General features: G+C 32.6%; 3 protein-coding genes and 1 long non-coding RNA gene across 7 annotated transcripts; 2 read left to right on the top strand and 2 right to left on the bottom strand.

Moving 5' to 3' along the window:
* Positions 1-11,342: 11,342 nt before the first annotated feature.
* Positions 11,343-16,104, bottom strand: LOC145304666 (uncharacterized). Of its 2 annotated transcripts, XR_013874160.1 has the most exons (5): positions 15,600-16,104; positions 14,270-15,065; positions 13,297-13,388; positions 12,440-12,511; positions 11,343-11,718 (listed from the first exon to the last, which is right to left on the bottom strand). It is a non-coding gene; the product is annotated as an uncharacterized LOC145304666 (long non-coding RNA). The 2 variants fall into 2 exon arrangements; XR_013874159.1 differs by having other exon boundaries at positions 11,343-12,511.
* An 8,875-nt stretch (positions 16,105-24,979) lies between these two features.
* On the top strand, positions 24,980-41,047 carry LOC145335449 (putative cytochrome P450 49a1). The gene is made up of 19 exons (XM_080181196.1): positions 24,980-25,063; positions 26,375-26,493; positions 26,893-27,004; positions 27,614-27,662; positions 28,168-28,267; positions 28,719-28,771; positions 29,539-29,613; positions 30,398-30,445; positions 30,783-30,852; positions 31,427-31,538; positions 32,529-32,620; positions 33,454-33,543; positions 34,319-34,407; positions 35,005-35,064; positions 35,949-36,028; positions 36,454-36,566; positions 37,731-37,821; positions 39,296-39,381; positions 40,365-41,047. Exons 1-19 carry the CDS (start codon positions 24,996-24,998, stop codon positions 40,415-40,417), a joined length of 1,560 nt encoding a protein of 519 aa, XP_080037322.1. The 5' UTR covers positions 24,980-24,995; the 3' UTR covers positions 40,418-41,047.
* Positions 41,048-64,792: 23,745 nt separating this feature from the next.
* LOC145335249 (uncharacterized) lies at positions 64,793-96,228 on the top strand. The gene is made up of 14 exons (XM_080180987.1): positions 64,793-64,855; positions 69,965-70,087; positions 79,156-79,250; positions 83,121-83,213; positions 83,517-83,596; positions 85,452-85,541; positions 86,140-86,336; positions 88,492-88,585; positions 89,079-89,198; positions 92,161-92,198; positions 92,622-92,697; positions 95,187-95,242; positions 95,471-95,650; positions 96,223-96,228. The coding sequence occupies exons 3-14, from the start codon at positions 79,225-79,227 to the stop codon at positions 96,226-96,228; spliced, it is 1,056 nt and encodes a 351-aa protein (XP_080037113.1). The 5' UTR covers positions 64,793-64,855; positions 69,965-70,087; positions 79,156-79,224.
* A 22,152-nt stretch (positions 96,229-118,380) lies between these two features.
* Positions 118,381-248,155, bottom strand: LOC145335104 (P2X purinoceptor 4-like). Of its 3 annotated transcripts, XM_080180822.1 has the most exons (27): positions 247,963-248,155; positions 245,619-245,688; positions 238,593-238,681; positions 236,818-236,863; positions 227,532-227,593; positions 226,171-226,215; positions 221,929-222,046; positions 220,027-220,117; positions 188,883-189,000; positions 176,570-176,670; positions 171,488-171,547; positions 169,044-169,091; positions 164,570-164,645; positions 158,655-158,721; positions 158,075-158,135; positions 153,308-153,423; positions 152,702-152,791; positions 144,903-144,959; positions 141,794-141,869; positions 140,342-140,410; positions 135,531-135,612; positions 134,387-134,451; positions 132,871-132,946; positions 122,856-122,930; positions 120,158-120,192; positions 119,668-119,717; positions 118,381-118,469 (listed from the first exon to the last, which is right to left on the bottom strand). In XM_080180822.1, the coding sequence occupies exons 1-27, from the start codon at positions 247,980-247,982 to the stop codon at positions 118,425-118,427; spliced, it is 1,908 nt and encodes a 635-aa protein (XP_080036948.1). In that variant the 5' UTR covers positions 247,983-248,155; the 3' UTR covers positions 118,381-118,424. The 3 variants fall into 3 exon arrangements, with proteins under 3 accessions (XP_080036948.1, XP_080036950.1, XP_080036949.1); XM_080180824.1 differs by lacking the exon at positions 144,903-144,959; XM_080180823.1 differs by lacking the exon at positions 226,171-226,215 and having other exon boundaries at positions 247,963-248,149.
* Between the last annotated feature and the right edge of the window lie 14,124 nt (positions 248,156-262,279).

Below are 262,279 nucleotides of genomic sequence, written 5' to 3'. Positions count from 1 at the left end.
ATGACCTATGAGAAGCTACACTGTAAAAGAGAATCATATCGGTTCAGCGGTTAGCGAGATCCTTCGGTACAAACAGACAGATAGACATCCTGTTACTTTATTATAAGGATAAGGTTGTTTGTTTGTGCTTTAAGATCACAAATGCATTAATTAAGTTCTCGATTTCAGTGTTGCTTTTTGTAGGTCCTGACGAGGTTTTTTTTAACTATTTTTACCGAAATTTAAGATATCAGCAAAGGCTTGGGACTTAGCCACTATAAAGTCCCGTTGTGATTACATATAAAATATTTTTTTTGCATAATACAGATTTTCTTTATTGTGTGTCATAATTCTAGTTCTAAGAACCAGTTACACTTGTATCACAGAACAGTAGATGGCTGACAAAGGCCGAATTTAAATTGTGATTCTATGAAATTTATTATTTTTAGAACCACCCAAAAATTTTGGCAGGAAATTGTCCCGTAGTGCTAAAAGTCACAGTGAGCCAAATTTTAAAAAATGGCCAAAACATATCAATAATTTTTTTGTTTTGAGGCTTTTCTATTCCATAAAACACTTGCCCTACCTGTTAATTTGACCTTAATGAACAGACAACTACAAAAACTTTCAAATCCGAACACAAATAAGATTTGAAAAAATTGACTTTTAAGATGTAATACACGCATAAGATTTATGAATGATTTATTCCTAATACTTAAGTGAAACCGATACTAAATGCTTGTCTGTCAGTCCCGATAGATCTTGCTAACCACTAGACCGTTTTGGTGCTCCTCGACATGGAATCTTCAAATATGTGTTGTGATAATATTGGCTATTAGAGGCCAAAGGGAAATGTAGTGATTAAAGATTTGGAAAGGAAGGGGGGAGGGGTGCGAAGCCAGGAACCTAAGAAGTTAAGACAATATCACATAAATTGATGTACATTCCTAATAATGATATACAAAATTACCCCTTCTGTACAGTACAATTAGTTGTTGAAACGTTTGGACACTCAACAAAAAGAACCAACCAATCAAATTGCAATCAATGTCCCTAAATTTGTTAAGCCAACAAGTAAGAAAACGTTATTATTAGACTATGGGGACTAGTGTAATTTAAAGAAATAATTGTATGGAAGTCCCAATAATAATATGAATATCACATAATTTTACAGCTTCATCGTTTCTTAGAATCTATGATTCAGAATTTTGTAGTTTAGCAGCGCAGCTTCACTAGAACTAGGGTGCGTCACTACGTCCAATTAAGATAAATTGTCTAAAAATGAAAGCAGCAAATAGTGCCTATAAAATTGACGTAATACAATATAAATGACCAATGATAGGCCAGAATATATTATACCATTTTGGTCAAGTAAAGTGTATACTGGCCTATCATTGGTCATTTGTATTGTATGACGTCTATTTTATAGGCACTATAAGCTGCTTCCTAATATATTAGAATATTTATAAAAATGTTCATTCCTAGTACGATTTTGTACGAATTACAGTCAAGAAAGATCCAATTTATCATATATCTGAAAAGAAAAAAGAAACTTTTAATTTAAAATTACCATTGATTTTAACCCTTACAGATCGGGCCCTAATTCACACCTAAATAGATCGGAGGAGGGGGGGGGGGCTAAGAGCCCCCTCTCTATCTCGGCTACTATTACAGATAGAGACATAAAATATTTTTCTGGTGGTCAATGTACATTTGTAGAGAAAATTACTTTTTCTAGTCATAGCGGTCAGACCGCTCCTTAGCCGCTTTATATAGTGGCCAGCCGCTAAATATTAAAACAGCTGTAGAACGGCCAATTTTAAAGCTAGGATTACCAAATTTTAGATGGAACTTTTTTTTACAACAAAAAGATTTATTTTTCTGATCATCGCCGAAAAACGGCAAATAACAATGTTGTCATCCTTGTTAGGGTTTTATTTACTGAAAAGTATCTTGTTAACTAACGAGCATTGATGACAATTAAATACAACTTATCTTTAAAAGCGAATCTTTTCTGTAATTGGGTCGGTCCATCCGGTTAATGTGATATAATTATCTTTTTGATTTGATTTTTGCAATACTGATTTTTATAACAATAAGGTACAATGTTATAAGTGTAGCATCTCTACAAGTCCTAAAATTTAAGTATGTCATTAAACAGTATCCTGTATCAAAGCAGTTTTGCATTAAATATACTTAAAATTTTTTCTAAATCTGTTCTCTGTTAAACGGAAAAATCATATCACTTTTAAAGCCTTCACGACTAAGCTTGGCGATGGTTGAATCAAAACTAAAGTCTTCCAAACTAAAAAAACTTAGAAGCGAGCGAAGTAATTCTTCATTAGTCTTAACATTTCATCCTTAGAAAGAGTTGTAAGGAAGTGAGAGAGGAGGGAGGGAGGGAGGGAGGGAGAGAGTGTGTGTGTGTGTGTGTGTGTGAGAGAGAGAGAGAGAGAGAGAGAGAGAGAGAGAGAGAGAGAGTGAGTGAGTCACACATTCATGTATTCTTACTTTCTGTAGCATTTACGCACCGCACAAGTCATATTGATCCTAGGGATCTAAAGGGATAAGACAATATCCGATAAATTAAATTGTTGTACATCCCCAATGAAGAAACACAAAATATCATCAAATGTTTTGTTGAGTTCAAAAGTTCAAATAAAATAATATGCCAAAACATAATCAAATGCTATAAATTATGAAAGTACACTAATTATATATAAAACTTTTTTTAATTAGGTTGTTTTTTAGATATAGGATAAACTTATTGTTTAGAGTCAAATTTGCAAATTAAATAAACTATTTGTTTGTTTGTTGTAGTGTCATAACCTGCTCCAGACATTAAAATCTGATATATCTCCTTGAAATGTACCTTTAACACTACCATTGCTTCCCAAATTAATAGAACTAATTGTAATATTATTATTGGTCTTTTTCAACTCATAACTTGTAACAATCCCATAGAAATCAACATGAGCATTGAAATTCTTTCAAAATTTTCATTGTAAATAAATTGTCATTTTAAAATGTCAACAACTTTTCTGTTATTAAAGCTGAAGGCTTTAAATTTGGGGTATTGGATCTACTTGTGGCAGTCTTTCAGCAGTTAAAGCGTGGTATTTCTTGCATGGTTCCTTTAAGGGGCTTAAATAACTATCAAACATTCATGGCATTCAGACTGCTTTTTAGCAGGTATTTGGCTATTTTTATATATTTTACATTTTTCAATGATTTTAATCAGATTTTCAAAAACATTTTGTAGATAAATGTATCAAATATAATTTTTCCATTGCTATTTAAGATGAAAGGGCAGGTAGCTTTTTTATTTTTTTTTATAGTTCACTGATTTTAATCCGACTTTTTGATTAATATTTTTTTTGGGAAAAAATTTACAATTGTCATAAGGAAATATCAAAACTGAGAATATGTTACCTTTGCAGAAAAAATATGTTATCAGGCTTTCATGTTTTACATTGGAACATAAAGCAAAAAATTCATTTCAATTCTTGACCATCAGTTTTTAGTAAAAAATTTAAATGAGAAGCGGCCTTATTATCTATAATACAAAGTAGCTTGATGTCTGTCCGTCTGTCTGTCCGTCCGTCCCTTAAGATCTCGGTAACCACTGAACCGATCGGATTCTACTCTTCAGGGTATATACCTATTGGTCAATGGTCCTGTGGTGGTTTTAAGCTATTTTCTTGGGGGGTGGGACACCCCCAACCCCCCCAAAAACAAAAAAAAATCCCCCCCATTTTTTTTTTGTCAGAAATATCCTTGGTCCTTTGTAGAAGATTCCTTTGTGGAAGATTTCCTTTGTGGAATATTTTTTTTTACAAATTTCACCTTACACTTTTTTTACCATCTCTTAGGGCAAAGCCCCTAGAGGCTAGGGGCGAAGCCGCTAGTACAAATATAATGAGGTCCAAATTCTGCACTTACTATTCTCCTGTTCAAATATGCTTGAATAGAAAACCATTATAAAACATAATAATTCTTAAAATTATATATACGTCACATATGTACAATTTTTGCAAAAAAATTCTTTTGAATAACTCTTTAAATAAAAATGTTTTTAGTTTAAAATTAAAGTAACACATAAATTCAAATATTGCTAAATTATCAAGAATTGTAAAATAGACAAGAGTTACCTGTAATGTTTTAAGGATGGCTGGAAATGGTTCTCCTAGCACTCCTGATACTGGGATGAAGGTGTGTAGATACAGCTGACATTATTATTACCCATTACCTAATTGGCGCGGGATTCTCCTTTAAATGGGATGCAATACTAACACCCAATTGTGAGATTCGAAGTGAGGGTAGAAAGTCGCTCAAAAATCAGCACGTGACGTCATAAAAATGAGGGATTGTCCATCTTTTTTAGGGGTTTTCTTTCGCTCTCCTCATCTCTCATTTTTATGACGTCAGAATTTTTAGAGTGACTTTCTCCCCTTGCGATGCGAACCAATTACCTTCCCGACGACAGGGGGATGTGCTATGTGTAAAGCCATGGTCGCAGTTTAGCAGAAAATATAGTCTCCTTTGTTTCTAACAGAAATCCACACCAGAGAAGTTGCAAAAAAAACACAACCATAATCCTGTTCTAATTGAACCTGCACCAGTCATAATCCCAAACAAAAAATAACAGACAAGATCTTTACTTTCTCAACTCAGATCTGGTTCATACAGTATGACCCTCGAAAAAGTATCTTTAAGGGTATACAGTCCTTATTTCTTAATGTATCACAAAAAATAGCATATGTCCTTGTTCTCTGTACATTTCCACACAAACATATATAAAATTTTTTATTTTACCTCCATTAACACCGGAGATTTTTCCCTGGTGTCTCAAAAAAACAAATATAGCTTAAAAATGGAATAATAATGGAGAATTTTAAGAATAGTTCAAAAGTTTAAGACAGAATTCGTCTTATTTTTTCCCTATTTTCTCGAACTGTTTAAGACACTTTTTAAAAATAATATCCGTTGGAATTTTAACAGAAATTCTCACTAATAAGGACTAATCGCAATTTTAAGAAGAGTAATGGAATAGGAAAGTGGACCAAAACACCACCTGTTTTATTATTATCCTAATTTTTTAGGATAGTTCTAAAACACAAATTTGAAAAAGCAGGGGTGTTTAATAATTTTCATATTTTTTGGAAAGAAAAAACAAATTTAAATTTCAATTTTATGAATATTTATAATTTTTAATTTAAATGATAACAAATATTAAGCCCTGAATAAGTATTAACCCCCCCCCCCCCCACCTCCCAGTTTTATTGCATTTTTACCCCACTCCTCTTACACTACCTTTCCCTTTTTTTATCAATTTTTACTCCTCTTTTTCCCTTTTAACCCCATTTCCTCCTTTTCTCCCCCTCCCTCCTCTTAATCCCCTTTCTTCCTCTACCCCCCCTTCCTTATTCCATCCCCGCATCTCCTTCATGTACCCCCCTACCCCTCCCATTTTTATTCAAACCCTCACCCCTATTTCATCTACCCCTCCTTCTTTTACTCCCCTCCCGTTCCTTATTTCAACCCCGCCCCTTTTTGGTCCACCCCCCTCCTACACCCATCCTTCTTTAACCCCCCCCCTCCCACTCCTTATTCTACCCCCGCCCCTCCTTTATCTTTAACCTAATAATCCTTCCCCGATGACGGGTAATAAAAATCTGAAAATTGAAATGACGCAAATGACGCAAATTCTGAACGCAATTCTCACGTTTATCTAAAAATGCAACATATAATAATAGCTATTAAAACAATTTTCAAACATAACTTTTATCTTATTAGGATAACAATTAAATAAGAAAAATATTTTTAACATATGAAATTCGTGATCAATCACATACTTGAAAAAAATGCAAGACATAGCTTTTATTTTAAGAAAGACTAGGGGCAACGGACGCCCCCAAGAAGCCTCTAGGTGTTCTTAAGGTGGGAGGGGGATAAGTCAACCGCCCTTCTACTTTTTAACTGAGTTTTAATAAGAAATATTCAGAAAAAAATTTGGGGGTGTGATTTTAAATTGGGAGGGTAGAGATACGCTCTCCCAAAATAGTTAAAAACCTTCCCTGTACCTAAAAAAAAGCTTAATTGCAAAGGAAAACCAAACAGATGTAATTTTTTAACAATTTTATAAAAAAAACATTGGCGCACTTGTATAAACACCTCATCGCTATCAAGTTTTGTAATAGATAATCCAGAAAAATCCAGTTCAAAGGGGAATGCATAAAGAGATGGGGCGAATCGAACCGAAAATAGTTATGATGGACATCTTCCTTCATCTCCTTCCCCTCTGCAATTTATTCCTTCTCAAATCATTCAACTGACTCTTTTCATTCATAACAACAACAAAAAGACCATAAAAAAAAAAAAAATTATAATATATTTCTAGGTCAGATATTTATGGATTTCTATAACACATAAAAACTGTAATTATTGGTAGTGTGGTAATAAACACCCAAGTTTATGTATCCTTATCCCTGTTCACATTCCTATACTTCTCTGGCTGAGTCAGACCTCCACTTGTAACCGTCACCATACTCCATCCTGCTGTGTTGAGGGCTAGTTGATTGTTGCAGGCCAAAGAGTGAATACGCTTCCTCCCGTCTGCACTCGGTTAGATACAAGCCTATAAGTCTAGGCTGGCGGTATCTATATTTCCCACGTGTTCAAGTACGTCGTTTCTTACCTAACTAAGAAACAGGACGTCCGAGCCTTTAATATATATATCATAATAAATATATCCTATAATAATAATCCCATTAATCTGTCTATTTCTAACCAGTTTTATATGTTTAATAAATGTGTATTTTTTAGAAATACTTTGTTAGATTATTGATTATTAAATTGTATCGGAGCTACTCTATACTCGTATTCGCAGTCTGTCTGTACATCCCCTCATACGTCATTTTGGCGCAGTCTTGTCTACCACTCATTTTTTGAGGGGGGAAGGTTTGGATAATTAGCGTACAGACAAAATTAAATTGTAAAGTAGCTTCGATTGCAAAGTGAAATTAATATTTTCCTGATAACTAAGTTTATTCACGGAAACGGTTTACAGTAACAATTTGTTACAGAATATTTATAATAATTATTTCGTGGCAAACTGCCAAATAAAGATAAAAAGGAACCCGCCTTTTATTTTCACACTAGTATTTAATTTCACACATTTTCATATTTTCTCCTTAAAACAGGAAGAAAGGGATATTCCCAAGTTCTTAAAAAGTTTCGTGGTAGACAAATCAGTGTTAACGAACACTACACTCCAGCACCATGACCGATAAGAAAAATGATGATAAACAAAAACCGCCGCCTCCGCCGGCTCCGGCCGTCTCGGGCACCTCGCAGCAGCAACAGCAGCAGCAGGCGGACCCGCTTACCCCTGAAAAAATCAAAGATCTCATATCGGAAGCGTTAAATGATAAGTTAAACGAATATTCGTCACATTATAGAGATTTAATAAAACAAGAATCCGAGATTATGCAGCTCGAATTAGAAACAAAATGGGCAGGGTTTAAGGACACAGAATCACATCGCAGATTATTAGCCGATACCGACATTTTAGATCTAAAACGCAGAGTATCAAAACTCCCAGCGGACGGAAATCTTGGCCCATTGTTTGCGGAAAAAACGCTAAACGAAAGTCTTAACATGACTCATTTTAACACCATAGGTGATGATTCAATTAATGCCACTTTTTATGACCGTATATCGGTCCAGCAAAAGATAAACGTGGTTGAATGGGTCACCAAGGATAGGATGACAGCCCCAGGTTGTATGGCCTATTCAATTGTAGGCTTTATAGGTCCGGCGGATAATGACAATTGGATGAATGTAAGAGAAACTTCTCTAACTGAATATGAAAAAACCTTGCTAGAAAGGATTCCCTTTATCCCTGATAGGATTAAGTCGTTAGAACCCCTCCGTAAAACTACAAGGTCTGCACCCAATGTAGCAACAAGACCCTCTACAAGAAATACGCCAAACGCAGGCACAGCCGCAACGGCAACAACTAGCGCCGCCGACGATGACTTTATTAAAGAATGCTTTATTAAGGGACAAAAATGGGATTCCGATTTTGCGAGGGATGCCCCTAGGTGGGACGGTAGGGCCGACTTTGATAATTTCTTTTCTAATATGTGGAGGGTTGCAAAGACATATAGAATCTGTGACCCAATCCTTTTTAAGGATATTTTATACCAGCGAATTTATGACTCTAGAGGGGAACGATTAGGAGACTTAATTACGCCTGAAAGAAATCAGGCCTTATCTGCTTTAAGTTATTACCTGATGATTAGGAGGCTGGTCACTCCTTTCTCGGATCCAGAAGTAGCCTCTCAATACTTCTACAACCTAAAACAGGAGACTAATCAACCCCTTGACACCTATTTTGAAAACAAACTTAGGGTGTTCAAACTCATGAATCCTGGTCTCATACCTAAAAAGAAGTGGAAAGAATTCTATCTTAACGTTAGCAAAAATCTGCTGTATACCAACCTTGCCATAGACATGGCCAATTATGTTGAGAGTATGCAATTTTTGGACGATTACAATGCTTACTTAAATAAACTTATTAATCTGGGACAGAGATACGTTAACTGGGATGGGTCTGGCCATATTAGCAAGGAAAACCTTTCGGCTTGCTATTCTCAAGCCATGGAAATGTTCCTACCTAAAAATTCTGCGGAAACGAAAAAACAACCCATAATCAGTATTATCGAAGATAATATCCCCACTAACACGGCCATGTATAAGGAAAACTTAACCGAAGAACCTGACGAGGTTCCTTCTTGGGTAGACCATGAGGACGATCCTATTGCTTGGGATCAAATCGAGGGCGTTATAGGAGCCTTTAATGGGAGGAGTAAAAATATTAAATGCTGGCATTGTAATATCCCTGGCCATGTAGTGCAAAATTGCAACAAAAAGAAAGCTGGGGAGCCCCCAAATCCTGAGTCCCGCTTTGGTAAAACACGGAGTAAATTCACGCCCAGAAAAGCTCCAAGTAATAGTAATAAAATACCTGAGCAGTATGCGCGTAAAACTATCAACCAAATGGATCAGGAAGCCAGCGAAGAATCTGAAATAGATAAATATGTACAAGCGATTGTTAAAAATCACGTCCACTAAATATAAAAGTGGATTTATGCGATATTAATTGTCTCTATCCCAGAAAATAAAAATTTGCTGAATGAGTTTCATATTTTGATATGAAAGATAAACAAAATATCCCATGCCAAGCTAAGCTTGCAAATTCCTTAATATCAAATATCCCTTGCCAAGCAATGCTTTGGCGCGAAAAATAAAACAAATTATTGTTATTAAGTCTGACTAAGCAACACAAAATAAACTCCTCCCCCCTCCTTTCCCTATCCAAATGTAGCTGATACAGGAAATTGGGGGAAATAGGGAAGTAACCTGAGGAGCATTTCACATGCACTTAATATTTCCATTTTTAAAAATCTAATAGTCTTTATCAAGAAGCTAATAAGTGAATACCTATTTTCTATTTAGTAATATTTATTTTTAATATCGCACGACTTATCTAATATGTAAATATCGTATATTTTGAATGTATATATAGTAGAATCTAAAACATTCTAGTTCAATTTTTAACCACTAGGGGAACTTAAGCGAATTATCTGTATATAAACAATGATTTTTGAGTTGAACCCTCAGTATCAATTTTATCTGAGAGTTGCTCACTCTTAGCCTCTGATTTTTGTAGCTGAAATATCTCAGCAATTATGTATATTAACTTATCCATATGGATACATATTATTGCATTTTGTACAGTGACAATAATAGAACTATATTTAATTTATTATGTATCCAAAAGATGTCGCCTAGAATGCTACCGCGGTCCGTATAAGTAAATGATAAAGTTAAGTAGGGGGGGGTCTATGGAAAATCTGTATAAATACAAGCAAATTTTCAAATCTAATTCAGTTGTCCTTCAGTTCTTTGTTGTTATCATTTACTCATTTTTGAGCTGCAATCAAGCAGCATTTAAAAATTAAAATCTTTAATCACTTAAGATGTGATTAATAAAATCTTAAAACATTTTGATTAAATTATTTTCCGCTAGGATTACTAGCAGAATGAAATAAAGTTAGTTCTATTAGCTTCCGCTAGGATTACCAGTGGAATAAAAAGTCTATATAAAAGTGAATGCACATTATTAATCGAGGCCAGTTACTACCAAAGCAGTTACTACAAACCACATCCTATTTTTTTAAGCTGATTTCAGCATTAATTATACTCTAGTAATTATATAAGCTTGTTCTACCCCATAGGTGGAAAAAATTAAGTATAAATACTAACAATATCAGAATAATAAACCAGTCATCATTGACCCTCTTTATTATATTAACCATATCTAATAATTTTTGAGCTATAATTTAGCGCTAACCTTAAATTATTTGTATCGTGAATCAGATACTGACTAATGACACTATATTTTGTATAAATACAGATGTAAGTCAAAAAATAAGTCAGTCTGTTTTTAATGTCTTGTTAGTTGCAAGCTGAACACTTATTTTTAAGCTACTTTGTAGCCCTTCAATCTTTTAAAACTTTTTAGTTCAGTTTTATTCCGATAGGTTTCTATCATATATCCAAGTATATAAATAAGGACCCGTATAAAAATTAAGTAGTTTCTTTAGAACTATTAACATTCTCATGCTTATTGAGACATTTCTGGAGCTGAAAAGCGCTTGATAAAAAACTTAATGAAACCCAGAAAGCTATACAAAATTATTTTAACAATTAACCATATTGTTAAAACATTTCATTATTTAAAAAATTTCGACAGACAACTATACCTGGAACACAGGAAGTCTCTGTGTGAGGATTACCATCGTCTAACCGCTGAGGTGGGAATCTTGGAAAATATGCACCTTAGGCTTCGACTAAAAATATAATTTATTTTATAATGCCTATCTGTGCAAAACTAAAAGTTCTTAATCCCGTGGGGGGGGAATTCCTGCAACACGCTTTAGTGGATACAGGAAATAACTTTAGGTCCCTTATTTCTAGAGAAATCTTAGATGATAATAAAATCACATTCACCCCCGCCAATCTTAGCGCTCTGTCTGTAGATTTAAAACCAGTAAATATTATAGGACATGTAAGTTTAAAATTCAGCTTTGATGGGTCAGATAAAATATTCGAAGAAACGTTTTACATCCCTGAAACGACGTCTAAAATTATAAATCTAGGATATGAATTTCTCAAAGTTAATCGAATTAATTTATTATTAGATAAGTTTTCCTTTGAGCTCCCCAATGGCGAGCAAATCCCCATAGAAAATTCAACAATTAATATAGTTGAAGAAAGTAAAAACGTACCCTTAATTCCTACAAATAATGTTCATACGGAACAAAACTCCCTTATCCCGGGAATAAATTGGAGTAACAAGGGGGGTACTGGGACATTAAAACAAAATAAAACATGCGTAAAATTAGCAAAGAAAACAACATTCTTGCCGGGGGGGAATACAACGGTGATAATAATTCCTATTCATCAGAAAAATAGGAAGCTGTATATATCCCCAAATAATTCTAAAATGACAAGCCATAACGGCTTAATGCTTATGGAGGGTATTTATAATGTAAATGAGAAAGGAGAATGTTGGGTAAATTTTGTTAATTTAGCAGGAAAAAATATTACCTTATTGGATAACGTTAAAGTTGGATATTGCTTTGAATTCGAATCAGATCCCCCAAATTCCTGCAATAAAAGTATTAATCAAATAAATGAATTATCAGGAACTACACTTCTTAAAAGAATTAAATTCATTAAAGAAAAATTAGATTTAGAAAATAGTGATCTTATCAAAAATAACCCAGGGATGAAGGAAAAGGTAGTAAAATTATGCCTTGATCATTTTGATATATTTTCGGCTGACGATGCTGATATCGGTAACTGTGACCTCTTACAGTATAAAATAGACTTGATCCCCGGGGCTAAACCTATTAAGGCTAGAAACATTCAGTTAAACCCATTATACGAAGCCAAATTAAAAGAACAAATTGAAAATTGGCTAAGGGGGGGCGTCATTGAGGAGGGCTACAGCGAGTGGTCCTCCCCAATCTTTGCGGTAAAGAAAAAACCGACGGCTGGGGGGGAAGGCAAGCTTAGGTTCGTTATCGACTTTCGTGCGCTTAATAGTGTAACACGAAAAATTAATTGGCCCCTTCCCCTGATTTCTAGTAATTTAGAAAAATTAGGCACTGGTAATGTATTTACCACCCTCGATTTGACTAGCGCATTCCATGCGCTAGCCATTTCGAAGGAAAGTAAACACTTGACCGCGTTCACAGCCCTTAACAGGCAGTATCTTTTCAAGAAACTGCCGTTTGGACTGTGTAACGCGCCAAGTGTTTTCTGCCACTTGATGGACAAAGTCCTAACCCTTATCCCTGGCTTATATGAATTTATAATATCTTACCTTGATGATCTTATTATATTCTCAAAGAATGTTGAGGAACATCTGAAACATCTCAGAAAACTCTTCGGAGTCCTAAAAATAGCAAAACTTAAATTAAATCTAGCCAAATGTAAATTTTTCACATCCGAATGTACATATTTAGGTCATATAGTCAGTTCCCAAGGACTTAAAATGAACCCCGAATATTTAGAACAAATTAAAAATTGGAGCAGGCCCAGGACAGGCAAGGAACTCCAGCGTTTCCTGGGCTTCTCCAATTATTATAGGGCCTATTTCCCATCCTATGCAAAAAATTCTTGCACCCTAGATGAACACAGAAATGATAAAATTATCGAATGGACTAATTCCCTATCAAAAGATTGGGAAAATTTCATAAATATGTTCTCAAATTCTATAAGTAAAGGCTACCCCCAGTGGGATAATCCTAACCCCTTTATAGTAGACGTAGATTTTTCTACGAGTTATTTCGCTGGAATTCTCAGCCAAAATCAGGGGGGGGTAGAAAGAATTATTGGAATATGTTCCAAAAAATGTAACGGGGCAGAGAAAAATTATCCAAGTTATAAAGGCGAATTAGCATGTCTAGTATTTGTTCTTAAAACCTTTCTTCATTATTTAAGATTCAGAAACTTTATTGTGCGTACAGATTCGATTTCCTTAGTTCATTACAAAAAATGGCAAAAAGGAACAATAAATGGTGTAACTGTAAGATGGATTTACTTCATCCAAAGTTTTGACTTTACAGTAATTCATCGAAAGGGTAGGGACCATTGTAATGCCGACAATTTATCTAGAGGGCAATTTTTATGCAAAGAACATAAGGAAACCGATTGTGAAAAATGTACTAGCTCATTTACCTTGGATCCTTATGAACAGGATTGCCCATACCAAGACCAGATCTTTGAGTTACATTCGGCTTCGGAAGTCGGTGTGAACAATGTTTGGCAATCTGAAACACAAAAAGATCAAGTATTATCTGAAATTCGTAGGTGGATATTCGAAAAAAAGAAGTTGTCGAGCTTTGAAAAAGCTGAACTAACCGGCCGGAAAGAGGTCCTTTTTAAGCTAATAGAACATTTATACGTTATGGAAGGACTTCTAATATTTAGACAACCTCTTAGCAATGGAACATTCATTGAAAGACCCGTCGTACCCATTGGATTATATAATAAAGTTTTCGAATTGGCACATAATAATAGTATAGGTCACAAGGGGGTTAACGAAACAACACGCAAGATAAATGAAAGATTCTTCCTTATAGGAATTAATAAGTTTGTCGAATCACGCATTAAAAATTGTATTACCTGCCTAAGAAAAATAGGACAGGTACCTAAACACAAGCAACCTATCACCCATTCAGCCATTAGTCACGAGATTTTTGGCCAGGTGTCAGTAGACCTTATCGGTCCTTTAACCCCTAACTATTTTCAAGGACAACATGTCCGTTACATATTTATACTGGTTGACCTATTCTCTAGGTATATTATCGCTCACCCCATCAAGGACGCCACCGTGGAAAGCACGGTGAAGGTCATCCTTGAACAGGTGGTACCCATCTACGGCTTATTTCGGTCATTGAGAAGTGACAGGGGAACAAATTTTACTGGGGAAGTTTTCAAAAAGGTTATGGATGAACTAGGTATCGAAACTAAACTTATTCCCCCGAGAAACCCTAATAGTAACCCATGTGAAAGGCATAATCAAAGCATTTATGCAGGTCTTAGATCCGATGACCGATTTGAAAGTAAAGACTGGGCAAGAAAATTAGCCTTGACCACTTTTGTAATTAACTCTAGTACATCTAGAAGAACGGGGTATACGCCTTATTACCTCATGTTCGGCAGGCAACCAACTCTCAATCTCGATTTCTTTTCTCCAATCTTGCAGAAAAGACAGGACATTGACTGCAGGTCTTACCTGAACTACCTAAAAAATTTGGAAGAAATTATTGCACAGGTTTCCAAAAAATCTAAGATTTATTTAGAGTTTCAAAATAAATCTAGAAAGGCTTCATCTCCCCTTTTCGTTAACGACGTGGTCTTTGCATTTTTTAACCTAGTCAAAATAGGGGTCAGTAAAAAATTGCAATCTTTCTATGGGGGTCCTTTTATTGTAACAAAAAAATTCTCAGAGGCCCTTTTTGAGCTCAGTCCCTTTGGATCAAATCCAATAAAAACTAACCAAGTTGTTAGTAGAGATAAAATACGGAAAATAGATTCTAAAGTAGAATTATTGGGGGAAACACTTTCCTTTAACGTCTTTCCTATTGAGGAAATCGTCCCGTCTGAGGAAATAACCTTAGGAATAGATAATACCGGGCAAACCGAAATAAACGATAATAAAGGTATGGAAAATGACGATTTTACCTACCTAGATAACGATGGTGACGATTTTATAGAAGGAAACCCTGAAACTAGTCAGGATTTACCCCAGGGGGAGGTGGATTGTGATTGGGGAGGGGATATAATGGAAAAAAACTCACCATTTGAGTCACAGCCCAAAGACCAAGAACCCCCTGGCGCAGATCGGTCATCCGGTCCTCAAATTCACGTCGAAAATAGTTTCTTGGAAGAAACCGTCCCGTCCGAGGCTTCTTTCTTCGCACAAAGACCCAAACAATCCAGCCCTGAAAAGGTTATTAACGTTAACAAACAAAGCATAGTACCCAAGTATATATTAGAAGAAGAAAGAAAAACTAGGTCACAAGGGGGGGATAACCGCATACATGTCCAAATCGGACTGCATAACCCAATTAAAAGGAAAAAATAAAATGTATATAAATGTATTATATAAAACCAAGGTGGCAAATGTATATAGCTTAATCTACGTATGTATAATAACGAAAATAAACAAAAAAAATATATGTTAAAACTAACTAATTAACATATTTCAGAGAAAAACGAGAAGCATAAAAATAAAATGCAGCATCATTTGGCAAAGGCACCAGGAGCTCGAGGTAAATTTATTTTGGGATTCTTGGGGCTTTTTATTATTTTGGCAAAATCAAATGCGTCCGAAATAATACAAATAGATGCGACTCAATGTGTAGCAAACAAAAATCCGCGTTTGAAAATCTCTGAATGCGCTGCGTTTCTTAATATTACTAATATTGAACAAAAACAATTTCACCTGCTGCAAAAGGTTGAAAGAAAAATTATACCTGGAATTCGTTGCCACCTCCGAACCAGTACTCATTACTGGTATTGTGGCAGATATAGCCACATACACCTCGCTGCTCCAGCTCTTGTAGAGATACCGAACCTCGTAACTTATGAAGACTGTTACACCATGTCCAAAACTAAAATATTTAACTTTGAAGGAAAATCAGTCTCAGTGTATGAACACCAGATGTCATACACGCGTTTCCTGGTAAACGGGACACTTACTTACCCCAACAACATCCTTAACGGCATCGACCCCGCCTGCGAGGGGAACGGCGTAAACATAAACGGCATTTTTATCCCTGGGACATTTGAGGAAAAACAAATAGGGGTCCAGGCTGAGCCTGTTGAATTATTACAAACAAAAGCGGGCTGTTACCTGGGCAGTCACTGGGTGGGAAACAATTGTTTAGATCACAATCTGAGATTAGGCTACGATAGAATTATCTCAGATGATAAAACTGATAGCGCACAAAAATTCACTTCTCCTTGGCGAACGGTAGACATCTTTAATATTTCATTGTTTACATTTGAAGGAGAACAGGGTACCCAAAAATATCTAGTGATCGATCCCCAAATTACTCTAGCACTAGAACTTAAAGATAAAAAACATTTTGAAAGTCTAATTCCCGAATTATTTTATTACAAAACTAATATTGATAACTTAATGGTATGGTTCACAAATGCTATAAAACCATATTTTCCACTCTTAAACGCTAAAGAAAAAGATGATATGTTACCACTAGAGATTTTCTATTCCTACCAACAATATAACAAATTAATTGTCCCCGAAACTCGCTGTTTACAGAACCATTTTCTGTCTAAAAGCAGTATTCAGACTCATCGTAAAAAACTAGTTAGGGCGCTCGGTGAGCTGGATTTAGTAATACAGTGCGACAGTCTTAAAATCAATGTTTCTTTGGGAGAAAATTTACCCTGTTTTGTGGATCATTTTTCGGTTTCGATCAATAATAAGACTATGGGAATATCCCCATTTTCGCGCAGATTGGTTAATACCACCCATTTAACCCCGACTAAATGTGCCGAAAATCCAATTTTCTTACATTTGTACCAAGGAAAATTCCTTGGTAATCAAGGGCAGGGTATGCAAATACTAAATGTAGATCAATATCTTATGGATAAACCGATTAGCTTATTTCTATATTATTCTTGGCAAAGCCTAGAAAAAACTAATTTCTCAGAAAGTGCCGAGGAATTATACCTCAGCCAACTTGCCGCAGACTCCAATAATTTTGAAGTAAAAATAACTGACTCCTGGTTTATTCAAACGTATCATAAGGTGGTTGATTTTCTATCCAGTACTTGGTATCATATAGTGCTTGTAGTAGCAGCCATCCTTACAGGAATAGGGTCGTTATTATGCGTCGCTTTTATTATCTACATATTAGCCTGCACCAAAATTCACGCGTACAAAGAAGGAGGTACGAGTGAAACGCACGAATTGCGGGATTTTACAAATAATGGGGAAAACTAATCCCCTCAAAAACGGACGACCTGTATCAAGCATATATACCTATAAAATTGTCGTCTCTAAAGGTCGTCTTTGTAAAAATATTTCCTTATTCGGTATAAGGAATTAATGACCCTTACTTTTAAGTTTATTATTTTTGTTTTAGGATATCCCAGGCGGAATTTTTCAAGGGGTTTTCACCACTCCCATGGGGCCGGTCACTCTTCATACCGTCGAGAATATGAAGAGGCACCCTTTTACAATGAAGAGGACTATTACTATGACAGCAATCATGGCTATCCCCAGGGCGGCCCTGAGGAAGCCTACTATGAACCTGATGAAAACAGGTATCAGCCGCGTGTAAAACCGCCGCGCAACCCTGAAAACCTTAGTGACCTGCAATGTGTCTCAAAGTCAATCCACGTTTACCGCACCGCGAGAAAAGATGTTCCAAAGGAACTCCTAGACTTGCAAGAAAAATTGCGGCAGGCTAAAAACTTAGAAGCCAACGAATATTCCGATAAAGCCAGGCCTAGAACCAGGCCTCTAACGGAACAAAATAGGGGAGGGGAACCGCAAAAAAATCGGGTGGAATCACCGCCAAAACGTAGTGCCTCACCTGAATTGGAGGTAGTCGCCGTAAAATCTGCCCCAAAAGCGGTAGAAAAACGTCCGCCAACACCAACAGGCAGCGGCGGCCCAGTAGCCAAAAAGGCTAAGGTGGAAATTCAACCGCCTCCATTACCCCCTAAAAAGAAAGAGACATTAGCGGAAAATAAAAGTGAGCCTAAGGCTTTTTGGGTGACCGCTGAGGAATGGAAAAAAGTCCTATCCTCCACTGTAAAAGAAGCAATGGAGGAAGCTCTTCTCCCCTTCCAGAGAAGTCTGGAAACTAAAATTGCTAGCAATGCTTCATTTGTTGAGAAAGCATATATACAACATGGCAAGCGCCTTATTGAAATTTCCGCAGAATTACTGCGGAACCGCAGAACTTTGCGCGACAAAATTCGCACCGTCTCTGAGGACTCGACCGTTGAGTTAAAATCAAGAATGACCACGGTTATTGAGGCCACTAGTCGACTGTTGGACCAAAACTCTGACAGGGTAATTAAATATATTAATACTCGTTGTAATGTAATGAATGTACCTGGGCAGAATGTGGCACCCATAGAGGCATCCCTTCCCGCTGGGGACGTACCCCGGCCAGATGATGATGGAGTTGAGCTGATCTCCCATTATGGCGGTTCTGAGTGCTCTGATGAGTACAGGCCCACCGATAGAGAAGGCAATCCAGAGGTCCTGGATCCTGCAGAGGAAAACAGCGACACAGAGCTCGATGCTCAAATCAGTGAGCTCTTTCCATCTGGAATTGATCTGCCTGTTAATCCGCAGGCTGGCGCTGCCTCTGAAGATCCAGTAGCCACGGCTCCCTGTGAAGGCATGTTAGCCCTCCAGAATGCTGTTGCTCCAGAGCCTCCAGCAGCTCCAGAAAATCCTACTCCCGCTGAACCCAATCCTGTGGATATCGTAGAGAGGGCTATGGCCGCAATCGAAGAACCTGCGAGTACCACATCAACCCGCAGAAGCCGGCGTGCAGGTCAACTGTGAGGGAATATTTCATATTCCCTCAGAGGGGGCAAGTGTGGTAATAAACACCCAAGTTTATGTATCCTTATCCCTGTTCACATTCCTATACTTCTCTGGCTGAGTCAGACCTCCACTTGTAACCGTCACCATACTCCATCCTGCTGTGTTGAGGGCTAGTTGATTGTTGCAGGCCAAAGAGTGAATACGCTTCCTCCCGTCTGCACTCGGTTAGATACAAGCCTATAAGTCTAGGCTGGCGGTATCTATATTTCCCACGTGTTCAAGTACGTCGTTTCTTACCTAACTAAGAAACAGGACGTCCGAGCCTTTAATATATATATCATAATAAATATATCCTATAATAATAATCCCATTAATCTGTCTATTTCTAACCAGTTTTATATGTTTAATAAATGTGTATTTTTTAGAAATACTTTGTTAGATTATTGATTATTAAATTGTATCGGAGCTACTCTATACTCGTATTCGCAGTCTGTCTGTACATCCCCTCATACGTCAGTAGACACAAATCAAATTAGGAATTAAACTCTTAAAAGCAAAATAATAACACTTTCAGGATATCATAAACCATGGTGATTGTAAGTTATTACTTTTTTTGTAACCATTCAAAGTGTACAAAAAAAGGAAAAACTTTTAAATAGTTGGTTTATTTATATTATCAAACTGTATCAATAAGTTTCCATCAAATTGTTGAAAAGCAAAATTGTAAAAAAATAATGATATATCTAAGTTACTAATTCTAAAATTAGATAACAAATTATAATTTCTACACTCTTGCATTTTTTTAAAGCTTTCATGAAGTTAATCATTTAATTGTAGTTCTTTGTTTGAGATGTCTTTGAAAAGTTTCTGACTTCTGTCTTGCTCTTGCTTTGTGGGAGGTTAATAGAAAACTGAGTGAATTTTAGTCTTAGAGGGGATTTTTCATAATGTTTAAACAAAACAGCTAAAGCTAAATAAGTACAACTCATTTTAAATAAATTATAAAAAAAAATTTTTAATCTTGAAATTAAATTTTTCCATGTAATTCATATTATAAAAACATGATTTCAGAAGAAAAAAAACTAGGGAAGTTGAAAAATCTACTTAGTTTAACAGTTGTGTTTATGCTTATTTCAGGTAAGGTTAGGTTAAGGAAGGGTTAAAGAGTGCCCTCGAGGGTTATCAAAAGATTTTAAAAAGTAAAAAAAAATATTTTTAATGATAAGTGTAAACACTCTATCTCGTGTTACAAGCCATATATAACTAGTTGACCTAATATATACTCTGAGAAAAAATTTAGCAAATATTTTAAATCTTTAACGTCTTTTTCTATAATAATCCTAGGAAAAAAATGAAATAGCACTTATCTTAAAAAAAACGTTAATATAACAAGGGTTATCCTATTACTATTCTATTAATATTTTTCTGTTTTCCTAGTATAAGAATTTAACAGTAATTGAATATAAGATTAGTATACCAGGGTTAGAGCTAAAGTTTTGAAAAAGTGACTGAGAAAAATAAATTTTTTTTGTTTCCCACTATTTTTGGATGGTTACATTATGTCTTTCTGGTAACTGAAGAATGATAAACAAAGAAAAACATAGTAACTAATTATTTCTTTTTATTCCACCAAAAAATATAAATTTTTAGAGGCAAAAAATACTACTGAATGAATTGATTATTTGCAAATTTCAGGCTATTTACTTACCCTTATTTAAGAAAAGGATTAATTATGACAGTTGCTCCGCCCCTTTTTTGACATCTCAATCACTTAATAGGGGGTTAATTAAGCTTTTTAGACTAAAAAAATCATTATAATGTAATTTTATTTTCCTTATAACTTTTTTGTTATTAAAGTTATGATTATGAAACAAAAACAATATTCCTGCTATATTCATAAAGATTTATTTGGTTTTTTAATCTAAAACAATTTTGCCTCATAAGTAAGTTTTTCAAAATATCATTACACAAGAAAGACTCAAAAATATGTGTAAAAAAAAGACTTTTAACTTAAAACCTAAATTTTTTGTTTCATTTTTGTATAAAGTTTCTGCTAGTAACAAAAATAATAGGATTTTTATCTTAATTTTGCCAAAAAAGTCAATTTATGTTAAAAGTTACTTTTTGCTCAGTCACTTTTTTAAAACTTTAGCTCTAAAAATCTCCAGTGTTAATGGAGGTAAAATTAATTTTTTTATATATGCTTGTGTGGAAATGTACAGAGAACAAGGACATATGCTATTTTTTATGATACATTAAGAAATAAGGGCTGTATACCCTTAAAGATACTTTTTCGAGAGTCATACTGTATTACATCCTCAAAATATTAATTCTGTAAAAGAATGAAGTGATCAAAAGAAAAAAGACAATTCCCAATGATGATACACAAATTATCCCTTCAGTAGATTAAAATTAATGGTTGAAACGTTTGTACATTAAAAGTAATGATCCAATAAATCAAATTCACTTATGTTTCAAAGATGTTAAGCCAACTAATAAGAAAATATTATTATAAAAATTTGGGGACTAGTGCCCCATCTCGCTCTGAAAAGAATGACCTGGCATGGAAATGTCATTTCCACAAAAAAGACCCAGCATTTAATAAGCATTTCTAAAAGCTTAAAAATTGGTTTTTAATCTGACTAATCCTTGACGGGGAAGGTCGATGACATGATGATTTGAACAGTTATTTCTCGCATCGTATTATAAACGGCTTTCCGCGGATATAGAAAGTACAATTATGAGATTAAAACTATTTTTTTTAGCCCCGAGGTGCCGAAGGCAGCGGCTAAAAAAACTGGTTTTAATCTTATGATTGTACATTTCTATATTCGTAGAAAGCTGGATATAATACGATGCTAGACATAGTTTTTTCGTATGGATGAGAACCGATTCCTATCCACCGGATTCGAATGAATACGAGAAATGTTATTTATGTAGAAAAATTTGATGATTTCCAATTACATGTCTAACTGAGTATGCTAATATTCAGAGAGAGAGGTTACAATGGGCTGCTTACAGTCCACAAAGTTTTATAATAACGTTTTCTTATTGGCTGGCTTTATAACTTTGGGGACTTTTACTGAATGTTGATTGGTTGGTTTATTAAGGTGAGTGTTTAAACTTTTCAACCGATTATTCTAATCTTTAGAAGGGGTAATTTTGTGTGTCATCGTTGGGGATGTATGTACATCAATTTATCGGCCATTGGCTTATATCTTTTAGATGACTGGCTAATAATACAATAATAGTTATTTCTCGCATCGTATTATAAACGGATTCCGCGGATATAGAAAGTACAATTATGAGATTAAAACTAGTTTTTTTAGCCCCGAGGTGCCAAAGGCACCGGCTAAAAAAAACTGGTTTTAATCTTATGATTGTACATTTCTATATTCGTAGAAAGCTGGATATAAAACGATGCTAGACATAGTTTTTTCGTATGGATGAGAACCGGTTCCTATCCACCGGATTCGAATGAATACGAGAAAATGTTTTGTTTTCTGCAATATTAACACAGCTAGTGTTAGTTTTGATATTTTTATATGTTATACGAAAAAACATAGTAAACATGACAGTATAGTTTGGATGTCGTCATTTCCATGAAAAAAATTGAAGTTTAAGTGAGACTCTACAAAAAGTGTCTGAAATAATGAGCCGTGTGACGTCATAAAGGGGAAAAGAGAAGTAGGAAAGGAAATTCCTTAAAAAGAGATGGACCTATTGACTGACACTCACATGGCTCCTTTTTTTTGAAACTTTGTAGAGTCTCCGTTTTAGAGTTTATTTTCAACATTTATATTGGTAGCTAATACAATATGTTATAATAATTTTTAGAGTTACTTTACGAGAATATCTTAAGGGATAAGACAATTGACATGCAATAAATGTACATCCTCACCTCAATTATGATGAACAAAATTATCCTTCAGAAGATTTAAATTGTTGATTAAAAGTTTGGACACTACCAGCTTTAATAAAAGTACTCAAAGTTTTATGCGAACGAATGAGAAAACTTGTTTTTCTATAATCTTTGTGAACTAGTATAATTTACAGACTATTGATATATCCCTCTCCCTGATAATTGAGTACAACAAAGTACGGCAAAGCTAATGTTTTCTCTGAACTTTAGGAACATTCACTGTAACCTTTTTCAACATATTAGACATTGATTTGAGTAAAACACTAGAGGGAGAAAGGGTTAAATAACTGTATCTCCCCATCGCATCAACCTTTCTATTGAGTCATTGAAAATCACCCAAATCAATGGTGTCGCTTATTTTAACACAGCAAAGTAGCAGAAAATAATTTAGAAGCAGACGAAAAGGGGCATTGAAAAAGGAAGGGAGGTAGTTGTCAGTATAAACATCTATACTATAGATCTGTTTATTAGACTAAAACAATCGAATTTATACGTTCAGTTTTTCTTCTCCGTTGACTTAAAGTCATCAATAACACACACACAGTTTCATAAAAGTGTTTTAACACATTGGGTAATTTTCAGTCTAATGTTCGCTCCCTCCATTGTCATGTTTAGGTTTGTGTTTATTGACTTAGTCTAAGTCTTAGTTAGTACATAGCTTGTTCACAAGAAACATTCAATATCTTGTGTGTGTGTGTGTGTATGTATACAAAAGAATCTTCTTGAACAGCTAATATTTTCTATTTTATGACATAAATCATTTTTTTTTTATAAAAATGTGATGTATAATATAAGTGATATGTACAGTACAAAGCTTTCTAACAGACTTTCACTTTTCTCCCTCTCTCCCTGTCCTTCTCTCTCCTCATCTCTTTATTTTTTTCCACCCCTATCTCTCTCTCTCTCTCTCTCTCTCTCTCTCTCTCTCTCTCTCTCTCTCTCTCTCTCTCTCTCTCTCTCTCTCTCTCTCTCTCTCTCTCTCTCTCTTTCTTTCTTTCTATCTTCTTATTATTTGTTAATGTATTTAACTATTTCTCCATCATAAATCTATGTTTCGCTCTCTCTCTTTTTTCTCTCTATCTAAAGGGATAAGACAATGACGATAAATTGTTGTACATCCCACATAATGCTACACAAAATTTTATGTAGACTACATTTTGTGGTTGAAACGTTTGGATACTCAGCTTAAAGAACCAACAAATCAAAATTCAATAAAAGTCCCCAAAGTTGTAGAGCCAATGAATAAGAAAACGGTCTTCGATTTCTTTGGGGACTAGTGTAATAAACAGCCTATTGTCCACTTCCTTCCTGGTCTCTCTGGCTTTCCTTTTTTCTTAAAAAAAGAGCCACAGAACATATAATTATTTTTGTTCTTTTTAACACCCAAATTTTTTTGAGACATTAGAGTAAAACACTGGAGGGGGAAGGGGTAAAATATCTGTAATTCCCTATTATAATGGTCTTGAGCCGACTATCAATTGGATCTTTGAAAATCAACTAAATGGTGGCGGGAATATTAACACAGCCAAGTAGCAGAAATTAACCAGTTGCTAGCAGACGAAAAAGGTCATTGGAAAAGAGGGAATGCAGTTATATATATATATACATCTATAGATCTGTTGGAGAGCCTTATACGACAAAATGGCACCCAAATTTTTAAGAGTTTTAAAACTTTGGCTTCTTTTAATAAATCCTTATTGGTTTGTACAAACTTAAAGTGCCCATACTTTTCCGCCAATAAATTACAGAATCGAAAGGTTAAATTTAGTCATTATTTTTTTTTATCTGGATATATCGACCATTGTCTCTTATCGCTGAAGATACCCGTGGAAATTTATTTAAAGAGGAACTCTTTACAACTTAATTTTTGATCCTTCAAGTTGTCTTTTGCAATTTTCGAAAGCAAAGCTTTTCTATAATTAGGATTGGTCCGTCCGTACGTCTGACGGTGGCTAGGGCTTTTTGTTAATTAGGACAGTTTAGAATTGTTCTATCGTTTTCAACATTTGCATGAGATTCTTATAAAAGTTACGTACGAATTAGGAAGCGTAGCAACTCTATAATCGTGATCCGAATTTCCTTACGTCCATTTATAACATAATACATTTTTTTATGTGATGTAATTATCCTATTCATCTGAGTATAATGTTATCAAGTCCTAAAAATGTAAGTAAGTCCTTAAACAGTATCCTGTATTTAATCAATTTTGCAACAATTTTACTTACAATTTTGTTTATACTTTATACTTATACATTTATATTCTGCTTTTTCAGATCTGACACTCAGTGTTTATGTTTATTTGTCCTTTGTTTTGAATTAAGAGCCTCGCTTTTATGGATGTTGTCTGTTAATTGAATATTCTTATATACATATTGTTAACTATTTATTTCAGACTACAATTATATATTTAAAATGAATTCTAAACTGCATGGTTTGCTAAGTAAGACAAAATTTTCCTATTCAACATACCTGGCGATAAGGTAACATATTTTTATATACGGTACCCAAGGTTTTGAAAGCAATTTATTTTTTTTGTGACAAACTTTGGGTACTTTTATTAAATATTGAAGGTTTGTGTGATGTTTATTACACTGGTTCCCAAAGTTTTATAATAACATTTTCTTATTTATTGGCTTAACCAAGGACGTCCAAGCACTTACAGGTTTTATCAAGTATGGACATACGTTTTTACAAACAGCTAATCTTGTTCGTTTATTTTGTTCATAGCTTAAACTATTTAATCTTGCAGTCTTTAACTATAAAACAAGGATGACAACATCCATAAGTTATTTATGTTAAAAAATCCCAGAGAATTAGCTTTAATAGCAGCTGAGTAAATCTCTATTCCTTCATAGCATTACGGTTTGACGAGAGAACATACAGGCAAAGTGAATTATAGAGTAGCTTCTTTACCTAAAAATTCTTGGAAAAGATAACAAAATTCCAAGAAATATTAAGTAACATTATCTAGGGATTTAGAGCCGTAGCGATTATAAAAATTAACGAAAACCTTTTAACTACACAGAATCTTCCAATTTTTAACATCGGCAAAATGTTCTGCTTCATTGCTTCAAGATCTATGTCAAATTTAGTTTATACTAGAAATAACTTATGGTGATTGTGTAATTTACAATCAAATGTCCCCTCCCTTAATCCTACCTATGAATGTTGTCATCCTTGTTAACTAACCTAGAAATAACTTTAGATACTGGTATAATTTATATTCCAATTAACCTCCCTGCCTCCTACCCATGGATATTGTCATCCTTGTTTACTGTACTAGAAATGAGAGTAGCCATGGAGGGAGAGGACATTGGACTGTTAATTACACTAGTCCCCAAAGTTTTATAATAACTTTTTTTATCCATAAACTCAACATTTTTGGGGACATTAAATGAATTTTAATTGGGTTGTTCTTTGTTAATTAAATTGAGTGTCCAAATTGTAGTCTATAGAAGGGATAATTTTGTGTATAATCATTGGAGATGGACATAAATCAACCGGCCATTGTCTTATCCCTTTAGATCTCTGAAAAGTAGCGCAGCAACCACAACTGGGTCATACAGTCAACAACAACACCACCTTGTGTCATCTTTATTTAATACCTATATTTGCGACAACTTTTACTACACAAAATCTTCAAATTTTTAACATCGGCAAAATGCTCTGCTTCATTGCTTCAAGATCCATGTCAGATTTAGTTTATACTAGAAATAACTTTAGGTAATGGTGTAATTTACAACCGAATGCATCCTACCAATGGATGTTGTCATCCTTGTTTTCTATACTAGAAATGAGAGTAGCGCAGCAACAGCAACTTTGGGTCAGACAGTCAACAACAACAACACCACCACTGCGGATGAAGAATATGCCAGAGCCAAGCCATACTCACAAATTCCAGCACCCCATTGTAATTTGTATTAGCAGAGCTACTCTATAATATACTTTGTCTGTCCATCCGTCTGTCAGTACGTCAACAACAACAACACCACAGCTGTGGATGAAGAATATGTCAGAGCCAAGCCATACTCACAAATTCTCGGCACCTCATAGTAATTTGAATTAGCAGAGCTAATATATAGTTTACTTTGTCTGTCTGTCTATCAGTTATGAAATCAGAGAGAAAGAAAATTTTGATTAGTTGGTTAATTAAGTTGAGTGTTTAAACATTTCAACCACTAATTTTACGCTACAGAAGAAGTAATTTTGTGTATCATCAATGGTGATGTACATTAATTTATCGGTCACTCTCTTATCCCTTTAAATCCCTGGAGAAACTTATTATTTTGATTAGATTATTAATTTTCAGCATGGCCCATAATTGGAAACACACTGTTCTTTGCCAACAAAGAGAAGTTGAAAAATGCCGCTGATTTCCATAAGAAGATGTTTAATGAATATGGACCTATCTATAAAATGAAGTAAGCTATTAAATTGTCCAAGATTGATAATTTTATTTTCTCTGGGGGTAAAGATCTTGGAAATTACTGGAGTGTATGTAGCCATAGTTTCTTAGTGTTTGGATCTAATTAATCATGGAGTAGGACGAGACACTTTTGTATGCTATCACCAGGGCCAGCCCAAGGTCCACGCTTAAGTACTAGATCCGCTGTCTCAAGGGACCTACTCTTTATTACTTCACTCTCGCCGAGTATTGCAGGTGTCCCAATTTAAGTCATTGTAATGAATGACGCTCTCCATAGAGGAGCTTGGGTAAGGGTTGCACTGATATTATGTACGAGACTATTGGGTATCCAAACTACCTATTTGTCACCCTTCTTACACAACCAAGGGGAAGTTGCGTGAATGAATTGCGACTGAGAAACTTGAGTTACCACGGGGGGACTTGAACTCGAACTCAGTGCGTTACCACTAAGCTACGACGCCCCTTTACTGGTCGTGACTAGTTGCATTTGTGCCATTTGAAAAGTAACAATTTTTGTAACTTTATCTTTCAAACAATTAAAATGATAGATAAAAAAAATTAAGAGGGAGTTGGTAAGGTTAAAATATAAAATTATGTTTTATAGATTGCCACATCAAGATATTCTATTCATTACATCTGCTGAAGATTCACAGGAAAGTTAGAAAAAAATCCCCCAAACTTTTTAACATAATTCTCAAACTGATAAATTGGCCATATTTTTAAAAGCGAAGCTTTTCTCTAATTAGAGTCGGTCCATCTGTCCGGAACGGATATTTTTTTTATTAATTTAGGCACGTTAGAATTGTCTTATCGATTTCAAACTTTGCCTAATTATTCCTGATAATTTATATTTTTTGATTTTTAACTTTTTTAACAACTAATTTTAATGTGATTTTTGGAATACCGATTCCAAGGACAACAACGTACAATGGTATAAGAGAAGCATCTCTATAATGCTTTCTTATTCGTGGTTCTTTGGGGGCTTTTATTAAATTTTTATTGGTTGGTTTATTAAGTTGAGTATTCAAATGTTTCAACCAAAAATTTTAATCTACAGTTGGGATAATTGTGTGTATCATCATTGAGGGTTAAATCAATTTATCGATCATTGTCTTATCCCTTTAGATCCCTGCCTTTTTCCAACTCAACTGTTGATAGAAATTGTACAGTACAGAAGGAAAATATCCACAAATCTCAGCTTTTGAATTATTTGAGAGGGTGCGAAAAGATCAACTCAAGCATCTGTTTTCAAGTCCAGGTGAGATTGAATAGGCCAACAAAACTGAATATTTACAGTTTATTTCGTTTTCCGCGGATAAGTGTCTATTAAACTCCTAGGCTACCCAAAGAAATTGTGTAGGATTTGGCCCAATATCTTTCAGAAGATTGTTTAACCTTTATTTTTTTTATTCATTAAATACCTTTATTCTTATATTAACTTAAAAACAGAGAGAGATGGAACAGTGTGCTGTTTTATAATTACGTTTCTTAACAACTTTAGGGACTTTTAATTAATTTAATTGGTTGGTTTATTAAATTTAGTGTCCAACCACTAACTGTAATCTACAGAAGGGGTAATTTAGTGTATTAACATAGGGGATGTACATAAATTAGTCAGAAATTGTCTTATCCATTTAGATCCCTGACATAAAACACTGTAGCAATCAAAATTTCCTTACATTAACTAATCTAAATATAATTTGATTCAGGCTTGCTTAGTAGTGGTGAAGATTGGCATAATTTTAGATCTCTAGTTCAACAGGTATAATACATAAATCGCATAGCAACAAGGATGACAACATCCATAAGTAGTGAAGCACAAAAATAATGGATAGAAGTTTTAAGTGATTTCAATTGTCACACAAGAAAATAATCACGAAACCTTTTTTTACATATATCATTTAATGTTTAATACCGGATGATCATCTTCCCAAAAAATTACATCCATCTCTTTTGAATAGCATCCGAGAAAATAACATTTTCCCAATAGCGTTACGTACTGACAGACGGACTGACGGAGTATATTTGCTACTAAAAATGTTTACATAATATAAAATATTTATTGGCCTTTTAAGCGTTACTTTCGATTTTATATCACAGAAAAGCTTCGGATGTAAATCAATAGACGAGTTAGAATACTCCAACCAATTTAAAACATGCATAAGAATTGCTGTTATAATAATCTTGTAAGTTTAGCAACACTGCAATCATAACCTGAACGTCCTTGGTTCATTTTAAAAATGAAGCAGCTTTAATTGCGAATAAAAAAGGACGTCATACAATACAAACGACCAATAATAGGTTAGTACACATTGTAATTGGCCAATGGTAAAATGTATACTGGCCTATCATTGGTCATTTGTATTGTTTGACGTCATTTTTTATTAGGCGCTATAAGTTACTTCTTCAAAAATGCTAATTTTTTTTAGATGGTAGTATATTTTTAAGTAGATTGATTTAGTTGTGATTCCTAGGATGAATAGGAATAATTAGATTATAATTTTTATAATTATTCTTTTTCATTATTAGGACATGATGAGGCCGAAAAGTGCTCTTTTCTACATTGATGAAATGTCCGATATTATGGATGATTTTATTCAGAAAGTTAGTTTTCCTTTTTAGTAGCGAAGCCACTCTATTAGTTTTTGTTTCTATCTTTCTGTCTGTCTGTAATGTTTGAAGGTTTCCGATAAATCAGGTTATAGTTCCAAATAAGAAATGACGTCATACAATACAAATGACCAATCATAGGCCAATATACATTGTAATTGACCAATGTTAAAATTATACTGGCCTAACATTTGTATTGTCTGACGTCATTTTTATTAGGCACTATAAGCTGCCTCGTTGCCGATTTTTATGATTTAACCCCCTTCTCTTCCACACCCCCACTCCAGTCCCTTTCATTTTCGTCTTTCGACCCCCTTCACTAACCCATCACTTAATTTATTGTCTTGAATGTTTCGAAATGATCATTATTTCTCTTCTAAGGTTATTTTTCTTATCACCTTTCCCCTTCCCTAGAGGCGAAGCAACTAGTCTTTTTTATTAAGTAATATGTTTTTTTCCAAAAAAAAATTTCAGAAAATGCTTCTCAGCTTTTTAAATGTCTTGGGGTGGTTTTAACATTTTAATGATCTTTCTTGCCCTCTCTGAGAAGTTAGGGTCGAAGCATATGTCATATGTAATTTGTATAAATATGTTTAAATAAATTTTTTAAAAATATTATGCAAAGATTATGACGTCATACAATACAAATAACTAATGAAAGGCCAGTATACATTTTACCATGAGTCAATATAAATGTATACTGTGCATTTGTATTGTATGACGTCTTTCTATATTAAAGCACTTAAAGCTGCTTCTTATAAAATTATTTTTTTTTAAGGTTGAAAGTATTGTTGATGAAAAAAGAGAAGTTGATGATATCACTAGGAATAAATTCTTTTAACTTTTTTCTTTATTTCCAGTTTTAAATTGCACCTTTTTTTTCAAAAAGCTTTTCAAAACTTTCTTTTCCTACTTTACATTTTTATTTGAATCCTTATTTGTAAAAGTAAGAGGATGTCTCTGTGTTTGTATCAAAAGATATAGCTAACAATATTTTTTTGAGATATAGGGTACCTCCATCCTTCAAGCAACATTGGCGCATAGAAAATAAATCAGATCTCCTAAATTTAAGAAAAAAACCTTAAATTTAAGGTGGTGGGTCGTCCCTCTCCCCTACCAACTTCCTGTAAAGTTTTGAATTAAATTATGAAGTCTTTCATAGGTCATTGTATGAGTTTGCACTGGACGCCATTGGAGTGATGTTTATCGGGACTAAACTCAATGTTATCCAAGGTAATCAACCTGAGACTGTGACGTAACACGTAGCGCATCTGCTCGTTGTCGGGAAGGTGACAGGTTCGAACCTCGACCCGACATAAATGGTTAGAGCAGGGGAATGCCTTCGCTCATAACAGGCGCAAATAATTACCATGCACAGTTAGGACTTCTCAGACAAAGGTCGTGCAGTCAAAGGGTTGGTTCTACAGACAGGTTTGGCCGCGTAATCATTAACTTAATTAGTAGCAAGATTTGAGATACACCAAAATAACACCTAATGGTATATCCCGTCCTATAGAGGTTATCCAGGTTTTTCAAAGTAAGCAACAACCCAACCCCATTTCCAATTTTAACTTTGAAAAGAAAAACTGAATAAAATTGTTTTTATTGGGGGGGGGGGGATTTTTTCTAGGGGTTGTGGTGGTACCCTCCCACAAAATAGCAATAAACCTTGCCAGGATCTACATTGAAATGGAGAACCATATCTATCTACATGTTTGCGAGATCTTTCGGTACAGACAGACAGACACACAAACAGACACCCTGTTATTTTTTATAATATATAATTCTTAAATTAAATTTGTTTTAGGTTCCGAGATTGGAAAAACAATCGTGACCAAAGTGAACAAAAGTTTTGATCTGTTTGCATCTGCAGGAGCTGTCCCCGCCAGCATTGCAAAGTTCGTTCCTGTTTACAAGGAAACACATTTTACTTTTAGTTATTAGCAACTACGCCCCCTGGAAGCCTCTGGGGGCCTTTAAGATGGGGAGATACGGAAGTCGCCCTTCCCCCCTTATTTTCAATTTGAGTTAAAAAAATTTTTGTTGGGGGTGTTGGGAGGTTCATCTTTTATTGGAAGGGTGAAGATGCCCTTCCCTAAAATAGTAAATAACCCTCTCTGGACTTATGAAAAGCTTCTTTTTAAAGGAGAACCATATCGGTTCAGCGGTCAGCGAGATTCATCGCCACAAACAAAAAAGCTTACTACTTTATGTAATAGGACTAGAAAAATACAATAATTACCTAACTGAATAAAAAAAAAATTTTAAAAATTTTATTAGTAGAGCATTATAAATCTTACAACTAAAATAGTAAAATCTGTAGTTTGACTTTAATAAAGCATCAAATTTACAAATTAAAGATGTATTCATTGATACTTTGAAAAACATTGACATACGAGTAGAAGGTCATAATTTTTTGGATTTCAAGAAATAAAAGTTGCTGAAATCGGTGTTTCCAAACATTTACGTACACCCTACGGTCAAATTGAGATGTAGAGTTTACTATTAAGGACGGAAGGACAGAAAGACGGAAAAACAAACAGAAGAAAGGAGAGCCATATTTATGGATAGTTAGACATAAACACGAAACAGCGTATAGTGTTCAATAAAAAATGACATCATACAATACAAATGACCAATATTAGGCTAGTATACATTGTAATTGAAGTTAGTAAAAGTAGCTGACTCAGATTATGACGTCTGAGTCAGCCACTTTTACTAGCTTCATTGTAATTGATAAATGGTAAATAGTATACTGGCCTATCATTGGCCATTTCTATTGTATGATGACATTATTTATTGGACACTATACGTTGTTTCTAGAGAGACAAACGTATAAACAGACAGACAAAGGAAGCATAAAAAAGCTTTTGCCTCCAAAAAATTGAATGTGTGATACTTATGCAGGAGTATGTGCAAATAATGGATGATATAGGAACATTGATCATGGCTAAAGTTAAAGAATCCATTCAAAAGCATAAAGTAGATGGCTCTCTGGAAGGTATGATGAATAATTTTGATGTCTTAAATATTTTCGGCGTTATTCTCTTGGACATTTTTTTCACTTTTGAAAAATCCCTGATGAAACTTAAGAACTTAATATATCGAATACAACATTTTAAGGTTTTTAGTAGCGAAGCTACTCAATAATTTGAATGTCCATCTGTATGTATGTATGTCTGAAAACGTTTTTGGAGAAACATGATTCTCTCATCTCCTATAAAAGATAGAAGTCTGAAACTTTTTATCAACATTCCCATCAAAATGGACCATAATAAAGTGTTAAACATCCGTAGCGGTCGGACTGATTTTAAGCAGCTTTTTAGCCGCTTTTATTCTTAACAACTGTTGTTCTCGGATCCTGTAAAAGATAGAAGGCTGAAAATTTCACAATAGATTTTGTGCTTCGCTGCTTATGGATGTCGTCATCCTTTTTTTTCTTTTACTAGAGGTTATGCACCAGAAGGCCTCAGGGTGCACTGTAATGTATGGGAGGGAGGAAGTCGACCATCTTGACAAGGTTTTGGTACCATCCCCCCATATATATAAACCTTCCCTAGACCTATGAGAAGCTTCAATGCTGAGAAGGACCATAACAGTTTAGCGGCTAGCGAGATCCTTTGATACACACATACAGAAAGACATGTTGTTACTTTTATATAAGGATTTGATTGCAAAATATTTAAGAATATTTCCCGTATGTCGCCAGTTCGATTCAATACGAGAGTAAATGGGGAAGGGGGGGGGGTGGTTCTCTTGTAGTTGTTAAAAATTGGGAGTTGCAGTGTTATAAAAGTTGTCGCAAATGTAGGTATTAAATAATACTTTACTTAGGTTCCATATTGGGAAAGTTGATAGAGAAGTGTGGATATGATTCAGATGTTCCTCTTATTATGGCAGCTGACGCCCTGGCTGCTGGCATAGGTACACATTTTCCTTTCTAGTAAGAAAACGTTAAATATCCGCTGGATTAGAACCAGTTCTCAACCATATCGAAAAACCATGCTTTGTATCTTATTAAAGTCACTTTTGTTGGCCGGGGCAACAAAACTGGAATCAATTTTATTCTTCTTAATTTTACCATCAGAAATCTATGATACGATTTGATAAATAACAGTGAATATACTATTTATACAGCAAAATCAATTGTTAAATATACCACTTTTTGTTGAAATGACCACAACGTTATAATTTTTTATATCATAAAAAATATTCCTTCAACAAACAAACAAACACACAAATTAAAAAAATAGTATTGTATGTTAAATCCTTCTATTTTAGGAAATTTCAAAATTAAACAAATCCCTTTTAATAAAGTTTATATTTGATAGAGGGTAAAGAAAATGAAACTTATAAAATTCTAATATCTTAAAAATTCAAGGGAAAAACTGACATTACAGAAAGTGTGTTATTGAACAAGATATGCGTGTTAAAGAAATAAATTTATGGAATGTATAATCAGACAACTACCTGGATCCCCCCTGTTAAGGACCTTTTTCGTCTCCAAGCAAATTACTTTCTGCTGTTTTGTAGCGACTTGGCTGTGTTAATATTCCCTACGTCATTGATTGATTTTCAAAGACTTAATTGAAAGTGGGCACAAGGTCCTTGGAAAGGGGACATACAGTTATATAACCCCTTCCCCAATAGTGTTTTACTCTAATGTTAAAGATTATTGAAATTTTGCCCTTATAATTAGATACAACTGGAAACACTGCCGCATTCTTGTTGTACCATCTGGCAACTAATCCAGACAAACAAGAGATACTTTACCAAGAAATAATTCAGGTTAGATAGTTGTGACGAAGCCCAATCTGTCCCACTGTGAGGAAGACGATTCGCTTTTCTCCCATCTCTTTTGAAGAGATTTTCTTTCCCCCCTTCCCTTTTTCTTTTTCCTTTATATTACGTCATATAGGAATCGTCTTCCTCACAGTGGGACAGATTGGGCTTCGTCGATAGTTGTTCTTAACCCCTTCTCCCAAAATTTAAATAAAACTATCCTGGGGCTAAAGTTTACAAATAAGGGGTGGGGGAGGGGGGCTGATTACACTCCTGGAATCTTTTTGGGGTATATATTTGTTATTTGAAGGGTTTAAATACAATATATTTTAGCACCATCAAAACTTGAAACTGTCCTAATGTAAAAGAATAATATACAACTAATTAATTCTATTCAATTAAGGTTGTTTTGTGTCTATCTATATTCAGGGAGAAGCCAAGAGACAAATAATTGTCCCTATTAAACCAAATCAAAATAAAATTTTTTCTTTCCATGATCAATATCTTTTTCGTTAGCCCCGAAGGGGGAAAGAAAAGGCTACTTCCCTTGAAACCCTTAAATTGAATTAAGTTGAACAAAATGATATTTTGTTGTGTTTTTAGGCTATTGGTAAAGATGGAAAAATGACAGAAACAGCCCTAGCTGAGATGAGATTTCTTAAGGTTTTAATTTATTTCAAGAATATAATTGTGGTTTATAAACAAAGTAAAACAATATAAATATCCATAGAAGCGACTAAAATCAGAAGGAAGGACAAACGAACAATAACTCTTGTAGAGTGTTAGAAATCAGATGAATAGGATAATCATATCATACAAAGAAATGTTGTCAAAATTTCTCAAATGTAAATTCGGACTTTCTGGTAACGATTAAAGAGTTGCTACGTTTTCTAATTCTTATACCTAACCTTTATAGAAATCATCAATAAAGTTTGAAATCGATAGGTCAACTCTAATATGCCTAATATAACGAAAAGGGCTAACCGCTGCAGACGGACGTACCGATCGTAATTATAGAAAAACTTTGCTTTATAAAAGAAACTTTTATCATGTAGTTCTGAGGTTACTAAAAATATAAATATATCATATCAACTGCTTTGTTTTTTTCATAACTTCTAAGATGTAATTTGATAATTTTTATTAAGAATGATACTACAGATTTTTAATTATTTGCTTCAGACGGAGAGAAAGATTTATAGACAGACAGAGTAACATGCAAATATTTTATCCTATGATATAAAGTAGTAAGCTTTTTGTCTGTAGCTAAGGATCTTAGTAACCGCTGAACCGTTATGGTTCTCTTGTACAGTTGAACTTCTCATAGAACCAAGGAAGGTTTTTAACTATTTTGGGTGAGGGTATCTCTGCCCTCCTAAGTGAAATCATTTGGAAAAATTGATCCCTCTCCCACAAAAAACTTCTTTCTTTTTGTTTTTAAAACTAAAATTCAAATTAAGAATTGACTTCCCCTACCCATAATTCCCTAAAGTGTCACTAGAGGCCTCTGAGGCCTAGTCGCTAGTGGTATTTTAAAACATATATTATAGGCATGCCAGCAGGAAAGTATGAGGCTAGCCCCAGTAGCAATGGGAACTACTAGAACTACATGTCAAGATATAGTACTAAGGTAGGTTTAATGCGAAACTTTTCTATAACTAGGGTCGGTCTGTCCATTCTGCCAATTTTTGATCAAAGTCAAGCAGAGTGTGAAAACCCAACAATTAAAACTGAGTATGCCAATATTTTGTCAAGTAATGCAGAGTATGCCAATATTCCCCCTAGTAAAGCAGAGTATGCAAATATTCCCTTAAATCAAGCAGGGTGTTGGCACACTCTGCTTGACTTGATCTGAAGGTTGAAATTACAATTTTTGCCATGTTATCATTATAATATTTACAGAATAATTTGGAAACCTGTGTGTGCCATAATTATTTATCGCAGCATATTTAGACAGCTTTCTGCTGATAGTAAAATATAAATTTATAATATTAATTACAGTTTTGCCAGCCCAAAAGAAAACCATAAAAACATAAAACAAAATTCTTATTTTAGTGGGTATCAAGTTCCAAAAGGCATCTATGTAATGAGAGTTGGTTATCTGATGCAAAACAACGAGGAATATTTTCAACAACCTGATAAGTTTCTGCCTGAACGTTGGATAAGAGGTGATCAGCAGGGCTATAAAAAATAAGAATAAACAAAATTTTCCCTTCTGTAGATTAAAACCAGTAGCTAAAACGTTTAAACACTCAACTTAATGAATCAACCAATCAAAATTCACTAAAGTCCTATAAGTTGTAAGACAACGAATAGGAAAGTGCTATATAAAACTTTGGAGACCAGTGTAATAAAAAGCTCATTGTCCCCTCCATCTCTGGGTAATCAGAATCTTTTAATTTTATCCTATCCTATTATATAAAGTAATACAAGTTTTTGACTGAAGCTCTCTATGAATACTGAACCGATTTGGTTCTCTATTTTAGGTACCTTCACGTTTGGCCCAGGGTGGTCTTAGGCTATTATTTAGCTTTACAGCATGGTCCTAGTTGGGTTTTAAGCTATTTTTACCTCTTTCATCCCTACCCATTTGATTACAGAGCCACTATATGCTAGATTCGAAGAATATTGTATTGAATGTACAAACAAGTTCTGTCATTCGATGGCTTAAAATCTTTTGGTTTTTTGTGATTAGAATTTACATAGTACAAGGGTATAAACTTTTCAACTATAAATTCTGTGGAAGGAGTATTTTTGTTTATCATAATTGAGGGTTTATTCCAGGAACCAGAAGCCGCGCGTAAGCCGCGTGTAAGCCTCAGTGAAATCGTCATTTTATCACTATAAAATTTAGCTGGATGTATAAAACTGTCTCTTTAGTAGACAATCCTTCTTTCAAAAATTTCTTTTTCTGCTCACAAGCAGGTTTAAAACTGAGGCTTATGCGCGGCTTCCGAACCCTGGTTTATTCTTAAATAAAGAACATTATTTTCATTTACTATTTAGCAAAGCATTTAACTAAAGAAATCTAAAAGTTAGTTGTGCTAGCCAACTTATCTTATATTAGGGGATATTAAATTATAAGACAATTGACAATAAATTGATGTACATTCCAAATGATGATAAAAAAAAATAGTCCTTCTGTAGATAACGAAAAGTGGTTGAAACGTTTGGACGCTCAACTAAATGAACCAACCAATCAAATTCAATAAAAGTCCCCAAGGTTGTCAAGGCAACGAAAAAGAAAACACTATTATAAGACTTTGAGGACTAGGGTAATAAACAGCCCAATGCACCCTTCCTCCCAGTTTTATATTGTTTTTTTTTTTAAGGTTGCCCTCAGCACCAGAAATTGAAGAATGCCTATGCCAACATTCCCTTTGGACATGGTCCTAGAGCCTGCATAGGACAGAGATTTGCTAAGTAATTCAATAATAATCCTTATATAAAAGTAACAGGATATCTATCTGTCTATGTCATAGTCCTAGAGCCTGCATAGGACAGAGATTTGCTAAGTAATTCAATAATAATCCTTATATAAAAGTAACATAATATCTATCTGTCTATGTCATAGTCCTAGAGCCTCTATAGGACAGAGATTTGCTAATTAATTCAATAATAATCCTTATATAAAAGTAACAGGATGTCTACCTGTCTGTGTCATAGTCCTAGAGCCTGCATAGGACAGAGATTTGCTAAGTAATTCAATAATAATCCTTATTTAAAGTAAAAGGATGTATATCTGTCTATGTCATAGTCCTAGAGCCTGCATAGGACAGAGATTTGCTAAGTAATTCAATAATAATCCTTATATAAAAGTAACAGGATGTCTATCTGTCTATGTCATAGTCCTAGAGCATGCATAGGACAGAGATTTGCTAAGTAATTCAATAATAATCCTTATATAAAAGTAACAGGATGTCTATCTGTCTATGTCATAGTCCTAGAGCCTGCATAGGACAGAGATTTGCTAAGTAATTCAATAATAATCCTTATATAAAAGTAACAGGATGTCTATCTGTCTATGTCATAGTCCTAGAGCCTGCATAGGACAGAGATTTGCTAAGTAATTCAATAATAATCCTTATGTAAAAGTAACAGGATATATATCTGTCTATGTCATAGTCCTAGAGCATGCATAGGACAGATATTTGCTAAGTAATTCAATAATAATCTTTATATAAAAGTAACAGGATGTCTATCTGTCTATGTCATAGTCCTAGAGCCTGCATAGGACAGAGATTTGCTAAGTAATTCAATAATAATCCTTATATAAAAGTAACAGGATGTCTATCTATCTATGTCATAGTCCTAGAGCCTGCATGGACAGAGATTTGCTAAGTAATTCAACAATAATCCTTATATAAAAGTAACAGGATGTCTATCTGTCTGTGTCATAGTCCTAGATCATGCCCTGGACAATGATTAACCCTTAAATTAAACAGTTTAGGATGGGTTAAGCACACCATTCATTTTAAGCGGCATAAGAAGGCCTACAAATAATCTGGAATAGCCAAGATCCAATGATCGCATTTCTCTGCACTGTGAGATAATTATGCATTATTTATTTATGGCTATTCCAGATTATTTGTAGGCCTTCTTATGCCGCTTAAAACAGTGTGCAGGCATGATCTGTACGTTCAGCCGTTTGGCAGCTAGCAGCCTTTAAAATTCATAGATTTTTTGGAAATATTTGTTACCAGGAATATTTTACCGTGAACTGCAGTTGATCCTAATTAAATAACCAAAATTTGCAGATATTACACATTTTCAACAAGGAATAGAACTATAAGAGGTAGCGCGGCTAACCTATATTTCAGGCCAGGCCACTACACTAGCATTGGCACAGAATCATAGATGCAAGGACAGAAATCATTTTTAACTTTCCTGTATTTAGGCTTGAACTTTACATGGTTGCTTTCAAGTTGATCCAGAAGTATAAGATATCCTATGATGGCCCGGAAATCGGTATCGACTATATAGGTAACAATATAGAATCTTTCAGGGATCTAAAGGGATAAGACAATGGCCGACTAATTGATGTACATCCCAAATGTTAATAATACACACAATTATCTCTTCTGTAGATTACAATAAGTAGTTGAAACGTTTGAACGATTAAATTAATGATCTAACCAATCAAAATTACATAAAAGTCAACCACTAATTGTATTCTACAGAGGGGATAATTTTGTGGGTTATCATTTGAGATTCACATTAATTTGTCGGTCATTGTCTTATCCCTTTAGATCCCTGATTTATCATCCTGTAATGACAACCACTATATAACTATAACTATTTTTTTCCGTCTATTTATGTTTTTTTCTCCTTAACTACATATGGATATTGAAATTAGGGTTGGGCCGGATATCCGGCCATTTCCAATATACGACCGGATACCAGATATTGAAACTATCGGGATACAGGATATCCGGCTGATTTATAATACCGCATATCCGGTTATCCATCCAGATATTCGGTAATTTGCCGGATATCGGCATTGTCCAGATAGCCGGCCGGATATCGGATATCCGGCATTATAAATCAGCCGGATATCCGGTATCCGGCCCAACCCTAGTTGACATTTTTACTGGTTTAAATACTCCAAATAGATTACTGTAAAAAAGCATTTTAAAATGAATAGATCTTAGGACGACTTTTCAATGTTTCTCTTTGGAAGTCTATCATGAATAACCAGGAATCTAAGGGGATACGAAAATGGCCGATAAATTGATGTACATCCCCAATGATGAAACTTAAAATTATCCCTTCTGGATAACGCCAAAAACGCTATTAGAAAACTTTGGGGACTAGTATAATAAACAGCCCATTGTCCCCTCTCTCTCTCTCTCTCTCTCTGCTGTAAGATTGAAAAATAATATCTAAAGCCTCATCATGAGGATAGATAAGCATTATATTTCTTTTTATTGTTGATGTTATAATAATTCAATATTTATGTTTTTCAGGTCTGGGAAGTCCTAATCTTCCATTGAAGCTAAAATTCGAAAAAAGAAATTAAGAAGATTGAACTTATATTAACCAGTATGGCTAGGAATCCGTTAGATTTCCGCTGGATAAGCACCGGTTTTGTGCTAAAAACATATGTCGTATTATAGACAATTTTGTAAAAATAATTACTACAAACCAAGAATTAATCCTTTATTTTTTTTTTATTTTACTATCAATGGAAAACTTTCTATAATACAATATATATTTAAAATCATAATATGTACATTAAATATATATAAGCGTATTAAATTGAAACTTAAAGACTGTATTTATCATTTTTTTTAGATGATAGTCAATTTCACTTAAGGATTATATAACCTTAATGGATGTGTTTTATACGTGGATTATATAACATAAGAAAAATTATCGTCAATTTAGGTTGCAATTTTACCCTACATTATTGGTCGGGCCGATTATCCAGTAGGAGGAAAGAGGATGGGGGATATAGTTATTTTAGCCCACTACAAAGTTCACTTTATCACAGAACATACAAAACCTGGTGTAAGATCCAAGTAATAATACATCCATTAAAACCTTTGACTTAGGCTACTATTACTTTTAAACTTGTATATTTGTTAATTATATGTTATGTGTTCTGATATGACTTACTACAACTGCGCATAAAAAAAATAAATGTTTTTTTTTTTAATATATGTATATATTTCAACAAGGATGATAACATTTATAAGTAACGAAGCATAAAAAATCATGGATAATAATTCGGACAAGGAGATTTAAAGAGCATTTAGAGGTCAATAATAGAATTGAATTCAATTATGATATTATTTTCCACAAAAATTTTGAAAATTGGACCAAAAACTCTAAAGATATGAAGAAATATGTGTAAAATAAGAATTGCTTTATTTTTAAGCATTACCCCTTCTGTAAATTACCATCAGTGGTTAAAACGTTTGGACACTCAACTAAATTAATCAAAATCCTCTAAAGTACCCAAAGTTGTTATGCCAACGAATAGGAACGTTATTATAAAACTTTGGGGACTAGTGTTATAAACAGTCCAATGTCCCCTCTCTCCCAGTGAATTTTAAGTGTTTTGCATAAAAATTATCATGAAAATATTATAAAAACAAGGATGACAACATCCATAAAAGCGAAGCTCTGAAACGGTAGGACAAACGGACATTAACACTTGTATAATGTCAGAACTGAATAATCAGAATGCGAATGTATAAGAGTCAAAGCAAAATTGTAAGTAAATTTGCTAAAAAACTGCTTGATTCAGGATAATGATTATGGACATACTTACATTTTTACGACTTGTTTATAGAGTTGCTTCGCTTATAATATTGTACTTTGTTGTCCTAGGAATCAGTATACCAAAAATCAGACCAATCGGATAATTAGGTCAAATACAAATTTGTCGTTAAAAATGTTTAAAATGGACGTACGGACATTCTGGTAATGATTATAGAGTTGTTACGCTTTCTAACTCGTACCTAACTATTACAGGAATCACCGTGCAAAATTTGAAATCGATAGGACAATTCTAACATGCCTAAATTAACGAAAAAAGCTATTTAAAAAAGTAAAAAAAATCAACATGTTTAAAATGGACGTACGGACATTTTCGTAATGATTATAGAGTTGTTACGCTTTCTAAATCGTACCTAACTACTACAGGAATCACCATGCAAAATTTAAAATCGATAGGACAATTCTAACATGTCTAAATTAACGAAAAAAGCTATCCGTGACGGACGGACGGACCGACCTTAATTATAGAAAAGCTTCGCTTTTAAAAATTATAAAAACAAGGATGACAACATCCATAAAAGCAAAGCTCTAAAACGGTAGTTCAAACGAAAGAACATTAACACTTGTAGAATGTCAGAACTGAATAACCAGAATATAAATGTATAAATTCGAAACAAAATTGTAAGTAAATTTTAAGAACTGCTTAGATGCAGGATAATGTTTAAACATACTTACATTTTTATGCCTTGATTATAGAGATGATTGGCTTATAACATTGTACATTGTTGTCCTAGGAACCAGTATTCCAAAAATCAGATTAATCGGATAATTATAAAACATAAATTTTTTTTGAATATAGTCCTTTTCGTGGCAACGTCTCTTAAGGTGTGTTTCGCCTTATTTTCACAGTAGATTTCCTCCTATTTCTTGCTCCTGCGGGGGGCTCTATTACTGTGGGCCGGGTCAATTGCCCAACCCTGTGGGTCAATCACCTAACCTAATCTAACCTATAAAAAGCTGCTTTGAAATTTTTTTGTTAAAAATCAACATGTTTAAAATGAACGTACGGACATTCTGGTCACGATTATAGAGTTGCTACGCTTTCTAAATTAATTGTTTTCACATAATTGGCTAAGGTCCCTTTTTAAATTTTGCAAAAATGTGCCTAAATAATGATGTGAGTATCGAAATAATTACATCTTCTATTACCTTCCCAGCCGAAAAATTGTGAATGGGTCGTAAATTATCTCGAACAAATTGCGAATTCGCAAAATTCGAAAAAATTGGGGGGGGGGGATTTTTGTTTTTAGGGGGGTTGGGGGTGTCCCACCCCCCAAGAAAATAGCCTAAAACCACCAAAGGACTAGTAGGTATATTCCCTGAAGAGTAGAATCCAATCGGTTAAGTGGTTACCGAGATCTTAAGGGACGGACGGACAGACGGACAAACATCATTCTTCTTTGTATTATAGATTCATGAGAAAAATGAAAAAACAAAATTTAGTTTTGTCCCTAAAAATCTTATTCTCACATTACCGAAGAACAAAATGTAAGATAGACACAAACACTTATAGAGTAGCTGCTCATATCATGGCTACCTGCACGCCAAGTTTGGTGTTCTATAATATTAGCAAACATTTTTGCTAATTCTTTTCTGTGTACTAGTGGCTAGGCCACTAGCACTGAAATGTCTAAGAAGGGGGATAAAACTAGGCTAAAACGAATCTAAAAATGAAATACCTTATAACCTCCCTGAGACCTAGTTGAATCTTCCCCAAAATTGGAGAACTCAAGCAGTTCATTGTTTATTGAAAGCTTAAGATTCAGACAAAAGACCCCTCCTACTTTAAATTATAGGATTCGTAACTTTTACTAATGCGACAGTTTCATGGGTTTTAATGAACGTTGTGTCCTGCGATAAATAATGCAAGTTTAGATCCTCAATCATTATTGGGCTAATAGGAACACAGATAAGGAACAATCCGACAACATTAATGTTTTAAAATATACATGAATATGTACAAAATGTAAGTTTCTTTTTCGTTTCATTAATAAAATAATTAAACAAATAGTTAAGTTTCTTAAAATAAAGATTTGCTTTGGGAAATTTAAACCCACAAAAATTCTGTTGCTTGAATTTAAGATTTAACAAACATAAAATCTTCGTCTGCTAGAAAGAATAGTTATTTATTTTATTATATTATAAACAGCTTTTCGCGGATATACAAATGTACAATTAAAGATTTTAAAAGTTTTTAATATTATGATTGTACATTTTTATATTCGTAGAAAACTGGATATAATACGATACAATATATTATTTTTCAGTATGGCTTATAACCAAGATCTAATCCAGTGGATATTAATCGGTTTGAAGCCACAATTACTTTCTAAGTTGGACGAATTATTGTGTCTAATTGAGCATCTACATTGATAAATCTATTTTTTCCTAATTAAATTGACCGCCTGATTATTTCTAGATTATTCAAACTCACAACCATTCTCCAGTTTGAAATTTGTATATAAATAGGGAGGTTTTTGATTTTATAATTCAGAAGTGCACAAACAGTTAATGTTTGATTATTAAATAATTTTAACTTTTGTTTTTATGTTAGTATTATATTATCATTTATATTTAACTTTGCCTTGGCACTTTTTATAATGTATGTTTAAAATGATTTCACTTTTAAATCTTATATTTTTTACGTTCATTAATTTCTGTGTAGTATTTGGTAATTTTATTTACGTGTTTTCTATGTTATTTAAAATTTGCCTTCTAATTTGTTTTTCATTATGGTTAAAATTTTGTGCCTTACTTGTATGTTTTTAAAAATTTGCCTTCTATTGTTTTTTCATTATGGTTTATATTTTGTGGTTTTCTTTTATGCTTTTTTAAATTTGCCTTCTAATTTGTTTTTCATTATATTTAATCTTTTGTGCTGTACTTTTATGTTTTTTAAATTTTGCCTTCTAATTTTTTTTTCATTTTGGTTAATATTTTGTGCCATAGTTTGCATGATATATATCTTGTGTTTATTTAGCATGGTTTTTGATTTATTTTTTATTATGTCTAAATATGATTTTTAACTATATAGCCTTCTTAATCTTATTTTATATTTGATTTCCCGAAACTTTATATGTTGGTTTTGTTGTTTTAATTTATGTGTTCATTATTTTATGCATCTTTGTACCCTTTAAATTATTTTTGATTATATATTAATTTAATATTTTTAGGATTTTTGTCTCCTAAAGGTACTTGCTCTTTTAATACAGTTTTATTATTTGCCTTCATTAGTCTACATTCCCTGTTATTAAATGTTTTTGCTTTTTATTACATTTTAAATAATTTTAGATTGTTGATTCTACTTAGCCTGATTGGTATTGCATTTCATTTCATAGCTTTGATATATAACTTGCTTGTGTTCTTTTTCTTCTGTTTTCAGATTAATAATGGCTTTTTTGGATGCTTTATGTTGATATCCTCTGCCGTTGGGTAAGATTACTTTACATTTACAACAGTAATGCTTTTGTTGTAGCTATGCTTCTCTATAATTTACTATGTCTGTTTGTCCGTATGTCAGTTCATTCACCAGTCAGTGATCTGTAACGATGTGAGGGAAAGTTATTTTTCTGCTGCTATTTATAATAGAAGGCTGGAACTTCATGTCAATATTATTATTATGGAGCATAATTAACTATAAAACATCGTTGCTTTGACCCAGGAATAAGGTATAACAACAAGTAAAATATTGAGAGGTCGACAATTTTACGATGTGTTGCCCCTAATCGATAGCTGAAAAAACATGTATAGGTTTCATGATTTTTTTCGAATTAATTTCGTTGATTATATAAGCTGACTTTGACTATTAGTTAGCAAAAAAAATCTGTCAGTAATGCTATGATATTATTTCATACTTTCTTATTTCTTAGCATCTTTCTTAAATTGATTTTTTATTTATTTTATGTGAATCATTTATTTAAATTTCGATCTAGTCTCTATCAGAATTGCAATAATTTCTCTTATATCCTAGCATCTGTTTAAAAGCGAAGTTTTTCAATAATTAGGGCCGGTCCGGAACTGACAACAAAGTACAGTATTATAAGCAAAGCTACTCTAAAAATGTCCTGTATTAGGTATTAACCTGTATTAAGCAGTTATTCAACAAATTTAATTACAATTTAGATTTGACTCTTACTCATGTCCTACTGTTTCAATGCTTCGCTTTTATGTATGTTGTCATCTAAATTGAGAACTTGTCCTAAAAATTAAAAGAAATAATTTTTTGCAGGTTTGTTGCTGCGGCTTTTGACCTACTTTTCTTTGGCCTATCTTTATATTTTCCATTTGTATGTTTTTTTTTACAGGTGCGTTACTGTTTTAATAAGTTTAGATTCACTTACTGTTTCTTAAGTCCTAAAATGCCTATTCTTATTCATAAGAAAGAGAGATTGATCTACATATAGTATATATAATATGAAATAGAATACAGAATTATACAGCCGATCTAGGTTTTTGGAATTTTGATCTGATATTATTATATACACTTATATGATTATCTATGATTTTTTTTTCGATTTCATCATCTTTTATTATTATAAAATACTCTACAAATCTATTTTATTTAGGCGTCCCAAGACTGTGGACTTCAATGAAAATTGTAAGACCAATAAGGTAAAACATTATTTTCTACTTGCTTAAATCCAAAGAATGTGTCCTTTTGTTATTTTTTTAATCCCATTCGAGTTCAAAGTCAAATTAGGTCTACAAAATAGATTTTATCAATAATTACTCAACAAAATTTAAAAAAGGAAATTTTATGAATCTTTTTACATCTACTACCTACTAAAACACGGACTAGCTATTTTTTAAAAAAATCACAAAAGTTAGGACACGTTCTTTATTCAATACTCTAAAATTAATGAATATTAGGACTGAGATATAGGTGCAAATTAATATTCCTGTTGCTATATAAAGAAACTGTACCCCTGTTTTGAACCTCTTTTTCTCGCTAAGACATAATGTAAATTCGTTAACAACTAATGTAAGAAAACATAAGTTATATTTCACTTTTTCAGTGCATCTTAGCACTGCATAAGGATCTAAAGGGATGATGCACAAAATTTCACCTTCTGTAGATTAAAATTAGTGGTCGTAACGTTTGAACACTCAACTTAATGTCCAACTAATCAAAATTCACTAACAAAGCCAACAAATAAGAAAACTTTGGGGACTAGTGTAATAAACAGCCATTGTACCATCTCTCTCTGATCTTTGCATGTTATGATTCTTTCCGGTCTTGTATATTTTTAAAAATATAACATATTAAAAAAAGCGAAGTTTTTTCATAATTAGGGTCGGTCCGTACGTCCGTAACAGTTAGGTCTGAAACGGATCAGAATTGTCCTATTCATTTCAAGCTTTGCATGCTGATTTCTATAGCAGTTAGGTACGACTTAGAAAGTGTAACAACTCCATAATAGTTACCAGAAAGTCCGTACGTCAACAAGCAGATTTTTTTTTACTTTTTTTTTATGTTAAAATTGTAATATTCATCTGATTTTTTTAATACTGATTCCTATTACAACAAGGTACAATGTTATAAGCGAATCATCTCTATAATCATTGATTGTCAGTATTGTGTATTTGCTAAGTTTTGTAACAAATTTACTTACAATTTTACAAGTTCAGTTCTGACACTCTACAAGTGTTATGTTTGTTTGTCCTTAGCTTTTATGGATGATGTCATCCTTATATTTTATTTATTTGAGGTCTATCCTGCTTTCAAGATTCTTTCTGAGCAGATTAAGGTAATAATTAAACCCTGTTCTTTAAAACTCTCTACAATTGATTTAGTCGGTCTGCGTTAATAATAAAAATATAGATGTATAACACAGACAGCTATCTGGTCCGACGCTATTGGCCCAATTGTAAGGTTTTTAATGGTTCAACTAGCAGTGTCTTTAATTTTAACCATGGTTGTTAGGCATAAATGTAAGTTAAGTAAAGTTTACTTTTGGATGGTTTAGAGACTTATTATATAATTATTCATCCAAAATATTTTTTATTTTAAGATAAAAAATATTATTGTAATTGTTATTATTCTAAATGTTATTCTATTTTGTTGATCTTTACTTTTATTGATGTTGAAATCTTTGTTTAAATTGTTTAACTTTTTAGTAACGAAGCTACTCTATAATTTGAAATGTCCGTCTGAAACGTTTTGGGGCGAAACATGATTTTTTCTGCTTCTATTCAAGATAAACGGCTGAAACTTTTTATGGAAATTCTGCATACTTCTATAATTTTATTTGATATTTGATTATTTGTTGGGGTGCTAGATCGATTCCTAGTTTTACAAAGTGTTTACAACTCCTAATTTTTAGGGATTAAATAAGTTCACATTTTACATAATTCATTATTTTGTATTTCAGTGCTCTATAGTTTATTTTTCCTGGATGCTGATCCATAGTTTTTGAGCTTCGCTACTTATGGATGAGGTCATCCTTGTTAACGTTATATTCCTTATTTTAGGTGTCCAATCTTGCAACTTGGTTGAATTTAATTGTTGTTGTGTTCTTTAAAGGTAAATATTTATTTGGATATAGATTATCCGGTAAAATTTGAAAAATTGTCGTCAATTTAGCTTGCTTAAATGGAACTCCTTTATTAGTCAATTCGTTTAACTAGTAGGAGGTGAGGGTATCGGGCAAAGAGGGTGGAAGCCTGCTCCGTGGCTTACTTTATTAAAGAACACGAAATTCTTCGTTTGTCTGAGGTTTGTACCTACTGATAACACCTGCAATAATGAACACTTAAGTTAGTTGTGGTTGCATATCCCCTCTCCCCCTACTTATATTTGGATAAATTTGAATCCAATGAAAAGTAATTATTTTTAGGTTCTATTCTACACCTGGCTACCTTGCAGCTTTATCTAGTGTGTATTTACAGGTAAACTTCATGTTATAGCTTCTCTATAATTATTACGTCTATCTGTAACATTTTATTTAAAATGTATAAAACCTTATCTGAATATGACTCATGGTTAGTCCAATCAATTGTGTAATCAAGCAAATCAATAAAGACATCCGTATGCTTTGCCAATTTCATTTTCATTATATTGTGGACTATTTTTTAAATATTATTCTTATAATAAAGTAGCAGGGTGTGTGTTTGTCTGTCTGTCTGTTTATACCGTATGATCTCGTTAACCTCTGAACCGATCGGGTTCTTCTTAACAGAGTAGCTTCTCATAGGTCCATGGAAGGTTTATAATTATTTTGGGGAAGGATACCACCCCCTTCACAATAGAAATCATAAAAATCCAATTTTTTAGGTATAGAGACTCTTACGCAACATAGGTACCATAGAAACTTGAACGCAACATATCTTCAGGACGTAATTATATATGAAAATTTAAATTTAGATTTAAATTTAACATTTTTATTTTTGTCTGCTATTAAACAGGTTCAGACAAAATATTAATTAATACACAATGATATTATGACATGAGACATGATATTTTCAACTTTTTTCTTTTGTTGTTTTGCTTTGTTAGTATCTTTGGATCCTGGTTAATTGATTGGTAGTTGTATTGGTTAGTTAATATTGGTTGGTTAGTGGTGGTTGGTTAATATTGGTTGGTCAGTGGTGGTTGGTTAATATTGGTTGGTCAGTGGTGGTTGGTTAATATTGGTTGGTCAGTGGTGGTTGGTTAATATTGGTTGATCAGTGGTGGTTGGTTAATATTGGTTGGTTAATGGTGGATGGTTAATATTGGTTGGTTAATGGTGGATGTTAAGTATTGGTTGGTCAGTTATCCTGCTTTTCTTTTTTTGTTCATAATCTAGGGGGAGGTTCTGTCCGTTCCTAGTACAAATTACCCCGTACATTACATGAGGTGGTGAGGAAAGTACGCAGTGTCATGACCAGTGTTCTTAACTCTTTAACTACTGCTGACGTGTGTACTCTAGGATCCTGAGTTGCTGCCAGCAGTGGCAGGAGCTGTTGACGGACTGGTTGACATAGACTGACAGACAGACTCACTGACATACCAATTGAGGAACATGTTCCTTGGTTGTTGTGTCCCTGCACCCCGATGAACCATCAATTGGTCACCCGACCCTCAAGAAGACCCTCATGAAGACCCTCTAGGTTTATGTGTGTGTGTGCGTCTGTCCCTCTCCCTTGTCCCTATGGCACTCCGTTGTGTCTGGCTACAGGTTACCTGCTAAAAAAAAACCTAATCCCGAGCAGGTTTTTCACTGATTGACCATGGAAGGTTTATAATGATTTATACTTCTGGTCATTTGGTGGGGAACTTGATAACAATATCTTCGAAAAATTTATTTAAACTTTATTAATTTATCTTTAGTATTGTAATATATTTTTAACTTAATATAGTTAAGAATATAAATAATGAATATGTTATTTATTTATTTGAATTAGCATCTTCCCTTACTGTCTTTCATTATTCATTATTTAAGAAGATTTATTGAAAAGGAAAAACCTTTTTTGAATCCAACATATCAAACCCAAACCTTGAGTTTTTCACTGAGGGACCACAGAAGGTTTGTATTAATCATACTTCTGGACACTTGGTGGCGAACTTTATAAAGATATCTACAAAAAATAGAATGAATGTTTCAAACTCAAACCTCTACTTTGAATCAAACAAATCAAACCCTAAACTTGAGTTTTTCACTAAGTGACCATAGAAGGTTTATATTGATTTATACTTCTGGTCATTTAGTGGGGAACTTAATTCAAATATCTTCGAAAAATAAAATTAATGTTACAAACTCAAACCTCAACTTTGAATCAAACAAATCAAACCCAAACATAACATGGACAAAAATAAAGATCAATGCATTGTTATATATCTTTTCACATGGAACAAAAATTAGTAATTTTTATTATTTATTCCATGGTAAATGTTCTTTGAAAAAAGGTATAAAGTACTCACTGCCTTATTATCAACCATCTACACTTTATGACTACAGCATGATCCTCGAAAAAGTTTTTTTAAGCATCTGCAGCCTATATTTCTCAATAAAATATTAAAAGATTCATATGTACTTGTTCTCTATATTTTTCTACATCAAAGGATATCAAAATATTTTTTTTACATTAATTAACAGCCGAGATTTTTAAAGCCAAAGTTTTGAAAAAGTGGCTGAGGAAAAAGTAACTTTTCAAGAAAAATGTTTTTTTATAGTGAAATGACCTGTTTTCCTCATAATTTCAATACTTTTTATAAAACTGATATAAAGATGTTTCCAAGAAATTTATTTCATGCTGAAAGTACTTTTTTCACTTGCTCTAAAAGGCATTTTTAGATTAGTGTAAATTGCAAAAACACCCTTACAGAAAGAAATCCTACAAAAACAAGGATGACAACATCCATAAAAGCGAAGCTCTGAAACGGTAGGACAAACTGACATTAACACTTGTATAATGTCAGAACTGAATAATTAGAATGCGAATGTATAAGAGTCAAAGCAAAATTGTACCTTACTATTACAGGAATCACCATGCTAAATTTGAAATCGATAGGACAATTCTAACATGCCTAAATTAACGAAAAAAGCTATTTAAAAAAGTAAAAAAATCAACATGTTTAAAATGGACGTACGGACATTTTGGTATTGATTATAGAGTTGCTACGCTTTCTAAATCGTACCTAACTACTAAAGGAATCACTATGCAAAATTTGAAATCGATAGGACAATTCTAACATGTCTAAATTAACGAAAAAAGCTATCCGTTACGGACGGACGGACGTACGGACGGACGGACGGACCGACCCTAATCATAGATAAGCTTTGCTTTTAACAAGGGTGACAACATCCATAAAAGCGAAGCACTGAAACGGTAAGACAAACGGACATTATCACGTGTATTTTGTCAGAACTGAAAAAGCAGAATATAAATGTATAAGAGTCGAAGAAAAATTATAAGTAAATTTGTTGAAAAACTGCTTGATACAGGTTAATGTTTATGGACATACTTACATTTTTAGGACTTTATTTTAGAGTACTACAGGAATCACCATGCAAAGTTTGAAATCGATAGGACAATTCTAACATGCCTAATTTATTGGAAAAAGCTATCCATTACAGACGGACGGACTGACCCTATTTATAGAAAAGCTTCGCTTTTAAAAAGTGTAAAACGGTATATATTGGACATTTAATAAATGTAATATAATTATGTCATTATCATTTTTATAAAATTAAAAGTAATCTAGAGTATTTATATCCGAGAGTTAGGGGATAGTGGGTTGTTTATTACTCTAGTCCTTATGGTTTTATAATAACGTTTTAATGATATAGTCCCTTTCGTGGCAAAGCCTCTTAAGGGGCGATTTATCGCATTTTCAAAATCGCTTTTGACAGGTTATTTTAGGTTTGGTTAGGTTATATTGGGTTAGGTGATTCCCCGCAGGGTTAGTGCTTACCGCAGGGGCTAGAAAAATAGAGAAAAGCTACTGTGAAAATAAAAAATAAACGCCCCTTAAGGTGCGTTGCCACAAAAAGGAACTATACCCACGTATTCTTGTTCGTTGGTAACAACTTTTGGGACTTTTAATAAATTTGATTGGTTGCTTTACTAAGTTAAGTGTCCTAACGTTTCACCCACTAAATATAATCTGTAGAAGGGGTAATTTTGTCAGCACATACCAATAACGAAATTAATTCGGAAGAAACTCAAGAAACATATACGTGTTTTTCAGCTGTCGTTGGGGGGCAACACATCGTAAAATTGACGACCTCTCCATTTGCCCCCCAAATATTATTTTAGATTTATTTTGCTTGTTGGTTATACCTTATTCCTGTAATTCTGTATATGAACATTGAAGATGTACATCAATTGTCTTATCCCTTTAGATCCCAGATTTACATATACATATACAATAAATATATATTATACTAATTTTACCCCCCAAATAGTTTGTTTAGTATATATAGCCCCCCTCCCTAAGATACTAAGAAAAATTTAGATAAATTTCAATCGAATCAATTTTAAGCATTACATACACTATTGTAGGTATTTTTATATCGAGAAAATATTTTAGCGGTGCTTCACGCTTCTAACCTTTTCCTTTTCTATATTTTTTATAGAAATGGCTGTGTAAAGTTTTAAATAAATTAGACGATTTTAAAATGCATAATTTTACAGACAGATAGTCCGAAGAACTGTTAAAGTATATAAAGTTTTGCTGTTGACAGGAAGGGAGCGGACCATTGACTGTAATTTATGTTGTTACCCTGTTTTATAAACACGCATTCTTATTTGTTGACTTAAAAACTTTAGGTTCTTTCATCAAATCTTGATTGGTTGGTTCCAACTAGTAGCATCCAAATTCTTCAAATCTACAGACGAAGTAATTTTGTTTATCGTCATTGAGGATGTATAATCATTAAATCATCCATTGTCTTATCCCTTAAAATCCCTGGCTGAGAAAGACTTTCTATTTGCCAATATTTACAATTACGATATTAAAACCTTTCCTCCTTTATATTTATTTATTGGCGTACCTACTCTATAATAAGCAGTCAATGAATATCTGTCTGTCTACAGGGATCTAAAGGGATAAGACAATGGCCGATAAATCATTGCACATCCATAATGATGATACACCAAATTTCCTTTTAGTAGATTTAAATGTTTGGTTGTAACATTTGAACACTCAACTTAATGATCCAACCAATCTTAATTCTTTATATTAAGTCCCCAAAGTTGTATAGCCAACAAATAAGAAAACGCTAATATAAAACTTTGGGGACTAGTGTAATAAACCCCTTTCTCTCTCTGGTCTGTCTGTCTGTTTATGGAATGCAAATTTCCACAATTATATTTTTAGGAGTTAATCTAATCTAAAATTTTCATTGTATGATATTCCATCCGTTTTTGTGTATCTGGGAAGAGTGATTTACTCGGCTGCTATTTAATATGAATACTGATATTTTTTGATAAACTGGCGGCTTCGCCCCTAGCCTCTAGGGGCTTTGCTCTAAGAGTTGATTTTAAAAAAAAATAAGGCGAAAGTCGTAAAAGGACCAAGGAAATCTTATGCAACTTCTTGAGAATTATTTTTTTTCTAAAATAGGGGGGGATTTTTTGTTTTTGGGGGGGGTTGGGGGTGTCCCACCCCCAAAGAAAATAGCTTAAAACCACCAGAGGACCAATAGGTATATACACTGATGAGTAGAATCCGATCGGTTCAGTGGTTACCGAGATCTTAAGGGACAGACAGACAGACGAACGGACATATAGACATCATTCTACTTTGTATTATAGATATACCTAGGAATCTAAAGGGATAAGACAATGGCCGATAAATTGATATACATCTCCAATGAAAAAACACAAAATCTCCTTTCTGTAGATAAAAAATAATGGTTGAAACGTTTGAACACTCAACTTAATGAACCAACCAATAAGAATTCAGTAAAAATTTTCAAAGTTGTTAAGCCAACGGATATGAAAACGTTATTGTAAAACTTTTGGAACTAGTGTAATAGTCAGCTCATTGTCCCCTCTCTCTCTCTCTCTGAAAGATACCCCATTTCCAACACCATAGAGTACACATCTTACTTGACCCGTTAGTCTGTTGTTCAAGTTGCAAAAAAATACACATTATCTTCTTTTTTCTCAGTCTCTTTTTTTAGGACGACTGAGTATCTTCTCTTTTGCTCGTTTTGTATGTTTGTCAATTCCTGTTTATTTTGCCCTTCGCTACTTATCAGTGTTTCGGAGCCGGAGCCGGAGCTGGGAGCCGTGGAGCCGCCATATTTTGGTGAAGCCGGAGCCGGACTAGATAGTAAAGAGATTTTTAATAAATTATAATTTGGTAACTCTGTTTTGTCATGTGCAAATGCCCTTTTTAAGATTTTCAAGTCCATTTTTATCAAAAAAACGGCTCCGGCTCCGGACTAGATAAATAAATAGATTTTTAATAAATTATAATTTGGTAACTCTGTTTTGTCATGTGCAAATGCCCTTTTTAAGATTTTCAAGTCCATTTTTATCAAAATTGAACTTTTAAAACCTTCAAAAGTCAAAAATAAAAATTTTTTTTATGTGAAAAAAAATATGTCAAGTTTTTCTTGATTTTAGGTCGGAGCCGGAGCCGCACCAAAATCAAACGGCTCCGAAACGCTGCTACTTATGAATGTTGTCATCCTTGTTTATACGTAAGTGCGTTAAAAATCAGGGAGGGAGGGGATATTGGACTGTTTATTACACTAGTCCCCAAAGCCTTGTACTTCTTCGGGGGACTTTTATTGAATTGTGATTAGATGGTTCATTTAGTTGAGTGTCCAAACATTTGAACCACTAATTCTTCAGAAGAGTAATTTTGTGTATCAACTTTAGGAATGTATATAAATTTATCGGCCATTGTCTTATCCCTTTAGATCCCTGGTGAAACATGTGTATGTGTCTGTCTGTCTATGTCATTGATGTAACAAATTACATGTAATTAGTAATTACAATAAATAATTACACTTGTCAACGTAATTGATAAAAAAAGATTTTTATTTGCTTGTTACGTATTTTCAAATAAATCATATGTGAAGTTTTAGATTGAGAGGGAGCGAAAATAAAATGTTTATTGCTCTCAACAAAAACTTGAATTATATTTCAATAAAAAAGTATTGAAAAAGTAAAAGTAAAAGTTATAACGCTGTAACAAAAAAGGATCAATCAATCTTTATTTTATTTATAAGCTGGTCTGTATTCTTAGCAAAGGCACAATTTATGTAATTTACAGTTTAAATCTTTATGTGTTACTCTAGAAGTTTCATTAAAGAGTTGGTCGTCTGAGAACAAAGCAACTATAGATGCTATACAAAAATTGGCGCTACCCTCAAATTGCCTTGCGAGCACAACAACCCCACCTCCCCCACCCACCAACTCTTGATTTTTCAAATGAATTTAGAATTAAGCGGAAGGGTATCTTTTTCTTTATGTATGAACTCTGCAAGTGGCCCCTAATACCTGCAGATACCTTCCATTGCACGGCGTCTATCTCCTCATCAAAAAAACTAATCTATTCTTAAATAAAACTTTACAATATATTACCCCCCCCCCCCACACCTTTTCACGTATATTTATATCAAATATGTTCAGTGCTCGAGTGAACAAAAAAAAGACAGAAAGGTTAGGAGTTGGCTTTTTATTCTTTTGCTAGTTTGAAATTTTGGATCATGTTGAGAAAACGAAGTGCCGGTTTTCGTCGTAATTTCACAGTAGCTTTTATCCTATTTCCAGCCCCTGTGGGGGGCTTTAACCCTGTGAATCCCGTCACTTCGTTTTCTTTCCATGATCCAAATTTTTTCATATAAACTTAAACTGACATTAAAAAAATAAGCAAAAAACAGGGTTAAATATGATATAGCATTTAATATTTTTGTTTCTAATAGAAACAATAAAAGTACTAAAATGTACATATCAATATCCGAAATTAGTTGCATTTAATTATCAATTATTTTATCTAATATTATATGCTTGCATGTTGGTTAGTGGTTTCTTCTTGGTAGGGTTATCCCTTCATTCCAAGGATCTAAAGGGATAAGACAATAGCCTGAAAATTGATATATATCCCCAATGATAATACACAAAATGAAACTCAACTAATTGAACCATTCAATCAAAATTCAAGAAAAGTCTCTAAAGTTGTTAAGGCAACGAATAAGAAAACGTTATTAAAAAACTTTTGGGACTAGTGTAATAAACAGCCCATTGTAGCCCTCTCTCACAGCCTTCATTAAGTGGTGTGCAACACAATCTGCAAAAGTGTAACAAAGTTCCATATCAAAGAGTTATTATCGACATCTGGCAATACTAGCATTACAGGCAGAGGGGCGGACATACATACACAAACACTCATAGAGTAGCTCCGCTAATAAATGCAGAATTGTAATTCATGGGGAAGTAATAGTAGACCTCATTTTGTTATGTGAAAGCAAATAATGGTTCATTTTTTTAGTCATTCAAGAATTTTGTACTAACATTGAGTACATCAAACGAAGCAGCTTAAAGTGCCTAATTAAAAATTACGTCATAGAATACAAATTACCAATGATAGGCCAGTACATATTGTTTACAGGGTAGCTTTTAATGGGTCCCGGAAAGGTTTTGGGCAGGGTACCACCACCCTCTCAAGAGAAATCGTCCTTAGAAAAAAATTACTCCTTCCCCCCCCCCCACAAAAAATCATATTTTCTTAATAAAACATTGAAAGAAATCCTTCCCAAAAAATTAGCAACTAGTATCTATAAAAGTTACATAATTCTCACAAATTCAATAATGTTTTACCATTGAATTATTACGGAAAGTGCTTACAAAAAATTATAACATGTATACACAACAGTATGCGTTCACTTCCGCTAATTAAAGTTTTACATTAGTAATATCTTACCTCGTAAGAGCGGGATTCTCCTTCGATTTTTTAAAGTGATCATCTAGAGAATACAGAGCATCATGCATCCCCTTGTAATGTGATGCGATAACACGGATATTTGGTTAAGTAACATCCAACAGACAACCAACCCTTTGATTGCATGACCTTTGTCTGAGAAATCCTAACTGTGCATGGTAATAAGTTGCGCATTTTATGGGCCAAGGGGTTACTCTAACTATTTATGTCACGCACCTGACATAGAAGCAGTAGGAATTATTTTTAACGTACTTACGACACAAAGAAGATAAAGTATAGAATAGAATCCAGGTAGAAGATTCTGCCTGGCTAGCCTGAAATAAGATTGGAACATTTGAAAGACAAAAACGGCTATAAGGCTGTTAGTAAATAACATGATTTCAGTAATTATTCAGAAAAAATATTCAAAATAAATTACTTTTGCAATAATTTACTAAAAGCCTTGTAGCCAAGCTTCCAGCTTTCTCTTCCCTATTCACAATGGATTAAAAATGAATTTGATGTGCATTTTAAGCCTTAAAAAATTCAATTATGTAAGAAAATTTACAAAAAATATTGGTCTTAGTATTTATATTATAAAACTAGGTTGCGCTCTTATGTATGTTTTTAAACAGCTGATTTATACATGATAGCAACTACTTCCATACATTAACTTGTGGTAGGGGGGAAGGGGGAAGGAAGGGGCAGTACCCATGTTGCTGACCCTTGAAAATTACAAATGTGGTCAATCATACTTACCAAAATTAAAACAACAAGACTTAAGGACTTTTTATCATTGTCTAACACGACCAAGCGGCTATTGCTGTTTTCACTTCAATATGAGGTGCATATCAGAGAAGTTATTCTTCATAATATACGTTTGTTTACTAGGGTGGGTCGATTTTGAACATTTTTTTTCTGAGGCCAAAGCGGGGATCTGCACTCAATTTATATAGATATAATACACCTCTGGATGATTTAAAATTTATCCTAAGTCTTAAAACCGCTGACGACCAGACATTCAATTGTATAGCTATTTGTAAATGGGAGTCAAAAATTTATTGAATCAGAACTTTGGCTTCATGGTGCTCCCTGGAAATGCCTTGAGGAGCTGAGTCAGGAACTTTTGTCCGTTTCAAAAAATCTTGTTCCTAGCCTGAGAAAATCTAAAAAACCTCTACAAATTGGACAATTCTCAATAAACCTTAATTTTTTTTGTTTTTTTAGTGATTTCTAAGGCTAGGAACGAGATATTTTGAAACGGACAAAAGTTCCTGATTCAGCTCCTCAAGGCCTTTCCAGGGAGCACCATGAAGCCATAGTTGTGATTCAAAAAAATTTTTGAATGTCGTCTTTGCATACTAATAAGTAATGAATTATATTTTTAAGTGGTCGTGTTCTAAAACTCAGTTTTTTAAAATTCTTTTTCGGTCAGAAATGTTTTTAAGGTTAATTTTATCTGTTGCATATCCCCGCTTTGTCTAATTCCGATATGAACCCACCCTATTGTTTACGGGTAAATAATAACCTTCTGATTACAGATAACTATTCAAATTGTACTGAAGTCATGCGTGTTACACTACAATATTTAATGTTAAATCATGAAGATCAAAAACAAATTTTAACAGCATATATTAGATTTTGATACAAATTAAATTTTTTAATTTTGTCCAACTAGTCATTGTGATTTATACTTTAGCATTATTGTCTTTACTGCGCAAGTCAAAGATTCCTTCTAATTTCCCAGAAACTTTTATGGTTTTCACTTCTATTCCTCCTTATTCTATGTTACGACACTGTGTTTGGCCGAGATTCGAACCTATCACCTCCTCTACGACGAACGGATGCGCTAAGTGTTGAGCCACGGGTCGCGGATTCACATTAGCAAGAGACACCTAATAGTGGGTTTTCTAAAATTTTGATAGTGAAAAAAGAAGAAGGGGCAGTTTGTGCTGTAGTAATAAAATCAGGGATCTGAAATGATAAGACAATGGCTGATAAATTGATGTACATCCCCAATGATTATACACAATATTACCCATAAAGTAGATTACAATTGGTGGTTAAAACATTTGAACACTCAACTTAATGCGCCAACCAATCATAATTTACTAAAGTCCCCAAAGTTTTTAACCCAGTTTTTTTCCTGTAAAATCTAGATATTTTACGTAAATGAAAGAACACCATATCCTACATATAATAATATATACTTGGGAAATTTTAGTTTTGAATAAAGCCTCAAGCTAAATGCCTGAGTTATAATGGAATAAAATTCCAATGAAATTATGATTAACATGCAATAGTTAAAATAAATGTATATGTGTTTTTTTTCAAAGCAAAGCTTTTCATTATTTTATGGTCGTTCATAGGTCCGTTCTTATTGTAAATTTATGCATATTATAAAAATTTTCTCGTATTCATTCGAATCTGATGGATAGGAACCGGTTCTCATCCATACGAAAAAACTATGTCTAGCATCGTTTTATATCCACCTTTCTACGAATATAAAGATGTACAATCATAAGAGTAAAACCAGTTTTTTTGCCGGGGCCTTCGGCACCTCGGGGCTAAAAAAAACTGGTTTTAATCTTATAATTGTTCTTTCTATATCCGCGGAAAGCTGTTTAAAATACGATGCGAGAAATAACTATTCTCGTATTCATTCAAATCCGGTTGATTAGAACCGGTTCTCATCTATAAGAAAAAAAAATATGTCTAGCATCGTATTATATCCAGCTTTCTACGAATATAAAAATTACAATCATAAGATTAAAGCCAGTTTTTTTTTCCATGATCCAAAAATTCTCTTTATAAGTTAGGCTGTATGTAATGTTCGTCTGTCTGTTTTGCTAAGCTTTGACTTTGTGAAATTTTTCGCCCTTGTATATATATAAGCCTAATGGCTAGGAAGTGAATTAAAAATATTAATTCAATTTATTTGCTTGTTGTGTACTTTTTTACTCAAAATCCAAAGATTTGTTTTGAAATTAACGAAAAGAGAGAGAGAGAGTGTTAGTTTATCACTGTAAAAAAATTTCAAGTTTCAATTAGAAACATCAATGTAAATTTTTAAAATCAATTAGAGAATACAAATTTCGGATCATTGAAAATGAACGAAGTAGCGGATTTCTTTGGATTTTCACAGTAGCTTTTGATAGTTAATTTATGGTTAGGTAAATGTTAATGATTGCCCCACAGGGTTTGAGCCCGTAGGATGTAGAAAAAGGAGAAAGGCTCTGTAAATTTACGACGAAACTCCTTCGTTTTTTCCATTATACAAAATTTCATTATTATTATTAAAGTCACCTTGAATTCAACAAAGTATTTGATTTTACAATAATTTAATACTTATTTATTGCATCGTATTATAGGCAGCTTTCCGCGGATAATTAGATGAAAAGAAAAGACCTGCATTTTGTATCCAGCGAATATTAATCGGTTTTTACTAGGAAATAATTTACGTCACCTTAAACTTTACAAAGCATTTGATAATCCAATACAGTTTAATTTAATTATTATACCATTTTTTACGCATAGATTTAATCAATAAATAAAAGGCAATATTTAGCTTTTTTATTAGCATAACTACTTTTTACGTGTTGCATTATGTGTGTCTAACCTTCGTTTACAATTGTGTACAATTTCGTATAGACTTAGAAATTAATGTTCTGCTTATTAAGTTCTGAAACTCTACAAGAGTTAGTGTTCGTTTGTCCTTCCTTCTGATTTTAGAGCTTCGCTTTTATGGATGTTGTTATCCTTGTTTTAGATATTAATGATAAATAAGAATGGTTTCAGTAATTGCAAGAAACTTGAATAACAAGAGACAGGTGAAAGGTAAGAATAACAAACATTAATGATGTCACTAGGACATTCTTTTCATGGAAGATTTGTAGGAGTCTAAGAATACTATATATTGAAGTTTACCAAGACATATGTATTTGTTTACAACATGTATTTTTGTTCTTATATTTAATTTCGGAAAGAAAAAGATTCCCTAGATAAATTTTATTTTGAAAGTGAAACTAATTAAGATATTTTCCTAGATGGTAGGGCCGAACCTGTTATAGTAATTTATATAAAATAAAAATACTTAAAAATACATTAAAAGAAAATACCTATTTATTTCCTTCTGGCTAAAATAGTCTGGAGAAAAAGTATATATCGAAATATGGTAGTGTAACTATTATAAAATTCACTTTTAACTATTGGCGTTAGTTTCAAGTATAAGAACTTGGGGTTCGAGTTCTGCACCAAACTTAAGACATATTACTGCTTAACCTATAGCAAAGACTTCAAAACAAAGGTCGTGCAATCAAAGAGCTGCTCAGATTTTAAGAAATGACATCTGGGGGTTTAGTCTATAAAAGGGGAGGAAAACTGGCCTATTGTCATCCCAAGAGTGAGGTAAAAGTTAAAAAGTAAAATAATTTTCTGAATATAACTGAAATTGAAGCCTTATTTATATCTTGGAGAGTGGTTTTAGGCCATTTTCTGTCATTTTGTTGCGGTGGCACTCTAAGCAATAAAGTTAGAGTATAGAGGGGTCGATGGTATATGGCTACATAGAACTATGGCAAAGACCTACTAACATATTCATATTGGTCAAGAAATTTGATAGCTTGGACCATAAAATGGCTTAGTTTTATACAGGATTTTTCATTATTAGAAACAATGCCCTAACTATAAAATTTAACATATATTTGTGTTTTTCCTTAATAAATAATGGATATATCTTAAAATTAATGAAGGAAACAAATCAATTTTAGCATTGTCAAAAAATTATAAAAACTGTAAAAATTTGGACTTTCAGTAAAATATTTTCACTTCAAGCTGCTAACAATACAATCATTTCAGAAAGTAGATATCAATGCCAATTTTTAAAAATAGCAATATTAAGGTTCAAATTAAAATCAATATAGGTTTAATTTGTTTTTGAAATATTTTCCTTTTGAGGGGGCTTTTAAATGTTTTTCCCAGTAATAGATAGATAACTTTCTTCCTTTCCCCTTTCCGAAATATTAGAACTGTCCGTAGCTTCTGCGCATGTCTATTTATATGTTATATTTAGTAGAGAAGCTACTCTATAATTCACTTTGTCTATCAGTAAGTCCGGATTTTTTTCCAATGAATTTGCAAATAAAAATTAATCTGTATTTGACTTTGATAAAAGGATTTTACATCCTATTAAATATATGTAAATCATTGCAGCTCTTTTATGACTCTATACATGCCCTTCTCTTCTTTTTACATCAGCAACTAAATGAATGTAATTATTTTCAATTTCTGAAAATCATAAAAATCTGTACATTGCTATATTTTCAATATTTTATTCATTAAATCAATTGATTTTAAAAAGACATATTTTTTTAAATGCTGCTACACTTGATATTATCATCCTTGTTATAATGTTCTATAGTATTTGAATAAAAGGATTATTATTTTTTGTCAACACTTTTTTAGCTAGCTTTGTAATAATTACGTTTAAATTCTGTTAAATTTACTGATAATTATCATCTAATAATTTATCGCTTATTTTCAAGGTCTTACTATTCTAATTATATATACATTATTATGTTTAATAAGAAAATTCCGACATTCATCTCAGTTTATTTTTTTAAAAAAATTAGCTATCTTTGAAATATATATTCAAATAAAATAACACAGTACAAATAATAATAAAACAGGGTTTGCTTACAAAACACAAACAAATTAATGGAAACACTTTTGAAAAGATAGCATTGATTTTAAATGATAAATATGCTCAAAACTAGGCAAAACATTTTTTTGTCGTTGATAACAATATCTTATTCTTATACTCTTATTTACAAATAGTTTTACACTAAAATCTTTTGATTTAATTGTTTTAACTCTTGTACAATTGGGCAGATGACTTTAATTTACAATAAAGGTCCCCCAAATCCTTATACCAACAAGTTGGTGATTTTGATTATTTCTTCAAACCTTATTCCAATGACAGCATATGAGCTTTCTAGCAGCTAAGTGAGAAAGCAAAATTTCTATCGATTAACAACCTTCTGCAGAGCTTTAGGTCTTTGCTTAAGGAATGTTTGTAGCTATCTGTTTATACATCTATACTCTAAATTTATTCTCTAAGCTAGGGGAGTTGCCACCAGCATTCAATTTTCTTTAAAACTAGAAACGAAAATTAGACCATAAGAAAAACTCCTATTTATATGTACTTTAATAATTCTTAAATAAACAGTAACACAAAAGTTTTCTATGTTACATATTTAATTTTTATAATTATTTCCAAATAAATGTGTTTATTTAGTTATTCCTTTTTTGTTAATTTTTAGTAGCGAATCTTTTCTTAAAGAGTCTGTGTCTATCTGTCTGTTTTTCTGTCTTTCTGTGTGTAATAGTTGTGTAATGATAGTTTGTTACCATACTATACAAGAAGATACCGAAAGTGTCATGCATGACGTCATAAAAATACTTCTAAATTCATCTCTTTTTTAAGAGTTTCATTTCACACTTCTCCTCGCATCCTTCCTTTATAGATATTTTTATGACGTCATACATGACACTTTCCGTATCTCCACTTTACAACAGAAAGGACATAGCAAAATAGGCAATTTCTTCACTGCAGTTGAAAGAACTAAAATCCCCAAAGATGTTAAGCCAACTAATAAGAAAACGTCCTCGTAAAACTTTGGGGACTAGTGTAATGAACAGCCAATTGTCACCTCTCTTTGGGCAAAATTACTGTTTTGAAAATATCTCTCATCCAATATTTTTTTTGCAGCCTTGAGTGACATCTTTGAGAGTGCAGATGTAAATGGAAATGGAAGAATCTCAATTCAGGAAAGTTTCATCCTTGTTATTGGTATAACATATTTATAGATAAATATAACAGGGCGTTTGTCTCTCTACCTGTACCGATGGATCTCTCTAACCGCTGAACCGATCGGGTTCTCCTTTACAGGATAGCTTCTCATAGGTCCTGTGAAGGTTTATAACTATTTTTGGGGAAGGTACCTCCACTTTCCTAAGAACGCCTCTTGAACAAACTCTAATTTTGTACCCTTTCTTTTTAAATATAATGGAAAGTGGGGGGTCCAACCCCCCTTCCCTGAAGTGCATCTTGATAAAAAAAAAACATATCAAAATAAGCACATGCAAACATCATGATTAATATGAAATAGTGCAAAATGGTCATAGAATAGGGGCAATTTCTCTGGGAGCTCGGAGATAACCTCCCCCATAATAGTTATAAACCTTTCCAGGACCTATGAGAAGCATTGTAAAGAAGAACAATGTTGGTTCAGAAGTTGACGAGATCCTTCGGTACAGACTGACATAAACACACATAAAGACATCCTGTTACTTTTATATATGGGTAAATAAAAATATAAAAAGCTCTGTTTAAAAACAAGAAGTAAAAACATAATACAAATAATATTTTTCGATTTGAATATTATTAAATAACACAGTTTTATTGATTTTATTGCTATTTTTATAACACTTACGTTTAGAGCAAATACAATAAAGTAAATATTATGAAAAAGATCGGACAAAAATACTCTTAAAAAAACTTCAATAATTAATCACCGAAACACTAATTTTTTAAATAAGTAGAGTAAGAAATATGGATTTTTAAAAACTAAATCTAACCCCTTTGGGACCATAACTGCGGTGCCTTAACCCTGTGGGGCTAGTCAGTATCCAATATAACCTAACCTAGACAAGCTTCGATTTTAACAAGGACAACTAAATGCACAGGAGTATGTACAAGTATGTGAAGAATATGGAGTTGAAGTGGATGATAATGAAATACAAAGTGTCAAGGTATTTTTAAAAAGAATTAGATTGCTGGAGACCTGGAGGATCATTTCTGGAACTTTCTGGGACAACTATATTTTAAACGGTTTTGTACAATTATAGTTTAATTTAGTATATTGGCCATTTTAAAGGCTTATATACTAGTCCCCAAAGTTATATAATAACGTTTTCTTATTCGTTGTCCTAACAAATTCAGAGTAAATTTTGATTGGTTTATTCATTAAGTTGAGTGTTCAAACATTTTAACCACTGATTTTAATCTACAGAAAGGGTAATTTCGTGTATCATAATTTGGATTATACATCAATTTATTGGTTATTGTCTTATCCCTTTACATCCCTAGTTCGCACTTATTATTAATTAGGATCCATTTCACCCCAATTTAGCAACCCCTAATACCCTAATAGTGTGGTAGCGGCCTCGGTTTATCAGCCGCTTCCCAAGTTCAGGATTACGGCAGTGCGAACAGACGTGGACACGTATAATTATAGAGAAGCTGGGCTTCTCTATATATCACCAAATAACAAACAGAATTTACTTACGTGTTACTTTATTCAGAGTCTAAAGGTTACTGATTTATAATACAACAAATAATCAATACACAGATTGGAATAATTAATACTAAATCAAAGGTTAAATATAGATATACATGCAATAAACAAAATGGACAACATTTATCCCCCATCCCTGGAAAGGGGTGGGGAACCAAGCAAATCAGATTAACCATAATGCGGCTGTCAAACTATAATCAATTTTAAAGCATGGGGGAGGGGTCAGGTGTACACATCCCCCCGTTACTCGGGGGAGGTCTCTCAGCCCTCCTACGAGTCGGGGTCAGGGTTGCCATGCAGCATGGCCCAGGGTTGCCGAATACCACAATAGAACCTAGAATAATAAGGGGGTTATAAAAAATATCAAAATAATAGGGATACTGAAGGGATAATTTTGTGTATCATCATTAGAGATGTTTATGAATTTATCAGCCATTGTCTTATCCCTTTAGAACCCTGGATCTGAACACTTTAAAGATTTAATATCACTATGACTTTTAGAATTGAGAATATTGCTTCGATGCGAGAATAAAAAGATAATCTTATCTATATAAGATGCTATCGTATTATCAGGGATAAGACTATAGTTGATAAATGCTGTTCATACCCGATTATGATAAACAAAATTATCCTCCTTGTAGATTTTAAAAATTTGTAGAAAAGTGAACATCCCAATCAAGATTTTTTAAAAGTACCCAAAGTTTTTAAAGTAACAAATGTTTATAAAATGTATTATATCAGACTAATGTTATTTATTTAGAAATATGGGATATTTCGTGTAAGAAATCTAATTACTCCTCAATTTCAATTATCCAGTTTTTTTTACAAAGGGAGGGGACTTCAGACTGTAAATTTTACTGGTCCCAAAAGTGTTATAAAACATTATTCATTTGTTGGCTTAAAAGCTTCATTAAATTGATTTTCTCGTATTCATTCGAATCCGGTGGATAGGAACCGGTTCTCATCCATACGAAAAAACTATGTCTAGCATCGTATTATATCCAGCTTTATACGAATATAGAAATGTACAATCATAAGATTAAAACTAGTTTTTTTAGCCGGTGACTTCGTCACCTCGGGGCTAAAAAAAACTAGTTTTAATCTCATAATTGTACATTCTATATCCGCGGAAAGCCGTTTATAATACGATGCGAGAAATAACTATTCTCGTATTCATTCGAATCCGGTGGACAGGAACCGGTTCTCATCCATACGAAAACTATGTCTAGTATCGTATTATATCCAGCTTTCTACGAATATAGAAATGTACAATCATAAGATTAAAACCAGTTTTTTTAGCCGGTGCCTTTGGCACCTCGGGGCTAAAAAAATTAGTTTTAATCTCATAATTGTACATTCTATATCCGCGGAAAGGCGTTTATAATACGATGCGAGAAATAACTATTAACAAAAATTTAATTTACAGAAAATATTTTGTTTACCATAATGAGGTAGAGTGTATATCAATATTCCATTGTCTTATCTCCCTTAAGATCCTTGAGTCTTTTTGACTATTTTGCTCCTAGCACCTTGGTTGTATAAGGGTAGGGTGTAGTCTACTCCCCACTCCTTTATATTTACTAAATAAAAATTATAATAATCCTTATAATAAAGTAACAGTATGTCTAACTGTCTGAAGGATCTTGCTAACCTCTGAACCGATATGGTTCTCCTTTACAGGGTAACTCCTTGTTGGTCCTTAGAAGGTTTATAACTCGCCCCTAAAATAATTTCCACCCCTTTAAATATATTTTTCCTTTTTTTAGTCTAAAATAAAAATTATTGAATTCATCTCCCCCAAAACATTTTTAACAAAGCTTTTAAAAATACATTTTTCTTCCGTATTAAGCTTTATTCCTTATCTATGTAACTCTGACTATTTGCATTTAATCCTAAAAGTATATGTACTGCAAGATGCGAAAAATATAAAATGGAGATTCAATAGTAGTATATTTAATTCCAATATATGCAGCTCTGTCAAAAAAGACAGAGAGAGAGAGAGAGAGGGAACAATGGGCTGTTTATTACACTAGTCCCCAAAGTTTTACAATAACATTTTCTTATTCGTTGGCTCAACAACTCTGGGGACTTTTACTGAATTTTGGTTGGTTGGTTTATTAAGTTGAAATTTTTAAACCACTATATTTAATCTACAGAAGGGGTAATTTAGTGTGTTATCATTGGTGCAATTAATAATAACAGTGAATAGTGTTAAATGAAAGGTGGTATGTCCATATTATGTGAGCCATGATCACTTTTTAGAAACCATACAGTCGACATAAACAACTGAATTTGCTCATCAAATGAATTCTAAAATTTATGACTGGAAGTCTAGAATTTAGGATTTTTGTAAAAAAAAAACATAAAAATTGGATTCCTTTAAAATACTCTTATCTAACCTTAAAAGATTTTTTTTTCATAATTTGTTGTCATTATTCTAGTTATGGAATAGATATACAACTAATAAATCCTATTATACAAAGTAGTAAGGTTTGGTATATGTTCGTTAAAATCTCATCAACCACTGAGCCGATTTAGTTCTCCATTGAAAGAAAGTTTCACATACATAACGATAAGGCAAAAGTTAGAATAAAAGTCTTAGGATGGTTTTATGCTATTTTACTGTCCGCCGTCACATAGAAGCTGCTAGTTAATTAAATAATAACTGCACTACTTTACATTTTACATAACCTTTATTTAAAGTCATAAATTACAGAGAGAGAGGGAAAACAGTAAAAGTGTCTGACTATGACGTCAGAAAAAATTAACAATTAACCAATGAGAGGCCGCTATATATTTTACCATTGTGAAAACTGGCTTCTCATTGGTTAATTGTTAATTTTTTCTGACGTCATAGTCAGACACTTTTACTGTTTTCAGAGAGAGGGGACATTGGGCTGTTTATAACAATAGTCCCCTAATTTTAAAATAATGTTTTCTAATTCGTTTGCTTATTCATATTTTAATTGGTTGATTTATAAAAATGAACGGTCAAACGTTTCAACCACTATTTTTATGCAACAGAAATGTTAATTTTTGTATCATCATTGTGGATGTACATCAACTTATCGGTCATATTTTCTTATCCCTTTAGATCCATGCATAAATTAGATTAAATTTCTATTAAAGCTTTCCCAGTAAAACCTGGTATCTAATCGAATTACTAGTACTAGATGAAGCAGCTTATAGTGCCTAATAAAAATGACGTCATAAAATACAAATGAGCAATGATAGGCCAGTATACATTGTAATTGCCCAATGGTAAAATGTTTACTGACCCATCATTTGTCATTTGTAATACATGACGTAATTTTTTATTAGGCACTATATTCTGCTTCCTGATTAATAACAATTTTATGAAATTAATTTAAAGTGGTCATGGGTGATATAATATGGACATTTTTGAGCAAGATAACAATATTCTAATAATGATTATGTCTAATTAGGTCCACAGAACAGATCTATAATATATACCTATATACAGATACCTACCTCCCTACCTTTTTCAGTGACCTTTTTCGTCTGCTAGCAAATTGTTTTCTGCTCCTTGGCTGTGTTGATATTCTCGGCACCAATGGAAGATTTTCAATGACTCAATTAAGAGTCGGTACAAGGACGTTTGGATAGGGACATGCAGTTAATTAACCCCTTCTCCCTCTAATGTTTTACTCTAAATGTCTACAGCATAAAATCTTTATTAAAAAATAACTGGATGTTGACTGTCTTTCTGTGTGTAGATAAGGTTATCTCTAGCCGCCGAACTGATATGGTTCTTCATTAAATTGGAACTTTCTATAGACCTATGAAGTTTGTATAACCATTTGAGGGAGGTTACCTCAACCCTCCCTATATAAATTGCCCTTGGAACCCCCATCCCTTCTACAACCTACATGTCATTTTAAAACTAATGCAAATATTCAAACCTTTTGATAATTCAAGGTTTTCAGATTGTGACTTTGACTATCTGCACTAATCTAATGTAGATTTTATAATATCAAAGAGCGTCTAAGCTCTTACAAGAGAAAAATAGCAAGATTGATATCTTCCATAGCTAGCACTGCAAAAAGTTGTAGTATAGTGGATGAAAATTAATTACTTCTGATCTTAACTTTGACTTTCAATTTTAAAAGTAACATGATGTCTGTGAGTCAGTCTGATTGTAGCGAATTATCTTAAATCAATATAACCTAACATAAGTAGAAACAATAACACAAGAAAAACTACCTTTCCCCCTTTTGTTCATATTCGATAAAAGTGTGGGGTGTTGGATTTCTTTGCTCGCTTGACACTTTAAGGGAGGACCAGGGGGGGGGGTAAAGAGTTACATCCCAAATAAAAAAGCTTGGACGTCATTGGAACTGCCAGTAAACTTTTGTAGAGCAGCTTTGCTAATAAAAAAAACTGTGAGAAAGATAGAGATTGATGCTCGGTGCCAAATGCAATTTCAACTAAAGAAAATTGAATTCAAGAAATGAACTTTTATGTGAAAAAAAATTGTAGGAACTATCTTATATTCCTCTTTATCTACTTATATTTCTCTCTATATATCTATCTATCTATCTAGTTGATAGCAGACCAGAATGATGAGGTGTCAGTGCAAGATCTGATTATCCATGTGCGGAATTCTGATATACTCAAAGCATTTGACAATGTAGATCCTGAATCTGACAACTATTGGAAGAAAAAGGTAAATGAAGCAGTAAATAGTGCCTAATAAAAAATGACGTCATACAATACAAATGACCAATGATAGGCCTGTTTACATTGTAATTTTCCAGCCATTTTATGTAAATGACTACATAACAGAACTTATCTGTAACAATAATAATAATATTTCTACATGAAAAAAAAATACTTTATATAATATGATAAAAATGTATGTGATTCATCACTACAAATGACACAAAAGTTAGATAACGCAGGTAAACAATAAGCAAATAGCAAACAAAGTCTTGGGCGCATAAAGGGATGCGGAATAAAGATTTTCCACATACGAAAGGACAAATAAAAATCGTTTTCTTTTTCAAATTGTTGAATTTTTCATTACAATTAATTATCTGGTTTACTACGCCTTTGGTCATCATTGTTCAGAAAGGGAGTGGATATTTGACTGTAAATTACACTTGTACCCAAAGTTTTATAGCTAAGTTATCTAATTTTTAGCTCAAAAACATCTACAAATAACTATTGCCCAAACTTTTCAATCAATAATCTAAGAATGGGTAATTTTGATTATGATGAGTGAGAATGTATGTACATCAATTAATCATCTATTAAAATCCCTTGCGGAATTAATAGTACACGGTTAATGCATGATTTGATGATATAATCATGATATACTTATTTGATTTGATTATATAAACTAACACATCCCAATGACATTTATTTGTTGACATTAGCATGGGTCAAAGTGATTATGAACCAAAGAAACATTCTTTGTTCCCCTATTTCACTTCCGTTTACTTCTTATTTACTCTCATTTTCTCCTTCTAGCTTCCCCTTTCCTTTCCCTTTATTTCTTCTCCCTCCCAAATCCATTTACTTTACCTTTACTATCCCTTTACTTCACCTTCACTTCCCTTCACTTCTTATAATTTACCTTTCCTTACATTTATTTCACCTTCACTTCCCTTTACTTCTAGTCGCTTCCTCTTACCTTAAGCTTTACGTTTCCTCTACTTCCCATTGGTTTTTCTTAATTAAACTTCCCTTTACTCTATCTTCACGTTCCTTCACTTCTTTTTTGCTTCTTGTTTTCCTAACCTTCACCTTTACTTCCCTTTATTTCTTCTTTTTTCCCCTTCACTTTACTTTTCCTTTACCACATATTTACTTTCCATTAATTCTTCTCAATAAACCTTCCCTTTACTTCACCATTACTTCCAATTACTTCTTATTGCTTCCTTTCCCCTTACCTTCACTCCCCTTTACTACTTATTTGCTTCCCCATTCCCTTTACTTCATCATTATATCCTTTAATTATTTATAGCCTCCCATTACCCGTTCTATTCACTTTCCTTCATTTTCCCTTCATTTTCCCTTCACTTTCCCTTCACTTTCCCTCCACTTTCCCTTTACTTTCATTCACTTCTTTTTTGCTTCCCCTGCCCTTTACTTCACATTTACTTCCCAATTCTTCTACTCAAATAACCTTTCCCTTACTTTTGACTCGCCCTTTACTGCATCTTTGTTTCTCATTTCCCATACCTTCACTTTACTTCTTCTGACTTCCCCTTATCTTTGCCTTTACTTTCTCTTTATCCAATTTAAAACAACCCCACCCACTTCCTACAATTATTAATGTACACGCACATGACATGATTGATTCTAAGTATTTAAACCAGAAAACTTATGGGATAGGGTAATAGAAATTAATCTTCATTAGGGTGGGTCGATTTTGGACATTTTTTTTCTGATGCCAAAGCGGGGATCTGCACTCAATTTATATAGATATAATACACCTCTGGGTGATTTAAAATTTATCCTAAGTCTTAAAACCGCTGACGACCAGACATTCAATTGTATAGCTATTTGTAAATGGGAGTCAAAAATTTATTGAATCAGAACTATGGCTTCATGGTGCTCCCTGGAAATGCCTTGAGGAGCTGAGTCAGGAACTTTTGTCCGTTTCAAAATATCTTGTTCCTAGCCTGAGAAAATCTAAAAAACCTCTACAAATTGGACAATTCTCAATAAACCTTAAAATGTTTTGGTTTTTTAGTGATTTCTAAGGCTAGGAACGAGATATTTTGAAACGGACAAAAGTTCCTGATTCAGCTCCTCAAGGCCTATCCAGGGAGCACCATGAGGCCATAGTTCTGATTCAAATTTTTTTTTGAATGTCGTCTTTGCATACTAATAAGTAATGAATTATATTTTTAAGTGGTCGTGTTCTAAAACTCAATTTTTTAAAATTCTTTTTCGGTCAGAAATGTTTTTAAGGTTAATTTTATCTGTTGCATATCCCCGCTTTGTCTAATTCCGATATGAACCCACCCTAATCTTCATCCACAATGATGGTAGAAAAATACCTCCTTCTGTAGATTAAAATTATCGGTTAAACACTTAAAAATTGCACTAAACAATAACATTTACGAAAATACCCAAAGCTTATAAATCAACAAATGAGATAATGTGCTTTTAAAAACATTTGGTACCAGAGCTGGATCTTTAAATTGTTTAGTGGTGCGCTGAATCGGGGCGATCTAGTTCGGCGCACCTAGATATTATTAGATTTCAATCTTTAAATCAAAATGGAATGGGCGAATCAGCGCGCCCAGTGGCGCGGCAATGTCACTCGCTGGTGAACTGGATCGCCCAGATTCAACGCACCACTAAACGATTTAAAGATCCAGCTCAGTTTAATTTAAAGTCATATGTTTCCTTTCTCCCTGATCTGACTATACAAATGATTTTATTAAGAGTGACAAATGTCTCTCATCCACTGCACTGTGCGAATATCCTTGATTAATTCTGTCATGATAGCTTTATAAAGATAAATAGAGGACTTTGGGGACTAAAGTAATATACAGCCCATTGTCCATTTTCTCTTATAATATTATAACTTATATGGTAGCTTTATCTTGAAATAGAAGATAGAAGAAATGTGTTTGTTTGATTTTATAAGTTGCATTCATTCCAAACTTTTTGGGAGTAAAGCAACTCTATCCTTATAATAAAGTGACAGGATGTCTGTATGTCTATTTGTTCATATGTTTGTTTCTTTGTTTGCACCAAAGGATCTCGCTTTTCACTAAAACGATATGGTTTTCCTTTACAAGGTAGCTTCTCATGGGTCCTGGGAAGGTTTATAACTATTTTGGGGAAAGGTATCAAAACCCTCTCAAGAGAAATCACCGCTAAAAAATTACCCCTCTCCCCCCAAAAAAATTCTTTAAATCTAAAATAAAAACGAGGTTCAACAACTCTTTCCAAAAGTGCTCCTAGAGACCTTTAGTGGCGTAGCCGCTAATAATTTCATAATTTAAAGCAATTACTATGTTAGTAGCTTCGCACCAAGCTCTGTGATCAAAAAAATTGGGGGGTAGGGGTAATTTTGTAGGTGCTTTTTCTCTTGGTAGGGTGGTTGAACCCTCCCCCAAATGGTTATAAACCTTCCAAGGACCTGTAGAAGCTACCCTGTAAAGGAGTCTATATATATGTCTAACCGTTTGACCAATATTTGCCTAAAAAAGCAGTTAAGTTTTATCAGGGACGAAGGGGACATTGAACTGTAAAATAAACTGGTACCCAAAGTTTTATAACCAAGAAATCTTAATCTTTGACACATAAACTTTAGGTACTTCTTTTAATTTTGATAAGTTGGTTCTTAACTAGAAGATTTCATACTTATCAATCAGTGGATAAATCTACATGAAGGGTAACTTTTTTATCATTATTAAGGATGTACATCAATTTATCGCGCTTTGAGTTTGTCTTATACCTGTTAATTGATGCATTCCTAATTCATATCAGATCAAATTTTAGCATATAATGTAAAATTACATCCCTTTTTCCAATGGATATTATTTTTCCTTGTTTTTTTAGTTGTAAAACTTTTTGATGTTGAAGAAATCAATATTGAATGAAAATCCTATCGATTTAAAACTTTGTATGATGATTTATATAGCAATTAGGTATGATTAAGAAAGCGTTCCAAATCGTTACAAGAAAGTCCGTACGCTAACAAGCTAAAATGTTATAAAATCGTGTTATTGTTCTCTTTACTAACCTTTTAGGGCTTCGTTTTTACGGATGTTGTCATCCTTGTTATCCTTAAATTTCTAACATTACAATAATTATTACATTTGATTTTGAAATACAATTTTCTTGGTTGAAATTGTTTATAGTGGTTCAACTGGCTAACCATCTACTCTATAACTCACTTTGTCCGTTTGTATAAAAAGTATTTGTATTTAAAGTAATATAACAGATTTTGGTTTACTAATATTATTTATTGAGCTTTTAAGCTTAGTATTAAGGCAAAAGCAATAATTATGAATAACCAATAAATCGTAAGGAATAAGACAATGGACGATAAATTTATATACACTCCACATTCAACTACGATCAACAAAATTACTGGTGGAAACGTTTGGACACTGTTAGCTTGTAGCAACCAATCAAGATTTGATAAAAGTCTTTTTGTCAACGAATGAGTTTTGTAATTGAGAACCTTTATTTCACTTTTATACTTTATTTAATCTACTAAAATTTTGCCCCTAGAAGCCTCACTACCGATTATGCACCTAAAAGCCTCTTGGGTCATTTAAGGTGGGGGGAGGCCACCCTCCTCATTTTAATTTAAGTCATTTAAGGGTAGGTTGGAGGTACAAAAAAATAGTTAAAAACCTTCATTAGGCCTATAAAAAGCTTCACTATAAAGGAGAACCATATGGGTTCAGCGTTAAGCGAGATTCGTCGTAACAAACAAAAAAAAGCTCACTACTTTATATAATAGGGTAATCAAATTTCGTACAGTTAAATGAAAATGAGCACAAACCTATTTCCTTAATATAAGTGAAAACTTTTAAACTTAATAGCCAAACAAATCACAAAAGTTTTTAACCTACTTTTATTGCAACAAGAAACACAACGTCCATAAGTGCAGAGCTTATCAAAGATGACAAAAGGAACAAACGAACATTAACGATTTAAGAGTAACGGCGCTTTAAATTTTAAGGCATACAAATCCATTTTATTTGTAAGAAACTGACTATCAGATAATAATTTTATATATAAAACTTTTTTATTTAATGGATAATTGTTACAGGAATCTCCCTGCCTAGTTAAGTTAAAAGTCGAACACAGCCTTCAAAACCTAAATATAGATTAGCTTTGCTCTTAACGAGGCAAATAGGAAGTTTGTCTGGCATTGAAAATAGGATAGAAAAACAAAAGCAAAGCTCTGAAAAGGTAGGATAAACGAACATTAAAACTTTTAGAGTGTCAAAACTGAATAAGTAAAACATTAATACCTGAAGTTCAAACGAAATTGTACATAAATTTGTTTCAAAATTGAATGAATATAGGATACAGTAAAAGGACATACTTAATTTTTAGGATTTATTTATATTATTATAGAGTTGCTACGCTTTCCAAAAAGTATTGTTACAGGAATAATCATGCAATGTTTGAAATTGATAGGAAAATTTTAACATGTAATCTTATATAATTAAATCATACAAATAATATTGTCAAAATAAGCTTCTTTTAATTGGACGTATGAACTTTCTGGTAACGGTTAAAGAGTTGCTACGCTTTTCAAATTGTACTTAACTATTATAGGAATGATCATGCAAAGTTTGAAGTCGATAGGACAATACTAATTTGTCTAAATTAACATAAAGAGCTAACCGATACAAACGGACGGACGCTAAGGTTTTTCTGTCTCATTTCCTGTGTGTAAAAGATAGAAGGCGCTGATTAATGTACTTCCGGGTAAAGAGAAAAAGGAGAAAAAACAGGATTCCAGCAAACCTATATAGTTAAATTCCAGGTATGATACTCTAGGTCCAGATCCTTCAGTTATCGTTTGTTGGTTGCATTTGCAATTAAAGATGTATTATCCAACAACAGTGTATATAATTTACTATTATCATAGATCTTAAGGATTGAGACAATTTGAAATTAATGCACATACATACCCTGTAATGATAAACAAAATTAATCCTTTTGTGGAATAAAATTATTGCTTAAAGTATGAATACTGTTATTTTGAACTAACGAACTAATATACCATACAAATAAAAAGTTTTAGAGAAAAAGTATAAAAGATTATGTTATTAAAACTTTGGATACCAGTTTAACTTACAGTCTAATGTCCCCTCCCCCCTTGGCTATAACATAAATATGGTTGAGAATCTTGTTAAAATTTGAAAGCATTAAATTATGCATAAATATAATGTTCATGCTTGAAATAGACAATTTTATGGTTTACATTTAAACCATTTTATGGGGAGTGTTCTTTTACAATTGATAAAATATGTTTTTTAGTAATATTTTGTTTTTAACCATGCCTGCTTTTTTTCTTTTCCTTTTTTGAGGGGGGGGGGGGTAAGTGAGGAAGATGATCTCTGAAAATTCTTATTTTTAAATTGTTATTGAACTATTAATACCTTTCATCCATTATTTGTTGTTATGACTATATCTTAGTTTCTAAAATTCATTAGCTTGCATTATTAGCATTATTAGCAAGAGCAAAAATCAACTTAAATGGTAACGAGCAATGTCTCACAGGGCATTCACGGGTTAGGGCATTTCCCATAAGTTTAAATTCTTACAAATCCTTCAATGACAACAATTATAGTATAACAAGGATGACAACATCCATAAAAGCGAAGCACTGAAACGGTAGGACAAACGGACATTAACACTTGTATAGTATCTGAACTGAAAAATCGGAACATAAATGTATAAATGTCGAAACAAAATTGTAAGTAAATTTGTTGAAAAACTGCTTAAAAACAGGATAATGTTTATGGACATACTTACATTTTTGGACTTGATTATAGAGTTGCTTCGCTTATAATATTGTTCTTTGTTGTCCCAGGAATCAGTATACCAAAAATCAGATCAAACGGATAATTAAAACACTAAAATTTGTTGTTAAAAAAGTAGAAAAATCAACATGTTTAAAATGGACGTACGGACATTCTGGTAATGATTATAGAATTGCTACGCTTTCTAAATCGTACCCAACTACTACAGGAATCATCATGCAAAGTTTGAAATCGATAGGACAATTCTAACATGCCTAAATTAACGAATAAAAGCTATCTATCTCGGACAGACGGACGTACGGACGGACGGACGTACGGACGGACTGACCGACCCTAATTATAAAAAAGCTTCTCTTTTAAAAATCTTTTGTTGGATGACATGAGACTTTAATAAAGGGATAGGTGTTGAAGTGCTGGAAAGTGTCATGTGGAACGTCATAAAATTACGTCTAAATACATCTCTTTTTTTGGAGATTTTCTTTCCCACTTCTCCCCTAAACTCTCCTCTTTTTATGACGTCTAAAATGACTCTTTCAAGCGCTTTGGTGTTATAAACACGTCCAACCCCCCCAACCTAAAAAAAAAATAATTTTTAACCCAGTAAAATGTGTTTTTTTGCGTAACGTGCAATGGTTAAAAGCCCTTACTTTTTAAAAAATCAGGGTAACATTACAAAGTGTCTCAAAATCAGCCATGTGACGTCATAAAATTAGGATTTTCTTTTCCACTTCTCCACTCAACTCCCTCATTTTTATGACGTCACATGGCTGATTTTTGAGACACTTTGTAAAGTTACAAATCAGGTGTTTTTTTTTGTTTGAAAATATAAAGAATAGGGGGGGGGGGGGATACTAGATTATTTTTTTCCCCTCACAATTGTCATTGCTTTTACATATGTGTAAAAACATATATTTTAACAGTTTAAAAGCCAAAAGGATCAGCATAATGTCCGATTAAGCATTACAATAATCATTATTTCTAGCTTTTAACAACACTTCAATATTTATATATTACATTAAAATTTTCGTGTATTGCATTTAAAGATGGGAATAGTCTTATAATACAAAAACTGCTTAGAATTATTTTAGAAGTTTTCATAAAAGAATACTTCATATTTTAGATCTTTGACTGGACATAAAGAAAACACCATAACATAACTATAACATTGCTTGAATTATTTTAAAAAGTTATTTAGGCTACTACCTTATGCACAAAGGTCATAATGTACATAGAAATCAAGATTTATTTAGAATTTTTCTAATTTTGGTGCCACCTAACCGACTTTGACCGAAAACCACGACCGATACAGACCAGATATCCTTATAAAAACAAGTCTTGCCGACGTATAATTACTAAATTTAAAAAGTCATGAAGTCACAGCTCTCTATAATACCTACAAAATAATGGCATTGAAAAAACTAGAGGGGGGCATATTTATCCCCCCTCTCCCCCCGATATGTAAGGGTTAAATCGTCGACTTCCCGCAAGTGCCCCTAGAGGCCTGATGGTATTTATCCGTTTGTATTAAAGAGTGTACTTATGTAACTAGTTAATTCTAGAAACTGTGCCTGTATAAAAATTTGCTAAATGACTTATCAGATTAAGTTGAATCAAAACAAAATGTTTTATTTCGTGTTTGGAGTACATCATATGTACTCTGTAATTTCACTATTATTAATTAGTTGCTGCGCACCTAGACTTTAGTGGCTGAAATAAAGCAAAAAATATATTTCGTATTAGTTTTATATTCCAAATGCAATGGTTGATTTTTTTTATTGTTTTCATTTACCAAATAAGATTTTTTTAGTCAGAGTGGTTTCAGGCTATGTTATTTTTTAGATTTAAGCCCTGGTATGGTTTCATGCTATTTTTCAAGTTTCAGGCTATGTTATTTTTTAGATTTAAGCCCTGGTATGGTTTCATGCTATTTTTCTGCCCTTCTCTACTATTTAAAATAGAAAGCACTAGAAGCTATGGAAACAGCAAAAGAAATCATTTCCTAGATGATTTAAAAGACTCATTCGTCCAGCTAAAATTTTGTTTTTTTAGCAAACAAAGATTTTCTTGTGATGTTATGTTTTTCAAATGTTTTGTTTTAATCAAACTAACATTAATTACTAGAAAGACATTTTAGCACTTAAAATTCAAATTATTCTTATGTAGTGTTCTTAAACCATGCCCCAATAAAAAGGTAATATTTTTTTAATGGTTACCTAATTTAAAGGTAAAAAAGCTTTTATTTTTGTTATTTCAGATAGACACAGCTTGGAAACTATTTGATAAAAACAGCGATGGATTTATATCAAAGATAGAGTTTGTAAGGATGGCTAATAGCAGTAAATTAACAAGGTAATAGATAGATAGATAGATAGATAGATAGATAGATAGATAGATAGATAGATAGATAGATAGATAGATAGATAGATAGATAGATAGATAGATAGATAGATAGATAGATAGATAGATAGATAGATAGATAGATAGATAGATAGATAGATAGATAGATAGATAGATAGATAGATAGATAGATAGATAGATAGATAGATAGATAGATAGATAGATAGATAGATAGATAGATAGATAGATAGATAGATAGATGACGGACAGATGGACGGACAGACAGATATCAAGCTACTTTGTATTATAGATAGATAGATAGATAAATAGAATAAACTAAAAAGTATGCATTAAATTAAAAAGCTGTAAGTTCCAAATTCAATAATTTGTATTGTATCTATTCTACTCCTTCACCTTGGTGGGAAAGCCTAATGTAATATTTACAGAGATTAAGGGATCTTTAAATTTGCTTTAAACATTTATAATTTTAAATAATTAAAATATTTGTTAAAATAGCTGCAGTAACAGCAAAATCGATAAATAAAGTGAATGAGAGATATTGTTAAAATAAACTTTATGAACAAAAACAGTTTTTACGTACCTAATCAGAATAGGATTAATTAAAATTCCTACACTACTATATAGATGTAATCGTCCTCGTTTCATTTATTTTTTCCCAAATCCGTGAATAGTTTATGGAAAGCCGTCTCTTTCTTTGTAAACCAGGGATCTTAAGGGATAAGACAATGAACGATAAATTGATGTACTGCCCTAATGATGATACATAAAATTACACCTTCCGAAGAATGAATTTAATGATTGAAAAGTTGTAAACTAGTCTGGAACCAAAAAACACAGTTAAATAAAAGCACCCAAAGTTTTTGAGCCAACCAATAAGATAACGTTGTATTAAAAAAAATTGGGGACAATAATAATTTCCAGTCCAATGTCCCCTCCCTCCCTGATATAAACTGAATGTAAATTATGATGACGTGCAGGTTTGTAACATCGATTATATTACTTTTTATAACTAGCGAAGCTATTCTATAATTCGAAATGTCCGTCAGTCCGACCGTAAGTCACGAATTGGGGGAAACGTTATTTTCTCGGTTCCTAAAAAATATAGTAGGCTGAGATTTTCAGGGATGAAATATGTTAATGTTCGACATATTTTTACTAAGTTTCATTAAGATTCGTCATTCAATTGGGGTGCTATATCGATTCCTACGATTTTAAGTTTTTATGATTTTACAAAATTATCAGGGATTGAATACCTTAATATTCTGCATACTTTATTTTTTGATTTTCTTTACTCTTATTCGAGATAGACGGCTGATAGTTTTAGGGATTAAATAAGTTAACAATTTGCATATTTCCACAATTATTTGCTTATTGGTTGAGGTGCTAGATTTTCACATTAAAAATCTTACAAGGTTTCATGATTTTTTTTGTTTAATGTTTTTTTTATGGAACTGCTATATTATATTTAATATTTATCTATTATTTTTGAGCTTCGCTACTTATGGATGTTGTCATCCTTTTTATTTTCTTTAATTAACAAACCCTACAAGGTTTCGAAGACTTTTTTGGAAACAAAACTACTCTTAAACTAAATTTTTGGTCCAACAAATTTTAAAATACAAAACAATAACCCACTGCATACGAAAAGTGTCATCAGTGACGTCATAGAAATACGTCTCAATCCATCTTTTTAGAGGTTTCCTTTCACACTCCTCCTTTCATAATTCCTTTATAAACATATTTTTATGATGTAACCCTTGACACTTTCCGTAGCGCCAATTCATTTGTAAAAACTGTGCTTATTATCATACTTGTCATTAATTTGAAGGCGGAAATTCGAATCAATCATCTTTTCATAATAATTTTTAATTATTAACGCCTTGTAAGAAAAACATCCAATGTATAGTTCCTTTGAAGTGAAGTAATTAATAAAATTTTTTTATCTTAGACTAGTGGATACGCCCCTAGAGACCTTTTAGGGTTATATTTTTAGGTTATTTCTCTTGTAAGAAATATTTAAAAACCTTCCCCAAATCAGTAAGTACAGGGTGCGCCACATAAATCTAGACTTTTTCTAATTTTTAAACTAATGAACATAAAATCGTCAATTTTAAAGATTTTATTGAATTTTAAAAATTGAGAGACAGAATGGGCATTTGACTATTAGAGTATTAAAAAAATGGCCGCCAGTCTCATTCACCGCCTCTACCCGCCTCCTCAACCGCTGGCAGGCCTTGGTCAAAATGTACCTGTCTAAGCTGGCGAAGTTCTCCTTGATAGTGGCAATGAGGGAGGTCTTTGTGATATGAGCACGTCTATTGGTGCATGCTTCAAAGTAGTTTTAGGCCCAAAAGTCCGTTGAATTAAGATCAGGCTGCTGGGAGGCCACATTTCCTTAGGAACTTGAGTAACCGCAGGATCCAAATTAACCCAGCTTTCAAGCTACCCTTAGACACGGAGGCTCTTATTTGGACCACAGTTGAGCTATAACAACGTTTTTGTTTTTTTTTGGAAATGGCATGACGGTTCAGGTAGGGTTGTCAGCGCAATCCATAGTCTAAAATGAGTTTTAGAGTTCCATATGGGTCCCTGAAATCGAGAACCGAGAAATATTCATAATTTTTCACGATTTTTGACGTTTTTGACATCTTAAAATCTGCCACGCTTCACTTTGCTGGGGTATTACGGCCAAGCCATTTCAGATATAGAGCTCTAGTCTTTTCTAGTGTCTTACTTATGTGTCTAACAGTATCTCCAGCAGTATCTACAGATGGGCTGAGGTCAGATTTAGTGGGCCCTAGTCGAGAATCAAGATTAAACCACTAGCGCATTTCGACTCTGCCTTGTTGAACATATGCGCGACCAGCTCGGAATACACGCCCATCTTCGTCGAAAGATTTTTTTCTGCTAAAAGGTCATTACCTAAGCTTTTTATAGTGGGGTCAAACGTCCTGATTGGTCAAGTAGTTTTAACGCTATGGCCGTTTTAAAAAAAGCCCGGGTTTATGTGGCGCACTCTGTAGCAAATAGTGCCAAACACAGACAAAGACATACACCCTCTTAACAACTTTAAATAATGTCTACAATTTAGGATGATTATTATGTATCTAAGGCACAGATAGACATGATGTTTGAATGATATGATCTAGATAGAAATTAATATGTGATGATTAATATATATATCTAGGGCTAATATAGACATGATGTTTGAACAATGTAACCTAGATGGGAATTTATACATATGTGATAATTATTATATTTCTAGGGCTAATATAGACATGATGTTTGAACAATGTAACCTAGATGGGAATTTATACATATGTGATAATTATTATATTTCTAGGGCTCAGACAGATATGATGTTTGAAGACCTAGAGGGGAATTTATATTTGATTATCATTATAATACACATGATACATAATACACATGATGTTTGAATAATGTGACCTAGATGGGAATTTATATGTGATGACTATTATATTTCTAGGGCACAGATAGACATGATGTTTGAACAATGTAACCTAGATGGGAATTTATATGTAATACTAATTAAATATTTCTAGGGCACAGATAGATATGATGTTTGAAAGGTGTGACCAAGATAGGAATTTATATGTGATGACTATTATATTTCTAGGGCTAATATAGACATGATGTTTGAATAATGTAACCTAGATAGGAATTTATATGTCATACTAATTAAATATTTCTAGGGCACAGATAGATATGATGTTTGAAAGGTGTGACCTAGATAGGAATTTATATGTGATGACTATTATATTTCTAGGGCTAATATAGACATGATGTTTGAATAATGTAACCTAGATAGGAATTTATATGTGATGACTATTATATTTCTAGGGCACAGATAGACATGATGTTTGAACGGTGTGACCTAGATGGTAATGGAAAACTTGATTTTGAAGAATTTAAGAAAATGATGATGAAAAACAAGTGAGGGATTAAAGTTTTAAATCATGCAACAGTTTCAAACTTTATCAAATGGCGCAGCTATTATATAACAAGACATACCCGTCCATTAACAGTTTCAGTAATCTATCTTAAATAGGAGTAGGATTATAACCGGTACTAAAAAATCTTGTATCGTATTATTTAGGTTTTTTTCGATTAAGATAGTAATCATAGAATCAACCCCTAATTTGTTGTCCCGGTCTTTTGGGTTCTTAGAGCCAACAAAACTGTAATGTAATCCTATTCTTTTAAATTGTATAACTAACGCCAGTTTCTTTATTTTAGGGAAAGAAAAGAAAAGATAAATAAAGTAAAAGAAGAAAAAGAAAGAGCAGAAAAATTTGCAAGAAAGAAACGAAAATTAGGTTTACAATTTTTTTATTACGAGGTTACCATACAACAAGGGTCCGTACACTTGTTCGTCCGTCCGTCTGTCTGACCAAGTGGGATGGGGGGGGGGGGTCTATTTCTCTTTTTCTCGTTACAGACGGACATCCTGTTACTTTTAGATAAACGTGGAAAGATAGAAAAAAACATCAAGGAAGTAAAAAAAGATTATACATTTTTTATGGGACATGACCACAAAAAGTTGCTAAGACCAAAATTAGAAACATGTAAATTATTCACAACATCATTAGCAGTATATAATCTAACAGGGATCTAAAGGGATAAGACAATGTCGATAAAGTGATGTACATCCCCAATGATTAACCCTTCTCCTGAGGTGGATTCTTAAAAAAAGTTTGCCCCACTAATTGCTTAGTGGGGCAAAATTGTTTTCGTGATAAATCCACCAAAATCACATTAAAATCTAAAAAAAATAAACAAAATTATAGAAGGGTTATGAACATAAGATTTTATTTAATTTTTGTAGATTTTTTATGTGATTTTGGAGGATTTTTTTACGAAAACAATTTGCCCCCTAAATATTATTTTAGATTTATTGCGCTCGTCGGTTATACTTTATATCTGAGTTTTATATAGGAAGGGAGGGGATGTTGGACTATAATTACTCTGGTACCCAAAGTTTTATCTTTACCAACATTTCCTTATTTGTTGGTTCAGAACTTTGGGTACTTTTATTGAATTTCCATCAGCTAATTCTAGGTTCCAAACCTTTCAATTAATCCATAGATTTGGCAATTGGTTTATCAAAATTGTAATTCTACATCAATTTATCGTCCATTGTCTTATCCCTTAAGAGTTTTACATTAATAGTAGAAGTACAAAATAATTAATCATAATATAATAATTATCTTTTTTTTATAGTTTTCCTTATTTTCATTTCCTGTACTTGTTAAGAGGTAAAGAGTAGAGTAAATTGACAAACTCAAGTGTTTTTCTTTAGGGATGTAAAGGGATAAGACAATGGCCAATAAACTGATGTACATCCCAAATGATGATGGACAAAATTGCCCCTTCTGTAAATTAAAAACAGTGGTTGAAACGTTTAAACACCTAACCTAATAAACCAACCAATCAAAATTCACTAAGTCTCCAAAGTTGTAAGCCAATGAATAAGGTTATGTTATTATAAAACTTTGGGGACTAGTGTAATAAACAGCCCATAGTCCCCTCTCTCTCTGATTTTCGTACTATTCTTATATATTTTCTATATAAGTATATTTGCTAAAACTGTTTTAGCTATTCTATAATTCGAAATGTCTGTCTGTCCTTTTATCTGATAGGATAACTTAAATTTCTCTATTTAAGAAAGAAAATTGAATTGTTTTATGGTGATTCCTTTTACAGTTAGAAAATTTCTTTGGCCGAATAAGTTTGTCGATCTTACTGCAAGTAACCTATTAGAATTTGTTTAAAATTTATACAACCTAGCCCCCAGCCTCTAGAGGCTCCGGATTTGAACAAAAATTTGAACAAACCAAAGATTTTAAAATGAAAATTAAATAGCCTAAAACCATCTCGGAACCTATGTAAAGCTTCCCTAAAGGGAACAACCCAATCGGTCATTAATAATCCAAAGCTTATGCTACAAATAAAAAAATAACTACTTTGTGTACTAAAATTTTTTGAATCATGGAAAGAAACCGTAGTAGCTGGTTTTGTCATATTTTCACCGCTTTTCATTTTTTTGTAACACTGCGGGCAATCATTAACATTTACCTAATCTAACCTAACCTAAAATAATCAAAAGCTACTGTGACAATACGATGAAATCCGATAATTCGTTTTATTTCCATGATCCAAATTTTTTTTTAGCACAAATGGGTATAAAGCTGGAGGAGCCGCCCCCACCCTCTCCCGCCAAAACTTTCCAAAACACTGCAATCAAGGGACGGATTCTTAAAGGCATAAATTAAATTTTTCATCAAATCACTAAAATGTACAAATAAGTTAACATAAGTCATCATATTATTTGTTAATATTTAGAAAGTGCACAAATTTCGTACAAAATGACAGTTATTTTTTTTTCATTTCATCCATATGATATGTCTAAGGATAAAGCTTTGCTTAAAAATTAGTATAACTCGTTTTATGTGATAATATAAGAAAAAAAGTCAAAAATTTTCTTCTTCTAGAAGTTTCTATTTAGCAATTCAAATTTTTTCTTAGTTTTAGATTTGCTCACTAAAATATTGGGGTATAGTCGCTTTCGTGGCAACACCTCTTAAGGAGAGATTCGTTGTATTTTCACAGTAGCTTCCCCTATTTTTAGCCACTGCGGGGGGCTTTCAGCTAACGTAACTTAACCTAAAATAACCTATCAAATGATACTGTGAAAATACGACGAAACGCCTTTTAAGAGGCGTTGCCACGAAAAGGACTACACACAAATATTGTGAAACAATTGGCAAACAAGAATGCCGACTTAATCAGTGTGAAAAGGTTTTATAAAAAATATCAAAATTTTCCTCCAAGTGTAGCCTAGACAATTTTATATGTTTAGCTGATTACATCTATGGTGAAATAACCTACACAAGATTTGTGCAAATTATTATAAAATCTATGAAAAAACCTACTTCCAGCCTTTATGGCTGTGCTCAATTTAAGAATCCACCTCAGCTGCTGGCACAGCACAAGAAAAGTAGCGCGGCATCCAGCGCACAACCATCAGCGGCAACATCGGCGCATCACAACAGCCAGGCAGATATACTTAAAGTTTTGAAATTCCCTACGATTCATGAGTGGTTTTTTTATTTGCTTTTTAGGGTGTAAATTTGAGGCTTATATGCGGTAAGGCCATGGCTGCTTAATTCTTTTCAAAGAAGTTGTATCAACTTTTTTTTTATAGCTAGCCGGTCCTTTTAGTAAGTAGTAGATGTAAAATTTTTCATAGAATTCAGATATGCAATCGGTTTTTTTGTAGACCTCTTATTTTTTAAGTAATTTAAGTTTAAAAAAAAAAAAATTAAGTCGATTTTAAGGTACTAAAATGCAACAAAAAAAAGAAAGAAAATGGCCATTATGAACAAAAATAGTAAGATCTTTAATTTGACACCTTACTTTTTCAATTCTGTCAGGTAATTATTGAAAAAATCGATTTTCTTAAACCCACGAGAATAAAAACTTTGAACTCAATTTTATCATTTCACAAGTAAAAAAATATGGGTTCATATATACCTTTAGAATCAGAAAAATATTACGAATCCATTGTAAGCAAAATTGAAAAAAAAGTTTACAATATAGTATATAAACTACAATAAAAGGAATTATATGAAAATATCATATTATATTGTACAGGCAACGTCTTAACTTTTGAATTGGGTATAAAAATGGGAAGGGGGTATATAGGGGGTAAAGAGGGGGTAAAAAAGGGAAGACGATAGTGTTGCCAGAACAAAAAATACAATTGGCCATTTTTATATTTTTATATTTTTTTACTTTTTTTCAATTTTGCTTACAATGGATTCGTAATATTTTTCTGATTCTAAAGGTATATATGAACCCATGTTTTTTATGTCTGTTTGAGAAAATATGTAGGTCTAAAGTTTTTATTAAACCGAGGTTAAAAAAATAGATTTTTTCAATAATTACTCAACAGAATTTTAAAAGTAAGGTGTCAAATTAAAGATCTTACTATTTTTGTTCTTACTGGCCATTTTCTTCCTTTATTTTGTTGTGTTTTAGTACCTTAAAACCGACTTAATTATTTTTTTTAAAAACTTAAATTACTTAAAAAATAAGAGGTCTACAAAAAAAACCGATTGCATATCTGAATTCTATGAAAAATTTTACATCTACTACTTACTAAAAGAACCGGCTAGCCATAAAAAAAAAAGTTGATACACCTTCTTTGGAAAGCTAAAGGGTGTTAAAAAAAACTGATCGCTTCACTCTCTTCAATATAAACCCTACAGTTTTGGTCAAAAACTAACAAAAAATGACCCAATTCATGTCCAAGCAATGGCAATGAGAAAACACTATTGAATTTTGATTTCTATTCACCTCTCCTGAGCACTACAGCTCGATTCCTTGCCCTATGGAGAATTATTCCTTACACAGAGAGTGCATATTTTGTTACAAATTTTTACAGTTTTGTCTTTTTAAAAAAAGAATTAATTGTGTAAAGTACTTGAAATCTTGTAGATAAGCCCTATAATGTTCAGAGTTTTCAATGGGGCATATAAAGACCTTTCTATAGACGCCTTAACCAGATTTCTAACTCAATCCTTGCCAATTTGGCATTAATAAGACAGACCCATCAAACATTGAGACATTGCGGCTCTGTCTTAAAAGAAAGAACAAACTGTCTTAAGTACTTAAAATCTTGTAGTTAGACCCCATAATGTTTATAATTTTTGATGGGGCATGTCAAGATCTTTCTATAGACACCTTAACCAGGTTTCTAACACAATCTTAGCCACTTTGGCATCAAATAGAAAGATCTGTCAAACATCAAGGACCAGAGACACCTTTCATGTCTCAATGTTTGATGGATCGGTCTTTTTTATGCCAAATTGGCTAGGATTGAGTTAGAAACCTGGTTAAGGTGTCTATAGAAAGGTCTTTACATGCCCCATCAAAAACTCTGAACATTATGGGTTCTATCTACACGATTTATAGTATTTGAGACGATTTGTTGATTTTTAATAAATTCCCCACAAGGGCTAGGACTCGAGCTGTAGTGTTCAGGAGAGGTAAGCAGAAATCAAAATCAATAATGTTTCCTAATTGTCAATGCTTGGACATGATTTGGGTCATTTTGTGTTAGTTTTTGACCAAAACTGTAGGGTTTATATTGAAAAGAGTGAAGCGATCGTTTTTTTTTAACACTCTTTAATTTAAGTATATTACTTAGTCTAAGAATGTTCCAATATTGCCAGCTTTGGAACTAACAGGGAAACCTTACACACTAACCAAAGGCTCAAGCTTTACTTCTAACGCCAAATCAGGTAAAGTAATATTTTATTTGCTAGTGGCTACGCCCTCTAGGGGCACTTAAGGAAGGGGGCTGGAGGGTTAAATTCGACAACCTAATTTTTTTTCAGATAAACAAAATTACTGGTTCTGTAGATTAAAATTATTTGTTGAAAACCAACCTAAACATTTTTTTAAAAAGTTCCCCAGGTTTTTAAGCGTAGTTTGGCACCAGTGTAACAATTTACAGACCAATGTATCCTTCATCCCTTTATTTATAATGATACTGACAAAGGCGATCAGGGAGGAAGTTGACTATAAATTACTGCGTTGTAGCAACGCCATAAATTACATTATGCCATCATTTCTTGGCTTTAACACTTTGAGTACTTCTATTAAATCATAATTAGTTTGATCTACAGTGTCAACTCTTTTCTAGTTATCTATAGAAATTGTATTTATCATCATAAGGGATTTACTAGTTTATCATCCATTGCCTGATCCCTGTAAATATCCCTGATTTTGTAGAAAGAAAAGGAAAGCCAGTGATTAGAGAGACCAAGAGTCAGGCCCAGTTCAAGAACTACCTGCTGCCCATCACTATCAACAATGCTACAGTATCCACTTCGAGATCCATGCCAGAGTTAGGTAAGTAGTTAAATTCTTCTAGTCTATCAAAAATGTATGCCAGAGTTAGGTAAGTAGTTTGATGCTCCAATGCTCGATCTTTTAATCACAGTGATGCCATTATCTGAGACCAATGAGAGTAGAGACCAATCCGTTCAACGGATACCAAGATCTTCAGCTTTAAACAGACAGACATAATTCTATTTTGTACGTTGAATTAAAATTTAACTTATTTAGGAATGGGTTTTTTCATCGAAATAAAATAGGGACAGGAAAAAGTGTCACAACAATCAGCCATGTGACGTCATAAAAATTAGGATTTTCTTTCCCACTTCTCTTATGACGTCACATGGCTGATTGTTGTGACACTTTGTTCCACTACATAATATAGGGAGTATATGAGTGCTCCAATGTATAAAACAAGTAAATGTCTGAAAACTTTTTACGTCCTAGCTAAAATTAGAATTTATTTGATGAGTTGTAAGATGTTGGATAATCTTTCCATATATAAATATATGGATCATTATGTGTAACTCATTTTCATTTTATTAAAAATTACATTATAAAGTCTACATGCAATGCAAGTTTATGTAGCAAAGCTTAACATTTGGTGTTTAGGTATGTTTGTATATCCTTTTTTCTGTCGGTAATTATAATCAAGAACTTGTAAACAAATAAAAAACTCTAGCAAATGTGTGTTAAACAGGATATGAGGAGCCAAATAGGTATTCCCTTTCCATTAAAGGCCTTGTACCCCTTTTACACTGTATGGTGTAATGATTGGACTATTGTATCCCAAGGATCTAAAGGGATAAGACAATGGCCTATAAATTGATATACATCCCAAATGATGACACACAAAATTAAAGTTTAAAATTAGTGGTTGAAACGTTTGGACACTCAACTCAATGAACCAACTAATCAAAACTTATTCCCAAAAGTCCCCAAAGTTGTCAAGCCAACAAAAAAAACTTTATTATAAATCTTTGGGGACATCTGTAATAAACAGCCAATTGACCCATCTCTTTCTGAACAATATCAATAGTTGGTAGTAGATTTTTTCATAATACCAAACAGCTTTTAGCTTTAGTTGTCAATGTTATTATGAGAATACACCATTTTCTACAATCAAAATATTTTTTTCCAAATTGTATGGGTATCCTAATTGCAATAATCATATACAGTATTCGCTACGAAAAATGACCGGTTTTTAAAATGGTCTAGCCCCCCTGTATTGAAGTTGTAACCCTATTTTTTGTGTGTGTGATCTTTATATTCATGTATGATCGTGTTTGTATTGGTCAATTAGATCAAAAAACATTTTCTGACATTCAGCAGGCTATGAAAGCAGATATTAAAAATGAAATAATTCCAACCCTTCTGTATTTTAAGTGAATTTAAGTTAAGCTGAAAAATCATAAATTTTGAGTTCTTGATCTAATTGACCGATACAAACACGATCATACATGTATATAAAGATCACACACACACAAAATAGGGTTACAACTTCAATACAGGGGGGGGGGGGGGCTAGACCATTTTAAAGACCGGTCATTTTTTATAACATATACTGTATATATATGGAAAACATAATTCATTCCATGAACAAATAGAATAAATGTCTTATCATTTTGGTCAATGAGAGTTTAATTAGAATTATTGGAGCACAATGAGTCAGAGAACTTGAGCTTACACATAGACGTGTATTTCTTATATAGATCTGACAAGGATCTTGAATCAATGAAGCAGGTCCTTTTGAGAATGTTAAAAATTGGAAGTTTCTATGTAGTAAAAGTTGGCTCAAATATAGGCATTAAATAATAAAAAAGTTAATGATAGGTTTTAAAAAATATGAAAAAAAGGTTGATAAAAAAAGGAAAAAAGAACCAATCTGATTCCAAAGTACCTTTTTTTCTGTTTACTGAACTTTGAAATATATCTATATAACAAGGCTGAAGCAATCTCAATCCAAAAGAAGTGAAGCACAAAAAAATATAAGGGAAATGCCGGTTAAATATATGTGCAATAAATAAAGAAAGACTTTTTAATGAAAATTAATATGAAATATGATGGCTCTTAAATATTGGCTGTAGTTCCATTATAGATCTGCTACGTCTAATAGAGCATTAATGACAGACCAACGGATAAAGTAAACTATTTAAGTATTGATTAAATGCAATTTGATCAAAGGAATCTTAAGAAAAAATTAAACCATATATCTTGAAAAGCAGCTAAATAGCAAACTGTATTTTCATTACAGAAAAAAACAATGTCTAATAGAGCATTACTGAAAGATTGTTGGACAAAGTGATCTGCAAAAAAACTCAGTCGTATATCTTAAATTGGAGCTGTTTAAATCTTTTTATTCTTTTAGCATTTTGAACTAACAAAATTACTCATAGAGAAGCTTTGCTAATAAAAAAAAGGCTGTAATTCAGTCGCATATCTTAAATTGCAGCTGGTTAAATCTCTTTTAATATAGCGTTCCGCGCGGAAGTACTGACAAATTTAGTCATGGAGTAGCTTTGCCACTTAAAAAAAGGCTGAAAGATATATAAAAGTTTAAATTGTTTGAACTAGATGTAAAGTTTTTATAAAAGTTTCAATCATTTGTATATTATTCAATCAAGCAGTTTTTTTAAGGTGATTCCTGTAACACAATAATTATGGCGTAGAGTTATTAAGTTTTACTCTTAAGACCTTGCTAACTGAAGAAATTATAGGGCTTTACATTTCTGGGAATATATGTACTAGTCTAAGTTTCTATTTTTAGGGGGTTAAGGTGTTGTTAACAATATTTAGAAAGAAGAGAGGGGGGGGGGGTGGTGCTTAATTTTTTTCAATAATATGCATGGATATACCATCTTCTTTAAATTAGAGGTTATTTGTTATTGGGGTAGGGGTAAAAAAGAGCCGAAGAGTTTTCAGTTACAGTACTAAAAATGTCACATTTCTCTCAATTATAAAAAATATTTTTTTTCAGCATCTTTTTCGAGAAGGGACGAATTGGCTGATTTACAGGTAATTTTTTTTATATTTTCAAATAAGTAAGGATGACAACATCCATAAAAGCGAAGCTCTGAAATAGTAGGACAAACGAACATTAACATTTGAGAGAGTCAGAACTGAATAAGTAGAATATTAATGTATAAATATGGACGTACGGACTTCCTGATACCGATTATGGAGTAGCTAAGCCTCCTAAATCCTACCTAATTGTTATAGGAATCATCATGCAAAGTTTAAAATCGATGGGACAGTAAGAACTAACTGTCCCGGACGGATGGACGGACTTTTCAACCAATAATTAAAATTTTTGAAATAGTTATTTTCTTTATCGCAATTGGGGGTATACATCAATTTATCCTCCATTGTGTTATCCCTTAATTTCTCTGTTAAAAAGTCATCAATTGTTTGAGGATTAAATATCTATGTATTGTCTAGAGTCAATCATCAGTTGAAGAAGAAATAGATGATATTAACATTACGAAAATTCATTCCGAAGACATGGAAATAAAAGGTAACCAACTACCAAAGACGATAAAAATGGTCCCAATTGATATAAAGCTAGATGCGCGACACAGCAGCAGTTAGAGTAGGGAGAATGCCTTGGGCCAAAAACAGGCACAACTCACTAACATGTACAGTCAGGACTTCTCAGACAAAGGTCGTGCTTTCGAAGAGTTGGTTGTCAGATGGGTGTTACCATGGTTGATTGAGCGCATTACACTGCATTTCAAAGCGCATGGTGTGTGTTCAAGGTGACGTGGAGAGGTCTTGTACCCGAAGAGTCACCAAGCCAAAACCCGAGTCATCACCATATTTGATTTATGTTTGTTTATTGGCCAAATGAAATAGGCTTTCAAAACAAAAGTAATTTAATAAGCCTGAGGTAGGTTGTATTAGTTAATGTAGGGTCCTGCAGTTTTTTTTAAATAGTCTGTTGGCTTTAAGGGGGAAAGGACCAATATATGGTTTTATGTATATATTTTAGTTATTACGATGGCGTTTTTGGAGACATATTTTTTTTCGTCTCAAAAGGATAGTTGCTTGAAGTGCATTTCAGAAAAATTATTGAAAGCATTACTTACAAGAATACCTTCTAACATATAATGTAATTTTGTATTACAATAAATATAAAACAATTAGGCACCTCTAAAATATCCGGCATGCTGTTTTTTGGAAATAAGACAGCCATATAAATAGTTAAAACCATTGCATTGAACAGGATCATGTAGTTCACAATATTTAAGTCTAAATGCATTTCGTGCAACTACTTCTTGGTGGTGTTTTGCTAAACTTATCCCAGAACTACAATGTTATCCACCGGCAGATAAATAGATAGATAGATATACAGATAATGAATTTATAATGAAGCTTACAATTAAAAAACCTCCTTTCCAACTTTATCTAAATTTATGTAACTCTTTTCAAAGCATGAACGAAATAATGATGGCTAATTCAATGACTAAGAATTTTCTCAAAAATTCTTTGCTTGAGTGTTTATACAATACAGATATGTTTGAATTTCTAGATAGCATTAAATAAAAAGTAAACCCTGATGTAGAAAGGAGTTAGGAAGTTTTGCTTATATTCTTATACAGGTCCTTTAATAAATTTATAGTATAGATGTATAAACAGACAACTACTTGAATCCCTCTGTTAAGGACCTTTTCGTCTGCTAGAAAATTGCTTTCTGCTCTTCTGTAGCTACTTGGCTGTGCAAATATTCCCGACGCTATTCGTTGAATTTTAACCCCTTTCCCCATCAATTTTTTTTACTCTATTGGTCCGCTAAAAGTTTTTATTTATTTTGAGGCACGTACTAAGGGACTTATGAACTTTTTGGTGATCATTACAGAGTTTCTATTAAGATCATACTGCATCGCTTCAAGAATCTCCATGATATTTGAAATTGATTGAAGAATTTTAAGAAATGGTTAAAAATTACGAAAAGGAGTGAACGTTTTTTTCACCGGCCAAGTTTTTAATTGAGATTTAAGTTTTCAGACTTGTTTTAAAAAGAATAAAGAAGGGGATTTCATAGTTATAAAAAGCAAAGCTTTTCTATCATTAGTCGGCCAGTCCGTCCGTTACAAATAGCTTTTTTTCGTTAATTTAGACATGTTAGAATTGTCCTATTGATTTCAATCTTTGCGTGATGATTCCTGTAGTAGCTAGGTACGATTTAGAAACCGTAGCAATCCTATAATCGCTACAAGAATGTCCGTACGTCCATTTTAAACATATTTATTTTTAACTTTTTTAACAACAATTTTTTATGTGATATAATAATCCGATTGATCTGATTTTTGGAGTTCTGATTCCTATTAAAACAAGGTACAATATTATAAGCGAAGCATCTCTATAATCAAGTCCTAAAAATGTCCTTGAACAGTATTCTGTATTTGAAAAGTTTTGAAACGAATATACATATAATTTTGTTGAAACTTATATATTGTTATTTTGCATATTAAGTTCTGACAATCTACAAGAATCAATGTTCGTCTGTCCTACCGTTTCAGAGCTTCGCTTTTTGGATGTTGTCATCCTTGTCTAAGTTAGCTTTTACGTTCAATACAAAGTTTTGTCTATATGTAAAACTGATATGAAAAATCTCTCTAACGGATAAAAATGCATTTAGTTAATAATTTACAGTTTGTACATTAGAGTAACACACTAGAGGGGAAAGGGGTTATTTGACTGTATGTCTCCATCCCAGTGACCTTGTGCCGACTTTCAATTAGGTCTTTGAAAATCAAGAAATAGTGTCAGGAATATAAACACAGCCAAGTGGCATAAAGTAATTTGCTACCAGACGAAAAGTTCGGTGGAAAATGGAGGCAGGTAGTTATCTGTATATACATACATACTATAGATCTGTTCTTTGTACTATTAAAATTAATACATGCATTGTCTATAAATCACTAAACATGGTGTCAATGCCATTTGTCTCATTGCTAAAACTTTCATTGTCTCATTAAATGAAAAGGTATCATTCTATTATAGAAGAAATTGATGGAGAGATAGACAGCTTTGCCTCTCAATCTATTCATACACCACAGGTATAGATAGATAGATAGACAGATGAACTGATAGACAAATAGCTTATAGAAGGATAGACGGATAGACAGATAGACAGATAGACAGATAGACAGATAGACTGATAGACAGATAGACAGATAGACAGATAGACAGATAGACGGATAGACAGATAGACAAAGAGATATATAGACAGAAAGACAGATAGATAAATAAGTAGATTGATTTTAATTTCCCACTATATAATTAAGGAAATAGATATTGTATTTGAACCCTCTCTGGACGAAAGTGGACAAATAGATGATCTTAGCTATTTCCACAATAATAAAGATGAACTGTCCCAAGATAATCCAAGACTAGAGAGTTTACCTTCGACACAGAAAGTTTCTATTGAGTCTATGACAAGGAATAATATCTCAGGAAATTTATTGGTTTTAATTTGGATACATTTAGGCTCAACATGTAGTGCATCTACTCTTTATCGGGGAGTTGATAGGTTCGAATCTCGGCCAGATATCGCATCATAACTAAAGACGTTATATAAGTTCCTACTGCTGCTATGAAAGGTACTCAAAATAAATAGTTAGAGTAGTGGAATGTCTTGGCCCATAAATAGACGCAACTCATTACCATACACAGTTAGGACTTCTTAGAAAAAGGTCATGCAATCAGAGGTTTGGTTGTCTGTTGAATGTTACTCAACCTAATAACCTATTGGTTCGAGTATCACATCCCATTACATGGGGATGATGCTCTAGATTCTCTAGATGATCACGTAATAATTAAAGTAGAATCCCACTCATATAAGGTTAGGTTAAGTACGACTTAGAAACTAAAGTATCTCTATCAGGTCCTGAAATGTTAATTTGTCCTTAAACATTAGCCTGTATTCATGTTCTTTTTATAAAGTTTCAAGTGTTTTGTTCGTTTGTCCTACTCTCTGATTTAAGACCTCCACTTTTATGGATATTATCATCCTTGTTTAAACCAATTAATGCCTCAGGAGTAAGAAATGAACCATCCAGCCCACCAATGTACAGAAGAAAGAAAGAAACAGAGGAGCTCCACTCATTTAGAAAACAACCTCTTGTTTATTATTAATTTTAAATTTTAGTTCAAACCTATTCAAATTACATAATTTAATTCTTATGATAATTACATAATTAATGAAAAAAAAAATAACTAATATTTTATTCTTAGATAAATTATAAAATATATTTTGCAATTGCCTGTAGTTAAACTCTTTAAATTTATAATGATTACAATTTGAAATATTTAATAGTTACACAAATAAATCTTAAATTATTATATGTTCGTTTATTTAGAGGATTAATTTTAAAATTATAGAAATACAATACCATTCATTCTTAATTTATTTCAATTATTCATGAAATCAATTATGCGTTCCAAAGATTTTGGTATTATCCTCTCAGATTTTTTTTCAATTTTAAAAATTTTGAACCACCAACCCCACTCCCCCTCCCACCGGACAGAACTATGACTCTGGCCGCGGTGCTGGGCCCCTCGGCCCCTTGGCCTGTCTAGCTCATCCCCTAGTCTGCCTAGCTGCGGGCACTAGGCCCCCTAACCTAAAACCTAACCTAAATAATCGTTCTCGGCCAGAGTCAAAGTTCTGTCAGGGGGAGTACCAAAATTTTCAAAATAAGAGGAAAACGCCAAGATTTTTTTCTTTTATGTCTTTTTATGTTCTTGTTCAGATGTTGTTTTCAAGTAAATATTTGTTTTAACTTCATTTTTCAGGTATTATAGGTGTGATCCTGTAGGTTCTGATTCTCCAGGTCTCCACCAGCTTTCAATGGTTAATGTGATTGCAATATCTTTTAATGGATAAATTTTGATCACTGCTGGGATATTACACCAGAATATCATGAACTTTGATAAAGTGGATGAACAGTAATAAAATGCCGTTTCTCGAGGTCATATGCGGTCTCGCAATGTTGGAAGGGTGACACAAGTTTCAGATCTCAATATTCGCGAGTTGAGAAAAATTCATCTCTATATCATAGCGATTACATATTATTGCAAGCATCGATTTTATCTTTACCCTTCCAACATTGCGCAAGGCCGCGTACGATCGCGAGAAATGGCATTTTATTACTTGACATCAATAAAGTGCGGCTTGAATAACAATACTCCCCTCTACTTCCTTTACCCCATTCCCTCCTCTCCTACTTGATGAACGAACTGACCCCTAAATGAGAGTGGGAATATCAACCTAAATTGACAATCTTTAACATGTCGTTTTCCATTCATTAGTCTTTTAGAGTAAGCCGTTTACCAGATCCAATTGGACACATGTCATGTTTTCCATTCATTAGTCTTTTAGAGTAAGCCGTTTACCAGATCCTATTGGACACAGAGACACGTCCAGTTATATAAAAATGGGCCCCACCCCATTATTAAGGTTAAGTTTTTTCATTATAAAAAGTTGAAAATTGTTTCACCTGAGAGTATTTTGAACTTGCAGGCTGTCACACTTCATTACAAATAGTTTTATTTCCAACAGAGATCTTAAGGGATAAGATAATCGACAGTAAATTGATTTACATCCCCAATGATGTTGATCAAAATTGCCACATCTGTAGATTAAAATTATTGGTTTATAACAAAACAATTAAACTTTAATTAAAGTATTAAAAGTTTTTGAGGATAACGAATAAGATAACGTGGTTTTAAAACTGTGGGTACCAGTGAAAACTGCCCTATTTCCCTGCAAATTTACATTGATACAATAAATTTCACTAGAACCCAAAGTTTTTAAAATATGTTATCGTATTTGTTGGCTCAAAAACTTTGGGTACTTTCATTGAGTTTTGGTTGGTTAAGAGCTTCCAAACTTTTAATCAATTATTTAGTCTACAGAAGGTGTAATTTTGTATATCATCAATGGGGTTGTTTATCTGGCATTTTCTTATTCCTTAAGAACCCTTAAGAACCCTGTTTTAAAAGGAGAATGTACAAGGCAGAAAAATGGTCTAAAACCATCTTGGAACAAGTATATAAATCAGTTCAGTTGGTAAATGCAAAAATGTCGTTCTAGATTATTAAATGTAAAACATTTTGTTTAAATAGAATTGTCTAAGTCGTGTTATATGTATATTGTCTTTGTTATTTTGTTATTACCAGAGACGGAGGGGGTATTAGGCTGTTTATTACACTAGTCCCCAAAGTTTTCTTTTAACGTTTTCTTATTCGTTGGCTTTACAACTTTGGGGACTTTTCATTGATTTTTTATTAGTTTATTTAATAAGTTGAGTGTCCAAATGTTTCAACCATTAATTGTAATCTACAGAAGAGGTATTTCTGTGTATCAACATCGGGGATGTACATCAATTCATCGGCCATTGTCTTATCCCTAGCTTTAGATCCCTGGGTATTACGCAATATGCAAATGATAAGAAGAAAAGTAGAATAATAACAATAGAACAGATTCATTAATGTTTGGCAGGGATATTTCTTCGAAACAAACTAATTTACCGAAGCACTGAAACGGTAGGATAAATAGACATTAACACTTGTATTGTGTCAGAACTGAATAATCAGATTATAAATGTATAAGAGTCGAAGCAAAATTGTAAGTAAATTTGTTGAAAAAGTGCTTGATACAGAATAATGTTTATGGACATACTTACATTTTTAGGACTTGATTATAGAGTTGCTATAATATTGTACTTTGTTGTCCCAGGAATCAGTATATCAAAAATCAGATCAATCGGATAATTGTATCACATAAAAATTTGTTGTTAAAAAAGTAAAAAAAAATCAACATATTTAAAATGAACGTACGGACTTTCTGGTAATGATTATAAAGTTGCTACGCTTTCTAAATCGTACCTAACTACTACAGAAATCACCATGCAAGTTTGAAATCGAAGGCTTCACTTTTAAAAAGAGCAGATTATTGATTTTTAAAAATTTTCAATGGCAGAAAAATCAGAAACTTACTTTTATATTCAGAAAATATATCCCTTTCTCAAATATATTATTAGCTTTTTTACAATATTGAAAGTAATATCATTAGCTTATATTCTTTTTTCTCTAAAGTAACAGTATACTTTCTTAGAATGAGGCAATATTAGGTATACAGAACAATACAGTCCAGAAAATGTAAAAAAAAACGTGGTTCTCTCCCAAACTTATGAATTGAAGATAAGCAGGATAGGTTTTCTCACCTAAACATCACCCCTGTGGAGTCTATTTCTGCGGGTCCTAGCATTGCTGGGTGTCGGATTTCGGAAATCCGATGGCTCAAATGCGACTTACTGAACTGATAATAATCTAATCAATCAAAAATACGAAAAAGATCTCCAAGATATTACATAATTTATTAATGCAATGCCTTTCAACCGAAAATCTTCAAATAGAACATAATTATTAGATAAATCATTATAGTAAATTAATTGTCTAAATATACTAATTGTAGAGTTACATCGCTCCATAAGCAAGGCAATTCACATGATAATTTCATATTATATACACAAAAACAAGCATGAGTTTATACAAACATTACGGGTATATTCTTTGAATATATCCGTGCAATTTAATTAGTAACAAATTATATATATGTCTCAAAATTATTTAAATTGTGCACTTTAATTAGGGATAAGGGATAGGAAACCTGGCCATAAATTAGGTCTCGGCCTGGTTTTGAAAGGGATCATGCAACTTTTACCATTTGCCTAATTTAATGACCTTACTGGCGGACGGCTCATATTGGCTACCGCTCTAAACCAATAGTGTTCTGTGATTTGGGCTTGTTTTGTATTAACCAATCACCAATTGGTGCCAATTGGTGATTGGTTAATACAAAACAAGCCCAAATCACAGATGGCGGAAATTTTAGAAGCAGACGATTCTAGAAAAAAAATGATTTCGTCTGCTTCTAAAATTTCCGCCATCTGTGATTTGGGCTTGTTTTGTATTAACCAATCACCAATTGGCACCAATTGGTGATTGGTTAATACAAAACAAGCCCAAATCACAGAACACTATTGGTTTAGAGCGGTAGCCAATATGAGCCGTCCGCCAGTAAGGTCATTAAATTAGGCAAATGGTAAAAGTTGCATGATCCCTTTCAAAACCAGGCCGAGACCTAATTTATGGCCAGGTTTCCTATCCCTTATCCCTAATTAAAGTGCACAATTTAAATAATTTTGAGACATATATATAATTTGTTACTAATTAAATTGCACGGATATATTCAAAGAATATACCCGTAATGTTTGTATAAACTCATGCTTGTTTTTGTGTATATAATATGAAATTATCATGTGAATTGCCTTGCTTATGGAGCGATGTAACTCTACAATTAGTATATTTAGACAATTAATTTACTATAATGATTTATCTAATAATTATGTTCTGTTTGAAGATTTTCGGTTGAAAGGCATTGCATTAATAAATTATGTAATATCTTGGAGATCTTTTTCGTATTTTTGATTGATTAGATTATTATCAGTTCAGTAAGTCGCATTTGAGCCATCGGATTTCCGAAATCCGACACCCAGCAATGCTAGGACCCGCAGAAATAGACTCCACAGGGGTGATGTTTAGGTGAGAAAACCTATCCTGCTTATCTTCAATTCATAAGTTTGGGAGAGAACCACGTTTTTTTTTACATTTTCTGGACTGTATTGTTCTGTATACCTAAAAAATAAATACAAATGGTGTCAGATCACATTAGTTTAATTATTAAATCTGCTTAGAGTTAAACATTAAAAAAGGGCCATATAGAAAAAACAAAAATAACGGGATTATTTTTTTGGAAAGAAGGTAGCTACGAATTTTCATTTGGTAGTTTATAAATTAGATGTTGTATTTTGAATTTTAAAAATTTAGTACGGAACTGATACACCACCTTAACCCTAATTTTTGTACAATACAACACAGTACAGATATATCATTACATTATAGAATCCAAAGAACTTGATAGAATGTTAGCCAAGTGCATATTTATTTATTTATTTTGAATTTTAATTAGCAATGAAATTTTCAAATAAAATTTTTACTCATTAATAAAAATGCAAATAATAAAAACTAAAATCTGTCTGAGGGAAACCCAACGATAGCTTTCTGACAGTTCAAATTACCAAAGAAGAGATAAAAAATTTTGGGAGAGAAAAAACTTCATTTTAACAAAAGCCATTAATATATAGGTTTATAAAAAGTTATGTTTTTTACTTTAAACTAGCTACCTGAATTTGATTCTATACTTTATCTACACACACACACACAGCTTTTTCATTAGCATTTTATACGAACCACTGCGCTATCCCAAAACTGGTTTATTAGGCTAGAAATAGGCCTAGGCTTGAAATAGGCCTGAAATAATATTTTCCTACGTTTCCCATCCCTTATCCCTGACTTTAATCAACAAAAACTTTGGCTAAAAGTATTTTGGTTCAAAGATTTTCTATAAATAAAGTATAAATAATTTAAAAGAAAAATTACCTCGTTTTATCACTACCCTAGTAACAATTTTGATTGATGCTAACAATTCAAGATCAGAAAAGCAAGTAAGAATTTTCAAACTTTTAGCGGGCAACGAGACAAAGGTATTAATATCAAATACTCCTAGCTGGAATTTTCCAGTTATATGTTTTACTCATATGAAGTCAAGTCATGGAGAATTGTGCACCGATTGAGTATAGATTAATTCTATATTGTGTTGGATATGTTGAAACCGGTTTGTGGCCATTTCCCTCTCCCCCTTTATGGCCTGAAAATGGGGAACACTTTCGCTTTCATGAAAAATCTTAAAAATGGTTTCAATAAGTTGGCTCGTATTAACCCCTTAGCTGACGATAACGTGAACAGTCTTAAATAATTTATTTTAAAAATGTTTTTTTTATTTTCATTTGGGGTTTATGGTTTTTAGTGTCGTTTTTTACGATTGTAATAAGTTTTTTTGTATTCATGTGATATTAATGAAATTTCATACAGAGACTACCAACTACTTTAACTAGCTATGTTTAAAATTTCATCGATCTACATTGAAAGGCCAATGAGTTAACGACACTCAGAGACAATCAACATTTTTCATTTAATAGTATAAAAAAGACTTTTTTAAATGTAGTACCTACGGACAAAGATTGCATAATTAAAGGGATTTAAACGTAAAAATCGATCATGAAGCATGAAAGAACTGCGATTGTCATTTGTCTAAAGAATCTACACAAAAAGTTTCAGACTCCTATCTTTATTTTAAGTGTTTTTTTTTTGCACGAAAAGTTAACGTTAATTTTGTGAAAGGAAAAAATAATTGATCCGAAATTTAAACGAAAAACCTACGGACAAAGATTACATAACTATAGGGGTTTAAACGTAAAAATCGGGCACAAAGCATAATAGAACTGCGATTCTTATTTGCCTAAGGAATCTACACAAAAAAATTCAGACTCCTTTCTTTATTTTTAGTGGGTTTTTTTTGCACGAAAAGTTAATGTAAATTTTGTTACAGGAAAAAAGTAATTGATCCGAAATTTAAACCTAGTAAATGAAAGCTAGCATAAATCCTGCCATGTGGGTCTGCCCCCAACCCCTTACCCCTTACCAATAAATGAGGTCCATATTAGCAACCTAACTATACAACATGTTCTACCTTGTAAATATTTCCATGAATGAGGGATCTTTTATTTTTTCAGTACAGCTTTGCAACCGATAAATATCCGCTAGATTAAAGTCAGTTCTCAGCCATACTGAAAAGCATCATATTACAGGCAATTTTCTCTCTATTAATAAACATATAATAAATAAGGCAAACAATATTAAATCAGGACTAATTGGTACCCAAACTTTTATAACCATTAGTAAAAATTGGTTTGTAAATTACATTTGGTACCCAAAGTTTTATAACCATTTGTAAACATTGGACTGTAAATTACACTCGGTACCCAAAGTTTCATAACCTTTAGTAAACATTGGACTGTAAATTACATTTGGTACCCAAAGTTTTATAAACCTATATGGCTATATCCGCTAGATTATAATTGGTTCCATGCCATACTGAAATGCATCATATTACAGACAATTTGGCACAAATATTGTCAGTAATTTAATGGCTTTAGAATCGTTTTCACGTTGTTTTTATGTTAAAAATGGTCCAATTTAACAATACTTTTCAACAAATATTATTAGTAATTTAATGGCTATAGAATAACGTCTTTTAATCCTTTTTTACATGGTCTTTATGTTAAAACCGTCCAATTTAACGATACTTTTTATAAAAATATTTTTAGTAATTTAATAACTATAGTATAACGTTTTTTTTAAATAGTTTTTTACATCATGTTTACGTTAAAACCGTCGAATTTAACAATACTTTTTAACAAATATTGTTAGCAATATAATGGCTATAGAATAACCATTATTTTAATCAATTTTTTACGTTGTTTTTACGTTACAAACCATCCAATTTAACGATACTTTTTAACAAATATTGTTAGTAATTTAATGGCTATAGAATAACGTTTTTCACTTCGTTTTTAAGTTTTTAACTCTTGTATTTCTATTTTAATATCTGCGGACAGCTGTCTATAATACGATGTGATAAATATCTATTCCAGTAAGGCTTCCAAACCGATTTATATCCGCTGGATAAGAAACTGTTCTAAGCCATATTGAAAAAGTCATGTATAGCATTGTATTACAGACATTTTCCCACAATTACTAAAATAAAAATCCTAAAGAATAATGTCAGTTTTTTTAGCACAGGCCTCCGGCCATTTGGAGCCCACAAAACTGGTTTTAATTGTATACTTTTAATATCCGTGGACAGCTGTCTATAATACAATGCAATAAATAACTATTCCAGTATGACTTCCAAACCAATTTATTTCTGCTGGATAAGAACCGGTTCTAAGCCATACTGAAAAATCATGTTTAGCTTTGTATTAAAGTCAAATTTCCACATTTTCCCACGATTACTAAAATAAAAATCATAAATAATAATGTCAGTTTTTTTTATCACAGGCCTTTATTACAAAACTGGTTTTGATCTTATAATTTTCCATTTTAATATCCGCAGACAGCTGTCTATAATACAATGCAATAAATAACTATTCCAGTATGGCTTCAAACTGATTTATATCCGATGGATTAGAACTGGCTCTATGCAATACTGAAAAATCATGTTTAGCTTCGTTTTACAGTCAAATTTCCAATTATTAAAATAGAAATCATAAAATAATGTTTAATTTTTTAGCATTGGTCTTAGGCACCTCAGGGCAAACAAAACTGGTTTTATTTGTATATTTTTTTATTCTAAATAACTGCGGAAAGCTGTCTATAATACCTATAAATACCTATTCCAGTATGGCTTCCAAATCGATTTATATCCGCTGGATTAGAACCGGCTCTATGCAATACTGAAAAATAATGTTGAGCTTGGTATTACAATCAAATTTCCACAATTATTAAAATAAAAATCATAAAATTAATGTTAAATTTTTTAGCATGGGCCTTAGGCACCTCAGGGCCCACAAAACTGGTTTTATTTGTATATTTTTTCATTCTAAATTACCGCGGAAAGCTGTCTATAATACAATGCAATAAATACCTATTCCAGTATGGCTTCCAAACCGATTTATATCCGCTGGATTAGAACCGGCTCTATGCAATACTGAAAAATAATGTTTAGCTTGGTATAACAATCAAATTTCCACAATTATTAAAATAAAAATCATAAAATTAATGCTAATTTTTTTACCATGGGCCTTAGGCACCTCAGGGCCCACAAAACTGGTTTTATTTGTATATGTTTTCATTCTAAATAACCGTGGAAAGCTGTCTATAATATGATGCGATAAATTGATTAATTTAAGCATGTTAGAATTGTCCTATAAATTTCAAACTATGGATTTCCAGCCAAAAAATTGTTGATCAACAGTGCAGTTACTCTTTAATTTATTTGCCTTGTGGCTTTTCTTGGATGTAATTAGATATATAGGTTTACAATTCAAATATTATGCTTATTTTATTCTAAAATCTTTTTATCATTTTTAGTCTTTTAAAATCGCTAGGATTTGTAGTTGCACTTAAAAAAAGAGCGAATAATGAGATTTTCCTTTTATTATTGTTATTATCATGAACCGGTTAGAAGATATATTTTTCATGTCAGATATACTTTATCTAATTCTACAACCTTGTGGACCTTTATGAAAAAGGGAAGGCAGCTCGGTTGGGTTACTTCGCCACACCTTATAAAACTAAAAAGAAATTAGAGTGTATTCTTAAAAAATCGAGTTACTCTGATCCAATATGGTTTTCCTTTACAATGATGCCTCCTATAGATCCACGAAAGGTATCTATCTATTTCTAGGGGAAACTTCAACCTTTCAGAGAAAATTATATTGTTTTACCGTTTCTTTTAAAGACTAAAATAGAAAGTGTAGTGTGGACTCCGCCCACCCTCATTTCATCAAGTGCCCTTACAAGCCTCTAGGGGCGTATCCGCTAGTCGATGAGAAATTATAAAAATCTTTCTCGTATTCATTCGAATCCGGTGGATAGGAACCGGTTCTCATCCATACGAAAAAACTATGTCTAGCATCGTATTATATCCAGCTTTCTACGAATATAAAAATGTACAATCATGAGATTAAAACCAGTTTTTTTAGCCAGTGCCTTCGTCACCTCGGGGCTAAAAAAACTAGTTTTAATCTCACAATTGTGCATTCTATATCCGGGTAAAGCCGTTTATAATACGATGCGGGAAATAACTATTCTGATTGATTGTTTGCTCATCTTGTCCTGTAAGACTCGATATACTATTACTTGGATACTGCACCAGATTTTCAAGTACTCTGATAAAGTGAGGCTCACAGCTGGTTAAAATAATGATAACCCCCCCCCCCCCCATCCACTCCCTCCATTCCTGCTTGAGGAACGAACTGACCTATCAATGAGGACAATATTAGCTAGATAAATTGACGACAAATTTTCCCCTGTCAATACATCCACGTATATCTCATATCCATTCCTGTAGCTGTCAACTATACCTGCTAATTGACATAAAACAAATTAGGTTTTTGATTTAGTTGGGGGAAATATACAACCATTATTCCTAATTCTAATAAGATAAACTTAACACAGCAGGGATCTTAAGGGATAAGACAATGCTTGATAAATCATCAACTTCCAAATATGGATAAACAAAATCAACCCTTCTGTAGAATATAATTATTTGTTGAAAAGTTTTAAAACTTCTAGTTTAGAGCCAACTAATCAATATTCAAGGAAATTACCCAAATTATTGAGCCCACAAATAAGATATGTAATGATATGATATATGTAAGATATATGTTCCATGTTTATGGAACATTGGGTACTTGTGTAATTGACAGTCTATTGTCGCAACCCTACCGCTACTTGCAAAATGTCCTAATAAACCCTATTGAATGATAATAAACCTAATGATTGATAGATCCACAATATAATAAAGTAAACAACAAAATATAAACACATTTTCTCGTATTCATTCGAATCCGGTGGATAGGAACCGGTTCTCATCCATACGAAAAAACTATGTCTAGCATCGTATTATGTCCAGCTTTCTACGAATATAAAAATGTACAATCAAAATATTAAAACTAGTTTTAATCTTATAATTGTACATTCTATATCCGCGGAAAGCAGTTTATAATACGATAAAAGAAAAAGAAATAACTATTCCTTGTATTTTGTGACACTTTTCTTCATATTTCAAATGTTTATAATTATTTTTAAATATTAATTTAAACAGTACGATATATACCTCAAAAGTATTAAAAAAATGTCAATTTAGAAGAGTAACATAATGTTCATATGTCTGTCTGTCTGTTTATGAAGCAAATGCTAGAATCTTTCTACGCCTTTAACGTGGTTTGAATTTTAAACAAGGATGACAACATCCATAAAAGCGAAGCTCTGAAATGGAAGGACAAACGAACATTAACACTTGTAGATTGTCAGAACTGAATTAGCAGAATATTAATGCATCAGTACAAACAATATTTTAAGAAAATTTGCTGCAAAACTGCATAAATAGATGATACTGTTTAAGGACATACTTACATTTTTGGGACTTGTTTATAGAGATGCTTCGCTTATAACATTGTACCTTGTTGTAATAGGAATCAGTTTTAAAAAATCAGAAAAATCGGATAATTTTAACATACAAAAATTTGTTGTCAAAAAAGTTAAAAATCGACATGTTTAAAATGGACGTACGGACATTCTGGTATTGTTTATAGAGTTATTACGCTTTTCTTAATTGTACCTAAATACTATAGGAATCATCATGCAAAGTTTGGAATCGATAGGACAATTCTAACCTGTTTAAATTGACGAAAAGAGCTAACTCTCTGTGACGGACGGACTGACGCACGGACGGACGGACGGACCGACCCTAATTATAGAAAAGCTTCGCTTTTAAAAATGAGATAAATAAGTAAAGATTTTAAAATACTCAATTTTGGTACCCCTATATGTTATGGGCGAAGCTTAAAATACCTATATAATACTATTTCTACTTTATTATACTTTACTATTGATTTTCATTATAATATTTTGTAACTTCTGCGCTACTTATGGATAAAGCGCTGTAAAGTTTTATGTGTGACGTCATAAAAATTCGTCTAAAAAGGTATAGATCAGAGGAGAAGTGGGAAAGGAAACCTGTAAGAAAGAGATGTATTTAGGCGTATTTTTATGACGTCACACTGAAAGTTTCCAGCGCTTTTGACGAAAATATCCTTGTTTATGTAAACACCAACTAAACCATCCAGAAACATTTCTTTAAATGTTAAAGTTAATCCAAAACTTTTTGGTTTTATTAGTTTAAGTTTTATGTTTTGTTTAACTCAAACTTTTCCCTCTTTTAAGTTCAACAAATGTAAGAATTTATTTTAATTTTATCTCTTTCATCTTAGTCAAATTTGCCAGGGAGGAATTGGACATTGGGCTGTTTATTACACTAGTCCCAAAAGTTTTATGATAATGTTTTCTTATTCGTTGGCTTCACAACTTTGGGTACTTTTGATAGTTGAGTGTCCAAACGTTACAACCAGTTATTGTAATCTGCAGAAGGGGTAATTTTGTGTATCATAATGGAGGATGCATATCAATTTATTGGTCATTGAGTCATCCGCTTATATATCCCTGGAAATTTGGTGTCTTATAGCTTCATCCAAAGATCTTACTTCAATTGTTTAAAACATACATAAGTAGCGAAATACAAAAGAAATAATAGATAAAATAGATGTATAACTTAAAATTTAATAATCAAAAAACCCTTTACTTTTTTATTTGTCTTTTGTAGCTTGACCGACAGAATAACGTACAAAGTAGATCCTATCATGGATAATATTCATTGATAAAGGAAATCTTCACTAAAATTTTAAGCCGTCTATCTTGAATAGAATGCAATAAATTCACGATTCCCTAATTTCATATCTTACAGACGGACGTACAAACATTTTTAGTCATAGAGTCACTCTGCTATTAGAACCGTGTGTTTAGTAATGTGAGATAAATAGTTAGGAAGAAGCAGTTTTTTCTGTAATAAAAAATGGATTCATTTATACAGGGATCTACAGGGATAAGACGATGACCGATAAATTGATGTACATCCCCAATTATGATACACAAAATTACCTCTTCTGTAGATTAAAATAAGTTATTGAAACGTTTGAAGACTCAAAGTTAGGCCAAGTTAAAAAAAAATTGGAGACTAGTGTAATTAACAGCTCATTGTCCCCTCTCTCTCTCTGAATTTCTGTCAATGTAAAATAAGACAAGATTTTTGTGGAAGTGAAGTTTTGAATTCTTTTAAATTTTAATTGTCATAAAAGAGGATTTCAAATAAATTCTATTTGTAGAGTAAATTCATCACGTAACACTCACATATTTTTTAAATGTATAGATTGAACTTAAACAAAGTTTTATTTTCCAGTGTCAAAAGTCAATCATATAAAACTTTCATCTTAAGTAATATTTATCTTTAAAGCCTATCATTGAATCGTTACGATTCCTCCATTAGCTTAACAACTTTGGAGACTTCAGTGTATTTTGATTAATTATGTTGAGTGTCCAAACGTTTCAACTACTAATTTTAATCTACAGAAAGGGGAATTTCGTTTATCATAATTTGGGATGTAAATTGTACATAGATTTTGTGGTCATTTTCTATCCTTTTAGATCCCTCCGAATCTAATCAATTTCCAATGATTCCTTCCATGTTAGTCATCTCGAATTGTACTTAATCTAGATTTTCATCCCATTTTGCGGTAGAAATATTACATTACAAATTTAAACAAATATAAAGCGGAGGGAGGGAAAAATTGGATGGTAATTTTTTTACCCATGGTATCTTATTCGTGGACTTAAAAGTTAAAACCATTGAGGTCTTCTTTCAAATTTTAAAATTTTCAATTGACACTAGTGGTAATTTTGTTAAACTTTATTGGGGATGTAAATCAATTCATGTTTTATAGTTATCCCTTAATATATCTGTATACATTACGAGAATCAAAAGGGATAATACAATGTCTGATTAATCGATGTACATCCCCAATGAATATACACAAAATTACCCCCTTTGTAGATTACATTTAGTAGTTGAAACGTTTGGATAATTAACTTAATAAACCCACCAATCAAAATTTAACAAAAGTCTCCTAATTTGTTTAGCCAACTAACAAGAAAACATTATTATAAAACATTGGGGACTAGTTTATTTACAACTAACTGCCCCCTCCCTTCCTGATACTTTGGCCATAAGAAATATCTACTGAACAAAGTTGTCAGTATGTTGGCAGAGGTGGGTTTTTATAAGGGAAAGTGGAAAAGGGGGTGGGGGAAAATATTATTATGAACAAAACAAATTATCTTAATCCATCTTTGCTGCATCTTTTTAGAGATTTAGACATTATACAAACGGCTAAAATAATTATTTTAAAATTTTGAATTCTTAAGTTGTATACTCTGTTTAGTTCCTACGGTGCATTGTTTATAATAATATTTGCCCAAGGGAGTAAGGGAGGGGACAATGGATCGAATTTTAAGAGTCTCAGACTTTAGGTACTGGCTTAAAGGGAATGTGCAAGAATTCAGCAGTTTCTGACTGACTTTGGGTAATAGCGCATCAATGCTCCGTTAACTAACTGAGTTAGTTTTAAATAAATCAGACAGAAAAATTTGTCCTAAGATGACTGGTTTTAACAAATATTTTTCCCAAGAAAATGTCATTTCATGTATAGAAACTCTACTGTGATATTTATGTATTAAACGATCTAAGAACCCCTTGAATTTATGTAGCAGATAAAAATATATGAGAAGGGTTGACGAAGTTCTAAGGGTGATTTTTCTAGTGATTAATTACAGAATGTTTACTACATCATGATGAACTGGTAATTTAATTTTCAAGTAAATGATTTTTTTCTTAGAACTAATTTTGTTCTCAATTATAATACCATGATCCCTTTATAATTTTGGTCAAATTTTTTGGATAAATCTGGTTTTCATTGCTTTTAAGTGAAAACTCTTAAATTGAATTAATTGCCCATTGTCCCCTCCCTTACTCCCTGATTTGCCTCCACCCCCTTTTCCACTTTTATTTTTATTTATAAAAACCCACCTCAAGTCAGTATGACAGGACAGACAGAATGGTAAGTTTATACGCGAATTTGTCTCTACTATAGCACCCTCCCTCCCCTTCTTTTTCCTATGTATTTTTTATATTTTCTAGCATTACTGACAGACCAATGGACCAAGTAAATTATATACTGGATTCTCATCAGGATTAAGGTATAACTAACTAACTAAAATAAAACTAAATTGTATTTGGAGGGCAGATATAAAGGTCGTCAATTCTAACCAATCTACAGCTTAAAATTATGTATAGGTTTAGTGATTTTGCGTTGTTGGTATAAGCTGGATTCTCATTGGTATAGGGGATCTTCACATACAAAATATAGCCGTCTATCTTGAGGAAAAACATATTTCCCATAGTGTTACAGACTGACGGACTGACTGGAATTAAGAACGGACTGACCACGATAGACAAAATAGATTTTAGATACATAGATAATATATAGATGTGGAAGGAATTAAGTCAAAACAAAAACTATAAAACTGCAAAATAACTATATATCAAAAAAAGAATACGTTTAATTTTAACAAATGCTCTTCTTGTCCGTATTCCCTTCGCTACTTATGGATGTTGTCATCCTTATTTTCCAGTTAGTAATAGGAAAGGGGTGGACACACGATCCACTTGCGGTATGATTCGTTATAGGGCAGGCTTATAGTAAGTTTATGTCCAGTCTGTAAAGTTTAAATAAATTAAACTTTAGAAACATAGTTGACATAGTCTGCCAGGGGAGTGCATGCTTTCCAGGAAGGGAAGGGACACTTAGCTGTTTATTACACTAGTCCCCAAAGTTGTATAACAACGTTTCCTAATTAGTTGGTTTAGTTAGTTTGGGGATTTTTAATGAATTTTGATTGATTAGTTTTATTAAGTTGAGTGTCTAAATGTTTTAACCACTAATTTTAACCTACAGAAGGTGTCATTTTGTGTATTATAATTGGGATGTAGGTCATTTTATTGGCCATTGTCTTATCCCTTTAGATCCCTGCATAGTCTGCCAGGGGAGTATATGCTAGAATTTCACTTTTTATTAGGCTTCTCCTCCTTCAGAGCATCAAGGTATGATTGTTGCAGGGAGGGAGTTGACATTGGACTGGAAATTATACTTATCCCCAAATTTGTTTAACCTTACTTTCTGGGACCTTACAGTCAGGGTTGGATGGAGTGTTGAATTGAATTAAACAATTAATAATCTATCCGCGGAAAACTGCGAGCAATTACTTATATAAAGAGTTAAAATATTTATACTGGTCAGATTTAAGCTTACAAGAGAAATGTACATTTGATTTAATTAATTGTATGTATGTTTGATATCTGTATTATAAAAAGTCTGCTTTTAACAGATTTATTGTCATACTATAAATTAGTGTTTCTTTGTTGCCGGTAAATATAATTTTAGTAAATTTTTTTAATTATGTTGATGTATATATATTTTGAATTAGATCGACGATACCATAATTAATTTTTTTAGGATTTATGAGTTATTTTGATATTGGTTGATTTTGAGCATTTATTTTTTTATTGTTCAATCATCTAAAAAGGTTAAAATTTAACGTTTAAAAGGGATAATGGTGTGTTTTGGTCCCCCCCCCTTCCTCACTTTTTAAAATTTTAACACTAGCGGATACGCCCTCTAGAGGCCCTTCACTTTCAATAATTTTTTAAAAAGAAAAAGGGATACCCTCCCCCATAATAGGTATAAATCTAACCTGGGCCCATAAAAAGATTTAAATTAAAGGATAACAATATCAGTCAAGCGGTTAGCAAAATTTTTCTCTACAAACAGACAGAAATGCTTTGCATATGCAGATACAATATAATTTTCCACCTGGCTGTTTTAACTGAAATGTCAATAAATCTTATAAAATATAGGTCGGGGGAATCCGATTTCCACAGGAAGGGAGGGGACATTGGATTGCAAATTTCATTGGTATCCAAAGTTTCAAAAAACACGTTTTCTTAGTCGTTGGCTCATAAATATGAATACTGTTATTGAAATTTAACTAAAGTAATTTTTAAACTTTAACATATAATTTTGATCTACAAAAGGCGTTATTTTGTTTGTCATATTCATAATTGTGATTTGAATACACATCTATTTATCTCAATTGTCTTATTCCTAAGATCTCTGAATTATCACTAGAATTTTTTAGACAAGGTTTATGTACAGTTTAATTAAGGATCCAGCTTTTCCGGTAGAATTTAAGGGCATTTAGCGAAAACACCCTATTTAGCTATGTGCACATGAAGCTTCCCAGAAAAACAGATAGTTGGCTTTAAATATTGCAAAACATTGCGACTTTGTATATTAGGATAATAGGATAAAATGATCTTTGCCATTTGGGGCAGGTAGTTGTCTGCATTATACATCTATACTTTTACATCTATTATGCTATATAGTTAGCAAGATGTGTTAACTTGTAGCAATTCCCAGGGAAAAACTTTGGGGACTTTCAATACATTTTGATTTATTGCTTCATTAAGTTGACTGTCCAAACGTTTCAACCTATAATTATAATTTACAGAAGAGGTAACTTATTGTATTATCATTGGAAACGTACATCAATTCATCGACCATTGTCTTATCCCTCGTTATTTCTGAGCAACACTAGACAATGTATGTCTGAATAAGGTTGACAAAATCCATAAAATCTTGATTGGATGGCTTAAAATGATATTGGTTAAAGTTTATACCAAAAATAAAAAAGATTTACATCAGGTAATTTCGTTTATCATAAATGGAGTTGTAAAAACGATCTTATGCCTTATCCCTAAGGTCTCTGAAGAAGTATGATTTTCCTAAAATGATTTGTGGGTTTATTGTCCTGAATATACATACAAGAAAAAAATAGGAAATGTAATTTAGTTCCTTGTGATGTTTCAATTTAAAAGCGAAGCTTTTCTACAATTAGGGTCGGTCCGTCCGTTCGTAATAGTTAGCTCTAATCGTAAATTTAGACATGTTAGAATTGTCCTATCGATTTTAAACTTGGCATTATAATTCCTATAATAGTTAGGAACGATTTAGAAAGCGTTGCTAATCTATAATCGTTACCAGAATATCCGTACGTTCATTTTAAACATTTTATATTTTATATAATGTTTTAGGGATATTTTACATGTTATGCATTGTTGAAACATAAAATTGTCCATTTGTTTAAAAACGTTGTATTGAAGTAAAAAAAACATCTATTTTAAATTTGTGTTTTAAATAAAAAATACCCCATTGTCTTCAAAACTTTGGGCACTTTTATTGGTTTTTAATTATCTGGTTCCAAACTGGTAAGATCTAAAGTTTTTAAAAAATAATTTTAATATACAGAACGGGTAAAGATGTTTATTATCATTAGGGATGTGCATACATTCATTGTCTTATCCCTTAAGATCCCTGAAAACCTACAATAGTAAGTAGCTTATAACACCTATTTTTAAAAAAATGACGTCATGCAATACAAATGACCAATGATGGGCCATTATACATCTTAATTGACCACAGTATACTTGTCTATTATTGTTCATTTGTATTGTATGACGTCATTTTTATTAGACACTATAAGCTGCTTCTTACAAACGTACTGGATGTATTTTAATTCCTAGAGCGTTGGATTAATTCTTGTGTAAAAGAAAGTAGAGGAGAACTCTCTGGGATCTTAAGGGATAAGACAATGGACGATGAATATGAAAATCCGCAATGATGATAAACACAATTACCCATTCTTTATATTGAAATTATTGGTTGAAATGTTTAGACACTTCTAGTTTATAGCAACTAATCAGGATTTGAAAAATTTACCCAAAGTCTTTAAGCAATCTAATGACACATTTTGTTTATAAAACTTTGGGTACCAGTATAATTTACAGTCCACTGACCCCTCCTCCCTGGGAACTCTGGAAATAATGAGTAACAGATATTTCCTAATTTTCCTATTTCAACTTTTCCTACAAATATATATCAGAAATTGTAGCCCCCCTTTTAATTTTCACGATTAGGGGCTGTTTATTAAACTAGTCCCCAAAGTTTTATGATAACGTTTTCTTGTTCGTTGACTTTACAACTTTGGGGACTATTATGAATTTTCAGTGGTTGATTCAATAAAACGGTGTTTAAACGTTTCAACTGACAGTTTTAATTTATAGAAGGGGTTGATTTTGTGTATCATCTTTGGAGATGTAAAACAATTTATTGGCCAATAGCTCTTCTCTTTAGATCCTTGCTAATTTCCAAAGTTAATTGTTTATAATAAGGAGCAAGAGGCTAAGCCCCTAAAACCTAGGCCCTCTATATTCTAAGGGGCTGGGAGAGGATTGAAAAACAGCAAAAACTATCCCAAGATTTTAATATGAAAAGAGAATAGCCTAAAACCAGTCTTGGACCTGTGTTAAGCATCCCTAAATTGAAGAACTCAACTAGTTCAGAAGTCATCGAAATCTTCAGACATAAATCCCTTTATATAATAGGATACAAATTTCTTTCTTAGTTTTGAGAGAGAGGTAAATGAAAAATAATGAAAAACACCATTCATTTGATAAAATGGCAACAATTCTTAGTCTGTGGTGGTTACGCTACCAAGTTAAAGAATAATGGACTAAAACCAACTAAATTCTTTTCTCTTCTCATTTAAGTTGAAGTTGTGTATTTAGAAATGAACCATCTCTCAGAATTATTTAGTTAGTTCTACTTGGTTGCTAGAATTCAGGATTTTATGGGTGTTCTAAAATCTCAGGGATCTTAAGGGATAAGACAATGAATTACTTTAAGTAGATGTAACCATTATCATTAGCTAATGTTTAGCATACATTAAAATGCTTTTAAAAATTTCATAATAAATGTATAAGTATAGATATATAATCCAGATAACTACCTGGGTCCGGAGTTGGGGACCTTTTTTGCTAACAAATTGCTTTTTCTGCCCTTTAGTATCGACTTATATCGTACAAAAAAATTCATCGCGCCGTTTCTTGAGTAGATCTCGCATTTAACAAAAAATAAACAATGGTTTTAGTCTGCTAAATATCACTTTCTAAGTTTGACGAAAATTGAGGTCAGATGGAATATCTAGATATATTATATCTATTACTCAACCCAAAACATAAACCAAATAGTGAAGAAGAGTAGATTCTAATTGATCCATTAGTTTCAGACTACTTTGTAGAAAGACTTAATGCTACCTTTCAGTTTCAGTACAAACAATTCCAAACAAAAGTAGAACGATTACATTCAATTGAAGCAAGTATTCAGGGAGGGAGGGGACATTGGACTGTTTATTACACTATACCTCAAAGTTTTATAACAACGTTTTCTTATTCGATGGCTTAACAACTTTGGGGACTTTATTGAATATTGATTAGTTGTGTATTAAGTTCAGTGTCCAAAAGTTTCAACCAATTCAATTGTGATCTACAGAATGGGTAATTTTGTGTATTATTGATGGGGATGTACATCAATTTATCTCCCATTGTCTTATCCCTTTAGATCCCTGGCAGGTATTATTAAAATTTCGTAAACCTAAAAAATGTTGATCTGATCAGGACCTTATTAGATCTAGGGTTGGGGGGGGGGGGGGTTGGACATTTGTTTCCATTATCCCCAACACTGGATTTTGGAAAGAAAACGAAGTGGCCGGTTTCGTCCTATTGCCACAGTAGCTATTGATAGATTATTTTAGGTTAGGATATGTAAATGTTATTGATCCTGCAGGGTTAGAGCCCCCCACAGGGACTATAAATAGGAGCAAAGCTACTGTGAAAATGCGATAATACCCACAACTTCGTTTTCTTACCATGATCCCCAACACTTACTTTCTTGGCTTATTTTCATTTAGATTTTCTGACCATAAAAGAGTCTTTTTTGCTTTTTTAGACCCTTTATTCATTAAAAATATGCCGATTTTTAACTTTTTTGACAACATTTTTTTTGTTTGATTTAATTATCTTATACACATGATCTTTTGAAAAGTGATTCTTAGAACAACAAGGTGCAAAATTATAAGCGAAGCATCTTTATCATCCTGTCCTAAATATGTAAGTATGTCCTTCATCAGAATCCTATCTTAAGCAATTTTGAAACAAGTTCATACAATTTTATTTTTACTTTAGAATTAATATTCTGCTTTATTAGTCCTGAAACTCTACAAGAGTTAATGTTCGTTTGTCCTACAGTTTCAGAGCTTCGCTTTTAGGGATGTTGTCATCCTTATTTTAAATACAGGTTGTTATTTTTCTTATTATAATTATAGAACAAAAATATGTTTTATAAATAAATTTATTTCATATATTTTCGTACAATATATTACATATATTTTTAAATCACTATTTTAAGGGGACTGTTGATGAAGATAAAATTATTACAAAATGCCCCCAAAAATTTTTAACCTAATAATATGTAAAATTAAGCAGAGCAAAAAAAATCTGTTATTGAAAAACTTCTTTATAAATTTTATCTTAATATGGCTTTTTATTGACGCATCTATTATGAATCATTAGGGATAAGACAATGGACAATACATTGATTACATCCTTCATTAGATCAAATCTATTAGTTTAAAAGTTTGGATACTTCTAGTTTTGAACCAACAAATCAAAATTAAATGAAAGTATCCAAAATTTTAAAGCTAATGTATATCATGTAATGGTTTTAAAACTTTGGGTACCAGTATAATTTACAGTCCAATGCCTTTCCCCCATACTTGCTTATTTAACGAGTGCTTTTTGTGCTTAATTAGTGAAGGTTTTAACCCAACAAAAATGGAGCCAATTATATTTTTCGCGTATTTTCTAAATAGTTGTGTGTGATCATTTGGTCAAATGCGCATATTCAGAACAGTTTGACTTAATAAGCGTATTTGACTAAACTATGCAAAAAAATTACACTGTTAATGGTAAACATAATATTATAAAAGTCCCCTTTATTTAAAATTTCACTTTTTGACTAACAAATGTATAGTTTTTATAAAATGATTTTTTCACACTTTATAATATATATATTTTTTAATATATTTTCTTTTCAATCCATTAAATGTTTTTTTTTCACTGTGGAAGATTTTTAATAATCACTGACTTTATTCAAAGTTTCAATTATTTAACAGCACTGCTTCACAACTTCCTCTTAGTGGAATTTTAGCGTTTCCTATATGCAAGATACTTTTATATTTTTTGACAGGTATTAAAATTAAATCTAATAGTTTTTTTTAAGACTATAACATAACAAGGATGATAACATCCATTTGTAGCAAAGCACAAAATAATCTTAAATGGACAAAGTAAGTTTTACAGTAAATGTTTGGTGGTGATAAAAAGAGAAGAAAAAAAAGAAAGAAAGACAAAAAATCTGTAAATTTTTCATAGTTTGATCGACAGACCGAAAGACCAAGTAAGTTTTAAACTAGTAGCTCTATTTGGTGGAGGGTACCTTAGCAAAAAAAATCACATTTTCTCTTACGTACTGATAGATTGACTGACGGACATACACGTTGATCATAGAGTAGCTTTCCTTCTAAGAAAACAACATTAAAGTATCCTTTCCTTGAATAGAAAATTGTCAAGATTTTGCAGCACTTCTAGACTTGGCTTACAATATGTAGGCTGAGTTGTCCATTTGTAACCTAATAACATCATCAACATTTAGTTTACAATTCTTAAAGTCTAAATTATTTACTTTCAATTGCAAATTGCCTTTTCAAGTTATGTAATCCTATTATACAAAGTAACTAACGGCTATGCCTCCAAGAAGCCTCTAGGGGCCCGTAAGGTGGGAAGCAGAAAAGATTTTTTTTTTTTTGGGGGGGGGCATCAATTGAAAGCGTAGAGATAACCCTTCTCCTAGAATAGTTAGAACACTTCCAAGGACTTATAAAAAGCTTCACTGTAAAGGAGAACCTTATCGGTTCAGCGGTTAGCTAGATCCAATGCTACAGACAGAAAAAAATCTTTACTACTTTAAATTATAAGATATTATGGTATTATCCTCTTAGAAATTTTTTTTTCAATATTGAAAATTTGAGTACCCCCCCCCCCCCCCCCCCCGACAGCCAACTATGAACTCTGGCCGCAGCGCTCGGCTCCCTAGCCTGCCTAGCCGCAGCGCTCTGCCCCCTTGCCTGCCTAGCCGTAGCGCTCGGCCCCCTTGCCTGCCTAGCCGCAGCGCTCGGCCACTAGCCTAAAACCTAACCTAACCTAACCTAACCTAAAATAGTTGTTCGTCGGTAGTCGGGAGAAGGGGGGGGGGGGGGTACAAAATTGAAAAAAAAGAAAAAAAAATTTCTAAGAGGATAACGCCGATATTATATAATGCTGTAAGTTTTCTAAAAGATCTGGCTAACCAATGAATCTATTAAAACAATTAAATGATCTTGTTCTCTGTAAAAAAAAATATATTAAATTTAGAAACGGTGTTTTTATTATCTCTAAAATTGTGGCCGCAATGTTAGGTATATATATATTGTATCAAAAATGCTCTATGTGAAAGAAGTATTACAAAAAAATTAAGATGACTTTTTCATTTTGTATGATTAATTCTTTAATATCAATATTATTAATAAAACATGAATAATATGGTATTAAATTGGTTATTGGGACATACATACATATGTAATTTTGGGATTTAATCTTTATAGAACACAATTAAACAGAGAAGCGCTGGAAAGTGTCATGTGTGACGTCACAGAAATAAGTCTAAAAAGCAGGAATGAGAGGAGAAGTGGGAAAGGAAATCATAAAAAAAGAGATGGATTTACACGTAATTTTATGAAGTCACACATGACACTTCCCAGCGCTTATAAACATAATAATATTGATGATAACCTTATGATGAGTCCAGCCGTTCCCCGAGTCACAATCTATATACTCCACACCTTTATAGCATCAGTAGTTTTATGCACTGCCAGCTTTTAATTGCTTTACGATAGGGTTAGGTCGGATACCCGGCCGGATATCTGGCAATATAATTTTTTTTATATTATACAACAAAAATCCCTGTTTACAAACAGTCACAAACCACAAAGGATATCCGGTATTGGAAACCAGCCGGATATCCGGCCAAATATGTATCCCTCTATACCCTACCATGCAACTAACTATGCAGAAAATTATTGCGATTCCCAAGACGATTAGGGTATCAATGTTTTAAGATTTTATTGTTTTTTTAATTCTTCTTTTTAAAAAGAAATTGTTAAAAAATATAATTATAAAATCTATGATTATTGGAATGGTTTTAAGCTATTTATTCCCTACATTAAGCAGGTTGTTTTATAAAATAAAAATGATAATCTTTTGAAAATGCATAAAACTGCACCTGCAGGATCCAATGTTAGCCTTTTTAAACTCGATCTGTATAATATTGTAGTTGCAGTAACAGTTTAGAATTCCTACATTATTAAAAGCGAAGATTTTCTTTAATTAGGCCGTCCGCCCGTCACGGACACGTGGAACGGTTAGTCCATTTCGTTAATTTAAGCAGGTTATAATCGTACTATCGATTTCAAACATGATAAATTTAATAATAATTAGGTACGATTTAGGAACTCTATAATCAATACCAGAAAGTCTGTTCGCCGATTTGAAACATGTTATTTTTAATTTTTATACAACAAATTTCTGCATGTTATAATCATCCTTTTCATCTGATTTTTGTAATAGTGATTCCTAACACCACAAGGTAAAATGTTATAAGCGAAGAAATTTTCTACAAATGGGATTTGGCCTTTGTTTCATTATGAATACTAAATAGTTTTTATGATCAGCTTTGTACAAAAATATTATTTTTTTGTTAGATATATCTACAGAATTTAAAAATAAAAACAAGTTATTTTTTCATATTTATATGTTATAGACAGCACAGTACGTTCTTCAGTGAGGCATTTGAGTGTATTCTTAACTAGTTATCTATTTATAAAATACTAGCGGCTTTGCCCATAGCCTCTAGGGGCTTTGCCCCAAGAGGTTTGATCAAACCAATTTTTCGTATTTTAGATTTAAAATAAAAAAGAAAAGAAAAATTGGGGGGGGGGATTTTTTTTTTTTTTGGGGGGGGGGGGTAGTCGACCCCACTATTTTAATTTTAGTTTAAAAAAGAAAAAAAAAATTTTTGGGGGGGAGGTATTTTTCATTTTTGGGGGGGTTGGTGGTGTCCCACCCCCCGAGAAAAGAGTTATAAACCTTACGGGGACATATGAGAAGCTACCCTGTAAAGGAAAACCCGATCGGTTCAGCGGTTAGCGAGATCCTTCGCTACAAACAAACAGACAAACAAACACACACACAAACAGACAGACATCGTTCTATTCTACTTTGTATTACTAGCGGATTCGCCCCTAGCCTCTAGGGGCTTTGCCCCAAGAGGTTTGATCAAACCAATTTTTCGTAATTTAGATTTTAAAAAATAAATCTAAAAAAAAAAAATTTCTTGGGGGGGGGGAATTTTTTTTATGGGGGGGGTAGTCGTCCCCACTATTTTAATTTTAGTTTTAAAAAGAAAATTATTTTTTTTTTGGGGAGGGGTATTTTTAATTTTGGGGGGTTGGGGGTGTCCCACCCCCAAGAAAATAGTTAAAAACCTTCCTGGGACATATGAGAAGCTACCCTGTAAAGGAGAACCCAATCGGTTCAGTGGTAAGCGAGATCCTTCGCTACAAACAAACAAACAGACAGACACACAGACAGACACACAAACAAACAGACAGACATTGTTCTACTTTGTATTATAGATAGATATATTATGTATGATACCCAAAGCTACTTTATAAATTTCACTTAAAACTCAAGTGGACCGCAAACTAAAAATTTACAAACCCTTGAGGGATTAGCGCCAGTTACAAGGACTAAAAGTACATTTTTTAAAATATTGGTATCAAGGAGGGGGGGGGGGGGATGTCATCCACTACTCGGTACATGGGATCTACCCCATAAATTGTATTTGGATAGTTTTAACTTTTAAAAAGTTTTATTGCTAAAAAGTCTAAAATAAAATATTAAATAAATAACATATTAAATAAAATGAAAAAATTAGCCACTCAAGTACATGGAAGTTTATTAAATACTATTTTACAAGGTTTTGTTTTTCTGTTATAAAAAGGAAAAAAATATATATTATAAAAGAGTTAGAATTATATCATTTCTATACTATTTCAAAAATAATGAATAATTCTATTTTTGATGATTTTAAAATTCTAACTCATTTTAGAATTGTTTACATAATAAAGCTATAAATTTTCGAGTTGAACTTTTGAAGTTCAAATTTCGAGTTTGTTTTATCCTCCCAGACTTTGAACTTGCATGTCAAATTAATTTGCAATTTTTCAAAAATATCACGCAACCTTCTCTGTGATGCCTCTACATTGTAAGATTTTTAGGATGTAATGATTGAGCACAACCAATCTCCGTGTACATCTGAATCTTTAAAAAATCAGGGCTACTACTCAGCGAGATAGATGAGACAATGAGCTAGTTTAAGTTTTATAATAAGGTTCTTTTATTCGTCTTTAGGGACTTTAGTGAATCCTCGTTGGTTGGTTTATTGATCTTAGTGTCCAAACGTTTCAACCACTTATTATAACCGACAAAAGTGGTAATTTTATGTATCATTACTTGGGATGTAAATCAATTTATCAGCCATTGTCTTATCCCTTTAGATTCCTGGCTACTGATATTATAAGCCATGGTCACCAATTAATCTTCTTATCATTCTTTCCTCTCCAATATATTTTTTATCTATCGTTTGTTACTATTGTTTTCTATTTTTCTATAAAGCCTGTATGCAAACAATGTGTGAATACACATTACTGCATACTTCCTACCTATTAGTAAACTGCAATTTGAGAAGAAAATTTTCATATAAATAAACCTTATCAATAAAATTTGACTGCTTAAAGATTTATATATTATCTATTTAATTAATTAATTATTGTTGTTCTTTTTATGTATGTACAACCAAGAACCCAAGAATAATAAATCTAATCTAATACTAATCATTTTATGTTACTGCATCTCGGCACCTGTGGGTGATATTATTTTGTTCTGGAGATGAAATTAAACTTGAAGGGTTTCTTAACTGTAGGCTCTCCACATCTCTATAATAGATAATTTATATTATGAATAGATAGAATAGATAACTAAATAGATAGGCAGATAGCAAGGACGTCTAATCTTTTTTAAAGGGGGTTTCAAAGGTTTGGAAGGGGTTATCTAATGTATTTTTTAATTTTGAGGGGGGTAAAATGAGGGGTTTCAAAGTTTTAGGGGAGTAATCACTCCTTTACCCCCCCCCCCTTGAACGTCTAGGTCTATGACAGATAGATAAGTAGTAGATAGATATATAAATGTACAACTAGATAGGTAAATAATGAAAAATATGTAGATATGTATTAGGAATAAGAATTATAGTTGATTTTTTACACAATATAGATAGATTGTATTGACATTTAGATGGAAAGAGATATATAAGATATGAAATAGAAATAAATAAAAAAGTAGACAGATAATGTATTTAAAGATAGAATTGCTGTATAAATAGATAGGTAGATGAATGAATAGAACTGATAGATGGGTAGATGTTCACAATTAGCCAAGTTACTCCAGTATCTATCTATCTAACAAATGAATCTACATATATTTCCACTAATTATAAAATTGTCACTAGAAATATACATAAATAACTAATAAATAGATGCCAATCCTTTTTATTCTTTTTTTTCTTTTCGTCCACCTTAAAAAGGGGCTTCAGGAATCAAATTCACTATCCCCATTTTGGTCAAGATAGTACTCCTCTAGCTCCTGGTGCATATCCTGAAAATTTTCTTTTTATTCCGCCAATTTATATTTAGTTAATAATTAAACTTAGTATATATTATTTTATTTTTGTATGAGACTAAACATCATAATGTAAACTCTAAATTGTCAATAGATAGCAGCAATTTAGAGTATTGTATGTGCTATCTCCTAAGCTAGGGGGTACCTGGCAGCACCAAATAAACATTATTATTATTATTATAACTTACATACCTATATCATCTAGAAGATGTTCAAACCTGTATTTATCTAAAGGCCCTATGTTTAATTCAAGTTTGGCCGTCGAGCCCTATTCTATTGTATAAAGTAGTAAGCATTTTTCTCTGTAGCTAGGATCTCGCTAACCGCTTAACCGATATGTTTCTCCTTTAGAGTAAAGCTTCTCATAGTTCCTGGGAAAGTTGATAACTATACCACCACACTCACAAGAGAAATTATCTATAGACCAACCCTAATTTTTTTTCTTTTTAAAACTAATATTTAAATGGGGGGGGGACGTGACTCCACCCCTTCATACCTCATGTGCCACTTGAGGCCTCTAGGGGCGTAGCCGCTAGTTACACTGTTACTAAATGTTTAATATATATAAAATAAATAGATAGATAAACAATTATTGAAACAGATAGATTAATTTATGATTGTAGTAGTATGCCAAATTCATCAAAAATCAATTTTCTTTTCTCCTATATTCTGTTCTTTGTGTTTTATCTTCAGGAATTTTAAGGGATAAGATAATAGCTAAAAAAATTGATCTATATCCCCAATGATGATACACAAAATTACCCCTTCCATAGTTTAAATTAGTGGTTGAAACGTTTGAACACTCAACTTAATGAATCAATCAATCAAAATTCACTAAAAGTTCCCAAAGTTGTTAAGCCAACGTATAAGAAAACGTTATTATTAAACGTTGGGGACTAGTCTAATAAACAGCCCATTGTTCCAGCTATCATAGGACCAAGGCATTTTCCTATCATTTTTAAAAGTTAATTTTATGAGCTAAAAGTTTATGAAAAATGTCGTTTTTGACAAGGGGAAGAGGGAACATTGGGCTGTTTATTGTGCCAGGGGTCCCAGGGGTTTTATAGTAACGTTTTTTTTTATTCATTGGCTTAACAACTTTTGAAGACTTTTATTTGTTAAATTTTGATTGGTTGGTTTATTAAGTTTTGTGTCCTTCAACCAATAATTCTAAGAAGAATTCATTGTGTGTATCATCATTGGGGATATACATCAATTAATCGACCATTGTCTTGCCACTTTAGATCCCTTGTTTTTAACCGTTATGTTTAATGTAATTTTATTGATTTTTTTTTAAATTGAAAAAGAAATTTGAATAACAATACTTAGTTATTCTTATAGATCTATCAAAATTAAAGCCATTATTTATGTTTTCCTTTCTTTCTGATTTTATCTCACGGTTAATTTATTCTTATTAGAGTAGACGCCAATCATTGGGTTATTTCATTATCATTTTATTATAGATAAAATACGCTGTAATAAAAATACATCCTTCTAAAAGCAGGCAATGACGTCTGAAATTATAAAACATATCAATTAGTATTAAAAAATAGTAATCAATTTATTTTTTTATTGGCATGATTATATATTTACGCTCAAATTTATAGAGGTCCTAGGGATCTAAAGGGATAAGACAATGGCCAATGAATTGATGTACATCCCAAATGATGATACAAAATTTTGCTTTTTGTAGATCAAAATAAGTGGTTGAACACTTAACTTAATTATCCAACAAATCAAATTTTACTAATAGTCTCCAAAGTAGTTACACCAAAGAATAAGAAAACATTATTGTAAACTTTGGGGACAAGTATAACAAATAGCCCAATGTCACCTCCCTCCCTGCATAATTATGCATTTACGCTCAAATTTGTCCAGACTTTTTCATAAGAATTGTGTTGAGACACATAATTAGGTTCTAATCATTAGGTTTTATTGATTATTATTAATTTTCTGATTTGTAATTATAACTTAAAGAACAAGGGTAGCTAGTCCCCAAAGTTTTATAATAACGTTTTCTTTTTCTTTAAATCAACAACTTTGAAGACTTTTAATGAATTTTATTTGGTTGGTTCATTAAGTTGAGTGTCCAATTTTTTCAACAACTATTTTTAATCTACAGAAGGGGTAATTTTGTTTATTATTATTTGGGATGTACATCAATTTATGAACCATTGTCGTATACCTTTTGGTAGCTGCTTGTATTTTTATATTTTTAATTACATAGATGGTTCGGCACAGGTTTAAAGCTATTTGGTGTACAGATATATCTGAGATTTATGACTTTGTTTGAAAACATTACCAAAAATTATTTTTGGATCATAGAAAGAAAACGAAATAGCGGATTTCATCGTATTTTTACAATAGCTTTTCTCCTATTTCCGGCTCCTAACTTCGGATTAAAAAGTTTGCCGCTTAAACTTTATTTTATTTATTTAATAGGTTTAAATTACTTCATTTTTTACCTTTATTTTGACTTTATCCAAAAAAAAATACTAGCCTTAGATTTCTGTTTCTTTGTACTATCAATATGAAAAACTAAACCAAATTAGTTTTCACTCAAAATTATCTGATTATTAGATTATTGTTTAGTTATGTTAATACGTTCTTCCTTTCATTTGCTGTACTATACAAGGTCATCTTTAGGTCTAGCCACTATAATTTATAATTGGTAACTTATTTAGCAGGGATCTAAATGGGTAAGACAAAGGCAAAGTAAATTGATGTACATCTCCAATAATGATACACAAAATTACCCCTTCTGTAATATTATAGCTTCTAAAATCCTTATTTCTGAACCGATTTAAAAAAAATAAAGGTCTAGCAGCACAGTTATGGGACCTGGAAAACGATTAAAGCGTGGATTGAATCATAACAAAGATATTAAAAACCGCATGAAGATTGCAGAGTTATAAAATTTCAAAAAAATTTCAAGGATATAAACTTTTCAGATAATTGGCAATTAAAATCCTTATTTGTATCATAAAAGGTAATAGCTGCACTATTTTTCCAAATGTTATAGTCATTTTAGAGAATATTGACTGCACTTAATACCCACACTTAAAAAGTCAAGCAGTTTGGGCTCTTTATCTTTCACACACAGAAAATGAGATAGAAAAAACCGGGAGGGAGGGGCGTTCAACGCCCCCCCCCCGGCCCCCCCCCCCCCCGACTGTTAAGGGTTAAGATTATTCTATATATTTTCCTTGTATCATATCTTATTAATAAGCAGTGAATATCTCCAGGAGGAAAGGGACATTGGGCTGTTTATTACACTGGTTTTACACCAAAGTTTTATGATAATGTTTTCTTATATTCTATATAACAACTTTGGGCACTTTTACTGAATTTTGATTGGTTGGGTTTATTCAGTTTTGTGTTCAAATGTTTCAACCTGTTATTTCAATCTACAGAAGGGGTAATTATGAGTTTCATCATTGGGGATTTACATCAATTTATCGGCCATTGTCTTATCCCTTTACATCCCTGGAGAATATCTATCTATCTGATTATCTTTGACACATTGCCGTCAAATCAATCATGGTATTCCAGATGAATATTTCTATATATTACTACCAGGGATCTAAAGGGATAAGACAATGGCCGATAAATTGATATACATCCCCAATGATGATGCACAAATTCCCTCTTTTGTAGATTACAAATATTGGTTTAAACGTTTGGACATTTATCTAATGAACCAGCCAATCAAAATCAAATAAAAGTTTTCAAAGTTCCCAAAGCCAACAAATAACAAAACATTATCAAAAACTTTGGGGACTAGTATATTAAACACCCCTCCCTCCCTGTTATTACTACACATCTGTATATTTGTGAGTGTTTGTTCAGCTCATCAGCATACCATATGTATTCAGTGAAAATATAAATCTTCATTTTCAGAGTATTCACTAGAAAATTAAGATTTAAATGTGATTTTCAACGGTGAAATAGAGGTTATTTTTCGCAAACATGAGTGTTGGCTTGTAGTCAAATGCTCTTGTTAAATCAAACTGTTCGTAATTATGGACCATTTGATATATAAACATTTGGTTATAATTAAGTACACTTTGACTTAATTAAAGTATTTGACAACAACCTAACACAAAACTTTACGGAATTGCATAAGTAATTGTCTTACAAAATGTAACCTCCCTTGCATTATGTCTGTTCTTTTTATAAAGGACTAGCAGCTTCGCTTCTAGCTTTTAGGTAATAAACTGGGTTTGATCAGTTTCTTTTTAGGAAATTTAGTTACATTTTAAAGAATTTTATTTTACAAAAAATTACCTACCTAGAAAACATTTCTAGAAAACAAAATTGGGGGAGGGAGAATTTTGCCCACTCAATCAGGGTAAAGTAATATCTAACAGACAACCAAGCCTTAGATAATCTTTGTCTAAAATTTTAAAAAATTCTATTTGGACCAGACTCAAGCCTGACACCTAACAGCAAGTGGGCATGCTATCATGAATGCTGTGGATTTAAATACTTTTACAACTTAAAGTCAATATTCTAAAGAGATAAGAAAATGGCTGATAAAATTATCCCCAATGATAATACACAAAATTACCCCTTCTGTTGATTACATGTAGTGGTTGAAAGGTTTGGACACCCAACTTAATAAAACATACAATCAAAATTCCTTGAAAATATCAAACACATGAATAAGAACACGGTTATTATAAAACTTTGAGGACTGGTGTAATAAACAGCCAATTGTCCCCTTAATTCCTGTCTTAATTAAAGATATCTAGATATATATAAACTTTTATATTTTGAAATAAAATGATTTCTAGATCAGCACAGAAAACAGTAAATAATAAGTAATGAACTTTAATTTTAATGAATATCTTTTATATAACTTAAAGATCTAATATAACCAAAATGGCTAATTAAAAAATCCAATAGAATACTTTGTAACACCATACAACTCACACTTACACACACACACATGCACACACACCACACACATCCATATTTACCAACCTACTCATATCTTCATTAATGCATCAGTTAGCAAGTATATAAACTATGTTCTCTATTTGTACTTGCACTGTAAAAATAATCTTTTATTTATATAAATTCATGTTTGTTTGTTGCAATGCATTTCATTGTAAAATAGATATAATAAATTAGAAAATCCATCTGACCCAAATTTTTTGTCAAACTGAAAAAGGGATTTTTTGCAGACAAAAAACCATGTTTACATTTGTTATATATTACTGAGGCAATTTTTTTCGACGATAAATTTATTAAAACTTAACTTTATTCAAATAATTTTGTAACTAATTTATTATGTCATATGCTTCAGATTATATGAGGGAAGAATTTTTTACAAGAATTAATTTACACAAGAAAAGCTTTATCCTAAGATATGCGACAATTTATTGCTGACTAATAATGCGAACAAAATGAAAAAAATATGCCCTTACATACCAAGATCTGTAAAATGTTTCGACCAATGAGATGTCTTGAATATACGGTCAATATTCTCCTATTGGCTGATGTAGACAATAAGTCTCTAAAGTACCTCTATTCTTATTAACAAGGGAATCATAAACAAAATAAAAATTTTGGCTAGGGACAGCTTTAGCAGTAACTTGAAAGATACTTTGAATGTACCCTGCAATGTTTTAGTTATGCAGTATCTAACTTTTAAAGTCTTTTAAATTAGCAGATAAGACTTGATATTTTTTATGTTTGTAAGTTCTACTAACTTAAAATCAAAAGATTCTTCAAGATATTTGTAGATGGAATTCTTGCGTAACAATGTTTCTCAACTAATGGTTTTTATTTACTGTACTACATTTTTTATAAAAAAAAACGATATTGAAGCAATAGGAGAATTATCTTAGAGAGATTTTAACCTGATTAAATCCAGACTGCTATATTTTATTTCATTTAAATTCAATTTTGGCCAATAATTAAACTTGTCTGCTAAAAACGATTCAGAATCAGGTTATTCAACTGGTCAAAACATCATCAAATAAATGTCTTGTTTTCCTGCTAAGAGGGGGAAGTGATTAAAGAACTGTATGTTCCCTTCTCAATAACCCAGTAGAAAATAAACGAATAGCGTCGGTAAAATTAACACAGCCAAGTCGCTACAAAAGCAATTTGCTAGCAGAGAAAACGGTCCTTAACAGAAGGATCCAGTTAGTTGTCTGGTTATATATCTATACTATACATTTATTGATTTAATTCCTAAAAGTATATACCTCATTATACAATACAACATAGTTTTTACAGTGTACTTAGGTTTCTTAGGTTATAATCAGGCGTCATCAAAAATAAATAAGAAAGACACACAAATTATCAAATGGTAGATTACTTCTTTTTAGTCTTCCTAGATGTTGTTTTTTATCTTTCCAAAAAAAGTTTTAGGAGGATTAATCATCCCCTACCTCCCCATAATTTATATTTTACCTAATGATAAAAAATATGTGGAAGGAGGGGTAAGCTATCCCTTAAAATAAAAGCTTGGATGTCCTTGCTTGAAAAAGAAAATACTTTCCCTGAATTGTATAAGAAAATCATATTGGTCCTGCGGTTAGTGAGATCGTTAGATACAAACATATAGTCAGATACAGCAAAACATTTCTGGCTGAACTTCAAATTCTACATTCATTATAATTCAAAAAATTATTATTAATAAAATTTTAAAAATGTCTAAATTTTAAAATGTAAAAAAAGTGAAATTTAAATTTGCTGAGCAAACAATGATCAGAATTCGATTATCTTAATTGAACATTAGTTCCATATTTCGATCTATCTATCTATAATAGTTATTTGTCGCATTGTATTATAGACAGCTTTACGCGGACATTAAAATTATAAACGAATAATATTAGTTTTGTTAACCCCGAAGGGCCGAAAGCCCGTGCTAACAAAACTGGTATTAATTTTATGATTTTTATTTTAATATTTGTGCAAAATTGTCTGTAATTCAATGCTATACAGGATTTTCACTATAACTGATTACCAGTTGTAATGCAGCGGATATCAAACTGGTACGGTTCGTATCCATAGTGGAAATAGTTTTCTATAATATATATATATTTAACAAACTAACTTTTTGTAAAAAAAAATCTATTTTTCATTTTGGTTAAATTAGGTCATTTAGAAGCTTTTTTGAGAAGCCCCGTATGGTATAAGAGTTTCTACCAATATATTTTAACATTATCGGTGATAATACAATAGCCGATAAATTGATAAAGAACCCAAATGATGATATACAAGATTACCCCTTCTGTAGATTACAATTAGTGATTGAAACGTTCAACTAAATGAACAAACCAATCAAAATCAATGAAAGTCCCCAAGGTTGTTAAGCCAACGAAAAAGAAAACGTAATCATAAGACTTTGGGGACCAGTGAAATAAATAGCCCAATGTCCTCTTCCTTCCTATATTGAGCTTATTTTTCTTTAACATTTAACCTGTTTGATGAATACAGACGCATACAAAGTCAAACATACATCCTGTTACTTTTTATAAAAATAATTTGGTGAAATTGGAATAATTTTGATACAAATATACACGTTTTGGAGAGCTTCTAAGCCAATTATTAGACTTATTACGGAAATATAAACAAATCCAAATATGCAAATAAGAAAATAAAATTAGCATAAAAAACACTTTTTGGAGACCTCTCAAATCAATTACTAAAAATATATAATGTAATAATATAAATAGAAAATGTTTTGCATATATTGTTCAAACTGTACCATTTTCTGTGCATGATTTTTATTCAAGGGTTATTGAAGTTTATTAGGACAATGTGTATTAGAAATATGCTATTGGTTATTTCTCGCATTGTAATTTAAACAGTTATCCGCAAATATAAAATGTACAATTTTAAGATCAAAACCAGTTTCTTTAGCCCCGAGATGCCAAAGGCAAGTGCTAAAAAAATCTGGTTTTAATCTTATGATTGTACATTTTTATAATCATAAAAAACTGGATATAATACGATGCTAGACATAGTTTTTTCGTTTGGATGAGAACCGGTTCCTATCCACCGGATTCGAATGAACACGAGAAATATGTTTGTGGTTCCTTTGGCCGTGGAGATGCCAAAGGCATATGCTAAAAAAATCTGGTTTTAATCTTATGATTGTACATTTTTATAATCGTAAAAAAAACTGGATATAATACAATGCTATAAATAATTTTTCAGTATGGCTAAAAACCAGTTCTAATCCACCGGATATCAAAAATTTCGAAAATCAATTTTTTTTTTGTTAAAAGTTATTTTAACCCTTACAGATCGGGCCCCTATTCCCACCTTAATAGATCGGGGGGGGGGGGTCATTTTGACCCCCCCCCCTCTATCTCGGCTTCTGTTACAGATAAAGACGTAAAATTTTTTTCTGGTGGTTCATGTGTATTTTTAGAGAAAATTACTTTTTCTAGTCATAGCGGTCAGGCCGCTCCTTAGCCGCTTTTTGGCGGCCAGCCGCTAAATTTTAAAACAGCTGTAGAGCGGCCAATTTTGCAGCTAGGATGACCAAATTTAAGGACGAACTTTTATTTTTCATAACAAAAAATTAACTTTTTCTGATAATCGCCAAAAACGGCAAATAATGGAAACCGCCATTTTCGGCGGTTACGGCTGTAAAACGGCGGTTGGCGGCGCCAATTAATATTTTTATCTGTTTATTATTGCTCAAGGATTTACCAAAAAAAAATTTTAGGTCTCTAGCTGTAATAGAAGCCACGATATTCATGATACATGTCTGTAGTAAAAGCCGGACAAAAATCGGTCATAAAGTCGGTCAGAGTGCGGTCAAACGGTCATAACACCACTTTTCTCATAAGGTCATTGGTATCTCAGTATTCACCAAAAAAAATTTAGGTTTCTACCTTATCTACAAAGTCATAATGTAGAAATTAAGATTTATTTAGAATTTTTTTTAAATTTTGGTGCTACCCAACCGACTTTGACCGGAAACCACGACCGACACAGACCAGATATCCTAATAAAATCAACTCTTGCCGACGTATAATTACTAAACTTAAAAAGTCATGAAGTCACAACTCTCTATCTTACCTACAAAAAAAATGACATTGAAAAAATAGAGGGGGAGGCAATATTACCCCCCCTCCCGATCTGTAAGGTTTAACGTTTCTATCTCATTGTCTATCTAATCTATCTATTATTCATCTATGATCTATCTATCATAATATCTATCGCTCTAACCTTATATCTAAGGAAGACTTTCTGAAATCATTACTGCCGCCCACAGGGAACCCTAAACTTTGTTCTGTCAAACCTGAATTTTATCAAAAACATTGGACAATTCGACTGATGATCTGCCTGAAGGAAGTACACATAAAGTAAATTATAGAGCAGCTTCTATACTAAAAAAAACAACCCAAAAAGTTTCATTTACAAATATGTGAAAATTCACAAAGCGAAGCTACAAAAATTCCAATTAAGATTATGCATAATTATTAAAAGTATTCTCATGAAAGACTAAAGATTGTACCAATAATTTTTTTTTATAAAAAAGGTGTATCAACTTTTTTTTTATAGCTAACCGGTTCTTTTAGTAAGTAGTAGATGTAAAATTTTTCATAGAATTCAGATATGCAATCGGTTTTTTTGTAGACCTCTTATTTTTTAAGTAATTTAAGTTTTTTTTAAAAATAATTAAGTCGGTTTTAAGGTACTAAAACGCAACAAAATAAAAGAAGAAAATGGCCAGTAAGAACAAAAATAGTAAGATCTTTAATTTGACACCTTACTTTTAAAATTCTGTTGAGTAATTATTGAAAAAATCTATTTTTTTAACCTCAGTTTAATAAAAACTTTAGACCTAAATATTTTCTCAAACAGACATAAAAAACATGGGTTCATATATACCTTTAGAATCAGAAAAATATTACGAATCCATTGTAAGCAAAATTGAAAAAAAGTAAAAAAATAAAAAAATAAACAAATAGCCAATTATATTTTTTGTTCAGGCAACACTATCGTCTTCCCTTTCTTGCCCCCTCTTTACCCCCTCTTTACCCCCTTCCCATTTTTATACTCAATTCAAGAATTAAGACGTTGCCTGTACAATATAATATGATATTTTCATATAATTCCTTTTATTGTAGTTTATTTACTTTTTTGTAAACTTTTTTTTTCAATTTTGCTTACAATGAATTCGTAATATTTTTCTGATTCTAAAGGTATATATGAACCCATATTTTTTTACCTGTGAAATAATAAAATTAAGTTCAAACTTTTATTCTCGTGGGTTTTAAAAAATCGATTTTTTCAATAATTACCTGACAGAATTGAAAAAGTAAGGTGTCAAATTAAAGATCTTACTATTTTTGTTCATAATGGCCATTTTCTTTCTTTTTTTTTGTTGCATTTTAGTACCTTAAAATCGACTTAATTTTTTTTTTTTAAACTTAAATTACTTAAAAAATAAGAGGTCTACAAAAAACCGATTGCATATCTGAATTCTATGAAAAATTTTACATCTACTACTTACTAAAAGAACCGGCTAGCTATAAAAAAAAAGTTGATACACCTTCTTTGAGGGAAGTTTGGTAATGATACAAGTAAAAAAACTGGTTTTAATGTTATGATTGTACATTTTTATATTCGTAGAAAGCTGGATATAATACAATGCTAGACATAGTTTTTTCGTATGGATGAGAACCGGTTCCTATCCACCGGATTTGAATGAACACGAGAAATATGTTTGTGATTCCTGTGGCCGTGGATCCATTCCAACTCTTGTGCTGTAGAACTTTATTTCTATCCCCAGCTCCACAAACTGACAGGATTTTTCATACAATTAAACGTAAAAAAAAGAGCAAGGAAGCACTGGAAAGTGTCATGTGTGACGTCATAAAATACGTCTAAAAAGGAGGGGTGAGAGGAAAAGTTGCAAATGAAACCCCTCATTTTACACCCCTCAAAATAAGCTCGGACGTCACTGGCTGCAGCCATCTATCAATTTTTACAAGTCAGGTCCACCAGTATACAGATAACTACCTGCCCACTTTTTCCGTTGACCTAAAAGTTTGCTGACGGTTGTATTGTCTTTTGCTGCTGGACAGCTCATAAGCTGTCCTTGGAATAAGGTTGTAAGGAACTTTACTGATTAATTAAAATCACTAAACTTTTGTTATAAGGATTTGGGGAACTTTTATTACAGTGTGTTTTTTTTATGGGAACTTTTTTGAAACCAATTTTACCCCAATTATAGTTATCAGAATTTAATGATTAATGGCTTATTTTCTTCAATTTTTAATGCAATTAATAGAACAACAAAAAAATATTTCAGTTTTTATTTAAAAACTACAGTAAAATCTAAAATTCAAAACTTAGGTGTCAACATCTAAAAATGGTTTTAGCGCATTTTTCTTATGCTCAAATATTCAACCTTTTGCAAGAATGGCTGCTAAACACTTCAAACTTATAGATATAGAGCAAAAAATGTATACAGATACTATTAGGGACATGTGCTAGAATATATCAAAGTTTTAAGGTCATATATCAACCAGGGAGGGAGTACTGGCCCCCTAAAGTCGACTACAGAAAATCTAATTTTTTTCTTGCAAAGGATAGAAGATTTAGGCATAAGAAAAATGCGCTAAAACCATTTTTAGATGTTGACACATAAGTTTTGAATTTTTTAAAATGAAACTGGAATATTTTTTTTGTGTTCTATTAATTGCATAAAATACGAAGAAAATAAGCAATTAATCATTAAATTCTGATAACTATAAGTGGGGTAAAATTGCTTTCAAAAAAGTTCTCATAAAAAACACACTGTATTAAATAAACTTAAAGTCACGTGATCACTTCAGTAAAGGGTACAAGGATGACTTTATAATTGTATGAACTTTCCTTCTGTAGCCCCACTGGGAGACCGAGTAAAACTGGTGAGTAAATCATCATTGCTTTGTAATTCTGTTGTTCTTGTTGTGTATCCTAAATAGATATAGCTGGTGAGTAATTCATTATTGCTTTGCAATTCTGTTGTTCTTGTTGTGTATCCTAAATAGATATAGCTGGTGAGTAAATCATTATTGCTTTGCAATTCTGTTGTTCTTGTTGTGTATCCTAAATAGATCGATATAGTATAGCTGTTGAGTAAACTGTCCAGTGATCTAAAGGGATAAGACAATGGCCGATAAATTCATGTAAATCACCAATGATGAAACACAAAATTGACCCTTATGTATATTACAATTAGTGGTTGAAACGTTTGGAATATGATTTGAAAGTCCTCAAGTTGTTAAGCCAAAGAATAAGAAAACGTTATTATAAGACTTTGGGGACTGTAATAAACTGCCCAATGTCACCTCCCTCCCTAAAATAACCATTACTTTGATGGCTATTCTAGATAAATATGTATTAGCGCAAAGCAGCTACTCTTTAATTAGAGTGCATCACTAAAACTTTGAGTACTTTTATGGTTAGTTCAAATTGATAAATTCCAAACTTTTCAACCAATAATAAGGAATGTATATAAATTTATCGTCAATTGTCTTATCTCTAAATATCCCTGGGAAGGGGAGGAATAATACTTGAACATGAATTATCCAGACATTACAAATAGGGTTGGGCCGGATACCGGATATCCGGCTGATTTCAAACGCCGGATATCCGGTAACCGGCCGGATATCCGGTTATCCGGCTAAATTACCGGATATCCGGCCGGATAACCGGCCAAATTACCAGATACTAAAGTAGCAAAAAAAAATTTCTTCAGAAATCTTATAAATATTTACATAAAGTTAAACTTGTTCAGAAAAAATGTTCTTCTAGCTTCAATAATAAGAAAATTATAGCCATTTAAAATTTTAAAAAGCAGAGATTTTTGGTGTAAAGTATAAAAAATTATAGAGCCTTATATCCGGCCGGATAGTTTCAATATCCGGTATCCGGCCGGATAGTTTCAATATCCGGTATCCGGCCGGATATCCGGCCACACCGGATATCCGGCCCAACCCTAATTACAAATTTCTGCAGGGATGTAAAGGGTTAAGACGATGGACGATAATTTGTTAATCAGAAACCAAAATTACTTCTTTTGTGGGTCAGAATTAAAGGTTGAAAAGTTTGGAACCCATTAATGAAATCTTAATAAAAGTACCACAAGTACTTGAGCCAACGAATATGATACATGCTTTGGGTACTAGTGAACATTACAGTGCAATGTCCCCTCCTTCCCTGTATTTTTCACATTCCTGTACACGAGGTAACTAAATGGTCAACACCAACATGTTAAACTTTTTTTCTGTTATTATAATGCAAGGATCTAAAGGGATAAGACAATGACCGATAAATTGATGTACATCCCCAATGATGATACATAAAATTACCCCTTCTGTAGATACAGTCAGTGGTTGAAACGTTTGGACACTCAATTTAATAAACCAATCAATCATAACTAGTTTAAAGTCCCCAAAGTTGTTAAGCCAATGAATAAGAAACGTTATTTAAAAACTTTGGGGACTTGTTTGATGAACAGCTCATTGTCCCCTCTCTCTGTTTTATAAACACCCAAACCTTTGGTGTAAACTTTTGGGAATAGTCCCTTTGTAACATCGCCCCATGGCGATTCGTCGTATTTTTAAAATGGCTTTTTATAGGTTATTTTAGGTCAGGTTAGGTTATATTGGGTTAGGTGATTGCCCGACAGTATTAGGTAATTGGCCCCGCAGGGTTAGATCCCCCCGCAGGGGCTAGAAATAGGAGAAAAGCTACTGTGAAAAACACGAAGAATCGCCACATAAGGTGTGATGTTACGAAAGGGACTATACCCAAACTTTTTAGAAGGTGGGGCATTATCTTTATTTATTCAACAAAATTCCCCCATTTACCCTGGTCGTCATCACAATTCTTCTTAGTTTGATAGGGCTAAAGATAACAATGACAGATAGAAAGATTCACAAAAGAAATATGCAGGGATTGGCAGGGAGAAAGACTAAACTACATAACTTTTGTGTCACTTTTGAGGAAGACAATTCCTATATGACGTCATATAAAGGAAAAAGAAAAAGGAAAGGGGGGAAGAAAATCTCGTCAAAAGAGATGGGAGAAAAGGGAATCGTCTTCCTCAAAAGTGACACAAAAATTATGTAGTTTAGTCTTTCTCTTTGCAGGGATAAGACAATGGACAATAAATTCATAATTATCCCCACTAATGATAAACAAAATTGCTTCTTCTTTATATTAAAATTGTTAGTGGATAAGCTTGGTCACTACTAATTTAAAACTAATCAATACATGCTCAATAAATGTACCCAAAGTGAATAAGACGTGTTTATGAAAATTCAGGTTTCAGTTTAATTTACAATCCAATGTGCCCTCCCTTCTTCCCTGAGAAATATGTAAAAATAGTTAGATAACTTTGCAAAACTTTCATAGTTGTACCAAGATATATATGTGTGGTGTGTTTTCAACTCCGCATATGTTCACATCAGCCATGGACGTCCAGGCTTTTTTTTTTGGGGGGGGGGGAGGATACAAAAACTCATTGGTGGGGGGGTAAAACTAAAAATTTTGTGTAAAATGTAAAAACCAAGGGTTTATGAACAAAAAATTAGTAGGTATGCTAATAATGAGAGGGAAGTAAAGACTTGGGGATAATTTTTGCTGTATTAATAATTTGTGGTACTGGCTATCTAATAAAGCAATTGAGCTTGAGATCTTGCAAACCGTAGGACTGATGTTTTGTCATTTAGAGAATAAAGCTGCTGGCCATACAAAGGTCCTAAGCTATTTAAATTGGGTAAGGGACACTCCATCCCGCAAAAATATGAGGATGGTTAGTTTTAGTTCTGTTATTGCTTTCATCAATAGTAGACTTTCAATATGCATCTAATTTGCAGTGTGTTTAAGTAAGAGGAGAGTTGTACCACCCCCTCCCCCCCCCCCCACCCCAATCCTCAACAAAGGTGTTAGGGCGCAAAGTAGTAAAGTTTCATATTCATATAAGACTTTTTAAAAGTAAAAGTCTAGGGATGTGTTTAGGTCATTACATTTTAATTTTGAAGTTTATGGATGTTTCATGACCCACCTCGCCCCCTACGATTCACGAATGCCGGCCTTGAGATGCTAGGGGCTTACACCGTGGCTAAAACAATGTAATAGATTTGCAGAATTGAATGCACACCAACATATTCTTGTTTTATCTTATTAGACAAGGAAACAAAAACTTTCTTTTGGAATATTTGGCGTTTTTACGAAACACCAAAAAATTGATTAAAATCTTTCTTTTATTTATCCCTTCCTTCCCCCAAGAACTCCATGCCTTTTTAATCTAAGGGATAAGGCATTTGACAATCACAATTACAATAAACAAAGTCATCTTTTCTGTAGATTAAAATCAATGGTTTTGCATGATTTGCTTTTTTACACGAACACAGCATATTCAATTTGAAGATCTGGGACGAAATTTATGCTTTCTTAGCAATTTAGATTTTACTCTGCATAGCAAGTCTATAATTCACTTTGTTAGTATTGAATCCATTTTTATATAAGCAGAAATATAATCTATGATTACGGTTTTAACCCTCTATGATGCCATTTTCCCCTGTCTTGGTGATATCATCAAGGCCGATATGATTTTTGTAATCTACCATTCCAATTTTGCCATGATGATACCATTAACGAGAGAGGGGATAATGGAATCATACTTTTATTGGATTTTGTTTGGTTGGTTCATTAACTAATAGTTTTGTTATAAATTGTCAACCAATTCTAATCTACAGAATTTTATCAAGGAGGGTGTAGGAGGTGGTCACCTAGAGAGGTGTTTCAATTCCTCTCAATACTGCAAGGGGGTGTATAGACCCCCATTCAGTATGCCTATGAGACTAACCAAAAAAAATAATTTTACATTTAACAAACTTTCATTCTTTTTTATGCTAATAAGTAAGAAATTGAACCTTTCTATATAGATTTTCCTAATTATTTTATTATCCCTTGAACCATCGGATGGACCACAAAATCCCCCCTAAGACTTTTCATGGGTAGAAGGGATGATAAAGGAGTATTTGAACTTTAAAACCCCTCAGTTTATCCACCCCTTCCTCTTCCAACCTTTGAAACCTCTTGTTTTATCCCCCTCTCAAAAATAAGCTTAGACGCCCACTCCCCACCTTTTTTTATTTCACAAATTTTAGCTAAACCTGAGGGTTATAAACGGAGCTCCAAATACCCTTACTTAACCTAAAATAGCATAGAATACCACTTTCAGTTTAAGTAAATTTGCTGAATAATTTTACTGACAAGTTTTATTATTTTTTAGGATAAACTAATTACTAAGAAGCACTCTAGCAGTGATGCAAAAAATCTACTTTCACAGAAAATTTTTAGACATAATTCATTTTTCTTTTTATCACAAAAAGAATGAATAATTAAAAATGAAAATTAAAGTGTTATGATTTTTTGTTTATGTTTGTTGTACTATTGAAAATTAAATTATTATTAAACTAGTCCCCAAAGTTTTATAATTCATTTGCTTATCACACTTTGGGGACTTTTTATAAATTTGTATTGATTGGTTTATACAGTTGAGTGTCCAAACGTTCCAACCACTAATTTTAATCTACAGATGGGGTAATTTTGTGTATTAACATTGGGGATGTATATCAATTTATCGTCCATTGTCTTATCCCTTTAGATCCCTGGAGAAAAATCGACATACCTTGTGCTATGGACATGTCTTCAGGTTGTGCTAAATCACACGTCATATAGCTCAGTTCTTTTACAGTATCTGAAAAAGAATACCAATCTAGTAAAATTAGTCGAAAGAAAAAAAATCAATTAAAAAATTTAAGTAGCTTATAGATCCAAATAAAAAATGACGTCAAACAATACAAATAATCAAAAATGGACTAGTGTAAGTTGTATTTGACTAATGGTAAAAAGTATATCATTGATCATTTGTATTGTATGACGTCATTTTGTATTAGGCCCTATAAGCGTATCTTGGACAAAGTAGCTTCGTATAAAAGTAGCTTCAGACAAAGTAGCTTTGGACAAAGTAGCTTCAGGACAAAGTAGCTTCAGGACAAAGTAGCTTCCGGACAAAGTAGCTTCCTAAGGAAAGTAGCCTCCACTGTTAATAAAGGTCATGGCCGCAGCGCTAGGCCCCCTGGCCTGCCTAGCCTCGGGCGCTCGGCCCCCTAGCCTATGACCTAACCTAACCAAAAAATTGTAAAAAACATTATTAAAACTTGTAAAAACAATAATAAAAATTGTAAAAACCTATCAACCACTTTTTGCAAAACCCTCGAAATTCTAAACCAACTATGTATTATCAATTGATGATATTTTTCTTAAATAAATGTTCTGAGGCTAACATAGGTTAGGTTAGGTTATAGGCTAGTGAGCCGAGCGCTCGCGGCTAGGCAAGCCAGGGGGCCGAGCGCTGTGGCCATATTGGAGAATATTTTTCTTAGGAAGCTACTTTTCTTAAGTAAATGTCCTGAAGCTACTTTGTCCTGAAGCTACTTTGTCCGAAGCTACTTTGTCCGAAGCTACTTTGTCCGAAGCTACTTTGTCTGAAGCTACTTTGTCCAAGATCCCTATAAGCTGCTTATCAGAAGTTTAAAATCTGACCATAATTAATTGTTGATAAGTTTGAATACTTATAATTTGGAACCAACTAATCAAAATCAAAGCAAAGTTACAGTCCAATGTTCCCTACCTCCCTACTTTCATAAAAGGTTGAAAAGAACGTGTCCTAATATTTGTGATTTTTTTATAAATAGCTAGTCGGTGCTTTTAGTAAGTAGTAGATGTAAAATGATCCATTGTATTTAGATATTCAATCTTTTTTTTTTGTATACCTCCTATTTTTGAAGTAATTTAATTTTTTTAAAGTTGGTTTTAAGGTACTAAAACGCAACAAAAAAAAGAAGAAAATTGCCATCATGAACAAAAATAGTTAGATCTTTAATTTGACACCTTACTTTTTTAATTCTGTTGAGTAATTACTGAAAAAAAATCTATTGTGTTGAACCCCAGTAAATAAAAACTTTGAACTTTGGGAGCTCGTCACGAATGGGTTAAAACAAAATCACAAAAGTGAGGACACGTTCTTTTAGGATGTGTAATTAATGGTTTGACTTAAACAACGCCTTTGACATGTTACCTATTAATTTTTCCGCCGACTGTGAATAGTTGTTTTCAAACTGAGAATCATAAACACCTGACTCCTTCACAAGTTCCTAAAATAAAGAAAGTATTCAAAAAAATTAATGACTGATTCCTTCACATTGTATCTCTATCATTAGAGAACTTTTTGTGAAAAACTATTTCAGGTTGGGTTTTGTGAAGTAAAGGATAGCAGAGCCGCGCAGGGCTAGTTACAATACACCTGTTATGACCTAGAAATAAGCTTTTAAGAACAAAAGATAATAACCAATAAGGAAAACTCTTTCAACCCCTAAAAAATCAAAAAAAAATCTATTTCATTTGTTTACTTTCCTTAAAAAAAAACATTAAGATTGTAAAGGTTTGAAGTTTGAATATTTGGACAGAATTAAGTTTATTTTTAAAAAAACTTAAACGCATTATAAGTAAAGTTACAATGAGATACAAACAGAAAAATAATTTGAAGAGTTACCACGCTTCTACCAGGTATAATAGAATTATCTTTGCGCATCCATAACTATCAAAAATACAAAAGAATGAAATATAATCTTTAGTTCTTCTCCCAAAAACTTTATCTTCGTAAATTTATTTAAAACTTTCAACTATCATTGAATATTATTTACGTTTGCACTTAAATCCACTCCATTTGAAAAAAAATTTAAATACATTTTAAATGGATAAAATTTTAATATTACTTTTTTTCATGCGTCATTTTAAGTTTTTTTATTCAAAATATTAAAATGAAGATTAAATTATATTCAAAAACTCATTTAAGATTAATTCAAATCCTATATTAAAAAAAAGTTTTTATTGTAGAATTTCGGAATTTAATATGTTCTAATACCTTTACTATTTTTTTAAATCATAAATCTGGGTATGTTAAAATTGTCCTTTGAATTTCAAAACTTCTAAATAGCTCAGTTACTCTATAGTCATTATCAACAGATCAGAATGTCTATCTGTGGGTTATAGTAATCTTTCACACCGTATTTCACATGTGATTTCTTACAAGTGGCTGGTTGCACCTGCCCCTAATTTTTTAATAAATTGAAAATAAGGTGAGAGTTATTTTTTCCTATGCTAACCCCTGCGGGGAGGTCGTATCTCTGTGAGGCTACCCAACCCAATATAACCTAACCTAACCTGACCTACAGTGATAAATAAACATACGAACTACCAAACGAAACCCCCCCCCCCTCTCCATCTATTTTCAATTTTTTTTCAAAAATATGGGCCATTGCTCCAGAGGGAGCTTTTTGTGAAAGCGCCATTTTAAATATTTTGATTGTTTAAGAAATAAATATTCTAATTTTAGCAATGAGGTATATTTTAGGATTCACTGTATTTTAAACAATATCACTAAGCAATTTTAGCAAATATTATTTGATATTCTATAATATAAAGAATTAAGGTTTTTTGTTAGTAGCTTAATATTTCGATAAGTTTTTCATTTTAGGAAAGCTTCACATAGATTTTGGTATGGTTTTAGGCTATTTTATCTCTTTAGATATAAGTATTTAGGCTACTTTTCTTAACTATTCTACCTCTATGAATACAAATCTTCTAGATGCTAGCTAGGAATGCAGCCACTAGTTCTGTAATATTAGTTTCCCCCCCATTAATTTACTGTATTACGTTTATGGATGTTGAAATTTAAGTTAAAAGGTTCATTTGTAATTGTAAGGTAGATTCGCTACCCAAACTATATTAATTTATAAAAATGATAATTCTGAATGAATCTAAAGCTTGAATTTGACACAGAGAGATAGACTCATTTTAAATCAGGGCTCGGCAGCCAGTAATGTGACAAATCCAAGCCGCACACTTATAATTTTAAAACTTATTTGGAAAAAGACAATAGACGATAAATAAATTTGCATCCCCAATTATGATAAACTAAATAATCCCTTCTTCAGAATAAAAAAAATGGTTGACAAGTTTGGAACCTGCTAGTTTGGAACAAGCACATCATAATTCAACGAAAGTATCTAAAATTTTTGAGCTAACAAATATAATAACGTGGTTATTAAAGTTTTTTTTCAATTTTTCAAGAATCTTAGTTGCATCTGGACTAGACTTAAAAGTGGAGTGGGTGCTGAGCCCTGGTTTAAATTTTCATAATGACACCTCTCTCCCAGAGAGAAAGGGGACAACGGGCTGTCCCCAAAGTTTTATATTAACTTTTTCTTATTCGTTGACATAACAACTTTGGAGACTTTAGTGAATTGGTTAATTCATTAAGTTGAGTGTTCAAAAGTTTCAACCACTAATATTGTAATATACAGAAGGGGTAGTTTTGTGTATAATGGTTGGGGATGTACATCTATTCATCGGACATTTTCTTATCCTTTTAGATCCCTGCCACTCTCCAAACATCTAATAGAATTCACTAATGAGTTCCTCTTTAAACATAATTTTATTAAATTCATAAAAAGTAGTAAAATTCAGGAATCTAAAGGGATAAGACAATGGCCGATAAATTGATATACATCCCCACTGTTAATACACAAAATTACCACTTCTGTAGATTACAATTAGTGGTTAAGACGTTTAGACACTCAAATTAATAAAACAACCCATCAAAATCCATTATAAATCAAAATCCCCAAAGTTGTTAAGCTAGGGAACATAAAAACAGCCCAATTGTCCCCTTTGTCTCAAAGTAAATCAAAATTTTTAATAAAAAAAGTAATGTTATAAAGGATAATCTTTTTAGAAAGTAGCCATCGGTATCATAGATAAAAACAACCTTTTAGAATATAGTAAAGATAAAGACAAAGCCCAAATTGTGTCAAAAATGATCTATGTGACGTAATAAAATGAGGGAGATGAGAAGAGAAGTGGGAAAGAAAACTCCTAAAAAAGAGATGGATAACCCCTCATTTTTATTACGTCACATGGATCTTTTTTGACACAATTTTAACATAATTTAGGCTTTGTAAAGATAAAGCCTATTAGCGAGAGTAGGAAAAACGTACAATAATACCCTAATTTTAGAGAAAATTTTGCATCTATGTTATATTAAACTTTATTTATAGAAGAGCTGTGCTTTTAAAAACGAACAAATTGAGTTAAAGAGCAGCTTAAATAAATGCTAAAAGTCTCACCCATTGACTGCTTTTATTACATGTCCTCTTTAGTAAACTTTCAGCACTTTCTTTGGCCTAAATAGAATAGTGAAAAAAGTTGAAAGCAAACTTATATATTGATCATTTTTTCAACCCTTGGAATAAGCGTAAATAAGGCGTGCCTGCTTATCGTATAGCGTTTGAATCTTGACCACATCGCGTCATACTAGAAACGTTAAAAACGCTTCATAATGCTACTATGTCTCGCGCGTGACACAAATAGTGAGAAGTAATATAGTAAGGTTAAGAAGCCAAACAATAACAAGCCAACTGTATTCTAGATGTTACTTATCTAAATATCCTGTTATATAAATAGTAAGCGTTTTTGTCTGTCCCGAAGGATCTTTACCCCTCCCCCTCCCCCCAAAAAATATTTTTTTTACTATTTTGAAACCTCTCCTACCTTAAGTGCCCCTAGAGGCTTCTAGGGGGCGTAGCCTCTAGTACAATATAATACATCGGTTAGGTGTCATTTAGGGGGCACAGTGGGGCAAAGAATGGACTAAAATAACATTTGAGCAGGTATCTTATATTTTGGATCACCACATACATAATATTATTAAACTGTTTTTAAACTTTTTTTGAAAGGTATATCAAAAATATACTTTGACACCAGTAGAATCATACTGCAAAGCCAAAAATTAGAACAATTGCCCACATCAATTTTTATTAGGATTTTAAAGTTTATTTTTTACTATGGATTAAATAATTTTTACTGAATCGTGATGTTTCTTTCCTTTGTAGGTAAAATACTCAGCTTTTAGAGTGTCTTGCTTCGTAAATATTGTATGCTAGTATACAGTAAAGTTAGGTCTTTTGATTTTATCTATCAATACTAATTAAAAATTAATTCTTTACAATATATCAATGAATTAACATAAAAATGTTTCATGTCATGTCATGTAAAATTGGCTGTAAAGGGTTAAATAAATTAAGATGACAACAAATGTTTATGCAATACAACAAATTTATTTTTGTCACATATACAAATATGATATAAAATAAGATTATTCAAACATATTTTTTAAAATATTTTTAAAAAGTATGTATCTTTTATGAGTAGGATTTTGATTCTTTTCATTTTTATTAAATAAAATTATTTAACTACATTTGAAATAAGTCACTTTGTGAAAACACTCTTTCGGAAATTATAAAGAATTGAAATGAAAGAAGATTTCTTATTGGTTTAAATTCAGCATTATGTTTTTTATTGTATTATGACAGATTTTTCAATGAAATTTATTGTGTTAGAAGAAAAAAATTATTTCCATTGAACAGAGTAATGTTTTTTTTTATTGTATCAGTATAAAGTGAATTATATAAAATTGTTCACTAAGTTACAATATTACACGAAGTAAAAAAAAGACCCTTTGATCTGGTAAAAATGACCAGAGCAACAGTAAAAACTAGTTTTTAAATCCCCAAAAAAAGTTTATTGGGGACTTCAAATTTGGGCTCTGCAGTCTGATTCTATAGGTGTCCTAGTATATTTTTGACCCCCCATTCAAAAATAGTTTAAAAATAGTTTTAACTTGATCGTTTAAGAATAATAAGAGGCAAAAAGAGGGAGGGGTATAAATGCAACACGCACCCCCCCCCCCTCCTCCCCGCAAATAAGGGTTAAAAGCAGCTAGAAATACAACAAACTAAATCAGCTTAAATTGCACAAACTACAACAGCTACAACAACAACAAATGAAATGCTAAAAGGTTTTTAAAGGTAGGGTTGTTTTTTGAAAAGCTCCTAAATAAATTTAATAAAATGTATACTTAAAGGACGCCTGCAAGAAATACCACGCTTTAACTGCTGAAAGACTGCCACAAGTAGACCCAATACCCCAAATTTAAAGCCTTCAGCTTCAATAACAAAAAAGTTCTAGGCATTTCAAAATAGCATTTTATATACAATGAAAATTTTGAAAGATTTACAATGCTTATAAAAGAAACAACAATATTAAATTACGTCGCCTAGACACAAAATTATGACTTTATCTTTGTCAGAAACTTAGATTGCCGGTAACTGATTACATTTTTACAATAAAAACACCACATCTCATAGTCAAAATCCATGAAAAAAATTCGATTTAAATTGCATTTTTAAACGAAAATCAAACGGAAACAAAGGGGGAAACTAAGAAAAGCTCAGCTGTGATTGGTTGTTTAGCTGATTCAGCCTTCTGATTGGCTACAGTACACTCGGTACAAGGCAAGTTAAACTTAATTTTTTTAATGATTTTGACTATAAAAATGGGTATTTTTATTGTAAAAATATAATTAGTTACTGGTTGCCTAAATTTATGACAAAAATAAGCTTATAATTTTGTTTCTAGGCCACGTAGTTTAATTTCAAAATTTCTAACATTAGCATTGCAATTCTTTCAAAATTTTCATTGTACATAAATGTCATTTTAAAATGCCTAGAACTTTTTTGTTATAGAAGCTGAAGGCTTCAAATTTGGGGTATTGGGTCTACTTGTGGCAGTCTTTCAGCAGTTAAAGCGTGGTATTTCTTGCAGGCTTCCTTTAAGCATAATTGAACTAATTTGTTTAATTAAATATGTTTTTTTTTCAGGGATATTAGGGAATAAGACAATCCTATTATATAAAGTAGTAAGCGTTTTTTGTCTGTCCCGAAGGATCTCGCTAACCGCTAAACCGATATTGTTTTCCTTTACAGTGAAGCTTCTTATATGTCCTGGAAAGGTTTTAAACTATTTTTGTGGAGAATATCTTCATCCCCCCCCCCCAATTTTTTTGTTAAAAATCTTTTGAACATAAATTTAAAATGGGATGAGGTCGCCTTTTCCCCCTTCTACCTTAAGTGCCCCTAGAGGCTTCTAGGGGGCGTAGCCGCTAGTGGACGATAAAGTGATGAACCCACCCCCTTTTTGATAAACAAAATTACTCCTTCTGTAGATTACTATTATTGTCACATCGAATCCAGATTTGATAAAAAGTTACACAAAAAAGCTTATTGAACTTTGGGGAACTGAATGATTTAAAGTCCAATGTACACTCCCTACCTAAAATCATTAGAAGCGCAGCATAAAGCTTTAAAAATATTTTATTCTTGTAATTAAATTATTCATATTTACAGAATTGTCTATGAACTACAAAAGGTAAGCTAAACTACAAAGCAATGTAAAGATATGTGTTTATTGTGTACCTTGTATATTATATAAAGTATAAAACACATAAAAAAGAATGTTATATTAGTAGCGTAGCAACTTTATAATTCACTTTGTCTTTCCGTTATAACGTTATAAGGGAAATGTGATTTTCTCGGCTTCTTTTGAAGATAGACAGCTGAAATATTCAGTAAAGATTCCTGTGATATATGCACATGTAGTCTATACATTGTCCGTTTGTTTGTACTTCGCTACATATAGATGTTGTCATCCTTGTTTTTCTATGCATCTGCATTTATTATTTAGTATATGTTTATTGTTTTCTTCTTTCTTTGTACCCACTATTTCAGGGATCTTAAGGGATAAGACAATGGTAAATTTATTTACCTTGCCCAATGATGATGAACTAAATTATTACTGATATAGCTCTTGATAGCATTGGTTCAAAAGTTTGCACACTACTGTTTTGAAACAAACCAATAAAAATTAGTTAAAAGTACCCAAAGCTTTTGAGCTAACGAATAAAACAAAGTAGTTAAAAACCATTGAATACCAATAGAACAATATCCCCTTCTTCTCTGTACAATTTATATATCCTGTAAACCTCAATTACTGCTGGGGGGGGAGGGGACATTGGGCTGTTTAGTGTATATTATACTAGTCCCCAACGTGGTTTCTTATTCGTTAGCTCAACAACGTTGGGGACATTTACTGAATTTTGATTGGTTGGTTCATTTAATTGTGTGTCCATCCGTTTCAACCACTAATTGTAATCTACAGAAGTTGTAACTTTGTGTATTACCATTAGGTATGTACATCAATTTATCGGCCATTGTCTTATCCCTTGAGATCCCTGCAATTACTGTCATGCTATCAACATAAAATCAGAAATGAATATCATTATCCATATGTATTCAAAATTATTCGATAATAAAATGTTATGCTTATAAAATGCTTTAAAAAATAAAGAAGGAGATATCTTACTTACAATTCAGGGAAATAAAGAGATAAGACAATGGCCGATAAATTATTGAACATCTCCATTGATGATGTACAAAATTACCCTTTCTGTAGATAACAATTTATGGTTTTAACGTTGGAACACTCAACTTAATAAACCTACCAATCAAAAATCAGTTTTGCAGACAACGAAGAAGAAAACGTTAATAAAACAATCTATTAAACAATCTTAACAAAGTAAAATAAAATAGTTAGATTGCCTTATACATTATACCCTTTAATAGAATGCGCATTTTATTAGTTTAGGTTCTATTTACTTTTACGCCCCCCCCCTTCCCTATTATTTCATCTCCTATTAGAGCTAAAGGGCTAAAAAAAACTTGCGCAAGTACCCTGTTTGACAATCAATTTTCGCTTCCTTCGCTCTTTATTTAACATCCTTTGTTTTTAGGTCCTTTTTTACTTAACAATTTCAGAAGGCTGTCATTTTCTTATTTTTGAAGCTAGAAAAACATTTTTTTCAGTTTATCTTTATGTAAATTTTATATTAGAAAACTCAAAACATAAATTCCGGCGAACGCAGCTGTACATGGCAGCGCCAGCTGTCGCAGTCGGCGGTCAACGGAAAAACGGCGGCGGATCTTTATGAAATTTGTATACGTTATGTAGACATGTAAGAAAAAAGATTAAGATTAAAATTTGAAGTCTCTAAGTCAAAAATTGCGGTCATAGGAGGCTGTTAAATATTTCTGGCGACCTAGAGGATCAGGACCTGCAGAACCTGAAATTAATTTGATCACCAATATTTTATAAAAGGGTTTATTACTAGAGGATATTTTAGTATTTTGATAAAATGCTTTGTTTAAGTCAAAAAAATAGTTTTGCTCTTTACCTAAATGACCCTGCAAGGTTTACTGGCATCCTGTGCCCGCCAGGATAGAGATATTTAAAAATTCCAACTCTCAGTTATGTGTCATACCCATATTTTAAAAGTCTAGGAGCTATAGCCCTCTATCTTTCACACACAGAAAATGAGATCGAAAAAAACGGAGGAGTGGGCATTCAACTCCCCCCCCCCCCCCCTCGACTGTTAAGGGTTAAGTATAAGACCAGTCTTTATGTTGTCCGAACGTATTTGGGAAACGTGATTTTTCTATTTCAACTTAGAATAAACAGCTGAATTTTATTACAAAGATTTCTATTCCAATGAGCAATTATTAGTATATGATTACACGTTAAGTTAGTCTGTTAGTAATCAAATAAAGGTCAATTACTATTACTCTTTTTCATAACTGCTGAACATTCAATCCATATTTTTTGTGCTATTTTTTGTTTAGTTTTATTCCTCACAAAATAATTGAATACGTGTCTCAGTTTAATTACATACTTATCTTCTTGATACATAAATAATTATTTCTATTACTTCTCAGAATATGTACACAGGGATCAAAAGGGATAAGACAATAGTAGATAAATTGATGTACATCCACAATAAGCCAACCAATCAAAATTCACTAAACTCACGAAGATTGTTAAACCAACGAATAATAAGGCGTTATTGTATGACTTTGGGGACCAGTGTAATAAACAGCCCATTGTACCCCCTTTCTCTATGCTAATTACATTTATAAGTAAGAACTCACAGATTTCGCCATGTATAGGTAGTACGTTTAAAAACAGGATAAATGTTGTTGTAAAAATAATCAGCAAAATTATTTTAAAAGATATATAAAATGGAAGAAAATATTAAATACAATGGAAAAATCTATAAAGGAGAAGCATTTCTATGGGTGTGTGTGATCTGACCGATGAACCGATATTTACAGTGAAGCTTCTTTTAGGTCATGAGAAGGTTTATAACTATTTTATGGATTGTACCACCAACCTTCTCCCAAGAGAAAATGACCGCTATAAAAATATCCTTTTCCTTCAAAATCTTAAATCAAGTCGACTTCCCCCTTCCCCTTCTTTATTTAAGTGCACCTATAGATAGAAAGACAGACAGTCAGACTGACAGACAGGCAGACTGACAGACAGGCAGACTGACAGACAGGCAGACTGACAGACAGGCAGACTGACAGACAGGCAGACTGACAGACAGGCAGACTGACAGACAGGCAGACTGACAGACAGGCAGACTGACAGACAGGCAGACTGACAGACAGGCAGACTGACAGACAGGCAGACTGACAGGCAGACTGACAGACAGGCAGACTGACAGACAGGCAGACTGACAGACAGGCAGACTGACAGACAGGCAGACTGACAGACAGGCAGACTGACAGAAAGGCAGACTGACAGACTGATAGACGGACTGACAGACAGACTGACAGATAACCAGACAGACGAGAGAACAGCGCATTACTAAAAAGGTATCATCTAAAATGTAGTTAAGTTTCTTTACTTTAATATGACAAACTCTATGGATTCTTCTTCCTTAAATATGTTTGTGCTTTTTTGTCTGTATAGTTACCCAGGGAGGGATAGAACATTGGAATGTAAAGTATGATAACACCCAAATAACACCTATTTTGATTCTCTCGCCCAATAACTTTTGTGAAATCTTGATTTGTTGGTTCGAACTAGAAGTGTCTAAACATTTCCACCAGTAATTTTAATCCTAGGGTGGGATAATTTGGTTTTAAATAATTGGGTATGTACATATTTAATTGTCCATTGACCTATCCCTCAGGACAAATATTGCATAAGTGTGTCTGTAATTGTTTAGTTGTGTATAAACAGGGAGGGAGGAGACATTGGACTGTAATTTATACTGGTACCCAAAGTCTGGTAGCCATCTTATTTTTTTTATGTAATTTTATTGAATTTCGATTGGCAGGCTCTCAAACTCTAAAGTGTCCAAACGTGTCAACCATTAGTTTAATCTACAGATAGTAAAATATATAAATTTTTCGTCTTACTACCAAACTGAAGAAATGTTTAGGGAAAAGACAATGGAAGATAAATTGATATACATCCCTAATTATGAAAAACAAAATTACTCCTTCCGAATGTTAAAATTATAGGTTAAAAGCTTTTAAACTACTAGTTTGAAACCAACCAATTAAATTATTTAAAGTGCCCAAAGTTTTAAAGCTAACAAATAAGATAACTTGGATATAGAGCTTTGAGTACCACTGCATTTTACAGTCCAATGTTCCCTCCCTTCCTAATCTAACTGTGTCCTGTATTTTATATATCTTCGTAAGCATGCAACATATGAAGCGTAAGTTTTAATAAAAAACAAGGGTCAGCAGGATTCAATCTATCTACATTCCTATACAATACATACATTAAAAACTGTAAATAAAAAAAAACGGGTCTTACGATAACTAGATTAACCAAAATCAAAGATTTTCTTTACACCCTGTATTCTTCCAGTAAGGTATCCCTCCCTCCCTCCCTCCATTGAATTATCAACAATAACATCCCTGACATCCATACACTAAAGCCACCCCCCCCCCCCCATGCAACCCTTTCGATTTTGGTTAAAGAGGGTTGTCAAAATCCTAAAGAATATTACACCCTAAGGACGACCAAGCTTTTTTTTAAGGTGGGGTAAATGATTGGCTTCAAAGGTTTGAATGGGTTAATCTAATTATCAAACATTTTACTAATTATCACTTTAACTGCTCACACCCCTTTGCCAAAAAGACTGTTCACGCCACTATATTCATATCTATCTATCTACCTGTGTTCCAACATGAGTAGCAGAAATGATATTGAGCAGCCCCGCTAAAACTTGGTTCCGATCCAGTATCTCGAATTTCTTCTCTTTCACCTAAAAAAAATAACAATTGGAACATTTTAAGAAAATAGAATAAACAACTTTTTAAAAGCGAAGCTTCTCTACTATTTGGGACTTATGGTTAATTTAGAAATTTTTGAATTGTCCTATCTATTTCAAACTTGAATGATGATTCCTGTAAGAGTTACATAAAATTACATTAGTAACTACAAGCTTCGCTTTCATGTTTGTTGACATCCTTGTTTAGACATTAAAGGTAGTTCTCACTCAAATCGCATTTGGACAAAAAACAAAGACAGTTTTTGAAATCATGTATTTTTGATTTTTTATTGGCGGTTATACAGAGAAGCTGCTCTAAAGACTGGAGTATTAAAAAGACTTTACTTACTATTTTTCTCACTTTTTGCTAAAAAGACTGTACTTACTATTTTCATTCTTCCATATAGTGTAGAAGTGTAAAATCACTATAGTGTTTTACAGAGTATTTGCATAAAAAGGACCGTACTTATGGAAAGTAAAGAGTATCTACACTAAAAAGACTGTACTTACTATTTTTCTTTCTTCCATATAATGCAGAAGTATGAAGTCACAGAACATTGTGATAAATGATAGAAGACCAAGACCAGCCACAATATTAATCACAGTATTCTTCAGATCAAACTTTCCTAAATAAAAATATATTTGAATCAATGACGTTCAAGCTTTTTTTATTTTAGGGGAGGTAAAAAATTCTGTTAGAGTGATAATTTTCATTTGGGGGGTAAACACACCTGTATCTTTCCTCTACATTGAAAATAAGGGAGGAAGTTTACCTATGCATGGGTTCCTAACCAAATATAACCTAAAATGGTTAATGACGTCAAATAAAATTTTTAAATTCTTGTGAGCCACGCGGCTGCGGCTGGGGATGCCGAGCGCTGTAAATTCCTGTATGTTAATAATTAATTTTTAATATCATGATGGTTCATGCAAGGAGGGAAGGGACATTTGGCTGTGTATTACACTAGTCCCCAGAGTTTTATAATAACTTATTCTTATTCGTTGGCTTAACAACTTTGGAGCCTTTACTGCATTCTTTTTGGTAGGTTAATTCAGTCAAGTGTTAACAACTATCAACCACTAAAGTGAGGGGTAATTTAGTGTAGCATCATTGAGGATGTTTATCAATTCATAGGCCCTTGTCTTATCCCTTTATACCCCTGTGGTTGATGACTTATTATGTCAGTAAATTGCATTATAAATGCATATGAATTAATTAAGTTTACAAATCAATCAAAATTACAAATTAGGAAATTAAAAACAAGAATGATATTATTACATTTTATGCATTCAATTATATAAAAAAAAACAATTATTTACAAAAGTAGATCAGCATTGTTGGTTAAAAATAGCCTGGATGACAAAAAAAAACATTAAACTATTAACAGGGAAAGGTACCCGAAGTTTTTATTATCGTCAGTTTATTCGTTGGTAAAAAACTTAAGTACTATTATTGAATTTTGATTGGTTGGTTACAAACAAGTAGTGAGCAAACTTTCTACAAAAAATCTTAATCTACAGAAGGGGTAATTTGGTTTATCATCAATATAGATGTAAATAAATTCATCGTCCATTGTCTTTGGGATCTTTTGGTTGCAATTATTAGATAATTCATGATTTTTATAAAACTTATTATTTGATAATTTGCAAAATTGAAATTAATTTTACTGCACTTGAACTTGGTTAATCTCATAATTCTCAATGAATTATTACAGTATTTTGCATTGCAATTAATTACATAAAATATTTTACCAAAAAAACTCTGGATAAAAGGGGATAAGACAATGGACGATAAAAAAGATTTAGAGCAAACCAATCAAAAATCAATGTTTTGAGACAACAAACAAAGATAAAACTTTTGGTACCAGCATAATTTATATTCCAATGTCCCCTTCCTCCCTGCAAAAACTGCATACAAGAATTAATTCACTCTGCTAATTAAGATATTTTCTTATAAACATATTATGTATGCTATGTTACTTTAGTGAAGTCCTTGTTAGAACAAGTTTCTTTTGCTTTCGAAATAATTTTGTTTTAACTGTATAAACATTTGTATTAATTTACTGCGTTTTTAGGATAAAAGGATCTAAAGGGATAAGACTATGGATTATAAATGAATGTACATACCCAATTGTGATACACAATGTAACCCCTTCTGTATATTACATTTAGTGGTTGAAACGTTAAGTCAATTAAATTAATACACAAAACAATCAATACTACATAAAAGTCTCCAAAGTTGTTAGGACGACGAATTAGAAAACGTGGATATAAGACCTTAGGGACTAGTGTAATAAACTGCCCAATTTCCCCTTCCTGCCTGAGTAAATACAGTTCTTTAATTTTAATTAATGGTCGCCCATTAATTTTACTTAAGTATAAATGTATTTTTTTCTGTTTTTTTTATAAATGCATTGAAAAATAACTCCATAAATATAAAAATGTACAATTATAAGAGTAAAGCCAGTTTTTTTTCTCGTGCCTTGGCATCTCGGGGTTAAAAAACTGGTTTAAATCTTATAAATGTACACTTTTATATCCGCGGAAAGCTGTTTATAACACGATGCGTTAAATAACTAGGATCTACTGCAGTTTACGGTATAATGTTGCTGGTAACGAATATTGCCAAAAATCTATGAATTTTTAAGGCTGCTAACTGCCAAACGGCTGAACGTACAGATCATACCCGCACACCATTATAAGCGGTATAAGAAGGCCTATAAATAATCTGGAATAGCCAAGATCCAATGATGCACAGGGAAAGCTTTACTGAAGAAAAAACGCGTAAAATAGGCCTTTTTCGCGCATTTCTCTGCACTGCGAGATAATTATGCATTATTGATTTATGGCTATTTAAGATTATTTGTAGGCCTTCATATGCCGCTTAAAACAGTGTGCGGGTATGATCTGTACGTTCAGCCGTTTGGCAGCTAGCAGCCTTTAAAATTCATAGATTTTTGGCAATATTCGTTACCAGCAATATTTTACCGTGAACTATTCCGATCTTTATTTCTTACTTTTCTTCTGCACATGATCAAAATTGCAAAGGGTACCTATACAAGGACGCATTAAAAGCTCGATACAATAATATATTAATTTTTGTCCATTGTCTTATCCCTTTAGAGCACTTCTTTAATTTAGACATTATGACTAAAGTATCATATTGATGTACATTGTACAACCAGGGATCTGACAATGACTGATAAATTGATGTACATCCCCAATGATGATTCACAATTTTACCCATTCTGTAAATTACTATCATTGGTTGGAATGTAACGACACTCAACTAAATTCTATAAAAAAGTCCCCCAAACGAAAACAAAACTTTAATATAAAACTTTGGAACTAGTGTAAAAAAAAAGCCCAATGTCCCCTCCCTCCCTGTAACATAAAAGCAACACCTGTCCTGGTACCTAATAGCCAAACCAGGGAGAAAGGGGACTTTCGGCTGTTTATTACACTAGTCCCCAAAGTTTTATAATAACGTTTTCTTATTCGTTGGCTCAACAAGTTTGGGGACTATCAATGAATTTTGATTGGTTGGTTCAGGAAGTTCAGTGTCCAAACGTTTCAACCAATAAGTGTAATTTACAGGAGAGGGAATCATCCTTGGTGATGTGAATCAATTTATCGGCCATTGTCTTATCCCTTTAGATCCCTGTAACTAAACACATTTCCATGTTTATGAATTATTTATTCCTCTAATGGAAAATAATTTTCATAACTTCCGCCATTTAAGCTAAACTAAATTAAGAAAGAAAGTATTTTTACTTAGTCGCTACAGCAACACTTTACTGAAAGTTTCCAAAAAAAGGATTCTTTACAAGACCGATAAATTGATGTACATTCCTAATGATGAAACACAAAATTCCCCTCTCTGTAGATTGCCGCTATAAGTAATTAAATGAGTAAAGTGTAATTGAATAGAATTATGAGAGAAGAAGAATAATGTATAGTAAAACAATTTGTCACAATCAAAGAGGAACTTTTAGATAGTTTTTAAAAGGATTTATCATCGTTAATTCAGTATTGACTAAAACTATTTTATTAAATTCTTTTAGTAATTAAAATATTTTTTAAACATTACAAAAAAATATTGCACGTTACTTTATTATTATTATTTTTACTTTATATGAGAAAATCAAGACTACAACATTATCTTAAAAAAAGATACCGAATAATTGTTTTTTAAAACTGGTATATCATATGTTAACTACCTGAGTATAAACTGTATTCCTTTAGTTTAAAGAAGATACCTCTAAAAAATTAAATAGATTGTGCGTGGTATGTACTTTAAGATCTCGTCAACATTTAGAACAATTAATGCATAATATTCGGATACAGGGTTTTGATTTTATTAGAGGGTATTATTGCGTCAACGCCTTAAAATATATGAACCAACGAAATAAATTTTTTTTTTTAAATGCATCGTGACAATTAATTTTAAAATAAAAATTGCACTTATAAAAATGGAAAGGGAATAGACTCGTATTTTATTATCTAAGTTTAATAGTATTTTTCCTATTTTTTCTATTATTTTAAATGTATAAAAATCTATAAAAAGTTAAGGAGTAGTGTCACTAACATCCGTCCGAACGAAATTTGAAAGCTATGGAAACTAATTAATCTATGGGTTTTAATTAAGAAATTCGACCGTTTATAGCCGACTTTTTTATTAGGAAGAAATAAAAAAAATAAGGCCTTTCATACCAAAATGTGTACAGTTTCTACCCAATAGCAGGTCTGCCGAGTTCTCCCAGGATATTTTTATTGGTGGAGCCTTATTACCCCTCTTTCTTAGTACCTTTATTGTGTAATTGTTAATATCTTAATGCTAAACAAAATTATGAAAAATTTGAATAATAAACTTTGAACCTGAATTTTATTTCTAGTCTAATACAGGGAGGAAGGGAACATTGAACTGTTAATTATACTGGTACCCAAAGTTTCTTCTTTAATGTTGGTTTAATACCTTTGGACCTTTATCGCATATTCATTATAGTTTGTATAGTTTACTATCTATCTATCTATCTATCTATCTATCTATCTATCTATCTATCTATTTATCTATCTATCTATCTATCTATCTATCTATCTATCTATCTATCTACTTATCTACTTATCTATCTATATATATATATCTATCTATCTATCTATCTATCTATCTATCTATTTATCTATCTATCTATCTATCTAAATATCTATCTATCTATCTAACTATCTACATAAATATCTATATATCTAAATATCTGTCTATCTATCTATCCTGCTAACCTGCCCTGCCCTGTACAATGATGACAAACTTTATACCATAAACTTTGTACAAGGTCCGCCTTAGGTTCAAGGAGTATATTTATTTACAGATTAAGGTTATAAATTAAAAGAACGTCCAAGCTTTTTATTGTGGTAATATTTTGAAAGAAGAAGTAATTCAACTTTTAGAGATAGGGATTAAAAAGAAATGGTTTTAACCATGGTACAAAACGCTCAAAACTGTTTAGGTGTGAATTAGAGATTTTCTTGCGGACAGAAATAGTTATTCATCTTGTTACAGACAGCTATCCTCGGATATTAAAATGGAATATGATAAGATTAATTGAAATGTAATTTTTATGATTGTATTTCAATATTCGTGGAAAGTTGTCTGGAAATCAATGCTAAATTTGGTTTTTCAGTATGGTAGAAAACAGGTTTTAATTCAGAGTATATTAATCGGTTTCGAGGCAATACTAGAAGGTCTAATAATAAATTTTGGTACTTTCAACTTTCTGGGAAATTTGTTATTGTAAATTTCATTTACAAAGTATATTAGAAATAATAAAGTTTTTTTTTAATTCTGTAAATATATATTCCTGTTTTCTTCATGGAAGTGGGCGTGTCTAAAGTTCCAACCATAGGTATCCAGCAACCGAAAATTATACCTGAAATTTTAAATATTTAATGCTTAGTAGGGTTGGGCCGGATATCCGGTCATTTTCAATATTCGGCCGGATACCGGATATTAAAACTATCTAGATACCGGATATAAAAACTATCCAGATACCGGATATCCAGCTTATTTCTAATGCCGGATATCGAACGTTGGCCAGATATCCGGCCGGATTACTTACAATATTGATTTATTTAATAATGAAGCCTATAGGGGCCCTTGAAGGAAGAGTGGAGGGTGGTGAGACCCTTCTCTCTAGATGAGGGGATTATTTCTAGTGGCGATCAATCTTTGAACATTGGTCGTTTCCATTCCCAATATATCAGTTTAGCGGTTAGCAAGATCTTGAGCTTCACAAGGAAATACAGACTGGTAGACATCTTGATATACATGTTTTTTGGTGAATCAAACATTAGGGAATACACAGCAGATTTTTTCTGTGAGAGAGGAGGGGAAGGTGATCTTCATCCCACTTTAAATAAAATTTAAAGAATTATAAACAACCAAATAGGTCCAGTGGTTATTAATACCCTAGCAGAAATAAAGAAGATTCCTTTTACATGAAAAAAAATTAAAAATGTTTTGAATTTTTCATTTTCGAAAAAAAATCATACATATATTGAAATATCATGTTTTTTTCTGATTTATTTTATTCTTACTATTTTCATGAAAGAAAACATAGTGGGAAAAGGTGCTGTTATACAGGACATAAAAAGTACTGCTATAAAAAGTAAGAGAGCATATTAATCTGTCCATTTTTTGATACAATCTTCTTGGTGCACAAAAATATATATAAAAAGGAGAGTGTTAAAGTGTTCATCTAAAGACCTCATAGGATTTTTTATGACTATTCGGGCTAAACTCATATTTTGCTACGTTTTTTAAAGGCTCAAAGAAAATATCAGGGATCTAAAGGGATAAGACAATGGCGGATAGATTGATATACATTCCCAATGATGATACACAAAATTACCCCTTTTGTAGATTAAAAATTGTGGTTGAAACGTTTGGAAACTCAATTTAAATAACCAACCAATTTAATTTCAGTAATGTCCCCAAAGTTGTTAAGCCAACGAATAAGAAAGCGTTATTATATGACTTTGGGGACTAGTGTAATAAACAGCTCACTGTCCCCTCTCTCTCTAATAAAATACTAGGTATAGAGAGTTAGAAACAGAATTTTTTTCCCTTATCCTTATAAAAAAGTAACAGGATATCTATCTGTGTAAAGTAAACTGTATGTGTGTGTACGGAAGAATCACGCTAACCGCTGGACCAATATGGTTCTCCTTTACATTGAAGTTTCTCAAAGTTCCTGGAAGTCTTATAACTATTTTAGCACCTCTGCCCTCTCAAGATAAATCATCTCAAGAAAAAAAAACACTCAAATAAAATTATCTGTTGCAAAAATTATGTAAAACAAATTTTGAGAAATGTGTCTTTTTATGAAGAATGAAAAAATGATAAAGGGAACTGACAAAATAGTGCATCTCAGGAAGATGTACTTAACGGATGGCCAATAATGGGCAATAAATATTTTTTTCAGCAGGAAAATCATTTTTTAGTATGCCTTCGAAACCTTTTGATATCCGGTGGATAAGAACCGGTTCCCAGCCACACTGAAAAATCATGTGTCGTATTGTATTATATCCAGTTTTCTACAAATATATAAATGTACAATTATAATATAAAAATATATTTATACAATTCTATAAATAACTATTCTAAAATGAATAACTGTCCTCATTTTATGTTGTAATATGAAAATTAGAATATTTAAAGCTTTACAGTTTACATCCTATCTTAATGTCTGAAGCTAAAGATCTTGAAAATGGCTGGTCTGAATGGGTTGTAATTTTCAGGGAAGCTGCATAAATGGTATAAGTATGGTATAAGGCTATTTTCCTTACCTCCCCTAAAGGCTAGTAGCGAAGCAGCTAGTATATAATATAACAATGGATATAGAATACGTGGATATTGTGACAGGGGAATTTTTGCATTCAAGTTAGGTTGCTAATGTAGTCCTCAGATTTTTGTCAATACCTTCCTCCATGGTGAGGGGATGGGATGGGTTAAAACCATGGAGGGGCTATTCTTATTCTAGCCAGCTGTGAGAACCTGAGATGGGTTTTGAAAGATGAATGCCGCGTTTTTCGACATTTTTTCGACATTGATTGATTGAACGAAGACGATAGGAATTCAACAGAGTATACAACTTAGAAATTCAAAATTTTAAAATTATTACTTTAGCCATTTGTTTAATGTCTAATATAGCTCTAAGAAGATGCATTAATTAATATGCAGCAAAAATGGATTGAAGATAATTTGTTTTTTTCTATGAAGGCCGTACCAACAAAAGCGAAATAATTAAATAAATAGTTGTATACTCTGTTTAAATTTCGCGAATCGAAAAAACGCGGCATTCTTTTCATGAAAACCCATTTCTGCTAATTTCAAAACTTTTGTGAAAATAACCCTTGATAAAAAATGGTGCATCTAATAGCGCGCTCGAACACTTTGCTTCCTGTAAAGTCAAGGATATCTATTTAGGTAGAAAAATTAGGAGGAAGGGTTTAGAGGTTATTTATTTCGCTATATGAACGCTTTATTTAGCCTTGCAGTAAGATTTAAGGTAGATTAATAAATTTAACTAATACAATCAAACCAAAAGATATTAAACTTGCATTCATAGGAGCTATAATTTTTTTAAAAATAAATAGTTCTAACGTAATTTTACTTTTTTTTCAAAAAACATATTCCAAAGAAAAAAAGAAGTAACATGTTATTGTAAACCAGACAATTAAAGATAAAATTATCAACATTCCCAATGCTGGTAAGCAAAATTACCCCTTCTGAAGATTAGAATTGATGGTGGAAAAAAATTTAACTCAACAAGCTTCTAATATCCAATTATTTAGTCCTTAAACCCAATGATTTAGAATTTCTATTATAAATTTTTGGGTACCAGTATAATTTTGATTCCATAAATTTCCCCCTCCCTCATATAATGTAAATTCACCTTTTTTCCTTGAGGAAATGTCCACTTATAAAAAGTCATTTTACACGCTCTGTATCAATATTATATTCTTGTAAGAAGGTGTAAAAAATGCAGGATGAGGGAGGAGACGTGTGGCTGTTTATTAGTTAAAGTTTTATAATAACGTTTTTCTCATTCGTTGGAATTCAGCATTTGAAAAATTTATATTGAATTTTGATTAGTTGGTTCATCGAGTTCAGTGTCCAAACGTTTTAACCTTTAGATTCCTAGTAAAAGAACAGAACAGAATACTTGAATGCAAAAAATAGCATGTGCACGCAGGGATAAACATGTTTTTTAAACATGCTCCCTTACTTGTTGCCTAAAAACATAGAAGGGTTATTTTGATTGTTCATCAATTTATCTGCTATTGTCTTATCCATTAATATTCTTAATAAAAACTATATTTATTCCACTAGTTCCTTACCAAATTACTAATACTGCATTTTTTTAGGAAAGTCAATTGATTAAATGGCTTACAAATATCCTGATATAACAGGGATCTAAAAGGATAAGACAATGGCCGATAAATTGATGTAAAACCCTAATGACGAAAAACAAAATTAACCCTTCTGTAATATTAGCGGTTGAAACGTTTGAACACTCAACTTAATGAATCAACCAATCAAAAATCACTTAAGTTAACAAAGTTGTAAAGCCAACAAATAAGAAAATGTTATTGTGAAACTTTGGGGACTAGTGCAATAAACACCCCATTGTCCCCTCCCTCCCTTAATATTTGCTGTCTCAGTCGCGTAGTATAATGAAGCTTTAATTATCTATAGGTGTAGCCGTGTAGATACGGAAAGTGTCATGTGTGACGTCATAAAAATACGTCTAAAAAAAGAAGAATGAGAGGAGAAGTGGAAAAGGAAAAGGAAACCAATAAAAAAATGGATTAAGACGTTTTTTTATGACGTCACACATGACACTTTTTGTGCTCCCTGCAGCCGTTCTCCATAGGTGCAGTTGATTCATTTCTAACTCAGCGCCATGGAATTGTTTATTTTATAAAGTTATGCAATAACTAACAATGTTAAGATTATGGTAAGCATAACAATAACTTTTAAACTAAGACGTTTTCTAAAGTTTAAGAGTAAAAATAATAAAATTTGGCAGATTTTTGTCTAAAATATTATCTACAACAAAAATCTATGAAAATAAATGACGATTATCGATGCTGAATATAAGTAAAAACAAACTTTTTATATTCTTTTGTGAAAAAAATGCATTTACCTATAACCAATACATATATAAATATGTACTAAAAGTGTATTTTACAGTGGATGTAGAATATACGTGGATATTATGGCAGGGGAATAATTGTCGCCAATTTAGGTTGCAAAAATGGACATCATTAATTGGTTAGTTTGTTCTTTCAGTAGGATGGGCAGGGTATGCCAGCTACAAGTTTCACTTTAATTGAGAACACGATGATCTGGTGTGAAATTCAAGTAAAAATAAATAAATTAATATTATAAAAATTTTATGAATAAATATGCTTTGTATTTTTCTATACTAAAATTTCTTAAATTCGTAGAAAACTGAACAACATAAAAGAAAAGTATTATATACGCAGATTTTAGAAGGTGTGCGAAAATGCGCCAATTTCTCTTATCATGCATAAAAAACGCTTAAACAGCCCACCCACTTTTAAAGTTATACCAAAGTATTTTTAAGTGATATTAAAGTAATTAAAACTAATAGTAAAGTAATTTTAATTTAATAGTAAAGTAATGTTAAAGTAATATGAAAGCAATGTTTATGTAATGTTAAAGATTACTAAAGTAAAAGTAAAGTAATTCTAAAGTAAACAAAGTAATATTAAAATAATATTAAAATAATGTTTAAATAAAGTAAAAGTTATAATAAAGTAATGTAAAAGTATTAATAAAGCACTGTTAAAATAGTATTATTATAGCAATGTTAAAGTATTACTAAAGCAATATTAAAGTAATGTTAAAATTTTTTAGAGGAAAAAATAGTTTGAAGGGGGATGTTGGTGAATTGGTGGTCCATGTGCGAAAAAAAGGATTTTACCCGAAATGCAATTTCGTTCTTCTTAGCACTCTTGATTAATTAGTTTGTTAATACTCTTAGTACACTACCCTGGTAAAATTACCCAGCAAAATATAACTAGATCTGCCATTATTTTTTTACGTTTTTTTTTTTAAAGGCAGACATTATCTTCCAAAGATTTGGCATCAGATAGGCTAGGTATGAGCTAGAATCGATGTTAGGGTGTCTATAGAAGCATCTTGATATGCTTTACAAATAACTTGACACAACCTAGGGGCTGTCTCTGATATTTCAAGTACTTTGCACTTTGTACGGGTAGAATGTCTGAATATTTAGCTTTAAACAAACATCAGTCCCAGCTTATCGATTAAAACCAGTTTTTAGGCTTGAAACTTGAAAACTAATTTCTTCTGTCCCAATTGTTTTCCCGGACAAAGCTAAAAGAATCATTAAAGAAAAAGGACAAAGTGAGCTATAGAGTAGCTTTACTAATTTAAAATAAATCTATTTATAATAAAAATAATGCATAAATAATACATTATGTTTATTTCCTTAGATAAAAGTAACAGGATATCTGTCTGTTTGCATGACTGTTTTATCCTTTATTATGAAAATTTTTAACTATTTTAGGGGAAGGTGCCTTCACTATCCAAAAAGAATTGCCCCCCCCCCCCCCTTAAATTTTTTTATGTTTTATTTAAAAACTAAATTGAATTGAATAGAGATGCGACGACTGGTCCATAATAAAAGAGTAGCTACGCTTCTAAAAACAAAATTGACTTACTTTGGTAGACAGTTTTTGAGGAAATCAAAGTCCAGATTACAGATCCAGGAAATATGGATGGCCACAACGCCTCCCTGTTGGCAAATTTCATAATATCAAAGATGTGAATGAAAAAATCCATTTCTGTAATGTTTGAAGACCAAAGATAATTTCTCCCCTTAAAGCTGTATGAGAGGGAATTGACCTTGTGTTTTGTTTGTATTTATATATTAGGGTTCCAGGATAAACGCAGGAGTGACAAACGACGGAATGGAAAAACGTCGGAGTGTATAAAACATAAGTTGATAAAGTATAGGGGTTAGGTTAGGTTAAGATATGAATATAAAAATAAGCAGTGGTTGTGCATTTTAGAGATGTATAAGATAATTTTTAAAAGGTTAGGTTAGGTTAAGTGTCCACTCCGACGTTTGCCCTGGGACCTTTATTAGCCCATATTTTGGTACAATATGATTTTTATGACATGATATTTGTTTAGCTGGACAAATATTGCATATTAAAAGAAGTGAGGCATTTCTACATTAATAGTTTGTCAGACCGTTCGTCTGTGGCTTTTTATTACAATTTAGGCGGTTTTTTTTCACTCAAAGTGCTTAGTCGAACACAGAAACCTCGATACCGCTTATTTTAGATTTAAATAAAAGTAAAAGGGAAGGGTTAGTTTTTTGTTTGTTTGTTTATTACTTTTGGTCAGGTTATTAGTTGCCCTGGAGGGATAGGACACCGCAGATAGAGGCCCAATAGTTTTGAAGCTCAAAAAAAAAATAATCTCCAATCTCCATCTCTTAGTTTTCAGGAATTTTAGTTCATTATAGGCATTTAAAGGAAAAACACCATTTAGGCATATTAGAATCGTTCTATCGATTAAAAATCGTGCGTGATGATATCTGCATCAAAGAATGTTTTAAATGATAGAATTGTCCTATTATGTTGATACTTGAAACAATGATAAGGCTCAAGTCAATCCAAACTTTTAAATATTTTTTTGGACTTTAAATTAAATGTACCCAATGTTTTATATGCGTTGAGTTAAACACTGCACTGTAAGTACTTTGATTAAATCTTCAATGTTCAATCATGGTAGAAGTGTACGAAGAAAAAAAAATTTTATGTCTAAACGTTTTAACCCAATATTTTAATTTAGAGAAGGTTTCCTTGGGATTAATACCTAACATAACAATTTACAGACCTGCCTTCCACTCTTTGATCTACTGAAGTATTAAACCCCCCTCCCCACCAAAAAAAATCCCGACAAAACCCTGTACACGCCACTGGATGTGTTTATCCTCGTTATTCTTATGATCATTTAGTGACACGGGGTTGCAAAGTATAAACTGAATCATATTTATAGATATAAACAAGGATACAGGGATCTAAAGGGATAAGACAATGACCGATGAATTCATGTACATCCCCAATGATGATACACAGATTTCCTGTTCTGTAGATTACAACAAATGTTTGATACGTTTAGACACTCAACTTAATGAACCAACCAAATCAAAATTCACTAAAAGTCCTCAAGGTTGTTGGGATGACAAATATAAGAAAACGTTTTCTTAAAGAGTTAGGGACTAGTATTATAAACAGCCCTTTGTCCCCTCCCTCCCTGTCAAGGATGACAACATCCATAAGTACCAAAGCTCATAACTTTAGAAATATCGCTAACCATTAATCCGATTGAGTTCTCACTCTTAGAGAAGATTACCATATATCTCTCGATGGTTTTATGCTATTTTACTGACCGAGATGTCGGCGCAGCCGCTAAGTGAACAAAAAAGCTTCTAGTACAAAAATCAAGATTTCTATTAAAAACAATACTTTCATATTTCAGAGAACCATAGGTTGGATATGGTTTGATTAAGACACTATTATTTTGTTTATATTTCTGCTTCGTTTGTTATTCTTCTATCTATTTATAGATATCTCTCAATTTATAAACTATATATCTATGCAAAGCATAAATAAAAATATCCTTTTTTATTAAAGTTACTTAATTTCTGTCTGTATCTATTACCGCTAAGATCTCTTAAACTTTGTATTCCTATGTTTAAAGATATGCTTAAAACACTAAATTTTCTTTCTACTATTTTGACTGTGTTTGCTCTATTACAATGATATTTTTTTTTAAATGTCTAAGAGATGTCAAAAAGATGGACAAACAAAGTTTAATCCCCATGAAGCTACAGAAGACTGAAAAAGATCAAAGTTAATCTTATCATACAATTTATTTTCAGATGTTTTAAATAAACCTCTGGACTATCTAATAAAGTTGCTACGCTTCCGTTAAGTATTAATGGACGAACGGACCATAAACGTAGGGTAGTTAAAGAAACAAATACTTTTTGTAGGTTATATATTTGGGGGGTTATATTCGACACCTCCCCCCCCCCTCAACACAAAAAATGTACCAGCCCTTGCAAATAAGTTCTTTTGTTCAGAGATAATCTTAATTTTCCTCAAGATATCATAAACCACCCCATTCATTTCGAGATGCTTTTATTCCCTAGCAAAGATACTCTACAAATAAAAATGTGGGAGCGTCTGAAAGAAAGGTTGCGGGATAAACGTAATTTTCTTGGTTGTTATTTGTGATAGACAGCTTAATTTTTACATATGTTTTATTGCCTGTTTATTAAGCTCAAGTCTAAATTGAAAATTATTTTCGATTTTCTTGGCTTCTATTTGAGATATTTGGTTAGAATTAAAATTTTTAGATATGTTTTATCGCCTGTTTATTAAGCTTTAGTGTAAACTAAAATTAAAATATTCTTTGTGATAGTTGAATAGAATTTATTGTCTAGTTTTCACTTACAAATACAATGGGTTTTTTTATATTATATTTTTGTTTTTAGTATTGTTAAGTAAATTGCTGTATATTTCTTCAAGCCTAGCAATTTTGTTTGTTGTCATCCTTGTTTTGTCACTTTGTGTGTACTTCTACGCCAATAGATGTATAACAATAGAGCAATCAAATTATATATTAAATATTTGAACGCTAATAGGCCATCGATTCTTACTAAAATCAACTGACTACGATTTTAGTGGGAAAAAAGCTTTTTTAAACATTATTGCAAATTACATAGACCCCTAAGATTTTAAGGTTAATTCTCGCATCGTATTAAAAACAGCTTTTCGCGGATATGAAATGTATAATTATAAGATTAAAATCAGTTTTTTAGCCCCGAGATGCCGAATTTTTCAGTATGGCTGAGCACAGGTTCTAATCCACCGGATATTAATCGTATATGCATTTTCATTTTAAACATATTAAAATCATGTTAAAAAGTTTTTTTGTCTGTAGCTTAAGACTTCGATATATAACTATTAAGCCAATTTTAGGGAATCCTCCCATGGGTCCGGGTTGGCTTTAAGCTATTCTAAGTCTTATGAATTGGGCTACTTCACTATCCCTCCTCCTTGAATTTAGGGGCACATTTCTTATTATTATTTTGAATATCTCTATTTATAAAACATAAATGCACAATAAAGTGTCACTAACATTCAATAGCTTTTTTTACAGGATGCATAGCAATTCTATAATCTAGTGTGTTTCGATATTTTATCAGGCATTACTACTTTTTATTAAAGCTAAATCGTAGAACTATATGTTGTAAAAATAGAGAGAGAGGGGACAATGGGCTGTTTATTACACTAGTCCCAAAAGTTTTATAATAATGTTTTCTCATTCGTTGGCTTAACAACTTTGGAACTTTTAATGCATTTAATTAGTCCTACTGTTACTAGAATAGCGTTACGTTGATAAAATGTCAGCAACGAACACTTTTCTCTATTGCCATATAGTATACATAGTAAATTATATCATATCTATAACTTGTCAGAAATGCCCACTTTTAACGCAATATATTCTCCATGAATAATAGAAACCTTTTGTTAACAAAATTTAACAAGATTTAAAAACCACGTTTAATAAGTTTCACGTACGATATATACTAAAAGACCCATATAAAAGATTTAAAGTGCAAAGACATTTTTTTTAATTCTTATTTCTTAACATCTTTATTGGAACTTATTTTTTATACATTAGTAAAACAATTATATTCCATAAATAAAACAAGAAAAAAATAAATTGTGTTTCTATCTATAATAGAAAACCTTCGCTTTTAAAAACTTTGAAAATAAAATGTAGAGAAAAAAATGAATGCATTTCTAGATTAAACTTTAAGTAATTTTAGGTTTTTTCTTAAGATTTATCGAATACACTCACATATACAAACAAATCCAACTACTTTTCATATTATAATTTCTAATTCGCGCAGCTACTCTACAAATAAGATATGTCAGTCCGTTACTATTTACGTAAAAGTACTTTGTATAAAAGAATCTACGCCGCATGAATTTGAATGTTTAATACTTTCATAAAAATAACTTATATGTGGTGTAATTTTTTGTTTTTAGGGACATGCTCTTTTGTTAAACTTTTCATATAAAGGATTATTTGATATTATGATTTCCTTGACTGCCATTTTGGTATAGTTCCCTCCAGCCGCCTCCACTATGTCGCCTGAAGTAAAGTAATCAAGTAAAAATGGTTATGTATAAGATTAAACTTATTGTTTCTCTTTGAATATCTAACTTTTGCTTGTTCCTCTATCGTTAACTAGTGGCTCAGTCGTTAGCCTCTAAAGGCGAATTGTGAATGAGGAGTAAACCACCTTTCTTAAAATTTGTGACAATAGCTCAAATTTAACCTTGGACCAGTACTTATATTCCTAATCGGTTCAGCAGTTAATGAGATCTTAAGAATCACACCATTAATATTATAGCTATCCTAATATAAAAGTGACCGGATCTATGTCTGTCAGCACCGAATGATCTCGCTAACCGCTGAAACGATTGGTTTGTCCTTTACAGCGTAGTTTCTCATGGGGAAGGGGGGGGGCTACCGCCCTCCTCAGGGAAATCACCAGAAGAAAAAAATAACCACCCGAGTGACCTTAAAGGCCTCTAGGGGCGTAACCGCTAGTTGTTTAATACTTAGATGTATGTCGTCACACTTTATAAAAATCGGAACTTTCATGTAAGTAATAGATCAAGCACTTAAATTAATGAACAGGTATTTGCAAAATTGTGCCAATTCCATACCCTGCGAAGTTTTTGCAATCATGGTTGCCAATAAAGTGTAAAAAACACATAAAAAAATACTTATGCTGCTATTTCATTTTTAGGCTTATCATTTCATCAATGATTCATGTTAGAAGGGGTACTTTTGTTGATCGGGATTGGGGATGTTTATGTATGTTGGTTTTTAGTCTATTATCTTATCTCCTAAAATTCCTGAGATTTACCAATTGTATAAGCTTAATTATAGTAACATGTAAGACAATAAATTATATTATGTACTGAAGGATACGCCTCTAGAGGCCTCTAGTAGAACTTTAAATGTTTTTTTTTGTTTAAGTCTCTACGATTTCTCTTGGGAAGGTAGTGGTACCCTCCCCCAAAATAGTTTTAAAACATTTCCGGGACGTATGAGAAGCTATCCTGTTAAGGAGAACCCGATCGGTTCAGCGGTTCTTTCGGTACAGACAGACAAACACACATCCTGTTACTTTATTATAAGAATTTAATGTACGTTTGACTTTAGAACCACGTTTGATAGACATCAATTCTTGCTAAAAACAAGAAATTTGATAAGGCAAAAGTTGTGCCAAAATTCGAAGTGATCTTAAGGGATAAGAGGAACGATAAATAGATATACATGTATAAAGATTATAGATAAAATTATTCCTTCTGTAGGTTAGAGTTATTGGTTGAAACGTTTGGGCACTACAAGTTAAGGACTAACTAATCAAATTTCAATAAAATTCCCCACAATTTGTAAGCAAAGAATAACATATTGTGCTTTTAAAACTTTGGGTACCAGCGAATTTACTGTCCAGTGCCTCCACCCTTCCAGAAAAATTAGATGCAATTAATAGTGTCACCTTTATAATTGGTAAAAGAGATATAAGATAGAATTTGGCGAGCCAAAAAAGCTAAAACCAGAACAAATATGTCCATTAAGTACGCAGCCAAATAGAAAAAAGAGAGGTTTTTGTAACAGATAGCAAAGGAATTGAAATAGGTATTATTTGACCTTAGAAAATGTTGATATGTGCCCTGGCTCAAAGGTAACAAACTTCCTAATTACACCACCTTTATAAAGAAGTTCCAACCGTGCCGAGCAATGATTTGCAAGGCCTTTCTTCATTTTTTTCAACCTTTAATTTCTTACAAACGAACGGTCATTTGTAATTATAAAATAGCTTCGCTACAAAAAAAATCGGGTCAAGTGCAGTTTACGGTAAAAATGTTCCTGAGCTGGATCTTTATATCGATTAGTGGTGCGCTAAATCGGAGCGATCCAGTTCGGCGCACCTAGATATTATTAGATTTCAATCTTTAAATCAAAATGGAATGGGCGAACCAGCGCGCCCAATGGCGCGGTACTGGCGCGGCATTGCCGCGCCAAACTGGGGTGAACTTGATCGCCCCGATCTAGCGCACCACTAAAATGATTTAAAGAACCAGCACTGGTAAAGATCTATGAATTTTAAAGGCTGTTAGCTGCAAAACGGCTGAACGTACATATCATGCCCACCCACACACCGTTTTAAGCGGCATAAGAAGGCCTACAAATAATATGGAATAGCAAAGATCCAATGATGCACAGGAAAAGCTTCACTGAAGAATAAACGCGTAAAATAAGTATTTTTTGCACATTTATGTACACTGCGAAATATCGATGCATTTTTTATTACAGATTATTTGTAGGCCTTCTTTTGTGGATAAAAATTATGTGCAAGTAAAATCTATACGTTCCACCGTTTGGCCGTTAGGAGCCTTTAAAATTCATAGTATTTTGGAGACATGAACATTTTACCGTGAACTGCACTTGATCCCAAAAAAACGACTTACCTAATCTGAATATCGGACAGAGATGAGTTGTCGCATCACTGAAATTATAAACACAAACACCTTCAAACATACAAATATTTCAGTCAGTTTCAGGAAAAGGTTTTCTGCGTTAGAGTAAAACAATAAAGGGGTTAAATAACTGTGTGTCCCCAACCCGAGGACCCTGTGCAGTCTCTCAATTGGGTCTTTGAAAATCAATACCAATAGCGTCGGGAATATTAGCATAGCCAGGTCACTACAAAAGAGCAAAAAGCAATTTGCTAGCAGACGAAAAAAGTCCCCAACAGAGGGATCCAGGTAATTATCTGGTAAAACATCTATACTTATAGATTTATTTTTTCTACATTGGTTGAGGCATGTTTGAGTTGTCACAATTCGATTACAAACTTGCTAGGATGATTCCTGTAATATTGAAGTACCAAATGAAGTTTAGACTCTATTATCATTATTGGAATGTTGATTCTTAAGATGACTGGGCACAATGTTACTAGTAAAGCGGCAATGTAATTGATTCTTAAAATGTAAGTACATATCCGTTTTCAGCAACTGATTTGAATTATTGAAAAGATTTTAAACAGACTCCTAAAGAAAAATGAAAAATAAAGAAGAATAAACATATAAAATATCTCTATGGATATTTTATTCCTTGTTATTTAAAATGAAGTTACTTTAAGTTCTTTTAAAACAATAATAGGAAAAAGTTGCAAGATTAATTTGTGTCTTTAAGCACAAAACAAATTGAAAGTGAAAGTTTGAAATATTCATGGAAGGAGGGGACACTTACACTCCAATATCTAGGCATTATTTTACACATAACATTTGAGAGGGGAGGAGAATAATTTTATGTTCATGTCCTATCCCCTGTTTCAATACACATAAATAAATTAAAATCAAATCTCTAAAATAAATATGAAAACTTACTATGCCTCTGGAAGCCTCTAAACCTTTCTAAATAAAAAAAGGCTTCGGGATCTTGGGCTACAGAAATCCTCTTTTTTAAAAGCGAAGCTTTTCTATAATTAGGGTCGGTCCGTCAGTATGTCCGTCCGAGATAGATAGCTTTTATTCGTTAATTTAGGCATGTTAGAATTGTCCTGTTGTTGATTTTTCTACTTTTTTAACAACAAATTTTTATGTTATCTAATTATCCGTTTGATCTAATTTTTGGTATATCGATTCCTGGGACAACAAAGAACAATAGTATAAGCGAATAAACTCTATAACCAAGTCCTAAAAATGTAAGTATGTCCATAAACATTATCCTGTATCAAGCAGTTTTCCAACAAATTTACTTAAATTTTGCTTCGACTCTTTCGATACTTTTATATTCTGATTATTCAGTACAGACACTATACAAGTTTTAATGTTCGTTTGTCCCACCGTTTCAGTGCTTCGCTTTTATGGATGTTGTCATCCTTGTTTATACAAGAATTATGAAAATAAAGCAATCTCATGTCTAGAAATGATCAAGAAAAATAAAATCATCAAAATTCAAAAAGCAAAATGTTTGAAATATGATTTCAAAAATAAATCAGATAGGTTACAGTTCATAGATGCAATATGTAAATAAATTTGCTTTTACGTATATGTAACAAAAAAGGTGAATTTATAAAAAAGAAATATGTTGAAGTTCTAGAAAAAGATGAAAATCTACTGTAAAAATACGACGAAACCCGCTACTTCGTTTTCTTTCCATGCTCCAAATATTTAAACAATGATAGTACAATGATAAATTGAAACAATTGATAAAAGCTGTAAACAACACGAGGAAAACAAATCTATAAACCTCTTTTAACCACTTTTTGTTAAGTAAAATCCAATTTTTTTCTATTTGTCCCCCTCCCTTCATATCCTCCTCTCCCCATATAATAAAACATCTACGTATTTTAGTCATTATATAAAAGTAAAGGGGTGGTTGTCTGTGTATATATCTGTCCAATTTATACATTTTTTGGGGGTGGATACCAAAAATGACCACTGGTAAAAACAATTTTTAAAAAATTGCTTAATGAAAAACTAAAAGATTCGACTTATCTCCCCTCCACCTTTTTAAGGTGCTTCTAGCGTCTTGTAAGAGCTTAGTCACTATTTATATTACAAACGGCTACGCCCCTAGTGGCCTTTAGGGTCACTTGAGGGGGGTTGGGTTGATTTCGTCAACCCAATTTTTTTTGTATTTTACATTTAGAAAAAAATTTTGGTGGGGGGAGTTGGGGGTGTAAAAAAAACCCTAAGAAAATAGCTTAAAACCATTACAGGACCAGTATATTCCCTTAAAAGTAAAGCTTGATCGGTTCAGTGGTTACTGAAACCTTAAGCTTCAGACTGACAGACGAATATCGTTTTACTTTGTATTATAGATAATTAATGATAGACGTTTTAAAGTATGTATTTTTTTCGCGTCACTGGAAGTAAGAAGGTTTTTTTGCGGATCTCTCTGTGGCGATGAAATGGAGTTTTACCACTTTATTTTTTTGTGTTGTCAATGTTTATCTAAACACTTGAACATAAACAGTGCAATGATTGATTTTCTTTACAGGTGCACAACATAAGGAGCGGATCAGGTCAGGTTTACTGCTATTTTTACTGCAACTTACTGCCAACTGCACTTTCCAAATCTAAATTTATCTAGAGGCCGAATCTTTATAAAAAAATTTAAGGCAAAGCTTTTTATAGTGCCTACAAAAAATTAGGCCTACCATTCGTTAAAATGTATACTGGCCAGTCATTGGTAATTTAGTCTGTTTATTGGCCCATCATTGGTCATTAGTTTTGTATGGTATTATTTTTATAGACACTATAAAGAGCTTTTTCCAAAACTTAAATTGTAATTTTTGTATGTCTTAAGAAGTCAAGGATTATTGCCTTTATTATTACAAATAATTTCAAAGACCTAATAATGCATATGGAGCGCGTGCACAAGTTGGGAAAACAAACAGAAATTCTACTTCTACGCGCATTTTCTTTAGCCATTCTGGTTTTAGCCTAGTTTTGGGTACTAGTATATTTCTTGGGTGTTGTGACTTGATTCTAACAAATAGATTGCTCAGTTTTTATTGAAGTTTTCCATAAAAATTTCTATTTTTGTACATCATTCTAGCACACATACAGGGTATATGGATGATCTACGACTAGCAAAAATATAATCAACCTAGTGTCATAAACACAGTGATTTAACTGTCAAAAAGAAATTTTTATTGTCCAATTCTCAGCTGCATTTTTAGGGGTATGACAAAAATACAGTTATTGCACACCCAAACAAACACACACACTTTTTGTCAAAAATCCAGTGACTGTATATTTGCTAGTGGCAGAAGTGGCAGCACCCAGCTAAACACATACCATTTAACAACTAGAAATAAGAAAAAAATATTCTTATTTTTAATCTGTAATAAAGACAAACCACCGAAATACACTCTTATTTTAACTTATGTAATTTTCTTTCTATCCCCTGGTAGGCTCTATCATAACAGGGTACTAACCCTGTGGGGCTTTACTAACTTTAACTTAACTTAACCAAACCAACACTCTTTTTTTCTTCGAAAAGTTCGCTTGTGCTCCAAATGTGATAACACGAAAACCACTGATTTTTTTCAGGGATCTAAAGGGATAAGGCAATGATCGATATGATGATGTACAACCCCAATGATGATGCACATATACACCTTCTTTAGAATTTGGACAGCCAACTTAATGAACTCAACAATCAAAATTCAACAAAAGTCCCCAAAGTTGTTAAGCCAATTAATATGAATATGTTATTAAAAAAGTTTTAGAACTATTGTAATAAACACCCCAATGTCCCCTCCCTCCCTGGATTTTTGTTTTGTTAAATTACGTATTAACGCTCGTAAAAGATGCTAAGAATAGAAAAAATGTGCTGGAAAATTTATTTATTTGTTGATCCAAATGCGTAAGATGTTTCTTTTCAGGAAATGCATTAATATAGAAGTGGAACAACAAACAAATATCTGATTCAGATTAATTCTAAACATCAAACAACTAAGCTATTAGTATAAAGCTGCTCTATGACTAAACACTTTTCCGGGGGGGGGGGGCGGGGGGAGTCTGGAGGAGAATGCTCTAAATAATCACTATTCCATGTCTGGGAAACTGTAAGAATGGATGTAGAATATACGTGGATATTATGACAGGGGAAAACTTGTTGTCAAATTAGGTTGCTAACATGGATTTTATTTATTGGTCAATTAATCCAGTAAGAGGGGAGGGGATGGAGTCCAAAGGGTGTAAGGGTTGAATGGTTATTTTAGCCCGCTGCAGGTTACTTTATTAGAGAACATAAAAATCTGTTGTAAGATCAAAGTAATAATATATCCATTGCTGTCAGAGATATCAAAACAGATTAAAAAGCAATATTGTTCATTAATAAAATTCAGAAAGATTGATTGTAATTTATTTTAAAGATTCCCAACAATAAAAAGCTTTCTGTTTGGCTCCTACTAGAGATAGTAAGCTAACGCTTCTCAAGAAAAATCTGATTTCAAACTCAGTCAATCGGTCTATCTGTATTCTGTAAGGCTGTAATACATAATAGAACTATAACTTGATTTTTTGATTTTTTTTAATAACATTATCTTGATTAATTACCATCTACTTCAAAACTCATTTGTCCGTCTTACTGTCTGTCCGGCTTATAAGATAGGATTCTCAAATTTCTTTGTAAAATATCTGAATAATTAGCTTATGATTTGTTTGTTTGTCTGACTAACTATTCTTTAAGATTCATTCCAATAGGTTTTTTTTAGTTGTCTGCTTCCAGGGATCTAAAGGGATAAGACAATGGCCGATAATTTGATGTACATAACTAATTATGATTCACATAATTACCCCTTCAATAGATTACAATTTTGTGGTTGAAACGTTCGGACACTTAACTAAAAGAACCAACCAATAAAAGCCCCCAAAGTTGTTAAGGCAACGAATAAAATTTTTAAATAAAAATTTGGGAACTCTGATAATAAACAGTCCAATGTCCCCTCCCTTTCTCCCTGGTCTGCTTCGCTTCTAATGAATATTGCCATCCTTGTTTTAAATACGAATAAAACTGACTGAATATCCTGCCGTGTGGCATGTTGTTTCTGTGGAAGATGTCCCCGAAATGTGAGAATCTGATGGAGTTCTTGATGAAGGCGGTGTGCGCCTCACTTCCGGTTATCAAGGGTCTGAATAAAATAAATGGATATAGAAATTAGGGTTAGACCGGATATCCGGCATAAGAAATCATCCACTAAAAATGTATCTGATACAACCCTTCATAGAATATGTGGATATTGTGACTGAGGAATTTGTGTCTTCAATTTAGGATGCTAATATAGTCCTCGATACTCCATGTTCAGGGGATCGGAGGGGTATGGGGGGGGGGGGATATTTTTATATTAGTCAGCTGGGTGAACCATTTTATCAGGGTATGGAAGAATCTCACACAATATCCATATATTCTAAATCCATTGTAATATAAGAAAAATACATACATAAGAAAATGGATGCAAAATGTAGGAAATCCGCATCATAACGAAAGAATTCAAACTTGTACCTACTGTTAATGAGTCAGATGCATGACATAAAAAATAGGAGTAGGGGGAATGTATTGTCCAAAAGTAGGCGAAATGCATTTCCATGCACAGTTAGGACTTCTAGACATAGTTCGTACGATGAAAAGGTAGAGTGTCTTCAATTGTTATAATTAGTGATGTTATTACCCTGAGTACCTTTACGTTGTTTTACAAATTTTCTCCAAGCCCAAAGGTATTAAGCAGGTATATTGCAAATCTAGATAAAACTTCAATATCGGGCATATACATTATACAATACAGTACATATTTCATAATATTGGTTTATAAGTATTCAATTAAATAGTATCCTAGGGCTCGACTATCCCTTTCTTAACCTGGCCTCACTTTAAAATAAAGTTTTTCTTTGTAGTTCATATGCAAATTTAGTTATCTACCATACTAAAAAGTTTGGTAATATTGTAAAAACCCTGAAGATGAATGTTACAGAGAGAGAGGGGGCATTGGGTTGTTTGTTTATAACACTAGTCCCCAAACTTTTATAATAACTTCTTATTCGTTGGCTTAACAACTTTGGAGACTTTCATGAATTTGAATTGGTTTCATTAAGTTAAGTGTCCAAACGTTTCAACCACTAATTGTAATCTACAGGAGGGGTAATTAGGATTTTTATCTTTGGGGATATACATCAATTTATCGGCCATTGTCTTATCCCTTTAGGTCCCTGTGAATGTTATGTTGATGTGAAGGGTGCAGTCAAGTGAAACTTTAAATAGATAAAAAAAAACAAAGATGACAACATCCATAATTAGCGAAGCTCTAAAACAGTAGGACAAACGAACATTAACACTTGTTGAGTGTCAGATATGAATAAGTACTATAAATATAAGTCCAAACAAAATTGTAATTAAATTTGATGCAAAACTGCATAAATACAGGATACATACTTACATTTCTAAGACTTGATTATATATGTGCTTTGCATATAACATTGTTGTCCTAGGAATCAGTATTTCACAAATCAGATGAATAGGACAATATTAATTAATTCACTTGAAAATTTGTTGTCCCTGATTGTTATAGGAATCATCCTGCAAAGTTTAAAATAAATAGGACAGTTCTATCATGTCAAAATTAATTAAAAGAGCTAACCGTTCTTGACAGATGGACGGACAGACCGACGTTAATTATAGAAAAGCTTTTCTTTAAAAAAAGATAAATAGACTCTTGAATATGTGGATAAAAAGAAAAGGGTAGATTAAGGATTTGACCATAAAAATAAGATTCATCATTTATCAACTATTTAAAGAGTCAGAAGAAAAAAATTGTTTTGCTGAATATTATAATGCAAAATGAGCATATGTTTTATCAAGGATGACAACATCCATAAAATCAAAGCTCTGAAACGGTATGACAGACGAACATTAACTCTTATAGAGTGTCAGAACAGAATTCACAAATAAAAATATAAAAGTTTTGACAAAATTATACGTATATTTGTTTAAAATGGACGTACGGACATTCTGGTAATGATTATAGAGTTGCTACGCTTTCTAAATCGTACCTTACTACAGCAGGAATAATCATGCAAAGTTTGAAATCGAAAAGACCATTCTAACTTGCGAAATGAAAGAAAAAAGCTATCTGTTACGTACGTACGTACGGACGGACGGACATATGGACAGACCCTAATTAATAATTATAGAAAGACTTAGCTTTAAAAAATTTGATATGTGTATAAGATTAAAATTTAAAACCATGAAAAATTTTTCACAACAGACCCATTTATAAAATTGAATCTTTAATATGATTAGGGTGTGTCCGTCCGTCCGTTAGAATCAACAGTATCCTGTAAGTAAGCAGTTTTGCATCAAATTTTCTTACAATTTTGTTTAGACTTATACATTTGTACATTCTGCTTATCCAGTTCTGACGCTCTACAAGTGTTAATCTTTGTTAGTCCTACCGTTTCAGAGCTTCCCTTTTAATGGATCTTGTCATTTTATTTCTTACAATTTGTGTTTTGTTAATAATGTACATGGACGAAAAAAATTCCTGATGATGAGGGCAGTTTTGCCCTCGAAACGTTGAATAAATTTAAAAATTTGATGCCTTGAGTTTTTCTGTCTGAGGATTTTACATGTTGGGTCCGTTAACCATTCGTCTTACTTATTTCTTACAATGTTTTAGTTTCTAGAAATACATATCCATAATCCAAAAAAGAAGATTTAAAGAATATTAATCATAAAATAATCATAATAGTTTTTTCTCGCCTTCCGTTTTTTTTAAACCATGAGATGCCGAAGGCACAGGCTAAAAACTGGTTTTAAACTATATGATTGTACATTTTTATATTCGTAGAAAACGTATGATATTTCAGTATGGCTGAAAACCTGTTCTAATCCACCAGATATTAATTTTTTTCGAAGCGATTAACATATCTTTTATTATTAAAACCAATACAAATGATTATTCTGGTCTAATGATTGTGTACCTAGTAAGATGACATATAACAATCATTTCCTATGCCATTTGTAAATTATAATAACCAAAAACATTTATACATATGTTGTTACAGGGATAAAGTCATATTTACGTAAGCCCAAAACTATTGTAAAAGTCTCAACTGTGCATGGAAATGAAAGTGCGGCTGTTTAGTGGGCAATGCATTCCCCCTCACTATTAATGCCGCGTGCCAAAAATAGCATCAGTAGGTACCATTTTTAACATGTATAGTATGATGAAGTTTGGTCAGTCTTGAACCCGACACCTCCCCTACAGCAAGCAGGCACGCTAGCATTTACGCTAATGCCGCGGGTTTTCTCGTTTAGTTTATTATGATACTAGCGACTGCGTCCCTAGCATCTAGAGACTGTATTTAAAGAGGTATCAGGCAAAAAATAGCCAGAACCATCCCAGGGCTTAAACTAAATACAAAATAGCCTAAAATTATTTAAGGACCTATATGAAGCTTCCCTCAAAAGGAGAACTCAATCAGTTCAGTAGTTATTGAAATCTTAAGCTTCAGACAAAAAAAACCTTACTACTTCATATAATAGGATATACTTTTACCTTTATGCCTTTGAAAACATATTGATATGAATAAGGAAATAAATATATCATTTTTATATTTATCATGGAGGAAGGGGACAGTAGGCTGTAAATTATACAGGTACTCAAAGTTTTAATATCCACGAGCTGGGAACTTTTACTGAATCGTAATTGGTTGGTTTCAAACAATTAGTGTCAAAACTTTTTAATTGAATAAAGGTTTTATCCTCATCGGGATGTATATCAATTTATCGTCCATTGTCTTATCCATAAAATTATTGATAATATTTATAGAATAACAAGGATGAAAGCTATCATATGTGGCGTAAAGCAAAGTCGAAACATAAATATTGTAAAGTGATTATATATTATTAATTGGATATCTTTATGTTCATTAATTTTAGTTCCAATTATTTACAAAAAACATCTGAAATAATAATACATTAATAAGAATCGAAAATACACATCTAGAAATTATAAGATTGTAAAAAAAATTGGACATTAAAGTTTTTAATAAACTATAAAATGATGATAAACTAAATAACCCCCTCTGTAGATTAAAATTATTGAACAAAAAGTTTGGTAGTTACTGCTAACAAATCAAGATTTAATACAATTGTTTTAGCCAATGACCTAGAAAGCTTAGTTATAAAACTTTAGGAACCACTGTTATTTCCCGTCTAATCTCCCCCTCCATTCCAAATAAAATAGATTTTCTTTTTTTACAGGAAGCTAAGCTGTATAAAACACAATATGAATAATATATTTTAAAGCCTAAAATTTTTATACAAATTCTTAAAAAGCCAAGAATTGATATAAGCCACTAAAAATCACACTTTTACCTTCGCGACATAATATCATTTTCAGTGGGGCATACCCTTAATAAAATACAGTAAAAAAATGTTAAAAAGGTAAAATGGTCAAAAGTTCACTTTATACCAGAAAGGGATGATATTTAATTTTTTTTGTTAATTTTTCTGGTACCCAAAGTTTTATAAAACGTTTTGGATACTTTTATTTAAGCTTAATTTGTTCATGTTAAATGGTTTGTTCAAACTAGCAGTGTCAAAACTCCAAGCAATAAAAATGATCTACAGAAGGAATAATTTTGTTTATCATTATTGGGGATTTATACAGAAGGGCTGGGTACATTTGACTTTAAATTACACTTGTACCCAAAGGGTAATTTTGTTTATCATACTTTGGGATGTAAATTTATTTATCGGTCCATTGTATTATCACTCAAGATCGCTGGAGTTTGTATGAAACCCGAAAAAAGAAAATTAAAGAGTTGCCGTGCTTTAGAAAAGTTTATAAACTGCAAACGTTTAAAACTTTATCTACAATTTGTATTGAATTGAAATATAAGAGGATCTAGTGCAGTTAACAGTGACATGGGTGATTTCACACAAAGTTCCTGTTTAACTCTGATAACGCCCCCCCCCCTCACCGCCCTATTTTTGATATAATGCAGTTGGCCCTAAACCTATAGATCCTGTACAAGCGGTGCCCTAACCCTGTGGGGGCTACCCAGTATCCAATTTAACATTACCTAACGAACAAAAAAACACAACACTTAACCTCTTAGTTCCAATTTATCTATAAAAAAAACCGATCATTTGTAGACTTTTGTAAAAAATCGATACTAGCAACATTTTACTTACCCGTGAACTGTACTAGATCCAGATAAATAGATAGATGGATATAAGGATGACAACTAAAGTTTCAACTTTTTCAAGAAGTGAGGTGAATTTTAATTTATAACCTTATAAAGTTTAGTATGTTCACTATAGTTTAGTCAGACAAGGATGAAAACATACAGAAAAGAAAATTGCTTAAAGAGAGAATGCTTAATATGGACGTTTTATGATATGGTTATGGAGATGCTTTGCTTTTATATGAAATTTTACATTGGGTTCATCACGACCAAAAATATCAAAAAGCTGTATAATAAACATGTTTATAGTTGACACACTGACTTTTTTTGTAAAGATTGTACAGTGTCTACGCATTTTTAAATGTGGTTAATTGTTAAACATTATTGTGTAAAGTTAGAGATATGGGTTTAACTTTTCTAGAAAGCTTTATACCTAGTAAATATCCTATATAAAGTGGTAAGGTTTTTTTGTATTTTTCTTGAAATCTTTATAAATGTTTGCGGATGATTATGGCCTATTTTGTTTCCTAGAGGCTAAGGGCAAAGTAACTAAAGTAAGTATAAATTATACTAAATTTGAATCTAAGTTTATCTAGTTAAATAAACAAATAAGTAAACACTAATGTTTATACAATAAGAAAAATATATAAAAATAGCAAATACAGAATACAAAGCTCTATAACTTGTGTATGCTTGTTTGGACGTCAACGATTTCAACCATAAAAAATGTATAATTGAATTTTACTTTTGAAAAAAGGATATTTATTACTTAGATCTTACACCAGATTTTCATGTTCTTTGATAAAGTGAAAGTTCAGCGGGCTAAAAAAAAGAATATCTTCATCAACACTCTTTATCCCATCAATTCCCTGCCTACTTGATGAACGAACTGACCAATAAATGAGTTTCATGTTAGCATGCTAAATTGACTACAGTAATTCCCCTGTCATAATATCCACGTTTATATTCTACATCAATTTTAAATGCTAGATGTCTCTGCTGTTATTGAAGAACCTAAAGTAAACATTCTTAGCTCATAAAGGTTTATATTACCGGCAATATTAATCCAGGTTAGGGTAGGGACAATGGGCTGTTTATTCCTACAGTCCCCAAAGTTTTGTAATAACGTTTTCTTATTTGTGGACTTAAAAAACGTTGGCGACTTTTATTGAATTAAATTAAATTAATTGTCAAGCTTCTTGTGATCTACAAAAGGGGTAATTTTGTGTATCATCATTGGGGATGAACATGAATTTATAGGCCATTGTCTTATCCCCCAAGTTCTGATGTTAAACACATTTACCTACGTTTTCCTTACATAGAGAGGTAATGTTCTGAAAGCAAAGTTTTTTCTATAATTAGGATCGGTCCGCCCGTCCGTGGCACTTGGCTCTTTTCGTCAATTACAAAACACGTCAGAATTGTTCTATCAAACTTTGCATGAAGATTCCCATAACAATAAGGTACTATTTAGAAAGTGTAGCACTTCTATAATCGCTACCAAAAAGTTCGCACGTTCATTTAAATTTTATCCTGTAATTAAGAAGTCTTTTTTAAATTTACTTACAATTTTGTTTAGACTTATGTATGAATTGTCTGCTTATTCAGTTCTGACAAACTATAAGTTTTAATGTTCGTTTGTCCTACCGTTTCATAGCTTCGCTTTTATGGATGTTGTCATCCTTGTTTGATAGTAGTGGTAACATTAACATTTTTACACGTCCTAAGAATTTTTAGCGATTCCCACGAAGCTAAGGTTCCCAATGTTTTTCTTAAATGTTAAAAAGTTTTTAAATCTTTTAATTTTATTAATGTTTTCAATGTTTCTTTTAACAAATCTTCGAACTTAAAAACATTGAGAAAAAAATCCTCCTAAGAACAAGTTTGATGTTAATCTTTCTAGTGCTTCGAATAAAAATAAGTTTTTTTCTGAATTCTTTTACAATCAATTGTGTCTTTAAAGAGGTGGAATTCATCCTTTTTTTCTGCCCTCTCCCGAAATAAAAATAAAATATACTATGACTAAAAACTTTTTTATAAAAATTAATACTATTTCCATGTAAAACCACTAAAAGAGGATAAGACATTGTTGCCTAGTTCACAAACAACTTTTAGAGGTCGATAGATTTATTCTGTAGGTCAACCTAAACAAGTACAACTAACAAATGCCTTTATAAAATTGGTCAACCTAAAGCTTCTTTAGTCCGACCTAAAATTTCCAGAGGTCGACCTTTGTTATTGGATGAAAAGTTAGAGAATTAATAACAATACCCAAAGTTATTAAGCCAGCCAGTAATGAGAAAACATTAATTACTTGTATAATTTTCAGTACAATCTTCCCTCCCTCCCTGACTAAAAGCTATTGCATAAATGATCAGAAATCAAGTACAGAACAGGATTAAACCAGAGAGATAGAGAGGGGACAAAAGGCATTTAATTACACTAGTCCCAAAAATTTTATAATAACGTTTTCATATTTGTTGACTAAACAACTAGGGGACTTTAGTTAAGTTAGATTGGTTGACTCACTAAGTTGAATGTTCAAACGTTTCAACAACTAATAATAATCTGCAGAAGGGGTAATTTGATATGTACATCAATTTATTGGCCATTGTCTTATCCCTTTAGATCCATGGGATTAAACAAAAAAAAATTGGCAAGAACTGCGCAGGGACAAAGAGGACATTAGACTGTAAATAACTTTGGTAGCCTAAGTTTTATACCCTTGTTATCTCATTTGTTAGCTTGAAAACTATGGGTACCTTTATTAAATTTTGATTATTTGATTCTTAAACGGATAGTGTCAGAACTATTCTGCCATTATTTTCAATCCACAGATTGGAGATTCACATCAATTTATCATTCATTGTCCTGTCCCTCAGATCCCTGGAAAATGCGTCAATTCATTTGGGGGAAATGCAGTTTTTCTTGAGTGTAATTTCTCCGAAGAAAAACATTGAATTGTTTAATGTTTGAAAAAGTACAGTTGAATACAAATAGTACATTAGTAACAAAAGTTCAATTTTGAATAAAATATATCACCTTTTCATTCAAATGTTTTGTTGAGTTCAAAAGAAAAGACAAAAATTATCAAATGCTATAAATTGTAAAATTGCAATAATTAATATTTGGTTTCAATATTACAAGCAACCACCGCTTTTTACAAATATACATTTTAATCAAATAACATACTTTTGCGTCAAAACTTTTGAAACTACAGTTTGTACTCAACAAAACATTTGATTATATTTCATAAAAAAAGCTTATTATTTCAAAGTTTTATACACATAGAACAATGGAGAAACTTAATTTTCTAGTCGATATAACTTGATTAAGCATACAGCTAGTATATTCACTAAAAAAACACTCAGGTTCAATGCTGAAAGGTGCTTAAAATCACTTGCTTTCTTTCGTGCATAGTCCCTTTCAGATAATTTACGTTTTAAAGGGAACATTGAGGTAAAGTTTGTTAGTTAGCTTATTAGTAGGGGAATAGATGATTAACATTAACAAAATAATCCCTTCTCAATATTAAAATTATCGATTGAAAAGTTGGATACTAAAGGTTTGTACCAATCAATCAAGATTTTAATAAGAGTACCCATTTTTTTTACAAATTAGAGAACTTTTTATAAAACTTTGGGTACCAGTATATGCCATTTTAGTGTTACTAAGGTTATTTATGTCAATTAAAGATAAAAGAGAATATTAAGAGCTTTATGGTTCTAATAGCTCAGTCAGTTTATGTAAGTTAGTCCATACAATACAACCATGACTTTTTCCATTAACTCGCAATTTGTATTCAATTTTCGAGTTCAATTCTCATTCACTAGGAGTTACCGCATAATCATGACAAGAAAAGCAAAGATTATCTATTTAAATTAAAAACAAGTTTGCTTTTATAAAGTTCTTCATAAAACCTCTCCAGAAGTGAGTTAATTAATGGCTTTTTTATCAGTTGCTTTGCTAAGGTCACGGAAATTAAGCCTTAAATAAATCATATATAGAGAGGTTTTATGACAGACTTTATAAAAGCATAGTTGTTCAAAAATTTAAATAAATAACCTTTGCTTTTCTTGTCATGATTATGCGATAACTCCTAGTGGATGAAAATTGAACTTGAAATTTTCAAATCTAATTTTCTCAAAAACGGCTGCATTTTAGATTTTATTGAAAGGTGAAATGAAGTTACCTTACCTAAGGTAATGAAATACACTATGTCCCAATTTAGGTTCTAACACAAAAGTCAAAGAACCTTCATACGCACTGTGGTGCACGACCTATGTATGTAAATCATAAAAGTGCAAATTAATGAGCATTTTCTCTACTTTTAACTATTAATTATTTACCTCACCGATGATGAAAACTTCCACAACAAAATTATTGTTTAGATTAAAATTATTGATAGAAACGTTGCTACCAGTAAAAGTCCCCAAAATATTAGGCAAACGAATAAGAAAACGTTATTGTAAAACTTTTGGAACTAGTTTAATAAACAGCCCATTGCCCCCCCCCCCCTCTCTCTCTCTCTTTCCCTAACCGCTGAACCGATCAGATTCTCCTTTGCAGGGTTGCCTGGGAAAGGGTATAATTATTTTGGTGAGGGTACCACCCCACCTCCATCAAAAAATCCACCCACCGCCCCCCCCCCCCCCAAATTTATTTTTCTTTTTATATCTAAAAGAAAAAATTGAGTTATCAAATTCAACTCCCCCTCCTCAAGTGCCCCTAGATGTCACTAGGGGCGTATAAACTGTTTTGTATAAACTGTCAGAGCTGAATAAGATTTGAATTTCAGAATTTCAACCTTATGAATAATAAATATCACAAATCAAATGGCTTCAACACAAAACAGTAAATTTTATAATTGATCTAAAGGAATAAGACAATGGCAATTACATCCCCAATGATGATAATTAAAATTATCCCCTTTAAGTAGATTATAGTTAGTGGTTAAAAGGTTTGGACACTCTACTTTATGAACTGATCAATTAAAATTCCAGAAAAGTAGAAAACGTTATAATAAAATTTTGGGGACTAGTGTAATAAACAGCCCAAAAATTAACGTAGAAGTCTGGGTTTGAAGAGATGTTTGCGATTAAATCCAAAAAAATAGCCTAAAACAATCAAAAAGAAAAAAGATTCAAATCATCTGGAAGAAAATCTGGAATAATGATTCGAAAAATGTTACGCATTTACAAAAATTAGTTAAGTTTTTTTGTTATCATTGAAAGAACATTTCAAGATCACATATTGTCTACGGAAGTCTAGAGGGAGTTGAAAATCCTTATATATATTTGCTGACAGAGAGAGGGATCAACGGGCTGTTTATTACACTAGTCTTCAAAGTTTTGTAAAAGTGGTTTCTTATTTGTTGGCTTCAGAACTTTGGGAACTTTTACTGAATTTTGATTGGTTGGTTTATTAATTTGAAGTTTCATACGTCTACACCACTAATCTTGATCTACAGAATGGGTAATTTAGTGTGTCATCATTAGGGATGTACACCAATTTATCGGTCATTGTCTTACCCCTTTATATCCCTGTTTTGCTCATATATGATTTCCAAAGATACTTTTTACTACAATATACCACCACAATATGGCCACAGTAAAAGTGTCTGACTATGACGTCAGAAAAAATTAACAACTAACCAATGAGAGGCCGCTATATATTTTACCATTGTGAATACTGGCTTCTCATTGGTTAATTGTTAATTTTTTCTGACGTCATAGTCAGACACTTTTACTGTGGCCCCACAATATCATAATAAACAAGCAATTAAAAAAACTTAAGTTGTAATCAGGTATCTAAAGGGGTAAGACAATGGCCGATAAATTTGTGTACATCCCCAATGATAATACACAATAATTACCCCCTCTGTAGATCAAAATTAGCTGTAGAAACGTTTGAACACTCAACTTAAACAATCAAAAGTCTCCAAAGTTGTAAAGCAACGAATAAGAAAACGTTGCTAGGAGCGCAATTGCTAGTATTTTAAACAGCATAGTTATGCTTTCATTTTTCTTACCTAACGTACATACGGACATTGTGAATTATAGATCAGCCTCGCTATCTATTACAAAGTAGCTGTCTGTCCGTCCGTCCGTCTGAATATTAAGATCTCTGTAACCACTGAACCGATTGGATTCTACTCTTCAGGGAATATATCTACTGGTCCTATGGTGGTTTTAAGCTATTTCCTTTGGAGTGGGACACCCCCCCCCAAAAAAAAAACCCTCAATTTTTAAAATCTACATTAATTCACAAGTATGTAAACATGGGTCTAGGGATAAATATAAATATAAAAATTTGACTAAGATGCCCTAGATCTTTAACTCTTAGGGCAAAGCCCCTAGAGACTAGAGGCGAAACCGCTAGTAACTAATAATAGTTTATATTCAGAAGAGCTATTTCAAGCATCTATATACTGCTATCATAAATGACATTTATTGAGTCTTAAATTGCTTTCATATGAAATTATTAAAGAGTATAAAACAAAGTCTATTCTATCCATTTGTAGCGCAGCAATAACATTCTACGCCCCTAGAGGCATTTTACTGTTATTTTAAGGAGGGGGAAGGTAATTAACCCCCATATTTTCAATATTTTTTTTTAAATGGTGGTGGTGAAATTTTTCCTAGGGGTCATTTTATAGGGAGAGAGGTGTTGCCCTCCACAAAATAGGTATAAACCTTCCATTTTTTATAAACCTTTTTTTGTGGATAAAGTATAAAGGTTTTTGATTCAATTACCCGATTGACTTCTCCATTTTAGGACAGCTATACTAAATGATCGGTCTTACATACGTATGAACCCTACTTATAGATTAGCTACGCTACTACTCAACGTAGAGTCTAGCTTTTATGGGCTGTAAAATGTTTAATTAGGTTCAATTATCTCAAGTTTATTCTAACAAGCAAAGTTGAACTATAAAAAAATATTGTACTTTCTTCTTATGCAATTGGTATGTATGTGGCTTTGTCTATAGCATACCTGCTTATAAAGTTGATAACTACTACTCAAGGTTTCAAAGAAAGCGACCCTTAATAATCACAACCCATCAAGCTGTTTGAAACATTTTTGTCTCAGAACCGGTTATAATCCAGCGGATATTAATCAGTTTCGAAGCGATACTGGAAATATTATTTCTTACCTTTCTTTGCCCAGGAGTAGTCTATCATCCTCTACAGGACACCAGGAAGATATCTCACACACTGTTACATTCTTCATTCTATCACTAGCCACGCACCTGCCCGTCTGGGGTCCATGGCCTAGATAGATAGATAGATAGATAGATAGATAGATAGATAGATAGATAGATAGATAGATAGATAGATAGATAGATAGATAAATAGATAGATAGATAGATAGGTAGATAGAAATATAGGTAGATAGGTGGATAGGTAGATAGGTAGATAGGTAGATAGGTAGATAGGTAGATAGGTAGATAGGTAGTTAGCTAGATAGGTAGATAGGTACATAGGTACATAGATACATAGGTAGATAGGTACATAGGTAGATAGGTACATAGGTAGATAGGTACATAGGTAGATAGATAGATAGATAGATAGATATATAAGTAGGTAGATAGATAATACTCAAAATTTTATTTCAAAACTTTGAATATGCTATTGTTTTTGGCACTTTTAACTAATGATTTTAACTGAAGATTGCTATTATGCATGATGTTTTATAAATAATCTTTTGTTATACATTCTATGTGAACTATAGATAGATAGATAAATATGATAAAATTGGTTTGAAAACAAATAAATTTTCGTTTTCTTTTTCTGTCTTCATAAGTAGACAATTTAGTATTCGTTAGTTAACAATAAACCTGAAGTTTTTCCCTAGAACTTGGAGAACTTTAGAATTTTAAACATAGAAGAAAAAGTTAATTTTTAATAGCGAATCTTCTCTATGATACTTCTATAATACAATTGTACCTCAGCGTCAATAACGGATAGCAATAATTTTGACAAATAGGTATCTGATAATTTTTCCATCTGTTTAAGATTTTTCGATCACGACTAGATTTTAGGACGATTGGGAATAATAAAATATAGTTTAGACCTCCAAATGATATTACATAACTAGGGATCTAAAGGGAACAGACAATGGCCGATAGATTGATGTATATCCCAATGAAGATACACAAAATCACCCTTACTGTTAAATAGTGGTTAAAACGTTTGAAAACTCAACTTTAGCAATCAGCCAATCAAAATTTACCAAAGTCTCCAAATTTGTTAAGCAACGAATAAGAAAATGTTATTATAAAACTTTGGGGACTTAAACATTAAACATTCCACTGTCCCCTTTCTCTCTGTTTAGAACTCTCTATAAAAAATGTATAGTTTAATTCTAATTAATAACAGTTTGACTTAAACGTAGCATTTAACATAAATTAAATATTTTCATACCGTGTTATGTTATGTTAGAGAGGATGGGACATTTTACTGTAAATCTAACCCAAAAGTTTATACACGTATTGGAATATTGCTTTCATTAAACATTGTTTACAACAATTTACAACTAGAAGTGTCAACACTTTTTAACCAATCATTTTTATCTACAGAAGGAGTAAGATTGTTATTATTTGGAATTAAGTTGATTAATCGTCTATTGTCTTATCCCTTGAGATCCCTGTTTATTAGATATTCTATTCCTACTCAGAGATCTAAAGGGATAAGACAATGGCCAATCAATTGATTTACATCCCCAATGATAATACACAAAGTTGCACCTTCTGTAGTTTAAATTAGATAAACGTTTGAACACTCAACTTAATATTCCAAGCAATCAAAATTCACTAAAGTACCCAAAGTTGTTTAGCCAACGAATAAAAAAACGTTATCATAAAACTTTGAGGACTATTGTAATAAATAGCCCATTGTCCCATCTCAATTATCCAACTTCTAAAGTTATCTAACTATAACTACAATGTAATTTACTAAAATATTCTGTGTGTAAACCTGTCCTAGAACCCAAATTTGTTGTCTAATTGTAAACCATGTTTACATAGGTTTGTTTTCACATAATGGAATTAAACAGACAAGGTTTTACATGTTAATACAATGTAACGAGAAAATGAGCAAAATATTTTTACAATTTGAAGGGGATTTTGATCTTTTTTAGTCATCTTTTTATATACTTTAGGAATTTCAAACTTTCAATAACAAAATGTTTCAATTTTGCAGTTGTCCTATTGCAAGCGAAGCTTTTTTTATAATAACAGTATTTCGTAACGGTTAGCACTTTTCGGTAATTTAGGAACGTTAGAATTATCCTATAGGTTTTATTAATTAATAATTTGGAATGCGTAGCAACTCTTTATTTATTACCAAAAAGTCCATATCTTTATAATATAACTATCGGCTTCGCCCTTAGCATCTAGGGGCTTTGGAAAATACTAAGGTACATATAAAAGATTAGGCCCCGAAAATAAAAGGGAATAAAATTGGGGGGGGGGGATTCTTTGGTTTTTGGGGGGTTTGAGGTGTCCCACTTCCCAAGAAAATAGCCTAAATCCACTCCAGGATCAGTAGGTATATTTTCTGAAGAGTTGGAACCCAATCGATTCAGCGGTTACTGAAATGTTAATCTTCAGACAGACGGACAGACAGACAGACATCGTTCTACTTTGTAGTTTAGGTTATATTATGAACTTGTAAAGAATTAATAATATTTAGCTGATTAACACGACTATAATACGGTTTGAGAGCTTATAGAATGTTGCACACAAATTTATCATTTTGTTTGGTTTTAATTATTAGGTGTATATCGAATTATTTATTTTACAAATTTTATTTAGAACTAAAAATTTAAATAGTCAAAAAAGATTAATAGTTTCGGGTATGTTTAAGGTTATTTTAATTCATTTTAGATTTTGGATGGTTCTAGGTTTTAAACTGATGCCTACCTGTCTCAAGAAATAGGCAATCAGCCGCTTGTAGTTTATTTTATACTAGTGGCTATGCACCGAGAGGCCTCTAAGGGCACTTGAGGTGGGAACGTGGTAAGTTGAACCCCCCTCCAAATTTTTTTTACTTTAACTTTTTGTGGGAAAAAGGTAATTTATTTCAAAGGGTGATTTTTTGAGGGAGTGGTTGTACCTTTCCTGTAAATAGTTACAAACATTCACAGGACCTTTAAGAAGATACATTGTAAAGGAGAACAATGTTAAATTAGCTCAACTATAAAATATCCAGAGAAAGAGGGGACAATTGGCTGTTTTTTACACTAGTCCCCAAAGTTTTTCAATAACGTTTTCTTATTCGTTGGCAAAATAACTTTTATTGAATTTTGATATGTTGGTTTATTAAGCTGAGTGTTCAAAGGTTTCAAGTGGTAATTTTGTGTGTCATCATTTGGGATGGACATAAATTTTTTGACCATTGTCTTATTCCTTTAGATCCCTGCAAATAATGCTATTGCCATTATCTATGATAAAAAGTAGAACGATGCCTGTCTGTTTGTTTGTCTGTCTGTTTGTTTGTAGCGAAGGATCTCGCTAACCGCTGAACTGATCGGGTTCTCCTTTACAGGGTAGCTTCTTAAAGGTCCCGGGAAAGTTTTTACCTATTTTCTTGGGGGGTGGGACACCCCTAAACCCCCCTCCCCCCCAAAAAAATGAAAAATACTTCCCCGCTCAAAAAAAAAAAAAAATTTATTTTCTTTAAAATCTAAGCACGAAAAAGTACTTTGATAAAACCTCTTGGGGCAAAGCCCTTAGAGGCTAGGGGCAAGGCCGCTAGTTTCACATACTGAAGGCATAATAGTTATTCTACTGGTGCCATATCTTTACCATGAATTAAAAATTGTGTGTAAATGTTAGTTCATTCCTTTTGTTACATATTCTCAGGAGGGGGGAGGGGACAATGGGCTGGGAATTGCACTTGTACACAAAGTTTTATAATAGTTATTTCTTTCATCGTATTATAAACCGCTTTCCGGGATATAGAATGTTTTTTCGTATGGATGAGAACCGGTTCCTATCCACCGGATTCGAATGAATACGAGAAAAACCATTATCTGGCTCTAAAACTTATTGAATGTGATTGGTTGGTTCAAACTGATAGTGTTCAAACTTATCCACCAATAATTTTGATACAGAAGGTTCATTTCTAATCTATTTAGAATTAATCGTCCATGGTTACATCCCTTAAGATCTCTGCAAATTTTTGGATAGATATATTTCATTATGACATAAATATGAAACCCAACGTTTAATTAAATGTATGATTAATACGAACAAGGAAGACAACATCTAAAAATAGCAAAGCACAAAAAGTAATTAAACAGGCAGAGAGTTATATAGCAGATACTTTAATGGTCACATAAAAGAAAGGATGTAATAAATAAAAGAAAATTTCGAAATATTTATATATAGTAAAAAAAAAGTATGCCGTTTGACAATGAAAGACAGACCGACGTCGGACTAAATGCACCAAATGACCTTTTTGTAAGGGGCATCTTCCAGAGGAGGAGTGGACAATGGGCTGTTTATTACACTAGTCAACAAAGTTTTTAATAGTGTTTTCTTATTTGTTAGCCTTTAGGGACTTCAGTGAACTGTTATTGGTTGTTTCATTAATTTGAGTCTTTAAACGTTTCAAAAACTAATTTTAATCAGTAGAACAGGTAACTTTTGTATCATTATTGGGATATACATCAATGTATCGGCCATTGTCTTATCTCCTTAGACCCCTTGGATTCTCCACACAAAAAATCAGTCCTGTATCTTAAGGAGCAGTCGGGAATATAAAGTTTCTTCATGAAATTACGGACAGATGGACGGACTGAAAAGTGAATTATAGAATAGCTTTATATGGTTATTTTTTTCATATCAATCAAAAGTAGAGTAAAGTTTAAGAAGATAAATTTATGTTTTAAAAGATTTTTAATGGATGAACAATAAATCCATAATAAATAATCATATGCAATATTATATTAAGGAGTAAGGTTTTTTGTTTTTCCGTTAAGATCTCGCTAACCACAATGGACCGATTGAGTCCTCTATTTCAGGAAAGCTTCTGCCGGGATGGTTTAAGTCTATTATATTTTAAAATTCAATTTATTGATGCGTTAATTACGTAAACCAATTGAAGTTAAAATTAAATTAAACATGATTATAAAACTTTTTATAATAATCATTATTGTTTCAAGTTGAATTTGTAAATGAATAATCTACCAAAACAAAACATAGTCTTTTCAGATAATTTATTCCACCTACAAAAAAGACACTTAAAATTTCCAAGCTTTATATAAATATTTAATGTTTATATTTATATGTTACCAAAATAAGAAATAACCTAGTTACAGAAAATTTAGACCAAGTAGAGTTAGTTTCACTTTTTAACTTTTTAACACCATCCTCTAAATGGAAACTGTGGTTTGGACCCCTTCCAATGTAGGGTGAAAGGGGGAGGGGGGTTGGTAAAAGGGTTAATGTATAAATTATAAACAATGAATGAAAAAATAACCCTCCCCCACAAAAAAAAAAAATTTTTCTTTGATGGCTGTTAACTATTAAAAAGAGAGGGAGGATAAAGGTAGTCCCCCGCTTTTTTTTTAGTGATTTATTGATACTAACTGCTAGAATTGAAATAGTTATTCCAATATTATTCCTGTGTTAAATGTGGACACGAAGGTTACTATATTTTAAAAGTATTTTACACGATTTTTTATGAGATTTTTTATAATCTTTTTAAACGTACTACAAACCAGAGATCTTAAGGAATAATACAATAGACTAAAAACGTTGGCTACTATTATTAGATATTAATTGGATGGTACAGCATAGCAGTGTCTACACCTTTCAACCAATAATTCTAATATACAAAAGAAGTAAATTTCTTTCATAATCACAATCAGAGGTGAATTCTTAAAAACTTTTTGCCTGACTAAACACTCTTTGCCTCACTAATTTAGTGAGGCAGTGAGCCAAAAATTTTTTTTAAGAATTCACCTCTGATTGTGATTATGAAAGAAAATTACGTCTTCTGTATATTAAAATTATTGGTTGAAAGGTGTAGACACTGCAAGTTAGTACCATTAAAGAAATATTTAATCAAAACAGTACCCAAAGTTTAAGCAAACGAATAGAGAGCACATGTTTACAAAACTTTGGGTACAAGTGTATTATACATTAAGAGATATAAGTTTTCCGGAATTTTAATGTAGGGAGTAGATTTGAAATCTGCATCAAATTTTAAGGATTTTTTATAAAATTCGTTTTTTGTAAAATTCTTTATCTAAAAGCGAAAATACATTTTAAGTTAATTAATTTTGACCAATAGGATAGGTGGATTTTAAACTACCTGCGCTCTAATTGGTTGAATGATGTACGACATCCAATCAGAGCGCAGATTTTTTAAATCCACCAATCACAGATGCCAAAATTAATTAATTTAATTTGTATTTCCGCTTTTAGATAAAGAATTATACAAAAAACGAATTTTATGAAAAATCCTTAAAATTTGATGCAGATTTCAAATCTACTCCCTACATTAAAATTCCGGAAAACTTATATCTCTTATTATACATTTCTTTGTCCCCTCCCTCCCTGACAAGTAGACTGCTTATCTGCCACAAGGGAATAGTAAAATTGGCTCAATAGGGATAAAAAATCTCTTAAACAGTGCAGATTCTTTACAATTAACTTGTATTTGTTTTTATTAGGGTTTTAGGTAAGCTTTACATAGGTCCTATGATGGTTTTGGGCTATTTTGTGTTCAGATTTAAGTCTTTAAATTAATATAAGCTATCTTTCTATCCCCGCTCTACCCCTTCGAACACAAACCCCCTAGATGCTAGGGGCGCAGCCGATGATGTAAAAGATGCAAAAATTAATATTTATGGTAAAATATTATTTACAGTTATCCGCGGATAAGAGCATGGAAAAAGATCAAGCTCTATTAGTTCAACCATTTTTACCTTTAGTTAGATATTATTTTATAAAAAATTTATTATTTAAATGCAGAAAACCATATTGTGGTATTCGGCAACCGTGAGCCATGCCTATGGCACCCCTGATCTAGGGTTCGGTGGAGGGTCAATGGCCCTCCCCCGAGTCCTGGGGAAGGGGTCTAGCGACCCCCTCCCTATGCTTAAAATTAATGATTGAATCTGTCATGTTTATTATGGTTAACTGTATTCCTAATTCTCCCCCACCCTTTTCAGGGATGGGGGATCATTATTGCCCAAACTGACCATTGTATATGTATTATGATGCTTTTATGTTATGATTATTTATTCCTATCCATGTAATTATTGTTTGTTGTATATAGCTTTAGTATCTTTTAAACCTTCAATAAAGTGACAACTGAAATAGATGTTGATCATTATCTAGTGAATGCTAGAGAAGCGTAGCTTCTCTATAGTAAGGTGTCCACGTCTGTTACACTGCCGTAATCTAATTGAACTCCGGTGTCTGCCATTTATCCTCGGCGGATCCCACAACTTTGGTGACAGCTGTGTGAGATTACGGCGAACCACAAGTGTAGAGCAGACGCGCATCTGAGGCTAAGGTACTCCCAGCAGTGAATCTGGCAAAACTGACGCAAGCAACCTGAATTACCCACCCTGGACAGCAAAGTTTAACTCTGCATCCGGCAGTTGTGGAAGCGAGACAGCGAAATTTGACGAATAACCGCGAGCAGCGCTGATATCTAACGGAGAATTGAGCGCTCAAAGGGCTGAAACAGGCCTGCGGACCGGCTGAAACAAGCCAAATAAGTGTAAACGGCTGGAAATAGGCCAACTTTACTGCAAGAAATAGCAGGATCCAAACCAGTGGCGCTAGCAGGACGGGACATTCCCTGCCGCCATCAGCCGGATTTGGATCAGCGGCGCTAGCAGGACGGGACATTCCCTGCCGCCGATAGGCTGAAACATGCCACATAGCTGCAAGCTGCGAGCTAACATACGAGTGTAGTGCACCAGAACAGAGAAAAACTACGTCAACTCCAAGTATCCTGAGAGGCTACAACGCAGCCACCCATCTAGAAAAACAGATATTATGTTACATTGCAGGGATTACCACCCTGGTGTGATGGCTAAACAATAGATTTATGAGCAAAGCTTGGCAAACAAATTGTTGTGTTGTGATAAATCTAAGAATAGAACAGGCTTGGATTTATTGTGTATTGTGATAACAGCTAAAAATAGAACAGAGTTGGTAAACAAATCTGTTATGCAATTGTGATAAGGACAAAAATAGAAGCTAGATGTAATATAATAAAGACCCTGATATACAATCAAAACATCTCAAGCCCACAGCACAACAACAATACACCCCTTATTCCAAGGGAAAGGGAGGAGCCCCTCTCCATTGAAGGCAAATACAATCAGGGTGATATAATAGATAAGCCTAGGATTAAGAAGAAAAGGCACTATTACACCAGCACACAGTTACCTCCCTCCCTCATAGGGGAAACGGACGGAGTTACCCCCGTCCCCTCACGCGCTTCCCCCTTCCTACCCACACTAGACTAAGTCCGTCTGTAGTGTGGGGCTAGCGATCGGACACACAGAGCGCCATTCACGGGTAGCGCAACAGAGTGCGGAAAATATCATAAATTCAACGGACGAAGCGGACCAATGAGAGAGCGAGTTGAGGGGTGAGAGCGCGTTTTCCCCGTGTGCGCGGATTTGACGGTGCGGACGCGCGTTGCAAGGACAGGAGATTTCACGCACACACACACACACCGGAGCGGAGCTACTCCATAGCATTTAACAGGGGTATTTTTAGCAAATAAAGAATTACAAGCTTCTCTCCTTCTAGCTCTAGTGTGATAAAGGAAAACCCAATCAGTTCCTGACAGCAGTTCAGACCCTCAACATCTATCTACCCCTACCAGCCTACCCTACAACCTCAGCACCTAACTAGTGATAAGTACAGCTAAGTTATATCTTTGCAACTAAACTACCAACCTAGTGATACAAACAGTGTTGGCTGTTAGGCTAGAAAGCCTCAAGTGACAAACCATTCATTTTAGTACTGTATAACTTTGTGCCCGCCGTTGAACCGTTGACCCAATGGACCAGCAGCAAGCCCCAGGAGGTGACCAAGCCCCAGGATGGCTCCAGGATGACCCTCAGCCGGCCCCAGCCGAGTACCGCAAGCTGATGCTGAGCAATCTGCCGGAGTATAGAGGGCCGCCCAAGCAATCCTGGTCGGCACATATCCGCAGACTCGAGATGTCATGGGCGGCTTACCGCGTGCCACCTCATGATTCCCTCAACCGCCGCAACGCCCTCCTACTGTCACTGGTAGGGCAAGCGGCGGAAATGGCGTCCCATCTGTTTGGCGAGGCAGGCCAAGCCTTGACCTACGAACAGGTCAAGGCCGAGTGTGAATTGCTATTTCGCCCTGCTTTTGAATCCCAAACGCTTAAACAAGCGTTTAGGGATTACAAGCAACACTCGACAGAACCTATACAAGCGTACATATCAACTAAGTGCGCCTTGTATAGGGACGCCTACAACCATGAGGATCTTGAGTTGTTGGTGGACGAATTAAATCGTGGAATTCGTAACGCCAATGTAAAACGCCTCATGATGAACCATGAAATTACGAGTGTACCTGAGTACACTCGTAAGGCCATGTTTACCGTCACCATGGTTACTAAGCAACTGAAGGAAGGTGTGTGCTTAGTGGACTCGACCGAAGGGCTGACTGGATCTGCTTGCATCCAGTTGCCCCAATATGACGAGTCGGAGCCAATGGAGATTGGCTCCTTGGCTCCGGGTCTCCACCAGATGGGGAAGGTCGCTCCAGATGACAAGGTCCCAGGTCGCTGCTTCCGCTGCCAGGGGAGAGGCCACCGAGCTCGAGACTGCCCAACGCCTGTGGAAGTTAGCCTAGAGGAGAGACGCACCCAGCCACGCCGTGACCGTTCTGCCAAGTGTGAGCGTTGCCACTATGACGGTCACACGGCGGCCGATTGTAGAGCTGACTGGGCCCAGGTAGCCAGCCGCAGGCGCACCGCCGATAAGGGTGCCCCTCCAGGGAAGCCCAGCAGAGTGGCCCACATGGAAGGGAGCGCGCCCCCAGCACCACAACAGCAAGCAGCCGCCCCCAGAGCTGCGGACCGAGCCGATGGGATGCCGCAGTTTGGGACTGTCCCAGCTAGGATCAACGTACTGGGCGGCGCGGCTGAACCCAACCGGGTTGGCCTAGGCTTCAGTCTTAACCATCTGGGGCCAGAGCTGATACAATCCAACAACATAGCCGAGCCAGAGGTGCTGAGGCCCCAGCCTTTTAGCCTCAACATGATGGAACCTGCCCGACTGAGCCTACCCAGCAAGAGTGGAGGGGCGCTGCCCAGCGTCCCTGAGACGGTGTATGGGGAGGCCCTGGCAGCCGCCGAACGAGAGAGGCAGGAGGTGCTAGCCAGCGCCTCTGCATCGATGTATGGGACGCCACCCGGCGTCGCCACCTGGGATGATGGGGGGGTGCTATCCAGCGCCTCCCACCTGGTGCCTGGGGCGACAACCGTCGCCGCCACCGAGATACCTGGATCCTGGAACGAGCCAGCCTCCAACCTGATGTCTGGGGCGACAACCGTCGCCGCCACCGAGAGACCTGAGTCCTGGAACGAGCCAGCGGTCCCAGAGGAAGGGGTGACACCCGTCACCCCCAGTCAGCCAGCGCCACCAGCCTGCAGGGAGAGCCCAGCTACATGCCATCCAGAGCCCCCTGCCAGCCAGGGGAACCCAGCTGCTCAACATCAGGATAAGTTGAATTTGTTAAATGTGTTGTATCCAAGATATTGTAAAAACCCAGCCTTGCCTGTGCCCCCTGCACCAGAGGCTGGGGAGATTGAAATTCGGGAAAATAAGGACTTGCCTGGAAGCCTCTCCCATTGGTGGATGGTCCTGTGGGGCCTCCTGCTGGCAGCCGTGTGGCCTACAACCAGCTACGTCCTGGTGGGATGGGACTGTGCCAACCCCACCCATGTCACATCCTACAATAAAGAAAAGATGTGTAACACGGAGCCCCTACACCAGGAGGTGCCCCTGGGCCATGAAGTACACGTCCTGCAGCAAGTCAAGGTGAGGGAAACCACCGGGTACAGTTGTCAGCTCACCGTGTCCCAGTGGACATTCAGGTGTGGAGTATGGGGTCACCTCAAGGTGACCTCGGTCCCCACCCTCATGAGGCCAACCAAGATAGACCCAGAAGCGTGCCGAGACCTGGCCAGGAACCGAGTCTACACGTTGCCAGGCAAGACCCAGCCACTGACGTTCCAGCTGAACCATCCCCTGTTCTTCACCATCGATATGGTGGGCGCCCTCGTCAACAGCCCCGAGGGGGTGGGTTGTGAAGGGGAGGACGTCCACTTCGAGGGCCAGCTATACCGCAACGAATTAGTGCTCCAGGAGCGACGGCTGCTGGTCAAGGAGGAGACCTATGTGGTGGAGGATGGACGGGTGGAGTCCCAGTCTGACCACCTGACCCTAGAGTGTCCCCATTCTGAGCTGTCCTGCATCACTGGGGAAGCAACCTACGTGTGGGACCACCTGGGAAGAGATTGCCCCTTGAGGCTGATCCGCAGCCTCCAGCCCAGCCTGGTGATGGATGCATATCTGGTTGACCATCAGGCCCAGTTTTTCATCAACATGACCAACCCCACCTCGATTGTGAACTGCGACTTCGAGGCCCATGCCACAAACCATCCAGCGTTGTTCGTGGCAGCTGACCCAGCCGCGGCTGCGCTGCCCAGAGTGTCGGCCAGGGATGTTGACGTTCCCCTTCAAGCACAAATACATGCAGGTTATATTGGGTTTACCCTGGAAACGCGCATGAAAAGCACCGCAGCAGAAGAAGTAGCGGCCAACTGCTGGAAGCTCCAGCAACTAGACCCGGCCCACCCGGTGCGTGTCCAGGGGAGCACGTTCTCGGTACTGAGGGGAGACATCCTGCTGCAGCTGACCTGCCAACGTCATAAATACGTTGTCCGCGAACACAAGGAGTGTTGGGACAAAGTGCCAGTAGAGCCCACAGGTTTTGTAGACGCTGTGACACGGGTATATAGTGAACACGCCACCAAGATTCCCTGCTCCTCCACCTACCCCCTGACTGTGCACGCGGAGGAAGGCTGGATAGAGTTAACCCCCGCTCCCAAGAAAAGGCCACCCCCGCTGGATACGCCTAAGCAATTGTTGACAGAACCCTTAGATGACTTCAGTTCAGGTGGCTTGTATTCGCAGGCTGAGTTGAACGACTGGCAACAACTGCTGGCGTTCCCAGCATACAAGAGTGCCATGCTGACCGGCCTATCCTATGGCTCCTGCGTTCAGCAAGGCAGCTGTTCGGCCACAGGAGACCATGGGATAGTGTCCTACAACATTGACCGACTGGCGGAGGAAGGAGAGGCAGCCCTGGATGTCTGGGCTGGATTTAGACAAGCCATTCACGAGTGGGGAGATGGCGCGGCCATACTGTGTTTGCTGTTGTTGATCCTCAAACTGCTGGGGGACCTAACAATCATTTCCCTGGCAGCAGCACAAGGAGGAGTCCGGGCAGCCCTGAATGCGATATCACAAGTGTTCCTGTACCATCCAGCTTTGTATAGGAAAGCGCTGGCTAGAGCCAGGCTCAACCATGCCAAGTCCCGGGACTTTTCAGTGGACTGGGATGCCATTCCCATCGGCAGGGAAGCAGCCGAGGAAATGGTGGCTATGAAATCAACTGACAGCGGGCATGACCGCCCAGGTAGGCCAGGACCGCCCTCTGGCCGACCCCGCGGCCCCTCAGGAGGACAGGCCGCTGCTCAGACGATTAACCTGGCAGCCAGCGCCCCAGCCGCTGCCAACAACAACCAGCAGGCCCCACTGTTGACCGTTCCAGCAACAACTGTGCCACCAGCAAACCTGATACCTGCCGGCGCTGACCAACGGGTCCAACCCAAGCCAGCCTCTGCCTTCTACCCCACATTGGGAGCCCATCAACCCTAAGAAGACACTCACCACTAGGATTCCATTGAATCATTATCGTTTGTATATATATCTTAGCCCTAAGGAGCGGACCGAAGGCCTCAACCACTGTCGGAAGTCTGGTAGGAAATCATCTCCCAGCCTTCCGAGGGGAGAGTTGTGGTATTCGGCAACCGTGAGCCATGCCTATGGCACCCCTGATCTAGGGTTCGGTGGAGGGTCAATGGCCCTCCCCCGAGTCCTGGGGAAGGGGTCTAGCGACCCCCTCCCTATGCTTAAAATTAATGATTGAATCTGTCATGTTTATTATGGTTAACTGTATTCTTAATTCTCCCCCACCCTTTTCAGGGATGGGGGATCATTATTGCCCAAACTGACCATTGTATATGTATTATGATGCTTTTATGTTATGATTATTTATTCCTATCCATGTAATTATTGTTTGTTGTATATAGCTTTAGTATCTTTTAAACCTTCAATAAAGTGACAACTGAAATAGATGTTGATCATTATCTAGTGAATGCTAGAGAAGCGTAGCTTCTCTATAGTAAGGTGTCCACGTCTGTTACACTGCCGTAATCTAATTGAACTCCGGTGTCTGCCATTTATCCTCGGCGGATCCCACAATATTATTGGAACGAATGGTAAATATACAAAAAGTTAAAAATTAAATTTTAATTGACATAGCACTGCTGTGGCTTATGTATTATGTTTTCCTTGTTTTCAATATATGTCAAGGACATCTTCATCATCAAGAAGCGAAGCAGTTAAAAAATAATAAGTTGTGACCCTGAAAGTGCCCAGTCGATCAAAAACACACTCCTACTAATTTGAAATAAAATTTAAAAAAGGGCTGGGCGATAGTTTTTTTTTACTTTTAGTCCGGTTATGTTAGATTATATTGGGTCTTAAAAAAAACAAAGGGTTCAGGTTTAAGAAGAAAAAGGATGATCCCCCAAACACCCCACCTCTTTTCAATTTTATAGAAAGAGGATGAAGCTTTCGGCACTTTGAGCGGAAACAATTAAAGTCATTTACATGAGTCATATATATATACAAATACTTAGAGATTAAGAAAATGTTTCATAAGTTTAAAGACCAAAAAACTAATCCTTACCATAGTAAGAATAAAATTATTAAAGTATATTTCATTTTAACCCTACCCAATTATAGACTTTTTTTTTGGGGGGGGGGGGGAATTTATTGTCCAAAATCAATTCATTCTGTGTTCCCAGCCATTGACGTACAATTGTCAAGACTAACTGCAAGAGTAGCTACGCTCCTACAAAGTTTTATGAAGAATTCCTTTTGTCTTTTGTTTTCAAGTAATCAAACTTTACTTTTGTCTGTGGGATTCTTATTAAACATTCAATAGGCGTGCAGGCGGTGTGTGTGCGCGTGTGTGTGTGTGTGTGCGTGAGTGTGTGTGTGTGTGTGTGTATGTGTATGTGTATGTGTATGTGTTAATTTATGTGTAATAATTGTTTGTTTTGTGTTGTTTATCAAACAAAGGTCATGGTAAGGGCATATTCATAATTACCAGTGAGGAAGGGTGCATCGTGCAGTAAATTACTCTGGTGTCCAAAGTTTTATGACCACGTAGTCTTATTCGTTGGCTCAAAAATTTTGAGGACTTTTCTTTGAAGTTTAATTGGTTAGTCTAACAATATTAGTGTCAAACCCTTTCAACAGATGATCTAAATCTACAGAAGGTGTAATTTTTATTATCTTCATCTGGGCTTTATATAAATTTATCCTTGATTGTTTTATCCTATAAAATTCCTGGTAATTTCACAAGAATAATTTTATTCAATAGTTATAGTTTTCTTAAAAATATGAAATGAAGAAAGAAAATATGAAAAGACCACTAAACCACATTGTGAGGCAAATTTAGTAACAATTTTAAGTTAAAACCTTATAGAACCTTCCTTATTTTTAAATAAATTAATAATAAGGGTATGTGCGAGTTTTTCTAGTGTTTATTTTTATTTAAGGTCAGGTCAGGTAAGTTTTTCTTAGCAATAGTAAATAAACCTCTCTTAATTTAAATTTATTTTTTTAAATGTCAGGGGGGAGGGTGAGTTCATAACTATTTTTACTAAATCTTTGGATTTAATGCTCCTCGTTGTTCTTACACTATTTAATAAGATGTCATTACATTATTTCTAAGAACTGTTTACATGCGGGTTCAGTGTATTTCATTAAAAAACAGGATGACAACATCCGTAAAAGCAAAGCTCTTAAATGGAAGAGTAAACGAACATTAACTCTTGTAGAGAGTCAGAACTGAATAAACTTATTATTAATTCTATACAAAATTATAATTAAATTTGTTGCAAATCTGATTAAATACATAATCCGTAACATAAGATTAAGGACATACTGACATTTTTAGGACTTGATTTTAGAGATGCTTCTCTTATAACATAGTACCTTGTTGGAATAGGAATCTGTACTAAAAAATCAGATGAATCGGATAATAACATACAAAAATTAGTTGTCAAAAAATTAAAAATATCGGTGTGTTTTAAATGGACGTACGGACTTTCTGTTAACGATTATAGAGTTGCTACTATTTCTAAGTCGTACCTAACTGTTATAGAAATCAGCATACAAATTTTGAAATCGATAGGACAATTCTAACCTGTTTAAATTCAGAGCTAACTGTTACGGACGGACGGACAGACCCTAATTATATAAAAGCTTGGCTTTTAAAACTATTAGCGCAGCTACTCTATTATTTGCGTATGTTAGTCTATCCGTCTCTCCTTTCATGGTATTAATCCGTTTCTTTTAAATATCTAAATTTCATTATACCCTTCAAATACAAGAACCTTCTCATACATACATTTTATCAGGGATAAAAAGGTATAAGACAATGGCCGACTCTATGATGTACATATATCCAAATGTTAATACACAAAATTATTCCTTCTGTAAATCACAATGAGTGGTTGAAACGTATGGACACTCAATTTAAGAAACCAACCAATCAAAATTCATTAAAAGTCTCCAAATTTGTTAAGCCAAAGAATAAGATAATGTTATTATAAAACCATGATGACTTGTGTAATAAACAGCCCATTGTTCCGTCTTTCTCTGCATCTCATCCTATTCCCATTTCCATTTCTCCTTGCGGTGTTGACCAAACCGTCCATAGTTTCAGAGCTTCAATCCAGGGTTCGGAAGCCGCGCGTAAGCCGCGTGTAAGCCTCAGTGAAATCTTCATTCTATCACTATAAAATTCAGCTGGATGTATAAAACTGCTCTTTAGCAGACAATCCTTCTTTCTGAAATTTCTTTTTCTGCTCACAAGCAGGTTTAAAACTGAGGCTTATGCGCGGCTGAGGCGCGGCTTGCGGGGGCTAAAACTCCTATCCTTAAATAGAACTATTTCTGTGGGACTCTTTAACTTTTACTCTATCTAACCTAACCTAAAAAGTAACAAAATACATTTTTATCAACAAATATGAAAAATTATTAATAAATTGGTTTTGCTGTGCTACTTATGGTCAATATTGTTATTTGTCTAATTTTGAATATTCAAAATTAATTAAAACTTTGTAAGTCACAACATACTCTTCAAAAATTCATTTAAATAATTTTAGAAAAAAGATTCCTTTAAAAATACTAGCAAAAACGTCCCAAAATGCGTCTAGGGACACTTTAGGTAATGAAGGGTGGTAAGTCGACCCTTCACTTTCAATTTTAATTTCTCTTGGGAAGGTGGAGATATCCTCCCACAAAAAAAGTTATAAACCTTCTTTGAGTCTTTAAGAAGCTTCTCTGTAAAGGAGAACCATATCAGTTCGGGGATTAGCGGGATTCTCGACCGCTACAGACATAAAAGTTTACTACTATATATAATAGGATAAACTTAATTAATATCATATGTTCAAATTTGTACTTTTTGTTTGGATTTTAATAAAAGAAACAATAAATATGAACAAAAATTTTGCCAAAAAATGCATCTGAAATAATCTCAACTTTCCTTAATATAATAAAATATGAAGAGTATAGCTAATAAATAAAATAAAATAAAATATGTCTAATATAAATAATGTTTAGTAGCTCAATTGCTCTATAACTATAATTTTGTTTTTACTTTTAAACTATATAATTGATAATTTTATGTCCCACTTAAAAAGGAATAGATTAAAAAAATAAAATTTTGTACTCTTTTATGAGAAACTAAACTTTTATTGTTACAATAGAAAAAATCATAGATTGTATTTCTTCTACTTATAATACTGGTTTCAACCAGGGATCTAAAGGAATAAGACAATGACCGATAAATTGATATACATTCCCAATTATGATACACAAAATAACCATTTCTGTAGAATAAAATTATTTGTTGAACGTTTAAAAACTCAACTTAATGAATCAACCAATCAAAATTCACTAATATCTACAAAGTTGTAAAGCAAACGAATAAGAAAACGTTATTATAAAACTTTAGAGACTAGTGTAATAAATAGCCCATTGTTCCCTCGCTCACTGGTCCTATGAACATAATTGTCCTTGTTTAAAGAATTACTATTCTGTTTGTTTACCTACATTTATTCTTTTAACCGAATGCAAAAGTGTTTACACATTTTAGAAGAAAATATATTACAGCTTTAAAAAAAATTACAGTAACTTTAAAAGTAAAGCTCCTAAAACGTGGGACAAACGTCTGTAGAGTGTTAGAACAGAATAAGCATAATTTAAATGTATAAGTTCTAACAAAATTGTTTTAATATTGTGTTTTCAATGTATTTTTTCAAGGTTATTATTATTTTTAAAAGCTTTTCAATAATCCTAATGTTTTTCAACATTTCCCTAGGTTTTTTTTAATGTTTTTCATTGTTTCAGAAGGTTTATTTTCAATGTTTTTGAATACATTGAAAGAAAACAAGGATGACAACATCCATAAAAGCGAAGCACTGAAACGGTAGGACAAACGGACATTAACACGTATAGTGTTAGAACTTAATAATCATAATATAAATTTTTAAGAGTCAAAGCAAAATTGTAAGTAAATTTGTTGTAAAACTGCTTGATACAGGATATTTTTTATAAACATACTTACATTTTTAGGACTTGATTATAGAGTTGCTTCGCTTATTACATTATACTTTGTTGTCCCAGGAATCAATATACCAAAAATCAGATCAATCCGATGATTTGATCACATAAAAATTTGTTGTTAAAAAAGTAAAAAAATCAACATGTTTAATATGGACGTACGGACATTTTGGTAATGATTGTAGAGTTGCTACGCTTTCTAAATCGTAACTAACTACTAAAGGAATCACCATGCAAAATTTGAAATCGATAGGACAATTCTAACATGCCTAAATTAACGGGAAAAGCTATCCGTTACGGACGTACGGACGGACGGACGTACGGACGGACCGACCCTAATTATAGAAAAGCTTCGCTTTTAAAAATCTTTAAACTGGAAAAAAATTGAGGGAAAAAAACCTCCGATAAAACCATCCAATAATGTTTACAGTAATCCTTATAGTGCTCAGTATAAAAGTGATAATTACTTTTTTATCTGTACTATTCTACTATTAGTTATGACAAAAAATGATTGATAAAAGTTTGAAATTTAAAGAAGCTAAACTAAGCTAGCTACAACTATAGTAGAAGATTTTGTTTAATAAGCAGGGATCTCAAGGGATAAGACACTGGATGATATATTTATTTACACCCTACAGCCAAAAAAAAATTATGGGTGGGAAGTTTGGTCACTGCATCAAACCCCATCAAGATTTAGAGATTAAAGTTTAGGCCAAAGAATGGCAGAACATGTTTATAAAACATTGAGGTCCAGTGCAATTTCCTCTCCCTCCTTGAAAATAAATAAGACAAGGGGTAAAAAATTAAGTGAAGTTTGATGTTTACATTATAAGAAATGTAAACAAGTAGCTCATAAGTTTCTTAATATGTATGTACTATGAGTCTACGTGTTAAACAGAAACATGTGTGCTGACTAAAAAGAGGGTTATTTTTATAGCGTCATTACGTAAAGTTGGGTGTTGGGTTGTAGACAAATGTTCTTATTAAGTCAAACTGTTCTTAATTAAGGACCATTTCATATATAAACATTTGGTTATAATTAAAAACACATTGACCTAATAAGAGCATTTGATTAAAACCCAACACTCAACTTTACGGAATTACGCAAAAAATACCCGCCTTTATTCTTTTTTGTAGAAAATTTAAAATATCTCTCTGATTAATCATGTATATAACTAACATTAAAAAAAGACAGATAAAAATTTTGTGGCATTAATGTACGAATACCGAAAACAAATGGTTTTGACAGTTTTAACTTCCTTATCTGTGGACCAAGTGGTCATACAATACATTGAATAAAAATAAGAACACCCAAGGATCTAAAGGGATAAGACAATGGCCAATAAATTGATGTATATTCCCAATGATGGTCGACAAAATCACCTCTATTGTAGATAAAAATTTGTTGTTAAAACACTCTACTAAATTAACCAACCAATCCAAATTCACTAAAGTCGCCAAAGTTGATAATCCAATGAATAAGAAAATGTTGTGTTAAAACTTTGGGGACTAGTGTAATAAACAGCCCTTTACACCTCTTTATAAAGAATACCACAATGAAGTGTAGGCAGCGTGGAAGGGTGACTGGCATTCAAAATTGTATAATCTACAGAAGGGTTAATTTTGTTTATTATCATGGCCCATTGTCTTATCACTTTAAACACCATCCAAGTACCTAAATAAATCTTCCCTAAAATGAGAAAAACCTTACTTACTTTATTTATACAATAGGATTTAGAATAACAATATATAATTTGGTTGTTTTATATTCTAACCTTATGGTCATTGTATTTGGGTCGAGTGCAGTTCACGGTAAAATGTTCCAGGTAACGATTATCTCGAAAATCTATGAATTTTAAAGACTTGTAACGGCAAAACGGTGTAACATATAGAATGGTCATTACTCAATAATGCACAGTTATCTCCCAGTGCACATAAATGCACGAAAAAGACTTAATTTACGCGTTTTTTCTTCAGTGAAGCTTTTTCTGTGCATCATTGGATCTTGGCTATTCCAGAATATCTATAACCCTTCTTTTGCCGCTTATCACGGTTTGGGGGCTTGAAATGTACCTTCAGCCGTTTGGCAGCAGGCATCCTTTAAAATTCATAAAAACTTTGAGATAATCGTTACCAGGAACATTTAACCGTGAACTGCACTAGATCCTTGTATTTTATTACACAAGTAACAATCTGTGTAGAATTCTAAATATTTACAAACATTATTTATAATTGCATTACACATTAGCATTTGAATTTTAGGGAACCAATTTTAATATATGTATTTTTTAGCAGAATTTAGTCAGGGTGGGGATATATTGGACTGTAAATCATACTGGTACCCAAAGTTTCATAAACAAATTATATTATTCTTTGGCTTAAAACCTTTGAATATTTATAATAAATCTTGATTTTTTGTTTAAATAACCAGTATCCAAACATTTCAACCATTAATTCAACCTACAGAAGGGATAATTTTGCTTATCATTATTGGGGATTTACATCTATTCATCCCCATTGTCTTATGCCCAAAGATCCCAGCATTCATAAGAAGACAGACGCAAACTAAGCAATTTTAAGATTGGTATAAAATTATAAATTTATTGCAGCCATCAGCTTTTTTATGTAATTTTAGTTTTAACAAAAATAAAATGATCAGAAATAAAAAAGAACAGTCAACTGCATTACTATAAAACGAAAATAAAATGAATTATGAAAACTATAAGGGCAAATAAATACTAAAATGCTGCTACTAAGTTTAATAATATTTAGTATTAAAAATATCTTTTTTTGGATATTTCAGTATCTATACAACCCTTTTATTAATATATATATTTGCAAAAAACCTAAGGAAAACCCATGTAAATTATATGTACAGTAAAAAACCTGAATTAGCCTATTATTGATATATAATGTATTTTGTTATTATTATACTTAACCATGTGACGATATAATGACGAAAGGACATTCACAGTTTAGAGTAACTTACATTTTTTGATGTTTGAAAAAGTAATAACACTTCTTTTGCCGCTTTTGAGATCTTTGGTAACATATTTTTAAATAAATACATAAATAAGCAAAGCCAACACTGGAAGATATAGATTTGAGGAAAATCAAATTTAAATTCGAGACATTCTCAAATTATTAACAAATATATCCTAAATTTATTTGCCATGGAAAAGGTTCTTCGACTGCAAAATTATTTATTGGTTTTTGTCTAACTTTAAAAGTTCTAAAAATAATTATAATAACCTTAACAAAAAAAATCTGAATAAATTCATCTAAAATGGCGGGAAATCGCCGTTCTGCAACTTATGCAATTTTTCTATAATTAGTTAGTTATAATTGTCCATTCGAAATCAATCTTTAAAAGTACGATGAATCCAGTAACAGTAAGTAATAGTTTAGAAAGCGTAGCAACTCTATAATCGTTACCAGAAAGTCTATATGTTCTTTTAATACATATTGATATTTTAACTGTTTTGCCAATTTGTTACATCAGTTTTCTTTTGATCTGATTTTATGACTAATGGTTTATAGGACAACCATGTATAATCTCATAAGCGGTGCATCTCTTAAAGTAATATATGCAAGTATTTTCTTTCACAGTTTGCTGTATTTAATCAATTTGGCAACATTGTTATACTTGTTTTGAATTGATATTTTGCTTTAAAAGATCTGACACTCAACAACTTTTAATGTTTGTTTGTCCTACCGTTTGCATTTATGGATGTTGTCATCCTTGTTATAATACATCTAGCTATCCCTATCATCAGATATAAAATTTAAAATATTTGGTGCAATCCATCGAATCTACTTAATTAAATTCTAGTGCTATGTAAACTAACGGGGAGGACACATAATACTACAAATCAACTATAATGGTTTATTTTCTGTTCCATTACAAGCATCCTTATAATAAAGTAACAGGGTCTCTGAGTGTCTGTCTCTGTGGGTGTGTACCAAAGGATCTCGCTCACCACTTAAATGATATGGTTCTGCTTTACAGTGACGCTTCTCGTAGGTCATGGATGGTTTTACAACTATTTACAAAAAATGTTCCCCACAAGTATTTTTAATAATTAGTTTCTCTTTTAAAACTAATTTAAAGTGGGGGGAGGCTCATCTTCAGCCCGCTATCAAGAACCCCTAGAAGTTCTGATATATTAGTATTTAAAAACCTTTTAATCAACCTTTTATAATGTAAGTTTAACAATATAATTAATATTATCAAAATAGTCAATAAATAAATGATATAGGTCAATAAAAATATATATAAATACTATTTTATCACTTTTATTAAAGCTATAAAGATGTATTAATCACTGAAATTCTTATTATAAATCATATTTACAGCTTTGCATGCACTTGATAAACTTCCAAACCACACTATAGAAAAATTCAGGGTAACAAATTTGGATAGGAAAATGAACTTCTCAGAAATTCAGATACTTGCAAATTAATTTTCCTTGTTAACTAAAATTACACGACATAATTAAGAAATTTCAAGAAAATTTTTTGTTCTATTTGTAATTTTTGCTTCTTGCATCTAGAAGCTCTCCATTAGAAGTGTTAGGAAGGGGAACAGAAAAAAAAACAGCCTAAAACATGCTAAGAATTAAAATAATCCTAAAAATTGCCTAAACTATTCCAGCATCTATGTGAAGCTACTCTGTCAATGGTTTAGAAGTTATTGAAATCTTAAGCTACAGACAAAAAAAAACTTATTTCTTAATATAAAAGGATGAAATTTAAATATTGATGTCCTATAATTAAGAACTCGATGTAGTGGGATCTTAAGATAAAAGACTATAGACGATAAATTGATGTACATTCCCAATTATGATAACAATTTTTACTTTGAAAGGTTAAAATGATTGACTAAAAGTATGACCAAGAAACATTACAGATGCAAGTTCCAAAAGTTTTATAAGCTTAAAAACTTTGGGTGCTTTTGAGTAATTTTAGTTATTATTAGTTATTTATTATATAATCGTTTGTGATGAATATCAATTTATTGTCCATTGTCTTATCCCTGCAAATGATTGAGACTATTAAGTAGAAATACACAAATCATCTGCTATGCAAATCTTGCTTCACTTTCAATAATTCCTAAGACTGTTCAACTATATGGTGTAACAGTTGGGTTGATTTAATCTAAAAGACAACTATAGAGTACTTTAGTAACCAGACCCGAAAAATAGTGTAGCTGCCTCTTATTGTTCGATTCCTTGTTGACAATGTGTAATATCTGCAAATTTTGGTTATTTTATTATTGTGTAAATTGTAACATAGGACTTCTTTCGAAAATACAAAATGAAATCATTGGAACTTGTTTAGCCTTGCGTGTCCGCAGGATTCGCGCTTCAACAATACAGTACACTACTCGTAGTCAAAAAGGTGATGGGCTCGAATCTAGACCATGACTTTGTCAAAATTGAAGGTTTTAAATCTTATACCTGCTGCTGCTGTGCCAGGTTTACTACATTTATACACAATTCACTGGTCGCCAGAAGGGTAAAGCAGTTTTTGAAAGGGGAATTTTCGGTAGCCAAAATCTTTTTCACGCATTTTCTCTTAAGAAGGAACGGTCCAGATTCCGTTTATTGCACTTTTAATTAGGCTATAATAATCTGTAATATTCTCAGATAGCCCCCTTTCAACGACCAGTAAATTAGGACAAAGGTGGTAAAATCAGAGGGTTTGTAATACTTGTAATTTTAAAGCCTTGGGAATTACTATAAATGTCTAGCTCTGAGCTAGCTGATACACGCTGTCCCCCGAGTTATCTATCCTTTGCCAGCTGTTATATTACATGGATAAAATGTTTTAGAACTGGCCAATAAATATATTATATGTACAAAGGTAATATATTCATAACTATTTGCAGTACACCACCAATACTGCTAGAATATAAAATTAGAATGGGAAACACGGGGGCATACGTCCCATATTATTAGTAATTATCCTACAAAACGATATTCCAATGGAGGTGGAAAGGGGTATTACCCCCCCCCCCCTCTCAAAAAAGCTAGGACGTCCTTACTAGAATACAGCTTTTTTAATCATATGCTAGAATTATTGCCTAAATGGTGAAATTTTTTATTAAAGTTTCTGCAGAAACACTTCAACTTTAAAGTTATCAAATCTTTCAGGTTTGAAACTATGTAAAAAAAATATGGAAATCACATTTTTGGAATTATTTTACATATTCAAAGAATTTCATTTTTCAACTTGTAGAGAAAATCAGGGCTTTCAAGGGAAAAGACAATAGTCGATACATTGGCATACATCCCCAATGAAAATAAACCAAGTTACACCTTCAGTATATTAGATTAGTGGTTGAAAAGTTTAGACACAATTAGCTTGGAACCAATCAATGAATTTAATTAAGCTACCCAAACTTTTAAAACCAACAAATAAGATCGTATTCATAAAACTTTGGGTCTAAATTTACAGTCTAATGTTTCCTCCTTAACTAGAGTAAAAAGAATTCAAATTTGACCTTGTATATTTTTTATATAAGCATCCTTAGTAGCACAGCTACATTAAAACTAGGATCTTCCGTAGGTCCCTCTAGCTAACTAACTTTGTTTAACCCTCTTTATCTTAGTAATTGATTTCCTTTCTGCTGATTCAATCGATCATTTTTATATGATCATGGGGAAAAAACGAAGTAGCGGGTTTCGCCTAATTTTTACAATAGCTTTTTTCCTTTTTCAAGGCCCTGCATGGGGCTTCAACCCTGCCGGGCAATCATTTATATTTACCTAACCTAACCTAGACTAAAATAACGTATCAAAAGCTACTGTGAAAATGCGACGAAACCCGCTGCTTTCCATGATCCAAACTATATACAATATGTATATGTAGTATTTGATTTCTTATGTCATACGTTTTTATATCCTTTGTATATAATATTTTTATTACTGTAAAGGATGATTTCTATGACCTTACTCTATATTGTATTTTATGATCAAAAGTGAGCAATAAGTTTCGTAAACGTTATAATTTTGTGTTTTTTAACGTTGTCATTTTACCTTTTAGTTGGGGAGGTGATTTGATCGAATCTTGAACAAAACCACGTCAAAATTAAAGACGTAAAAATTGTACTTACTGGTGCTAAGTCAGGTGCATGCAAGATTAGAGGAATACCTTAGCGTAGACAGGCGCAACTCATAACCAGGCACATTTAGGACTTCTATATTAAGGTCGTGCAATCAAAGTGTTAATTATCTACTGCCCTGAGAACTACCATAAAGATCTGGCCATACGTTTGTATTAATCACAAAATTCTTTAAATACATAATTCTTAGTATGTATTTACTAACATTTAAGACTTTTCAAATTGTACCTAACTCATTAAAGGAGTCATCATTATTGACGGTTGATTAAAGGACAATTCTAACAATTAGCTATTTGGCGATGGACGTTTGAACTGACCCTGAATAAAGAAAAGCTTTGCTTTTAAAAAGTTTGTTTAAAATAGACTTTAAATAGTTATTTTTGAAGACCAGAGATCTAAAGGGAAAAGACAATGGCCAATAAGGTTATGTACATTGAACATCCCAAATCATAATACACAATATTACCCCTTCTGTTGAACACTCAACTTAATGAACCAACTAATCAAAATTCATTACAAATCCCCAAAGCCGTTTATTAAGGAAACGAGAAACAGTTTTGCCCTATCTTTGAGATTATATGATTCAGATGATGTTAAGGTTTAATAATATGATTTTTCTCGTTCACAGTCCCTTAGAGCCCAATGTCCCCTCACTCTCTGACATTCAATAAAACATGATTGATTAAAGTTTTGACATTGAAATACACTTTGCTAAACTACATTGCTCAACCAGATGAATAGTAATAAAATGCCGTTTCTCGCGAGCATTCGCGGTCATGCGTCATGTTGGAAGGGTCTCAGATCTCAGTTTTAGCTCTTTGATTTACTATTTTATCCATAAGATAAAAGTGATGCTTGCAAGATTATTCATTCGCTGTAATATAAATTTTTCTCAAAATCTGATATCTGAAATTTGCGTCACCCTTCCGATATGACGCATGACCGGGTACGACTGGGAGAAACGACATTTTATTACTAGCCATCGTTCAACCATGACAATTATTTACAATGTTTGGAACATTTTTTGACCTAAATCCTTTCATTCATTCTAAAGGCAACACAAAAGAATTTTACCATTATTCTTCGTAGCGAAGCTCCTCTATTATACACTCTGTCTGTCCGTCAGTCAGACAGGCTGCGACGCTATGAGAAATTAAGAATTTCTCGGCTGCCATTTAAGATGAACAGGTGAAATTTTCACTGAAGATTCCTCTGATCTGTATACGCATTTTGTCCAAGAGTCGTTTATGCTTTTAAAGATATAAATACTTATTTTTGTTAAGGTTTCGTGATTTTCTTAATTTAATTTTTCTGTAAATGCTCTATATACTTACTTTCCCATTCATGATTTTTAGTAGCGAAGCTACTCTATAATTTGAAATGCCCGTCTGTTCGTATGTCCGTCTGTCCGTCTGTCCGTATGTCCGTCTGTCCGTATGTCCGTCTGTCCGTATGTCCGTCTGTCCGTATGTCCGTCTTAGTTTGGGGGAAACGTGATTTTCTCGGCTCCTGTAAAAGATAAAAGGCTGAAATTTTTTGACAACATTTCCATTATTAAGGAGCACAATTAACTATAAAACATCAATGGCGGTAGGACCGCTTTTTAGCAGGTTTTATGCTATTTTTGTATTTTTCACATTTTTCTCCATATCTTTGGTGTTTATCCGATTTACAAAATTTTTTCAGTTATAGATATCAAAATTAAATTTCCTGTCGTTTCAAGAAAACAACTATGACGGTCAGACTGCCTTTAAGCAGGTTTTAGGCTATTTTTGTATTTTTCACATTTTTCTCCATACCTTTGGTGTTTATGGCCCGATTTCCAAAGATTTTCAGTTATAGATATCAAAATTAAATTTCCTGTTCTTTCAAGAAAACATCAATGGCGGTCAGACTGCCTTTTTGCAGGGTTTTGGCTATTTTTATATTTTTCACATTTTTCCTCATATCTTTGGTGTTTATGGTCCGTTTTTTTTAATTTTTGTAGTTAAAATTATAAAAATTAAATTTACCGTCGTTTTGAGCATCCAGTATGTAATTTACTTTAACCGTCAGTCTGTTAAATATTAAGAAATTAAAAACAAATGTTGAAAAGGTTTCGTGATTTTTTTTCTAATATACATGCTTTTGACAACTAATATCTAAATTCTTATTTAATTGTTTGTGCTTCGCTACTTATGGATGTTGTCATCCTTGTTTTGTTCTCTGCTACTTATGGATGGTGTCAAGCAAACCCCAACTTTATTTCAATGTATTTATGTAGGGATATAAAGGGATAGGACAATGGCCGATAAATTGATGTACATCTACAATGATGATACACAAAATTACCCCTTCAGTAGATTAAGATTAGTTATTAGAACGTTTGAAAACTCAAATTAATGATCCCAACCAATCAAAATTCACTAAATTCTCCAAAGTGGTTTAGCCAATAAGTAAGAAAACGTTATTACGAAACTTTGGGGATTGGTGTAATAAGCATCCAATTGTCCCCTTTATCTCTAGTATTTATGTATCTATTAACTACTAGAATATGAAATAAAATAAAACTTGTCCATATCCTTCCTGCTTTATATAGCTAACTGTAAAGTGCATACAACGGATTAGGGATATACATGAATATATTGTCAGGAGAAAATGTATTTTCAATTAAGATTGCTTATATGAGCTTCATTTATTGGTTAGTTCGTTCATACAATAGATGGGGAGGGGATAGGTTAAATAAGTGGATAGGGGGTATCGTTATTTTAGCAAGCTGTGAGTATGACTTTATTAGAGTAGATGAAAATCATGTGCAACATCCAAGTAATAATATATCGATTGTGCATACTCTATCTGGTTAAGCCAGTCAAATTCAATTTTTCACAAGTTCGCAATGGTGTTTTTATATTACCAGTGGAATGTTATTAATAGTTTTTTAGTTCCACTATGTAGTCATAAATGAGGCACCCCAATTAAAGCATTCTCTAAAAGGACCTCAAAGGGGGCAAGAAAAAGATTCATACCCTCCCCTCTACCCTACTCAAAAAAAAGTCCCCAAAATTTTATAACGTTTTCCTATTCGTTGGCTTTACAACATTGGGGACTTCAGCTAATTTTAATTGGTTATTTCAATAAGCTAGTGATCAATTGTTTCGACCACTAATTTTCATTACTACAAGGGGTAATTTTTTGTATTATTATTGGGGATGTAATGTAATCAATTTATCGGCCTTTGTCTTATCACTTTAGATCCCTGAGTTTAAGTAGCTACGGTTGTATTTGTATGATAAGCTTAAAAAATGTATATTAACGCCATTGCTAGTTTTTATTTGCTAAATATGATAAACATTTATTTTCAGTGAATAATTTTCCCAGTAAAAAAGATTTTCTGCGATTTATCTATTTATCTGCAAGGAAAAAGAAATTTGTCTTAATATTTTCAATGCACCTTTTTATTTTATTCGTTAATAGAATTGACATACAAGGGTAATTGTCCTATTATATAAAGGGTGGTTATTCTATTATATAAAGTACTAAGGTTTTTTTTACTGTAGCGAAAGATCTTGGTAACCGCTGAACCAATACGGTTCTTCTTTACAGTGAAGCTTCTTATAGATTTTTAGCTATTTTGGAGGAGGGTATTTCCACCATCCCCCATTAAAAAATTTTTTTTTTTTAAATTAAAAATGGAGGGGGGACTTATTTTCCCCACCACCACCTTAAGTGCCCCTAGAGGCTTCAAGAAGGGCGTAACCGCTAGTTTGTACTATAGATATGGATATATTATTGAAATTATTGCTTTAAAGGTTTGATCAAAGCTTGTTTTAATCAATTAATCAGGATTCATTGAAAGTAAACAAAGTTTAAAGTCAAAATTGTTTTTTTTTTTCAAACTTTGGGTACAATTATCAATTAGAGGTAACCACCACCTTCCAGAGAAAGATTACCATTAGAAAAAAATCTTCTCATCCCTCCCCCCCCCCCAAAAAAAAAAAAGGTATGAATTAAAACAATAATTTGATTTTTGAGTAGCTTCAAACCCAACATAATTTTGACGAAATTCATTTCCAAATGACTTATGCATTGATTCAAAACTTGGGTTGAATCTTAATACAAATCAAAATGTAAAAGTACATGTCATATATTTGAACTACCTTCATCCATTGATGATTGAATAAAACAAGAACATGTATGTCCATCAATTGCAAATAAAAGTTTTGAAAATTAAATACAAAATAAACTTTGAAGAAATATTTAAGTAGAAAACAGTTTGGCGTTCAACTTTTCTGCAACAAAAAAAAAACACAAAAACTTAATTTATCTTAATTTGATTTTTTAAAGTTAAAAAACTCTTTTAGCTATATCTTTCCTTCTGTAAATTATAATTAGTGGTTAAAAAGTTTGAACACTGAATATTTGTACAACCCAATCAAAAGATATTTAACCAACGAATGAGATACTTTGTTTTTAAAGATTTGAGTACAATCCAATGTACCTCCCTCAGACAAGAATCAATATGTGAAAAATGAAAATATGGAAAGTGTCATGTGTTACATCAAGAAAAAATACGTCTAATTCCATCTCTTTTTTAGGGGTTTTCTTTCTCACTTCTAATTTCATCTTTGCTTTTTAAACGTTTTTTTATGACGTCACACATGACACTTTACGTATCATTATCAATATGTGAAAAACCACCAATAGTATTACTGACTTACAAATTGTGGAGAAGCTTCCCTGCATATATTGTAGTATAAAAAGTGTTTTATGTGCTCGGACTTGCCAAATAAAGTTATTGATAAAGACAAAATGCATCTCTGATAACCTGATCAATATCAGAATCTTTATTCATACAGAACTGAAAAAAAAATTTTTAAAACTATATTTTGTTTAATTTTTTTGAAGTCAAACTATCAATATTTTCAGAATCGCAGCTACTCTATAATTTCATTTGTCTGTCAGTCTGTCCGTAAGATAGACAACGGAAATTTCCAGATACCCCTAAATTTACACCTACTCCCCCAAAAATATAAAGCTTGGACGTCCTTGTCAATCGCATCTAGACCACAAACAAACTAATGTGATAAAAAAGTTCTTTTTATAGATAGGTTAAAAAAAGTTTTTGATGGTCCAGAAAAAGATTCAATAAAAGCATCTTAGAAAAGCTTTGTATATAACATACATTTTGGATTATTAAACTATTTTCTATATAAAAAAAAAACTTACTGAACTGTAAAAACGTAAGTCAAAACCAAATCTTATTTCATCTAATTCAGGTTGACAAAAAGAGTAGACAATAAAAATCAGAGATCTAGAGGGATAAGACAGTGGACGAGGTATTCATATACAATACACTCCCTGTGATGATAAACAAAATTATTGGTTTGGAAACTTCTAGTTAAGAACCAACCAATAAAATTCAATATAAGTAAACATTTTTTTTAGTTTTAAGTTTTTTGGCCAACGATAGGATTACATGATTATAAAAATTGGGTACAAGTATAATTTACAGTTCAATATCCCCTCCCTTCCTGCAAAATAGTCATCATAATCACTTTAAGAAAAAATCCTTCCTCCAAGTATTGTTGTAATTTTTTATGGTTGTTGTCATCCTTGTTTGAAACATAATACATTTGGGTTACCAGTTGTAAGTTGATATCTTAACTCACTAGCAAGTTCTCAATCAACAACTCAACAAGGATGACAACATCTATAAGTAGCAAAGCATAAAATATAATGGATGGACAAACAGACAAAGTTATTTATAAAGCAGATGTTCAGTGGTCACCATAATAGGTTTAGAGGGATAAGATTGTAAAAATACAATCACAAAACTTTTACTTATTAATACAAATAAAAAATCTTTTGTAGTATTACCGACATACCCACTAACCAAATTAGTTGTATACCTGATGCTATGTGGTAAATGTATCTTCACAAAAAATATTAGATGTCTATCTTAAATATCAGCTCTGAATATCATTTTTCACACAGTGTTACAGAAGCATGGACGAACAGACAAAAATGAATTATATAATAGCTTCGCTTCTTAAAAAAACAAAATCATTTTTAACAAAATGTATAAAAAGTCCGTCTTCATAAGAGTTGATGTAGCTTTCCAAGTTAAGATAGGACTTTCATACAAAAATTTTTAGTGTCTAGATAAAAAAAAACTTACTTTTTCTAAGACTTCTATTTTTTGTGCATGACAGGGAAGTATTATGAATGTGATCATCTACTGTACACATTACTGGTACCTCTCTTGGGTCCTTAACATAGAAACTATAGATAGATAGTATTGTATATATGATCATCTACTGTACACATTACTGGTACCTCTCTTGGGTCCTTAACATAGAAACTATAGATAGATAGTATTGTATATATGATCATCTACTGTACACATTACTGGTACCTCTCTTGGATCCTTAACATAGAAACTATAGATAGATAGTATTGTATATATGATCATACTGTACACATTACTGGTACCTCTCTTGGATCCTTAACATAGAAACTATAGATAGATAGTATTGTATATATGATCATACTGTACACATTACTGGTCCCTCTCTTGGATCCTTAACATAGAAACTATAGATAGATAGTATTGTATATATGATCATACTGTACACATTACTGGTACCTCTCTTGGATCCTTAACATAGAAACTATAGATAGATAGTATTGTATATATGATCATACTGTACACATTACTGGTACCTCTCTTGGATCCTTAACATAGAAACTATAGATAGATAGTATTGTATATATGATCATACTGTACACATTACTGGTCCCTCTTTTGGGTCTTTAAATAGGCTCTCTGCAAAACAGGACTAGAAATAGGAGAAAAGCTACTGTTAAAATACGACAAAACCCGCTACTTCGTTTTATCCATGATCCAAAGATAATCCTTGGCTAATAAATTGAAAATCAGACTTGGTGGATTTTAAAAATAGATAAATGGAATGTCTTGGAGAAATAAATCTTAAATCCACCTCAATTTACATTTTTAAGAATTTTTCCCTATAAATTCTAACCTAATATTTAAAATCTAAAATATCAAATTTAACTAGAAGGAAGCAAGGAAAGGATAAGTAATCTAAAGAATGTTTTACAGCAAAAAGTAAGCAAAATAGTATCCCAAAACATGAATATTTTTTTCAGGGATCGGAAGCCTCACGTAATCCGCGCATAAGCCTCAGTTTTTGTGAGCAGAAAAAAAAATTTAAGAAAGAAGGATTGTCTGCTAAAGAGCCGTTTTTTACATCCAGCTGAATTTTATAGTAATAAAATCACGATTTTACTGAGGCTTACACGCGGCTTACGTGAGGCTTCCGATCCCTGATTTTTTTGTATCAGTTTATAAAATTGCAGTATTAGAGATCAGAATTACTTTTGTTTGTTAAAATTTAATGCAAAATAATTTTCCATAGATTAAATGTCCCTACTTAACGAATAAAATTTATGTGTTGACTGTATGTTTATCAGTTGAAAACACACAAAGCTTAAATACTTTAGAGTCACCTATAAATTACAGTTTTCCTATTGAAAAAGTAAATCTTTGAGTATTTAATGGAGGGAAAAGCCAGTCAAACAAGGATGACAACATCCTTGAAGGCGTGGCTTCAAATTCAGAAATTAGGAAAAACATTATATAGAGTGAAAAGATTTGAATATTGAAGAAACAAATCATACAAATTTTACAAAAATGTATATTATCAAATAATAATTATTAAGTAATATATTATCAAGTTGAATATCTACTTAATTACGTCTTAAACGTGAATAGTGCTTCACCCATAGCCTATAGACGATAATAGGGAAGCTGGGGTTAGAAAATAACCTAAAACATCCCCAGAACACATAAAAGGCTTTCATGAATAGTACAACTAATTCAAACCCGCAATTTCAAAGGTATTAAGACAAAAAAAACCTTACTACTTTAAATAGGGTTATAGGGTTGCTATGAATATAAAATCATTCTTAATAGTTTTAGAAATCACCTGTTCATAAGTCAGTCAATAGAATTAGAGGCATGTGGTAACAAAAAAAAATCTAAAAGAAGTTTGTTTACCTCCGGACAAGTTCCCCAGGTTTGGTTTGGTGTGATGACGACATTTGTGGTAACAAAAAAGGCGCCATTTTCTGCTGGCGGTATGACGTAATCAGCCTCGTCCCAGACACGTTCATACCTAAAAATATTTAGAATTGCATTTTTTATTAAATCCCTTATTTTTACCATTGGACCGCCCAAAACACCAATACCTTTAATCAATTAGAAGCATTTGTATGAATAAAATATATTTTATATACATGCTATGAAGCAGAAAATAGTGCCTAATAAAAATGACGAAATAAAATACTAATGACCAATGATAGGTCAGCATATAATATACCATTTGTCAATACAAATGTATAATGGACAATCATTGTTCATTTGTATTGTATGACGTCATTTTTTAGGCACTAGTTTGCTTCTACACATGCTATGTCAGGTACAGAAAGGTTCTAAAGAACCCCAAATTATCAAAGGTCAGGAAAACGTTTTCTTGAGGTCAGTTATGGGGGTCCAATGAAGAACAAAGCATTCTACCGAGTGAAGAAAAAAAATATTTCCAAATTTTAATACAATAAATAATTAAGATCTTAAAAAGAGTTTGTAATTCTAAACTATTTATTAATAAATGTAAAATATTTTTTATGTTAAAAATTTGCATGTTTTTTTTTCTTTGTAAAGTATGCATTCTTTCATCACATTACATTGCCTTAAAAACAATAAAATAATAGAAGAGGGGTAAAAATATTGTTCTTTATGCCTAACCCCTGCGGGGGCTCAAACCCTACCAGACTAACCTGTACTCAATATTAATTAACCTGACAAAAATAAGTCCATTATACAAAAACAACAATCACTCTCTCCCATTCTCGTAATTTATTTCAGAAAAGGAAAGGGGTTTCTATCCTCGTCAAGCATTTTGTGGAAAACCTCAGCTACAGCCAAGCCACCTTTATTTTTAAAGGTGAAGTCAAGCATTTCTAAAAAAAGCCTAGATTTGCCCTGAGCATATTTTCGACAAAAATAAAATGAATTATATTCCATTTCCCTTTTTTTCATGCAATATCAAGCAAAAAAAATGCTATGAATTAAAAATAATATTAATATTCTATAATTCTTAACCTTTGCTTTCCAATGAGGCACGTGCACAGAAATATTGACAGTGGATTTATTCTTGAGTGAGCTATATAAAACGAAGGGAATGTCATGTAAATGTTTTTTTTTCTATTCCTAACATCTCTCTCCCCAAAAAAATCCTAAAATTGAATAGGCATGAAAATTGAAAATTGTAATTTAATATTTTTTTATTTTTATCGCGTGGTTTTCCCTTTTTCAAGAATTAGCGTACGATCTTTTCCGTAAAATATGTTTCTTATGCGCAAAAATTGGCAACTATGATAATAAATAATATGATACATTTTTCGGAAGTTATAACATTTCAGATAATACTCATAACCCAAGCAACTATTAAAAGATTTTCTAGTGATATGCATACGATCATTTCCGTTGGATAAAAACCAGTTCTGAGCAAAATTGTCATGCATCGCACTATAGAAAATTGCCGACCAAAAAGAAATAAAAAAACATGAAAGTAATCCTATGACTTTTATTTTACTATTTGCGGGAAACAGGCTATAATATGATTAGATAAGTAACTATTATAAATTACGTTTATGAAGTCTTTGCATTCAATAAATATTATTCCATTTAATTCAAAGAAAATAATTACATAAATGTTTTAATAAATAATGTTTTTGACAAGTGTATTTTTTGTTAAAAAATAAATGATACTTTCCAGTACACAAAGAAAGTTACTTAATCCTTATATTAAAGTAACAAGATGTCTTTCTGTCTATCTGTAGATCTTGCTAACTGCTAAGCCGATATGGTTCTTTCAAGAAAAGTTTCTGATGGGTGCAAGGAAGGTTTACAACTATTACAGGGGAGGGTACCTCCACCCCCCCCCCCCTTTATTAATATTTGCTGGTTCTAATTTATACTAAAAAATCATGTATAGCATCATTTTATATCCAGTTTTCTACGAGTATAAAAATGCACAATCATAAGATTAAAATAAGTTTTCTTAGCTCGAGCCTTTGGCACATCGGTGCTGTTTACATCTTATAATTTTCATTTTAATATCCGCGGGAAGCTGTCTATAATCAATAACTATTATTCTATGACTATGTCTGGTCTTGTTTTTATTTTTTTTTTTGTAAAGTTGAACACTTGTGTTATTTTGAAACATTATATACAGAAAAAAAAATTATCTCAATAATATATTTAAGAATTTATGTTTTTAATACATTTATGTCATATAATCATGTTTTTTCTACTCTAAAATGTATTTAAAAATGTTTATATGTAAAAGTATAAAATGTGGATGGAGTCGGTTCCAGGGACTTTAAGGGGTAAGACAAGGGATGATGAAATAATGCACAGCACCAATGAAGATAAACAAATGACACCCCTAAAATATTTGTTGAAATGTTTGGGCACTTACTAAAACGTTAATTTTAACTTTTAAGTACCAGTATAATTTACAGATCATTATCCCCCTCCTACTTAGTTCTTAGCCCTATCAAAAACAAAATTCACGTGAAGATTTAATTATTTCAGACGATGATTTGAATTATGCTAAAGGCACAATATCTAAAATATTTATGAGAAACGTGTCCTAAAATTTGTGATTTTGTTTTAACCCATTCGTGACAAGCCCCCAAAGTTTAAAGTTTTGATTCACAGAGGTTCAACAAAATAATTTTTTTCTTCAATAATTACTTAACAGAATTCAAAAAGTAAGGTGTCAAATTAAGGTGTCTTACTATTTTTGTTCATAATGGCAATTTTCTTCTTTTTTTTGTTGCGTTCTAGTACCTTAAACCCAACTTTTTAAAGATAAAACTTAAATTACTTTAAAAATAAGAGGTATACAAAAAACTATTGCATATCTAAATGCTATGGATCATTTTACATCTACTACTTACTAAAAGCACCGACTAGCTATTTTTTTTAACTAACAAAAGTTAGGACACGTTCTTTACTTTTTATGAATTTATTCATAACGTTTCCTTGTAGTCATGTAGAATATTTATCAAATATAAAAATGTTTTTTTAAGTTTGTTAAAAGCAACAGCCCAGTCAAAAAATACATGGCTTTAAAAATGTCTTTTCCAGTTTGCCTTCAAAAACGAAAGATAATCGCTATATCATGATGAAAAATCATGTATAGCATCTTATTACAGAAATTTTTTATGAATATTAGAATAAAAGCCATAAAATTGAAACAAGTTTTGTAAACCAAGGCCTTCGGCTCATCGACGCTAACAGACAGGTTAAGATCTTATAATCTTGCATTTTAATATTCGCGGAAACCTGTCTACAATACGAGCGATATATTACTATTCTGATAATTTCATACTTGAGAAAAAAGTTGCACTTCATGCAAAAGTCAAATTGAAAAATAATCAATACATTATAAAAAAAATCAAAAGGATATTTTTTAAAGAAATGAAGGTATAATATTTAAGATTTTTAAAAAATTTTGTTCTTTAAAAATAAACAGAAGAACCATCAATTAATTAAGAAATCTATCTTAACAATTGTTTTCAAATCAAAGGGGAGGGGGTAGGTTGTGCTAAAGTTTCGTAAAGGTGTGAGTTTTAAGGCTTAAAAAAAGTAGTAGAACAATAATATTCACTAAATATAAATATATATAAAAAAAAATTCCATGGTTCTATTCAATAAGGAATACACATATTTAGTGAATATTATCATTCTGCTACTGTTTTTAAGCCTTAAAACTCACACCTTTACGGAATTTTAGCTCAATCTACCTCCCCCTTATAAAGTGTGTGCAAAAAAAGTGCATTTGCTTCCTCGCTCCTTTATAACCACAAATAGCAAAAAAAAAATTATGATGATATTTGAAAACTAGAGCTTGTAACCAGTCCAGTGCAAGCTGAGCAATTGCAATTATATTAAAATACATTTTTTGCACACAAATTAAGTCTGTTCAACTGTTTGTTTCCAAAAATAATTGTCAATATTTGATGTGTTTATAATATATTTGAGACAGGAATAAGGTATAACCAACAAGCGAAATAAATCTAAAATAATATTTGGGGGGCAGATAAAAAGTTGTTAAAACAAAAGCTGAAAATCACGTAAGGTTTCATGATTTTTTCGAATTAATTTCGTTGTTGGTAAAAGCTGTATTTGAGGTAGAAAATGTGCAGTACATGGAAGGTTTGTGCTAACCTGTTATTTCTCAATTCACCAGAATATGAGGACATTTCTTCATATCTAATGAAACATTACAAAAGTTGAGTCAGACAGACAGGTCAATTTGGGACACTTTTAAAAATCAATTTTTCTCTTAAATCAACATTTTTTAATAAGAAATAAAAGTGCTTTACCTAAAAGTTTCCAGCAAGTTTTAAAACACCTCTCCCCGTACTCCATGTGAAATAATATAGTTGGAAAGTTTTTTTTTTCTTCTAGCCTAGTCTCATCGAGAGGTCTTAACCCTGAGGGGCCTATATCTGTGGAGCTGCCCTAACCCTGTACTGAATAGGGTTGGGCCGGATACTTTTTTGGCCGGATACCGGATATCCGGCTGATTTCAAATGCCGGATATCCGGTAACCGGCCGGATATCCGGTCAACGCAGGATATCCGGCAAATATACGGTTACCCGGCCAAATTACCGGATATCCGGCCGGATAACCGGCAAAATTACCAGATATTAAAGTATTAAAAAAAAATTTCTTCAGAAATTTACATAAAGTTAAACTTATTCAGAAAAAATGTTCTTCTAGCTTTAATAATAAGAAAATTATAGCCATTTAAGATTTTAAAAAGCAGATTTTTGGTGTAAAGTATCAAAAATTATAGAGCCGGGTATCCGGCCGGATAGTTTCAATATCCGGTATCCGGCCACACCGGATATCCGGCCCAACCCTAGTACTGAATACAACTAATCTAAACTGATCCCATAAAAAATACAAACACACGTAAAACTACCCCGAACAAATTTTAGTCTAGAAAAGGGGAATTTTGTTTATCATATAAGTTTGGACTTGTCAATGTTTTAGTGTCCCAATTTGACCTGTATGTTTGAAAATAAAGCATTCTTACGGTAAAATAATATATATAAAATATATATTTGAAAAATATGTTTTAAAAATTACTTGTTCTTTAATTTCTAAATAGATTATATGATTATTTACATAAATTTCTTAATTAAGTAGGTATACAGTTAATATTAAACTATAAGCTTGGTTAAACATTAAATATATAAAAAATACATATTAAAAACAAAGTTTGTTGTTAAATGCAAGGATGTTCAAGGGGGTAGGAGGAAAAGGGGTGTTTACCCTCTCCATGCAAATTTTGGGGAGCCTACGAAATTCTTGGAAATACATTAGATTACCCTTTTATTCCAAAACCTTTTAAAGCACTCATTTCACTCAACCCCCCCCCCCCAAAAAAAAAAAAAAAAAGCTTGGACAACCTTGGATAATTTTTTTGTAGTTATTTTCTCAACCAAACCTAGATTAATTTTAACTGTATACTTGTCAAAGAAAGAAAATGATAAAAAATGTATGAAAAAAAACTTACCTTTTCATTGTATCTGGATGTAGACTCAGGTTTCCAATTTGAGATATGGAATAACCTTTCACCTAAATAATCACAAGAATAATAGATATAATCAAGGATGTCTAATGGGGGGGGGGGGGAAGGTAAAGTGGTAAATACCCCCAAAAAATTTTGAAGTTTAAATTTTTATCCCCAAAAAAATCAAAAAGCTTGGACGTCCTTACCTATATGATATTAAAAGATTTTAAAGATTTTGAATTTCCCCCCCCCCCAAAAAAAAAATTAAAATTAAATCTTGGACGCCTTTGTAAATAATCTAGGGACAAACTGTCTACGAATAGGAAAAATACAGCTGATAGGAAAACAGTGGAGAAACCAATCCTCCATATTATTGGTAAGAAGATGTAAATATTTTGTTACGAAGGGTAATTTTTTTATTAAATCATGGAAAGAAAACAAAGTAGCGGGTTTCGTCGTATTTTCACAGTAGCTTTTTTCCTATTTCTTGCCCCTGCGGGGAGCTTTCACCCTGCGAAACCTAATTCTTAAATCTGCGGGGCAAAAGCTACTGTGAAAATACGACAAAACCCGATATTTCGTTTTCTTTCCATGATCCTATTTTTTCATTTTGTTCGCATAACGTTTCAGCTATAGATAGTCACGTTTCTTAGGATAAATGGAGGCACATCTGCTTTATTGTTGATATAAGGAAAATTGGATAATTATATCAAGATAAAAAGGGAAAATGGATCCTAAATGATAAACTGTTAAACTTATTATGTTAACAATTATCATAAAAAAAACATGATTTATAAAACTGAGACAAAAAAGGTAAAAAAAAAGTAATATACACAAATGATTACAGTTGATATCATGCATCATTTAATCTGAGCCTATTATACTACCTCCCTCAAATAACAAATCTCTAAAGAAACTTCAAATTAAAAGAGTGGTAAATTTTGTCGGATAAATTTCAACCTTCCCAGTGACTGTAAATAAAGTACATAAAGTAACAGGATTTCTGTTTATCTGTCTAAACCGAAGAATCTCGCTAACCGCTGAACCAATGTGCTTCTCATAGGTCCTGGAAAGGTTTATAGCTATTTTGGGAGAGGGTATTACCGTAGAAATCAGAGAAATAATATAAAAAAAGCAATTTTGGCAATTAAATAAAAAACATAATTAACACCATTTAGTGGCGAAAAAAATATTTTTGGTAAATAGCTGATTTTTACATAGATTGAAAAGAAACATTTTTAGAGGCCTTGAGGGGCGTAGCTTCACTGTTAAAAAAAACTAAATAAGTTAAGCGATTAATAATATTTTCTGTTACAAACAGACAAACAAAAAAAGGAAACTGTAAAAGATTTTGTCTCTGAGTACTATTCTAGTGTCTAATTGATTGATAGAATTACATTACAGCACTGTAGTCTACACTTATCAAATCAGAATAATTCTTTTTTTACACAGAATAATACAATATAGAATAAATACTCTAGCACTGAAGTCTTTGAAATGATAATTATTTATCTTACATGATTTTGAATTATATTCTATAGTTCTGTAATAAAACCAGAAAATTCTTTTTTTACGTAGAATAATACCATATAGAATTATATTCTATCCTGAAGTCTTATATATTACATTACAACACTGTAGTCTACACTTATCAAATCAGAATAATTCTTGTTTTACATAGAATAATATTATATAGAATCCTATCCTGAAACAAAAGTCTTATATGACATGTAAAACTATTGTTTAGAATTACATTACAACACTGTAGTCTACACATATCAAATCAGAATAATTCTTTTTTTACATAGAATAATATGGTATAGAATCCTATCCTGAAACAAAAGTCTTATATGACATGTAAAACTATTCTAATGAATTACATTACAGCACTGTAGTCTACACTTATCAATTTAGAATAATTCTTTTTTTACACAGAATAATACAATATAGAATTCTATTCAAGCACTAAACTCTTGACTTTGAAAATTAGATAAAATTATCTTGCATAGAATACTATTATTTTAATTTCATTACAGAACTGTAGTCTACACTTATCAAATCAGAATAATTATTTTTTTTACACAGAATAATACCATATAGAATCATACCCTAGCACTAAAGTCTAGACTTTAAAATAAGAATAAATCTTACAACTTCATTATTGAATTACATTACAGTGTTAAATCAGAAAATTTTTTTTTTACATAGAATAATAACATGTACAATCCTATCTACACTTTAAACTACCTATTAACAAATATGTTGGTATTATTCTATGTAATCCGTCTAAATGTAGACTACGTACTCTATCTTATAGCATCATCCAAACTACCTTTAAACAAATCTGTTAGTATTATTCTATGTTATCCAACTACATGTGGACTACCTACTCTATCTTATTTTCATCTCACCTTGACAATTAGTTATAAAACAAGAGACTCATGTGGAAATGTGGAAATATTAAAGTACTTATTCAACCTTAAGTCATAAAATTTTATTCCGTTTTTTTGGGGGGGGGCAGGGGGGATGAAACCCAATATTTTACCATAAAAATCCGGACCTCATTTATGAGGGACTGTCAGATTTACGAACAGACTGACATTGTTTTACTTTTTTATTTGGTGCATTATTTGCCAAATGTACCACTTTTCTGCACTACCTCTCCGATTTTGTTAATACTCTATATTTTGGTCCGTTGGGTGATTCAAGGATGCTGGATGGCCAAAAAAAAGTTTCAGAGTCCCTGGATGTCTAGATATCTAGCTATCTATGAAGGTAGGTAACAAAAATTTAAAAAACACCCATTTTTTCACAATTTTAAAAATTAATTTTTTCATCAATCTTACATCCAACCTATACATTTTATACACCAAAATGATCGTTTATTCATGTAGAAAGCGCACATAATGCTATTTTGGGCAAAACTCTAATTTTACATGGTGTCCAACAAAAAGTGTATTTTGGATATCTAGCGTAATACCCAAAATACCTGTCCGAAAAAAATCATTTTTTTTGGCTTAAATCCTGTGTTTCATCTGTAAGCATATGTGGTATATAACGGTTCGGACCACCCGGGACTATAAGGTTGTCAAATTTCACTTTGGGACACCCTGTAAATGTGATTTTTGCGTCTGTAGTGCTAAAACTTGGTCCAAATTGGCTATTTTTTTCAAATTACTCTAATATGTGTCTTAGTATGTTTGGCCATAGTGTTTTCTGACCAGATCAATATTTTCCTATTTTTTGGACACCCTGTATTTTCAAAAAAAGAGAAAATTTTTTTTTGTTTTTTTAAAATTTTTTTTTCTATTTTTAAGTTACTTAAAACTGTCATATAGATACAGATTTGGACTAATAACAAAAATATTTGCCTTTTTTACAAATTTTTACACTTTTGGGACACCCTGTGCATGTTTTTAAAAAATGATGGTTTTTGCCCATTTTCGGGAGGAAGGAGTCGTTTTAAGGCCATAGACTATTTCTTCATTTTTGTAGAACTTTTCAAGATACATAATTTGTTATTTATGCAAAAAGCGCAAAAAACGAACCGTTTTGCCGTTATTCACTGCCAAAGGCGGAATTTTTTACGTTTTTTGCCGTTCCCGAGGATTTAATGCGCATTTTAGGTAGGAAGACGTTGATTTTTCAAGATTACTCTGAAATACTTTTATTTAGACATTTTAATTTAATAAATTTCATGTGAAATAAAATTTTTTGTGCAGCTAACCGTTTTTCGTCGAGATGGATTTCAATTGTTAAAACAAGAAAATGAAGTGAATATAATATAATAATTGCTATAACTATAAGTAATAAAAGAAACATAAACTATGTGCATTTGAAATTACTTTTGACAAAAATGGGTTAGATATACAAAAATTTTTACTTCACATGAAATTTTGTAAATTAAATTTCCTAAATAAAAGTACTTCACAGTTATCTTGATAAATCAACGTCTTCTTACCAAAAATGCGCATTAAGTCCTCGGGAACGGCAAAAAACGTAAAAAATTCAGCCTTTGGCGGTAAATAACGGCAAAACGGTTCGTTTTTTGCGGTTTTTACATAAATAACAAATGATGTGTCTTGAAAAGTTCTACAAAAATGAAGAAATAGTCTATGGCCCTAAAACGTTTCCTTCCTCCCGAAAATGGGCAAAAACCATCATTTTTTAAAAACATGCACAGGGTGTCCCAAAAGTGTATAAATTTGTAAACTAGGCAAATATTTTTGTTATTAGTCCAAATCTGTATCTATATGACAGTTTTAAGTAACTTAAAAAAAGAAAAAAAAATTTAAAAAAAACAAAAAAAATTTTTCTCTTTTTTTGAAAATACAGGGTGTCCAAAAAATAGGAAAATATTGATCTGGTCAGAAAACACTATGGCCAAACATACTAAGACACATATTAGAGTAATTTGAAAAAAATAGCCAATTTGGACCAAGTTTTAGCACTACAGACGCAAAAATCACATTTACAGGGTGTCCCAAAGTGAAATTTGACAACCTTATAGTCCCGGGTGGTCCGAACCGTTATATACCACATATGCCCACAGATGAAACACAGGATTTAAGCCAAAAAAAATGATTTTTTTCGGACAGGTATTTTGGGTATTACGCTAGATATCCAAAATACACTTTTTGTTGGACACCCTGTAAAATTAGAGTTTTGCCCAAAATAGCATTATGTGCGCTTTCTACATGAATAAACGATCATTTTAGTGTATAAAATGTATAGGTTGGATGTAAGATTGATGAAAAAATTAATTTTTAAAATTGTGAAAAAATGGGTGTTTTTTAAATTTTTGTTACCTACCTTCATAGATAGCTAGATATCTAGGCATCCAGGGACTCTGAAACTTTTTTTTGGCCATCCAGCATCCTTGAATCACCCAACGGACCAAAATATAGAGTATTAACAAAATCGGAGAGGTAGTGCAGAAAAGTGGTACATTTGGCAAATAATGCACCATTTAGATAGCATATTTAACTAGTTTAAGATCTTGTTTGTCTTAAACTAAAATATGGAATTCAAATCATCTTCTGTAAACAAATATAAAATACATCTGCAGTTGACAAAATTACAGTCACTTTTTAACTGAGTAACTGCAATTCAAATATTTGTAATAAAAAAAATGTTTATTTACTTCACTTTTATGAGAAAGTCCAATCTGTCCCGATTTTGTATCACTTTTGAAAAGTGCGATTCCTGTGACGTCATATAAAAATGGTAGGGGGGAAGAAAATCTCTTCCCTTTTCTCCCCTCTCTTTTGAAGAGATTTTCTTCCCCCCTTCCCTTTTTCTTTCCCGAAACGTATAATACGTAACTGGAATCGCACTTTTAAAAGTGATACAAAATCGGGACAGATTGGGCTTTCTCCACTTTTATTTATCTTGAACTTAAAGTTTCGGGATTTCCCGCTAGTCTATGTATTAAACGATAAAATGATAGCGAGTATACAGTGATACATTGTAATTGAACAATGTTAAAAAGTATACTGGCCTATCATTAGTCATTTGTATTGTATGGCCTCATTTTTTATTAGGTACTAATGGCTGCTTCTAAAAATATAATAAAATATGACACCTAAACCTAGGTTTATCCTTTAATTTTTATAATTTGAAATATAGATATCTTTGGAAAATATAATTTTAGTTTAACTACTATGTATCTTTATATATAGCAAAGTTTAATATAGATAGACATTTAATACAATATTAATTTCAAATACTTCAAATTTATATAACTTAAATTATTTCTGATATTTTCCTCGTAATTATTCTAATTTGCAGAGCCAAATTCATTAGCGGAGCTACTCTACAATCTATACGTAATGCTTTTAAGTAGCGAAGCTATTCTTTAATTGACCCGGATTGTCTTTTACTTCTTCTTAGGCTTGCAGTTTAATTATACAACTTTACTTTATTCTTTTTCTCACACTTTAAAAGACAGTCTGCGATAATTTTTGCGGAAAATTTTAAAATACAGCCTGGAAATTATTTGTAATATTTGGCAGACAACATTTCAATTAAAATATTATTACAAAGATGTTGCTCCAGATTTTCATGTACTTGATACTCACATATGGTTAAAAAAATGATACCCCTCATCCACCATCTTTACCCCATCCCCTCCCCGTCTGCTGGATGAAAGAACTGAACAACAAATGAGGTCTATAATAGCAACCTACATTTCCACTGTTTAATTCAGCAAATATGCGCGGCGAGCATGGATAGTGTAGCGATAACTTAATGTCTATGGGAGGGAGGGGACATTAGACTGTAAAATACACTCGTATTTACTTATCGTTATCTTATTGGTTATATCTCAAATTTGAGTAATTTTAATCATTTTTTGATTGGCTTGATCCAAACTAGTCATGACCAAACATTTCAACTAATAATTCAATCTACTTAAAGGGTAATATTCCTAAAATCAAATATTGATCAATTGCTTGGGGTAATAATTTTTATTTATATAATAAATGGGATAATTTTTTTGCGTATATTCCGTAAAGTTGTGTTTTACTGTTTAGTCAAATTCACTTATTAAGCCAAATTGTTCTTAATTATGTCCATTTCATGTGAACCTAGTAATAGTGTCTAACTTTTTATCTTTGTGACGTAACAAAAATCGAAGGATGAGAGGGGAGGTGGGAAAGGAAACCTCTAAAAAAGAGATGGAGTTTTGTTACGTCACAAAGATAAAAAGTTAGACACTATTACTAGGTTCATTTCATGTAAATACATTTGGTCAAAATTGAGAACAGTTTAATTTAATAAGCGCATTTGACTAAATTGTTAACACACAACTTTACAGAAAATACTTGAAAAAATTACCCCCTTTATCTCAGACAGTCCTTTAAACTAATAATTTAAATCGCAAGTGATAGAAAAATAATAATAGAATGGATTGAAGAATAATTTTCTAAATTGTTTAATAAATTATCTTCAATAAATCCTCAGTTATTAATGATAACAATTTATTTTCTAAACAGCCAATCTAGAAATTTAGTTTTAGGACAATTTCTCAATATTTTTTTTATTTTGTTATTCATTCTTAAATTTATTCATAGTGCATAACGAGCACTGAACCCTACATTCCCTTATTTTTAAACAAGTTAGAAATAGATGGATGGAGGGGGTTAGATTTTTTATGCCCAACCCATGTGGGTCATTTACCTGCGGTGCCCTAGACCCGAGTACCTAATATGACTAGAACCTAACAACGAAAAATAACACATCTTTATTTTCATTTATTTCAAATGAGCAGGGAGTTTTGTGCTCGACTAGGCAATAAGTGGGAAACCACAACTTTTTTGCCTGTGTAGCCAGTGATTGGAACTAATTATCTCTAAATTAAAGCTTCTCCAACATATGTAATGTCATCCTTGTTAACGGGAATTGATAATAAGAGAAAAAAAGATAATTCTTTTACTGCAAATTATTTTGCATTCGACAATTACTGAAATTGCAAGATTTGCAAAATTAATATTGCTAAGATAAAATACCATCAAGGATGATTGTGTCTCAAAGCATAGCTTGGAACTCCGTGGGAGGGGGGGGGGGGCATTGAGATGTTTATTACACTAGTCCTCAATAATTTATAATAGCGTCTTCTTACTCGTTTGCAAAACAACTTTGAGGACTTTTATTGAATTTTGATTGGTTGGTTCCTAAAGATGAGTGTCCAAATGTTTCAACCACTTTTTATAATCTACTGCAGGGATGATTTTGTGTATCATCATTGAGGATATTAAAACAATTATAAACCTTGCCTGGACCTATACGATGCTTCACTGTAAAGGAGAATCATTTAAGTTTAAAACGTAGTTGTAATCAGTTTTTGGCGAAATTTAACAGATGAATTTTTATAGAAAAAAAAATTTGTTTAATTTTTTTTCAATATAATTCTGTATCTATCTCAAAAAAACATCATATTAGATACCACATTTTTTTGTTTATGTGTTTTGCCTCCATTTGATGGTATTATTCTTGTTTTATACTAAATAAACAATGAACATAGATTCATTTTATTAATCCTCAAAAAGATGCAAAAATTTTATTTATCTCATTCTAAAACTCATATTTTCATTTTATTTGTAAAAATATTCAAAGAGAGAGAAAACAATGGGCTCTTTATTACACTATCCCCAAAGTTTTTGTAATAAAGTTTTCTTATTCGTTGGTTAAACAACTTTGGGAACTTTTACTGAATTTTGATTGGTTGGTTTATTAAGTTGAGTGATCAAACGTTTCAACACTAATTTTACGCTAAAGAAGGGAAATTTTGTCTATCATCATTGAGGATGCACATCATTTATCGGCTATTGTCTTGTGCTATACTGGCCTTTCATTGGTCATTTGTATTGTATGACGTCATTTTTATTAGACACTATCAACTACTTCAGTTAATTATAGAAGAGAAAACAACACATTGCATTGTATACTAATATGAAAATGCATAGTTTTTGATTTTGCTGAAATTCATTTTTGTTGTTTAATCTGCATATTTTCTTTCCATTTACAGCTTCCAACAGTTTTCCTTTTGTTTAAAAGTACTTTTTTAGAAACAGCATATAGTGTTTAATAAAAAATGACGTCATAAAATAAAAATGACCAATGATAGGCCAGTTTACATTGTAATTGGTAAATTGTATACTGGCGTATCATCGGTCATTTGTATTGTATGACGTCATTTTTATTGGACACTATACACTTTTTCATATTTTTAAATGTTTTTCGAAAATTTAAAACCGTTTAATATATTGAACTTTGTAATGTACCTTAGGTAAATATCATAAAAACTCTCCCAATAGGAAAAATTTCAATAAAAAAGTTTTAGTTTTCAGAATTAAATTATACTATTTACCAATACTTCTAATACAATTAATTAGAAAAACTTCTTTTAATTTAATTAAAAGTTAGTATCAGTTGATATTTACTTTTCAAACTAATAGCAAATAGTTTATTTTATACATTATGTATAATGGGTATTTTCATTTTTGAAATACTAGTGGCTGCGCCCCTGGAGGCCTCTATAAGGAGGAAGGATGTATTTTTCCAGGTTTGATTTCATTCGGTTAGATATAAATATTGTCCACAAAAAAAAACTATATATGGACCTATGAAAAGCTACGCAGGTATTTCAGATAACCCGTTGGTACAGACTAACAGACATCCTATAGTGGTAGTCCTTCAACCTCAAAGATGCTCTTAGAGGCAAGTGGTATAGCAGCTAGCTTTTTTTATAAGTAGCTAACTCTGCACTGTCTAGCATTTACAAAATTACCTTTGTCGTAACGGAAGATTCAATACCAGCAAACTCTTGGTAACCCCTATAAAATAATTTTTGTAAGTATGGATGGATAGATAGATATATCCTGAATTATAAGCAGACATAGATAGATATGTAGATGGATAACAAAATGTTTGGTTGTTATATGGATTAAATTTTGTGTGCAAAAAAAATGCGGACCTTTTTAAAATTCAGATTGCGCGGCTTGTGTTAATAGTAGAAAAACGTTATGCATACCATTAGAACCGCTATGAAGTCTATTTTTTGGAATTATAAAAACGATTCCTGTGTTACGTATAGTTTAGGAGCGATGTGGTAAAATGTCCCAACTGCCTTAAAACTTGACTTGCGAGTAAATCATTTAAGATTAAAGTATATAAAAAAAATATGTACATTTTTAAAATTCAAATTGCGCGGCTTGTTTTAATAGTAGAACAACGTTATGCATACCATTAGAACCGCTATGAAGTCTATTTTGTGGAAATATAAGAACCATTACTGTGCTACTTATAGTTTTGGAGCTATGTAGAAGAATGTCCCAACTGACTTAAAACTTGATTTGAGAGTAAATCATTAAAGATAAAAAAAAGTGTGTGCATAAATGCGGACATTTTTAAAATTCAAACTGCTCGGCTTGTGTGAATAGTAGAAAAATGCTATGTATATCGTTAGAACCGTCATAAGCTCTTTTTTTTGGAAATATAAGTACGATTTTTGCGCTATTTTTAGTTTAGGAGCTGTATTGATAAATGTGAGAAAAGTGAAAAAATTTAATCTTTAATGATTTACTCGCAAGTCAAGTTTTAATTCAGTGGGGACACTCTACCACATAGCTCATAAATTATACGTAGCACAGGAATCGTTTTTATATTTCCAAAAAATAGACTTCATAGCGGTTCTAATGGTATGCATAACGTTTTTCTACTATTAACACAAGCTGAGCAATTAGAACTTTTAAAATGTACATATTTTTATTTGCATACCCTTTAATTTAATCTTTAATGATTTAGTCGCAAGTCAAGTTTTAAGCCAGTTGGGACATTTTACCACATAGCTCCTAAACTATACGTAGCATAGTAATCGTTTTTATATTTCCAAAAAATAGACTTCATAACGGTTCTAATGGTATGCATAACGTTTTTCTACTATTAACACAAGCCGCACAATCTAAATTTTAAAAAGGTCCGCATTTTTTTTTGCACATCCTTTATATATATATGATTTACTGGATAATGGATTAATTTTATATGGATTTATAGATTGTTTGATAAATGAATTGATGGATATATGGATGATTGAATAATGTATTTATGGATTTAATAATACGTGGATTAATGAATAATAAATTGGTGGACAAAGGATATATTGCTTAATAATAAATAAATGATAAACAGATAAATTGATAATCATCTAATTAGATTTATAGATAACTATGTAGATAAATAGATAGATAGATAAAACCTTAAATGATAATATGAATAGAAACATAGATTTAGAGGATTTCGAAAGAGGAGACAAGTGGTTGTTTATTACACTAGTCCCCAAAGTTTTATGATAACGTTTTCTTATTCGTCGGATTAACAACTTTGGGGGCTTTAGGGAATTTTGGTTGGTTCGTTCATTAATTTGAGTGTTCAATTTTAATCTACATAAGGGGTAAATTTGTGTATCATCATTGGGGATGTACATTATTTTATCGGCCATTGTCTTATAACTTTAGATTCTTGATTAATGGGTAAATAAATGGTTTGATAGATAGATTAATATACCTTGCTAGATATAACTGATAAAGCCCAACATACATGACTATTCCAAGCTGTAGGCCTCGTCTCAAAAGCCCAATGCCAGGGTTATGCACCTAGATAACAAATATTTTAATTAGAAAAATCAAAGATAATATTTGTGAAGTGTTTTGTTGTGTTAAGATATCTAAGCTTTAAATGCCTTGCTCAAAAAATATTTTAATTTTTCTATCATAAACACTTCAATATAAATGTGTCATTGGTTTATTTATTTAAAAAGCTATGCGACTATTAAAGAAAATCATCTATGCATGAATTATTTAGGTAGGGAGGGGACATTAGGCTGTTTAATACACTAATAATTACGTTTTCTCACTATTAATTGTAATCTACAGAAGGTGTAATTTTGTGTACCATTTGTATCCATTCGGGAAGTGCATAAATTTATCGGCCTATGTCTCATAAGGCGGGTTGATTTCCAACTTTTTTTGGAATTTCACATTTTTTCACATTGGCAAGGGTTACTGGGCCTATATAAAACCCTGTGAAACTTGAAACAAGTTTTTTAATCCAAAAACAATGGGCGCGCGGGGGGGAATAAAAAGTTACCACCCCCTTATAAAACCAAATATTAAAATTAAATGCTGATTATGAATCTGAAAACCGTTTTGAAAAATATTGCTCCTAGTTCGAATAAGAGCTCATTAAGTACCTAAAAAGGCTGATTTAGTCAAAATTGTTCATTTTGGTAGGTTATTTGAAAATCATTTCAGACTGAATCAATATTTTTCAAAATGGTTTTCAGATCTGTAATCAGCATTGCAATGCGGTCATTTTGATATGCAACATGCCTGTGTTAGAAGGAATTTAAATTTTTGGTTTTATAAGAGGGCGGGCACATTTTATAACCCCCGCGCGCCCGTTGTTTTTGGATTAAAAAACCTCTTTCAAATTTAACAGGGTTTTATATTGGCCCAGAAACCCTTGCCAATGTGAGAAAATGTGAAATTCCAAAAAAGTTGGAAATCAACCCGCCTTAATTGTCTCATCTCTTTAGATCCCTGGAACTATAAGTTTTACGGTGTGATATCAAATGCTTTGGTAATGTCAAGGAAACAGTAAACAGTAAGAGTCATAAAAATACGTCTTTTGTCTATCTCTTTTTTTAAGGGGGTTCTTTTCTTACTTCTTCTCTCTTACTTCCTTTTGTAGACGTATTTTTATGACGTCACACATGACACTTTCTGTATATCCATAATAAACTAATGTAATGCTAAAGATCAATGTTTCTAATCAAGTCTTATATAAAGTATGAAGAAAAAAAATAATTGTATTGTAAAATGATACAATAAATTACATAGAAGTATAATGTTATGCATTCTCAAAATTATTTTCACGCAATTCTATGCAGTTATGTTTTACAAATTAGGTTCTCCAACAACTCAGTCAAATTTTATTAATAGCAAATGTGCATTTTTCAAATTCATTGATATTACATATTTTTGTAAAGCTACTCAATTATTCAAATTTCCTGTCTTTAGTTTATAAGGTATTCGTGGATTTCTCTGTTGCTAATTATGATAGTTGCTTTTGAAGTTAACTTTAAGGTTAAAACAATCTTATTCTTAGGGACTTGTAGTGGGTATTTTACAGATATCTATTTGCTGTTGTTTTAAGATTGTTTTATTATTTTGAATGCACATTCCATTAGAATAGTTTTATTTGTACTCCGTGTGGTTTTATAAAATATCTTACATGGGGACAGAGAAAAATATTCTCTAGTAATACTATGGAAAAAAAAATACAAGAGCTGGATCTTTAAATCACAATGATGCTACTGTAAATGCCTCTAGTGAGCCGATTTTGAAAGCGTCTCACCTAATAGCAATCCTTAAACCAAAATGGCAGTGGTGAGCCAGGAAACACTTTGGAAACACCCACCGGCTCACTGGCACTGCAAAAATGACTACTGTAACTGATCCAGTGGGCATTTCCAAAGTGTTTCCCGGCCCACCACTAAAGATTTCACCTAAGAATGTATTCTTTTCCAAAAATCTGTCTGTATAAAGAGGGAAGTCATTTTCAAGTAAATCCCGTAAAGGTGTGTGTTATAAGGCCTAAAAATAGTATTAGAACGATAAGGGGCTCAATATATTTGTATTCCCTATTGAATAGAACAATAGGGAAATTTTTTTTTTTTTTTTTGATAACTGTACCTGGAATATCTTTAAAAAATAAGAAATTTCTATCAAACGCTTTGTTTGGCTCAAACTGACAAAAATTTTAAAAAAATATAATTATAATAATAATGTTTTCTATAGGTTTGTTTCCTTTGTTTAATGGTATAGATTGTTCTTAACCTTTACCTTGTACCTATAGAAAACATTATTATTATAATTATATTTTTTTTTTTTGTCAGTTTGAGCCAAACAAAGCGTTTGATAGAAATATCTTATTTTTTAAAGATATTCCAGGTACGGTTATCAAAAAAACCCAAAAAATTTCCCTATTGTTCTATTCAATAGGGAATACAAATATATAGAGCACCTTATTGTTCTACTACTATTTTTAGGCCTTATAACACACACCTTTACAGGATTTACTAGAAAATGACTTCCCTCTTAGTAAGGAGTATTTATACGGTTTTAATCAATATTTTTAAAACCACATGCCGTACCTTACTATGATGAAATGATAATCTATAATACAAAGTAGCTTGATGTCTTTCTGTCTGTCTGTCTGTCTGTCCGTCAGTCCGTCCGTCTGAAGCTTAAGATCTCGGTAACCACTGAACCGATCGGATTCTACTCTTCAGGGTATATACATATTGGTCCTGCAGTGGTTTTAAGCTATTTGCTTGGGGGTGGGACACCCCCAACCCCCCCAAAAACAAAAAAAATCCTCCCCCCATTTTTTTTTTTTTTTACGAATTTTGCAAATTCGTAATTTAATCGCTATTTTTTTTGTTAGGAATTTTGCGAATTCGTTATTTAATCAAGAAAATGTTTTCCTGCTGGGTAGGTGCGAAAATATGCGATCCGTTCTGCTGGGTAAGTAATAGAAGATGTAATTATACCTCTTGGGGCAAAGTTCCTAGAGGCTAGGGGCGAAGCCACTAGTATATGATAATGGAATAATTTAGTTTAAGTTTTTTATAATGATTATAAGAATATTGTTACTAAAATATTGAATAAATCTATCTACTTAACCCAAATAATCCCTTTTTTTAGTTTGATTTTTAGGTGCTTTCCTTACATGACCCCTACCCCCTATTTTTCTAAGCCCTGCTGGATACCATAAGCTTGTAAGACCTATACCTGTGGGACCCAATACCCAAAATAACATGACCTTGTAATAAACAAACAAAAAATAAAGATCTTATTTTCAATTTATTTCAAATAGGTGATTTTAGGAAATCACTGATTTTTTATTATTTTTAAGAAAATTTTTCTCTCTTTCTCTCTGTGGTTTTATATTTCATTTTTGCCAGGTGGAACAAATATCATAATTTTTCATAGCACACACACACACAATTGTATGCTGTATATGTTTGATGATTTCCTTCAAAGTGACTGGTCGAACACAATCCCCCCTCCTTCCTCCCAAGGTCGATCAGGCTTTTTTTTGAGGGGAATACAAATCTCAATATGGGTGGTAATTCAAATTTAAGGGAGTAAAATTTCGCAAACGGAACCCTCAAATTCATTAGAGGGGGATAAACACCCCTTTATTTCCCTTCTTTTACACGCCCTCGCCCGATCTTAGTGATACGGGGGAGTTTTTTTTGTGGTTGTAATTGTTACCTTAGACTATGTTAGGTTTGCTTAATTGGGGTACAGGGTATTCATGCAGGGTTAGGGTCTCCTGCTAGGTGTTATATTTACCATTTTTTTTAAGAACTTTATTGGTCAGAGAATTTTATCCAACCTTTCTTCTTTAACGGCAAAGTGTCTTACAAATCTTGATATTAAGTGCTCTTTCTGTAAAAATAAAGCACAAAAGCAACTAATTCTACATTCTAAAAGTACAATTCTCAAAGATTCTACTAACTAGAAACCTAATCTAATATTATGGTGCGGTTTTGCTAAAAGCCCAAACAATTAAAACACTATTATCTAATCATAGTTAAATGTCAAACACAAAAACAAATCATGGGAAAATTTTTAAACCAAAAATTTAATATTACAGCACATTCTGAATACAATTTCTTGATATAAAAAATACAAATACTGTGTCATTTGAATCGTCTTTTTGATCAATAAACAAATTAGAAGTAAACAAGAATCACAACATTCATAGGCAGCAAAGCAATATCAAGAAATTATTTGCTTATTAAAGAAAACAAAAGGCAGGTATTTAAAATGATAAGAAAATGGTCGATAAATTGATGTACAACCACAATGTAATACACAAAATTAGCCATTCTGTAGATTACAATTATTGGTTGAAACGTTGGGACACTCAACTTAATAAATCAACCAATCAAATTCATTAAAAGTGCCCAAAATTGTAGAGCCAACGAATTAAAAACGTTATTATAAAACTTTTGGGACTAGTGTAATAAACAGCTCATTGTCCCCTCTCTCTCTGACAAAAAGGAAGGGGAAGAAAGGTAGAGGAAAGTTATAAGTAATGAACTGTCTACACAACTAAAATTAAAAATCTGGATCCCTTATCATTTTAGACAATTGGACATACAGACAGATACGAACATTTATAGAGATGCTTCGCTACTTAAATTTGTAACATGTTACGTTTTACAAATAAAGAATATATTTCGCAATGTTTATTCTTTGTTTATTTGGATTACAAACTAAGAAAATAAATAATCAAGAAAATCTTTTATTACTCTTTTATTTACTAGCGGCTAAGCCCCTAGAGGCCCTTAGAGAACCCTAGGGGCTATTTAAGGAGGAAGTTTCTTGGTCCTTTTCTTCAAGTTTAAAAACTTTGTTGGGGAGTGGTGGGTTCTCAATCGATTTTTCTCCTAGGGGTGGAACACAGTAAAAGTGTCGGACTGACTATGACGTAACAAAAAAATTAGCCAATGAGAGGCCACTTTAAATTTTACCATTGGTCAATAATGGCCTCTCATTGGCTAATTTTTTTTTGTTACGTCATAATCAGTCCGACACTTTTACTGTGTTCCTAGGGGTGTGAAGGTATCTCAAAAAATCTAAAAACATTCCTTGGACCAAAACTTTAATAAAGTAGAACCATATCGGTTCAGTGGTTAGCGAGATCATTTACTACACACGAAAAAAAGTCACACATACAGATAAACATTCTGTAACTTTTATATACGTAAAACATCTATTTATATAACTAACTTTTATCAAAATCTATTCTACATATCATTAAGCCAAATAAAAGAAGACAATAAGCAATTTTTTAAGTAAAATTTTATGGTATAACTATCTATTTAGGAAGGTGTTGGATTTAACTATCATTATTTGTAAAACACTTTGAAGTCCTATTTATTTTATTTTATTTTATTTAACAAGATGCTAAGCTTTCAAACTTAACATACCGGGTATTTTATCTATAAGCGACAAAAAAATAACATAAAAAAATATAAATTAACGTATTATATTTATATATTTTAAAATTTAGTTTTCTTAAAAAACAATAGTAGAAGTTGCCATCTAAAAAATGTAGACAATTAGCCATTCACAAGATCTTACTGGATATGTCACCAGAAATTAAATTTTGTTTGTCCTGTTCTACTAATTGTTTTAAGAGAATCTTAGGGGATGAGACAATGGATGATAAATTGATGTACATTCCTTATTATGATAAAAAAATTATTAATTCTGTTGAATAAACTTATTAGTTGAAGAGTTTAAAATCACAATTCAATAAAAGTACCCACAGATTTTAAGTTACGCATTTATAAAACTTTGGGTATAAGTGTAATTTACAGTCCAATGTCCCCTCCCTACCTGGAGATTTTGTTAACAACTATACTTTGTCATAAAGAAGTATGTACAAATGTATAAAATGCTATTCTATAGTTGTTTAATGTTAAAATTTTAGTGTATATTAAACTAAAGGACAAGTGAATTTAACTGCGGTGGATTCTTTTAAAAAAATTAGATTCGCTGAAACAGCGCTTTGGTAGCCAGATCACAAAAAAAAAATTTGTAAAAAATCCTCAAAAATCATATAAAAATATAAAAAAATAAATAAAATCTTATGTTAAGAATTCTTAAATGATTTTAGAACACCTTTCTTGAAGTTTATAAACATAAATAAAATTTTGCAAAATGGTTACTATTGCCGTTTAAAAGGACTCTCCACAGAAAAATCAACTTTGGATTTTTGAAAATCTAACCTGAAATTATTATTCTCTGTTCAATTTTAAGCATTTTTTGTTTTTGTGGCATCGCGATCGAAGCCCTTTGAAATTTTTTACCTCCTTTAAGTGAATCCTCCCGCCATTCAATTTGTGCTGCTTAATGATTTTTAGCTTCTATGCTGCCGCATTCATCGCCCTTCTCCGCCGCTACTCCGCTATTCATTGCTGTATGTCGCGTTTCAATACATGCTCCCCTCTCCCTTGTTCAGAAATTAAATGGAGGCTGGGGGTGTTGTGTATAGCAACGTACGCAATGTATAGCGGAGTAGCGGCGGAGAAGGGCGATGAATGCGGCAACTGCGGCAAAAGATGGTTATATTTGGCGGAGGCGAACACAAACTGGAGGCGGCAGGATTGTCCAGTCAAGGAAGAGGATAAATCGTAGAGCGGCAGGTTGCAATGGAGCAAATGTTCTTTAGCGGCAAACATATACTGAGTGGAGAAAAGTGTAGTATATATTGTTATAGCGGCAGTACAAATAGGCGGCGGACAAAATTTTCAAAGGGCTTCGATTGCGATGCCACAAAAACAAAAATGCCTAAAATTGAACAGAGAATAATAGTTTCAGGTTAGATTTTCAAAAATCCAAAGTTGATTTTTCTGTGGAGAGTCCTTTTAAGCTATGATTTTTTTTTGAGAACCCACCTCTGATTAATAGACAATATTATAAGCTATATCTATAAAAAAAAACTTACCTTTACAACTTTAGGAGTTTCATATTCAATAATACTTGAGAAAAATCTGTCAAAACTCCACGCGGATGACCTAAAACAATGTAATAAGGTTTTTAGCAATGATACACTCTACCCAGGAATAAGGTATAACCAACAAGCAAAATAAATCTAAAATAAATTTGGGGGGCAAATGGAGAGGTCGTCAATTTTACGATGTGTTGCCCCCAAATGCCAGCTGAAAAACACGTATAGGTTTCGTGATTTTCTTCCGAATTAATTTCGTTATTGGTATGAGATGCACTCTACCCCCCCCCCGCTCTTTACCCTTTTCTTTAAAAGTAAATGTAACACAAGGGAAAGGTAGTTTATATAACTTACCCCTTGCGGGGATTATACCTGTGGTGACCTAACCTTGTGGGGCTATCCAATAACCTAACTTAACCTGATCTAAAGTAATAAACAAACAAGCAAAAACTACCCCCCCCCCTTCCTATATTTTTATTTATTTTAAAATGAGATGGGGGGGGGGGGGCGGCCCGCGGTTTATCATTGCTTTGTGTGGAAAAGAAAAATAACTTTTGTTTTCTAATGAGACACTCCCTCTCTCTTTAAAAATTATATATCTGAGATTAAAATCAGCTTATACCAATAACGAAAGTAATTCAAAAAAAAATCCCGAAACACATCGTAAAATTGACGTCCCCCAATATTATTTTAGATTTATTTCACTTGTTGGTTATACCTTATACCTGGATTAAAATATGTTCTTTTCTCAATAAATTAGAGATAATTTATTCCTTATCAGGTTTTTAAAAAATCTTGACCTATCCTCTTTGATTCTTAAAAGTAGGAAAAAGCTACAGATAAGCAATATTTTGATTTTATAGATAAACTAATATGATAACATCTATAGTAAGCGAAGCTAAGAAATTAAAATAACTTCATCACAATGTTATGAACAGCAATCCCTCAAATTTTAATATTTATCCTATTACATAAAGTAGTAAGTGTTTTTCTGTAGTGAAGGATCTCGCTAACCGCTGAACTGATATGGTTCTTCTTTACAGTGAAGCTTCTTATAGGTCCAGGGAAGGGTATCTCCACACTCCCAGTAAAAATACCCCCCCCCCCCACAAAAAAATATTTTCATACTTTTTGAAACTCAATTAATAATGGTGGGGGTCAACTTTTCCCCCTCCCAAATCAAATGCTTCTAGGGGCGTAGCCGTTAGTATTGAATATAGCAGCCAAGGAAACTACATTTACTCTCATAGAAATCCTTAAATTTTTTAACAGACAAAAGATGCTTTTAGATGCGAGAAACATCAAACTTAAAAATTCAGCCACCTATCTTTCTGGCAAATACATGGAATTATAGAGTAGCTTCGCTACTAATAAGCAAAGCTGGCATTCTAAGATTGACGGATAAGCAAATCTAAAGAGTTCTAGAAATACATTTTTCCACGAAAATGGGATAAAAAGCAGTCAGCAAAAATAAATTTTGAAAAAGTCAAACCTAAAATTCATAATTGAATCCTGGGTTTTATCCCTTATCCTTTAGAGATCTTAATGGATAAGACAATGGACAATAAATTAATGATTACGATAAACAAAATTTCCCTTATGTAGACTGACATGTTTTAATACTTTTCAATCTAATTCTAACAATTTAATCGATATTTAAGTTTTCAATTGGAGAGCCAGTATAATTAATAGTTCCCCCCTAAAGTCCCCCCCCCCCACCCCAATTCTAAACCAATGCACAAGTTTTTCAAACTCAAACTATACTAATTCTGAATATTTATTTCCTTGTTTGTCTGCGTTGCTGTGTTAATTTATCTATTCCCAATATTTTGTTTCTTTTTCTCAGTTTGGTTTCTGCAGGGAGGGTGGGGACATTGAACTGCAAAATATGCTAGTACCCAAAGTGTTGTATACCCAATTAATCGTATTAGTTGGCCTAAAAAACTTGAGTACTTTTATTAAATTTTAATTGATTGATTCCGAACTAGTAGAGTCTAAGCCTTTGTTTATCATGGTTGGGAATGTAAATCAATTTATCTTATAATGTCTTATCCCTTAGATCCCTGGGTTTCTGTGTCAACATTTTTACGACAAACATTTCTTTTGAAACTTCAACATATAAAACGGACAAACGAACTTTAAAAACATTAAATGACATGACAGCTGTGGATTTAAATTAATATACATATTGCTAAATAGTTTTAAAATAAGTTGTTAAATTTTAAACTGTAGACATGATTATAAAGTTTCTTCACTTATAACACGATACTTAATCCTACTAGGAATCAAAATACATAAAAAATGCAAAAAGAGAAAGAAAATTATTAGAAAAATCACTTACTTTTTCTGGTCTCCCGCCATTTTGAAAATTTTATCTGATTTCACAATTCTTAGCTGATTTTTTTTGTGTTTAGTTTTGGCGGATATTTTAGCTAATTCGTTGGCTGATTTGTAATATTATTTCACTGTTAGCTTAGCTCAGACATTTTAATATTCTTTAAATAATTATAATCTTGCATTTTTTGAAATTTTCTGAAAATAAAATAAAATATTAATATTTTTTAGAATTTTTGTCCCACAGTTTTCGAATAAGAAATAAAATAATACTTCTTATAAAGTATATAAAAATTACGCTTATATAATTTAACTATTTTTAAAAGCGACGCTTTTCTATAATAAGGGTTGATCTGTCCATCCATCCGTCCGTCCATAACAGTTAGTTCATCTATGCTATTCATATAATTTTTGGAATACTGATAATTATTAAAACAAGGTAAATTGTTATAAGCGAAGCATCTCTATAATCAAGTCCTAAAAATTTAAGTGTGTCCTTAAACAATATAATGTCTTTAAGCCGTTTTGCAACAAATTTTCTTACAATTTTGTTTATACTTTTATATATTTATATTCTGATTATTCAGTTCTGACATGACACAAGTTTTAATATACGTTTGTCCTACCGTTTCAGAGCTTCGCTTTTACGGAAGTTTTCATCCTTGTTAAAAAAAATAATAAAAAGAGAAGAAAAAAATAGAATGAATTGAATATTTATTATTGGTAATTAGCTTTTTCTTTGAACTTTATTAAAAGGAAATATTTATTTTCGATACATGACATAATAGTAATAATAATAATGTTTATTTGTCATAATTAGTTTTGGGTTAAAGAAGTATATACTTGTAGGCCCACAACTTTAATAAAAGTTTTTTTTTATTGATTAACCTTTATTTAGCAAAAGTTCATAAAAATTTGAACTTAAGTACCTCCAAAAACTAGTTAAAGTTTTAATTTGATATTTTTAAATATTAAGTTTCAGCTATTTAAAACTGTTTTTTTCCATGAAAAAGGATCTTTATTCAAAAATATTTTAACCTATTGCAATGAGACAATTTGTTTATAATAAAAGTTAGTGCTGTAAAAACGCACAACAAGGACTTGATTGAATAAATTTTGTGCTATAAAGTAGAAACTTAAAAAAATAGAATAAAAACCATAGGTTTACAAATAAATGAATTTTATTTTTTTCATCCATTTTCTACTGTGCGTTATATTAGGTAATTTAATGAAAACATTCATTTTTGCCAAAAATAACTTTTAATTGTTTTGTCTAGCATAACATGAATTAATAACCAACATTTATTATTTTGGATTGTTTTTGTATTGCAAATCTGCTATTTGTTGACTTTTATTTAGTTTTTAGAGGGGTATTTATGGACAGTATAATTCTGTTAATTTCGTATGTTTGACTTTATAAAAGCCTTTGATAAATGAACACAACATTTGTTCTGGTTTTAAACAGAGCAGCGTATGGTGTCCAATTAAAAAATGACTTTATACAATACAAATAACCAATGATAGACCAATATACAGTTTACCAATGGTCAAGTACAAAGTATACTGGCCTATCATTGGTCATTTGTATTGTATGACGTCATTTTTATTAGACACTGTAAGCTGCTTCTTTTAAAGAATAATACATATTCTTAACATTATATTCAAGACTAGCGGCTACGCCCCTAGAGGCCTCTAGGGGCACTTGAGGAGGGTTTAATCCCAAGACTTAATTTTTAGACTTATATAAAAGTAAAAAAATTTGGGGGGGAAATAATTTTTTTTCTAGGGGCGATTTCTCTTCGTAGGGTGGTGGTACCCTCCCCAAAAATAGTTATAAACCTTCCCGGGACCTATGAGAAGCTACCCTGTTAAGGAGAACCCGATCGGTTCAGCGGTTAGCGAGATCCTTTGGTACAAACACACAGACAAACTTTCTGTTACTTTAGTATAAGGATAAGTTTTTTCAACTTTTTAAAAGAAGAAATCATGCTTATGTTTTGACTTAAAAAGTCGTTATTTTGTTTTTTGAATTGCCAATTTGAGTTGTTAAAAAGTTTAACTTTATTGCAATATCATCTTTTTCGTATGGCATACGAGTTTAGTAAAGTTTTTTTTTCAATGTTACAAATATAGCTGAAACTTAAACCCCACCATCACTCTCATTTAAAAATCATATTGAAAATAAGGCGTGATAGCTTTTTTTGATTATATTTTGTTAGGGGGGGGGGGCAAACACTGCAGTGCATTACCCCAGTGGTGCTACCCAGTACCCAATAAAACCTAACCTAACAATTAATATTTATAAACAAACAAGTGGATTGGGAAAGCGTAAAAATTTGATTATATTGTAAGGTTCTAATTCTAATATTTGGTATTTTAATGTAAACACTAAAATGCACAAGATTTTTTTTTAATAGCAAAGATAATAAAATAAAATATATTACCATCGCATAATGCCAACAAATATTTTAGCTATTTAAATTTTAATTTTTGGAACTAAGATTTTATATTTTATAAAATAAAATATAACTTTATAAGAATATCTTATCTTCACTTACATAATTACACGCCGTTGTGCATAGGGGCTTTGTGTTCAAAGTGGCAAAAAAGTCTAGAAAAAATAGCTAAAAAAATCCAAAACTTAAATCTGAAAATAAATTAGCCTGAAACGAATACTGGACATATGTGACGCTTACCTATATTAAAGAACCCAATCAGTTCAGTAGTTATTGAGATCTTAAGCTTTAGACTAAAAAACCGTACTTTTTTATATTATAGGAAAGTTTTACCGCAAAATCCTTAAAAAGCTAGTGGAATAAAATTACCAGCCTCTTTATTTTGTTACACAATATTGTATACTCTTTGAGCTGCTTCTACATTTTCCCGTTTGATATCAGAATCTGCATTCCAGAAACGCTTCCAAACCGATTAAAAACCAGTGGATTAAAACCGGTGCTCCGCCATATTGAAAAAGTATGTATCAACTTAATGATCCAACCAATCAAAATTCGTTATCTCAAGGCAAAAAACTGGTTATAATTGTATATTCTTACATCCGTGGGAAGCTGTTTCTTTATATTACGATGCGAAAAATAACTATCATAATTTTAAACATGATATTACTATTTAAAATTTACCATCTACATTTTTTTACTTTCTTTAGGTTAGGTTAGGTGACGAAGGGGCTAAAATCAGTTTTATATTAATGAAAGGGGTTTTCTACTAGCAAAAAATTTTAAGAAGAAGCATATAAGTGCCTGATAAAAATTGGTGTCATACAATTCAAAAGACCAAATAAAAGGACAGTATACATTTTATCAGTGGTCAATTACAGTGTATACTGGCCTCTGGTCATTAATATTATACTAGCGGCATCGCTCCTAGCCTCTAGGGGTCTAATCAACCTATTTTGGTATTATTTAGATTTAAAAAGAAAAACTAAAAACAAAATTTTGGGGGGGGGTAGTAGAACTCTTTTTTATGATTTTAGTTTTTAATGAAAAAAAAATTTGGGGGGGTATTTTTAATTTTTTGGGGAGGTTTGGGGTGTCTCGCCAAAAAAAATAGCTTAAAACCATCCCAGGACCAGTAGATATATTCCCTGAAGAGTAGAGTCCAATCGGTTCAGTGGTTACTGAGATCTTAAGCTTCAGACAGACAGTCAGACATCGTACAACTTTGTATTATAGATAACGTCATTTTTTATTAGGCACTAACGGTTATGCAAAACTTGAAAGCAATATAGAATTATATAGCATAATATTCTTGTCATATTTGACACTTTTCTTCCTTTAAAGATTTCATATCAAAGAAAAGTTTATATTAAATCTATATCTTGACACTTTTTTTGAATCCTATGTTTTATAACATATAGATCTTACACTCAGGGATCTTAAGGGATAAGACAATGGCCGATAAATTGATGTTTTTCCCCAATGATGATACACAAAATCAACTCTTTTGTAGATTAACATTATAATAGGTGAAACGCTTGGACATTTTATTAAACAAACAATTGAAATTCAATAAAAGTCCCCAAGGTTGTCTAAATCACGAATAAGAAAACTTTATTGCAAAACTTTGGGGACTAGTGGAATAAACAACCCAATGTCCCCACCCTCCCTGTTCTATACTACTGCTAAATTTGGATGAACTGAAATTTAGTTTCCGAAAGTGTACCTAGCGTCCGCGTCCTATCTCAAAATTTGCTACTAGCTAAAAAAGTTTCAAAATTCCAAAAAAAATCTAAATTTTAAAAATTTAAATTTTGAATGTATAATGTATAAATCGCTTTGTTTTCACAAATTGACCGGAGTAGCTGAAAATAGGGTCTGCAATAATTGGGTTATCTGCTGTACACTTTAGGAAACTAGGGCTCGAATAGGAAATCCATTTTCAGCTGATCTAAATTTGTCATTCATGTTATATTCCCAAATTCACAGGAATCTTAAGTGATAAGACAATGGACGATAAGTTCGTAGACATCCCAAATTGTTATAAACAAAATTAAGAGTATTAGTTAAAAATAGGATATCGGTAGTTTGAACCATCCAATTAAGAGTAAATAAAAGTACTGAAAGGTTTTTAAACCAACGAATAAGATATTTATATTTATTTTTTGGATTAGACTATAATTTACGGTCAAATTTCAACTCCCTTCATGAATTTGATTTAAGTCTTGAAATGGTTTTAGTCTATTTTTTTTCAATTTCCTAACTCTTTGAATAGAGAGCCCCTAGATACTAGTAGACCAGAAATTGATGAGCATTCCCATTGATGGTATATAAGATTACCCCTTTTCAAGATTACAATCATTAGTTTAAAAATGAGAGGGAAATGGGCTGTTTATTACACTAGTCAATAAAATTTTATAATAACGTTTTCTTATTCGTTGGCTTTACAACTTTGGGGACCTTTATCAAATTTTAATCTGTTGTTCCATAAAGTTGTGTGTACAAACGTTTCAACCACAAAATATACAGAAGAGGTTATTTTGTGTATCATCATTGGAATGTAAATAAATTTTTTGGCAATTTACTTATTCCTTTATTTCCCTGACTAATTATGCTATTATTATAGATTTGTAAGACATGGTAGCAATTAGAACAGGATTTGCGTCATAATCACAACTTTGTAAGTACCAGGGATCTAAAGGGATAAGACAATGGCCAAAAAATGATGATACCTAAAATTCTCTAGATTAAAATTAATAGTTAAAACGTTTAAACACTCAACATAATGAACCAATCAATCATATTTCCCTAAAATTCACTACAAAGTCCCTAAAATTGTAAAGCCAACGAATAATAAAACATTTTTGTAAAACTTTGGTAACTATTGTAATAAACAGCCCATTGTCCCCTCTCTCTTTGTGAATGTATACTCCTCAATAATTACATGTTTTTATAAGTAGCGAAGCTACTTTATAGTTCACTTTGTCTGTCCGCCAGTCAATTCTTTTTTAACGCTATGGGAGAAATATGATTTTCTCGGCCTCTATGTAGGATACATTGCTTTATTTTTAGGTTAGGATATCCCTTTTGAACAATGCATCCATAATACAATTTACTTACTTGTATTTTTAGGATGGTTTAGTCATATTCTATCTTCATATTTATATTGCTCTCTTTTTTTCTTCATTTGTTTTTTTAAAGGCTGAACATTTGTTCAAAAATAACTTTTCCTCCATCCGTTTGTCAATCTATTTTTTTTTACTTCACCACTTATGGAAGTTGCCAACCTTGTTTTAGTATTTATCTTTCCATAGAGTAATATCAAAGAGTTATTTTACAAAAAAAATATACATCATACAACAAGTAACCAAAATTTGGAGGTTAAGAATCGATATATTATTACATGGATGTTGCACCAGATTTCCATGTACTCTGATAAAGTGATGCTCGCAGTTGACTGAAATAGCGATGCCCCATTTTAAACCATCCCAACCTCTTCTACTAGATGAACTAACTGACCTTTCAGTTTGAGGTTGCCTGAGGGAACCAAATTGATTTTACTCCCTGGGGGTAACTTTTTTCCTACCAATCCTAACCGTTTAAAATGATAACTTTGTAGGTTTTAATCTATATATATATATATATCAAATAAAAAACTACCTTAAAAAAAATAAAAAATAGATATTAAGGAAAAATGGAAAAATCAATATTAATCTTGTTAAATAATTATTTATTTTTAAAAGCGAAGCTTTTCTATAATTAGGGTCGGTCCGGTCGTACGTCCGTAACAGAGAGTTAGCTCTTTTCGTTAATAAACAGGTTAGAATTGTCCTATCGATTCCAAATTTTGCATGATGATTCCTGTAGTTGTTAGGTACAATTTAGAAAGCGTAGCAACTCTATAATCAATACCAGAATGTCCATACGTCCATTTAAAACATGTCGATTTTTAACTTTTTTGACAACATATTTTTGTATGTTAAAATTATCCGATTCTTCTGATTTTTTGAAAACTGATTCCTATTACAACAAGGTACAATGTTATAAGCAAAGCATCTCTATAAACAAGTTCAAAAAATGTAAGTATGTCCTTAAACAGTATCATCTATCTATGCAGATTTGCAACAAATTTACTTACAATGTTGTTTGTACTGATGCATTAATATTCTCCTAATTTAGTTCTGACAATCTACAAGTGTTAATATTCGTTTGTCCTACCATTTCAGTGCTTCGCTTTTATGGATGTTGTCATCCTTGTTTATATTCTTTTTACGTACTCTAACATATTGGTAAAGACTAAATATCTCATGTTGTGCAAGGAATCTTAAGGTATAAGACGATGCAAAAAATTGATATACTTTCCCAGTGATGCTAAACAAAATTAACCCTTCTGTACAACAAATTATTGGTTGAAAAGTTTGGACACTACACTTTTGTAACCAACCAATGATAATTACATAAAAGTACCTAATTATTTATAGTAATTGAAAAAGATAATAGTGCTATAAAACTTTGGGTACCAGTGTAATTTAAAGTCCACTGTCCCCTCCCTCCCTGACTTTGTCGTGATTATTCACTTGAGACAACCTAATTAGGTAACATTACAAAATATATTTGCCATTTCCTTATCTTTAATTTCTTTTCTTATTTTTCTTTTAAAAGATCAAATAATTTGATGGAAATAATTATTATTTGTATTGATAGAAAAAAAGTGTAAAAATTTATTTCCTTTGAGAAATGTTTCTCTGTAGTTTACTTTTGGTCCCCCCGCTCAATGGGGGGGGGGGACCACGACCCACACAATTATGTTAAAAATATAAAAAAATAAGGGGATTGGGAAATAGTTTCATTAGGCGATTTAATTGGTAGGGCACCCCTTCCAAGTTTATAAGAATCTTTACTGTAAAGGATATTTAATTAGGTTGGTTAGTGAGATCTTTTCGTACAGACAAACAGATAGACAGTCGAACATTATGTTTCTTTTATGTAAGGATGGCCCATTTTTCTTCAAAGTCCTAAATATACTTCTCACATCTTTGCCAATGTGTATAAACATGCAAATAAAACATACATACATTTAAAAACCTTAAAAAGTCAATCGCATTGTCAGTGGAAAATGGTGATTTATATACAACCCCCCCCCCCCCTCTTACCCCTCCCTCTTAAAACCGATTTTAGGAAGGCTTATTAAAATGCATCCTTTAGAGTTTGTATCTTGTAAAGAATTCTAGATTAAGCTTACACAATAGTTCATGTAAGCAATGTAATTCTCTTTTTTTGGTGTTCCATTATTTTAAATTCAATTTGGATTCATGCTTGCAACCAGGGATCTAAAGGGATAAGGCAATGGCTGATAAATTGATGTACATCCCCAACGATGACACATAAATTACCCCTTCTGTAAATGAAACTTAGTGGTTGAAACGTTTAAACGCTTAATTTAATAAACCTACCTGTCAAAATTCAGTAAAAGTCCCCAAAATTGTTGAGAATAAGAATAAGAAAATGTTATTATAAAACTTTGGGGACTAGTGTAATAAACAGCCCTTTGTCCCCCTCTTCCTGGTTTGCAACAGTAATTTTGTTTTCCTCGGGTAGCTCTAATTTAAATCTTTTTTAGGATAGGTTAAAAAAAATGGAAAAAAACATGAATTAAAGTAATTTTTAAGATAAAATAGTCAGTAGTCATAATCTACTTTTTCATTAAAATTTTTATCATCCTAGCTATAAGAAGGTTAAACCCTGAGTTTTAAAGTATGCTCTTACTAGCAGTTGCGCCAAGCAACTAGGGGCTTTGTATTGAATTAAAAGGGGCAAGGAAGAAAAGTAAATTAGCCTAAAACCACCATTAGACTCAAACTAACTAGTAAAACAGCTGATAACCACCCTTCTGTACATTATAATCAGGGGTTGAAACGTTTGAGCACTAAACTTAATGAATCAACTAATTAAAATTCATGAAGTCTAGCGTAATAAACAGCCCATTGTCTCTCTCTCTCTCTCTCTCTCTCTCTGGTGATTTACTCTCTTCCTACTAAATTTGCCATAATGAACGAACACCTAATATTCATTAAAATAATTAAACTCTATTAATTATTTATTTGTGAAAATACTGTAATATTGAACACAGTGTATAGGGTCTACCTGAATATAAAACCTTGTAATGCATACTACATCTCTTAATTTGTGTATCTCAGTAATAAACAGACATAAATCTAATATAAATATATGTACATATAAAACATTAGAAATTAAAAATAAATAAAATGATATATATGTAATACAAATTATAAAGTTACAGGATGTCTTACTGTCTGTCTGTATCATAATATCTCGCTAATCACTTTTGGGGGAAGGGTACCTCTATCCTCCCAATACCCCCTTTCGTAGCAACACCTCTGCAGGGGCGATTTGTCGTATTTTTACAGTATCTTTAATAGGTTACTTTAGGTTAGGTAAGGTTAGGTGATTGCCCCGCAGTGTCAGAGCCCTCCCGCAGGGGCTAGAAATAGGAGAAAATGTACTGTGAAAATACAACGAAGAGAAGTTGCCACGAAAGGGCCAGGAAAAAAGAGGGTCGACTTATCCACCCCCTCCACCTACTACCTTTGTTCTCAATTGCCCCTAGAGGCCTCTAATTGTTAATTGTCTACTACTGTGTATATAAATGTTGTATTGCAAAAACACTATTGTATAATCTGCTTAAAACATATGCTTAGCTAGGTGGTACTGTAGACAGTAGGACTTACTACTCATAAACAAGCTTATGTAACATAGATACATATGAACAAGGATGACAACATCCATAAAAGCGAAGCTCTGAATCGGTAGGACAAACGAGCATTATGACTTGTAGAGTATCAGAACTGAACAATCAGAATATAAATGTATAAAAGTCGAAACAAAATGGTAGGTAAATTTGTAGAAAAACTGCCTAATACAGGATAATGTTTAAGGACATATTTACATTAGGACTTTATTATAGAGATGCTTCGCTTATAACATTGTACCTTGCAGTAATTTAAATCAGTATTATATTAATTTATCATCAATTTTCTTATCCCCTTAGATCCCTAACTGTCTATGTTAGCTAAGGAATTCTCTTATTTTGATCCTACACAAGTAAGAATACATAGTTAGTTTTAAAAGCTATTAATCCATCTCAACCCAAGACTACTTTATCAAACTAACATCTTTATTCTTTGTACACGCCAAATATATATTTCAAAAACAGAAGTTTTCATTCTCAATCGTCCTGTTAAGGAAAAAAACACAAATCAGTAAATAATACATACAAAAAGTCTATTTTGGAAAAATCTTAATAAGTTAGGAAAACTAGAAGTAGACACTTTATTTTCTCGCATGTTTGTACCAACCAATCAAAATTAAACACCCATAGTTTTTTATCCAACCATTCAAAGAGCGTGTTTATAAAAAAAAACTTTGGATACCCTTATAATTTACAGTCCAATGACTCCTCCCTAAATATCCCCCCCCCTAAATATCAGTAAGGGAGAGGATATTGGGCTGTTTATTACACTAGTCCTCAAAGTTTTATATTTATATTTCTCGTATTCATTCGAATCCGGTGGATAAGAACCGGTTCTCATCCTTACGAAAAAACTATGTCTAGCATCGTATTATATCCAGCTTTCTACTAATATAAAAAACTGGTTTTAAGCCTAAAATCGTACATTTTATATCCGCGGAAAGCTGTTTATAATACGATGCGAGAAATAACTATTCTTATTTGTTGGTTTAAAAACCTCGGCGGCTTTAACAAATTTTCATTGGTTGGTTCATTAAGTTGAGTGTCCAAACTTTTCAACTACTAATTTGGTGCATTATCATTGGGCATGTACATAAATTTATCGGCCATTTTCTTATCCCTTTAGATCCCTGCCTTAATATGCACAAAAATACTTTATAAGGACAGACGGACGAACGAGCATATCTCAGTAATAGAGTAACATTTTTAGTAACATACATTTAGCAAAAGCTCAATTCTAACTTGTAATGGCAATAAGCGCCATATTCATAAACATAAATACACATACAAATCAGGCATCTTAAGGGATAAGACAATGAAAGTAAAATTAATGTGCACACAAATATATAAAATACCAAGCATAATATTTTTGATGATATTAGCAATTAATTGAAAAAAAATTGTTTATTGATAATAAAAGGCGAAGGGGCAATTTCAACAACTAGTAACCATCCTCAAGCTTAAATTTAAAAATGAAATAGCCTAAAACCATCCCGGGATCTATGTAAAGCTTCCCTAAGAGGAAGAACTTAATCAGTTTTTAATCTACATTCTAATAAGTTGTTAATGTTAAAACATATCATCCTTATACTAAAGTAACAGGATGTCTGTGTGTCTGTGTGTACCGAAGGATCTCGCTAACCGCTGAACCGATTGGGTTCTCCTTAACAGGGTAGATTCTCATATGTCCCGGGAAGGTTTATAACTATTTTGGGGGAGGGTACCACCACCCTCCCTAGAGAAATTAGATTTTTTAAAAATTTACTAATTTTAGAAAGAGAGTTCAACGAAAAATAAACATCAAACGTAAATTTTTTAAAACTTTTTCTTTTAAAATCTAAAATAAGAAATTGAATTATCAAATTCGACTCTCTCCTCCTCAAGTGCCCCTAGAGGCCTCTAGGGGCGTAGCCGCTAGTTTTATATAAAGAACTAAGGTTTTTTGCCTGAAGCTAGAGATTTCCATAGATACTAAAATGATTGAAATGTCCTGCATAGGAAAGCTTCACACAGGTCACGGGATGGTTTTATGCTATTTTAATTGTAGATTTATTTCTTGGCATGGTTTTAGGCTATTTTTCTATCCTCTATCTAATCACTTAAAATAAAGACCTCCCACAGCCACTAGTATTTTTATATTGGAAGAAAAAAGTACTGTATAATAATCTCTTGTCCTTTCTTCCCAGTATAATTAGCATTCATTATCAATACATCAACATAGAGACGGGGCCAGCAATAGAATTATAACCCTAGATTTACTATCACATCAACATAGAGACGGGGCCAGCTATAGATTTATAACCCTAGATGTACTATCACAACAACACAGAGACGGGGCCAGCTATAGATTTATAACCCTAGATGTATACTATCACATCAACACAGAGACGGGGACAGCAATTGATTAATAACCCTAGATGTGCTATCACATCAACACAGAGACGGGTCCAGCAATAGATTAATAACCCTAGATGTACTATCACATCATCATAGAGACGGTTCCAGCAATAGATTTATAACCCTAGATGTACTGTCACATCAATACAGAAGATTTAATATCCTAGATGTACTATCATATCAACACAGAGACGGGGCCAGCAATAGATTTATATCCCTAGATGTACTGTCACATCAACACAGAGACGGGACGAGCAATAGATTTATAACCCTAGATGTACTATCACATCAACACAGAGACGGGACCAGCAATAGATTTATACCCCTAGATGTACTATCACATCAACACAGAAACGGGACTGATTAAAATTAGTGGTTGAAACGTTTCAACAACCAATTAAAATTCAATAAAAAAGTCATCAAAGTTGTCAAGCCAACGAATAAGAAATGTTGATATAAAACTTTAGGGACTAGTGTAATAACAGCCCATTGTCCCCTCCCTCCCTGGGAAGTGAATGCATACCCACAAATCACGATGACTTGTTTACTTTTACCAAGTTACCAAACTAAAGTTAGTGCATAATGTACTTCTACTTTGCATGGAGGGAGAGGACATTGGACTGTAAATTACACTGGTACCCAAAGTTTTATAAGTCTGTTCTCTCATAAGTTTGCTTAAATACGTTAGGTACTTTATTAAAGCTTGATTTCTTGGCTCAAATTATCAGTGTATATCTTTTCAAGAAATATTTAGATAATTAGCTAATCATTGGGGTTGTACATAAATTCGTCATCCATTGTCTTTTCCCTGAAGATCCCTGATTTCTACTTTGCATAGAGTATCTATTATTTAGTTCAGGGTGTCGGGGATAGGACAATTGGTAATATTATGTGTAAACCTTGAGGGCCTTTGAGTTAATTTTGATCGGTTGATTCATTCAGAAGAATGTCCAAACGTTTCAACCACTAATTGCATTCTACATAAGGGGTAATTTTGTGTATCATCATTTCAGGTGTATATCAATTTATCGGCCATTGTCTTTTCCCTGGTTACAAATTTCCCAAGGATCTTATGGGGTTAAAACTTAAGACAATCAACAAGAATTTTATCTACAGCCCCAATGCTAAGAAACAAAATTATGTTTTCTCTAAATCTGAATTATTGGCTGAATTTTTAGGTCCTATCTATTTAGTCTAAACAAACAAACTTAATATAAGTACCATAAGTTTATAAGCCATCCAGTGAAAAAAAAAGTTTTTATATAACGTTGGGTACCAGTTTAATATACAGTTCATTGTCCTTTCCCTTCCTCACTTACGTCAACCCAAATTACTAGAGCTGGATCTTTAAATCATTTTAGTGGTGAGCCAGATCGGGGTGCGCCGAATTTCAGCCAATCACAGCGCGGCATTTCATAAAATGCAGTACACTCATTGGTGGAAAGTTGGCTCACCCCGATCTGGCTCACCATTAAAATGATTCAAAGATCCAGCTTAGATTTAAATCAGGCATAGCCAACAAGCTAAATAAATCTAAAATCATATTTGGGTGGCAGATTAAAAGATAGTCAATTCTACTATATGTTGCCCTCCAACGACAGCTGAAAATCACATATAGGTTTCGTGTTTTTTTCCGAATTAATTCGTTGTTGGTGTAGGCAAACAATAACATTATCTACACGAGACTAGACAGAGACGTCATATGCAGATAAAATCCCCAGGAAGGAAGGGGACAAGGGGCTGTTTATTACAATAGTCCCCAAAGTTTTTAATAATAACGTTTTCTAATTTGTAGTCTTACAACTTTGGAGACTTTTTATGAATTATGATTGATTGATTCATTAACGTTTGAACTACAACTTTAATCTACAGAAGGAATATTTTTATATCATCATCGGGGATGTACATCAATTTATCGGCCATTGTCTTATCCCTTTAGATCCCCGGATAAGTTCCCAGATTAAAATGCATACATATTACATGTACAATTATGTACCATAATAGGAGCAATATTGAATCATTTTAGAATAGTTTCTCTATAAACTACAATGTCCTTAAATATCTCATGAACAGTTACATTAAAATACAAGGAAAAGATAAGTTTGTGCTATTCACCTTAATTATATAACTATGATCCTAGAGACCCCTAAGGGCAATTTATTGAGGTGGGGGGAGGAAGGGTATAACTAATACTCTACCATCAATTTTAGCTTTGATGGAAAAGTAAAAAAAAATTATTCTGGGGGGTATTAAGACCTGGACATAAGAGAAGCTTCTCTGTAATGGGTAGCCATATCGGTTCAGTGATTGGCGCGATAGTTTGCTGCATATAGCCAGAGAGAAAGACAGGCACTCTGTTACTTTTTGATAAGAATTATAAGCAATTAAAATGTAAGACAATGGATTTTGCCATCCTTGTTGTTCTTAGCATAAATAATATTATAACGTAGTGTACATCCAGAACGTACTATTCTTATTTGATCAAAGTTCATTGTGAAGATTCCTACAAAGCCACATTTTTGCTATAATTTTACCTTCATCTTAATTTAAAATTATTGGAAGAAAAGTTGGAACACTAGTAGGTAGGGGGACAAAGTGTCTCAAAAATCAGCCATTTGACGTCATAAAAATGAATGAGATGAGCATAGGCGTCCAAGGGGGGGGGTAATGGGCCATTTGGCACCCCCATACGATTTTGGGGGTGC

The sequence above is a fragment of the Acartia tonsa genome, chromosome 13, assembly GCF_053477335.1.
Source record: "Acartia tonsa isolate MP-2025a chromosome 13, ASM5347733v1, whole genome shotgun sequence".
Classification (NCBI taxonomy): Eukaryota; Metazoa; Arthropoda; class Copepoda; order Calanoida; family Acartiidae; genus Acartia; species Acartia tonsa.
Note: the sequence above shows the minus strand (reverse complement) of the source record. Positions and strands in the feature narration are given on the sequence as shown.

Coding starts and splice junctions, on each gene's coding strand:
- LOC145335449 (XM_080181196.1), top strand. CDS start 24,996: ATGAATTCTAAACTGCATGGTTTGCTAAGTAAGACAAAATTTTCCTAT. Junction 29,614..30,397: donor TGGATGATTTTATTCAGAAA/GTTAGTTTTCCT, acceptor TTTTTTTTTAAG/GTTGAAAGTATTGTTGATGA. Junction 32,621..33,453: donor AGTAGATGGCTCTCTGGAAG/GTATGATGAATA, acceptor TACTTTACTTAG/GTTCCATATTGGGAAAGTTG.
- LOC145335249 (XM_080180987.1), top strand. CDS start 79,225: ATGGCTAATAGCAGTAAATTAACAAG. Junction 83,214..83,516: donor AAAATGATGATGAAAAACAA/GTGAGGGATTAA, acceptor TCTTTATTTTAG/GGAAAGAAAAGAAAAGATAA. Junction 92,698..95,186: donor CGAAGACATGGAAATAAAAG/GTAACCAACTAC, acceptor ATTCTATTATAG/AAGAAATTGATGGAGAGATA.
- LOC145335104 (XM_080180822.1), bottom strand. CDS start 247,982: ATGGCGGGAGACCAGAAAAA. Junction 153,424..158,074: donor CATTGTACAGGGCAGGGCAG/GTTAGCAGGATA, acceptor ATTTTTATTTAG/GAAAGTTTGATCTGAAGAAT. Junction 122,931..132,870: donor AAGTCTTCCTTAGATATAAG/GTTAGAGCGATA, acceptor TATCTATTATAG/AGATGTGGAGAGCCTACAGT.